This window comes from Cynocephalus volans, chromosome 9 (genome assembly GCF_027409185.1).
Source record: "Cynocephalus volans isolate mCynVol1 chromosome 9, mCynVol1.pri, whole genome shotgun sequence".
NCBI lineage: Eukaryota > Metazoa > Chordata > Mammalia > Dermoptera > Cynocephalidae > Cynocephalus > Cynocephalus volans.
The window spans coordinates 15,129,572-15,417,929 of NC_084468.1; the positions used below are offsets into that span (position 1 = coordinate 15,129,572).

Sequence of the window (288,358 nt, forward strand, 5' to 3'; positions counted from 1 at the left end):
CTTAATTTACATTCCCAGAGTCTGAACTATAGTAGGCACTCCTCTGTAATATTATTGGATGAATGACTAGATTTCTAATAGATATTTAAAATTAATGGGCCTCTCCAAAAGTCATTGAGTTCTCTATCACTAGAGCCAAAAGTAGAAAGCTATTTATTAGAGATGTAAGACAATTTATGCATCGGTAAGAAAATAACCCAACTGATTTCTAAGGTCTCTAACTGCTTTAACAATCTACTCTAATATCAAAACATTGTCTTCATCATAGAGAAATCTTTTAGACGGATAGATGTGATAAGACCCCCTGCATGAAAATCATCTAGTGGGGACCTGTCATCTACTCTCCTCCTGCCATGTATGGATTTTCTCCTTTTCTTAAGAAGCAGATAGGATTAAAAGATGTGATTATGGTCTTCTAGGTTCAAGGAATCTGAACTGCTTTAACAAAAAAGAGTGTCTATCTGCACAGACAGAGAAAAACACCTTTAAAGAACTTGTTAATGTCCACTGGTTTAGAAATCCTGTTTCTTTACTTCCTTGATAAATATTCCTATACAGGATAAATTCATCTCTCTGCATCCTAATTGTAGTAACTGCACTTAACCAGAGAGTGCAAAAGTGGTAAATTCACCCTCAACCTCATGTCTATGGTACACAAAAATAAATACAGGTTTAAAGGCTTCTTCAGGCACCCATCATTTTGTGCAACCTGGGAATACTTAAAATATATAAACAAATAGGTTCAAATTTGGATCTTGACTAAATATCAGACATTTTTCTCTTCAAGTGTGTTTCTTCTCTAGAAATGCCAAGTCACCACCTCCTATCAGAGATACTACATAGATATAGACAATACACCTAGTAACCATATTAAATACTTACTGAATGTTGACTACGCCTCAAGCAAAGCACGATCTATTTCATTGTTGAGGACAAATCACCAAACTCTGTTCAGCATATACAAAGCTATTGGTTTATTCAGCTGCCAAGCTGGGAAAAGGCTTCCTTTCAGAGTTAATAGCAAAAATGCATTCATGAGCAAGGCACTTTTACTTACTTAACACACACACGTGCACGCACACACACACACACACACACACACACAAACACACACACAGAGGAACATATTACAGAAACATAAACATCAACATATTTTAATTTTCAGACTTCTTTCCTACTCACCCCGCCTTTAAAAAAAAAAGGAAACAGGTTCTAGTAACATTTTAAAAACCAATTTCACAGAAAATCTACATAGGAACAGTTTGATACATTTAGTTACACTAACAGTATGATATGGTTTCAGGTCAATAATTTCCACTAACAAATATTTTTTTCTACCTACTACAATCCCTCCTTTTTCCTTAAGATGGAACAACTAAGGCCTAGCAGAAATACTCATTAGGTTATAAACATTCTTTTGTCTCCTTATAGTTGCTATACGTTTACAGAATTTGTGATTCCACTGCTGCTTCAATTTTTTGATGCCACGTTATATACAGCACTTAATTAAGGAGAACAGAAAAAAGCAAAACTAAAATGAGGATATATGATACACTTTTAACAATCTGTTTACAATTCATTTTCTGATTCCATTTAGATTTCTAGTCAACCAGGACCACACACAGGTTTCACTCTTTATTGCAGGGTATATGAAAAGATTTAATGGTCTCATGCATTTTATTTTACGTATGCTGATTTCTATGTTTTGACTCATTTAAATAAACACAACAAAACTCACTTACAAGGGCACATACTCTTCCTTTTTTAGCCAGAAGAAAATCTAAAGCTAATCTACTTAGAAAAACAGTGCTGCTAAAACTCTTAACTTCAGATTGTATTAGGCTGGGCTTTTCTATAGAAAGTTTCTTTAAAATTAGAAGGGTTCCTGAAAAGTTTGCAATGTATATGGAAAGTGCATAAACTTCTACTCTAGAAAATGGTATACAGATGAAATACTTCAATCCATCAGCAGTTAATACTGAAAGCATGAATGCTCTCTTAATCCTTTCCCATTCATCTTTTGGAATGTATTTTATTTGCTGTTGATAAAAGTCTGAGTATATTCAAGAAACATATTGCCTACAGAACAGGTGTTAATCCCAAGGGATAATGTTACCGGCCAAATTAGCCAGAGACAGACTGGTGGGTGTCTAAACAGAATGTTCATGCTGTAATTGCAAGTACCATAATAGGTTTGGAGTAGTGTAGGCTAGGTTTGAAACTACAAACTCTCATCTCCAAACAAAAGATAAGAACCCCTAAAGGGTGCCATATGTAAGCATATTTATATAAAAGCTGGGAGAGAAATCCATATCCCCATTAGTTTCCTTTCGTGTAGTTATTCAATTTACCTCAACTTCCTCCCTAGGAAAGAATGTCAGAGAAGAGTATGCTGAGAAAGGTATTGGGGGTAGCCAACTTCTTGCTCTCCACATGGCTATTCTGAGTGTTAGGTAACAAAATGGGTGGTGGTCTACTTTTTACTTCCCATTAAAAATCAGGTGTCTAGTTAAAGTCTCTTCAGATAAGCAGAGTGAATTGGGGGTTGGAGGAGTGGCAGGAGAGAACTGAATGTGGAGAATATTCAACTTATCTTTTGTAATATGGTTTCTTTTGGCTAATTTTCCATTGAAATTCTCATTTTATCTACAGGGTATGTCAAAGGATATGTGCACAATACACATCTTCTGTAGCAGAGTTATAGGACCCGTGGGTATATATTTGGTGCTTGGTAGTACTTTGGCTTGCCAGGGCATGGCATAGATTGGTTGAGAAGACATTAGTTTCTCAACTGTGGGCTGTATAATGATTAACTCTGTACCGCTTTCTCAATTAGCAATATCACAGATATCAGAGCAAATGGTGGAAATTTACAGTGATGCAGTTAGGAGTTTGTTAACTGCCTTTTGGAAGTCAGTGTAGGAGTAAGTAGTGTTGATGGGTTCAGTGCGGGTTGTTTCCTTAACTGTTTTAGTTAGCCAGCCACAACAACAACCAGAAACACATGAATTAGGGATCTGTTTTAGGTATTCAGGTATGGGAGTGGCTCTACTCAAAGTTCGGCTTAACTGTTTGGTGGCAAATTGCAGTGCTCCATTTAGAGTGGCATGATCTTGAGAGAGCCGGCTGGGACTTGTAAGGGGCTTTTGAAAAGGTGGGACTCCACAAGAGGCCAGAGGGGGCCATTCAGGAATTGGTTCCAGTTTGGGGACACAATGGGAGCAATGGGAGAGTCTTAGACCTATCTCTCGAAGTATATGGACAGGTGTGCTTGGATCTAAGAGTTTAGCATGATATAACCAGGAATTAGGATTTAAAGGTTTCCAGGTTGTAGAATATTTTAAAAGGCACTTAACCTGCCAGGCAAGACTCTCAAGAGGTGTTAAGTTGGGCACCATGGGGTCCTCCTCTTCAGAGGAATCCCACTCTTCCCCAGAACTCTCATTTAGGTAGCTGGTGTTTTCTTCTTCCTCACTTTCTGATTCTGATAAGGGATCAGGAGAGGGATTTCTGGGACCCATTAGAATAAAACAGAGTAAGGAACCAGAAAAAGGTAACAATCTAAGCCAGCAGAACACTGACTAACATTGGCGTATAGCAACAAGAGATGAAAAATCCTTTCACCAAGATTAATTTGTCTGTCTCAGTCCACTACACACACAAAGTATACTCTGGCCCACACCACTGTGCAGTTCTTCAAGATTATGTTGTATATTCTTCACTTACAAGGAAGACGTTTCAGTTCTCAGGATCAGTTCAGTGTGTAAAAGTGTTAGTCACTTACCAGTGGCACAGGTCACAGAGTATCTCCTTCAAATCCTGGCTACCCAAGAAGAGAAGGGGTCCTCATTTAGGCAAGCTGGTTTTCTTAGCATGGTCTCAACTGGTAGTGATATTGTGAAGAGAGACTTTGTGCAGTCTGTTTTGCTGGCAGTGATATTATATCTACTTGGTAATGAAAAGAAGCTCAGTAGTTGCCTTGGCTGTCTGCTGGTGCAGCAACTTTTATGCAGGGGGATGATGAGATGAGCTGTCAAGGACATCTGGTGTGCAAGAATCTGATGTTTTCCACAGGTGATGCAAATGTCCTTGGAAACGTGAATTAGCTGCTGGACTTATCTGGAAAGGTAGTCTTAACCTGCGAATGAGAACACTAGAGACATGATATTAAAGCCTGAAAGCACTAGGTAATATTACTGTCCATCTAACTTTAGGGTATCCAAGAACATGGATGCTAAGCAGAAAGCCTTACAGACAGACTTTCCTCTCTCTATCTCATAGACTTAGGCTGATTCTCCCATTGGGAGTGGCTCTTACAATCACAAAATCAGGAAGGAGAGTCTTGGTCATTTTAATCCATTGGTACATAATTGGGCCAGTTTGTTTCTTAGTACTCAGTTCTAGCCCAGAAAATTACTTCTGCGAAAGCATAAAGTATGCCCCTTATGCCCCAAACTCCAAATACAGAGCTATAAAAGGTATCTTTTTACCTTTAGATGTGCTTGTTGGGATTAGTTTGGGGGGACCTGTTGTGGTGGTACAGCTGCTAGATGCTAGGACTCTTGCTGGGACCTCAGAGGTTGTGGTTGTATGACCAATTTTATATAAGCTGTTCCAGAAAAAAGAAAAAAGCATGAAAACTGACTACCTCCTTTTATGAGAATAATAAAAAATGAATTCCAAATCTAGAGTCAAACCAAATAAGAAAAGCATAGTCTCATTTTATTTGCTAAAATTCTAAGTATTACTTAACAGAATCCAACAGTACATTAAAGAAAAAAAAAATATAATCGCCTAGAGCTTATTCCAAGACAGCAAGAGTAGCCCAACTTCAGAAAATTTATAAAGGTACCAAAACTAAAGGGAAAAAAATTTTTTTACCAACTGTGCATATTTAACCTTTCTTAGTTCCTGATCAACACCTATTTATGCTTTAAAAAATAAAACAAAAGATTCTTGCCAATCTAGAAAGTTTCTCAACTTGGTAAAGACTATCTACCAAAAACTTTAAGCAAATATTATCCTAAATGAGATTAGATATATTCCCTTTAAAAGTGAAATGATGGATGACCATGATGACTGATAATATGCTAGTCAGTGTTAAAAAAAAAGAATAAATGACAGGTGAAATAATTGAAAGAGAAGAGGTGAACTATTAATTCACACATGATATGGTCATCTAATTAAAAAAAATAACATATAAAGTATTAGAGCTAATAAAAGAGCTCAACAAGGTTCCTGGATCTGAGATTGACCTATGAATATTAACTTAATTACTTATAAAGCACCTATTATTTGCCAGGTACTACTCTAGGAACTGCACAAATGTTAACTTATTTAAAATTTTCCTAACAGAGCAGAACTGTGGTTACTAGAGGAAGGGAAGGGGAAAGGGGAGAAGGACAGTGAGAGGTTGGTTAATGGACACAAAATAGCTAGATAGGAAAAATAAGTTCTATTGGTGTACAGTTGAGCTAGACATCTATAATTAAAGATAATTTACTGCATGTTATTATATGGCTAGAAGAAATCAAATGTCCTCATCACTGAGAAATGACTAAGTTTTACAATGAGGAGTATGTTAATTACCCTCATTTGATCATCATGCATTGTATACATGCATTGAAATATTACTCTGTACCCCACAAACATGTATAATCAATGTGTTTCAACAAAAATAAATAAAATTCTCCTAACAATCCTACAAGGTAGTACTTTTATTGTCCTCATCTTACACATGAGGATTAAGTTACCTGACCAAGGTCATATATCTAAGTAAATGATAGAGCAAGGATTTGAACCCAGGCACTCTTATCTTCTACATCAACAGCACAAACTAGAAAATACATTACATAAGTACATTTTACAAGAGGAAAAACAAAAAAACCCCAAACCAATAAAGGATCTAGGAGTTAATAATACACAAGATCTAATAAACAACATCTAGGAACTAATCAATAATATACAAGATCTAATAAAAAACATGGAACATAATTTAAAATAGAGATATTCCATGTTCTTGGATGGAACAAATGAATATTATAAAGAATATCAACTTTCTCCAAATTAATTTGTGCAATTCCAATCAAAGTTCTAAAAATGAACTTAAAGTTTATTTGGAAAGAATAAAATTCCACATATACTCAAACCAATTGTTTAAAACAGAGGAGTAAAGGGAGTCTTTGCCCTTCAAGATTTAGTACAAAAGTCACAGAAATTAAAATAGGGTGGAATTAGTATAAGGATAAATGGCTCAATAGAGCAGAATAGAGCTCAGAAACAGAGCCAAATATAATTTGAGAATGTATGATAAAATAAGGTTGGTACATAAATCAAGAGAGTGCATTAAGTACTTAATATTGATACAACTGGCTCATTTCATCTAGAAAAATAAGACTGTATACCTATGTAATGCCACATATAAAGGAGGACTCATGATGGATTAAAGACCTAAATAGGGATGGTGAAACTATATAGTTAATCAAATATAACACAGGAGAATGTAACTTGATAAACAAAAAATCATAAAGCACAAGACCAAAAAATCATAAAGCACAAGACCAAAAAATGATTAGTTTAATCACATCGAAATGAATCATTTCTTGATTGAACTAAAGATATCCAGGACAAAGTTAACTACAAGTCAATATTTTTTTTAAAAGGTAGATAGAAACTTCAATTAATAAATTAGCAAAGGACAAAAATATCTAATTTATAAAAGAGAAAATCCAGAAGCATTAACCATATGATCACATTATGCTATGAGTTTGGTAAAAATTAGAAAGTTGGATGTGAGTGGAAAGTTGGAAAGTGTTAGTGAGTTCCTTCAGGAACTGACACTGCTGGTGAGATTACACACTGGGATAATCAGTCTGAAGAGCAATCTGGCAGCACTACTTAGCCAAACTATTTGTACATCTCACGATCCAGCAATTCTACTTCTGGGCCTCTACAGCAAAGAAATTCTTCATTAAGACCAACATGTATGAGGATATACCTTAAAGCTTCATTTGTGATGACAGTTAGAAGCATCCTAGGTTTTTATCACCAGAGTGGATAGATAAAATGTAGTGAAATCACATTAGAAATATATGAGTACACAGCAATACATACATGTATGGACATTAGAGGCATAGCTCTAAATGAAAAAAGCAAGAAACAATATCAACATCTCATTTATGCCATTCTACAGAATCACACCTAAAGGGGTGATTTCCAAAATGAAAGTCGGTGAACACTTCCAGTTTCAAATACACTATGTTGCGCTAATAAAGTCATATAGTAGGCTGCCTGGTTAGCTCAGTTGGTTAGAGCAGGGTGTTGACAACACCAAAGTTCAGGGTTTGATTCCTGTTAGCAGCCAGCTGCCAAAAAAAATTTTGTTTAAATAAAAAATTTTTTCAAAAAGTCACATCGTCCATCTTCAAGTCAGTGATTTTCCTCTAATGAACATTTCTCTGGTTTCCACACATTCTTTTTATCTATTTCAGTTCCTAACACAGTGTCTGGCATATATTAGTAGTTTGGTAAATGTATTGCAAAGAATTAATTAGAGAATGACAAAGGTCTGCAGTAAGTAACTACATAAACATGTTCTCTTTTACTCCAGGGAGAGAAAAATTCCCAAACCATAATATTGCCAAACTGGTAATATGTTGTACAAAGACAAGTAAAACAATTTTTAAAAGCAGGATAATCAAAGATGATGTTACTACAGCAATATAAATGAAAATGCTTATAACTTCATCTTTAAGAGGAAACATAAAGGTAAATACTTTCAAGTTTAGTTTACAATATTTTTACTTAGTTCAATCTGCAAACAATAGTCAATCTTTGTCATGTACCATAAGTATTTATTTATTGAGACAGGAGTCTGTTGGTTTTAATTGTTCTGTCCTCTTATATTTTTACTATTTTCATTTCAACCAAACTCCATCAGGAAGATTATTAATTAGTGACACTTCAGTTACTGTGTTACTCAAGCATTCTTAAAAAGGTTCACTCTACTTTTTAATCAGCAATATGACAGAAAAAGTCTATTTGAAGGCTTATGTAAATTCTAGATATATGACAATGAGCCCATCACTATTACTCCTTTACATTCCATGTACGTAATTTTCCCACATCAAAACTAACTATACCTACTCTATATACTTCTATGTATAATTTACCTTTAAAGAATTATTTTCAAATTTCGAAAACTAAATAGCCTTACTAAACATATTCTTCAGTCTTTGTCATTTCTTCAACTAAACTAATTTTAACAAGGACAGGAAGAGATTTATTCCCATAGTTGTTATTATTTGTTCTTTACCATAGCACTAAACACAAGTTAAGAAACCTGTAAGGCAGTGAGACTATGATGATTAAATTTAATCTAGCATCTTAAAAAATTTTTCACATTATAATGTTAAAAAAATACTGACCAAAAACATATGGCATTAATAATTAAAAAAAAAAAAAAAGCTAATAAAAATATAGTTAGGCTGACCTCTGGTGGCAAGATGCCTCATCCTTCAGTAACAGACAAAATGGAACGAGATTTATTGGTGGTGAGACAACCAAATAAAATACAGCAAAGAAATAACATTATTAGAAACTTTACAAACAAAGCAACAAAGGTAGCAAGCACCCAAAGCATAAAAAGAGCTGAGCAGTTAAAGTCCACAAAATTTTTTAAAAAGCCACCAAATATCAGTTCTAATTTTTAGTTTGCCAATTGACTACACATTAAAAAAAAAGTATATGCAGTGATTCTCAAAGTATAGAACAGTTCTGCACTATCCTATACTGTAGCCACTAGCCCCATGTACTTATTCTGTCCTTGAAATGTGGCTAGTGCAATACTCAATTTTGAAGACTTAGTAAGAAAAAAAAGAATGCAAATTATCTCATTAATAATTTATAGTGATTGCATGTTGAAATGATATTCTGAATACATTTGGTTAAAAAATTAATGCCCTTTCTAGGTTTCTCTTTCCTGCAGCTTTCCAAGCAATCTACATTTTAGTTATAGTGACATTATAAATGTAATCAGGATATCCCATGCGTTTTTAGACCTCTATGCTTTTGCTCTAGCTGGTTAACCTGGAATACCCTTCTTGTCTTTCAAAAAATTGGACATCTCGATATTTTCAAAATTATAGCCAACCCAAACACTATCACATTCACTACTTTAGCAATTGAATACCTACAGTTTCAGGAATTAGGGATATGAAGCAGGAGGACGGATGAATAATTATGTTCGTACAATGGAATACCTACAACAACCTGTTTGTGCCTCAGCTGCCTCATCTTAAAAGATCAAAGTTACCTTACAGGGGTTGTTTGTAAGGACTAAATTTCGGAAGTAAAGTGTTTAAAACAGTGTTTGGTACATGGTAAGGGTCAATAAAGTGTAAATTACTATTATTAACACATCAATATAAATAAACCTCAAAAACAGTATATTGACTGAAAAAAGCCAAATTGCATGTGATTATCATACAGTGGCTAAAACATGCAGAACACTTCAATATACTTATTCAGGGATTTGTTCATAATGTCTTTAATATGTGAAAATATGCATAGTAAAAGTTAACAATAAATTTAGAGAATCCATTACTTCTGGAGAGGGAAGGTAATTCAAAACCAGAAAGGCGTACCGGCAGCTTTTTTATGTTTTATTTCTTCTGCTGGCAATGGGTACTGAGGTGTAGTGTAGGGGAAAATGGATTCCCTCCACCCTCCTAGTTTCTTTGGCTCGGATACAAATTAAGTCGACATAGATCAACAGGGAAAAAATTGTATTTAATTACGTAAGCAAGGGAGTCCCACAAGGGTGAGATGAATGAAGCTTATATAAGACAGCATCATGAATTACAGAAGGAATAGGGTCTTGGGGCTTCTTGGGGGGTGGTGGTGACACAAGTTATGGGAGGACGAGGGGAGGAAATTTACAGTGAATAAAGGCTATCTTGTTATGCAGTTGTCTCTCAGGTAATAAAAATGATCTCAGAGCAGCTCTCTTCCTGATACAGATACTTTACTAATGTACATTCCATTTATAGATGTACATTTCTCTTAAAAAAGGACAGCTTTTCAGAGTTAATGCTGTGTCTGCAGTTTCTCAGAAAAACCTACAAAGGAGTATATTTGGGGGTTGCATATTCTGGTCTCCTACAGTCATATTTTGGAGTGGTGTGTCCTGACCCCAACAGAGATACTTGTTTTTGTCTGATATAATTACATTTTTTTTTAAGAAAAGGTTTAGAGATGTAGTTTCCTGCTCCTTATCTTAACCAATACTCTAACGACCTTTCCATACACTGCTTTCTCTTTTGTTTAATTCACGGTCGTTAATGCACGTTTGTAAACGAGGCCTGGAACGGTGGCACATCCAGAACCAATCGCAGCTAAATTAATCCGTGCCTCCCGTCGCAGCGGTCCCTAGACCGCCTCCACCCACTCCAGAACCTCCCAGACGGCCTTCACCAGGCCAGGAATGAAGGCCGTAAAGAGACCGCAGCCCGACTCCACGTGGAGACCTGGAACGGCCCCCTCAGCCGACCCAGGAACGTTTCCCTTCTCAGCAGAAGTCGGGCGGCGAGGCCCCGCCCTCCCGAACATCCTATCTTTCTTTTCTCCATATCCCTCGAAACGTACCCCTCTTCTCGGCATCCCCCGCCCCGTTAGCCGGAGCGGCGATTGTTACCCTCAGCCATATCCCTGTTCTCTTCCAGGGAGGGTCTTTTCTTCTCTCTGGCCTCACGCCCAGCCGCACGACCCCACTCGGCCTAACGCCACCAGCCCTGTCCCGACTGTCTCACAACCGCTCCTCCGCTCTGGGGAAGACGCCACTTCCGGCCGCGCCAAGGCCCCTCCTCTTAGAAACGCCACTTCCCACCAGAAAAACGGCCGCTTAGACCCCCGTGCGCATGTGCTCAAGCCGCGGGCTTTAAAGGGGGCGTGGACACATCTCTTCCCGCTCTTGCCTCTCGGCGCTCTCGCGGCAGTCTCGCGGTATTTGCTTCTCCCGCGGGAGTCATTTGAACGCTCTGGCGGTAACCACGCCCTGTGCGCTCCGAGGCCGGCTCGGGAGTGTCTGAGGAGACTTTGGAGAAGTCCGTTAGGGGCGCTGGGGCTGTCTGCATCCGAGCGCGGGCAGGGCTCGTCCCGGCGCCATGGGAGCGGAGAAGAGGCTGCTGCCCATTAAGGAGGCCGTTCGCCTGGCGCAGCAGCCGCACCAGAACCAGGCGAAGCTGGTGGTGGCGCTGAGCCGCACGTACGGCACGGTAAGCGCGGCCGGCCCCGCGGCCCCGGGCCTCGGCCGCCGCCCCTCGCCCTCCCTTGGCGCAGCCTCACCCAGAGACCTCCCGTGGCCTCCGTGCTCGGTGCACCACGATCCAACCTTGTTTACCTTCGCGAGCTGCTTCAGAGCGACCTGAGGTTCGGGGACTTCAGGCGACTTGCCCGAGGTCGCCCAGGCCCACGTGAGAATGACCCCGAAGCCCGGGCGCTGTTCCCACCGGGTCCAGCCTTTGCTTTTTGGCGTCTATACTCCCATCCCTTTTCCTTACCGGAAGCCCCCGGGGCGACGCGGACGGTTAACCTTAGTCTGAACTTGGAGAGAGACGTTTACGAGCACCGAGGCGACCATGCACCAAGTTTTGGGCCGCACTGTGGATCCTGAACGTGGTGGTTCAGTGGTGGTTGTCCCTCGGGTCACATCACATCAGTAATGAAACGTCACATCGTTAGGACCTGGCTCTTCCCATTCGTGTAAATACTGTTTGTTTTGAGTGGAGCGATGGGAAGAATAGGACAATAAATTTGGGGAGGAGAAATTATCTTGAGGTCCAAGAAAAATTGTAAGTAGATATAACAGGGCTTTGAGGATAGGATAGGATGTGAACGTTATATCAGAAAGAAATTGCTGTATGATAGAAAGGCCTAAAATGATAAATAGTCAGTGTTGATTTGGGGGCAGTGTATGAAGAAGCATATTTTTGCTAAATTCATAGTAAAGCCATATCGAGAATTTAAGGGTTTTGAAAAAAAATCAAAAGAGCCTTCATTCTCAAAATTCATGTTTGTGTACTCTCAGGGAGAAGCAAACTATAGCCTGGAGAAAAGATTTTAGTTTGTATGAGTTATGGCTAATGCGTTCAGCAGCCTTAGGATAATGTTGGGAATGAAGGATTTTTATCAGTGCAGTTTATTAAAGGTTTCTTTTGTCTTTCAGATGGATGATAAAACAGTTTTTCATGAGGAGTTCATTCATTACTTGAAATATGCTATGGTGGTCTATAAACGTGAACCAGCTGTGGAGAGGGTTATAGAATTTGCAGCAAAGTTTGTTACTTCATTTCACCAATCACATATGGAAGATGCTGAGGAAGAGGAAGATGGTGGCATTTTAAATTATCTGTTTACTTTTCTTTTAAAGGTACTATGATAACTAGCACTTTGGGGAAGCACTAAGAAAAATTTTGCCGTATTAAAAGGGCCACGGGAGTTTTAGACAATGAAATATCTGGTAATTGAGAAAATGTCTGTAAATGAGTATCTTTTATAGGAAATATAGAACTATCATTAAAATTAAAAGGTGGATGTTAAAAATAATTCCAGCATTAAATTTTTAATGATCTCTCTAAACCAGTTCTCACATGTTTGTTTTAAATGACTTCTCTGTTTTAGAAGTAAAGGAAAAGTTCCTACAAAAAGGAATATGCTCTTGTAACAGCGAATACTTCTTTCAGACTGTTTTTCAGACTGTTTTTTGAGACAGTATAAAATATGTATTTAGTATGCATATAGTTTGGTAGGTAGCATTATAGTTTCTCTGCAAGTAATGAATTACTGTTGTAACTTACTGAATTCTGAACATAGTTCAAATGGTACTGATTATTTAGGAATGGTATGTGACTGAATAAATTTTGGTTTGTTTCTGTTTTAGTCTCACGAAGCAAACAGCAATGCAGTGAGATTTAGAGTGTGCCAGCTCATAAACAAGCTTTTGGGAAGTATGCCAGAAAATGCCCAGATTGATGATGATTTGTTTGATAAAATTAATGAAGCCATGCTTATCAGACTGAAAGATAAGATTCCAAACGTGAGAATACAAGCAGTGCTGGCTCTTTCACGTCTTCAGGATCCCAAGGATGATGAATGTCCAGTGGCTAACGGTATGTGGAGCTACCTAAATCTTTTTTGTTTTATTAAATTGTCAGTAGTTGAAATTTTTTTATTATGAGCTATATATATGGAAGAGTGTTGATAATGTATATTTGATTCAAATAATAAAATACTCAAGTAACAACCACTCAACTTTAAGAAATAGAACATCATTAGTACCTTTCAAGCCTGTCTTGTGTCCCATCCCAATTGCATCCCTCTCCTTAAGAGATAACTATTGTCCTGAATTTTGGGTTAATTATTCTCTCACTTTTTAAAAATTTTAGTTAAATAACTTAATTACATGTTTGTCTTAATGTTGTTTTGCCTATCATTTTATGTAAATCGTACTATATTTTTCCTCTGAAAATTATTTCTAACCCTAACATTCATCCATATTGACAGATTTATTTTTTTACTGCATTATATCATTCTGTTGTATGAATGTAACAGTTTATCATTTCTAATGTTAATGTACCCTTTATTTGTTTTCAAGTATTATGCCTTTAAAAAGTGTTGTTACGAACTTTCTTATACATGGCTTCTGGTGCACAGGTTAAAGAGTCTTTCTAGGGTATATACCTCAGGTGGACCAGTTGGGATATATGTGGGTTCAGCTTTATTATAAAGGTACAAATGCTCTACAAGACGATTTACCAATTGATATTACCAATAACAATGAATAAAAGTATTCATTGGTCCATATCCTCTCCAGTGTTTGATATTACCAGATTATAACTTTTGGTGGTATGTATGGTATATGTCATTGTTATGCATCTTTTCATATATTTAGCAGCCAATTATATTCTGTATAATGCCTGTTAATGTGTTTTGCCCATCTTTCTATTGTGCTTTTAATTCAAAAATCAATTGATTTATTGCAGTTTTTTTATATACTCTTAAAAGAAATCCTTGGGTTATATGAATTGTACATATAGGACTCCTTGAGGATTTGTTGAAAGGCCGGTCTTGTGAATTCCCACAGTTTTTGTTTGTCTGGGAAAGATACTATTTCTCCTTCATTTCTGAAGGATAGCTTTACTGGATATAGTATTCTTGGTTGGCAGTTATTTTCTTTTAGCACTTTAAATATATCATCCCACCCTCTCCTGGCCTGTGGTGTTTCTTTTGAAAAGTCTGCTGTTAGCCTGATGGAGATTTCCTTATAGGTGACTGGTCACTTTTTTCTTGCTGGTTTTAGAATTCTTTGTTTGTCTTTTACTTTTGACAGTTTGACTATAATGTGTCTAAGGGAGGTCCTTTTTATGTTGAATCTGTTTGGGGATCTTTGAACTTCTTGGATCTGGGAAATAGCTTCTTGGATCTGGAAATGTCTCTCTCAGTACTTGGGAAGTTTTTGGCTATTATTTCATTAAATTAGGTTTTCAATGCTTTTTCCTTTCTCTTCCCCTCCTGGCACACCCATATGGGTGTGGAGGTTTATATGATTAAGGTCTGATAGATCTCTTAGGCTTTTTTCATTTTTTAAAATTTATTTTTCTTTTTTTTGGTCCAACTATTAATTTTTTTAAAAAAGCTTGTCTAGTTCAGAAATTTTCCTCCTTTTGTTCTAGCCTGCTGCTTATGCTCTTGGTTGTATTTTTTATTTCATTGAACGAATCCTTCAGTTCCAGAATTTCTGCTTGTTTCTTTTTTATTGTTTCTGTCTCTTTGTTGAATTTCTCATAAATGTCCTGGATCGTTCTTTTGACTTCATTGTGATTTCTATCGACTTTTTCTTGCATCATGTTGAGTTTCCTTAATATTGCCATTTGGGATTCCTCTTCAGGTGTTTCGCCAATTTTCTGTTGTTCGGGGTCTGGTATTGTAAATTGTAGTTTTGTTTTGAGGGAGTCATGTTTTGCTGTTTTTTTTATGCGTCTCATATTTCTGGGTTGATGTCTAGTGGTGTAGTCACTTTTAATTTTTGGAGTGGTTTTTGAGGGGAGAGACTCTTACCTGTAGAAGTATTCTATATTGATAGTTGGGTTGGTCATTGTAGATTTGATTCTGGGTGAGCACAGCAGTAACTGCTGGCTCATTCTCCACACCTTTGCTGCTGGTGTGGGCAGGCTGCTGTGTTAGGTGGGACTCGGAGCTTCCAGGGAAGGTGGGCGTGGATCTAGGTGACTTGCATTCCCCACAAGCCCTATGCTCTCTGCTGGTGCTGGTGGGCTTCCTGCATCAGGCAGACATCCGAGCTCCCAGGGAAGGAGGGCATGGATCCAAGCAGCCAGCATGCTCCCCCACTGTTCATTGGCATGGACAGTTCCCCTATGTCATTTGGGACTATTAGCTCCTGGGGAAGGAGGCTGTGGATCCAGGTGATTAGTGCAAGGGACTGGCTCAGTCCCTGCTTGCAGTCCACTGGGGCTGGGGGGTGGTGGGTGTGTAGAATCGGGTGGGGCTCTGAGCTCCTGGGGGAAAGGAGGGCATGTATCTAGGCAACTGGCACACTCCCCCACACTCTTTGCTGGGGTGTGAAGGACCACTGGTTTGGCAGGACTCTGAGCTCTCCCAGCTCTTATCCCAAAATGGCAATGTACAGCAGTGCCCTGGGACCGAGGGGTTGAGGGTGACTCTGTGTGTAGTTCCCCTCTGGAAAAATACAGTCGTGTGGGCTCTTAGCCACTCCACACACTGTACTCACTGTCCACAAGGGATGTGTCATTACTTTTCAGCCTGATTTGTAGGCGTCTGTGCCGGCCCCACTGCCTACCATGTCCCAACAGTGCAGGGTTTCTCCAATCTCCGCACTGCTCTTCCTGCTTTAGATGGATCATTGTTTCACACTCTTTGAGGTATCTTTTATTGATTAGAATTTTAATGTCAAAATTATTCATCTCTGCCATTATGATTAGCACCTTTTATCTTTTATTTAAGAAGTCTTTATGCCTGGGGTCAGAAAAATAGTCATACTTCACCTTTCCATATGTGCCTGGGTATATATTGGCTACTCTTCTGTTTCACTGTTCTCTTTGTCCCTATTACCAGTTTTATAATTTTGATAACTCACAGTGATTGATATTTTTTGGTTTTAAAGGATACACACAATAATATTGTGTAAAATATATGTTTGATAGTTAACATGTACTCCAACTTTATTAGCTGGAGAAGATGTAAGAAGTACAGGTGAATAAATATATTTAATTACAAGAAATGGGTTTTGTTTCAGTGAGTAAAACTTAGTTATTTCTTTTTAGGACTCATTAAAAAATCAAAATAATGGTCCTTTATCAAGCCATATCAGTTTAAAATAAACTGCCTGCTATACTAAACTTTCTCCTAAAAATTGAAGAGTAGCAAAGGTATAATCATAGTGATGGATTTTCTTTGACTTTTAGGGCTATTAGTTTTCAGTTTTACACTTAATGCCCAGTACATTGACTAATTCCTCATTCTGTCCTTAGAAGGGAAGTTGGCAGAAAAAAATCTTTAGCTAAAATTAAATGTGTAAGACTAAAAATTGGTATTTTTATCATTTTAAAGGCATTTAAAAATATCAGTGTGAGCTATTTTATGACTATAGTCAGATAATTTCTTTAGTACTGAAATGTGTTGCTTTATTTTTAGCATATGCTACTTTGATTGAAAATGATTCAAATCCAGAAGTTAGGCGGGCAGTGTTATCATGTATTGCACCATCAGCAAAGACTTTGCCAAAAATTGTAGGGCGTACCAAGGATGTGAAAGAAGCTGTCAGAAAGCTGGCTTATCAGGTAAGTCGAATATCATGTGTAGGCATATTCTTAAACTACAAGAAGCAATTTTTTAAAGATACTTTTGAAACATACTTGGCACATAATGCTTTCTACAATTGGGATTTTTATGGAAAGTATAGGTAATTTAGGTAGAATCTTATTGTATTAAATGTGTTATCAGATATTAATTTTTTTGGAGGTTCTGGGTAATTTTCTAAGATGAAGGCAATATTGCTAATTATGAAATCTATAAACTGTGTTTAATGATCATGTTTTTATTAATGTTTTAAGGTTTTAGCTGAAAAGGTTCATATGAGAGCCATGTCCATTGCTCAAAGAGTAATGCTCCTTCAACAAGGTCTTAATGACAGATCAGGTAAGATATACATCTTTATATACAAAACTTTAGTAGATTTTGAGGTCAGACTTAATAAGGTTTAGCAAACAAGCACTATAAGTTAGATCAATCATTCCCATAAATGTGGTGAAATTTATCTTAGTGTATTATATAGAAAACATTTCCTAGGGTTAAAGATCTTGGTATTTTGAAGGACAGAGATTATTTCATTCAATGTTCCTGTGTTTTACAGATAGAGAAACTTATACTTAAGTCTATAGAGCTTATTCATGTCCAAAGTGGGATAGGATCTCTTTCTGCCCTTTCTCTATTCCTGTAAAAAAAAAAATGCTATTCTATCCCCTTTGTGTATTCCTTGATATGAATGTGTTTTGTGCATCAGAAACAACAGTTAGGAATGGTCAGACCAGTATAATTTTTCTAGGTTCCCCAACCCCCATCTGTTATTAAACTACAGAACCTGCTTATAGGAATGATATTTTTAAAATTTCCAACTTGCATGAGAAGGCCAAGATGGCTCCATTTTGCTGTAGCAAAAAAACCAACTTGAGTTTGAAAACATTGTTAGAGGACTAATGACTAGGATGACCTTTTTTTTTTTTTTTTGTCTTTTTCGTGACCGGCACTCAGCCAGTGAGTGCACTAGCCATTCCTATATAGGATCCGAACCCGCGGCGGGAGCGTCTCTGCGCTCCCAGCGCTGCACTCTACCGAGTATGCCACGGGGTCGGCCCTAGGATGACCTTAAAAGCTAAGAATAAGGTTTGTTCAGTGATATATGCTTGTATGATTTACTACTGCAAATAGCAATCGTGTAATAGGTGAAGTCAGACAACAAGTGAACTAATTGGTATTATATCTTCTGGAGTAACACCTGGAGCCTGTTGAACTCAGAGGAGAAGGAATGCAAAGACTTTTTTGTAGGCTGTTATAGTAGTTGGGTATTTGGTGCTGATTTTTATTTTGAAGTGAGCATTGCAGTGACTTTTGCAATATCATCATACTTTTTTCTTAAATATACTTTGTTTTGCCTCTTAATCTCTACCTATTTGTACTGTAAATATCAACTTTGTTAACATTGATCTAACAAAAATTAATTAAAGCAAACAAAATACAGGAAATGGAAGCTAGAGGGAGCCTTTGTTCATGTGTTTCAAATGACTCAACAGATGCTGTGAAACAAGCAGTGCAGAAGCATCTTCTCCAGGGCTGGTTACGTTTCACTGAAGGAAATATCTTAGAGTTGCTTCATCGGTTGGATGTGGAAAATTCTTCTGAAGTGGCAGTCTCTGTTCTCAATGCCTTATTTTCAATGACTCCTCTCAATGAACTTGTGGGAATTTGTAAAAACAATGATGGCAGGTACATAAAGAATTCATTATTTGAAATGTAATACTGATAAACTTCTACAATTAAAATTAGTTTTTCCCCCCTATAACTTCAGGTTATATCAACAACTTTATCTACTCCTCTTTTATTTATTTTTTACACTGATGAGTATCTTTTTTCCTTGCTTTCCCCCAACCGCGTGTAAGAATTCATTACTTTGTCATAGACTATCTACTTTATATGATATTAGCTATGTTTTTTTCCCCTCATTTTATTACTTCAGTCTTTGCATTAGCCTACCTTGAGAAAATCCAACAACATGCAGCCCTATTGTGTGCTTGCTTATTTGATTCTCTTTTATTGTTTTAAGTTTCTGCATTCCTTTTTGTGTGAATAAGTTAATAACTTTGTAATTAAAAAAATGGTGTTTATAAATCAAATCTGCTTTTTATTCCCAGTTTTGTACTCAGTTGAATTTTTTACCTGGATATAAAGATCGTGCTTTTTCTTATTCTCAGATCATGCTTTCTCTTATTCTCTTCCTTTTAAATGAAGGAAATTGATTCCAGTGGAAACGTTAACTCCTGAAATTGCTTTGTATTGGCGTGCCTTTTGTGAATATTTGAAATCAAAAGGAGATGAAGGTGAAGAATTTTTGGAGCAGATTTTGCCAGAGCCTGTAGTATATGCAGAGTATTTACTGAGGTAAAATTTTTTATTTTTTTGACTGTGCTTTTGCTGCTGCATTAGTCAACCCCCTTTCTCAAAGTCATGCTTGATTGGCAATAAGTTAAAAACCCTTTTTTGGGGATAATATGAATAAATAGGTATGTGCATTCAGTCTTTGTGAAGAATATGCTGGTCAGTATACTGAAAAAGCAAAGTCAGTGTTTTGAATCCTCTCCTTAAAACTGTTAAGAAATGATTATGAACATTTCTCCATAAAGTTGATAATGACGATGTGTTACCTTTTGAAATCGATTGGCAAACTTTTTCTAAGTGCCAGATAGTAAATATTTTAGGGCCTATGGGCCATACTGTGTCTGTCATAATGACTTATCTCTACCATGGTAGTACAAAAGCAGCTGAAGACTGTGCAAATGATTGAGTGTGGCTGTTTTCTGATAAAACTTTTGTTGACTTTTATGGACACTAAAATTTGAATTTCATGTGACATTCTTCTGTAACTAATTCCTTTTTTTGATTTTTTAAAAAAATGTTATGACCATTTAAAAATGTAAAAATTCTTAACTTGCAAGCTGTACTAAAAACTGGTAGCAGGCTAGATTTGGTGCATGAGCTGTAGTTTTCCAGCTCATGTGGTAGACCTTGTGGCCAGTTTTATTATTAATTAAAAATTTAACTATCTGCTTTTTATTTTAAAGTTTTTTCAAAATATACCTTTTTCTTAAATTATTTAGATTAGTATAATTGTTGTCAAGTTCAAATACAGAAGAATATAGAATAAAAATGTGGAATTCCCTCTTTTATTTAATTCCCCAATCCCATTGATGTCCTTAGAGTTAACAACTAAACAGTTTGGGGTGTATACTTTCAAACCTCTTTCTCTGCATTTACATACACTTTTTAAAAATGCATACATAGGTTTCTTTTTTAAAACATAGCTTACTATGCGTACTGTTTCCTGATTTTTTTTTTAACTTTTGATACCTAGATCATTATTTGTTGGTGCATATAAATCTATTATAGTCTTTAACAGCATATCATTTCATAGTATGGTGATAACATTTAATTTATTCCTCCATTGATGGACATTTAGGGTATTTCTGGTTTTCACTGATAAAAACAAATGTGTGTTAAATTTCCTTGTACATTTTTACGTACATTTGGGATTTTGTGTGGTTAATTCTCAATAGTAGAATTGCTGAGCCAAAGGTTAAATATATTTTGATAGATATTGGTGTGCAGATTTTTAACTTTATGCTTTTGATACATTTTTAAAAATATAGTATGAATTATAGTCCTGAATTCTCTTTGTAAAAAAATACAGTTCTCTGTTTATAATGGTCCCACGTATAAGTTAGGGAGCAAAGCTATGAATGCCTTTGAATTCCCCATGCAAACTCCTGAACCTGGGATAAATATCTCAAATGTGAGCCACTATGGAAACTTATAGCTTGAGCCTATATTAACATCCTGAAAAACATGTGTGAATCTAATAAGTGTTTTAATACAATTATTTCAGGCTTTGACATTTAAGTATTCATTATAATGATGCTTGGAATCATCATTAATGTTGTGATGTTGAAATGTTTCCAAAAGGAATGAGCTTGAAGTAAAGTTTAATAATATGTATAATATAAAAGTAATATGCTTATAGAAGATAGGGAAAATATAAGACAATAAGAGGAAGTGTTAAATATTTAAATGGCATAAAGGGATGGGGGAACCTCTCCTTAAGGACTGCTTCAGAAATTGATTAATTCTTAGTTCCTGGTAATTGACATGTAAAGAGCTTGGTTACTCCTGGCTCTAAGAGGTCAGGGATTCTTAACATTTCCTTGCTTGAGTTTGTGAATTTTGAAGTAAGTAAATTTAACCTAACCAACTTATTTTCTTGTTATAAAAAAGGTAAACTTAAAATCTTATTTTAAGGATTGGTGAAAGAATATTTAAAAAATAGAATGATTTTCTTTTTGCATCAGCATCACTAGATAGGATTAGTTTCTCAGATACAGAAGCAAAATTAAATTGAAAAATTGTATCCTGATAATCTCAGGAATATATTTTCAGGCATTTTATATATTTCAGGTAGAAGATGAAGTGACTAAGAACTCTGATATGAAACAATTTCCTTTTAACTGAGTTGTTCACATAAAGTGAAAGATCAGGGGTATTAAAGGAGACTTATCAAATTAGAGTAAGTATAAGGGACACCAATAAAATTTTTAGAAAGGCCACCTTAAGTATACATTTTTGGAAAGAGCCTTAATAAAAGACTTTCTTGAGTGGTCTGTTTATTATAATGAATCTGTTTTAAAATGGTTAAAGAAAAATTTCATGGTAATTAAAATTGGTGGGTCTGTTTTAAGTTATAGTTATGCAGTTGAAGATTTTTAATCTATTAATGAAACAGCTATTTGAATTTACTTTAAAAAAAATACCCTCCGTCATGATGCTATTCATTGTGCTAAAATGGGTGGAAAAGTAGGAAGAGAACCAAATATGAGTATAAGTGAAGGTCTTTTTAGCCTGTCAGAAAACAGTAACTCTACTGATCTATTGATTTGGATAATTATCAGTCATGTAGTTTTCCTTTAGTTTCCTGCTAGAACCCAAAGGGTGGCTGATGTCTTAAAGATCCTAATCACATGGCCAGAGATATATGAGCGTTATTAACTCTTGGCTATCACTTTATAATAGATAGGAGTCTACTTATGCATCATACATTGTTCTGCAGTTTCTATAACTTGATTTTTGTTGACATTTTAAAAATGACATATTTTTCACCAGGATTGTTTTTCATATTACTTCCAACCTGAAGGTACCTAGTTGTCTAAGCTGAAACCCTTAATTCTGCTTTTAAGTAGCTTTTTTGTTGCTGCTGTTCCACTTAAGGGAGACCTTTGTGGTAGGCTATTGAATATTAATTTTTGGTGAGGGTTGTAAAAAAAACAAAAAACTTTAATTTGGGCAATGATAATAAGAATAAAAGGTGGTTGATGATGCTTGTTAAGTAGCACCTGCACTAAAACAAAAACAATACAGAGATTAGTAGGATCCCTAAGAAAGGAAACTACACATTTGTGGAATTGTCCATATTTTTCTGATTTTTTTTAAAAGGTTAATTGTATTCATGGGTTGTGTGCATAATTACCAGTATTATTATTACTATTATTTTAAACAAAAGAATGATAGTTAATTAGGTATAATTAGGCTAGATCTTTATGACTAATTGAATTTTTGGACAAATGATTCAGAACTTTATAATTGGGAGAATGCTAGTGACATTGAAATATTTAGTTATCAATTTGAGAGAGACATAAATATGTACCTTTTGAAAATTTCTTGTAGAAAATTTGAATCATTAATGAAAATACATTTTCCAGTAGATTCATCAGTAAGGCTGTTTGCAAAAGTTTAGGACAATTGCATAGAATTTACCTGTAGACCAAATTAGTGTTACATGATATAAACATCCATCTATTTGGACTAACTGAAAAAGACCCTTTTCTGACCTGATGGTGGGAATCAATTCCTGTTTGATATTTCTTAACAGATTTTACTTTATTAATTTTGCTTGTTTTAGTTACATCCAGAGCATTCCAGTTGTTAATGAAGAACAGAGAGATGATTTTTCCTATATTGGAAATTTGATGACAAAAGAGTTCATAGGTCAGCAATTGATTCTAATTATCAAGTCTTTGGATACCAGTGAAGAAGGGGGAAGGTATGTCTAAATGTTAACACTTGTTCTAACTTGCTCTTCTGATTTCCTATTGAAATATAGTGTTGTTACAATATGACTAAATGTATTTACTCCTAGCACTCTAAAGTGCTATAAAAAGTTTTCTTTCCCTTTTCCTCTTGTGTACATTTTCTCATATATGTATTTTTTTCTAGTTTAATTTCTTCAGAATAAATCGATAAAATTGCAGTTTTCTGATTAAAAATCTCTTTGTTATAGAGAAGGCTAGTAGCACTATCTAAAAGGTGTGATTCATTTCTGATATTTTGTCATTTTATTATGTTAATTTATTAAAGATCGTTGGGGTGGTTTATAAAACTTATTTTTTTGGCAGAGTATTAATTTTTGACTTTAGTCTCTACCTGCAGATTTTTGTGCCTATAGTGATAAACATGAATGAAGGAACTGAGAAATATAATTAAGTCTACAGAGTAGGTGAAATGTTAGAGATAAAATGTGTCCTACTCTCATAATGGTATTTAAATTAAAATAGTTGTTTTTGACTGCAGGAAACGACTGCTGGCTATTTTACAGGAGATTCTTACTCTCCCCACAACCCCAGTATCCCTAGTTTCTTTTCTTGTTGAGCGGCTACTTCACATCATTATAGATGATAATAAGAGAACACAAATTGTAAGTAATTTTTCTTATTGTTGATAAAGTTGAGACATTTTGGTCAATGACATTGAAGATTCTGTTTTCTCTTTAGAACTTTTTGTTTTGTCTTCATGTTAGTTTTGTCTCTCTTAACAAGTTTTAAATTTCTTAAAAATCAATCTGCCTCGTACACACACGTATGCATGTGTTTTTGAAATATCACCCTCCTCTTATTGGCATACCTATTATTTGCACTGAATCAATTTGAAATGGAGCAGGTTTGGGAGGAGGTGACAAGTGGAAAGTGGGATAAGGTTTTGTCCATGAAGCACTGAGCACTAGAGTGTTTGAGAGCTGGTTCAAGTCATATATACCTGGATTCAAATCTCCTCTGACATTTTCTGGTTTTGTGACTTTGGGCAAGTTATCTAGCCTTTTTACTTGTCTGTAAAATAAGAATAACAGTGGAACTTACCTTTCATTGTTCAGTGAGATAATGTTTATAAAGTGCTTGGTAAATACAGAAATAAATGTTATCTATTATACTATTTCCAGAAGTGTTAATTTTTTTTTCTGGGGTAGCCAAAAGAGACAGATCTGAGTAATTTTTTAAATAAAATTTTATAATTTGAGTTGTAGGTTAATTCAGAAGTCAAATCTTCTAACCTTTTCTTATATATCACAAGTTATACATGCATTGCTTCTATAACATCCCCAGCTAGTGGTTATTCAGCATCTGCTTAAGTACTGTTATTTGAAATTCAGCTCTTTCCTGAATCAGCCAACTCCAATGCCCAGTGCCTCTGAAAGGAAAGTCCTTGTTTATGCTCTCATTATTTATGCACTGTGTACCCAAAGGAAGAATAAAAGGATATTTCATTTTTCTATATTTAACTCCTACATAGCTGAACAAGGGAGGATTTGAGGTTTTTAGGCAGAGAATTTTAGTTTATAGTGTCTAATCTTGTGCACCATAATTCATTTTTCTGCTTTTCAAACAACCTATATGATGGATATTTTATCTTTAACGTCTTTATGCCTATTTACCTTCCCTTCAAATAATTTCACAGTTTTTAGTCCAATGTATTTGATCTTTTTTCCTAAAATTATTTAGCAAACAGAATCTGTCCTGATTTTTCCTGTACATTTTGCTCTATTTTTCAGTAGATGGTGGATATTACTTGGAGTTTTATGAGCAGTTTGATATCATTAGCTGGTATAGAATGTATATTAAATAAAATACTCTGAATTATAACTTAACAGGTTACAGAAATTATCTCAGAGATTCGAGCACCCATTGTTACTGTTGGTGTTAATAATGATCCAGCTGATGCAAGAAAGAAAGAACTCAAGGTAAGTCTCTTCTAAATTAAAGAGGTGCTTGAGTATAATGTAGTTGTGCAAGTTTATTATTTCTTCTTGCTGTATAGTTTTGAAATTATCACAAAATCAAATTATTGATTAAATATTAAGTTATGAAAGTATCTAAAGTGTTACCAGATTACATCAATCTGACAGATTTGCAAATCTCTTCAGGAAGATTACAATTTTTCATATTTCTGACTCTGCTTAAATTCTTGGTTGTTGAGATGTTATCTGAGTTTGCTACAGATTTTCATATTAACAGTTTTTGCTTAGTATTGAAACAAACTATATCTTTCCTTAGATGGCTGAAATAAAAGTTAAACTTATTGAAACAAAAGAAGCTTTGGAAAATTGCATAACCTTACAGGATTTTAATAAGGCATCAGAATTGAAAGAAGAAATAAAAGCATTAGAAGATGTCAAAATAAGCCTATTGAAAGAGACAGAGCAACTCGAAATTAAAGAAGTCCACATAGAAAAGGTATAATTTTTTTAATACTAAGTCTCAGCTATTATTAATCATGTCAGCTAAACCTTATTTTCCTTAACTCATAAAAACTGCAGAATATATTCACTTTGGAGGGATTTATAACAGCAGCATGAATTAAAATGAAAGGTTTTTCCCTCCAGTTCTTTTCTGTTTTTGGACTTTGAAAAGCCTTATAACTTTAATTGTCGTAGGTAGGACTTTATTTGCTCCCTTTTTGTGCTAATCCCTGGAATCTGAAATTATTCTCCCTTGAAAGTGGTTTACTTCTGAGTTTTGTTTTTGTTTTTTGTCTTGAATGGTTTAAAAAAGGAAAATGAATCCATCTTTCCCTTATCTGTGAAAGACCCATGACCTTTCTACTGCAAAGGAAAGAATTTCTATAGTAACCATACCACCATATGTGTGTTTTTTGAAGCTTAATTACTCTTATATTATTAGAAAAAGCTAAGCAGCTTTGTTATTTTTATTGAAATACTAAACTTGTATATCTAGTAACATTTAAAACTTAGTTTTCAGCAGTCTTTTTTTTTAACTTAGTTTGATAAATTAGTCTCTTAGATGAATTCTTTCTTTCCTCATTCATTTATTTTAACATAAGATAGAATGATATTGATCAATATATTTGATATTAACTTTAATTCAGGTCTTTAAGGATCTTACCTTTTGTAGTAAACATCATTTATTACTGTATTTTTGGTTTGGGAAGTGCTGATTAGAGTATTCTCGTAAAAAGAATGCTGAATAGGAAAGAGTTTACTGTCTAGGAGAGTTTCATAGTTATGTCTTTGACCTCTCTGGCCACTTCAGCATGCCACCTTCCCAGTGAGTATACCTGAATTTTATTTTCATATCTAGTTGTTTCTTTTATTTGACAAAGTTCATGGATCGTTATAGACTATTAACTTGGGGAAGCAAATTTTAAAGCAGAAACTGAAAATTATTATAATCTGAAAAATGACAAACTGCAGGTCCAAATTAGGAAAAAATTAGCAAAGATGTTCAATCATAATTAATATCATCTCTTGAATTTGACTTGCTTTGACCATTTAGGTGTCCATTTGTCCTGTCTGAGGACTATAAATCTATTATAGTACAATTACAGCATAGCATAATAGATGCTATGGACAGGGATGTATAGAGGTTTTATGGAGCGAGATCTAACCCAGATAGAGTGTTGTTGGCTTTCCAAGAGGAAAAAATGTTTTAGCCTGATATTTAAATAAGAAAAGTAATTTAATCTAACAGTTAGAGGATGCTTTTTCTGTGGTAGTCACCGCTTCAAGCACTTGTCAAGTGTGAATTCATTCAACTCACACTATAACCCTGTGAGGTTGATATTATTATTGCCTTCATTTTATAAAGGGCAAGTAACTTGTCCAAAGTCACACAGATAGTAAATGATAGAGGCAGGTTCAAACCTAAGCAGTGGCTGTAGATTTGTGCTTTAACATACTCTGTACTGTCTCTCCTCTATGAATTAAGGGAATTATAGACAGATGGAATCACATTTGTGATGGCCAGAAGTTAAAGAGTGCCTGTTGTGTTTTAAAACTTCAGGTCCATATGAATAGAAAATTAAAGGAGAGAGGTAAGAGATAAAACTGGGGGAAAATTAAGGGCTAGGTAAAAAGCTTTGTATGAGGAATATTAGAGAATTTGTGCCTCACTCAAGGATGATGGTAAACCACTAATAATTTAAGTGGTAGGATGACTCTTATGTCTTAGAAAGATTATGAGAGTGGTAAGAGCCTAGACAGGCATGATAGTTGGGAGACTGTTGCCGTAATGTAGGCTTGAGATGATGGCAGCCTGAGCAAGGAAATGATGGTGGATATAGAAGGAAGTGATGGATTTGAGAAGTCTTTAAGAATTAGTAACAGGGACAAGAGGGAGTCAAAATTGTATCCTAGGTCTTTTGGTTTGAACAGTTTGATAAATGGTGGTGACAAAAATAGAAAGCACAGGAGGAGGAGAGATATGGATAATGAGTTAGTTCCCTTTTGGCCATGCAGGTTCACGGATCCTGTGGAGATGTCTTGTAGTAGATATGTACATGAATATGAAATTTAGAAAATAGCTGGGCTAGCTCGTAGATGATAAATGAAGTCGTATGGCCGGATAAGATCACCTAGGGAGTGTGTAATGAAGTGACAATGTGCCCTAGACAGATACCTGATAAAGCAAACATTTAAGGGATGGGCAGAAGATTTTCTTCCTAATGATGAATATTTTATCTTTCATTTTAGAATGATGCTGAAACACTACAGAAGTGTCTTATTTTGTGCTATGAACTGTTGAAGCAAATGTCAATTTCAACAGGTATAGGTGCAACCATGAATGGGATCATTGAATCTTTGGTATGTTGGTGGCCTTTGAAGTTTTATTTTAGCCCACTCCTCCCTCATTTTATAAGTAGTATGTTCCTTGGGTTCAAAAGAATGTAACGATTACTGTTTTAAACATCTGATTAAGTGGTTAAAAATATATATACAGTGGCCACTTTACATTATGAAAATTAAATAAGGTAATGCATGTAAAGGACCTGGCACATAAGTTATCATTATTCTCTTAAAAGATTGAAAAAATTGCTTTATACTGGAAAGAGATGCAGAACATCTTTATTTGAAAAGTAAGGGGAGGTACTGAAATACATAGGAATACAGTCATGTGCTGCATAATGACATTTTGGTCAATGACAGACCACATGTACAACAGTAGTTGGAGCAATAGGCTATACCATATAACTTAGGTATGTAGAAAGCTATACTAGGTTTGTGTAAGTACACTCTGTGATGTTTGCACAACAGTGAAATTGCCTAATAATGCATTTCTCAGAACATATCCTTGTCATTAAGTGACTCATGACTGTAAGTACTGGAATCTTTTTTTTTCTTTTTGGTGGCTGGCTGGAACAGGGATTGAACACTGGACCTTGGCGTTATCAACACCATGCTCTAACCGACTGAGCTAACCAGCCAGCCCCAAGTACTGGAATCTTGCTATATAGACAGACTATGAGAAGGTTACATTGTGGGCCCTGTGAAAGGAATTTGTTTACAATTATAGTTAAAGGGCTTTTAAAGTAATTTTTCATAGGTGATCCGCATTGTTTTGCCCATAGGGACATAAGTACTTTTTGATGGAAATATAATGCAAATCATATGTAATTTTACATTTTCTAGTAGCTACATTTAAAAAAGTAAAAAGAAATGGGTGAAATTAATTTTAATATATTAAAATATGTTGAATGTATCCAAATACATTTGGATATTTCCAATATATCTAAAATATTATCATTTTATCATTCACTCAGTATTAAAATTATTGAGATATTTTACATTCTGTTTTTCATGTTAAGTCTTGTAGGATATTTCAATCTGGACTAATCACATTAAGTGTTTAGTAGCCACATGTAGCTAGTGGGTACAGTATTAGACAGTGAAGAGTATATATATGCCGAGCTCTTAAAGGGTTCTCCCAAAACTGTATACTTGAGATTAGTGAGAAATAACCAATGAATGTGATCTGAAATCTAATTCCTTGGGTTGTCATGAGTTTCTAAATACAGTAAAGAAAACCAGTTTATAACAGTCTAGAGCTTCTGATTAAAAACTAGATCCTACTCAACCATTAGAGTTTAGTTTTATTTTGAGAAGCAAATATCTTTAGTGAAAATGATGCTTTAGTTATAAATTATTCATTTAGCAAACTTAAAAAAAATTTTTTTTATTTTTAACATTGTTTACTTGTACGTCTTTGTAGGGTGCAGTGTGTTGTTTCAATACATGCATGTACTGTACAATGAATCACTTAGGGTGGATAGCATACTTTTGTACCTGTTAGTCCACCACTTCTCCTCCCCCTTACCCCACTCCCTTCCTGGCCTCTGGTAACCATTATTCTACTCTATTTCTATAAGAACTATTTGTTTTTGGTTTTTTGTAGATTTCACATGTGAATGAGATCATGTAGTATTTGTCTTTCTGTGCCTGACTTATTCAGAAAATATTTATTGAATGTCTATCATATACTAAATACTGGAAATAGAATATACATGGTATACAAAACAGATATAGACTTCACTCATGGATCTTCTGGTCAAATGAGGTTAACATCAAATAAGTGGAAGCTTATGCCATTGATACTTTCTATGAAGAAGAGCTATATGGTCACATGTGAACTTATAATAGCAGGATTTCACCTTTTAATGGAAGGCAACCCTGATCTGATATTTGAGTAGACATTAACTATGTGAAAAAGGGAGGGAAGAATGAAGAATGTTCAATGTGGTAGCTACTACTGACATGTGGCAATTAAAAACTAGTCCAACTGGAGATATGCTGTAAGAGTAAAAATGCGTGGGGTTTCAAAGACTTAGTGCAAACAACAGAATGTAAGTTATTTCATTAATATAAATTTTTGTGTTGATTACATATTGCAGTGATAATATTTGATTATATTGGGTTAAGTAAAATATGCGGAGGTCTTCAAAAAATTCATGGAAAGATTCATATTATCTTTTAATTCTGTTTTTCCCCGAACTTTTTGAGGTACCCTCATATATTGAAATTAGTTTTATCTGTTTCCTTTTACTTTAATATGGCTACTAGAAAATTTTAAATGACATATGTAGTTCCTGTTTGTGGTTTCCATTATATTTCTGTTGGACAGCACTGAATAGGGGGCATCAGAATCAGACCAGTTAAACAAACTAAGAACAAGAGTGGTAGCGTGGTATAATATGAAACTGTAAAAGACTACATAATGGGGGATAGTATTATGTCATGTCAAGGAATTTTATCTTGTTCTGTGAGTATTGGGAAGCCATTAAATCAGTTTTAGCAGGTGGAGGGGAGGTGTCTCATGATCAGACTATGTTTTAAGAAGATTACTCTGGCTATATTTTGTTTGAGCAGTTTAATATTTACCCTTTTTTAAAAAAATTGAAAAATGACTTCTTTGAGTTAATATACAATATGGAAATAAAGTAGATACAAAATATGAAGTCATATGGAAGTTATCATTTTGACCATGATTTTGATACACTTTTATAAATTTCTTACCCTGGTCAAAATTATTTTAATTTCTTTCTTTTTTTTTTTTTTTTTTTTAAAATTTTATTTTGTCGATATACATTGTAGCTGATTAATGCTCCCCATCTAAATTATTTTAATTTCTAATTCACTTTAGATTCTTCCTGGAATAATAAGTGTTCATCCTGTAGTAAGAAATCTGGCTGTTTTATGCTTGGGATGCTGTGGACTACAGAATCAAGATTTTGCAAGTAAACACTTTGTATTACTATTGCAGGTAGGATTTATATTGTGACAATATCTTGATTGTATTTCCTGAGATGCTCTGTATCTGTAGTGATAGTACTATTATAGTACTTCGAATTTGTCTGTTCTGGGGCTTTTTGATGATGATGATGATTATGGATAATCTTTAGAGACTCAGTTTTTATCTTTTGATTTCTTATTAAAACATCTGTAGAAAAAAGATGAAATGCCAGTTATTTAAGATATTCTTTTAACTAATCATATGGCAAATATCTACTGAGTATATATTATACATGAGCACTGTTCTAGGCTTAGAAAAAATAAGGTAAGTAGGTAGTAGGGGGAAAAAAAAACAAAGGAAAAGTTGTTGTCCTAATGGAGCTTATATTCCAGGAGGTGAAACACACATCAAACAATAAGTATGTCAGATGGAGAAAAAGAAAGCAGAGAAGGGGGGATAAGGAACGGCAAGAGAGAAAAGGAGCTCTTTGGTTGAGAAAGTGTCTCACTAATTGACATTTGAGCCAATATCAGAGGCTAGTGAGAGAGTGAACCATGTGGATGTTTGGGTTTCCAAGGAGAGGGAAGGACAGAGGAAGAGGCACTGGCGTAGGATTTTGGTGTGTTCAATGAGCAGGAGGACCAATAGCTATGAAAGAGCAAAGGGGAAAATAATAGGAAAAACGGTTTGAAGGCAGCAGGATGTCCATGACTTCTAGGAAATTAGAGTATAAAGCTGTCAGCTTCCCTGTGAATGAGATGGGAAGGAATTGGAGGGCTCTGAGTAGAAGACTGTTATGATCTGACTGGGTAAAGTGTTTGTGTAGACCAAGGAGGGTTGGCAAACCTTTTCTGTAAAGGGCCAGGGAATAAATATTTTAGACTTTGTGCATCATATGGTCTGTTCCAACTACTCAGCTCTGCTGTTGTAGTGTGAAAACAGCCGTGGATGATAGATAAATGATGAGGGTAACTGTAGTCCAATAAAACTTTTTTTATGGACACTGAAATTTGAATTTCATATAATTTTCACATGTAATAAAATATTGTTTTTTTAACCATTTGAAAATGTAAAACTATTCTTAACTTTCAGGCTGTATAAACAGTTGGTAGACTGGATTTGGCCCATTTGCAGATCCCTAGTATTAACTGTATGGGTACAAATATGGAATGAGGAGGGTATTTAATAATCCAGGAAACAGATAGTGATTGATGGCTTGGAACAGATCATGGTTATTGGGGTTGTGAAAAGGGTGATATTCTAAGTATGAAGATAAAGTCTATAGGATTTGCTGATTAATCTGTTGTGGCATGTGAGAGAAAGAGGTCAAAGATAAGTAAGGATTTTGGCCAAAATAACTGGAAGGATGAAATTGCCCTTTTCTATGATGGGGAAAGCAGAAGAGCAGGTTTTATGGCAAGTGAATGAAATGAGCTCAGTGTTGGATATGGCAAGTTTGAGGTACAAGTGGATATGAATAGTCATTTATGTGTGTTTGTAGTATAGGGGAGAGTTCCAGGCTGTCAAGATGAATCTGGAAGTCTTTATTCATTGATAGTATCCAGTAGTATCTGATGCCTAGAGACTAGATGTTACCTGAGGAATGAGTGTAGACTGAGAACAGATCTCCCTTGGGCTCAGGGAGCATTTAAATGTGAAGGGAGATAAAGAGGAACTAGTAGCAACTGAAGTGAAGTAGACAATACTGTGAATTCCTAGAAGGCAAATGAAGATAATGTTTCAAAGAGGAGAGAATGTCTAGTGCTGCTGACAGACTGATGAGTTTTCACTATTGACCATTTCTGGCAAGTAAGAAAGTGTTTGGTGACTTTTACAAGAATAGTTTATGTGGAGGGTGAAACCTGAATGGAGGGGGCTGAAGAGATAATTATGGGAGAGGAATTAGAGACAGCCAGTATAGACCACTCTTTCAAGGTTTTTTGTTTGTTTGTTTTTCTGTTTGGAGTAACAAATTGGGTGGTAGGTAGCAAGAAGAGTATGAGGTTAAAAGAGGAGCTTTTTTGATTTTAATTTTTTTAAGACAGAAAATTATAGCATGTATGTATACTAAGGAGAATAACCTAGTTAAAAGAGAAAAAGGGTAATACTGGAGAGGGGGTAGTTGCTGGAGTCATATTCCTGAGTGGGCAAGAGGTGATGGAATACTTTTGACTTTTAAACTCCTTGATTTTGGACATCCTTCTGTCTTTAACATTTGAGTTTAGCTTAACTTGAAAAATGTACCTCTTCCACCTCCTTGATTTAAAAAGACAATGTGATTCATGTAGCCTCTGATGATGCTGATTGTAATGGGATTAAAAAGGCTGCAAGGAACTTTGGTGCAAATTGCTTGCCAACATGTAAATTAAGATAGCAAAGGAGAGCTCTGTGTGCCCATCTTGAAAATAAAATGTGACAACATGGATCATGATTTTCATGAAAATATCATTTTAAAAGGTCAATAGTTGAATTTTCCCCAAACAAAACCGTTATCTTGAAACATCCTTTAATGTTGCTTGTAACATTGCCAAAAAAAGGTAATTAGATCTTAGGGAAATCATGTGTCCTGGAAATGGTCAAACTGGCTTGTGGCTTGTATCAAAGAAAGAAAATTAAAATCATATTTTTGTCAAAAACAATCCTCAGGAATTCCAGGGTTTTACTTTAATTTCCAGAAAGATCTTGGGAGATTTGGCAGCTGATCAATTCATTTTAATGTACAGTGATGAAATTCCTGATGCCTCCTTCTCTATATTAATTCCATGCTGTTATTGTCAAAGAAAAATTTCTATTATTGTGAGCCACATTTGGAAACATGAAATGTCAATATTATCTTTAAAATGGTGAAAGGTTTCTTTTACAAATGAACTGGAAGAAAAATCTTGGTACTTTGTCCAGATTAATCATTTATAGTGCTTGGTTACACATACAGTTATGCTCCAAGATGAAGAATGAACCTCCATGTGTTATAGAAAGTCATTACTTTTTACGTCAGCAGGGATTGGCATCAGTGGTTCTGCAAGTAATTCTGAAGGGAAGATATTTTCTTTTGCGAAATTTTTGGCTTTATGGGTACCCAGGAAATAAAATCATACATTTATCAGAGAAGTTTTGCCAAGAAATTAGTGCACCGGCCATTCCTACACAGGATCCGAACCAGCGGCGGGAGCGTCGCCGCGCTCCCAGCGCCGCACTCTCCCCAGTGCGCCACGGGCTCGGCCCTTTGCCAAGAAATTAGAACAGTAAATTCTTTACTTCCATTTTCTGGCTTTTGAGAAGATGAGTCTTGAAGTGCTAGATTGACCTTTGGTAGTTACTTTTTTCTTAAGTGGAAGAAAAATCTCATTAGGACATCTGATAGAGAAGAGTTCATTTATGGCTAGCTTTTAAGCAGGTTTTTTTGGCTCTAAAAATGAGGTAGAACATTCCTTAAGATACTCTTTATACTACTAGGAATGCTTCTGAAAAATTATATATTGTTGTACCCAAGTTGGAACTCTTATAGAGGAGATTGGAGATACATATTTACTATATAAATTTTCTAGGGCTGAGGCACTAGAAAGTCATTATTATTATTATTATTATTATATTTTTTTGATGGCTTGCTGGTTTGGGGATTTGGACCCTTGATCTTGGTGTTGTCAGTACACACTTACCAGGTGAGCTAACTGGCCAGCCCTTAGAACTCCTTGAACTGACATTTAAGTTCACTTAACCTTTTAAATTGAAATATGGATTTATGGTCCTTTGCATTTTTGCTGATGTAATATCAATAAAGAATGTTTTGACCATTTCAGATAGAAGATATGCAATATGAATTTAATGTTCAAGAGTGCTCTGGTGTAACCTCTCCTTTGTCACCTCTCTCCCCCTGGGTGATGGAGATGCAAAGGATTACTCAAAGCCCATTTCTTCTGAGCAGTGAGAAACCCCAAAGGGGTTAATTTCCAGGAACCCTCAAGAGAGAGGCATTCTTCCTCAGAAGATTAACCCTGAACTGGGGTTCTTTCTCAGTATTTATTCTCCAGGCCAGAAAGTTACAGGAAAGGAACATAGGTGGAGTTATGGCTAAGTATAGAGGCTCGTAACATGAGTGAAGTAACAAAGTGACATTCCATAATGCAATTAGTAAAAAGTTAAGTCGGTCCACCAACAAAAGTTTGTTCTTAGCAAATGCTTTCTTTCCCTATAGCAATTTCCTTAGCATATTTACATAACAATCAAGCAACTTTCTTAAAATATCAATCAGTGGTTTAACCTGTACCAAGGGCATCTGTCCTTGAGCCAGCAATTTTGCTGTGTTACAATTCTTTATCTACAACAGAGACTTTAGCACAGGGAAATTTTCCTGTCTTTTACAAGCTTAACATTTCTGTGTGTGATTTTAAAAAGTTAGGTTAAACCTGAAACTACAGGGCTTTGGAGGCTAGGCCCTGTGAAATACATTTGCTTTATTAATGTTAGTGCTCTTTACACTCTGGAGCATTCTGGAATTATACAAACTCATCCCCTGTTTGTCAAAGAGACCTGTAGGATCCTTGATGCTGTTTCCTATTTAATTTCCTGTAATGATCAGGAATTGTCAAAATCAAGTTGATGTGAAAGATAAATGATCTTCCTTATTGAGGCCATTCCACAATATTATGTTTTTTCAAATCAAACGAGTCAATAGCAACTTTGTTGCAGAATTAAAGTTTTAAAGAATTAAAGTGTACATTTTGTTTAAATAATGTCTATCTCTAAACTTTTTTCAGGGACTAGCTATTAATGTTTGAAGAGATAACTTTTTAAAATAAATATAAATTAAAAATGTGAATGATATCAGATTCAAATGCAGTAAAAAAAAAATATGTGTGAAATTTTGCCTATATTTTGTATATTATGCTAGGGTGGGATCTTTAGCTTTTCTTAGGTTCCTCAAATGGGTCCATGATTAAAAGAAGTAAATCACTGAGTAGTTCAATTTATCTTTATAAAGGTATTTTCAAGGTTATCATTGAGATTAGAGAAAAATATCTTTTAGGGGGGATAAGAAGTTTGCCCTTTTTTTTAAGGTTTAATAAAAATCGATGTAAGAAATGTATAAACAGTTATTAGAAAGGCATAAGAGGGAAATTATTTCATTTTAAATTCTACTTAAATGAGGATCCAATATTGAGAGCTATCCGGTCACAGATCAAGGAAAACCAAATTGCTGCTGAGAGAATAGCATGTTCAGAATTTGTATATTATGACAATATATTTTTATAATCATTTGGCTTTGGCAGATTTACAGGTAATGCCCTCAGAAAATTTATAATAGACATGTTCTTAAAAATTCCTTCAGAGTTTTGAAAATTTGAGCCATTTTTCTCAATTCTCTAATTTGACCAACATGTGATTTTTTATTCATTCTAAAGGCCAAGTTGTTTATCAATGACCAAAATTTAATTATATTAAATTATATAGTAAATCTTTTATAGTAGAAATATTGAGCTTTGTATTTTTTTCCATGGCTTTGAAATTTGGTATGTATTTTTAAACTTAGGATAGATTCATACAAACTTCTGGGTTTTATGATTCACCTTCTTTTGTAAGGGAGCCCGTTTGAAAACTGAATTCACTATTAATGAAATCTGAATTTATTTAGCTAAGAGAAAAATTTATCTTTAATGAAACTTGATAACCTAGAAGAGTACAGTCGTTCCTTAGTATCCACAGGGGATTGGTTCTAGAACCTCTGTGGATACCAAACTGCAAATGCTCAAATCCCTTATATAAAATGGCATAGTGTTTGCATATAACTTATGTACTTCCTCCTTTATACTTTAAATCACCTCTAGATTACTTATAACATCTAATACAGTGTAAATGCTATGTGAATATTTGATATACTGTTTTTTTTATTTGTATTATTTTTCATTGTTTTTTTTCTCCCCGAATATTTTTGATCTGCCATTGGCGGAACCCTCGGATATGAAGGGGGCTGACTATAATGATGTTCTAACAAATGCTTTTTATCACTTAGAATGTAATGTTTTTACAGATGGGCCAAAACAGTTGCAATATATTGAATAGTTTTTCTGGATCTTAAAAAAAATAATAAAATGAAATTATATTTGAAGTTGTTCATTCTTTTTAAATAAAAGGAACAAATAATATAATTCAGCCTGACTCTAGTTCCAGAAAGTATTTTGACTGTGAAGGTTAACTTCGTCTTAGAGAATATAGCTCTAAATGTAATGGTAAAGATAAATAAAGATATATTTTTTTAAATTAAAATTTTAATTATATTTTTGAAAAGTGATGTTTTCTATTTACTTGAAACTGTCATTGAAATTTGATTTAAAAATATGCATATTAATTTTGTGAGGGTAAACAAAATAGTTTGCTGAATTTACTTGTTTTGGTGGGGGATGTCTCAATTTAGGTTTTGCAAATTGATGATGTCACAATAAAAATAAGTGCTTTGAAGGCTATCTTTGACCAACTGATGATGTTTGGGATTGAACCATTTAAAACTAAAAAAATCAAGGCTCTTCAATGTGATGGTGCAGAAATAAACAGTGATGATGAGCAAGAGTCAAAAGAAGTTGAAGAGACTGCTACAGCTAAGAACGTTCTGAAACTACTTTCTGATTTCCTAGATAGTGAGGTAAGAAATAATCCCAGTCCTATGATTGTGAAATGTCATTTTGTCACCTGCTATGGGTTAAACATGTCCCCTAAGAGTTCATGTATTGGGAACTTCACCTCTGTTGTATCAGTGTTAAGAGGATGGGAAATTCTATTATGGTAATTGGAAGGTGGGGCCTTTAAGAGGTAGAGTATGAGGACCATGCCCTAGTGAATGGATTCATCTATTTATGGAGTAATAGGTTGATGGTTTATCATGGCGTGGTTCTGATGGCTTTATAAAGAGAGCAAGTGAGCAGGTTAGCTGTCTTGCTCAGCGCTTTCTTGCTATGTGATATACCTTGGCTGGAGAGGGACTCTGTAGAGAATTCCCACCAAAAAGAAGGCCCTCACCAGATGCATTCCCTGGATCATGGACTTCCAAGCTTCCAAAACTATAAGAAATAAATTTCATTTCTTCGTATATTACCCAGTTTTAGGTATTCTATTATAAGCAGCAGAAGTGGACTAATACAGCATGTTTGTTTATGCTGTTTATATTTATATTTTATTTTTTAGTGCTAAGTAAAGCTTAAACTTAGACAAAAATAGTTTAATTTGCTTTTTGAATTTCTTAAATCTCAACTTATCATTCCTAACATATCTAATTTCTCACTATCAAATTGCGTGTGCAAAGAATAGAAGTGAAAACAACATTAAATGGTTATTAAAGGGGGTTGTTACTGATTTTTCGTCTTTTACCCTGCATTTGTGATTTAGAGACTAAGTTTTTTCTCCAAGAATTTTAAGAACTAGTTTAGAATAATTTTATATTGAGTTGGGTAAGTCTAAGATAGGCTGTGGAATTGATCTGTTTCCTTAATGTACTCTTGAACTACATTTTTGTAGCATATATAAACATTTAACTAATTAAACATTTTTATACTGATTGTATTTTTTCATTGAGGTGAAAGTGACATAACAAAAGTAATAACTTTAAAGTGAACAATTCTTTGGCATTTACTACATTCATAATGTAATGCAACTACCATCTTTATCTAATTTTTAAAATTTTTTATCACCCTAAAAGGAAACTACCCATTAAGCAATTGTTCCCTATTCTCCCTTCTACCAGCCCTTAAGGTCCTTAACAAGAACCAATCTTCATTCTGTCTCTGGATTTCACTGTTCTGCATATTGCATATAAGTGGAATCATACAATATATGACCTTTGTGTCTCGTTTCTTTCATTTAGCATAATGTTTTTCAGGTCCATTCACATTGTAGCTTGTAATAGTACTCCGTTCCTTTTTATGGCTGAGTAATAATTTCATTTTATATGCAAGGGTACTTTAAAAAGTTTGTGGAAAAATAGAATTAGAAGGTAATGTGAATCTGTCCATAAACTTTTTGAAGACTACTTGTATATCCAATTTGTTTATCTGTTCATCCACTGAAGGACATTTGGGCTCTTTCTACCTTTTAGTTATTGTGAATAGTGCTGCTATGAACATGAATGTATATGTATTTGTTTGAGTACCTATTTTCACTTCTTTTGGGTGTATACCTGGGAATAGGATTACTGGGTCGTAGGGTAATTTTTTTTTTTAACTTTTTGAGGGCCTGCCAAACTATTTCCACAGTGGCTGAGCCATTTTACATTCTCACCTTCAGTTTCTCCACATTCTTCTCAAAACTTATTTTCCATTTTTAAAAAATGATAGCCATCCTAGTAGATGTGAAGTGGTGCCTCATTGTAGTTTTGACTTGCATTTCCTTAATGACTAATGATGCTGAGTATCTTTTTATGTGCTACTTGGCCATTTTTGTATCTTTTTTGGAGAAATGTCTATCAAGTCCTTTGCCCATTTTTTAAATTGGTTGTCTTTATGGTGTTCTTTGTATAGTCTGGGTGGTAGATACTTGTCAGATATAAAATTTGCAAATATTTTCTTCTGTTTTATAGGTTACCTTTTCACTTACTTGATAATGTTCTTAGATATGTAAAAAATTTTAATTTTGATGAAAACTAATTTACCTGTTTTTTTCTTTTGTTATTTGTGCTTTTGGTGCCATATCTAAGAATCCATTGCGAAATTCAGATCAAGAAGTTTTATTCCTCTGCTTTCTTCTAAGAATTTTATGGTTTTAGCTTTTGTATTTAGCCTGTTGATGCATTTTTAGTTAATATTCTTATATATGGTGTGAGGTACGGGTCCAGCTTCATTGCTTTGCCTGTGAACATCCGATTGTCCCAACACCATTAGTTGAAGAGACCATTTGGCTCCCTTGTTGAGAACCATTTCACAATAGATTTAAGAGTTTATTTTTGGACTCAATTCTATTCCATTGATCTATATGTCTGTCCTTATGCCAGTTCCATGTTTTTATTTATGCATTCATTTATTTATTTACCATGTCTCTTCACCGTAGTCCACACTGTTTTGATTAGTATAACTTATTAGTAAGTTATGAAATTGTGAAGTGTGAGTTCTCCAACTTTGTTCTTCAGTTTCATATTGTTTTGGCTATTGCAAAGGTCCCTTGCATTTTCAATATGAATTTAAGGATTGGCTTTTCCATTTCTGCAAAAATGTCCATTGGAATTTGGATAGGTATTGCCTTGTAGGCTGCATTGGGTAGCCTTAACAATGTTCAGTCTTCCAGTCCATGAACATGGGATGTCTTTCCACTTATTTGTCATTAATTTCTTTTGGCAAGGTTCTATAGTTTTCAGCATAACAAGTCTTTTATTTCCTTGGTTACATTTATTCCTGAGTACTTTATTCTTTTGGATGCTATTGTAAATGGAATTTTTTCTTAATTTCATTTTTAGATTGCTAGTGTGTAGAAACTCAACTGGGCTTTCTCTGTGTGTTGATTTGATTTTTATGCTGCAACTTTGCTAAATTTGTTTATTGGATCTAGTAGGTTTTTTTGTAGATTCTTTGGGATTTTTTTTATGTAAGATTATGTCATCTGTGAATAGATATAGTTTAGTTCTTTCTTTCAAATTTGGAAGCCTTTTATTTCTTTTTCCTTTCTAATTCCACTGGCCAGAACTTCTACTACAGTGTTGTACAGCAGTGGTTAAGTGGCTAAAGTCGACAACCCTTTTTATTCCTGATATTAGGTAGAAAGTTTTCAGTCTTTTACCACTGAGTAAGATAGTAGTTGTGGGTTTTTCATAAATGCCCTTTATCACTTTGAGGAGAAGCTTCCTTCTGTTCTTACTTGCTGAGTGGTTTTTTTTGTTAGTTTTTTTTAATTATGAAAAGGTGTTGGATTTTGTCAAATGCTTTTTCTACGTCAACTGAGAAGATCACGTTTTTTTTTTTTGTTTTTCCTTTCTTTTTAATTGATGTGCATTATATTGCCTGATTTTCTTGTTTTGAGTCATCTGCATTCTTGGGATAAATCCCATTTGGTCATGGGATTTTAATATGCTATTGGATTTGGCTTGTAGAGTATTTTGGTGAAGATTTTTGCATCTGTATTCAATAGGGATATTGGTCTGTAGTTTTCTTGTAGTGTCTTTGTCTGGCTTTGGTTATCAGGGTAGTACTGGCCTCATAAACTTAGAAATTATTCCCTTCTCCTTTATGTATTGGAAGACTTTGAGAAAGACTGATGTCAATTCTTTAAATATTTGGTAGAATTTTTTAGTGAAGACATCTGGTGCTGGAGTATTCTTTTTGAGAGGTTTTTGTTTACTTATCTGTTTACTGTTCAGATTTTTCATTTTTTCCTGAGTCAGCTTTGGTAATTTGTGTGTTTCTAGGAAGCTGTCCCTTTCTTCTAGGTTATTGAATTCATTGGCATTCAGTTGTTTGTAGTATTCTCTTATAATCCTTTTTATTTCTGTAAGTTCAGCAGTGATGTATCCACTTTCATTTCTAATTTTAGTTTTTTGCATTTTCTCTCTGTCAGTCTTAACTGAAGGTTTGTCAATTGTGTTGATATTTTTAAAGAACCAACTTTTGGTTTTGTTAATTTTTCTGTTTTTCTGTTTGTTTGTTTACCTCAGCTCTAATCTAATTTCCTTCTTTCTTCTACTCTTGGGTTTAGTTGGCTCTTTTTCTTGTTTCTTAAGGTGTAAGGCTAGGTTATTGATTTGAGATCTTTTTTTTTAATGTAGGTGTTTACGCCTACAAATTTCCCTCTCAGAATTCCTTTCACTGCATTCTGTAAGTTTTCGTTTGTTGTGTTTTCATTTTCATTAATCTCTAAGTATTTTCTAATTTCCCTTGTGATTTCTTCTTTGACTGATTGGTGTCATAAGAGTGTATTGTTTAATTTACACAAGTGTGAATTTTCCAGTTTTCCCTCTGTTATCAATTTCTAGGTTTATTCCATTGTGGTAGGAGAAAATAGTTTGTAAGATTTCAGTCTTTATAAATTTATTGAGACTTGTTTTGGGCCTAACATATGGTCTATCCTTGAGAATGTTACATGTACACTTGAGAAGAATATGTATTCTGCTGTTGTTGGATGGAGTGTTTCATACATGTTTGGTAGGTATAGTTGGTTTATAATGTTCTATTTCTGTTTCCTTATTGATCTCTTTCTATTCATTACTGAAAGTGAGGTATTGGCATTTTCCAACTATTTTTTTTTTTTAGATTTAATTTTATTTACATTTATTTTTGTGGGGTACTGTGTGTTGTTTCAATACATGCATATACTGCACAATGATTCACTTAGGGTAGAAAGCATAGTTTTGTCCCCATTAGTTCACTTCTAATTTTTCCCCCTGCCACCACCACTCCCAGCCTCTGGTAACCATTATTCTACTATCTACTTTTTTACACACACACAAAGTTTAACATTCTTATTGCAAAAAGAACTCTTAAAAATGAATTAGAAAGAGCAGAAATTTGATGAAGGGCATGAGCAGATAAGTCACATACTCCAAAGAAAAGCACATGGTTAATAAGTACATTCTAAGATCTGGTTGCGGGCAGGGCTGGGGCTAGCCTGGGCACTGTTTCAGGATCCCAGGTGTCAGTTGGTTCCATTGGCCCACAGCCCCCATTTCTCTGGATCTCTAGGCATCAGACTGGCTCTGTTGCTGGCCTGAATGCCATCTTCCAACTATTATTTTGGGGTTCCCTCTGTTTGTTCACATATTTGGGGGCTCAATTGTTTGGTGTACATATGTTTATAATTGTTATATCTTTTTCATAAGTTGACCTTTTTATCAATATTTAATGTCCTTTGTGTCTTGTAATAGTTTTTGACTTAGAATATTTTGACTAAAGAATGGCAGAAATCCTTTCTTACCAGTAACTTCTTAAGTGTAAATGGGCTAAACTCTTCAATCTAAAGACAGAGGTTAAAAAACAAAAAACTGAGATCCAACTATATGTGTTTGCAAGAGTCTCATCCTTTCATTTTCAATAAATGTGTTGTATGTACGGAAAACACATGCCAGTACCCTAGCACTTATTAATGTTATTGACCTCTACATCTTTTCTATTTTTGAGTTTTGAAAGTTTTTGAAATAGCTCTTCTATTTGCTCATTACATTGTTTTTTCTTCTGATTCCTTAGTTTAGACTTGTCTTTCATTCCTGTATCATAACCTGTCAAGATAATGAATTTTCCTGAAATCTCATTTAAATCTTGTCTATTCACCTTTTCAAAAATCTTCAGTGGCTCCATATATTACCTCACTAAGCTTGAATTTCTTTACCTAATTTCAAGGTTTCTATAATCTGACTACTGAGCAAATTTTCTTTCCATCAATAAGACAAGCATAGCTTGTTTTATTGAACTTCACTTTATTGAACTTCACAGATACTTTGTTTTCTACAAGCTTAAGGTTTGTGGCAACTCTGCATTGAGCAAGTCTGTTCTCATCATTTCTCATCAGCATGTCCTCACTTTATGTTTCTCTCTCACATTCTGGAAATTATAAGATTTCAAGCTTTTTAATTGTGCTCTGTGATCAATGATCTTTCATGTTACTATTGTAATTGTTTTGGGGCACCATGAACTGCACCCTTATAAGATGGCAAACTTAATAACTGTATGTATTCTGACTATTCCACTGACCATTCCCCTCTCTCTCCCTCTCTTCAGGCCTTCCTATTCCCTAGACACAACAATGTTGAAATTAGGCCAGTTATTAATGCTTTAATGGTGTCTAAGTGTTTAAATGAAAGGAAAAGTTGCATGTTTCTCACTTCAAATCAAAAGCTAGAAATGTTTAAGCTTCATGAAGGGAACCCGCAGGGCCAGGCAAGCTGGGCTGCCAGGACCTGTACTTCTGTGGGAGTATCCCTGGCAGATGCAAGGACTGGGGGCTCTACTGGTGGATCATGTTGTGGCTGTGTGTGGCTTTCAGAGTGGTGCTTACTGAGAACATGGGCACATATCAGGAACAGGCTGTTGGGGGTGACAGGCTTGTCTGTGAGCTGGATTTGGTCTGGCTGCAGCAGGCAGACATGGTCGAGGTAGAAGTGACACAGCCATCCTTGGGTGTATAGACTAAGAGCTGGAAAAAGCTGTGGCCCTCAATAAGTGAATCCGGTGCCTGTTCCACCCACAGTCTGGCCAAGTGCTTTTTCAGTTATGATCAGGGAGCAGCAGATGGGTCGTGGTTCCAGATATGGGCTACAAAGAGAGGGAGAGGTGGAAGCCATGCTGAATAGATAGACTGAGCCTCCAGAGCAGGTGCTGCCTCCCCTGACCCAACTGCTTGACTTAATCCTACTTTATTAAGTTCTTCTGATCCCAGACACTGCTGTAGTACCATTCCTGCCTCAGCCCCACTGTATGTTGAAAATTAAAAAACAAAAACCAAGAAACGAACAATCATGATTCATGGGAGGAGGTCAAAATATCAACATTACCAGGAGTTTGGAAGAAGTTGATTCCAACCCTCATGGATGACTTTGAAGGATTCAAGACTTCAGTGGAGGAAGTAACTGCAGATATGGAAATAGCAAGAGGACTTGGATTTGAAGTGGTGCCTGACGGTGTGACTGAATTGCCACAATCTCATGATGAAACTTTAATGGATTAGGAGGAAAGTGATTTCTTGAGATGGAGTCTACTCCTGGTGAATATGCTGTGACTATTATTGAAATGACCACAAAGGATTTAGAATATTACATAAACTTAGTTGGTAAAACAGCAGCAGGGTTTGAGAGGACTGACTTCACTACTGAAAGAAGTTCTAATGTGGGTAAAATCTATCAAATAGCAGCATCACATGCTACAGTGAAATCTTTTGTGAAAGGAAGAATCAATTGATGCAGCAAAACCGTACTGTTCTCTTATTTTAAGAAATTGCCACAGCCACCCCAGCCTTCAGCAACCACCATCCTAATTAGTCAGCAGATGTAAACATCAAGGCAAGATGCTCCACCACCGAAAAATTAGGACTTCATGAAGGCTCAGATGATTGTTAGCATTTTTTTAGCAGTGAAGTATTTTTTAATTAAGGTTATATTTTAGATATAACGTTATTGCACATTTAATAGACTACAGTATAGTGTAACCATAACTTTATAAGCACTAGAAAACCATAAAATTCGTGGGACTTGCTTAATAGTGATATTTACTTAATTGTGGTAGTCTAGAACTGAACCTGCAATATCTCCGAAGTATGCATGTAATAAATTTATTGAGGATTTACTTTGTGAAGGACACTACTAAGAGCTTTATGTATATTATTTCCTCGTCCTTGTAACTGTCTTATGTGATAAGTACTTTTGTTACTGCCTTTTTATATATGAAAAAAGTGAGGCACAGAGAAGTAACATGTGCAGTATCATGCAGCCAGGATGTTATCAGAGGCTTGAATTGAATTTAGCCTCAAAAGCCAATATTCTTAACCACCACTTTATACAAGTACCTCCTTTTTAATACCAGTATATCTCTTTTTGTTTTTCTTCTCTAGGTTTGTTTTGGTTACTCTTTCTAACAATGCCTTTTTTTATTTGTACACCTTCTGTTCATATTCTATCCATTATTCAGACACATTGCCACTCCCACCTCTCAAGCTTTTGCTTACAGGTAACTTCCTCTGATGGCCGGGACCAATGCTGAGGGTTTTTTATGGCTAAGTAATGCTAAGCATTTAAATACATATTGTTTTTATTTTTTGTTTCCCAACATTTATAAGAGGCCTTTTGGTTCTTCTAAATAATTTTAAGGGAATTGAAGTTTTCATGACTAGGCTAACAATTTGCTTAAAATTATTTAGGTTTGTCTAAAATCATTAGTCTAGCTGTGAAGAAACAAAATCTTTTTATGTGCCTTTAACCAATTCATAGTAACACAAGTGATTTTGGGATAGTTCATATAAAAATGTTGTAGGCTAGGTTACATTGTGAGGCTTAAAAAGGAAATACAAATTAAAAATTTCTTCTAATGGATGTTATTTTTATAGGTATCTGAACTCAGGACAGGAGCTGCAGAAGGACTAGCAAAGTTGATGTTCTCTGGACTTTTGGTTAGCAGCAGGATTCTTTCTCGTCTTATTTTGTTATGGTACAATCCTGTGACTGAAGAGGATATTCAACTTAGACATTGCCTAGGCGTGTTCTTCCCTATGTTTGCTTATGCAAGCAGGTATTGTTTTGCCCTATTGATAAATCAAAATCTGCCTTGACATCAAATTCAAGCCCCCCATGAGTTATATCTATAATGTCATTTTTTTGTTTGTACTCTTTTTCTTTAGTGGACAAATGATAAAATGAGAAGAACTTACATAGATTTTATGTACTTGAATTATTTGGCTCTTTCCTACATGAAAATATACTTTATATTGATGGGTGAATTTTATACATAATATATTTTAGAATCATGCTTTTTTGTATCATGCTGTTCTGCCAACATACTTTCACATTGTTTTTCAATAGGACTAATCAGGAGTGCTTTGAAGAAGCCTTTCTTCCAACTCTGCAAACACTGGCCAATGCTCCTGCATCTTCTCCTTTAGCTGAAATAGATATCACAAATGTTGCTGAGTTACTTGTGGACTTGACAAGACCAAGTGAATTAAATCCTCAGGCCAAGAATTCCCAAGATTATCAGGTGAGTGTGTTAGGCTTTGGATGGTAAGGATGATGACTGCGTGCAGATCACTGTTTTTTGGGTAAAATAATCTTTCTCACAGATTCTTTGAAATAGTGAGGAGCTGCGTTTGGATCCTGGGACTTAAGTCTGTATGGTGGCACATAACACAAATTATAAAAAAAGAAAAAGATTTTTTGGGAAATATGGAGAAGTTCTGAAAACAGAAGTAATCCATGCTGATGTTTTTTACTCCTGAAAAGTTAAAAATTCATAAGTCCCAAAACCCTGCTTCCCACCTTGTACTGGCTGTTAATCACTCTGAAGTAATGTCCCGTGGTATCTAGGAGTCACTGAGTCTTCAAATGTTGGCTTACATGCTATGCTGCTGATGATACAAGGAAGGAGAATTCAAAGAATAGAACTCGCTTCAAACTTATTTTGGCTTTTATTCAAAGAAGATAAGTCAACTGCAAAATAACCCACAAATTAAACTTTAGCTGTTTTTTTTTAAATCTTTTAATGACATTTGGTCAAACGTTACCACTTTTAAAATTTAATGTGTTGATAGTGATTTCAGATGCCAACTGATTAAGTTGAAAGTATTGTTCTATTTTTATTTTATATTCATTTGATATTTAGTGACTGCATACTCTGTTTAAGTCACAGTGTTATATGCTAAGTCACAATAGTATAATGCTACTGGAAAGATAAGATTACAAAAGATATTAGCAAAATATGGTAAGGGTCAGAGATAAAGCTACTAAGTGCTTCAGGACTTTAGAGAAAGGCAAGATTCATATGGTAGGAACGATGAGTACAGCATTAGTAGTTTGAAAACTCATTGGGTAAAATTCAATTAGGCTTCATTGGGAATTGGGGAGTGGTTTTGTTGGAAAGGAAAGATGTTTTAGCATATGTGGTAAATGTAGATGGTTATGCAGATCATTTTGGGGGACTATGGAAAAATCGTCATCTCCTAAGGATCCTGGCTATGACTGTTAGAGTACAACATTGGGAGTAGATTATAGATTTCAAAGGCCAAGGTAGGAATTCGGAATTGGCCTTATTTGCGATGAGTAACTATGCAGAGCTTATGGTGAAATGGTTATGATGAAAGGGTTTATGGGATGAAAGCAACTTATCAGGAAGATTAATTTTGTGGTCAGTGATGGTTATATGAGGTGAATTGGTGAAAGGAAAGGAGAGATAATATTAATAAAGAAAACAGTTCTCCTACAACCAGGCACACCACACCAGCACCTTGGGCCCCGCCCAGGGACCCAGGGCATGGAGTTAGGGACCGGACCACCCTCCCACAGCCAGGCACAACATGCCAGCACCTTGGAGCCCACCCGGGGACCTGGGGCATGGATAAGGGGACTGGACCTCTCTCCCACAACCAGGAACAACATGCCAGCAACTTGGGGCCTGCCAGGGGACCCAAGGCAAGGAGAAGGGGACCAAACACACCCCACAACCAGGCATACTGCCAGTGCCAAGGAGCATGCCAAAAACAGCACCCCCACGTGGGTGGCCCACCACAGCCATCACGATATCCATGGCTGCTGCAAAGGTGGCTAGATGCCACAACCAATATATATGTAACAATATATGTGCCAGTAATACTGATTTAATCAACATATCTCAATGTTCAACCCCCAAAATATGTATAATCGATTTTGATTCAATAAATAAAATAAATTATAAAAAAAAACAAACATTTAAAGTCTTTATAATTAGGATACAAAAGCTTGTAGAAAAGGAATAGTAGAAAGTAGTAGTAGAAAGTGGAAAGAATAGAAATAGACATAGTAAAAAATTTATGGTTACAAGAACCTAAAAGAGCTTGAGAAGCAGGGGAGATGGAGTAGTTCAAGAAAACTCTGAAGTCCTAAGTATGGGTAACAGAAGACATCAAAGGAACTGTTGACATAGTTCGGGGAGTCCTCTCATTATCAACATCCTGTAGGAGTGAGGGAAGTTGGTTGGGTCATAGGCCTCAGTTGAACTGTCATGCAGGCAAAGACCCCAGCTGATCCCATAGGGAGTTCCAGAACTGAGATATTCCTTTGAGTTTTCCAGTATTGAGACAAGCTGAGCTATGGTACCTGTGCATCAGGCAGTCATTGCATGTTAGTCTAACCCTTGGGGGAAGAGGTGTGACTTGGGAGGGGCCCACTGTCATCAACCTGCATAAGTTCTGCAGCTGTAAACTTAGCCTCCAAAATTCAGAACAACTGCAGGATAAATGCTTCAGTCCTAATGGGGAGTGGATCTGGACCCTATATCACAGCATCCACTACAAGAAGTCAAGAAGGGGAGCTTATTTTGGTGGAGGGGGTTGGGGGGGGAGGGAGATGTTAAATTTGGTTTTAGACATTTTGCATTTGGGATTATGGCAAGAAAATTAGTTGGAAATGTTTGTTTTATATGTAGGTCTGTATTGTAATCATATTTTCAATTTACAAAGAATTTTCTCTTAATTTTCTAGGCCTTAACAGTACATGACAACTTGGCTCTAAAAATATGTAATGAGATCTTAACAAATCCATGCTCACCAGAAATTCGTGTCTATGCCAAAGCCTTGAGTTCTTTAGAACTCAGTAGCAATCTTGCAAAAGACCTTCTGGTTCTATTGAATGAGATTCTGGAGGTAAAGTAGTTTCTAATTACTTTTAATTAGCATGTGTTTATATTTATCAAAGTAGAATTTACATGATTATATTAAATTATACATATGTTAACATATTGTGACTGCTCATATGAAGTAAATATTTCCTTCATAAATTTAATATAATTTTTAGAATGATTTTGAACAACTTGATATTGGTATATAACTTTTTGAAAGAAGATTAGAAAATGCTGTGTTTAAGAAATTTTAATGTTTTCTTTTATAGCAAGTAAAGGATAGAACATGTCTGAGAGCTTTGGAGAAAATCAAGATTCAGTTAGAAAAAGGAAATAAAGAATTTGGTGACCAAGCCGTAGCAACACAGGATGCCAATACAGCTGTAATTAGTTTTCAAAATGAAGATGGTAATGACATACTGACCTGAATATTTATAAGATTCTGTCCTTTTCATCTTTACTGAGATATATATGGATTTCAGAAATGAATGAAAATTTTTTCTAATCAATCCCTTTGGGGAAGAGTATTACTGATGAGTATTCTACTTTCCAAGGTTTTTTTGCATACATTTCTCACCATCTGATCATCTTGTTAGGAGTGTTGCTTGTTTTCCAGTGTTCACATTTTTTGGAACAATGATTTATGCTACCCTTTTAATAGTAGTTAATAGGACTATCTGTCATTTGTTTTATGAAATATGGACTTGAAAAGGTCATTTAAAATATTTCATGAGGCTATCTTTTATTTCCTTTAATAGAAAATAATAAAGAAGTATATATGACTCCTCTCAAGGATGTAAAATCAACACGAGCATCAAAATCCACTCAGCAAAAGACTAACAGAGGTAGTGTATGGATTGACTAGCTTTATAAGAAAACTGTTTTCAAGTTGTTTCCCAATAATAAATACTTACTTTACAAGTTTCCTTTTCTTCGTTTCCTTAGGAATAAAGATTTTTTAATGTCTTAGGTATTCTTAAGTTTCTTTTTAATTCTCACAGTGCTTTGTGTTTAAAGATTATAAAATCAGTGTTGCTTCAAGTGCTTTTGATTGAAAGAAATCTGATGCAAAAGATCATATTGCAAAGGACTATTTGGGTTAAATTAAGATTTGGTTAAATGATGGTTTTGTATTATCAGTTATTTGCTTTCTATCCTTTATATGACTAAGCATTTTTTTCTTTTATCCCCATACTATTTTTTTGTTCTCCTTCTTTTCCCCTTATTTCATATTTTCCAAACTTAATTTATTACCCAAGGGATATCCAACAATAGGGGATTTGCTGGAATGAAGCAAATGTTGACTACTAGGGGATTACTTGGAAAAAAATTTTAAGTTCAAGATCTTTTTATTGTCTTATTTCCTCATTACAAAAAGCAGTGCACACTTATTATAGAAGAATCAGAACATACATCCAAGCAAGCAAACTACTGTAGAGAACACTGATATTCCCACCAGTGAGCCAACCATAATTTAAATCTTTGAAAAATATTTTTTAAGGCCCTCTTCTATGCAGATTTAATTTTTTTCTAAAATGTAATATGACCATACATTGTTTTGTAACCATTTATTTAAACACCAGTTGCTGGATATTGTCCTAAATTAGTCCCATATTGTTGGATATTTTCTTGGGGGTAAACTTTTTTTTTTTTTTTTTTTCTTTTAAAAACGGATTTAACCCTAGACTCTTGGTGTTAACAGCACTATGCTCTAACCAACTGAACTAACCGGCCAGCCCTGTTGTTTTTTCTTTGCATTTTTTGGGGGGGGGGGGTGGGAGAGGATGGGGAAACAAATACATTTGTAAAAGCAAATATAAGGTGTGGGGAAAAAAAGTCTAATGTGAATAGGGTACATAATATTCAAAGAGATTGTCATACTAAACAATTTGGTTTTGATCAGATTGCTTTTAGATAATATACCATAAGAACTCCATCCTTTTTTTAATAGTCCGAACTTCATATATCCATACTATGTTTTATTTCTTATCATAAGTGAGGAACATCATAGGTCAAACTTTGTCTTGGGCCAAGCCCGTGGCGCGCTCGGGAGAGTGCGGCGCTGGGAGCGCAGCGACGCTCCCGCCGCGGGTTCGGATCCTATATAGGAATGGCCGGTGCACTCACTGGCTGAGTGCCGGTCACGAAAAAGACAAAAAAAAAAAAAAAAAAATCTTTGTCTTACTTTTTAACCTTGTAAATTTCTAGCAAGTAGAATTTTTGCAACCTTGTACATAACGTTTCTAGTTTTTTACATTGAAACATATTTTAGAACTCATATTTGAATTGGCCATATATATATATATTTAAATATTTTACAAAAGGCATTACCTTACTGATTAAACTTCTGTTTCTTCAGGACCTGTTTATGGACATAAGCTACCTTTCTAAAATTAGTTTTCATTAGTCTCTCCATATCCCTAATGCTATAGTGTAACAGAAGTACTTCCTTTATATAACATGTTTTTTATATGCTTCTGTCCCCAAATACATTGAACTAAAATTTGCCTCCTTATAACTTTGCTTATAATTTCCATATTTTCCCTTGTCCATTATCAGCGCTTACAAAAGAAATTAAAGTTGACCTTTGAACACGCAGGGGGGTAAAGGTGCCAACTCCCACACAGTCAGAAATCCAAGTATAACTTTTGACTCCCTAAAATCCTAACTGCTAATAGCCTACTGTTGACCAGAATCCTCCTGATAACATATATAGTCAATTAACGCATATTTTGTATATGTATTAAATACTGTATTCTTACAACAAAGTTAGAGAAAAAAATGTTTTACATTTCTCCCAACTGCATATGGTACCATGTATATAGACTGTGTGTGTGTAAGTTTTGAGAAATTTTAACTTTTTATAATAAGTTTATGTATATTTTATGGTAGTAAATGACAAAATAGATTCGTATCTACATATATTTTATTCATTGAAAACATACTTTTTAATTTTTTCACTATTTCTAGGCTAAGTGGTTCATCTGCAAGTTTTTTCAAAATTGTCAAAAATCAAAAAATTTTCCAATATATTTATTGAAAGAAACCTATGTTGTTCAAAGGTCAGTTGTAATGTAAATTTTAATCTTGCTTGGGTTCCTTTTCTCTGTGGTGTTGATAATTGGTATAAAGGTGGTTGGGAACAAGGAGGAAATGTGAAGAGGATTGTTGTGCTGAAAATAAAGGATTTAGATAGCCCAGGAAGTAGGTTAAAAATAATAAGCAATTCATACTAAATTTTGATCATGAATTATAATGTCTTTAAGGGCGGAAAAAAGTGACAACTTCAGCTAGGATGAACAGGAAACGTCAGACTGCTGAGGCGGACTCTGAAAGGTATGCCAGGCATGTCCAGAATATATAAAGAGACCTATCTTCAGTATGTCAAGTCATAGAAAAAAATTGTAATTGTCTTCTGTGAATGAGAAACAATATTTAACAAGTTAGTCAGTGAAAATTACAAATAGTCGTTTGTTGGATATATAGCCTAAAATTCCATTATCAGGAACATTGACTCTATGGCTTGTGTGCTTTTGCCTGTTAGTTGGCATGGCGTTTAGCACTATTTAGTCATCTTTAATACATTCTCTTAATTTGTGTTTCCATATATTCTTTTAATTACGTGACCCTGTATGTATGATTCCTTTTTGATCTTGAATTGGCAGACTCTTGATTTAGATAACATTTAGGTTCTCTACATTTATAACGATAGAATAATTCTGCCTACAATTTGCATATATTGTCTGGTAGTATGTTTATTTTTGGTTTCTCTCAATTAAGCAACTATTGGAGCAGAAAGGTTATAGCTTTCTTGCATTCATCTATTCACTGGTGAAATTGTATTGTGTATATTTTCAGTACATTTCTTTAGATTAAGTCGATTAAATTTTAAGTGTTTTTTAGGGGCAGGGGAAACTTGTTTACAATGTTTTAGTAATTTATTGCCTAAATCAAGAGAACTTTTTTTTTTTTTTTTCACTTCTCTAGTTCCAAAACTAAACCTCTTGGACAGTTGTTATGGTTTCTTTAATTATAAGCACCACTGCAAAAGTTTGGTCGGTTTTTTTGGCCCCTTCTGTTTACCACCACATTCCATACAGTATATAACAGAATAAGAATTTCCATGATTCGCTTTGCTGATAGTCAGTGGTTTTTGGTTATTGTTTTAAGATTTTATTTTTAAGCTTAGTTAATGGAATCAGGTTATCAATTACATACTGATAGAATGTGGGTCAGAAACAAAGAGTTTTATTTATAAATGAACTGGTTTTAAAGCTTGTATCTAAATTGGTGTATTTTCAACATCTGTTTAGTGATCATGAAGTTCCAGAACCAGAATCAGAAATGAAGATGAGATTACCAAGACGAGCCAAAACAGCGGCACTAGAAAAAAGTAAACTTAACCTTGCACAATTTCTCAGTGAGGATGTAAGTTAGGAGAGATTATGGAGGTGAAGTCCTTTAAATTTATATTCAGTTCTTTGCTTTAATAAAGTTGCTCTGTGTCAAAATGAGAAAAAGCCTGATGTCTTTCTGAAGACTTTGTGCTCTGCGATTCCATGTTACTTTGGCTTGTATTAAAGCATCGGGACAGCGTCTGTCAGCGTGGTCCAAAGACCATCTATATCAGTTACATGTTTGTTTAGCAGGTTCTGAGGTGGGCCAAGGAATCTGTTTGGCTTACCAGGTGATTCTTAGGAACTCTTATATTTAAAATTATGGCATTATGGGAGACTTAAGTGTAACTAGCTAGTAGCTTGTTGCATTTGAGAAGCTTATGTTTTAGGCGGGGCAGAACCAACATAGATGAAGACACATCAGAACATATTTAACATGAGACATTTCAAGGGCAAGTGAAGAACCACAAACTGTCTAGAAAGGAGCCTGTTATCGGTGAGGACCAGTATAATGAACCAGAATGTTCATCATACAAATTCAAGTTATTTTGATAGTCTTGTTTTGTAATTCCTACACTAAAAACATTTTTGGTAATGAGACCTGCATGCATAATCTTTCTTCCTAAAGTGTTTGCATATGGGAGCCTTTGTGAGTTTCCTGGGTTAGGGATATATATATATATATCATGAAGCTGCTGTCTGTGTTTTAAGCATAACAAAATAATATTTATTGATAATAACAATACTAGTGGGAAAAAAAACTTGACAAGAAGTTCTCTTTATATATTAATTTGTGAGCATGACTTCTTCACTATCAATTTTATCATCTTTTGTAATTGGCACTTGCCTGACTTATGAAACTTGCACTGTATGAAATCAGTCCTCTTTCTTTCTGTAATGCCCAGCAAAACACCTTTTCTTATCCCTCTGATAATTACCCTTTCTCTTTATTATTTAGAAATGTCCTAACATGGATCTTTTTTAATTGTGCTTTTTTTAGGTTTAGTTGCCAAAGGCCATTTACTTGAGGTGATTTTCTAAGATGGAGTAAAAGTAAGATTGCTGGTTTTTAGAACCAAATCGCTATATTATATACATATATGTGCTTTACAGAGCTCAGAAATATAAAGTCAAAGTTACAAAGCAAGAATGCTTACTAAGCAAAAGGCAGATATGGTAATGATATAAATCAATGAAAAACAGATGATCGTTGTTAATTCTGTTGTCTGTGTCTTTTCCTGTACTTCAAATTTCTTACTAGTTATTTTTTAAGTCCCTGTGGTTTTTTTTTTTTTTTTTTTTTAATGAGGGATTAAGGAGAAAGGAGGACTGAAAAGGTACATAAAATGTGCTATAAAGAAGTCTTTAGAAATACAATAAACTAACATCTCATTTACACGTGATCAGGCTATCAAAAGGAAAGGAGCCATGTTCTTATATGGACCAGCATACCAAAGCTCTCTCTCTGGTATAGGAAAATTAAATTTCAGCACCAAACTTTTAGTATTCTTACCATTCAAGTTTTGGACACAATTATGTAGCCATTACTGAAGTTATGCTTTGCATTATTAAAGGTAAGGAATATTATCCTACTTCTAAAGAACATCTCTTTACACTTTAAAATAGATGGCTAAAATACATTAAAACCATTAGATGTAAATCCATTTACCATTTTTCATTCAAAACTGCAACTTACAGAAACCAAACAGTATTCTTGTCCACCAAGAGGCACAGATTTGCTGAAGAGTAAACATACAATTGTGCCATTGCTCTTAACAGCCCACAAACTATAGGTTTAAAATACAGAGAAAGGGAACTGATCAGCTTACATTTTCTTATGAACGAAAACATGCTATTTGCTGATAAGCTATGACCATTTTTTTTTTTCTGTACATATATAATTTGAAAGGGAGATTCTTCCAAGAGATACCTTTGCCTTTTTTACCAATTTGCTTCGAGGTAGTTGGTATCCACCTGCTGTACAGCTGTTCATGGGTCAGGTCATCATCACAAATCTTTACAATACTAGCTTTCTAAATCACAATGTGTTTTATATTAAAACTATGCACAGAAATAAAACTTGGGACAATTATGTATTTAAACTTAGGGCATAAAAATTCACAAAATATCATTAAAAAGAGAAACATCAAAATTCGTTTGTACTGCAAAATTACACAATGGTCTGATGTAAAATGTAAAAAACATACAAATAATATAATCAAAATGATTAATGCTAATGATTTAATATAAAGACCAATCACAGGACTAGAAATATTTCAAGATCAATTGGTAAGTGCTCATTGTCCAGCAGAAAGAATATTGATGTACAAAATAGTGCAAGAACTGTGATCTATTTCTCTTCACTTTTGAGATTTTGGTTATGAACTGTACAGCTGGCTAGAGACGCTGCTGTCAAATTCAGATTCCATTCAATGGGACGATTAAGGCACATCTTAATTGGGCTCAAAGGACAACTTGCTGTATTCCCATCAGACAAATTCAGGTTCTCATCAGTTTTCATTTGTAGCATGCTGGAAAAAAAAGTGTAAGACATTTTAGTTTTATTTTAATTTCAAAGAAATGATCAACGTTGTAAAAGAAACTTCAGTATTTGTATTGTTGGGACTTCTAAACCTTAGACAAAGCATTTATCATCCTGAAAGTACAAGTGTTTTTTCATTTTCACCTCTTTAATGAACTGAATGCTGGATGACTTGAGAGGTCAGATACCACTGGACAAAAAACTTCACTGCATATATGGATGACATCAATATACATCAGAAAAGACATTATCTTAAAAGTTAAATAATCCTGGCAGGATTCAACCCTTTTAATATCCTTTAATGTAACAGGATCAGACCACTTTGCCAAAAGGAATTATTTGTTGAATGCCTATTATGTTCTGGGCACATTCACATGCATTAATAGCATTTGAATTTCACATCAACCAAGCAAGGTTGGTGTATATATATTAAAGTGAGTCTCCAAGAGTTAAGTACAAATATACCTGAGGTCATAGAGTCACAGGCCTGGGATTGGCATACAGCCCTTGTTCTTTCCCTCATGCTTGTCTACTAGCTCTCTGATGAGGCTAAGTCATCAGGATTAGAAAAATAGTCCTCTTGATGGGAGAAGAATGTCAAGTTGTCCAGACTACACAGTGGCCAGCCCATCAGAGGAACATATGCTATTTGATGTGGCATCCACATGATACTTATTATTCTGGTTACCAACTTCAAGGAATTTTTATATTGATGGAAAAGCTGGCTTATTTGGATTTATATTAGTTTCATCAGATCTTTTCAACACTATTCCCTAATGCACACCCTCTGTTCTGGGCAGACTGGTCTTATTCCACAAACTCATGAGCACAGTACCATCTGTTCCTGAATGTTGTTCCCACTGAGGGAATCTTGCCTTCTTCTCTGCTTAACCAAAACTTACCCCTGCTTCAAGGCTTGACCCACATCTCACAACATCTCTAAACATGTTCTAAGTACTTAGTAAAAGATATTGCATTTAATTGTGAAGAATTATGGGTTCATCACTATTGCTTCATATCTGATAGTCTGATTATTTCTTCTAGATCTGAGGGAAAGGATGTTAACATTCTCATCTATGGAGATAAAGCACATTGCTGAGTACACAGCTGCTCAATAAAAACACAATAAACATAAGAATAATAAAACATCTGGGACAAAGTGTTACTCTTTAGAATCACAGAAACTTGAGAGTCCAAAGGGTAGCTAGTGTACCTTATATGTAATCTTAAATATTATTTGGGATAGTCAATTCACATCTTCAGATGTGAATCCCTGTGTATATAAACCATTCAACAGCTCTATACATTAGCTCATCTGACATTTAACTAGTTAGTAAAGTTGGGCTACATCACTCCTGAACTTTCTCCTACCATAGGACTACAAATCTTAATTAGCAGTGAGGAAAATGAGCTGTCTAGTATTTACGTGACTTGGTGGAGTTGGGAAATGGCAGCCTTCAGGCTGCAGTAGATCCCTCCTTGCGTTCTTGACTGAACGACCCATTTGCCATTCAAAAGCCAAACCTGTTATATACCATGTTTTAACACTGCTAGCATGTTCTCACTGGGTTCTCCCCAGGGAAACAGTCCCAGTTCCACTGAATGGTTTCAATTTTTATAAATAGATACTAGATTAAAAAAAAAAAAAAAGGTGGCTTATTACTCATCAAAATAGTATATCACTTAAAGCCAAAACAGAGTTGATTAACAGGAATATATTTAAAGTAAATTATGGCTTGATATATGACAAATGAAAGAGATGCAAAATACAATATTCATACCACAATATTTGCAAAAAAATTCCCATTGGTTATTACTATTGACAGACTGAGGTCCTTGGGAACCTCAAGTTTTTGTTTTTCAGGTTAGCAAAACTCATAAAGCAGTTTTTTTCCTTCCTCCATGACTACTAGTCTTCAAGTTTTTATTGTATTTTCAAAGCAAAAGTGTTTGATGTTTACCGTTTTGAGAAACTCTAAGGCAAGCTATAAGAATACAATTACATTAATCAAAATAGCCTGGCAGATGAGTGAGTACACCGAGCATTAAACTCCGAACAAGAAAATGGGGGAAGGCACAGAACAAATCATGGTCACAAATAAACTTTGTTTGCTATTTGACAAAGATGTATTCATCACAGAATAATACTTTAATAACTACATTATTGTGGGTTTTTTTTTTTTAAGTTACTTTTCTAGAGTGGTGTACAACAAATTTGGATACACAGACTCCAGGGACGCATAAAACTATACACATTTGGGAGAAGAGTATCAACTAGTTTAGAAAAGACCTAAATGTTACTAATAATATACAGATTGACATGTTTAGTTCATAAATTTACACTTAAACTAGTGGGTGTGCAAAGTTTGGGCATTACTGATCTACAGGATACTAACAAGAAAATGTAGCGATCTTATGAAGGGCTGGAACCAATTAGATCATTACAACGAAAAGGAATCTTTCTAACCCCCCCCAGTCCCCCACCTTTTTTTTTTTTTAAACAGATAGGGAAATTAAGTGCATAGAAGAATAAACTACTTCTCAGGGTGTCCTAAAACCAGATGTGGACTAATATAAGAACGTGGTTCTCTGGTTACAATCTAATATTTAACCAGAGCACCTTTCAATTCCACTTTCAATGAGCCAATGAAATTATTTAGCATTTATTGAGTACCCATTAAAAAGTACTTTTGGAATACAAAGATAAAGAAGACAAAGTCTGTGCTTTCAAAGAGTTTGCGATCTAGAGGAATTTTTCATGTATATTCCTTTATATCAGGAAATTAAAAATTTGACTAGTTAGGTTAGGAATCTGTGGTATAATCTTATACATTTGTTTGTAGTGGAAGATGAGTGTTCCACTACTTTTCTTGAGGTAATTTTCAATCAATCTTTCTTTTGCATGTTTTAAAATAGGTAATACATTTGCAATATTAAAAAAAATCAGTCAGTACAAAATGTTTCACCATGAACTCTATCACTGCTCCCAGTCCCTCTTCTGTGGCAACTGTTACCATTTTCTTGTGTATTCTTCCAGATACTCTTCACATTGAGATATGTACTATCTCCTTTCCCCCTAAACAATTCTATACACTGTTCTGTATCTTGCTTTTTAACAATAAATATTCTGGATATTGTTTCATATCTCCACAATGAATACTTGATTAACAGCTACATAGAGTTCCACCCTCTGAATATATCATAACTTATTTAATCAGTTCTCAACTGAAAGATTTCTTGGCTATTCTAATCTTTTGCTTAAAACAGCAATGAATATTCTTGTGTCTCTTTAAGTATGTGTGCAAGTACACCTACAGAGTTGACACCTAGCAGTAAAATAGCTGAGTCAAAGAGTGATTTTAAAATTTTGATAGCTATTACCAAAATGTCCATTATACCATTATACACTCTGACCAACCATTTGTGACAATGTCTCTCCCCTCACAATCTAACCAATAATGTATATTAACACTTAAGGATCTTTGACAATCTGATAGGTTAAAAAGTGATATGCCGTTGTTTTTAACTTGCAGATCTTTTATGAAGATTAACATATTTTCCTATTTCAGAAGCCATTCGTTTCCTTTTCTGTGTTCTTTGCCAGTTGAGATAATCTTTTTCTTGTTGATGTGCAGTTAAATAAATCCTTTGTTCCATAGTGATTTGTAGTCCCACTCCCCTTGCACCCTGCCCAGCTTATTATTAGTTGTTTGTACCTGCTTATGGTGATTTTGTCATGAATCCATTCTAAACTCTGTGTGATCAGATTTATCGGTCTTTTATTTCATGTCTTCTGTTTTATATCATTAGATTATAAGTCATCTGACAAAGTGGCTTTATATATCCATATCCTGGCTTCTAACAAAAGCTCAGCAATAGCACATACTGTGGTACACTTGAGAGTAAAGAGTTGGGGAAAAGAATGTTAAGGACCTTGGTTCAAGTTTTGACAATATTAATAATCAGCCTATGATCTTAGACAAATAATCTTAACCTCCTTCAGCCTCATTTTCTTCATCTGTAAGAGGGAAAAAAAAATAAAAAAATTAAAAAAGACACCTCTGCTTACCTTATAGTTGTTGGGATGATTTAATGAGAAGCAGTTAAAATGCTTTAAAAACCAAAAGGAGCAATATTCAAATGCAATGATTTAGTCTGACATAGCATATTTTGGTGAAAGGAGGAAGTGGGAGGAGAGTTACTTATAATCAAGGCCTCTTCTAACTCTATCATATGAGGGTTCAACAAGGGCAAGGCAATCTCAAATAGTTCTCTAGACATCTAAGCCTATTTTCAATACTTAGTAATCTCATAGACCCTATAAGATAGAGCCCATCTCCACCATCTGAATAGGTTTATACAGTATGTACATATGTGATTTAATGATTACTGGTAATTCTAACAAAAAAATAAAAACTTAATATATCTAGGTCTAATAATCTAAACTTGTTTTGCTTACCACTGGATATATGTGATGGTTCATTTCTGTCATACAGACAATAAATTTTAATGTTAGCTAGCCAGCTCGCAGGAAACAATAAATTTTGATGTGATTATGATAGGTCTGATAATATCATTTACAGAACAGTTGCTACATGCCACAGGCACTGAGCTATGAGCCTTTTTTACACAACCTCATTCGATCACCACCACCACCCACTGAAGCTCAGTAAAGTGAAATGACTTACCCACGTCTAAAACTAATAAATGAAGTCTTCAGGGACTATAATCTATTACCCGCCCTGCATACTAATTCTTGGGTGTTTGTAATTCTGTCATGATTCTCGTTTTCATTTTAATACTCACAAATCTATTTCTTCAGAATACTCAGCACATGAGATTAATGGACAAGCATTGGGTTTACAGGTTTCAGACAGAACGATATTCTTAAGGGCTATAGCCACAACCCTATCCAGAAGAGCTGTAGAGTTAGTGCATGCAATTTCCTCCCAGCACTAACTGAATAAGGAGCTGCTGCTCCTCATATCTTTCAGTTCTTCAAAGAAAACAAAATGTTAGGGCACAGACTGTCATGATTTTGACATCTACCATTAAGAGTATTCTTTAGATCAAGAGTTTCAGGGAACAAAAGTACATCTTTTCAAAGAGAAAAAGAAGTCAACAGTATGCACAGATAAATTGGATTCCGGTAGTCACTATAATATACCTGATGCCATCAAGTTTGAACTCATCTATTTAACTCAAAATTCTGGATGACTGGTTTACTTTTCTCTGGAAATGGTGTTTCCTAAATGTTAACACAGTAAAAATTTACTAACTAGCTATTGTGGCTCAGCTCTAACCTGCAGCTCGATGTTTCAACAAATCTATCCAAATATCATGATAGGGTACAAAATTAGATGAGAGAACCTTCATGAAGTGGACAAATGTATTCCCATGTTTTTGATGTGATAAGAAGTAATAAAAACAAAGAGTTCTTGGTCTGCTGGACTCTGATTTTGATGGTTGCTAGGTTCCAGGAGGCCTAGGTACAGGCCCTTTCCATGAAACAAGCCAAGCCGGCACGTGTTCATCAGCAGGTCCATGTGGTCCTACATATATTAGGAATATAAAAAGAGTGTGATGGTGTCTGTCTTCAAGGGTTTTGCAGTTTGGTAAGGAGGCAGAGAGAGAAAGAATTTATAAATTACCAGAATAAAAAAGTAGTTGCAATAAACATAAAAGAAGTAACTAAGGACTAAGGGATAAGAGAGAAGGGAAAGATTAATACAAGCACAGTGGGGAAACCAGGGAAGAAACATTTGAAACAGGTCTTTAAGGATGAGGATTTTAGTAAATTGTGGCAGAAGGAGAGAATCTGTAGAGCCTGAGTTCTGATCGTGAGTCCAGTCACTGACCAGCTGAGTGCACATTCCCTAATCTTTCTAAGCTTCAATTTAACTGGAGAGTGAAGATAATCAAAGTGGACACCTACGGGCAATGTGATTACTAAATGAGTTTACGTAAAGCATTTGGCATAGAGAATAGAATGCATGTAAAATTCCTGGCCCAATGACTGGACACATAGTGAGGACTCAGTGAATGTGACTTAACGTTAGTACTATTAACAAAACGTAAGGAAATCAAAAGGTACATGTGTTTTTATTGCAGAGAAAATATGACAGGTATTTAAATTGTTTCTGCAATGTCCACCATACTAGGTTGTTCCTATAATTTTTGTAGACATATAATACAATGATTTAATTTGTGTAGACAGTATAACAGTTTAATTTTGAAACTCTGAGCTTAAAAGGGGTCAAATGTAAGAGCCATAGGATTTAGCCAGGTAAATGTGGTCTGCCACGGTGACCATTAGGTCTACAATTTGAGTAAATCCTTTCTCTTGGTTGGCAACTTTGTACAAATTAGATTGTATAGTTGTTTTTTTTTTTTTAAAGACAATTTATCTGAAGAGTAAAATTTTCCTTTGGTGTAGGATACTTATGAATTTAAAGGCCTTGGTAGATTCAGATTTTACAAACATTTTCAATGACTTGCTTATGATTACCTGATGTGATTATTTGCAGGAGCAGAAGAACATGGTAGTTAAGAGTGAGATTTTGAAGTCTGATAATCTTGGATTATAATCCTAGATCTGCAATTTACTACAACCAATTTCAGGAAAATTGCTTTATATTTATTTTTTTTAAAACATAAAGATGACACAAAGATTGGCACATTGGTGCAATCTTAGTATGTGCTTAATGACCAGTAAGTGCTATGACTGTTAGAGCAAACCATGGAAATCAAGAATTCACAAGAAAACATATATAATGGATAGAATAGTTTTCTACTGAGAAATGGGATATCTACCTGAATTTTTAGTTAAATGGGAATGAAAGAAATAATAGTTAGATCAAGGGCACAAAACCAGTTATCTGTAGAAATCAATGAACATAGCTTACACTGCTATGCAATTAGAAATGATTCTTGATCATGGTAGGAACAAAAAGACTTCCTGAATTTCCTTAAGGAACTTGTATATTGAATGAATGCAATGCAATCAAACTATGCCTAATGCAGTATTTTAAGTATAATAGGCATTCAAATACCCAACAAACATATAAATAGGATCCAGCTACATTTAAAAAAGAATAAAAATAGTAATTTTAATAATGTGAATTTAAAAGCAATTTTATCAAGTTGTTGATATAAAGTAATGCCAACTAATGTAAAAGATTGCAGAGCCTGACATGATTTAGAATGTTTTTGGACGCTGTTCCCATCTGCCTTCTCAAGAACTTATCAGTGATCATAATCCTTTCCTTTTTTTTTTTTGGATATATCATCGAATTGATTGCATTAATATAGCACCAATTCTTCACCCATTAGTAAATTCACTTTCTTTTTTTTTTTTTTTGGCAGCTGGCCCATACAGGGATCAAACCCTGGACCTTGGTGTTATCCGTATCACGCTCTAACTGAGATAACCAGCCAGCCCAAATTCACTCTTTTGCCCTATAATTTTGCAATGTCCTCCCATTCTGCCTCACCCATGTGATTTTCTCTGGCTGATGGATGTTAGCAAATATGATGGAAGCTAAAGCCTGAGAGATTGCTTGGGCTAACCTGCTGGATGTGAGAGACACGTGGAGCAGATAAGCTGTCCCATCAGATAGCCAGCTAATACCAAGACATATAAAGGAGCCCAGCCAAGATCAGAACATCCTAGCCTTATTTGCCAACCATAGACTCATAAGTGAAATAAATGCTTATTTATTTTAAGCTAATGAGTTTTGAGGTGGTTTGTAATGTAGCATTATTGTTGCAATAGATAAATAACAGACCATTTCTTCTCAACTGGATCCTCATTATGATGTTCAGAAAAGTGCAAGGTCTCTTATTTAAAAAACAAAACCACTCAATCTTTCATTTTCCTTAAGTCAACACTTTTATGGCTAGATTACATTAGTCATCCTATCGTTGCTATCACCATTTCCTTACCTCCTCATTCCTTAAACTACTTCATTGTGGCTTCCATTACTTTAAATTCATGAAAAACAGCACTGACCAAAGTCACCAGTGACCTTCACACTGATAAATCTAATGAAATTCAGTGATTATTTCACTGAGCCTTGCCTTTCTATGTCTAAAAAGCCTTTATTTCAATTTTGTTTTTGAAAGATATTTTTCCTGAATATGGATTTCAAATTTGGCCATATTTTTCTCTTAGTACTTTAAAGATGTTGCCCCACTGTCTTTTAGCTTGCATTGTTTCTGAAGATAAGTGTGCTGTCATTCTTATGTTTGCTTTTCCATATATAATGTCTTTTTTCCTCTGGATGCTTTTAAGATCATCTCTTTATCATTGGTAATCAACTGTTTGAATTAATCAATAGCAGACCTGCACTATAAGAAATGCTAAAGGAAATCATTCAGGCAGAAGGAAATGATAGCAGATGGAAATCTGGATCTGTACAAAAGAATAAAGAGAACCAGAAATGGTAAATTCACGGAAAAATACTTATTTCCTATTTTAAAAATTTCTTTAAAAGTTTACTGTGTAAAGCAAAAATAGCAACAATGTATGTGCATTTATAATATTTATAGAAGCAAAATGAATGACAACAATAGCACAAAGTCTTGGAGGAAAGAAATGCAAATGTATGACTGTAAAATTCTTAAGCTATCCATGAGGTAGCATAATATTATTTGAAGGTATGCTCTGATAAGTTAATAATGTATAATATAAGCCCTATAGAATCACCTTTTAAAAAGCAAATCAAGAGATTAAATAGAATAATAAAATATACTCTATTGATCAAAAAAAAAAAAAAGCAGGAAAAGAGGAAAAAAGAGGAGCAAATAATGGATGAGACAAATAGAAAACAAAAAGATGGCTGATTTAAACCCAACCATATTAATAGTTACATTAAATCTAAGTGGTCTAATAAAAGGTACAGATTGTAGATTGGATTAAAAAAGAAAGCCTCATCTTTATGCTGCCTAAAAGAAACCCACTTTAAATATAAAGACACAAATAGGTTAAAAATAAAACTATGCAAAAAGATACAGTGAAAAGTAAGCTGAAGTGACAATATAGCATCACATGAAATAGATTTCAGAGTAAGGAACATTTCCAGGGATAAAGAGGTTAATTTCATAATGATAAAGGAGTGAATTCATCAAAAATACATAAAAATTCTAAATGTGTATGTGCCTAATTGTATTTTTTTCAAAATACAAAGAGCAAAAATCTGATAGAGCTGAAAGGATAAACAGAAAAATGCACAATCACAGTTGCGGATTTTGATACTCCTCTCCAGGACAGAACAAGTAAAGTGAAAGTCAGTAAGGATGGAAAAGACTTGAACCGCCCTGTCTACCAACTTGCTTAACTGACATCTAGAGAGCTCAAGAGCAGCACAATACACATTATTTTCAAGAACACATAGAATATTTACTAAAATAGATTTGAATAGATTCTGGACCATAAAATCTCAATAAATTTAAAAAGACTGAAATAACACAAAGTATATTTTACACCTATAACAGAATTAAATTAGAACAGTAACAGAAGATATCTGGAAAATCCTCAAACATTTGGAAACTAAACAACACACCTCTAAATAATCCACGGGTTAAAGAATAAATCACAAGAAAAACTAGAAAATATTTTAAATTTAATGAAAATACAGCAGAGCAAAATTTGTGGGATACAGCTGAAGTAGTGTTTAGAGGGAAATTTATAACATTATGCTCACATTAGTAAATAATCTCTCCATTACTAAAACACTCTATACTCTATATCAGTGGTTTTCAAAGTGTGGTCCCTGGATCAACAGTGTAAGTATCACTTGGGCCCCACTCCACATTGAATCAACCTCTGTAGGTGGAGCCCAACAGTCTCTTTTTTAACAAGCCCTCCTGGTGATTCCAATGCATGCTAAAGTTTGTGAACCACTGTTCTAAAGTAGAACAATTCTCATCTGGGCTACCATAGTGGTCTACGCCTTCCCTCTTGCCCTACACCATTAGTTCTTCACAATGCACTCAGATCTTTTAGAAAGGAGAATCTGATGATGTCATATACCTTCCTCATCCACTTCCAATTTCAATTTCTACTCTAAGTGCAATGGGAAGCCATTTTAAAAAGTACATAAACTTCTTAGCATGGCTTATGAGAACCTGCTTGGTCTACCCCTTCACTTGATCCCCAATCCCCACCACACTTGACATCATGCTCCTCCTTTTTCCCTTGACTGTAGACACACTGGCCATGTCTTGTGTCTCTAACCTGCCAAGAATCTCACACCTCAGCATTTTTCCCCCATGCAATTCCTTCTTCCTGGAAAATCCTTCCTACCCTACTGATTTTCTGCCTCAGTTTCTGCTTACTGATTTTCTGGCCTAGTTAATTCCTACTCACCCTTAACAGCTCAGCTTTACGGCCATTTCCTTAGGGAAGTCTTCCCTCACTTCCCTGACTTGATAAAATCTCCCTATAATAAATTCTCACACCACCACATACTGAGAACTTACCAGATTTGTGTAATTATTTACTGAATGTCTGTCTCTCCTAATAAACTTGAACCACGAGGGCAGGAATCATATCTGGTTTTGTCCCACATTATTTCCCATGTGTTTAGCATATTGCCTGGCACATAGGAAATTCATTTTTGAATCTAGCTATCTATGATTACATAACAGAGAAACAAATGCATTTTCCAGGTTGCCTGGAACTGGGAGGACGAAAAAGAACCCAAGGTCCAGCTTAAAATAAAACAAATACAATAACACCAAGTGGGTTTGGATCCCCATGCCGGCTGCCAAAAATTTAAAAAAATAAATAAAAGAAAACAAATACAAACAAACAAGAAAAAAACATGGCAAGATGAAATCATTCAGACACCTATCCTACTCTATGACAAAGAAAATTATTTACTGCCCAAGAAAAATGAGGGGGAAAAATGGTAGCCAGGAGAGCCAAACTAAGAATTCTGAATACTTAAGTCAAATATACAGAAGGAAAAAAAAGGGAGGGGGGGGGGAGAAAAGAGGAGAAAAGAACAGTTGCACTTTGAGGCAGGAACTTGTGTGAAACACTGAAATCAATCTCTTTCTAATAGTTGGTAGCAGCTGGTTAAGGAAGATGAGAAGGTTGACCCTTGAACTTACCTCAGACAGAGAAAGCAGGTCAGGAGGCTTTGGAGAGAGAATATGATTCACAAAACAGACTGGTGCTCAAGGCTCTCCCAGCACCATTTTGCTGGATAAAGACAAATATTCTCCCATAGAGATAAACCAAACAACTAACATGTCAAATATATACTATTGTGTTGGAAGAGGGAGTATACAGAGGGGAGGGGGCAAATGGAGTGTTAGGGATAAATGGGATAGAATGATCTTAATCTATTTTTAAAAAGCCAATAACTTATTTTTTTTCTAGCCACACCATACCAAAATTGTAGTGATATCAACAGAGGTCAGCAAACTTTTTCTGCATAGGGCCAGATGATAAGTATTTTAGACTTTGTGGGCTTTATGGTCTCTGTTGCAACTACTCAATTCACCTTCTGTGGCACAAAAACAGCAACAGACAATATGTAAGTGAATGAGCATAGATAGCAGTGTTCCAATAAAACTTTATTTAAAACAGGCCACGGGCCAGACTTCCAGATTTAGAGAATTAATTCTATGTCTGAAAATAGTTCTGTACTCTATAACCATTAGTATGGTGAATCAACCAAATTATATTTCATCAAGTTATACTATGTTGCCAAAGTGAAAACAACATGAAATATCTTTGAGGTAAGTTCCTCGAGTTACACTGTGACTCTAATATCTAATACAATGCCTGGTAAATCAAAAGAAAGAGTATCCATTGTTTGCTGAATAAACTGAATGGTTTTCTGTGAAAGATATGGGGCAATTAGTAAAACAAATCCTGAAAAGTCAGTAATGGTTGACAAAGCAATGGAATATAAAATATCCAAAAAAAAGCTTAAGAAAATATCAAAACAAAGATGGCAAAAGTAGCTGTTTTATAATTTAATAAAGTATTACGGCAGAAGTTAGAAACTCTTCGAAACCTAAAACTCTTCTCTTTACTCAATTCCTGTGGAAATTATGATAGGGAAAAAACTCAATTGTAAACAGAATGGATTTTAATTAAAAATTCCTGATTTCATTAGAATTCTTTACGTGGCAGAGTCAGTTTTAATAGTTTTACTTATGCATTGGCAATTAGCACAGTGGCAAAATGAAGCCCATATAAAAAAGAATATATTAGGGAATTGAGTAATTTTTACATTAAAATACCTTTTTATTTCATCCAGTTCTGACCAAATTAAGACTTACAAAAATATACTTGAAGAGACCCCAATCTTATATGTTTTCCTAAATTCATACTAAGATATTTTTTCATGGTTTGTAATAGTAAAGCCTCCCGAATGGACTGCTACCACAGCTTTTCCTTTCTTAACTCAACATGAAAAAAATCTAATATACAAAAATAAAAGTCTGATCAAAATGTGATTATCCTTGGCTTAACGATATTTATCGTGGTGTTCTTTTAATGGGGAATGGCAATAAAGCACTTACAATTTAATTTCAATCATCCTAACTTAATTTATGTACAGCAGGAATAAATCTAGCATATAAATTAACTTTTATTTTTACAGTCATTACATTCTTTCTGAGAATACCACAGTAAAATATACAGAAACTCTAGCAGGAAACTATGTAGAGCAGTGTTTCCAATTATATTTCCCAAACTGTGTTCTGTGGGATATATATAAAGTTTGGGGAATGGAATTTAACAGGCTAATGGGGCACTGTGACTCAATTAAGAACAGGAGAGAGCTGAGCACTTCCCTATCTTATTTGACTACAGAATTGTTGGTACACAGAGCACCTTAGGGTGCTAGCGTTCCTTGGAATTCATCTTTGGAATGTTTGTGTAGCAACTAGATTAAGATGACTGTGAGTCATTTGAAAATGGTTTTCTATCAAGATTAAATTTAGAAAGTCATCTATTCTATGCTTCATAGTTTTTTCACTAAGTGATAATTATGATGTTGAGTAACAGCACATAAGGAAACTAATTCTAAATTTTACACAATATGTCTAAGGTTATTCTGTGCAATGGGTTGTTTCAATCATACATGTTTTAAAAATGTGGTAAAATGTTCATAAACAAGATCAAAAGAGGATGTATGGTTAGATTTGGTTCCAGGTAGTTGATGAAGTATATTACTTAGTTAAAAATCACCCAGCAGCTATAAACCTGTGTGAAAACCAGAATTCTGAATGGAAAAAAATGTATATTCAGTCATTTTTGAGAAAAGTTGACAAAACAAGAGAAGCAGACAAACTAAACATTTTTTTCAGTCATCTCAGAATCTAATTCAAAGGGTCAACTGAACTCTGAATTTTTATGGGAAAATTTAACATTTTAGGATGAGTACTATTAGTATGGTAGCTTGAAGTCCCCATTAGGTTTAGTCCTCCCAACCCCCCAAATCTATATGGTATGCTACTATTAGAAAAGATTCTGTAGAACTCTACTATGACCATATAGCTTCTTGCTATTCACAGAAGAAAGAATATATTCTTGATCTCTTTGTCCTTCTGTTATACTCACTTGCTGAACTCAACCATTATTACATCTAAGGGCCCACCTTTCTCCAAGCTTACTTCTTGGCTGCTGAGATAAAACCACACAGCTAGCTGTTCAAACAGCTATTCAGACCTTATCCACATTACCCAGTACCCAATCCCACCATAATATTACATTACCTCTTGATTCATAGAAAACAAACTCTAATACCTCAATATTCTGCCCATGAATTACTGATTTGCATCACCATGTATTGTTCCCACTACCCACTAGTTTTAAGAGAAAAGTGATCCTTCTGGTCAAGACCAAGCTCTCTAACAATGCCCCAGATCCCCTAGCCAATGATCAACTCAGGGACTTCCCTCCATTTCCACTGCTTGCCATCTCATTTTTGTATCTTCAGTCTTTTGTTCTCCACTGACTTCTTCCCACCGGTATCTCAACTTTTTTTTTTTTTTTTTTTTTTTTTTTTTTTGTCGTTTTTTTTCGTGACCGGCACTCAGCCAGTGAGTGCACTGGTCATTCTTATATAGGATCCGAACCCGCGGCGGGAGCGTCGCCGCGCTCCCAGCGCAGCACTCTACCGAGTGCGCCACGGGCTCAGCCCTCAACTTTTTTTTTAAACCTGTTTTCAACCCCATCTTACTCCGGCTACCTCTTTTTCTCCTTTCCATTCATAGCCATTTATAGCTCTCTGTGCTAATTCTCTGTACTTTTTCTTCCTGCATTTACTACTCATCTAGCATTGAAGACTTCTGGCCCTGTTAGTCCACCAAAGCTGTTCTCCCGAAATCACTAAGATATAAATCTTGTTGCTATGTTCCATGGAACCATTTCAGCTCTCATCTTAACTGACTTCCTATCAACAAATTACACTATTGTTGTCTCCCTTCTTAAAATACATTTTTCTTCACCACACTCTCCAGGCTTTCTTTCCTCTTACCTCTTGACTACTCTCAGCAGTTTCCTTTTGTGCATATCTCTTCTTTTCCTTATATCTTTGGGGCTCTGAGAACCTAGGCTCTTTCAACCTTATATTGAGTAATCTCTTCCACTCTCTTGGCTTCAATTATTTGATGACTCCCAAATCTGTATCTCAGCTCAGACCTCTTTCCTTGGCAACAGACCCACATTACCTAACTGCTTCCTACACATATTTTCCTGGACATCCCATTTGACATTTCAAACCCCTTATTATTATTTTTTTTTAGACAAAACGGAACCCCCTAAGAGTACTCTCATATCTCAGTGAATGTTACGATCATCTATCCAGATGTTCAAGGCAAAAACATGGATATTATCCTTTATTCTTCTACTCTCTAAGACATTGATTTTACTTCAAAGGTCTCTCTCAAATCTAATCTTTTCCATTACTGATACTATTAAGCTTAAAACACTTTTTTTCATTAACTGATGCTAATCTCACAATTTGGGCTATGCTTCCCTAAGTAGTTTTATCTTTTACTATTTTTCCACCTCCCCGCACCCCCCAGCCCATAATTTCTATTTTTTGCCTCAGCTCTGATAAAATTACTCAATGTTGCAAATAAGCTTGCTTTCTTTTGTCACCCAAATTTTCCACATGCAGCTTGCTGTGCCTGAAATACTCCTTTCCCAACTTCTAATAGTTAGGAATCCTTCAAGCCTCAGCTTAGATGTGACAATGTAGGAAAGCTTGCCTAATTCCCTAAATCTGAGCTCAATTTCCCTTCTATGCACTCCTATAATTCACCTCTCTCTCTATTCATAGCACTCATCCTTCTACTGCAATTGCCTACTCATTTTTCTATCCCCCATGAAATGGTAAACTCCATAAGGACAAAAACCATGATTTTAACCATTCCATCCCCTTAAAACATATAATATGCCACATAAGACATAAAATATACCCTACTTATTGAATAAATAGATGATGTAAGTCTTTTTTTCTCACTTAGATGGAAAGGAAACTTTATGAATCTTCCACAGTGCCTAAAAGCATATTGTAGGCATCCATAAAACATTTGTTGAACTAAGAATAGATGGAGTTGCATTTCTTCTTCCTCTTTCCATGTCTGCACTTGATATACAGCAGTACAAATGTGAAGTATAAATTTAAAAACTCCTATGTATTAAACTATACCTGGATAGTTAATCTCAAAATATACAAAAGTAAGACATTCATGGTAGAAGGAAAACTTTTCATCAGTAGAAATATTCCAGAATTCATTACATACATTGCCCTAGGAATTTCTAGAAAAGTCCTGTTGTTAAAAGTCTCTCAAGTCTCAAGTCACTAACCATTCTGTGAAAAAGAAAAGCACATATAAAACTAATAATGAGTTTTAGTGTCTCTTCCAAAAGGGCAAAAAGAAGTATGGAATACCAAGAATAATGAGGAAAAAAACAACACTTTAAGGAAACATTTAAAAATCAGATAAATATAACAGATATTGCTATAAATACAACTTTATAAAAATAATATCCTTGATTAAAAAAAAAGAATGTTAAATAATAAAGAAGGAAAGTTATCAGTAAGAGATAAATAAAACTTTAAGCAGAACAGGAAATAGCACTAGTAAGTTTTAAAATAAGATGAAAAACAACACTTCATATGATATTAAAACCTTTAAAAATACCCCAAAATTATTTTGAAATTAATTTTAAAAAATAATAATTAGGCATCTTCCATCTTTCTTTTCTAGGATGATTTCATATTTAGTGGGGGTAAAGAATCATATTAAAATAAACTTTACATTTATTTCTCAGGAAGATACAATGGTTAAGAAGCTGGAAGGACAAAATACAGTTCTGTTGTAAAGTGAATTAATGTAAATTATCTTTGGTAAATTGTAACAGAATGAAATGAGGATGATATAGAGAATTAAAAATGAAACTTTGCATTTTGTTCTCCATTCAAAAAACGTGTGTATATTTTTAGATTATAAATTTTTTTAAAAGATCACTATCAGGTTTTTTCCTTTTTTTTCCCTGACATAGTATTTGTTATAATGTTACTTTTAGTTATCCTGAGGACAAGAAACAAAGGTCATTCTTTTGAGTTTTAATTCTTATCTAATGGAGACTCTACTTTGACTATCTTTAAAATCTGAATCATTGCACATTAGGTATTTGAAATTTCAATCATTACACAGTAGATACTACTGAAATAGTTATTTTACATTTATTCAGTTAAATCATTGAATTTTGGAGGTAATAAAAATCATTAACCTATTAAAACTCTAGAATTTACTGCTTTTAATATTTTAATGTAAGAAGTGATACTACTTATTTTACCTTTTAAATAAGTTTCAAAAAGGTAACAAAAATAAAGCCACCATTAATTGCCCAACCCCCAAAAAGCACCCCTAAAATATTTAATAATGCAACCATAGGAAAAAATATCCTCAAATTTCCAAATGTAACCAGGCATTCTTTCATGTCAGTGAAGTAAGCAGTAAGTACTCCCACTCCTAAACTCTGCATTGCCTAGCACCTATCAATAAGCAGAGTTGCAAATGGCTATTTGGTAAGTACAGTGTTCACACAGTATTTTTGCTAGGTTCAAACAGGTAATAGTCTCCCTGAGGCACCAATGCCAGGTCAGTATCACTGAATAAAACACATAATTACTTGCTAAAGCAATTTCAGTTTGCATTCAAAATTTAGCATTACCTTAACAATGAGTTGTATATGACTCTTTCTCGTGCTAGGCTATAGATTATTTGTTGAAAGAAATCCTCATCTTTGTATCTGTGGCAAAGAGCTCAATGTCTGATATGAAAAAAATCTACTCAGCAAGTTTGCTGATTTATTTAAAAAAATTGTTACTATGCCATTCTTCTTATAAGCAGAGTCTTAAAGTGGATTCCAAAGTAGTATACCATATGGCATAACAACTTGATGGAGGATTTGAGACTGATATCCTAGGATTATATGTTACAATCTATCAATTTAGCAATGAGATCATCTTTACTTTTCTCCCACATGGTCTCATAGTTGTTACTAATTTATAAGAGAATAAATATATATTAGCCTATAGTGAAGTAGTTAATTTTTATTCAGTTACTTGGTCATATTTATCTGTCAAACTGTTTTCTGATTTTATATTAGATCTATAAAATGCAAAAGCAGATAACATAACTTTTACATTAATATTTTATAAAAGCTTGCTATGTCTCTACTAAATATATTTTTATTTGCTTGAAATCCTGGATATATTAAGAGGTGGGAAAGGACACTGGTACATTTAGCAGCACCTAATTTCATGAGTTTCATACTAGGTGCCAAGAAATTAGGTTGTCCAAATATTTTGGAAATAAATTAAAAGCTGCTCCTTTTCTACCTGTTACCTTATACTTTAATCAAGGCACCTACAATGAAACTTTAAAATTAAGTAGAGAAAAACTTACCTAGTTGGGATTTTGAAAAATAGTTTGCCATTTGTCCACTGTTGCAAGACTGTCGTTTATGTCTTTTTGTTGACATTTCTGTGGTCTTCCATGGTGGTCTTTTTCTTTTGTTCAATTTTCTAAGAACTGCAGAACTATCCAAAGGATTCTTGTCAAAGTTAACACATTTACTTAATTTAAGTTGGCCAGGAAATTTATCAGTTGAAGGGCTATTTACATTAGCATTTTCTACTTCTTTAGATTGCTTTTTAAAAGAGTTTTGCCTAATAGAGTGGGATCTTAAAGTAAAGTGCTTTGATTCTTCTACAGGAGTCTGATGATTACTTCCACTCTCAATAGATTCAGGAGAGTAAATGATTGTATTTAGCTTAAAAGTATTTCTGTGTTCCAGAAAATTGATCTTCCTCAAAAATATTCTACAATCTTTTAAGGCTTTTGACCTCCAATTATTTGGACATTCCTTTCCTAGTCTTGGTCCTTTTTCAGAATCTTTTTGGCTGCAATTCGTTCCATTCTCCTTTGCTTCTGACTTTAATTTGTTCTCTAAACTAGCATATGTTTTGAATTCAGGCATTGCCACCCTCTGTTGCAAAAAGTCATCCCTGATCTCAGGTGGCAAAATACAATGATCATCTACTTTGCTTTTTCCTTGGAGTGGGATGTCACCATTTGTTTCCCCCTCAGTCTTATTTAAAGATTGGTTCTGGCAGAAAAATCTTAAGTTTCTTCTTTTAGAGTTCCAATCAATGGTTCCATGGTTGTGCAGCTTTCGTTCTCTTCTCCATCTTTCATGGTGCAACCTCTTAAACTCAGTCCTTTTAAATCTAGTTAGTGTTAAATTACTTTTCACATTTAAGAGTGGAGAGTTAATCATTTTATGTAGTATATGCAACTTCCCTGCTGATTTTGAAGGAGATGAGAGTGCAAATTTTTTAAAGTGCTTTCTGAAGGGGCTGGTATTTAAATCAGAATATTTAGTCCCTAATTTAATTCCCCTGGTATTTATTACTTCCAAAGGGTTTCGAGCATTTGCTTTTCTAACTAGTGAAAGAGACTGTGTTTCTGTTGTTTGCATAAACCAGGTACAGAGTTCATTCAAATCATACTTTTTCTGAAAAAGCATTTTTACAGGTGAAACTTCAAGTTCTAAAAGACAAGTTTCCAAAGGGTTTGCTATTTTGAAATGATTGTTTTCAATGTATTCTCTTTTTTTAACACAATTTTCAGCTTCATCTCCACTCACTTGCACCCAAGCATTTGTTATCTGCTCAAATCTATTGTTTAATTCCTCTAATAAGGAATCACTTGAAGTAGATGTAGCCCACCACCTGAGCAACGGGTTTGATGAAATTATAGGGTCCAAGGATACTTCAGAAATGGGTACTAATTTGTTATCTTCCAAACACTTTTTTGCATTCCTTGAATGTCTAGTCCCTGAGGTATCTTTGGAAACTATTTTTTTCCTTGACTGCCTGTGTTTCCCCTTCTGCCTTTTACCTTTCTGAAAATGGAGTCTATAGGATTTATGGAGCAAAGCATTTCTATAAATCAGTGAGCTAGAAGATGCTAATGAATGTAAGAAATGCAGAGATGGTTTCCTATCCCTAATAGAATGTCTCAAAGGTATAGTAGCAACCGTACTTTTTGATCTAGTCTTAAATATGTCAGCTTCAGAGTGCCTTGTTTTATCCATCTTATTGCATTGTTGGTCATACTTTTCTTCAGGCAAATTTTTTCCTAACACATTCTCCTGTTCTAAAGGAGGTAAGCAGCTGCTAATACTTACTGCTCTTTCCTGAGGTGAAATCCTATTAACAGTCACAGATATGCCAGAGATTTTCACTTTTGCGGGTCTACCAGGCTTCCTAATTATTGCCAAAGGCTTCTGAATCGGTCGAATGATGTTTTTGGAAGGTTGAGGTATCACAGACTTGTTCTTGATGGGTCTATCATATTCCAAGCCAGACCCCAAGATCTCACTCTCAGTAGTCAAGCTTGATACAGCACTTATTCTTTCACATGAATCAATTTCGTGTTCTCTAATATTTTTGAGACTATTATATTCAGTTGGAAAATCAGCAACATTATTGTTTAAAGACATAATATTGTTTATGTTCACACTTCCTTCAGAAACGTGCCTTTTAGTTCTTCTTGATCTTCCATAAATAACAGTTACTATAATACTCTTTTTATAAATACCTTCTTTTACATCTGATACAAGAGATTCTGGGCTTTTCCTTCCAGCACTAAAGGACTCATTTTGGCAAATGGTATCTGTTTGATCAGTTTTAGGTTTTGGTGGTCTTCCAATCGGTCGCTTAATCTGTTTCACAACTTGGGGACCTATTTTTTTAGGTCTACCTGGTTTTCTTTTAAAAGATGATTCAATAGCACTGTTTGAATTCTCCTTAGGTTCTTTTTGTGGTGTATCACTATTTGTATCACCTATAAACATTGTAGAAGATTCTGCAGTTTCTTGTGCACAATTAAATTTGTTTAGTTCTCTTTGAAGAGTGTCAGCATCATAATGATTAGAACTATAATTTTCAAATTTAGCATTTGGGATATCCTCATTTGTTTCTGTTTTTTTCCCAATTACATGATGTGTTGTACATTTTTCAGAAGGAAGATCATTTGACTGAGAAGTACCAACTGAAGTTAAAGTATATTTGACTCCTTCACTGCTTTTAACCTCAGATAAAAACATGAGTTTGACAGGACTAGAATAGGTGGAAAAAGAAGAGCTTTCAATACCTTTACAGTTTGTTGGTACATATTCAACACTGGAAATCAAGCTACCCGTATCTAAAATAGATGACTTTTTCAGATTATCAAATCTTTTGTTATTCAAATCTATTGTAGGCATGCAATGACTTTTGGTAACACTGCTGGATGCTACCACAGACTTTGATAAACTCTGCTCTTTACAAGTCATTCTACTTAGAGTCATATTTTTTCCGGCATTTTGGTCTTTGCCATCAATTTCTATCAATTTCCTGGATGATTTATATCCTTCTGATAATGGCTGATTATTCCAAGATTTTTTGGCCATATTTATTGTATCTTCCAAACGCTCCACAACAACTTGTAAATTAGAATTCATTGCAATTTTGTTTAGGTCTATATCGTGTGAGCTTTCAGTTTGAATATTTTTCACTAGATCTTTTTTTTGTGTGGATTCAGAGACTTTTTTGGCCTTAGGGGATTTTTTGAAAACATAATTATTTGTTACATATATAGAATACCATTCTGGAGGCACAATATTTCGTTTACTTCTGCTCAAAAGTCCAGTGACATCACTTCTCAAAAGTGTTTGAGTATTCTCTAATTTTGGATTATCCCTATGATTTTGCAAATATTTTTTTCCAGCCATATATTTCTCCTGTGCTTTTCTTATGCTCCCCTTCTCAGGCAAAGTTGTTTTAAAGCCTTCTGAAAATGCATCAAAAGCCAAGTTAGTTTCTAAACTATGAAGAGGTAGTTGTAATGACTGTAATTTATAATTTGATGAATGTGATGTTTCTGCATGATTTTTATCTGGAAGGCTTTTAGAATTTTGTAAGGAAGGCGCTTGACAATGATAGAATTCTTCTTTGTCTGATGAAAATATCTCATCATTGCGCATCAATTTCCTTGAATTTCTCTCAGTGTATTTTTTTCTTATAAAATTTTCATCAAGACTAGCAAGTTCTCTTTTTATCTGTAAAGACTGCCTTCTAAACATGGGTGAATCAGGAGATTTGTGCATTGCAAATAAGGTTTCCTGACGCTTTCGAAATCTTGTCTGAATAATTTTATTTTCTACCTTTTTATCATGTTGACTCAGTAATTCCATAAAACTGTAGTCACTGGCCTTTGCATTATGCAAGAGAGAGGTTATCAAATCTCCCAATTTTAAATCATTATCTGTATTACAATCACTGCTAGATAATTTTACAAGGTTTGTCATATCTGTGGTTTCTATTGATTTTAATTTGTCATTAATGCGATCCATTAAATCTTGAAAAATTACAGCAGTTTCTCCTTTTTCATGATTTGTAGTACAATTGCTGTCATCTGAGAGCAAAGAATCAGAGTTATTGGACTTCTTAGTTTTATGTATTTTACCTTCATGATCACCCGTGTTGCTGCTTATTTCTGCTGGTATGAGAGATGGAGGCTGGGTAATGTTTGTTTCAAGTTTGTTATTTTCTAAGGCTGAAAGCTCTGAGATGACGTCTCTCAATTTTTCAAATCCTTCAGTCTGTACAGGTGATAATGGTGGGGGCGAGGGACTTCGAGATCTACAAACATCTTTAAGACTGACTGAAAGATTACATCCTTCCCTTGACAAAAGAGGACTAAGAAATTCTGATTTTGTAGAGTGAATGTTTGGTAACGGTCCAGAACAACACCTGTGAGAATTGTAACTGTTTGCAATTCCTCTATTCACTAAAATATTCTTAATGTGTTCAATAGTTACAGTTTGGCAAGATAAACAATGTATGTCTTTAATACAGACTGGCAGAGGTGCTAAACCAGGGCTTTGTCTTTCACTTTGTAAACACCCTCTTTCTGCCAGCCTATATTCACAGCTACAGAATAGACCATGTAAATCATCTTCAATTAGGGGCTTTTGAGATTCTGAAGACACAGCACATGATGCATTACAACAGCAAAGAGAAGCAGCATTCTGCTCTTGGACTAGAAATTTCAACATAGCCAAAACTTGTTGTTGGTGATGTATGCACAAAGATTCCAAAACTTTGCTTAATGCTGATTTTCTTTTTTCCATTTTAGTAGCTTCCTCTGATTTTGCATCAACAGTTGAACTAAAAACAAAATCAAACAAAAAAATGAATTACAGCAAAAATACCACTCTAAGGAGTTATAATTTTAACAGAGTTTGAACAAAAGATATTTTGGTATTGCTGGACTCCTAGCTCCTACAGAACTACAATGACATCTTGATTATTATTTAGCAAAAATACAAAGAAGCACTGATGATAATTAATTTCCAATGACAAAGTATGAGTCAAAGCAAAACCCTATTTTTGCAATATAAAAGCTGATGATTATACGTATGATTATATTTACATATTGATGTTAGTGTTTTGAATATATTAAGAATATTTAATGAAAGTGCTTCACAAGGAGTTAAAATTTTTGTAAAGTGGACATTTTAAGTTATTTTGATAATTAATTAACCGCCCAATTTAGTGCAAATAAAAAAATAAGATGTAGGAGTAAAATCTTATCTTTATTTAAAATAGATATTTTTCCAAGGCAGTGAAAATAAAATTATTAATAAAAGCATTTTGAATAGTTACGAGGAAAATTAAGGGACTTGGATTTCATATATATAAAATGTTTTTTTCTAAGATTAAGCTCCAGGCATTAATCTATTTAAAAAATAAAATCTATTTTTAATTGATTTTAAATACTAAAGTAATTACATGAAAACTAAAGGCATTACTTACCTAATTATTAAATTTCAAATGCTGGAAAATGTCCCACTGCAGAAACTAATATACATCTAACTTTAACTAAGACTCAGGATTACTTATCAACAAATACAGAAGTCTACAATTTTTTTTTTAGTCCAATAGGAGCAGCAAGAAGAATGTATTAAAAGAATTCTGTTTCAGAAAAGTATCTATTTTAATTAAACATATCACCAAACTGTACATGAAAATAACCTTTCACTTGATTGTTACATTGTTGTTATTGTTCCTGGTTTGTGCAATTTTTCTTTAGGGTTGGAATTGAGATATGCTCATTATAAATTGCTACTGAAGAATGTATTTTGTTTATATAAAGAATCATTATGCTTATGCATAAATTAAGGGATTTTCTTTTAAAATGAAAAGTGGAATTAATATTTTTATTTTATTTTGTTTCCTAAAACTAGCAATAACCTGTCTCACAGATAAGTATTTTATAAAAATTATGTTATTTGAGTAGCAAAAATACCAAAGCAAATTTTGAACATTTAGTCAAAACTTTTCTGGAAAAAAGCTAACTTTACTAGATTCAACCAATGTTTGACTAATACTAGCAAGTGATTTGACATAAAGAAGCTATCAAACAATGTGAGAAGAGATGTGAAATTACAAGAAAACTTTAGTCCACTGCTGCCTCTAGACAAATGAAGACATGACCCCAGTTGACTCCAGTATCTTTTCCTTTCCGAAAATAATTTTTTGTAAATTTTGTCATGGTTGGGGGTACAACATGATGGAACTGACTCCCAGGATTCAACATTAGATAGCTCAAAAAAAGAAAAAATACATAGCGATCAAAGGCAGGAGTAAATATTAAGATATAATTATACTCTTTCCCAGCAAATTAAAAATTATAATGTTCACGTAAGCAAAAAAAAAAAAAAGCCCCACAATGTTCTGACAGACATACTTCAACGGTTTATAAAGTGATGTTATGAACTATTAAACATATGAGTGATCTTCAAAAAGTTCATGGAAAGATTTGCATTATCTTTTAGTTCTATTTTTCCATGAACTTTTTGAAGTACCCTCCTATTTAACTAACAATTTGTTTCTCGAAAAAATACATCATATTGTATTTTAAAGATTAATATCGTTTCACAAGTTTCTGAAATGCTCAAAGGCTTTTTTCCTGTTAATAAAGTCAGGTATGAAGTATAAATAACCCAAAATAATGACTAGTGTTAAGTATTCTGAAAAAAAGGTATAATTTCAACTTGATTAAATTCATAATATTATGAAAACTACTGATTTTTAGGAAGTCAATCCTTAAAAAGAAGAGTTTTCTTATTCAGTTTTTTACTTCTAGTAATGGAATTTCAAAAATACCAGTGGCCAATAATTCTCATCTAATGCTATATGAAGAATAGCTTAATAGAGGTATCTAATTGGTATTAGATATTCAGAGGTTAGATGGCTAAGTTCTCAAACTATAAAATATGCTTATTGGCTTCAAATTTTTCTTTGCCATACTTCTTGCATGTTAGAATCTCAAAGAAAAATCTAATATATGAGTAAATAATAGTTGAATACATACATGTCGTCAATGTCTTACTCTCAAGTGAATCTCAGACTTTATATGTAAAGTTTTTTAAACTGTTATTTTTCATAGATCCCTTTTTTCTTATGTTAAATTGTTTTCTAACCTTTTCCTGTTTGATTTATAAACCAAAACACTATGCCTATTTTTTGTATGTTACTATTCATTTTGCCCATTGTAAGTTTGTTGTTGAAATATTTCTTCAGAAAAAGTCAGTTCCTAATACTAATTTTAACAAAACTGCTTCCTAGAGTAAATCAAAGAATTCAGTGTAGTCAGGTTTTTTCTTTGCTTTTCTTTTTTTTTTTTTTTTCCTTTTACTGAATGAGTAAATCAATCACACACCAACAGTGTTGTAAATTTAAGTGCAAAAGCAATGAAGTGCTTTACTACAAATTACAACCTAGAAACACGTTAACTGAACAATTAAAATTCATACAATCAGATTTAGATATATAACAACACAAAGTAGAAACAGAATTACAGTACATTTACAACACAAGACAGATACATGAATTCATTAGAAAATATTGTAATAAATAATTCATGAATTATAGTGCAATTGATTTATGCATAAATATAACTAATTGCCTAACAATCAGTTTATATTAACAAAATCTGTCAAAATCAAGGCAGCCACAGAGTTTTACTAAATTACTGCGACAATGGAAATACTGCAATTAAAAAACAAATACAAGTATTTGTACTGTAAACAACTAAAAAAATCAGTCTCACTAAAGTTAGTATACAATTTAATATAAAATTGTCATTAGCTACCAGAAATGGTTTAAACAACTTTACTGAGCAGTAGTTTTCTAAAAACAGAGGCACTGTTTTTTCTTTTCCTTTTTTTTTTTTTTTTTAATATAAAATACTTGAAGAACATTCAAATAAGTAGAAAGCACATAAGGGTTGCTTTCACCTTCATTAAAAGTCTGCTGAAACTGGATTTTCCAGAAAATTGTCAATTAATAAGTAGTAACTGGTAACTAAATTTATAAAGTACTTTGAAAGTTTAACATAAAGAACATCTTAATAGAATCACTGGGGAGAAGGGGAACCCATAAATTTCCCTGCCTTTCCTAGCTTGTATAATCAAAAAGTTAACTCAATAATAGAAACATTTTGTTTCTTTAAAAGTTATGTGTTGATTATTACCTATAAACTATCAAAAAATACTTTAATTTACTATTTCTGACCAAAAATAAATAATACAAGTACTAATATGCTGCAAATTAACTATAATACTACCTATAAAACTACTGATCACTGTGAAGTCAATAGCAAAATGATCCCTGATTTATGAATCCTGTAAAGTTTTTGGTCAGGTCATCTTTTAAATGATATAAAAGCGTTCTGTATGTTTCCCTTTACTATAAACTTCTCAATTTATTAATGTAAATATAGTGTGAGGAATAAAAAATCTCAATACAATATAAATATTATGTAATGCATTCAAGCCCCCAAAGTTTTGCAAGTAAAATCCTGTATAAAGAGGTCAATAAAATTGTTTTGAAACATTTACTTTACCTTTAACTTTGTCTTTCAATGGGGGGAAGGGGAAATATATTAAATAATCCATGTTCTGGCCCTCACAAAATATGGCTTAATTCTTTAAAAAGAAAGATGACCCTGACATCTGCTGTTTTGTAATCTATGTATATTTTCTTGGGAGAAAAAAAGCAAGAGGATTCATACCCTAGTATACAGTTAACATTAGTAGCTGAAGAGGGTTCAGTATTGATCTCAGAGACCAAATAACTACTTGGTTGTGTAGTTTCTCACTCTTCAGTTTTTTTAAACATATGTAAGCAGTTTTTAAATTTAATAGCCAAAAATCTCTTTAGTATTACATATATATGTGATTATTAAATAAACACAAACACAAGTGTAAAAACACAAGCATTTGACAAGGTGCACTTATTTTTTAAATTCAGCTATAAGTATTCCTTTTGGACTTAGGAAAGTGGCTTAGAAAAATGATCGGAACCTGAATTTTAACAGAGAACGGGCACAAGGAGAATTTTGAATATATAAAGCAAATCCCCATTCTTTATAAGGAGGTACATGCTTTATAGCATTTTACCACTAAAACTGCATACTCCATAAATCCAACATGGATACTTTCACTCATATTTTAAAACTGCTATATAAAAATTACTGGTCTCTCTTATGAGTCTAGTAAAAGTTAAAATGCACTGCCCAGCTTCTAACTGCCCAATTAGTAGAGAGTTTACATTACTGAAAGTTCAAAACAGCTTCAGTGTTAAATATCTGTAAATCTATTCAAGACCCTGAACAAACTGCAAATTTGGTTATTAGCAAAATGATAATGTATCGCCCACCAAAATGAAATCTGTAATTCATTTTGATAAACTGAAAATGTTTTGAAATGTCACAGCAGCAAATATATTAAAGTTACACTGAGGTTTTTTCAATAGGAGTGTGTCACAATCCTTAAAATTTAAAGTAGTCATAACATCAACTAACCAGCACATTTAAACCAAAATTATCATTCCCAAGCTTTTTCTGCGCACATTATAAACATGCTCTAAGTTGCATTCCAACTTTCTTTTCTAATCTTACACATTAGCTTATTTTTCAAATGAAAAACAAAATTAAATTATTTTAATAATTAAATTTAAATTACTTTTTGTTCTTAGTATTCCATCTTATATTAAAGGATTCTATGGCTGTTGGAGTTAACTATGTGTCAGTTTTTTTAAAAAGTTTATATCTTATAAACCCCAACTTCCTGCTAAATCAACTATTAAATGATAAATATTAAATTTCTTTATACATATCCTTTAAGGTTTTCTTTTCTACTCCTGGTATATGCACTTGAGTGCATTTTGTATTTCATAGAATGCACGGTAGTGTACTAATACTGTATTTATTAATTTTTCTTAGTATGGAGATAGCTGTCTATTTAAACATTGATTGGTTGTTTGACATATCTTACAATAACTGTAAGTATGTTATATAATAATGTTTATAAACTATTAATGTCATATTTCCATTATAAGATGGTTCAACCAAATCGCTGGAATGGTCTTTAACTATAAAAATGTTTCACTTGACAATTACTTGTTTTCCCACAACGCTTTATGCTATTGACTACTAAAGAAAACCTGAATCTTTTTTCACCTATTTATACAAGGATTAAATACAAACTATCGGAATTAAGTAAGCAACTATATAATTCTGTCCACAGTGAAAACCCTGAATAAAACTTTTTTTTCAAAAGGCATGTAAGTGGTTTTTGAACTGTAAAATTTCATGTCTCCTGTCAGAGTGAGCATTTGTAATTCCCACATGTGTGTATATGGACACACAAATACACACCTGTGCACATACACACACACGCAAACACACACACACACAGACATTTTCCTAACAAGTAATCTACACAGGCTTGCTGCTGTTTCTGCAGCTGCCAGTCCCTGAATCTGTCATGTTATATAACCCAGTGTCTGGTAATCGTAGTTTCTTCTTCGGAGGTGTCTTCAGTGTTCCAGATCTTTCTTTTACTTTGTATTCTAAAGTGCTGTGAGGTACCCCATATATTCCTTGTGCTTTGGAAACACTCATTTTTCCGCTCATTACCATTGCAATAGCCTCTTCCATTATTTCATGATCATATTGCCGATAGCGGCCACGTTTTTTCCTGGGCTGCTTATTATCTTTTCGATCCAATCCATCTTCAGTATTTTCAGAGGTTCCATCAACTGTTCCATTTTTAGAATTAAGACACAAAGGAGAGAGGTCCCCATGTAGAAAGTAAGAGTCAACACTTGAGTGAGTTACAGGCCCAGAACATTCTATTTTGTTCTGTTTAGGGAGTATGTTTTTCAGTTTTTGGAGAGCTGACCCTTCTAGGACTGAAGAGGTTTTGGAAACTTGATACATAACATCCAGCAGACCAGAACCATCAGGTTGTGATTTTGAAAGAGAACTTACTCGTAGCTGAGGAATTTTTAACTGTACAGTAGGATTTGAAGTTTCATATTGTAGGCTTTCATTTTTTTCTTTATATTGAGTAACCATTTTCTGTAGAGTTAACTGATGGAGGTAACTGGAAGCTGTTGGGAATTTTAATTCTGAGGTTTCAAGTAGATTGAGATTACTTTTTTCTGTGCGCTCTGCTTGAGCTCTTGCCCACAAGGCTACTTTTTGCAGCACTGCACAAGTTTCTTTACTGTCTTTATATGAGTAACTATCATTGAAATCTCGAGTTTTGTTTTTAAAAGATGCAGGCTTCCCTGCTGGTAAGGCTTCTAAGTGGAGAAGTAAAGTTTTTTGAGGTATGCCATAAAGTATGCCTGCTTTATTTATGTCCAGTGCTCCAGACTGAATGTCTTTCAAAGCTTTTGAGAGCAAACCATCTGCAAACTCAGCACTTCTTTCCACATAGTCCTCTCTGTTTCTGTGTAGTCTCCTGGATGGATGGAATGAAACGATGGTAAACTGATGCATGAGAGACTCTCACACAGCTATGGAAGGGGAGGGTCCACTCCTTTATTATACTCCTTGCTTAGGTAACATCACTGCTTATGACACTTTTAAGTCTGTGAGATGTAGTAGTTACTCCTTATCAAAGCAAACGCTACAGTCCTGGTAGGACAATGTGTCAATGATACGGCGGCCTCAACAGGCAGACCTTCCAAGAACATAAAATCCTAACTCAGTATTTGTAAAAATAGTCTCATGATGTTGCTATTCCTCTGACAGATGCTTGCAGAGCAACACTTATAATTTTTATTTATACAATTAGAGTTCCATTAAGAAAAATACCCAAATCCTAAAGTTTTTGTTAGTAGAAATGTGACGTTACCGCTAAACAAGTAATAAAAGAGTCAACCCCTTTAAAGGAAATTTGTAGCAGCAAGAATATTTCCAAACACAAACATCCCTTATTTCCACAAGACTAATTTTTCTTTAGACAAAAACTTAAAATTTGAAACAAGTACATAAGTCATATTTGAATAAAATAATTTTAGATATTATAAATGCTATTTTTATTCCAAAAGTATCATTGTAATTTTCAGTTTCTCAAACAGAAAGCTTACTATACCTTATAACTGAAATGTTACTACAGCCTTAGTTGAAACAAATCACACTCTACATCTAAGATTTACTTCTGACAAAAAAGCTTCCGATGTAGTTAGTTAATGGGAAGATGCAAAAGTTACAAAAAAAATCCAAAATCCAACAGAACAGCATTTCACTACTAGTTATTTATTTAAATTAATTTAACGACAGCTTTCAAGACATCAAAGGACTTTTGTGTGGTGATTGCTAGATATACTAAGTTGTTTGCCACCACATGTAAAGCCCAATAAAAAATGTAAACAATATAAACTAGCTTTAAGAATTAGTAAGTACAGTACTTTTAGAATTTGTTGATTGTTTAAAATAATTCAATATTGAAATTACATATTTCCCTTATAATTGCCTCTGGAATATTTAATTTAAAATTCTCTTATTCGTCCTGCTTCTTAGTTTGTATTCTATGATTAAGTTGGTAGTTCATTTTAGTAACAAGAACTAAAGTTTGGTGATTGTTCTGATAACTTTTCTTTAACAGAAAGAATAAAAAAGAAAGAGAAAGGACAAATGAAAGGTATGAGAGAGACAAACTTATGAATGAAAAAATTCTGGAGGAAAACTAAGTATGTCAATACTACTCAGAAAAGTATTCAGAGTTCTCTGCAGAGATAATTTTATATTGATATTAAATTATATTTCCTAGATATTGCTTACCCAGCCACTGAATTTTCAGAAGAAGGATCACATATGGATGACTCTTCAGATTTTATGCTGGTTTTCTTTGTAGAGAGATCTAACACTCCATCCCCTATAATTTTTGCAAGAGAAAAAACTTTATATTTGTAACAGATAGGCAATCCTTACATTTTAACATTTCTTATTTTGCTGATCTACTAATCCTGACCTAGAAGTTAACACTTGTATTTGATATGTGGCCATTACCTACTCATGTTAAACGGTTTTAGTAAAAGGACATGACTGGGAAGGTACTACATAGGAAAAAAGAACAGAGCGGGAGCTGGCATTGCCAGGTGATATAAAGAAACTAACAGACTATCTGAGATAAAATCTGTTCAACATCAACTCTCGGTCATCCCTCCTATCATCTTGTAGTAAGGAGCCATTTGACTGCTCATTATGACTGTTTTCTATTCAAGGCTACACAGATGATGCTCTGGGAAGGTGGGAGTAATGTAAGTTGTACAAAAGAAAAAGAATAGAAAATGTGATGATGAGTAAGAGAACTAAAGAAGTACTATTTACTAGGACTAGCAATATGTGGCACATATACAGGTAAACTGTGACTCTATGTATAATCAATGTATTTGCTAGAACTCATAGCATAAAATTTTACTATTTTAAACTACTGAAATGTACAATAGTTGAATCATTTCTATGTAATATACTGTGGTTATATCTATGATTGGATGAAGAAATAACATAATAATATAACTTTAGAAAAAATAACTTATCATAAAACAACTGCCTAATCATTTTTTATTAAAATGCAGTTTTTATTTTTATTATTCTTATAATATTGAATTTATTTAAATAAAATCACAATGACTCAGACAGACTGTTAATCTGCCATGCTTCAGGATCAAAAAGAATAAGAAGAAACTATGAATTTAAAACCCAGCAATAAATAATACTGTGAATACATGTCTTTACTGTTATCTAAAAAATTGAAAATTTTAGCTATAAGAAAGAAATTATAAGAAAATACATATTTAAAAATACACTGGAAAATTCAACTGGGTTTAAAAAAGAAATTCAGCTGGGTTTTATTGTTACCATACCAATTCACACAACACTTAAGTACCCAGGGAGATACAGAGATGAAAAAATAAAATAAAATGTCCTGTTTATAGCCTCCTATGTAGAATTCAGTAATAATTTATTGAGTGCTTACTATGAGCAAAGCACTGGTTTAGGCATTAGGAGAAGAGCAGTTTTTTAAAAAAGTCATACAAAGTACATTTTCTCATGGTGTTCACAATCTAGTGAGATCATTCATACACTACTACTACCACCACTACCACTTATGATAGTGCTGCTTAGGAAAATAATGCAGAGTTAAGCTGATAAAGTAGCAGGGCTGAGAAGGCTGCTATTTTATAAAGTGTTATCAGTGCAGGCAGGCCTCCATGATTTAAATAGGGTCCTGAACAAGGTGATAGTCACCAACAAAGCAGATATATGGGGGGAAGCCTCTAGAAAGAACAGTTGGTACAGAGGTTGTGATATGAAATCATGTCTCAAATATATGAGGAATAGCAAAGAGGCCCGGGTGGCTGGAGCAGAGTAAGGCAGGTTAAGAGTGAGATGAGATAAGAAATGTAGGAAGCCACAGCTGGCCTGTTAGCTCACTGGTAGAGTGTGGTGCTGATAACACCAAGGTCAAGGGCTCAGATCCCCTTGCCAGCCAGTTGATTGTTTAAAAAAAAAAATAAAAAAAAAAATAAATGCTGTAAGAAGAGTACATATAGAGCCATTTGGGCCATGGTAATAACTTTAAATTTTACTTTGAGAGAGACAGGAATCACTAGAAGATTGTGAGCAGAAAACTGACATGATTTTATGTTTTTAAAGGATCAATACAATCTGCTGTGGGGAGAATGGACTTGCAAGGGGCTGAGACTGGAGAAGGGGAACCTACTGAGAAAGCGCTATGCTATTTCTCACCTTTGGGCTTTCACACTTTCAGCTGATTTCCTCTGCCTAGAAGACTCCTACCCCTATCCTCCTTCTGTCTCTTACACTCACCCTAATTCTCACCAAATCTTCCTCACCGTTCAATCAATCATTCAGGTCACAACTTGGACTTGGTTGAGTCTTTCTTCTAGCTTCCTGTATCAGCAACACTTACCTATATTATTTAGTATTTAGCAGGCTGGATTCTAGTCACTTATATACTTACCAGAGTTAGCCACAGACCATAAGCTATGTGAAGGCAGGAATGTATATGTTTTATTCATCTATATATCCCCACCATCTAGAAGAGTACCTGGCATACAATAAGTGTTCAATAAATATTTGCTAAAATGAATTTTAAAGAACTGGAAGAAATTCTGTATGACTAGAGGTTAGAGTGCTTAGATTAGAAGGGTAAAAGCAGAGTTTGGAGAGGTACACAAAGTACCTGGCACACAGTACCTTAAAAAAATTGTTAAAGAAGGTATCTTGCTGCAGAATTTATCCACCCAGCCTGATTTTATGCTTTGTCTCCAACTCATCTCAAACCTCACACTTCTCATGTATCTAACTTCTTGCAGCTCCTCCAACATGCTATGTGGTATCACATCTCTCAAATTGCAGTACATCATTCCCTCTGCCTGGAATGCTCTTTCCACCTGTTTGACCTATTAAACTTCGGCTCACCCTTAAAGATCCAGATCTGCCCTGCAAGCAGAAGCTGCTTATGGCCCCCCATGTCAACAGCATCCTGTAACACTGATGACACCACCATACAATTATAGATTTACATATCTTTTTCTCCAATGAGATTGAATTCCTGAAGTTCAGGGACCTTGAGTTATTCATTTGTGTAAGAAAGAAAGAAATAGTATCTTGCCCTTGTTTTACTATCTCATTTCTCTTCCTAAGCAACTAAAATTCTACTATTTCAAGAACTTATAGGATCATCTTCAAGAAATGATTACTGCCTATCCCATATTCAAGTTTGTCACCATATTCAGTAACTGATTTTGCTCATGTTTTATGTACAGTTTGTAGCATATAAAACACACTTCTTCTAAATCTGTTTTCTTAGTCAAAGTTTCAGAACGAATTGATTAAATTTCCCTAATTCTGAACTCTAGTTCTAGACTATTGATATGCTCAATATAAAAATAATTATTCCGCAAAGTAAAAATAATAAAAGGAGGTACAGGGACCCCCTTCTTTCTCTCCTTTACATAAACTATGTAAACTAGGCTGTAACTCCCTAGCTATGGCAATAAAGGTTTCTGAGTCCTTTTTGGATCACTACCACACAAAGCCCAGGTTATGGCTAATTTTAATCTCGATGAGCTAGACATAAGCCCTATTCCATCTCTAAGAGAACTACCCAAATGAGGCCTATACTTTAGATTCTTTCTCTTTAGGAAGCCTAAACAATGACCCTGGAGAGAAATGCTTTTATCTTTTTTCCATAGCCCCTTCTTCATATCTAGGCTGCCTACGCTAAAAGTTTTGTTCTAAAAGGATTCGATAACTAAAGTAATACATTATAGTATGTACCTAGTGATGAAAAACGTACTTCAACATATTTCTGTCACATTACATTAAAATTCTTTAATCAATGAACATTTATGTAGTAAACACAAGACACAAAACATGTAATAGTTCTAATATGCATTAATAATCTTTAGATAAATTTTAGTTATCTATAGAAAATTTTATTTCTTGTTAGCACTATTACCACCTATACTAAAATATTTTGCTGATATGTAATTCCTTTTTAAATCATAAAGCCTGCGTCTCAAGAGCTGGAAAAATCAAAAGAAGTTACCCCTAGGACTGTCTGAATTAGAAAAGCAAAAACAATAATAGAAGGGGAGAGACAGCTTAGGAAGAAGGATGAAGAAAAAGAAAGATCAGAATGTGGTGAAGGGTATTTTCTTGCTCCTGCTAATGATTTACATCTAGCTGAATAGGGATTACATCTATCAGTATCGCTCCCTCACAACAGAGATATCACATCATAACTAGATTATTTTGTGTGTATGTATCCAAAGTATTAATGATTAGCTTAGTGGATAAAAATTAAGCACTTATTATACTATTATGGGGTGATATAAACTAAGTAGAAGAGAGTAATTAATTCATTTTTACCACTGCATTGTATCTTTTTATATTACAATTTATTACCCATTTACCTATTGGTAGGTATCTACGTTGTTTTAGTTTTTCACTGTTAAAAATAATGTTGCAATAAACATCCTTCTAAATTCTTTCATGTATTCATGTATTCATGTATGAGAATTTCTTTATGATGTACACCTAGAAGTGAAAATGCTGGACAGGGGAGCGTGTACATTTTCAACTTTAGTAGATATTACTAAATTTCTTTCTCACATCCTTGATAACACTTGGTGGTATCGAGATTTTTAATTTTTGTTAAGAAAACTAAAGGATTAAATGAACAAAAGAGTGCATCTAGTATGGGATTTATGTGAATTTTTAAAGCACACAGAACTATTTTGTTTATAGATAAATAAATAGGTAGTATCAGTCGTTACCTCCAAGGGTAAATGAAAGAATATAAAGGGATCTTAACTGTATTTCTAGAAAAGCTTTAATTCTTTAAAAGAAAACAAATCAGAAACAAATATTATTAAATAACATATTTATTAATTCTGGGTGACAGGTACATGATTATTACACTATATATTTCTGTATATTTGAACATTTTCTGAATAAACACTGGTTTTAGATTTACTGGTTGTAGATTGGGCATTTAACATCACAATTTAATTATTTCTGATCAAACACTACTGCACAGAATTAAAGAAAAGGCCGATGTAACTTTCATCAAGGTCAGGTGATTATATACAAGGGTACTCAAAAAACTCATGGAAAGATTGGTATTGTCTTTTAATTCTATTTTTCCACAAACTCTTTGAAGTACCTTTGTATATGACACTAACAAAGGTAACTCTAAAAACCGACGGATGTTTGAAAAATTGAAACAATGACAAAATGGGGCAATTTCTTGAGTACAGACACTTTATTGAGTTAATTTTTTGTTAAAATTAAGGTTTTAATTTTTAATTTACAAATTGTTCTCTCTTCTGTATTTTCGTGCAAGTTTCTGATAAAGGATCTTTTCAAAGAGGATAACTGGGACCCTCATAATACAGAGTAGTTCTCTGCTCATCCAAGGACATCATTCTGCCTCATCTCTTCAAAGTTATGCTCTGTGCTCTACTGGCCTGGCTAACTTCTACACATCTTTCAGCATCATCTCAAAGAAGGCTTTCCTAATTCCTCCCCAGCCTTCTTTCACACTCCCACAGCACCCCAAGTATTCTTCTACACTATGTTTATGGCATATTATTATAATTTGCCTAGTTTAGCAACTGAAGTCCAATAGCACTGTGTGGAGTTAGTAACTATGTTTAGAATCTGTTTAAGATTTATATTTAATTAAGTATAAATACTTGGCTGATTTTCTCACAATATTCACTTCCTAAGTAAGGGCCTGAGAATAGTAGTAGTTCAATAAACATTTACTGACTGACTCATCACGGATTTAATTCTGTGACACTAGTAACTAGCACACAGCATTATTGCAGACCCTTACTAACAAAATAGTCTTGAAATCAATGAACTTTGTTCAGCTAGTCAGAAAATGACTGCAAAGTCAAAGGGTTGGTATCTATATGGGAGACAGGGTTAGTTTCAAACAAAGAGAGAACTCATTTAAGTTAAAGAGGCCAAGAATGTTTTTAACAATCAATTTCCATATTAATTAGATTATAATAATCTTACAAATTTTTCTTCAGAAATGTTGTCAAGACTGATTATTAATTACTTTATTAAATATGAATATTAAATATATTAAAAACATGTTTATTAACTCTTCATAATACTATTGGTCTCCAGTTGCTATACAAACCAAATAAATCACCAAGGTCAATCCATACTTGACTATGAACATGAATTAAAAGATCTTTGAAGCCACACTATCTATCCTCACTATTAAATATGAGGGGTCTTCAGAAAGTTCCTGGAAGCCTTTGAATTATCTTTAATTCAATTTTTTTATGAACTTTCTGAAGTACACTCGTACATAAATTTCAATAAAATTCAGCACATGAAGGCAAGTGAGTATTAATGAGAAGAAAAAATGTGCAAATTTTATGTTGTCTGGACAAGGAGAAACTGTTTCAAATTAAATTCCCTAAAATGCTAAAATAATCACTAGCAATGAAACTTTTATCATAAACACTGCTTAACATTTAATACTGTTTGCTGCATACCTATGTTAATAGTACTAAATACCTTAATGGTCTTTTTTACCTTAACTCTCTGACCATTCCTTATCTACTTCCTTAAATGGATCTTCTAGGCTCCCAATGTATTGTTTTAGTCAGCCTTTGGATCGTTGTAGTTTTTTCTTACTGTACACTCTAGGAGATTCCTATGGTTTTAATTTTTAATGATTTATATTCAACTGATTGCTAGAACACATTAGTAACTTACATAAACTCTAATGTGTATAAAACTATATTTTTCTACAGCACACTTAAAGTGTGCAAAGCACCATGCTAAGAGCGTTACTTATCTTAACTCATTTAGTTCTCACAATAACCCAATGACACAAATAGGTTTTATTAATTTGCAAATTTTAATGATGATAAAATCGAAACTGAAAGAGAAGTTAATTGACTTGCCCAAGGTCACACAGGTGTAAGTAGTGACAATGGCATTCAAACTGAAGCAGTTATATTCTAGAGTCTGTATTCAACTACAATGCTAATCTGTGTAATGTTTTAAAAAGACAAATTACAATGTTGGTAAGGGTGTAAATAAAGTTGGCACTGTCAAACAATACTAGCAGGAATACAATCCCCCTTTTTGGCAATATGTTATGAAAAATCTTAAAAATGTTCACACTCTTCTCAGTATCTATCTTACGAAAATAGCATTTAACACGAAGTTTTATATACAAAGATATACCACAGATTTCAATATTATTGATAAACAATTTTTTAAAATCCTAAATATTAAAAAGGATTACATAAATTATGGTATTTTCACTTTTATGAGAATTAGGTTTAATATATTCATTAAGGAAATTAAGAAAACATGGGAAACTTCAAATGCTACCATGTTTCAAAAGGTATAATATCAAACTTCAATAGAAATATATGTGATTAAACATCTGAAAAGCCAAAAAAAATATTTTATAGAATAAAATGTGGAAGTAAATACAGAAAAATGGCATCAATGGTGATGTCTGGTTGATAAAGCTTTGTGCAGCTAAAATCTGTATGTATGTGTGTGTATGCATGCATACACACTTGCATGCATGTGTCTATGTTCACGTGTGTGAGTGTATACATGCACACGTCTCTGTTTTCCCCAAGTTTCCCATAATGAGTATATATTAATGGAAAAAAACACAAACTTATTAACACAAAAATATTAAAGTGTAAAAGCATTTCCTTGGGCTTATTCAAATTTCAATTTAAAATTGTTTTTATTGTTACTAGTTTAACTAAGGAATTTCAATCATGAAAGAAACAGTGTAATACAAAACAAAAGTATTACATCAATCAAGCCTTAACATTGGTTTTTCCTTCTCTCATTTGCCTCTATCTGCAAGTCAAATATTTTTTTAAAAAGGAAGGTTGTTTTCTCAGTGTTATGTTACTAACATTATGTTACTAACTTGATGCAGCCAGATTTACTTCTTACATTCTTTTTCAAATTTTAGAGATCATTTTACTTTTTAGAAAGTTTTATTCTTTGGAATACATAGAACATTTACATTAAACTACATAACAAGGTCTGTTCAGGCACTTCCATTCCTGTCCCGTCCGTCCAATTTACTTTATCTCCTTGTTGGTGTTTATTAGTTTTTGGTTTAACTTTCCTGCTTTTCTTCCACAAAAGAGAGCATGCAATACATACTGTTCTGTGAGTTGCTTTTACTGCCTAACAGTAAAACTTGGAGATATCACTATAAAGAGATCATCCTCAGACCTTTTTTCAGATGTTTTTCTTCCACTGTGTGGATACACAATAATTTAGTTAACTAGTCCACTACTGTTGGATATTTAGGTTATTTTCGGTGTCTAAGTATCATAAATAATGCCCCGATGAATAACCTTGAACATATGTCATTCCATATTTGTGAAGGTGTAATTATAGGCTTGATTCCTTGGAATAGTTTGCTGGTCAAAGGGTAAATGCACATACAATTTTAATAGATATTGTCAATTTTCCTCCATAAGGACAGTCCCAGTTTGAATTCCCATCAGTAACACATAAAAATGCCTGTTTTTTAACAGCCTCAACAAACACAGTATATTGTTAAACTTAAATTCTTATCAGTCTGATTAGGTGTGAACCACGTGAGTGTGGTTGAGTGTTAATTTCCTATGTTTAAGGGATTTAAAAAAATTTTATTCTACGAATGAACAGTATAATTATGCTCATTTTTCTATCAGGCTGTTGATCTTTTACTTTTCAAGTTTTTAAAAATCAAAGTATTGGGTATGAGTCCTTTATTTTGTAATGTAAGTTATTTGTAATATAAGTTGCAAATGTTTTTTCTCAGACTCCCATTGTCTTTTGATTTTTTAATGGCACATTCTGTGTCGTGCAGAAGTTCTTATTCTTATATATTGGAATTTATCATTCTCTTACTGGTAAGGTGATATTCTAGCCAACATAGAAATGATGAAAAGGAGTAAGCCAAAAAAACACAAATATCTGAAGGCAGAGTAACCCAGGCAAAGGGATCAGCAAGTGTGAAGGTCCCGAAGTGGAGAGAGCTTGGAAAGTGTCAGAAGAAGACAAACAGTGTGACTTGCATCTACTAAGTAAGGAAAAGAGGGAAAGGATTAAGTCGAGACAGGTAGCCAGGCACAATATCTTGGCAGAACCTGCTAAGTCATGGAAAGAAACTTGAATTTTGTCCTTAATGTAATAGAAAACTAAGAGGAAGATTTTAAATATAGAATTATCAGCTTTACTTAACCTGAGCATGAAAACCCCATTTTGGCACATTGGTAACTTCAAGGTTATGTTAAGGTAGATATTACAAAAGTTATCTCTTTGGGGGCAGAATACATGAAAAATTACAAGGAAAAAGAAAAAACCAATGATCTGTCACTTGGTAACCCATGTGGTGGGTGGTCAGTTTTATATCAAACTATAATAAATTTTGGAAAAAATAAAATGGCTAGAAAGGATGTTAATTTCCCTTTTTCCTTTCTTCTTTCATATACTTAAATTAAGTTAGTCAAGTGATCTTTTACATAGTAACATTTATGGAACTTTTGAATTTATAGTGCACGGATTTTTGTTTGTAACGACATTCTTTATAAAACGGAAAATAAATCCAGCTTATATATACTCTAACAATGATATTTTTTGAAACTCTAAGCTTTAAATAGTCTCTTTTTAAGTGACTGAGACAATCTTCATACAGTTCCTCAAAAATACCTGATTCATTCATGCCTTCTTTGAGTTTTAATACTTTTTGTTTGTATTTGATATTTCTTCTGCCTGGAATACCCTGCCCCCAGATCTTCATATGGAAAACTTTTTCTCATTATTCAAGACTCAGCTCAAACTCACTTCTTTAGGGAGGCCTTCCTGACCACCTTACCTAAAATAGTCTTCCCAGTCACTGCTGATATCTTGCTTATTGATTCTTTTGTAAAATTAGGGGCATGCTGACAGGCATATTTGAAAAAAAGTAACAAATAACTTCTGGAAATAAAAAATTTAATAACAAATTAGAAAATCAAGACAGTTTAAACAGTGATTAAAATAGCTCAAGAGAGAATTAGTGATTTAGAAAATATTTCTGAATAAACTAATCATAATGCAACACAAAGAAGCAAAGAGGTGGACAATACGAAGGGGAAGATAAGAGATATGGAGGATAGAATGAGAAGATCTAAAATATATCTCAATGGATTTCAAGAGGACAGAAAGTGAGAGGAACAACATATTTGGAAAAATGATGGCTAAAAAATTTCCGCAATTGATGAAAGTCATTTGTCTTCAGTTTTAGGAACCATGTGACTCCCAAGCAGAATAATTAAGATATCCACTCCCAATCATATCCAAAACAATTTGCAGAATACCATAAACAAAACACACACACAGTGGGATGTGGGATGGGGTAGACAGAGAGAGAGATCCTAAAAGTAGAGGGTGAAGATTATCTACAAAGGAAAGACTTTTAGTTGGGCAGTTATAGCAACAATGGTAGCTAAAAACCACTAACACAGTAGCAGTGCTGACAAGAAAATAATTGTCAGCTAAGACTTGTGTACTCAGAGAAACAATATTTGAAGAACAAAGGTAAAAAACAAAACAAAACTGAAACTAGAAGTGGGAAGGAAGGGGTAAGGGGGCTTAGAAAGTAATTGGGTAAGGGACACAAAGAATAATCACCATTTGTAATGACTAACATGCTAATAGTATTGATCTGATCATCACATACTGCACACAAATACTGATAGTCAACTATGTTCCCCACAAATATGTATAATAGAAAGTAAATAAATAAATGATTTTTTTAGGTGGGGGGTAAAAAAAGAAACTGAAAAAAACCTGAGAGTTTACTATGAGTAGACAGACACTTATTAAAGGATCCTAGAAGGAAGTCTGAGATATAGGAAAAGAATGATGAGCAAAGGAAAAGGTAATCACGCATGTAACTCTAAACAAAAATTGATAATACAGAACAAATAGTTATATTTAAGTTGTGATATCACAAAAAGAGAACTACAACATTGATAAAATGGCTGTAAATATTGGGGCAAGTGACTAGTTAATATACTCCAAATTCCTTACATTACCTATTGAATCAACCAGCACATTAAAAAATTTCTAAGGTAACTACTCACAATAGCAATAAAGTATAAAAATTCAAAATAAGCAAAGGAAAAAAAGTGAAATTAAGGGAAAAAACTTAATCCAAAAGAAAATAAGTACAAAAAAAGTAACAAATGGGATAAACAGAAAGCACACAAGAAGATGGCTGAAACAAATTATAAGGACAAGGGGTGCTGCAAAAGAATACAGGATAATATGGGAAAATATAATAAGAGGATCAAACTAAATATGGGTGGGGATTACTTAGGAATTTAGGTGTGTATGTGCCTGTGTGCATCCAGTTTGGCAGATGTCGGAGAGGGATTTGTAAGGAAATGATGTTTAAAAAGAGACCTGGAAAAAAAAATGAATAAGATTTATTCAGAAAAAATTGGTTGGGGTACAGGGTTCCTTCTAGAGAGAGGCAAACAACATGTGTCAGTGTCCTGAGGTCAAAGTATATGACTTATTCAAGAAATTGAGAAAAAGTCAGTATGAAGACTAAAAAAAAAAGAGATACACAAGATGGGACTGGATAGGCAGGAAGGGGCTGAATCATGGAGTTTAGGATTTTAGCCTTTATCCTAAGAGCAATGAGAAGCCATTGAAGGTTTCAAGCAGATGAGGGTAGGCCTAGATCTGGAATTTTAAAACATCACCTGTGTTTCTTTTACCCCTATAGTCAGAGATGGTTAGATTGGAAGGGACACAAGATCATCTAAACATATATTTTATTCTTTAGGTTTACTAAAACATGTCATCTTCCCAAGCACGGAACATAACATTTTCTTCCACATGTCTTTAGCCTCAGAAAACAAAATCTCAGCATAGAAAAACAAGATGGATAATTTTATTACTGGATACAAAAATATCTTTTGAACTGAACTTGAAAAACATTTAGTGTTTTCCTAACAGAATCACAGCAGACTTCAATTATAAACAGGAAACTTAAGCACTGGAATCACAGCAGACTTCAATTATAAACAGAATACTAAGCATAACACTGCAAAATTATATATGGCTCTCTTAAACACAGTAACACCTCAGCTAACAAGTTCACCTACCTTAATCATAGCCAAGAAAGCAGAATAGTGGTGACAACAGCAGCAACAAAGGATACTTAATGACAACTAATAAGTCATTCATATATTTTATTCAGTGTAGTCTCTCCAATGCTAACTTGAAGACTACGTAGTATTAGTCCCATAAATAATTTGTTAAAAAAATTAATCTTTAACTAGGAGATGTGGTTCCCAAAGTTTAGCTGACTGATAACTGTGAAATAATATTTTTAAAAAAATCTTACTTATCTCTTGCTAATTAGCTTAAAGGAAAAGAATTCTTAAAATTTTTACAAGCCAGTGTTATAGCTAACATTCATCATAATGATACTTAATGTTCCACATACTATTTTTAAAAAGTATAAAGATATTTCAGAATATTTTCCATTTAAAATGTCTAAAATAAAAAATTTAACTGCTAAATCATCATAAATTCAATGCTCAAGTATCAATTCTCATTTTAGTTATCACTGGCATTTGAAAACAGTGAAGATTTTTAATACAATAAATAAATTCAATATGTCATATATCACACCAAGCATGGGCGATACAAAAGTGAAAAAAGACAAGTTTTCTGCTCCCACGAGTGATTACAATGGGTAGATAAACATGCAAATAATTACAACTCAGTGAGGAATTTACTATAAGTCCTACCCGAATACTCTTTAGACCTCACAGTAGAAAACCGCCACCAACAAGGCCAATGAAGTGCTGCTGTTCTATTCCTGACCACATTTGATCTTGTTTTTTATAGGACTGGTAAATTCTTCATGGTTGTCACAATAATGAAGGTCTATATGTTGCAAATTTTTTTCCTGTACTTTGGAATTTAGGAAAAGTTTTTACTTTGGCCCCAGATTAAAACTGAAATTAAATTAAATCACAAATTTTAAAAACCCTTTAACATGCTAATGCTATTTATACCTGTTTCTTAACAATGTATTAGGACAAAAAATAATCATTGGTATGGACAAGGCACGACTTACTTTCCTACCAGTTTCTGAGGCTCAGAGAATTTACAGAGATCTGAAGAATTTGAAATGCACAAAGAAATATCCTTTAGTATTTCAAACATCTGGATAGAAAGTACAATGGAGTAGTAAATGGAAATGTTTTCCTCAGGGTAATCATATATTAAGCCAGTATACAGTTTGTGGAAGAGAAGGCAAGAATAATAAGGAGTATGGAAGTTGACTTATGAAGAACAATTAAGGAAGCTAAAAAGATTTGTATGGAAAACAGACATGTAGAGAGACAACAAATATTTACAGCACTTGTAAGTCAAAGGAATAGACTTTCTCATATTGCTGCCGATAAAAAAAAAACAAAACTAAACAAAACAAAAAAATCCTAAAGGTTAGTATAGGAAAGAGAAGTGTTGGAGATATAATAATTTCCACAAATGTTTACAGTACTATTAAGTAAAATGTTGTTGCAGATGAAAAATACATAAAACAAATGGTAGATGTTTCAGAGATATAAGCTTAGCTATCAGAGCTGTTTAAGATTTTTTCCAAGTACTTACTGTCAATCAGAGGTTGAATTATCATCTCTTATACTATAGAATAAAAGAATCCTATATTGGAAAGGAGGCTGGGCAGGATATTCTTTTAAGCATCTTTTTCTTTGCTTATTTTGTTATTCCTATTTTTCTCATAAGTTGTATCTTTCTCATTTGTGGTAGTTGTTTTATTAGCTGAATGCTTGCCAGTTACATCACTTGTAGATGAGGCTTGACAATCCACTTTCTTCACAATGACTTATAATACTAAAGTTTTATATTTCAGTGTAGTCAAATATACAAAATTATACGGATTGTGATTCTTTACCTTAAGAACCTCTTCTCTATTTTGAGTTCATTAAGATATTACCCTGTATTTTATTCTCTAAGTTCTAGTTTTGCTTTTCATATTTAGCCCTTAACCCAACTGGAATTACTTGTGTGAGACAGAGATTAATCTCCTGCCACAATATGTGGGTAACCAATTGCCCACATTTATTGAATAGAAGATCCTTCCCAGTGATTTATAACGACATCTCTGTATTGTACCAAGATTCCACTAATATTTGGGGAGTTTCTGGGTTTACTAATCTGTTCTATTAATTTGCATCCTGGCCAATAGCATCCTGTTTTAATTACTGTGCTTAATAATTCTTGATATATCTTTGAGCAAGTCCCTCACCACCTCACTCACTTATTCTTAGCTCTTTAAGTCTCACTTGTAAATTTTAGGACCAGCAAGTCATATCTGACAATAAACCTTATCATAATTTTGCCTGGAATTACACTGAATTTGTAAGCACATTAAAAATAAATTGTCATTTGTTCAGTCTTCCCATTCATTTAAAGAATAACCATTTATTTGGAGGATCTTCTCTTATGTCCCACAATAAAAGTTTTATAATGTTCTCCCATAAGGTCTTACACAGTTTATTAGTTTCATATAATATTCTTCCTGCTGTTGTTGCTATTTCAAAACAAGATTTTTTAAAAACTAGATTTTCTAATTGGGTGGTTGAATAAAGACCTCTTACAAAAAGTTTAAAATTGGTGATAGCGTGCATTTCTGTTTAGTTTAAATCTTTAGGTTATGATGTTTTTTGTAGTAGAAGTGCCCATCTATTTTTTGAGAAACATTTTATCATAAATGTATCAGCTTTTGTAAAATAATTTTTTCTGTATCTATTAGGATGATAGTTTTTCTTTAAATTTGGAAAATCATAAAAGTTTTTCAAATATTTAATCATCCATGCTTCCCTAGTCATCACTAATTATGTTTTTATACTTCACTGTATTCAATTTGCTGATAATTATTTAGGATTTTTGCAACTAGATTTGTAAGCTGCAATCTTCCTTTTTTCTCCCTTATCTTTGTCTGGTTTTGGTATCAAGATAACTCATTGAAACTGTCTGCATGAGACAGGAATTATCTGTTGCTTTAAGATTATATAAAGTTCACACACATACACACACACACACAAACCGGGGGGGGGGGGGAAGAAGATATAACAACAACAATTATTTGAAGTTGATACAACAAGCAAACAGAAAGGACATTGTTGGGGGGGAGGGGGGAGGGAGAAGGGAGGGAGGTTTTGGTGATGGGGAGCATTAATCAGCTACAATGTATATCGACAAAATAAAATTTAAAAAAAAAAAAAAAAGATTATATAAAGTTACCTACAAAATCATTAGGGATTAAGAATTTTATAGATTTATGGGTTAGACTATTGATAAATTATCCATGTTTTTTATGGTTAGATGACCTACCAGATTTAGGAATTATTATCTAATTTTATTCTTTTTTTTTTCAGCAGCTGGCCAGTACAGGGATCCAAGTCTTTGACCTTGGGGTTATAACACCGTGTCCTAACCAACTGAGCTAACCAGCCAGCTCTTATCTAATGTGAATAAAGTAACTCACAAAATGAACAACTAGCTTACATGAGTATTATCAAGAAATTACAGAGTGAGAATAATATGAAACATGGCTAGCAAATAACAACAAAAAAGGCAGAACTGACACTGCTACTACTAGAACGAGCTCCTTATTGACTATACTATGAGGTAAGAACAGTGAAGTCAGGCCAATAAATTTTTAAATTCTTTAGGAAACTCTTTGAAATATGGATTTATACCTTCTATCATTGCTAATGAAACTCTCTCGAAGTGTATATTGTGTTATAATACCCTTGTGATGAAGTCACCATGATTAGCAAGACTTTTAAAAATTGCTATAACATCTTTATTTCAACCTTAAATTTTTTCATATGTAGAAAGATTAGTACATATAATAAATCAGTGGGTACAGACACACACACACACTAACACAAATGCATGAAAGAGTATGTGCTCCATTTTTTTTTTTTTTTTTGGTTTGGTATGCAAGTAGGCATACTTAAGAAATTACCGATTTATATAAAGGCAGAATGGTTTTATAAAAGAAAATCTGATCTTGTCACTCTGCTTAAAACAGTCTAGCAGCTTTCTGTGATCCTTCAAAAAATTAAATTCCTTAATCTTTCATGGCTTTCTCATAATCTGGGTGCTGCCTATTTCCTTAGCTTCATCTATCACCATTCTCCCCCTTACTCTCTACACGATAAACCACACTAAACTAAATGATTTCTATCCCAAAGTAAGAACACTAAAATCACATATAACAAGTCATCCAAAAAATTAAAAATATCAAGGACATTATTCACAGATTTATATCCACTATCATTACTTTTTCCAAACTCAAGATGTTCACATATTTCAGTACTCTGCCTAGAATATTACAATAATTTAAATAATTTACATTACTTGTTTTCTACATACACTTGGAATTTGTCTTGTCTCTTAAGTTCATAGAATCATAGAATCTAAGGACTGAAAATTTACTTTTAAGATGTCATCTATTCTAACCACTCATGCAATGTTTTTGAATATCTCCAATGATGAGGCAATCAGGGAATCATTCCCCTCTTTCCACTTTAAGAAATGTCTGATCCTTAGAAATATTCTATCTTATATAGACCTGAAATCCGTTTCCCTCTACCATCTAGCTAATTCTATTGATTGGACCATTCAGAGAAAACTCAGTATTGCTTTAGTGTAACAGCTGTACAAGTATTTATAGATCACTACCATGTTACTTCTAAGGCTTTTCCTCTGTGGTGGTAAGAAATGGGAAGTTGAGAGTACGGAGAGACTAGTGTTTGAGTATCTTTTATGAGTTTGTTACATTATATTTAATTCTAACATTGTTCCAGTGACTTCATTATGATTATGGATAAATTATAAATGAGAAAATTAAAGCTTTGATAGGTAAAGTTACTTGTTTAAGTGACTTAAGTAAGTAGCAGGGCTGGGATTTTAATCACAAGTCTGTCACATACCAAAGCCTATGTTCTAGTCTCTTCGGAACTCTAAACTTGCCTCCACAGAGGAAAGAAGATATAAGGGGCTATAAAGCATGGAAAAGCAAATATAAAAAATTGCAAAAATCCTCTTTCCAAAATTCTATATAATGATATTTTTTTCCCTTCAGCCTTATATTGTAGTTATCTTTGGCTTTCTTTCTCTGTCTAGTAAACCTGTCTAATTATTATCTTAATATTTCTCTGATATTTCTACATAAATTCATGCAACCTAAAATTAGAGAACAAAAAAGGGAAAGTTATTTCCATATTTCAGCCCCTCTCAGTTTTAATCTTTCTTACACACTAAAAAGACTAACTTCTTCAAACACTGACTAGTGTACTCTTTCTTAGAGCCCCACACTAACATCACTGCCTTCTGGGATCACATTTAATTCTGATTTTTTTATAGTTTCAAGGACTGGCAACACTATCCCTAGCCTACGTTAACAAAAGCCACTGTTCTCTCTTTCTCCATACAAACATTTATTTGGTTTCCTACACACACACTCGCATTGATTTTCTTGCCTTTTCCTCTGTGAAGTCATGGTTCTCCTTCACTTAAACTCTATTAGATAAGTCTAACGTGGTCTTCAACATTCAGGCTTTTTATGAAAAATGTGTCTCTATACAGTTAGTTACATGATCCTAATCAAATTTCCTCTTTTCCCAGTTACATCATAAACAACTGGAAGATAATCTATTTTTATTTCTCACCTACCTACAAAAAATTGAACGGCAAATGCTTAATTAATGTTTTCAGCTGTCCACTGTAAAAATAGTTCTTTGTCATAAACATCCCTTTACTTCTGTCCTTTATTTTTAAGTCGTTTGTTAGGATTCTCTCATCATACACTCATAGTGAAAAGAGATGAAAGCAACTCAAATATCCTCTTTTATAAATGAATATGCAATTCATTACAAAAGCTCTAAGTTTCTCTCTAGTCCATATTACACAAGCAAATTAACAGTAACGTTGTTTTTAAAATAAATTTCCCTTTGAATATAAAAAGTTATATATATGTTTAAAGATATTAAAACATAAAATTAAATATTCCAGGCACACAAAAAAATCTTACCTTGCTGAGTATTTTGTTCTTGCATTCGATTCACAGTGAGGTCTAAGGGGCCTTCCTGCTCTTCCTGAAGGGAGTTTTCTGTTTGATTCATTTGGATACTTTTACATATTAGACTTGGTCCAATTGAACCATTTCTATTCTCTTGAATTTTACCACTTTTTGAAATGTACTCAATTGCAAACTGACGTATCATCTTTTTCATTAATTCCTGAGCAACTAGGGGAATGTTAGGATCACAGTTCTGAGGAAGATCTAGAGAAGAAATAAATATAATAATCATTAAAAAAGAAAAATGCAAATTACCAACATTTAAACTTATTTTTATTACACATTAATAATTCAGAAGTCTTTTAGTATCAGTCCATAATTGCCAATGGTTTCTGGGACTCAGCAATAAAAGCCTTGTAGATTTAGTTTTATGATAATATATCAGCCAAAAACATGGCATATTTAATCATTTCTTACAAATAAACATTCTCTGTCCCAAACTGGAATCCAGATAAAGAATTAACAATAGAAACAGAACAACTTATTTTCAGAATTTTAATAGTCATTCAAATGTATTCTACTAGATATTAAAACACTTAGCACTTAGAGAGTGAACATAAATTGTATATGTAAGTAACCAAGCACAATTTTTAACTTAATAATATATAAATACATGCATTAACTATTTAAGAAATATTATAACTCTGTATCCATTAAGTTCATCAATTCTGTCAAATATGTATTTCATATATATCCTGAATGTCATCATAAAGGAATTTTTTCTTTCCTCAACTTTTTATATAGAAAAATTTTGGTCATAAAGAAAAAACAAACAAACAAAAAAAACAATGTAATGATACAGACAGCCTCCACCAAGATTCAAGAATTGCTATTATTCTGCCACATTTGCTTTCTATTTTGTTTTTTAATTTGTAGAACCACTGAAAGTAAATTGCAGAATTATGACATTTCATCCCTAAATATTTCAGCATACATTTCCTAAGAGTCTCCAATAACAATAAAAGTATAAAATTATGAAAATGACAATACCATTATATTAAGTATCTTAAACAATACTCAATCCCAAAACAGGCTGATAAGCTACAATTATAATGAAGTTTAACAGTAATACATAATTCTGCCTGAAACTTGTACAACAGGTAGAAACCATTAAAGGATTTTATAGTTAAGAGGTGTGGTATAAAGATAGATCACTTATAAACATGGCATATAATAGTGATATAGAGTTTTGTTATTAGGGGTGATGGTGGTGGTTTTTTAACATACATTTCTGGCCTTGCTCCAAAATCTGTCTATTTACTCTGCTCCTTCAGAGGTAGAGTGGTTGGTAAATTGGGAAGGGTGACTAGGCATACTTGGTTAGGCTCCTCACTTCTTCCTCTTAGAAATGAGCCTACTAGATAGAGATATTAGTTATTTGCTCCTAAATGCCTAAACTCTCAAGCAGACAGACAATGTGAATAGGCCTGCCGTGATCCAGGACTAAGACTGAAGGGGTAAGTCTCCTTAGTTTGGTGTTTCAGTATTAGTTAAAACACTTGTCTAAGAGATCAGAAGGGAACACCTCTGACCAGCATCTATCATTATAGATCTATGACTCTATAATGCAAGAAGGTTTGAAACTACATGATTTAGAGGTAAGGGGAAGCAACAAACCCACCCTCAACACGACCATCTGGTAGCAAAATGACATAAAATGGTTTATGCAGGAATGTTAATATGTTTTATCATAGGATGCTATCGCAGACCTGCGGGAGATAATGCACAATAAACGTTATATTACCTTTCAAAACGAAGAATTTTGAACTCTGAAAAACATCTGAGTGAAGGAACTATAGGCCTATAAGAAAAGTAATATTTTTTTTGAAAAGTAACATTTTAACCTTCACTTTTATTTTTTGTTTGGAACTTGGCAGGGAAGAGGAGCATGATCTGTTTTTGGACACTGGAGTAAAAGACCTAGCTACAGGTTGGAATCTTAGCTATTTTTATGAATTTAGGCTGGTTATATATCCTCTCCATGTTTTAGTTTCTCCATTCATTAAAACAGAAATAATAACACAGCCTGGGAAATCATAATAAAGCTTCTTCACAGAATGTTGTAGGGATTATATAAGATTGTAGATAAAAACACTGACCTCTGTACCTGGCATATTAGTTATCAGAGGTTACAGTGGAAATAAGAGAAACAAAAAGATGCATACTAAAAGCAGTTATATTTTACTTAAATCACAAAATTGCAAATTACTTATTTATTAATTAGGTTGATAGCTGGGAATTATACAAAGGACATAATTTATAAGCTTATGTGATACTTTTTTGGTCCAGAATAGATAGTATTAGCACACGCAACCTACCTAAATTACCAAAACATAAAAATTCCAAATACATACCATTTCATTATTACCTTCAGGAATATTTGAAGGCTTTCTATGAACATTCTTCTTCACCTTTTTTCAAACCTAATCTTGCTTTGCATTATGTGTTCAAAGGAGATACTGGTTTACTTTTAGGTATTTTATTTAGCTGTCCTGCAATTTATTGACCAACATCATCACCTTATCAATTCAAAACAATTAAATTTGCCAGAAAAGAACAGAGACAAAATTAGGCTCACATCATGTAACCAGGGCTGTACTTTACAGCTGAGTTCAGAGCTAAGTCTAAAGCACAATAGGTAGTGCTTCCCTGTTCCATTCACCTACTAAAATTTTGTCTCCTTTATGCTGTATTGCGGAATAAGTCCTCGTGTGAGACCGAGGATTTGGCAAAAGAGAAAGAAAAAAAAGAGACAAAGACAATGCTATTCAGCTGCTGATTAGCTAATGAGCCTCCTAGATCACTTGTACAAGTTGTTGTACCTACAAAAAAGCAAATGATTTAGCTTAAGATCTAGGTCAGGGATCTTAAACTCAAATTTTTACAAGGGTCAGGAAAGTAACAAATGTTTGGCTAGAAAAGGGGATGCTGCCACATGAGAATATTGCCCCCAAGAAGACAGAAATACTTTTTTTTTTTTTTGCCTTATCTCTTCATTTTCTAAGTTAATTAATTCAATTTAACAAGCTTTGTGTGGCAGCCAGCTTCAAGATGGTCCTGAATGATTTCTGCCTCCTGGCCATCTCTCTCTCCCCCACTCTCCTTCTCCCCTTCACTCCTCTGTCCTTCATCTCACTCACTCATCACTCACTCTGAAGGAAGCCATAACTGTGAGCAGCCCTATAGGGAGGCTCACATGCAGAGCAACTGAAGCCTCCCGCAAACAGGCAAACAAACAAGTGAGCATGAAAGGCAATCTTCCAGATCAATCTTCCAGATTGCAACCCCAGCTGACCACTGACTACAGCCTCATGAGAAACTGTGAGCCAAAACCACCCTGCTGAGCTACTCTGATGACTGACCCAGAGAAAATGTGAGAAAATGTTTTTTGTTTTAAATTGCTAAATTTGGGGGATATTTTGTTATTTATTTATACATAAGTAATACAGATTTTGGTACATGTTAGTGGGAGGCTGCTGTAATAAACACCTAACACGTAGATGTGGCTTTAGATCAGTGGGCTTTGGGGATAGTATTAATGAAAGCCTATAGTAACCTGAAGAAGAAGCTGTTAATAGAAGACTCATAGTCTTTGATAAGGCTGCAGTGTAGGAAATGCACTTGTAGGAAATGAGGTAAATGGTATTAGAAACCGGAAGACAATATACTTATTATGTAGTGGCAGAAAGTTTTACCACACTGTTGTCTGCAATAATGTGGAAAGCAGAAAATATGCCTAACAAATTGGGTGATTTAGCCAGGGAAATTTCCAAGCTAAGTGTGAAAGGTGCCCACTGGTTTCTTCTTGCTAATTAACAGTAAAATTTAAAAAGAGAGATAAAGGAAGAACTGTTAAACAAAAAGATATAAGGACTTGATTGTTTTGAAAAGACTCAGGCTATACAGACACCTGAAAATGATCATCCACACACCTTGAGCACTTTTCTTAAAATGTTAAATATTTTTGATGAAAATATTTTTTAAATGCATCCCTGGCTTCTTAGAGGTTGTTGAGCATGGTCTTGTCATGGATGTCATCTATTCCACTGTCCTGAAACATGAACATGGCCTTGGAGGTTGTAGGGAAGTGAGCAGCAGCTTGCTGCCACACTATGTGGTCCCTGGTGCTGTTTTGTTTTTGCATCTGCTTTTACACTTTTTTCCATATTTTCCCTCACTGTTGGGCTGTGTGAATTTTCCCTCCTCTTTTTGAGCCTCCCTTCTAGCGCTTTCACTCTATTGCTTCTAATATGCTCTGAAGTTGGAGTCCAGATATAAATGATTCATCTACTTATATTCCATCTTGGCACAAAAAAAGAATTAAGGGGACTGTTACAATTTCTTAAGTACCTACTATGTGCTGGGCATTTTACAAGCTATTTTGCAAACATTGTTTTACTTTTCATAACAGCACAGTGAGTTGGGAATTTTTATCTCCATTGTATAGATTGTGTAGGCTGAGGCTCAGGGAGTTTGAGCCTCAAAACTCAAACTCTCTGAGCCTGTTAGCGAGTGGTAGGGCTGGACTTCAGAGGCACTGGGAGCATCCATGCTTTTCCCTCCACCTATCGCAATTCCTGTATTGTGATAAATCATGAGCTGCTCTCTATTGCTTGTTATTGTGTTGGGCTAGTTTTATCTTCCTAAATGGAATGCAAGCCCCTTGAGGGCCGTGACCTGACTGCCTACGTATGTACTGCCTACACCATAGGGCACAGTGCCCTGACTCCAAGTGATCAACAGTTGTTTTGCAAAGAGTGAGAGTCTGGGAGAATGGGGTTTACCGTTGTCTGCTCCCAGCTCAATGCCTCCTACCTTCCTGATTCCTAAAACACGTAACTTGTTCCCAGGCATTTTCTGAGCAGAATGCTTTATCTGCATAAACCCCAAACCTTCCCCTTTGCTTAAACCAGCAATTGTTGAAGCCCCCATGCGGGCCACTCTGGGCTGGGACTGAGTGTTGGGCTCGGGTTGCCTGCCTCTCCCTGGGGGCAGGCATGGAGGCCAATCCCAGGGGTGACCCTACAGGGACATAGCAGCTGGTAGGGAAAGCCTGGGGTTTGGGACCAGGATTTTGCTAATGAAGTCTTGGAGCTGGTGCCTTTAAGAAAACCCTCTCACAGGGGCATCTTTCCTGGAAGGACAGTGACTGAAATTGCCATGGAGCTGCCTTCCCAGCTAAAGCAAAAAGCAGGCTGGTGTCCCAGCAGGGCCTGACTCAGCTGAGCAACACTTGCTCTGAATCTTTGCTCTGTGACTAAAACTTTGAGGAGGAAAATTATTCCATGACATGACTTATGGACTTCATGGTAACAGGACAGCTTCTGTTTGTGTTTTGGTTCTCCGTCAGAAATGCTGAGCTCAGTGGGGAAAGCCCCTCACCATGTGACCAGGGCATACAGGCAGGTCAGGTCACGTGACCACAGTTGCCTGTGGGCCAAGCATTTCTCCAGGTGACATCATGCTCTTGCAGGATGTGCCCAGGTGTTTCATGGCCTCCTAGGTCCCACATGGAACTTGCAGCATTTCTGATGCTTGGCTTAAATTTGTTTGTCTGGTTAATAGTAAACCTGAATTGGGGTCAGGGAACGTGTCAAGACAACCAGACAGCAAACATGTCCTACAGAGAGCTTGGCAGGGCTTGGCCTGGGGCCATCTCAGGTCTTCTGGGCGGAGACCATGAGGCAGATAGATTGATGGTGTCCACACTTTTTGTATCAGTCCCAGGACATACTTCAGATTTGGAACCTCTCTGCATCAGCCTCAAAGGCTCAGGGCCAGGTGCTGCTGAGTCTTATGCTTTTGCATGTTTCCCTTAGAGGGATCCAGCGCCGGGGTACCCTGGATTCCCCTCCTTTCTTCTGCTCCTGTCCATTTATTTGTCTGTAGTCAGAGCTCAGCTTTCCAGCCACACACTCATTTTTGGGCAAATCATTTCACAGATCTGTGGAGGGCCAGGGCTGGGGGACTCTACAGAGATCCCCCTCGTCCATTACCTTTAGAAGAGGAGACTAAGGCTGATGGATAACTTCCCCAAGTACCCGGAACTATTTACCCCACTCTCCTCACCCATCAGCTTACACTAGATGCTCTGGGGTGCTCAGAGTTTCTCTCACAGGAACTTGAACTTGGAAGCCAGGGGCAGGCTACAACTCACCATCTCAAAGTTAATAGGGCAAGCAGGCTCTGCTGGCAGCCAGAGGGACCAGGACGAGGCTGTAGAGAGGGGGGGAGCAGGAGAGCAGGGGCAGGTAGACGGGGAGGTGAAGAAAGTGTCCCAACGATGCCTCTGCTTCTTGACCAGGGTTCCTTTGAAGGTTCTCTTGCTACCCTGCACTGGTCCTGCACCCTCTCAACCAGTGTCCCCTTAGGCTTATGTCAAATCAAGTTTCCACTGGTTTCAACCTATGCGTTCAAACTTATCCACTCAATAAGTTGCAGACCTTTCTTTGCAGACCCCCCACCTCCCCAGCACAGGCATCAGCCCAAGTGGAGCTGGGAAGGAACGGGTTTCAGCATCAGCTCTAGCCTGTTTGCTGTGGACTTGGGACAGGGCTCTAGAACTCTCTTCCTCAGTCTACTCATTGAATGTGAACTTGGACAGGAGTCAAGCCTCCTTCTTCTGAATTTTCCCACTATATGAATATTTCCAACATTGGCCACTCAATATCTGAAAATCATTGCCTGCTTAAGACCCTTCAGCAACCCCTGTTGCTCTCAGGACTGATGTAACATGAGTCTCCCCTTGCCCCTCTCTGGCCTCATCTCCCCATCACTTTCCACTGGCTCTCAGCTGTACTGACCTGCTGGCAGCTCCCCAAGTCCCCATTTTCTCCCTGGCTGCTCCCTGCATGGAATTGTATTTCCCCAGCCTCCACCCAACTACTAGCCATGCTTCAGGCCTCCCCTCAGATGTCACTTCCCTGGCATGCCCTTTCACGTGCCTTGCACCCTATAGGACATCTCCCTATTATCACAGCACTTTGCAATGGCCTATTTCTATGTCCCCTTCCTCTGCTGCACCACGAATTCCCTGAGGTCAGGCACCATGTGTCACCCCTCTCTTCCCTGGAGCTGACGTGGTGAGTGTTTAGAGAATGGCTAAATAAATGCTGAGGCCTGAGGAACGAAGGCTCTGAAAGGCTCCAGCAATCACCAACTCCAGAGGCCAGCACTATTATCCAGGGTGACCTCTGGGAAATCCAGTTTTCCAAAGGGAGGAAAGAGAGAGGAAGGGAGCCCCCAGATGGGTCAGATAGAAGTTGTTGGCATGTGTGATCAGAGAGGGAGATCTTATGGAGAAGGTGCAGATCAAAGGAATGGTGAGGTCAGCAGGAAAGAGGTGACAAAAGCACGAGATCAGAGGGGATGTGAGGGGTGCACGAGGAAAACGGGCCCTGGGTACAGGATGGGGCTGACCAGATCCCAAAGCAGGACAGGGTTTTGTTCTCCAAGGATCCCCAGGGCTAGCTTAGGGTGAGATACACAGGGGAGATCAGTATTTACTTCTTGATTGAATCAATGGATGGTTCTAATTCACCACCCATAGGAGGCCCCCAAGCGATGGGCTAATTAATGTCTCTTTGGTTGGGAATGGGCTCAGGTCCCTCTCCTCCAGGATCTCCCTGGGCTTCTCCCAAATTCAGGAAGGTGGTGCTATGATGTTGCAGGTGAAGATAGAGATGAATGGGGTTACCGCTGGACCCTGAATCAAAGAAGAGGCAAGAGGAGAGGGTGGCTAGGTGATGAACCTGAGGTTATTCCCGGTTCTGGGGAAAAGGACGTATTTCCCAAACAGAATCCGTTTCCTGCTCTAAATAATTATGGTTAGTACCAATAGTTATCAATATAAATAGGCTCTCATTTCAAAATCTAAGTGCATTTTTAAAGTAGGTTAAATTTTAATTTACTAATATTGCCAATATAATTTTATCTAATAGTTTTAAAAATTTTCTTTTTTCTTTTCTTTTTTTTTTTTAAAAGATGACTGGTAAGGGGATCTTAACCCTTGACTTGGTGTTGTCAGCACCATGCTCAGCCAGTGAGCGAACCGGCCATCCGTATATGGGATCCGAACCCGGGGCTTTGGTGTTATCAGCACCGCACTCTCCCGAGTGAGCCACGGGCCGGCCCAGTTTTTAAAATTTTCTTTGCTCATTCTCGTGTCTCTCTCTCTCTCTCTCTCTCTCTCTCTCTCTCTCTCTCTGTGTGTGTGTGTGTGTGTGTGTGTAGGAGTTTCATGCAAAAGTCTAGGGCTTTGTTTTTTCTGGGTCCCTCAACATTAGGGCTGCCCTAATTTGCCACTTTTTGTTGGCAGTAAAAGGCAGTGTATCTGAGGTGGGTGGTATTTCTTGGCTCCAATTAAACATGCACTTTTTGGATTTTATAGGTAGCCTCTGAAGACCATGAAAGGAAAAAGAGGTGAGGGGAAAGGAGTAAGATTGCAGCCGCCATGTGCCGGAACAAGGAGAAGCTTGAGTGCCTACAGAAAGCGAGTGCCTTCAACCTGCCCCTGCCTCCTGCTCGTGCCTGTCCTCATCAGCCTCACTAGCAGAAGGGGAGTTAAAAAGCCCCCTGCCTGGTCATGTTTTCCCAAGAAGAGCCAGTTGCAGGATGAGGAGGTAGGAAAGCTGTTAGCACAATGGACAAGATTTTGGATGTATGAAAAGCAGGTGTGTAGATTAAAAACCATGGGATCAGCGGGTGCCCAGGCTCCCTGCAGCCTCGGGCAGTCCGTACATGTCTAGCAGCTTCCAGGCTGCAGGACACACCAGCCCAGTTAAAGAAGCTTCACTTGCTCTTTTTCCTGAGCAGAAGAAGCTGCCAGCTCTCATTCAGTTCACTGTGAAAAGCCTTTAATCTCTTCAAACAAGTTATTTCCTAATTTGCAAGCTGTAGTTACGCTTTCCTCGCATTCCTGCTTGATTCTTAACTGCAGCCCCTCTCCCTGGCCAGTGTTTGTGCTGCTGGCTGCCTGCAGGCAGCCCCCCTTGAGAAACACCAGGGGGAACAGCATTGGTGAGCAAGCGGGGTAGACCACAGTGCCAGCAGCCTTTCCAATGGCTGTGTCCATTCGCCCATGTGTAGACAGCCCAGGGTGGAGTCTTCACCCAGGTTCCACAGGTCCCCAAGAGTTCTGTCGATTGCTTCAGGATGTCAGTGAAAATTAGGAAATTTTGTGTGTTGCCATGTGTATTAGTCCGTTCCTGTTGCTTATAACAAAATACCTGGAACGGGGTGATTTATAAAGAAAATGAAATTTATTGCTTACAGTTTTGGAGACTGGGAAGTCCAAAGTCTAGGGAACACATCTGGTGAGGTGACTCTACAGCAGTGCAGGGTGTCACGTGGTAAGAATGGAGGCACAGAGAAAGACTAACTTCCTCATGTGCTATGCTTCTAAAGCCCTCAGAACCACACACTGACCACCATTATTAATCAATTTACTTCTGCAGGATCCTACAATCTAATCACCCCTTCAAGGCCTCACCTTTCCCTGACCATAATAGGATTTCTCATCCTCAACAGCTACAGTGGAAATTAAGCTTCCAATACATGAACCTTGGGGGACAAAATTCAATCAATCCTCAGCATCATGTACATTTTTTCTGGAGATATGAGCTTCTCAGTGTGATCAGTGACTCACAAAACACTAAGCACCATGAGTCTGGACTTCTCCCCAGCTCCCAAGTCCCTTTCAGGTCCAGAGAGGGCCTGCACAGAGGCTGTTGGGCTCATGCAAAGGAGATTTCTGGACTGTTCTACTGCAGCGTCAGTACTAGCAGAGTCACAGCCTACCTCCGAGGCACTTCTAGGGCTTCTCTGAAGAAGCCCCCAAGTTCAAAGGCTTCTCCAGGGTCTGCTTTCTCCCAAACCTAGTGTGGCCATCCCATTCTTGTGGTGCACTCTAACAGGGAGCCTACACATTCCCTCTGCAGGTCTCTCCCAGCTTGATGAGCCCCAGGGTGTCCCAGGTACTCTCCTGCCATCCAGGCAGCGCCCCCAGACCACCCTCTCCCCACTGGCCCTTGGCTCCATCCCGAACGCCTCTGTTGCTTATCCCCAGGAATCAGAGAAGCTGGAGAGTGTGAATGCCGAACTGAAGAGCTCAAGAATGAGAAGGATCATTTGATATACATGCTGAACCTTCACCAGCCCATGTGTATCGTCCAGGCTCAGAACAGGCAGACTCCAGAAGATGAAAGAAACTTCTTTATCCAACAGATAAAGGAAGAGACACTGCAGAGCTAAGCAGCCTGGTTTGGGGGCAACTGGGGAGTCCTTATCGAATCTTCCTTTCACACCCCAAACCCTGAAGCCATTGGAGAGCTGACTTCCTGTGCACCGCTAGAATCCTAGAAGGAGAGAACCATCAAGGTGAGAGGGCCTGTAGTGACTCAGCTGGGCCTTTCCACTCTGCCCAGGGTGGACTTTGGCCTATGGAAAGCACATCTTTTGCCTAAACTCCAGGATTCAGGCCTTAACATCCTGGCCATTCTCAGATGTTCCAGATGGCTCCTGGTTAGGGTGCTGCCCAGCTTTCAGCTGGATTCTACAAAAACCAGGATGCCCACCATTAGGATTCATGCAGAAGTGTGTATACCTTGGGTGGATGGGGTCCGCCCACGTCCACTGTGGGTGCCACTGTCACTTGTAGGAGTTGTGGAGTGAGGATGGCATTTAGCCAAGTTGTGCAGTGGCTAGGGTTGTGCTTTCTAGCAAATATGCTGTTCTGTCTGAGAATTACCGTGTGCAAGGCATTCATTTCAAAACTAGGCAGTGTGCTCTTTTGATGTCTGTTTTGCACAGCACTGGTGTGACATTTATATGATTTTCCTCAGATCTGGTTTCTGGGAGTTTGGGGGGCTGTCACCGTGTGCAGTGTCTCACAGAATGTTCAGGTGGCCAGAAAAGCAGGTCAGCCCCTGAAGAACATAATTCTGCTGGCATTAATGCAAAACCCATGGGCATGACAGTAGGTCCTCTGTTGCAAACTCAGTTGCAATGTCACAGGAAGAAAGCAGAAAGTAAGTCCAACTTCCAAAGGGTTAGGACTCTTCACTCTGACGTAGGTCAGGAGTTATTTCTAGGCTGGAAGAGCCAAAGAATATTCCATTTGCCTTTCCTCGTGGTTGAAAACTACAGTCAGTGGAGACAAGTTTGAAGTCAGGTGATGCCTGGGCTTTAGCATTATTGGATGTCAATGACATTGTTTTCGTCATGTAGCTGTTTTGACAAATCTGGCTCAGAGCATTTGTAGCTGTGAGAAATCACTCACACTGGCCACAAGGACTCACTACTGTGTTAAATTCTGATGTTTCTGTGAAATCCTCAGAGTGTTGAATCCTATTCAATAGTATCATTACAATTTTCTCTAAGAGAAACTATCACTTATTTATCCGAGTATTCCTGTCAATATAATAAATACTGGAATCAAGACATGGTAAACATAAGTGTTGTGCTGGTTTCTGTTCTTTCAAATCTGTTGGTTGTTGAGATGTAATCATTCCCCACCCCTCCCCTCTCCATTATAGGAGGCGTTTAGCTTGAAATATTCCCCTGTGCTCTTTGGGGCACCACTGGATGGGATGGTTGACTTTCAATCTTATGCCTCAGTCTTTGGCACCTGATGCTCAGTTTCTCATTGACAAACCCTGAACACAGCATGAAGCACACGCTTTAGATCAACTGTGGAGTGTTAAGATAGATTTTTGATGTCAAATCTGAATTACTAAATACCTCAACTATCATATCATCTCTAAATGTTCAATTGCCTGAAACTTCACCTCTTGTTCAACCTGAGCCTTGGACATCTTATGTTCTACCACAGAACTCCTCTTAAAGAACTGTTCACTCAAATCACATCTAAGATCCAGATGTGTGCCTCAGAGTGGCAAATATGTATTTCAAATATTGGAAAGGAATGGAAAGGGGGATAGGGAGGAAGAAAGAATAATGTTAGACAGGATGGGTGTGATAATTCAAAGAAAGGTGTTCCACCGAATTTTCTGGTCTCTCCAGGGCATATGATACCTTAGGCCTGGAAAAGAACCAGGCCTTCTCTTTGCCTGTGCACATATATATATATATATATAATACTCACAGGCTATAAATTAAAAAATTGGCATCTCTGCTACCAACACCTTTGTTCAGAGAAGCACTGGCTTCATTAAATGTTAGATTCAGCCACATGAATCGTGTGCCTGCTTTTTTGAACTAGCACTTGTGACACAGGTACTTTAATTTTGCTGCTTTAATTGCACATCAGGAGTTGTTCCTAATCTATAGAGTTATCAGGAGTTAGTACCATTCACCAGCATAGGAGATAATCTACATTCCTTACGTTGGTGGAGGGAGAAACATACTTAGCATTTACTATGTGGTTATGGGTAGAGGTACCACCCGCCAGCCCTTAGGAAACTCAAGACAATTAGTTAGCTGCCATGGACAACAATGGATCAGAGAGTTAGGAACGGGGGTGCCTGTGGCAAGAGAAACTGATCTGAGAAATGCACTGTGTATGACTAGTGTAACTAAGTTTTTTCAACAAATGCTTAGGAAATAGTTTTGTTTTCTGTAGCCAAGTTTATGTTTTGATACTCTACTATGAAAAGTATGAATACAATATGTACTGTCAAGTCACTTAGTTTATCTTGTCTCACATTCCAAGCAGAGGGAAGATTGGGGGTCTGAGAGAATAAATTCACATGAAGCCACTACCAGAATCAAACACCTGGTTTGACAATGTCTTTGCATGGAGCTGCCTCCTGCTGGGGACAGTGACATCACGATGGCAGGGCATGGAGAGCTACTCCTCCCCTCTCTTGCCTTCCTCCTGCCCCCCTGGCCTTTCCCTGAGATCTGGCCTGATACCAGTTTCAGAGTAAAGAGCTTTAAAGGGTTCTGGCCCAGGACAAGGTATTCTGGAATTGAACCCTTTCTCTTCCTGTCAAAAGCTAAAATGCTGACTATTTTCCATCTTCATCCTCATTTCCCTTCATGAGCTTTGAATAAACCCTTGACACCCTTGGGTTTGGGTCTCTCCCCAGTCCCATGCCCTCTGGTTGGGATCAGTACTGTTTCTCTGCAGAGAGAGTGGTATCTTCAGTCAGGATCTGCCTGAAAGGAGGCCATGATTCCATGTTGAGCATCCGTCTGTTCTCACAGTGGCTCAACTCCAGAAGCTTTTCCAGGTATCCTTCGAAACTGCTCCCAGGAAGGAATTCACGCAAGTTCAAAGGACCACTGAGGACCAATGCTAATAACAGCTAACATTTATTGAGTAGGGCAATATGCTAAATAAACACTTTTACATGCGTGATCCCATTTAATCCTCATGACAGCTGTCATCCCCATTCTACAGATGAGGAAGTGGAGAGTTCAGTAACTTGTCCAGGTCACACAGTAGATCTCTCAAAAGCTGAAGCCCATGTTTTTAACCACAATGGTTTCGAACAATAGTATATATATATATTTCTTTCTCTCTGTGTGTATGTGTGTCTGAGGTAAAATATATGTATAACATAAAATTTACCATTGTAACCATTTTAAAGTGTATCCACTCAGTGACATTAAGTACATTCACAAGGCTGTGTAATCACCACTATGCAGGACTTTTTCATTACCCCAAAAGGAAATCCTGTACCCATTAAGCAGTCACTTCTCATTCACTCCTCCCTCCAGCCCCAGGAAACCACTAATCTGCTTTCTGTCTCTATGGATTTGCCTATTCCGGATATTTCATATAAATGGAATCATGTGATATATGGTCTTTTGTGTTTGGCTTCTTTCATTTAGCATAATGTCTTCAAGCTTCAGCCATGTGACAGCATGTAATAGTACTTTATTCCTTTTTATAGCTAAATAATATTCCACTGTATGGGTACTCCACATTTTGGTCATCCATCCATCCATTGACAGTGTGTATTTTAACAGAGAGATAGCCCTTATCCTCAAGGGATAAATCTCTAAGGTAGGATTTCAGGCACAACATCCAACTGGGAGAAAAGAGAGTTAGGACTAGAGGGTCCTTCTCAGAACTTTCAAGTACCATTGGGAAATCCCTTCTTCTGTGGCTAGCTCTGTGGGAATGGCGACAAGCTCTGTGGGAATGGCAACAAGCTCTGTGGGAATGGCGACAAGGCAGGAGGCACAGTGGCACATGCTCTCCATAGGTGCAAATGACTGCTCAACCACCTACGTGTGGTACCAAGGTCATTATAGGAAGGTGTTTGATCGGCTCCTGGAATTTAAGCCTACATCTCCAGTCCTGCCTTCCTCCTCCTCTGTCCTCACCCCACCCCCAGCATTTCACTGGGCAGTGGGTGGGGAGCAAAAACTGGAGGCTTTTAAGAGGATGGCTGGGCTTCCAAACACAGGGTGTTTGTAAAACCATGATGCAGAAGAGGAACTGAAGTGGACCCTGGATAGTTTAATCTCCGGCTCAGCCCTGCCACTGTCTGAAGTGGTTGTCCTAGGTTCTCTAAAGTGGTTACACACACACACACACACACACACACACACACGCACGCACGCACACGATTAATTATGCAACTTCCCATCATGCACCAAATTGGTCTTCTTGAAAGCAGTTAAATCAGTTCAGCTCGAAAACATGGGCTGGCCCAAGCTTTCTTTACTGGAGTGGTTCAGAACAAAAACTTTAGAATCAGCTAGCCCTGGATTCACATAATACCTCCACTACCTGTGAGTTCTGTGTGTAGGTAATTGACACACATCAATTTCTTTACCTGTAAAGTAGGGACAGAAGCAATAATACTAAACTCAATGAGTTCTTACGACAGTATGTGAAGAGTATAGTGCAGCGCCTAGGAGAAGCAATCTTTAATGTTATTACTAAAGGTTACGGTCACTATGAAAGATCATCATCATCAACATCTACTGAGATTTAATGGAAGGAAGAGCTAAGTATCAGGACTGCCAATTCTAGGTTATTTGATAAAATTAAACCATGATTTCAAATGGCTCAAATTTTCCCATCATCTTGGATTACTATAGACTGTCTAGTGCTGAACCTTTTAAATTTGGTGTGAGGAAAGCATCCACACAAAATTGTCCCATTTGAAAAAAGTTTTATCTTGGCACCCACCTGACTGGACAGGGTGGGGCTGCCCTTCGTGAAGGTGGTGGGGTGTTTGGGGGAGGATGGTGGCCCCTCCCAGAGGGGACGGGAGAAGGATAAGAACAAAGGGGTATGTGACAGTGATAAGGTCACAGAAGGTAGCAGAGTATAAATAGGCTGTGCGGGGCTATAGGCTCAGTGTGTGCTCACTTCTCTGGCTAGGAGTAGAGTTTGGGCACTCTCATGCTGATAAAAAATTAGAGGTGCTGGGCAGGGAGTTAGACCCAGATGAAGATTTCTCTGGAGCTCACTCTGCATCTGCACATCTTTAAAGAGATTCAGTCTGCGATCCAGCACCCTACAGGATCCCAACAGCCACCATCCCCAACCTGGCCTCTGGGAGGGAGCCTCGAGGCAAGATCTGCTGTACAGCCACCCAGTATACGACATACAGGTATGTATCCCGGAGAAGCACACACAAGTGTCCTAGGACACAGCTATGAGGATGTTTATAGCAAAATAATTTAGTATCAGAACACAGGAAACAGCCCAAATTGCCATCAACAGATGAACTGATAATATAGTGGAATATGAAAGGAGGGGGAACAGAGGGGGATATTCAATAGTGAAAAATGAATGGCAGCTTCACATGTTAGCATAGATAAATTTTGCTCATAATGTTAAGTTTTTTTAAAACAGCAAGTCACTGAATAGAATATAATTCCACTTATAGAACAGTTCAAAAACAAAATCAAATAATACATTGCATACGTGCTTGGTAAAAGTGAAGACAAAAACAAGGGAGCAGTGAACACAAAATTCAGGGCAGTGGCTTTCTCCAGGGTGGGAAGACAAGGGATGGGATCAGGGAGGTGGACACCAGCTTCCAGCAGTGCTGGGAATTGTTTTCGTTCTCAAGCAAGGAGGCAGGTACAATGGTGTTTACTATTGTTGTTGTTTTCCACATTTTAACATCTCTGATGTCAAGATGGTCCTGCAATTGCCGTGGCCATTGTGATGAAGTGATTGTCCCAGACATACCTTAACCTTTCCTTCCCCTCATGCTTTCAATTTTATGTATACACAAAAGTGATATAAGTCTGAAAGGCCTGTTGTTAAGATTCAAGTTGTAAATGACATTATTACAAGCCTTGTTTATTCAAAAAAGAGGAGTATCCCTATTTTACAGATGGGGACACTGAGACTCAAGAAGGTAACTTACCCCAGTCACCCAGTGTGACCTTTGCAGAAAAGTGATCCACCAGCCTACTTCTATATGCAAAGCCCTGCCTGAGGCATGAGAAGCAGGCAAAGCAAGCAAGTCCAAGGAGACTGGGGCACCAAAAGAACCTGAGACTTGCTGGGTTCTTACCACCAAATTCCAAAACGCTACAGGGAATCAACCAAAGACTTACAGACATCAGGGAGTGTCTATTCAAGAAAATCAGCTAATTCTCAATAAGAACAGCAAGCTTTGTGGCACTTGAAATGGACCTATTCCCATCCTCTGTCCTCAACATATACAGAGCCCCATGGCAAAGTCTGAGTCCTACGGTTCTAGACATTTAAGGAAACCTCTGTCCAGTCATGAGTTTACCACTAAGCTAACTAAGCAGGGATGTGAGTGGGCACACAATACAAAGAACAGCAACTTTAGAGAATTAGTTCAAAAAAGTCACTAAACAAAACAAATACAACCACAATAACAGAGCAACAACAAACCCTGGGGTAGGGAATAATCTAATTTCCACAACTGTCATACTGTATTATTTAAAATACCCAGTTTTTAAACAAATCATTATAGGACATGCACAGAAACCAGTATTTACATAGGAAATAAAAGTCAACAGAAAATGTCTTTGAGGAAGCCCAGACACTGGACTTAGTAGACAAAAACTTTAAAATCAGCCATTTAAAGTATGTTCAAAGAACTAAAGAAAACCATGTTTAATGGACTAAATGAAAGTATGAGGAGAATATCTCACCAAATAAAAAATATGAATAAATAGAAGTTATAAAAAAGAACCATATAGAAGTTGTGGGATTACCAAATACAAAAACTAAAACGAGTAGTTCACTAGATGAATACAGCAGCAGATTTGAGCTGGCAGAAGAAAGAACCAGTGAGCTTGAAGATAGGCCAATTGATATTATTCTGTATAAGAGAGAGGGGGAGAGAGAGAGAAAGGAATGAAGGGAGGGAGGGAAGAAGATGAACAAAGCCTCAGAGAATTGTGGGACACCAATCGAGTGTACCAACATTTGCAAATAGTAGTCCCAGAAGGAGAGAAGAGAAAGAAGCAGAAAGAAGATTTGAAAAAAATGACAATGTCCCAATATTTGATGAAAAATATTTATCTACACACCCTAGAAGCTCAACAAAATGCCAAGCAGGACAAACTCAAAGAGATTCACATTTAGATATATCCTAATCAAACTGGCAGAAATCACAGACAAAAAGTAAATCTTGAAAGCAGCATGAAAAAAGAAATCATCACATATAAGGGATCCTCAGTAAGATTAATAATCAACTTCACATCAGAAACCATGGAGGCCAGAAAGCAGTAAAATGACATATTCAAGGGTCTGACAGAAACAGACTGCTACTGAGTAATTCTATAGTCAGCAAAACTACCCTTTAAGTACAAAGGAGAAATTAAGACATTCCCAGAAAACAAAAACAGAACATTTGTCACTAGCAGACTGGCCCTAGTGAACAGACAATAGACAGTAACCCAAATCCACACAAAGAAATAAATAGCACCTGTAAGGTAACCACATTAGTAAAATAATGTACAAATGTATTTTTTTGTCTGGAAATTATAAATGTATTTTTTGTTTTTAACTTTTACTCCCTCCTATCTAATTTATAAATCTTTAGCTAGACGGATCAAGAAAAAAACTAGAGAAGACTCATGTTGCTAAAATCAGGAATAAAGGAGGAGATATTACCACTGATCTTAAAGAAACACAAAAGATTACCTGGAATTATTATTAAAAACAATATGCCAATAAATTAAATAGTCTAAATGAAATGGCCAAATTCCTAGAAAGACACAAACTACCAAACTGACTCAAAAAGTAATAGAAAATCTAAATGGATTAGTAACCAAAAATCTTGCAAAAAAGAAAAGCCCAGAACAGATGGCCTAAATGACAAATTCTACCAGATAGATGTTTAAAGAAGAATTAATCCCTATCTGTCACAAATACTTGAATAAAAAGAGGAAGAAACACTTCCAACTGATTCTATGAGTCCAATATTATTGTGATATCAAAACCAAAGAGAGTATATGAACCTATCAAATCAAAAGAAAATTATTCGTTATTAATACAGACACAAAAACCTTCAACAAAATACTATCAAACAGAATCCAGCAACACACAAAAAGGATTATACACCATGACCAAGAAGGATCTATCCCAAAAATTCAAGGTTGGTTTAACACATTAAAAAAAAAAAAAAGAAAAGAAAAGAATGTAATATAACATATAAAAAGAATACAGGACAAAAACCACATAATCTCCACAAATGTAAAAAAAGCATTTGACAAAATATAATACACTTTCAAGACAAAAACACTGAACAAGCTAAATAGAAGGAGACATCCTCAATCCAATGCATCTACAAAAAATCCACAGGTAATATACTTAACTGTGAAAGCAAATAGAAGGAGACATCCTCAATCCAATGCATCTACAAAAAATCCACAGGTAATATACTTAACTGTGAAAGCTGAAAGCTTTCCCCCAAAGATAAGGAACAAGACAAAGACATATGCTCTTATGACTTCTATTCAACATTGTACTGGAATGTTCTAGCAAGGGTAACTAGGCAAGAAAAATAAATAAAAGACATCCACATTGGAAAGGAAGAAGTAAAACTATTCCTCTCTACAGATAACGTGTGTGTGTGTTTGTGTGTGTGTGTGTGTGTATGCACTGTGTGTGTGTATATATGTTTCTAAGGAATCCATACACACAAAAAATTAGAGCTAATAATCAAGTTCACAAGGTTATAGGATACCAAGTCAATGCGCAAATATAAACAAGGAACAATTCCAAAATAAAACTAAGAAAACAATCACTAGCATCACAAAGAATCAAATACTTATAGAAATTTGTTTAAAAAAGGAAAGAAAACTTAAAAACTATAAATACATCCCACATTCATTAATTGAAAGACTAAATATTTTTAAGATGGCAATATTCCCCAAATTTAACCAACAGATGCAACATAATCCCAGCTGGCATTTTTGTAGAAATTAGCAAGCTGATCCTAAAATTCATATGGAAATGTAAGGAACCCAGGATAGCCAAACATTTTTTTAAAAAGAACTTAGTTGGAAGATTAGCACTTTTTAATTTCAAAACTTACTACAAAGTACAATAATCAAGACTAGGTGTTACTGGCATAAGGAGACACATAGCCATAAATGAAAAAGAACTGAGTCCAAAAATAAACCTTCATATATGGGGATGAAAAAGAATTGAGTCCCAAAATAAACCCCCATATATGGGTTTATTCAATTTTTCATTGTCTGTGTATATATGTACGTGTACATATATACACCAGTCATATACATATACGCACACATATACATATATATACAGTTAGTTTATTTTTGATGAGTACCAAAACAATTTAATAGGGGAAAAAATAGTGTTTTCAACAAATGGTGCTGGAACAACTGTATATTTACAGGCAAAATAATGAAGATGGACCTGTACCCTACACTGTATACAAAAAATAACTTAAAATGTATCAAGGACCTAAACATAGAAGATAATACTATAGAATTCTTAGAAGAAGACATATGTGTAAATCTTCATGACCTTAGATTAGGCAGTGATTTCTTAGATTTGACACTGAAAGCAGTAAGAACGAAATTGATAAACTGGACTTTATTAAAACAAAAAAATTTGTCTCAAAGGACACTATCAAGAAGTGAAAAGACATTCTTTCATACAATGGAAGAAAACATTTATAAATCATATATCTTACAAGAGTTTAATATCCACAATGTAGAGAGAACTCTTTATAACTCAACAATAAGAAGACAAATGCCAATTTAAAAATGGGCAAATGACTTGAGTAGACATTTCTCCAGAGAACATATTACTAATGGCTAATAAGCACATGAAAAGATGCTTAACCTCTTTAGTCATTAGGGAAATAAAAGTCAAAACCACAGTCAGATCCCATTTCACATCCAGTAAAATTGCTATAATTAAAAAATGTAGATAACACCAAGTACTGATGAGGATGTGGAGAAAATGAAACCCTCAGATAATGCTGGTGGGAATGCAAAGCAGTATAGTCATTATGGAAAACAGGCAGTTCCTCAAAAATATAGGTATATAATTATCATATGAGCCAGCAAATTCCACTTCAAGAAAACTGAGAACAGATGTCCACACAAAAATGTGTACACGTATATTCAGAGTATTATTCATAATATCCCCAAAGTGGAAACAACCCAAATGTTCATCAACTAATAAATGTATAAATAAAATGTGGGATATACATATGACAGAGCATTATTATTCATTCACAAAAAGGAATGAAGAACTGATGCGTGCTACAACATGGATGGACCTCAAAAATATGCTAAATGAAAGATGCCCATTGAAGGATTTCATTATATTTACTGTCCAGACCAGGTAAACCTACAGAGACAAAAAGGAGTGTAGTGGTTGCCAGAGTCTAAGAAAGGGTAGGAGAGACATGAAGAGTGACTGCTTATCTGCTCTTGGGAATGGGGATTCTTTTTTAGAGTGAGGAAAATGTTCTGGAATCAGACAGTGGTAATGGCTGCAAAACTTTGTGAATATACTAAAAACCACTGACTTGCACACTTTAAAAGAGAGACTTTTATAGTATGTAAATTATATATCAATTTTTTTTAAAAAGGAAGGAGCGATAATACAGAAGGCGGAAACTAGAGCCTACAAAGCATACTTAAAAGAATTATTCCCAGGCCTTTAGACCTAATCAAAGAACTTCCAACAACTGCCCAGCTTGATTTCAGAATTGCTATGGGACAGTGATAATTTGAGCAATCATTTTCCATTTTTGAATTGGAAAGTTTACAGTGATTACCCAATGTCTGTACCACCAGGGTATGCAGGGGCAGATAATTTGCCTTTTTAGTTTCACAGGTCTATAGATTAAGAAGAACTGTACTTGAAGTGCTGTACTTAAGGAACTACACGCAACTAGCCTCATTTGCACCTGAGACTGAAGTAGATAACAAGAGTGTGGCTTTGAGATGATGGGATAATGCTTTTAGAGTCCTCAGAAATGGGATTCCCACATCCTTGTATTCATGCCCTTGTTTGGTACCTTTCCACATTGCTAGGTGGTATTTAATGACACTTCTGAGCTAAGAGAGATAGCTGCTCTTGAAATAAAACTAAGACTATCTGTTTGGGTAGTCCCAATTATGTAATTGTCAATGTGGTAAAAATAAGTCATTAATTCATCAAAAAAGTTTAAAGGTTAGGATGATGGTATTTTTGTTATCTTCCCTTTTTCCCATTGCCATTTCCTTTCTCTCCAAGTTTGATAGTGGTATTAACAACAATTAACAGTTATACAGTACTTTATAGAACATGAAAAATTCTCACATCAATATAATTTAATCACGTATCTTATCAAGCAGATAACAAGATAGTAAAAGACAAAAAGGAAAAGTGCAAAGTTCTAAGAGACCTTTTACAGTAAAAATTTCTTGCCCTTGCCTCCTTCTATTTTTCCCAAGTATTTTATTTCCAAAAATTTGAATCACCAAAAAGTTGAAAAAAGAGTAAAATATAAACTCCATATAATCTTACCTCTATGGATTCAACAATTGTCCACATTTTCTGTCATTTAATTTACACACACACATGTTACATATGTGTGAAGCTTGTGAAAGTAAGTTGCAGACATAACGGAGCTTGAACCCTAAATATTCAGTTATAGAGAATAAGAACATTACCATACACAAATATAAGACCATTATCCCTTTCAAGAAACTTAAAACTGATACGATAATGTCATGTAATATAGAATCTGTAATAAAATGTCTCTGACTTTCCCAATTACAGTCACGCATCACTCAACAGTGGGGACACTTTCTGAGAAATGCATCATTAGGCAATTTTGTTGTGTGAATAGCATAGATTGTACTTACACAAACCTACATATTATAGCCTAATACATACCTAGGCTATATGGTATAGCCTCTTCCGTGAGTAATGCATTGTGGTACAACATTAAGATGTCTACAAAATCATTAGGCAATAGGAATTTTTCAGCTGCACTATACTCTTATAGGACATCATTGTATATGCAGTCCTTTATAGACTGAAACATTATGTGGCGCATGACTGTGTGTGCTTTATAGCTTTTTCCTCCCCAATCTCAGGAAGCAATAAAAAAAACCCCACATGCTGTATTTGATTGTCATGTGTTCTCAGTCTTCTTCCCTGCCTTTTTTTGACATTCACACCATTTGTTTTGTATCATGTCCCTTAATTTGTATTAGGTTATTCATGATTTAGATTCAGGTTAAACATTTCTGAGAGGAACAGTACACAGGTGATATGCCTCCTTGGTGTATCCTATCAATTTGTCCCACAGTTAATGACATTCATTAATGAACTTCATTTTTTGTTCCTCTTTAAACAGGAGGCTGTGAATCTTTTTCTATTCATTGTTTTAATTATATCCCATAGATTCTTATATGTAGTTTCAAAATTCTGCAATTTTGCTTTCCCCCTAAAGTTATTTAAAAGAGGGTTTACACTGCAGGTGGACAGAACTTTTAAAAATGTTGTTATTCATATCCATATTTATTGCATTATGATAAAAAATGTTTTGTATTGTTTCTTCTTTATGGAATTTACTCAGGATTTTTTCACTTAATATATAAAAATTTGTTGTGAATGTTCCATGTATACGTGAAAATAAAGTATGTTTTAGATCACTTGGGAATAGAATTTAATATATATTCATAAAATATCCCTTACTGTGCTTTTAGATCTTTTATATCCTTACTTATTTTAGATCTGCTTCATTCTTGGACTGAAAATGATGTGATAATTCTGTGTTCTTCACTCTGAATTCTCTGTAGTTTTTGCTGTATGAAGGTGGTTGCTGTGCTACACAGATACTAATAAAAGTTATATCTACATTGTGATTCATGGTCTTTAATGTTATAAAGTAGTCGTCTTTGTTTCATTCACTCATTCACTCATTCATTTGCCTAAATTCCACTGTGGGTGTCATCGGGATTACAATCTTGGCTTTCTTATTTTTTTCATTTGCCTACTATACCTTTGCTCATTCCTTTACTTTTAGCCATTTTAAATCATTTTCTTTAAGGTGTGTCTCATATATACAGCTTAAACTTGGGTCTTGAATTGTGAACCACTTTGGACATCCTTTTAACAGGTGAATTAAGTCTTTTTACATTTCAATTTCAAACAATAACTGATATGTTAGCGTCAACTTACAGAGTAATGTTTTATTTACTTTTTCTTTCTCTGTGTGGTCCACTTTCTCTCCTTTTAAAAATTTTTTAGTAGTTAAGATAGTTTGTCCTTCTATTGATTACCAGTTTTGCTTACTACTACTTATGATTCTTTTCAATTCCTTTTCCTTAGTCAGTCTGTTTGGTATTCAGGCTTCAAATGAAACTTCTGATGCCTGTGTAATATCTATGAGGCACTCAATGAACTTATTCTACTTTCCCCTCCTCTATTTTCCCAGTCTCCTCCCTTTATTTTAGCCTTAGATTAAATATAGCCAATGCTCACAATCATTCCTTTTGCCATCTACTAATTACTTGTTGTCCTACATTAATTACAAGGGTCAGCAAACAGTGGGGCAAATGTGACTCACCATCACTTTTTAGTAGACAAAGTTTTATTGAAACACTCTTTCATTAATGTATTGTCTATGGATGTTTTTGTGCTACAATGACAGACATGAGCAGGTGCAACAGAGACCATACTACCTGCAAAATCTGCACTATTTACTATCTGGTCCTTTACAGAAAATGTTTGCTGACTACAGGCCCAGTTGACTATCCAAGTAGGGCTTTAAATACAGTACTTCCTGAATTCTTGCATGTTTAGTAATGTTTTTGACCACCTTCATACCTGAAATGCAACTTGGCTAGAAACAAAAGCCTTGGCTCACATATTCTTTCCTTAAATTCTTTGAAAATGTTGTTCTGGGGTTGTCTTCCTTTAAATGCTGTTGTTAAGAAGTATGATTCATCTGATTTTTATTCTTTTTGACTTAGACTTTTTATCTTGAGGCCTATAAGATTTCTTCCTTTTTAAAAAATTATTAGTTTTACCATAACGTCTCAAAATTAACTATTGTGTGCTAGTTATCCCAGATATATAGTGGGCTATGTAGCTGTAAATATTTTACTTCTGGAAAGTTTTCTTGAATCATAGTTTTAATATTAATTGTGTTCCACTACATTTATGTCACTTAACAAATGACAAATGTCATTGTTAGGTGATTTTGTCATTGTGTGAACATCATAAAGTGTACTTACACAAACCTAGATGGTATTGTATAGCTTACTCACACCTAGGCTATACAGTATTGTCTACTGCTCTGATCACTGTCATATATGTGGTTCATCATTCACTGAAATGTCACTATGTAGTACATGACTATATTGTTTTCTTCTTTAGGGTTCCAAATATACATGTGTTGGACTTTTTTTTTTTTTTTTTTTGCTCTAACACCTGTAGCAATCACTTTCTTTCTCTTCCTTTTTACTTTCTTGTTTCATTTTTATCCTCTCAGCCATTTTTATACTTTCCTCCAAAGACCCTTATTATATTTTCAGTCAAATTTATTCTCCTTTGGGTATTCTGAAATTAAGTCTTTATTTCCAAGATAGGTTTTTTCCCCTGAATTTCCTGAATTTGGTCAATTCTCAATTCCCATCTTCTTTTTTGTCTATTTCTTTTCTGAGTTTCTGAATTTTGTATAAGGTGTTTTATCATATCTATCTGTAAATCTTCTTTTGAGAACAGTATAATTCACCTTTGAGTGTTATGATATAGCATTCTTCTATTTGGTGGTTTTTCTGTTTTGTTTTGATAGAATTTTCACAAGTTGACAATGCATTTTTTCTTCATGTGTACCTTATCTGTTCATTTTGAATTAGCTTATTTTTCCAGACCAGAAATTACTGTTACATATGAAAAACTGTTGTATACAGAAAAAATCTGGTTGAAAAGAACCCTCTTATGCTAGTATAGTAGAGTTTCTTTAATTACTGGTGCATTTTTGTTATTTTATTTTATTTTTGACGGGTAAGGGGACCGCAACCCTCAGCATGGTGTGGTCCACACCATGCTCAGCCAGTGAGCGCACTGGCCATCCCTATATAGGATCCAAACCTGCAGCCTCGGTGCTACCAGCACCGTACTCTCCTGAGTGAGCCATGGGGCCGGCCCTACTGGTGCATTTTTAATAGTGGAGTGAATGGAAGGGTTGGTGTGCTTTTGATTTTGTAATTTTCTTTTCTTTCTACAGGACTATTAATTCTTCCTTCTATTTATTATCAGGAGTCCATGCAACATCCCTTCCAAATTACCAAAGAAGTGGTATTGTTGGGGTCTAAAGAAAGATTTTAGCTAAGGCCCTTTGTTTATGTAACTTTGCAGCTGGAATGTGTTCATTTGCAGAGGGGCCCCTGAGAGTTGGTTTGGTGGTTAATCAGTTGTTCACATCTTTAGCTTCTGTAATCCTGCTGCCTGCCAGTTTGAGTCACATGAATTCGGAGAGGCTGCCTGTTAAATTTACAAAGTTCTCCTAACTGCATTTCCTGCTTCTGTACATCTGCTTACTTAAGTCCCTAGTTCGTGTAACTCTGCCTAGATACAGGCAGGGCCAGTAAGAAAGCTTGCATGCCTGCCTAAAAAAGTATAAAACTGCAGCACTCCCTGCATTCAGAGTCCCAGGATTTTGGAACGTGAGTTCACCTGGGTCCTGCTAGCATAATAAACTTCCTGGCTCTCCAACCTTGAGAGTGTCTGAAGTTTTCTTTGCCAAGTTTGTTCCATAAAAGTATCTTGCCAAGACTGCCACTGCTGGATCTGTGCTCTTCTCAAGACCCTTTCTTTTTATTCTCTAGTACCTAGTATTCAGACTTCAGTATTTCCCCATTCAATGTGGGGCTCTTTTTTTTACACCCCCCCCCAGGAGTTAATTAAAATATGTTATAACACATTTGTGTCAACTACCTTCTCATCTTTTCTGCACCATCTCCAACTGACTTTCTAGTGCTGTTGAACGTGGGTATTTATTTTGAAATCTGAATTATTCTGTTTTTCTAATTATGCTATAGAAATGGAGTATGTATGATTTTCTTTTCTCTCCTTATTAATCTGTGTTCTTTCTACAGGAAGAAGAGTATAAGATTATAAATAGGTTCAATTTCACCCTTTACAACCTTAAAAGCTGAGGACACCAAAGAGCTTCTGTTTATGTGGGTTCAAAATTAAAACTGAGAAACCTGGAAAAAGGATATATTCACTTGAAAATAACAATAATAAGCCTATTACATTACCATACATATTTTTATGAAAAGTAAGTAATTTTCTCAAGAAAGAATTTAGCAAGAAAAGAAGCATTATCTAATAACTGTAGATTTCTTTAACATTTGGTTTAATGGAAGATCCTCATATCTACTTCTGCACACTCAGTCTGTTTGATATTTTGTTTTGGTTGATGTACGTGATGAAAATCTTGTGTCTCTAAGACTGTAGTTGGAAAAGACAGGTGTATTTTAATAGTCCTTTCAGGCATGTAGGCTATTCTTTGACACTTTACCAGAACTTGACAAGTAGTAGTTTCTTAAAAATTAGTTGCTATGTGGAATCTGAAATGATATCAATGAAGATTTCATACTCTTTTACACTAAAATCCTTTGGTCTCTCTTACACTTTGAATGAATCTTTTACCCATGAACGATTTTCTAACATTATACCTTGGTCTTCTGGAAAATGTTTTGCTGTGATATAAAGATCTTCTTAATACTAAAACATTTTAATATACAAGAGCAAAAATATCACCAAACTCATCAGAAACACTATGTATTGGAAAGCTATAAAGCACAAAGTGGCAGAGAAATCCTCCAAAATTTTGATTTCCACTTGAAAACTTGAATTTTATCACTGGCAAAAAATACAATCAGAGGGTTTCCTTGAAGACACAAGTTGACTTCATTAATTTTTGAAAAAATGATTGCTATTCAGTTAGACTATTATTTAAGACTGAATAACAATAGTTTGTCTGTCATTCTTTCCAATTAAAATGGCGTTTATGAAAAAGATGGCTAGTTCAGCTCACAGCTCAAAAAACAAATCACACAGGTGTTTTTCCTCAAGGCAACCAATGTGATTTGGTATGCAACAGAAGTATTTTATGAGTACTTTGCATTTTATTGCACTGAATAGTTTTTTAAATGTCTCAGTTAAAATTTAATATATTTAAAATTTTTCTTCTTTCATTAAGGGCAACTGCCCTTTTTTTCAATGTGTGTGGTGATGAAGAACACAAGGACTACTAGATATAGTTTATATAGTTTATTGCCACTGGCATGATTCATAAGGCACCAGCAATTTTAACCAACATTGCTTTTGTACCATCAGTGCAAAATATCAACATAGCAAAAGTAAAAAGTAAAATCTTAGAATTATAATAAAAAAACAGTTTTGAGCTTGTAGAGTCCTTGAAAGAGTCTTGGGAATCCCAGGGTTCCATGTACCATATTTAGAGAACCACCATCCTACAGAAATCTAATATATTTTTATCCCATCATAAATAGTATAATCGGAGGCAATATGGAAGAATGGCTGGAAGAAAATCTTCATAGTCAGACATACTTGGACTTAAATTCCAGCTCTGCTGATTATAAGTTCTGTAACTTTAGGCAAGTTACTTTGTAAGGCACAGTTTATCTGTAAAGTGGTTCTGGTAATAGTGTCTAAAAGAGTTGTTTCAAGGAATAAAAGTACTTACCCAGTGCCTGTCACATCATCCTCAAAAAGCAATAGGCTGATTATTTAATTTTTATATAATATAGCTATTTTCCTGTAATCCCTATCAGGAGAAAAAAATCAGACAAGGCAATAACTTGGGTAGTCTTTCTAGATCAAAACCTTTAAAAATAAGCAAAATATGGGAAGCATTTTATAATAGCTAATTAATTAGAAGACGGCTATGAGACTAAAGAGAACGAAGAAGGTATTAATACTTCCCAACAGTATGAGGATAGGAAAAGGAAGTAGGACAAAAAGGTACAGGAAAAATTCCTAGAATTTGAGAATGTAAAATTTCAGATACTCGGATATTATAACATTTTGACTTTAATAATTTTTTAAAAAATCGATCTTGTTTATCTTTGCATTCTATTTCAATGATTTTTGCTCATAACTCCTCTATTCACCTTTCTCCTACTTATTTGGGATTAATTTTTTTTAACTCCTTCACTTAGATCCTTGGCTCACTAATTAAATTTCCAATCTTTTCTTTATAACATAAGCATTTAAAGGTACAGACTACCTCCTACTACATTAGCTTACTCCTATGAATTTTAAAATATATTTTTAATATCATAAAATATATTCTAATAGCCATTACAAGTTCCTCTTTATCCCATGAATTACTTAAAAATTCCTTATAATTTCCATATACATATTTTTATTTATCTTTTTTGTTACTGATCACCATCTTAATTGAATTGTGGTCAAGGAATACATCTCTGTAAGATACCAGTTGTTACTTGTTGATAATTTCATAATGGCCCATAATGGAGCAATTTTTATAAAATTTCAAGTATACTAAAAAGAATCTGTATTTTACAACGGATGGTATTAGGGTTCTATTGAGTATATGTCCCTGAGATCAAATCTGTGAGCTATGTTGTTCAAATCTCTCTTATTAAATTTAGGTGTGTCTGACTTATCAAATCTTAAACTCTTCCTCTACAGTGTTCTCTTTGTACATATGACAATTTTTGCTTCATATATTTTAGGCTATGTCATTTTGATCCACACATTCAGAACTGCCATAGTTTTTCTGGTGAACATTACCCTTTCTTCATGATTTAAAAATCCTCTTGATACTTCTTTTGTCTTTACAAGTCATATGTTTGAATTTTTATTCTATCTGGTAGCTTATGTCTTAATTGGAGAGTTCAGATTACATCTATTTAGATAACTAGTATTTTCATTTCTTTTTATTTTTTTGCTTTGTCTGTATCTCAGTTTTTCTTTTGAAATTATTCTTTTTCCATACTATTTTTTCTCTTCTACTGTTTTGCAACTAACATATCTACATCTATTCTTTTACTCCTTAGCCAAGACATTTTCACATGCATACTTTTCCTTGTCAAAGTCTAAAGTTAATTATTTACTCTAATAAAAAGGGATGTACAATAGTATAATTCCAGTATTACCAAAAAACAACAGCATGTAAACCCTTAGACTTTGACAAGGAAAAGTATATATTAGTTCCAAACCAATTAAGACATAGATTATCAGATAGAATAAAAATTCAAATCCACCTAATGTTCTTCATAAAGAACTTCTTGAAAAGGTGCATGGCTGGAAAAAAAATAAACACTTGTAAAAGACCGACCAAATATGTAGAACAACATACTAACATCAAACATAATCTCATGACAGTTCCTGGAGACTTACTATTGTATCTTCATAGGACAAAGGTAGAGATGGCTAAATCCCCAAAGTAAAACTCTCCTTGAGCCAAGGTCATTCAACCTGAAAAGAAGCACCTCTATCTGCTTACCAGAATGTTTCTACATTGCAATGTTAAATAAGGTCTTTTTAAAGCTTATAGTAAGAATTACAGCAAAAATTGAATCAAGGGAAAAAAATCCATGATATTATTAAAAAATTTTTTCTTCCTTTAAAAGATCATTGAGTAAGTAGATGGCATGAAAGATACTTTAGATCAGAATAAGGAATCCAGTTTATATTCTATGCCTTTTTAATCATATCTGAAAAGTCTTTTAATCTGAAAAGACTATTAAAATTGATAATCTCTAGCCAGGATACCAAAAAAGAGAAGTAAGACATAAATTACTAGTATCAGAAATGTAAGAGGAGCCATCATTGCTGATCCCATGGACATTAAAAAGATAATAAAGGAATATTATAAAAAAAACTTTACGCCCACAAATTTGATAGCTTAGATGACACGGATCAATTCCTTGAAAGCCGCAATCCACCTAAACTCACAGAAGAAGAAATAGATAACCTGAAGAGGCTTATATCTATTAAAGAAATTATATCAATAATTAGTAATCTTTCAAAGCAGAAAGCATCAGACCAAATGGTTTCAGTGGTGAATTCTATCAAACATTTAAGGTAGAAATTATCCTAATTCCCTAAAATCTCTTCCAGAAAATAGAAGCAGAGGGAATACTTTCTAATTCATTCTGGACAGCATTACCCTAACTCCAAAGCCAGACACACATTACAAAAAAGGAAAACTACAGAGTAGTGTCTCTCATGAACATGAATGCAAGAATCTTCAACAAATATGAGCAAAATGAATCCAATAATGTATGAAAAGAATTATATACACCATGACCAAACAGGATTTATGCTAGGTATGCAAGGCTGGTTCAACATTCAAAATCAATTAGTGTACCATCATTATCAATGGGCCAATGAAGAAAAATCATATGATCATATCAATTGATGAAGAAAGAGCATTTGAAAAAACCCAGCACCCATTCATAATAAAAATTCTCAGCAATCAGGAATAGAGGGGAACTTCCTCAACTTTATAAAGAACAACTACAAAAAACCTACAGTTAACATCATACTTAACGGTGAGAAATAGCTGCTTTCCCTCTTAGATTAGGAACAAGGCAAGACTGTCCTCTCTCACCACTCCCATTCAACACTGTACTGAAAGTCCTAGGTAATGTAATTAGATAAGAAAATAAAATAAAAGGTATACAGATTGAGAAGAAAGAAATAAAACTGTCTTTGTTCACATGACTGTCCATGAAGAAAATCCCAAAGAACTGACAAAGTCTTGGAGCTTATAAGTGATTAAAGCAAGGTTTCAGGGTACAAGCTTAATATACAAACGTCAATTGCTTTCTTATATACCAGCAATGAACAAATGAAATTTGAAATTAAGAATACAACACTATTTACCCACAACTCCCATAAAAAAAGAGAGAAAAAAGAAATACTTAGGTATAAATCTAACAAAATATGTACAAGATCTATATGAGGAAAACTATAAAACTTCGGTAAAAGAAATTTTAAAAAGCTATAAATAAATGGAAATATATTCCTAGTTCATACACAGAAAAACAAAATATTGTTAAGATATCAGTTCTTTCCAACTTGATCTATAGATTCATCACAGTCTCAATCAAAATCCCTCTATATTACTTTGTGGATACTAACCGACTCTAAAGTTTATATGGAAAGGCAAAAGACACAGAATAGTCAACACAAGCAGAGAAGAGCAAAGTTAGAGGATTGATACCTAACTTTAAAACTTACTATAAAGCTACAGTAATCAAAAGACAGTGTGATACTGATGAAAGAACAGACAAATAAATCAAGGGAACAGAATAGTTAGCCCAGAAATGGGACCACACACAAAGAATTAATTGATCTTTGATAAAGGAACAAAGAAGAAAGAACAGACTTTTCAAAAAACATTGGGGGAACAAGTGGACATCCATATGCAAAGAAGAAAACCAAGACACAGACCTTATACCTTTCACAAAAATTAACTCAAAATAGATCACATACCTAAACGTAAAACACAAACCTATAAAACCACTAGAAGATAACATAGGCTAAAATCTAGGAGACTTTGGGATAAGCAATCACTTTTTAGATACAACAAAACCACAAATCATGAAAAAAAATTGATATAGTATCCTTCATTTATTATTGGTGGGAATGCAAAATGATATAATATAGTTTGGCAGTTTCTTACAAAGCTAAAAACAGTCTTACTGTATATCCAGCAATTGCGCTCCTAGGCACTTACGTAAGTACATTGAAAACTTATATCCTATGAATGTTTATAGCAACTTTATTCATATTTCCTAAAAACTGGAAGCAACAAAGATGTCCTTCAATAGGTGAATGAAGAAGCAAATTGTGATACATCATAGCATGTACTATTATTCATAAAATAAAAAGAAATGAACTATTAAGCCAAGAAAATACATGGAGAAACCTTAAATACACATTACTAAGTTAAAGAAGTGAATCTGAAAAGGCTACCTATTGTATGATTTCAACTGTATGACATTCTGAGGAGGGAAAACTATGGAGACAGTAAGACGGTCAGTGTTTGCCAGATATTGGGTTGTAGTGAGGGGAGGGATAAACAGATGACACTATATTTGGCAAAACCTACAGAACTGTAAAACACATATAAAGTGATACTAATGTAAAGTATGAACTTTAGTTAACAGTAATGTATAAATATTGATTCATCAACTGAAACAAACGTAACATACCAATTAAAGATGTTAATAATAGGGGAAACCTGTGGTGGAGAAAGAATGGAACTCTTTACACATGGGAACTCTTTCTACTCCCTGCTCAACTTTTCTGTAAACATAAATCTGCTCTAAAAAGTAAAGTTTATTAATTTAAAAAATAAAACTAAAACAAAAGAAAAAAATGGTATTAAGTGAAAATCCATAATTCGATTTCACGTATTTTTTTTCCTTTAAAAAAACCATTCAGTAGATGGCACCAGAGATCCTTTAGAATAAGGAATAACAAGATGCATTATACTATTCATAATATTTAGATTTGATGATAATACGTGTTTTTGAGATCCTATTTATTCATTAATGAATAATATGATTGATGATCTGAGAAAGGCGTGTCACAGATAACTAAATTTAGTTGCAACTTACATCGTTCAATAAGAAGATAAATAATCATGGAAATGTAGAAATGTAGATCTGAAAAATTATGGAGAAACAATAATTCGACATTAAATAAATACAAAAAGGTGCTATATCAAGCTATTTAAAAACGAAATTCCAGCTCACACTTTGACAACTATAGCACATCCACTTGACAATTCTTGACTACTAGTGAGCAAGTATCTCTTTAGTAAATTGTCTTTCTCCACAGACTAAAAGCAGTCACTAAATATTGTATTGAGGTATTTTAAATTTTATTTTCTCCTCGGGTTGTGACAGAACATAGTATTATGTCTTTCTAAAAAACACAGAATGAAAACACATTAATTACCCACCAAACAACTAATCACCCACCCACGAGCATTCACACTGACATACTCAATATATACTCAATATACAGTTTTATAGAGAATAAAGTAACCCTGACTTATAAAATAATGCCTTCCCCGATCTTAATTTAGATCACTTAAAAGTGATATTACAGGTGCCTGGTTATTATGCACTTTATCCATTACTGAAGTCCCAGTACTACATACTGCCACTTTGGTGGGGATGGGAAGAGAAAGGAGAAAAAACAGTATCTGGAAAGAAGAGTAATATACTTGATTTGTATTATTTCAGTGCTGTCATCATTGATAATTTGTTTTCTCCAGATTTGGAGAATTAATGTTATAGGCTTTGCACACTGGAAAAGAATTATATTTAACACTTATTTCCATGAAAAAATACTACTGGGAATTCCAAATGAATTAATCTAAAAGTTTTTGGAACATAATTTAACTGTACTTGAAAAACAAAAGGCATGGAATGAAATTAAGTCCATGTACACAGTAAATGAAAACCAATCTTGAAAGTGAATCCCCTGAAAGTCTATTACACATTATTGTGAAAAAATAGAAAAATATGGCCATTGATAGATCTTTGATTTGTCCAGAAATAAATGCATTAATCTTAATTTGTAAGAGTAAACTATTCACCTACACCTTGGGAAATACATCTTGGAAAATATATAGCATAGTGATTTCACTTTCATAATTCCCTATTTTTAATTCAAAGACATGTCGGTAAAGAGGTGAGTAGGTTGGTCTGGAAAATTTCATGAAGAAACAGTAATATCAATTTGATCCAAATATAATTTTTTTTAATTTGGTCTACAGTTACTGCAGGTAAATGTATGACTTTTTAAGGCTTTCTGAGAAGTTAAAAATAGCTTCTGGACTTTGATCCACCTTTCAGGACCACTAGAATTTTGGATCTACCAGATTTAGACAAAATCTAATCCAATCTCATCCAGAAAAATCAAGTCAGACATAGTGGCAGAGCTTAGAACATTGGTTTCCTATTTCCCAGATCAGTATTCTTTCTGCCAGACCATGTGGTCTCACTAACAAAAACACTAGTACAAGTATCGCTTGTATTATTCCAATCTATTTTGTTTTGAGTTCACATAGGTTACTCAACTATGCAATGGCATTTGCAGAATCTAAATCTATTTGGTTCCTGAGTTTTTAATAGCAAAAAAATTTATTGGAAAATTTATCTGAATTTAATAATGAGATAATGAGAGTTCAAATAGATAGGGAGACCTATTTTTTTTTTTTAAGAGGCTGAGGGAGGAAAACTTTGATGCATCATTTTTCTTTCTGTGCATGTGTTTCTAATTCTACACATGCCAAGTTTCAGGAGTCATACTGACTGAAATGTCTTTCTCTATAGTTTTCTTAGTAGGGGTGGTATAATCATTTAATAATAAAAAATCATTCCAGTATCTCCCAACTCCAAACCTCTCTTTACATATGATATTGTAGAAGGTTCCCAATTACCACAAGAAGTATATACAGTACATAAAATAGAGTAAACAAATGTTATATGCCAATATGCTCAGTATCCATGGGCCATTTTACACGACTTTATAATAATTTCATAATTCATTATATGAATTTTATAGTCATACAATTTGCATATAGGGTTAAAGAATTTATAAAATAACATATACATGGAGTCTTCAAAAAGTTCACGGAAATATTTGTGTTATCTTTTAATTCTATTTTTCCACAAACTTTCTGAGGTACCCTCCTATTAGATGCACTTGTAATTCCCCTGAACAATTCAGAGATATTCATCCCTCAGTTTAAATTGGATCTCTTATTCCTTGTGCCTATTCCTTAATGGGAAAATAGCACTGCTTTGGAATGATATTCCAGTCATTTTAAAGTTTCTGACAAATTTTACCAACACTCTATTACAATTGTCTTTCTAGTATGCTGTAATATACTTCCACTGTTAGGTACATCTCAAAAAAACAAACTCTAGCATCCATACTATAATAGACAACTAGAGAAAGACACTAAAAAAGAAGGGTCTATTAATAAAGAAATTTTATCTTCCACAATCATTGCATTATATAATCAGAAGATGATAGTATCTCAAAATAAAGATTATTTTTAAAGCATCCATCACAGTAGAATGTAAGAACAGTATGGCTACAGAATCTCTCAGATTAATAAAAAAATACCTGATTTTCACTAATGATTTCATCCTTATCTTACCAAATCTTCTGTGATAAAGGCAATAAATGGAAAACTTTAAAGACTTAGATTTCTTTTCCTTTTTTCCATAATTCTCCAAAGAAACGTATTAACAAGTATGACACACAGAACAACAAGAGATATACAAACTTCCCCCCACAACTAAGAGTAGTATAGCTAAGCCATATAAAAAGAAAATTTATAAGTCATTATATTAATTATCAGTTTATCTATTAATAAACCTAGCTAGATATTTTTCAAATAAGTAAAAGAACTAAAGGGTAATACAGTAGAATGAAGTCTGGTCTAGTTTTACAGCTAACATGAAAACAGCCAGGAGAGTCATTCGACATGGGCCTCACATTTACACACTTGCTACATGTTTAGAATTTTAGTATCATCTTCAAATGAGGTTATATACTTATATGTGGCAAGACTAAAAGAAGGCTTTAACCTTACAACTTCAAATTTCTATTCCTCTACTGACTACCTGGACATTATGACTTAATACTTTTTATGGCTCCTAAAATGATCTTGTGAATATAATTTTATTCCATTTTATAAACGGGTCTAAACCTTAATTTGTTCTACAAAACATTTAAAACATACAATCTGTATAACCCATGCAAAAAGTAAAGTTGCCAACCATCTCTCAATCTTTCCAGAGATCCCCTTCTTCTTTTCTTAGTTTTTGCTTAGTTCCTTCTGTGTGTCTAGGATCGTTACCTACTGTATGCAGAATGTCAAAACTAATGTCTTCAACATCACAAGGTTAATCTACCCAACAAATTAAGTAGGAGGAGGTATAAAGGCACTTCAACAAATTTAAAGCACTATTCAAAAAAACCCCACAAAACATCAGTATTTATCTTAAAAAAGCACTTCTATCCAGAATTTAGGAAGAACACCTACAAGTCAACAACAGATAGCAAACAATCCAATTAAAAATAGGCAAACGACTTGAACAGGTCCTTTAAAGAGGAAGATATACAAATTGTCTATAAGAACTTGAAAAAGTGCTCAACATAATTAGTCATCAGGAAAATGCAATTTAAAGCAAAATGTGATAGCATTTCACATCCACTAGAATAGCTAGTAACAGCCTGATAACACTAATTGCTGACAGGGAGAGTTCTAGCAACTAGAACTCTCACACATTACTAATGAGACTGAAATAATACATTTTGGAGAATGGTTTGACAGTTTCTAATAAATTTTAAACACACACAGACCCAATGACCCAGCAATTCTATTCCTAGGTGTATTTTCCGAGAGAAATAAATTTTCAAGAGAAATAAAGCAGACATCCAAAAAGACGTATATAAGAATGTTCACAGCAGTCCTATTAATAATACTTAGCTACTTATGCATAACTCCTTTCAGAGGAAGTAGTAAGAAAGAACAAAGAATCAAAAATGATTCTGGTACTTTAATTCTAAGTGAGTAGGAAAGAGTCAATGGCACTAATTAATGGGGAGGTAGGAAGAAAAAGAACAAGTTTACAAAGGAAAATAAGATTAGTCTTAGATTCACTAAACTTAAAATTCTTCCAGCAGTGTATCTGCGGATATGTCTAGAAAACAACATTGAACTGGGAAAGAGGTTGTGGCTCATCTAAATAAAGGTTAAGTGTTAAAGCCCCAAGAGGAGATGAAATCTGGGGGGAAAAAAAAAAGAATAGGTATACGTATGTATATATACACATATTTTTATATATAAAATCTAAGGACACAGTTCTTAAGGTAGGACATTCTGGGGACAGCATGAAGATCAAATAGTTAAGGAGGAAGACAAGATTCTTAACTATTTTTGTGAAAAGACTTCTTTGGCAGTGTGGTGAAGCCTATGGGCTCCTTCTCAAAATCATGTTTTAAAATGAATAAATACATAGAAAAGAAACTATATTGAAATACAGTGTATACTTGTCAATTTTTAAAAAAGAATTGAGATACAGCAATAGATACGATTCTTTCTTAAGGCATTAAAATATAAGATCTACAGTAAATCTAAAATCTACCATAATTTCAAAGTAGTGAGACAGCAAACAATTCAATATCTAATACGACAGAAAAATGTTTGATTTCTACTACTGAAACAGGTATTACTAATACCACTTGTTTGCTGTCTACATTTATTGTTGAAGAAAATGTTAATTTTCAAGTAGGGGTTAATGAAAATAAAAATGTAAACTATTCTCCCATTCAAATTCATGAACCCATGAAATCCTAACCATGAACTTTTGGGGAAGTATGTTTTGGGCAAGTATACCAGGTTAAGAACCCCTAAGCTAGGAAATAAAATTAGAGACATAAAAATTTGACAAACAGTACTATGGGAATTATAGCATAGTAGTATATGCTAATTTTAAATTGCAATGATAAAATACTATATCCATTGCTTCATTTCTTAACAATTGTGAGGTGAAAAAAGAGAGACAGGTCAGAGAACAGCTTGTTAAGTAAAGTAAGGTAGAAAAGATTCAGAGGCTTTTGAATATTTTCAGAAAAAGGGAACAAATCTTTAAAAATGTATGCCAATCAGGAATCACTGATAACGACCATAACCATGACTGCCAATACAATAAATATTCTATATCAATTGTACCCAGACATTCCACTCCCATTCCACTTCATCCAGCTCCCACTTCTTATACAATCTACTGATATATTCTACCATGCAAGACTGATGAATAATGACACAAGTCTTTCAGCTGGCCTGAATTAATTATTAAAAAGAGTTGTTTACATAGAAAATAATAAGATAGCTGCAGAGACACAGAGCCATATTTTAACTAAAGGTCATCTTTCATTTTTAAAAGTAAAGTTACTAAAATCAATTATCAAGACATATAAATATGAGACCTGCTCAGAGTATTAATATAAGGAGACACTGTTCTTTGTGAGTAAACAATCTAGTATGGAGGGATACAATGTAAATATTTGTTGAAGGAGTATCTTGAGGCTCATTTGGTCTTCAATTTCAACACTCCTGAGTCCCATAAAAGAGGTTAAAGATGACAAGAGAATCAAGGACATGAATTACTCTCCCTATTGTATCTCCACTGTATACTGCTGTACCAAGCCAGTGTCTTCCTTGAGACTAAGCACTATATCTCACGCATGTATTCATCTACCATGGTACCACACAAGGCAAATCAATAAATATTTCATAAATGAATGATTCTTCACTCTTCAAAGGGAATAAGAACTGCATTAACAATTGAGCAATTAGGTAATCTTTTTTAAATTTACAGTCCACAGAAAAACACATTTTACACCAAAGGTTAAAAAATTATTAGAGAAAAAATGATTCTTTTTCTGGAAGGCTTAGACCTAGCTGGTTCAAAGGCTGGCAAGAATGAAGACTTACACCATTGTTTATGTTGCTTTCACTTTGGTTTACTATTTCGCTACTAACACGCACTGTAGAGAATAAATACAAAATCAAGTATAAAGTGAATGGGCATGGGCTTCCTTAAGCTTCTTCTTATTCCACAGATTTGATGGTCTCAATAGACCACATAGAACGAGGAATCTGCAAGGTCAGAGGAATACAAAGAACACAGAATCATAGGCTCTTTGCCTTTTATAACATTTTAGGGTTTTTTTGGGGGGGGGGAGTAAAGGGGATAAAATCGTTATCATAAGAATCTACACCATTTTCACAAAAGGAAACTCTTGCTGCACCCCAGATATATACTTCCAAGTATCATTTCTCACTCACAGCTTACTTAAGTTTGTAGTAAAAGTTATGTCCTACCACAGCTAAATGTTATTTATATGGTCTTCCATTAAAAAAAAAAAAAAAGGACATGATATCTTCTTTTCATCCTAAATCTAGTTTTCTCTTCCTTACCCTTGCCACTGCCCACTGTATTTGTGAATCTCTTAGCTTGTTAAAGCAAAAGTCCAACTCCACTGTGCCCACAGTTTTCCCTATTTTATCTTTTAGCAGTAAAATAGTCTCAGTAAGTCAGCTTACTAATTCTGGACTTTGGAAATCTCTAAGAGTAAAATATATCTTCGGAGCAGAGTTCTTCAAACTTTGTTAAACATTCACCTCCTCAGTTAACAAAACTGAGAATGCACCTTAAATTTATGTATATTATTTATAAATTGCACAAGTCATACTACTCTTATGAGCCAAACATCTTATCTGGAAGAAGGTTCACCAATGACAGAATCTCTTAAACCTCTTATCTATTTTTTGAGACTCAGATAAAAATACATGATAGAATGTGTATACCACTAAATTGTGCCATATAAACTGCAATACATCACAATATTTTGCCAATCAAAGCATAAAAGCTCCATTATAAATCCTTTCTTGTTTGAGAAGCTGAACTCTCTTCTTCCCCCAGGATACTAGGCCTGTTTTATGTGACAAAGGTCATCTGATATAGGTCATGAGTAAAGGCACTATTGTCAGTCTGTACAGTAAACATTACTAAACTTAAAAAAAAAATTTATTATGTTTTAAAAGATTTTAACTTTAATTTTGGACTATAGGAAAGTTTCAAGAATAGTACAAAGAGTTTCTATCTATCCTTCTCCCAGTTTTCTCCTAATGTTAACATCCTGTATAATTACAGTACAATTATTAAAACTGATATGATACTATTAACTAAACTATAGACCTTATTATTTGGAATAGGACATTTCCCACTAATGTCCTATTTCTGTTCCAGATCCAATCTAGGAGCCCACATTGTATTTAGCTGTCGTGTTTTCCTTAGTCTCCTCTAGTCAGTGAAAGTTCCTGTCTTTCCTTGTCTTTTATGACCTTGACATTTTCAATGAGTAATGGTTAAGTTATTTGGTAGAATGTCCCTCAATTTATCTGATGCTTTCTCATGATTAGTTCAAGGTTATGTATTTTTCACAAGAATACTACAGAAACATGCCTTTCTAAGTACATCATAACAGGGAGTACATGATATGTCACATTACCGGTAATGTTAACCTTGATCACTCGGTTAACTTGGGTTCTGCTGGGTTTCTCTATTGTAATGTTACTATTTCTCACTTTGTAATTTATCTTGGGAGAAATACTTTTAGACCATGCAAAGATCCTGTTTTTCATCAAACTTTTGCCAACTGATTTTAGCACTCATTGGTGGATACAATGATTATTATTGCAGTGTTCTAACGATGATTTTAATTTCCCTCATTCCTTCTACATTTTTTGTTTCAATTTTCTAATATTTTACTTAGGATTTTTAGGTTTGTTCCACTTTTTATTTTTTAAATTATATAAATTGAAGGGTACAAAATTTCAGTTAGAGAGAAGGAATAAGTTCAAGAAATCTGTTGTGCAATGTGGTGACTCTAGTTAATAATAATGTATTGTATACTTGAAAATTGCTAACATAGGAGAATAGATTTTAAGTACTCTCACCACAAATATGTAAGGTAATGCATTTGTTAATTAGCTTGACTTAGCTATTCCACAATGTATACATACTTCAAAACAGCCTGTTGTATATCATAAATATGTACAATTTTCGTCAATTAAATAAAAAAAATTAAAATCCATTGAATTGTACACTTCAAATAGGTGAACTACTTAATATGTGAATTATATATCTCAATTAAGCTGTTACCAAAAACAATTATCATATAGTTAAATAGCCTGATTTTTCTTTTGATAATACAGTTCTAGGAATTTTAATACATATAGATTTGTGTTACCCCTGCCACAATCAGCATACAGAACAGTTGCAGTGCCCCCAAAACTTTCTCATACTTCCCTTTATAGTCATACACTACACCCACTTCTAACTCCTGGAAATCACAGATCTTTTCTCCATCACAATAGTTTTGTCTTTTCAAGAATGTCATGTAAAGAATTCTTCTGTAAGAAAAAGCTATCTCTACATCCTCATTTATTTATTCACTTATAACATACGAAAACATGCATATTTATTTTATTCTATGGGCTATAAGCCAATTCTATTCTTATTTATTTAGGTGTTCAAATTGTTGCAACTTTGGCCATCAGGAGCTCTTTCAGATTGGCTCCTGTGCCCTACCAACATGCTCCCATCTTTTTTTGACCACTTCCTTACTTTTTGACAACACAAAATACTCCAAGCTCACCTTGTATTTTCTCAGCCCCAGCCATAGAAACAACCACTTCTCCCAGGCTGCAGAATCCTTATTTTAATAAGGATCTATATTAACGTAAGTAAAAGTCCTGCACTTCAGTGGATAGCTTATATAACCCCTGACTACATGCGCACAATACTTTAGAGAGAGAGCACTCATCTTAGTCCATTTGGGCTGCTATAAGAGCCCAATACCTTAGACAGGCTAGCTTATGAACAACAGAAATTTCCCTCTCTTGGTTCTGGAGGCTGGGAAGTCTACAGACAAATTTTGTAAAACAGTCTAAGATGGCTGTAGATATAACTTACAACTAGCTCACAGCAAACAGTAAACTGCAACAGACAGTTCATAATTATATGTAAGCTAAAAATGGTGAGATGGTAATATATAAAACAAATGTATCACATTTGTTTATTCACAAGTACAGTATTAATCAAACCATCTGCTAGAATCCTGGACTCCTTACATCTTTGTAAATAAGAAACATTTAGAAAGAAATAACCGGCCACCGAAGCTCCAAAGTGCCTTAGAGATTAGGTAATTCTTCAAAACAGAATTGTAACTATATCATAGTATTAAATGAGATGGAAGGGAAAACTCATGTACTAGAACATATTGAACAAAGTACTATTTCTACAAAAATTGCATTTAAAAAAACAATGATCTTTATGTGAAAATAAGAAACTTAAGAAACTGAAACATCAGATTCAAAAGTATGACGACAGAAATTCAACATTTTATAAAATAGTTGAGATGGTAGATTGATCCAGTAGCTGGTTTATAAACTCTAATGTAAAAAAAAAAACACCTGAATTATCATCCATAAAACTATAGCATATGGAGAAAATTATCTATAAAAAAATAGCTGACCCAGAAACATACTCCTTTCCTCTTCTTCTTGTCTTCCCCCCACATTCACGTAGCTTTTATTACAGTATATTGTTATAATTGTTCCCTTTAGTAGTTTATTACTTTTAATTGACACAATAATTATACGTATTTATGTGATACAGTGTGTTTTTCAATACATGTGTACAATCTGTAATGATCAAATCAGGGTAATTAGCATATCCATCACAACACATTTACCACTTCTTTATGTTAGGAATATTCAGAATCCTGTCTTCTACTTGAAAATATACAATACACTATACTCACCCTATAGTGCTACAGAACCAAGAACTTATTCCTCCTAGATAGCGTAACTTTTTATCTGTTAACCAACATCTCCCTATCCACCCCCTCCTTTCTCCCCCCTTCCCAATCTCCAATAACCACAATTCTACTCCCTACTTTTATGAGATCAACTTTTTGAGCTTACACATGAGTGAGAACATGAGGTATATATATTTCTGTTTCTGGCTTATTTCACTTAACATAATGTCCTCTAGGTTCATCCATAATGACATAATTACTGCAAATGACATAATTTCATTTTTTTAAGACTAATATTCCATTGTGTATATTCACTACATTTTCTTTATCCATTCATCTATCAGAGGTCACCTAGGTTGATTCCATATCTTGGCTACTGTGAATAGTGCTGCAACAAACATGGGGGTGCAGATATCTCTTCAGCATACTGATTTATTTTCTTTTGGTAATATAGCCAGTAGTAAGATTCCTGGATCACAAGGTTTTTCAATATGTTTAGTTTTCTGAGAAACCTATATACTATTTTGCATAATGGCTGTACTAATTTGCATTACTACCAACACTGCATAAGAATTCCCCTTTGTATCTTTGCCAGCATTTGTTATTTTTTTAGTCATTCTAACTGGGGTGAGATGGCATCTCATTGTCGTTCTGATTTGCATTTCTCTGATGATTAGTGATGTTGAGTATTTTTTCATATACTTGTTGGCCATTTGTAAGTCTTCTTTTGAAAAATGTCTATTCAGACAATTTGCCCATTTCTTAATTAAATTATTTGGTTGTTTTGCTGTTTTTTGATTTCCTTGTATATTCTGGATATTAATTCCCTGTTAGATGAATAGTTTGAAAATATTTTCTCCTATTCTGCAGATTGTCTCTTCGCCCTGTTGATTCCTTAGTTGTGCAGGAGCTTTCTAGTTTTATATATCCCCATTCGTCTGATTTTGCTTCTGTTGCCTGTGCTTTTGAGGTCTTATCCATAAAATCTTTGACTAGAGGGCCGAGCCCGTGGCGCACTCGGGAGAGTGCGGTGCTGGGAGTGTGGCGACGCTCTCGCCGCGGGTTCGGATCCTATATGGGAATGGCCGGTGCACTCAATGGCTGAGTGCCGGTCATGAAAAAGACAAAAAAAAAAAAAAAAAATCTTTGACTAGACCAATGCCCTGAAGCATTTCCCCTATGTTTTCTTCTAGTAGTTTCACAGTTTCAGGACATCTGGGATATTTCAGTCTTGGCTAATTTCCTTAACCATTAAAGGTTTTCTTTTTTCCTTAACAGGTGCTGAACTTGAGATTCTAATACCACCTAATGTAGTATAATGGCCTATCTTAAATTTGCAGGCAGACTACAATCAACTTAAAGTCTTCTAGTTAAGATAACAAGTTTTTTAAATACAGTTTTTAAAATTCTGCATTAGAATTTTAGGCGCATTATTTATAGCAGCAATGAAAATTTTCTGTATACTGGTTTGATAAAATAAATCTTTTTTAAAAAACTAGGTGAAAGAATTATCAAGAGTAGTTTTACTCTAGTTATCTAACAATCCATTGTTTTTAGGTACATGAAGACAAAGATAACCATTGTTTTTAAAGTATACAAGCTAAAAAATGTGTGGTTTAATTTAAAACATTAAAAATAGCATGAAAAACTTAAAAACCTAAAAGACAAAATTTAAAAAGAAAAAAAAAATCAAAGAAAAGCTGACCTCTAAAACATGCATATTTTTCAAGAATTAAAAAAAAAAACGTTATTTTCACAGCACCCTCTAATACGCATGCAAAATTTGTGACAAGAGAATTGAATGAATGTGTAAATATCGGTTCTAGTTAAAAAAACAAAAACAAAAACCCCACCTTAGAAACATATTGTTCCATACAGCAAAATTTTAAGATATCTGAATATATAGCAACCAAGAAGGTGAATGCTGACCAGGAAACTGCTTTTGCACCATCTTTTGAGTAGGCTCATCCTTTATTTGCCTGATCTCTTGACAATATTCATGAACTATATTGCAGTGTGTGGTATCCTAAAACTTGTTAGGCCACTTGAGCCACGTTATTCCAAAAACCACATACATGTATATGGTGTGCATAAACATGCATTTTATAAAAAGATCCCATTTTCCCCATTACTTATACCTAAATGCATAATTTAACTGTGCATAGAGAAGCAAGTATATATCACCTGTTGAAGAGTCTTTTATGTTTTTCTTTTAAGTCTTCGACTAAACTTCCATTCAAAACATAAATGTTTATTATACAAGGAAATGAAAATATAAATATTATTAAGACACTCCTTGCTCCTAAGGAGTTCAAACTTTACTAAGATCAGCACTCTAAAGGGGATATGATAGAAGAGTACCTAAAATTGATAAAGAAAGGTAAAAATCATTTTACAGAGTCAAAATTATCCTTAAAAATCCCTTCAATAGTTCATAAGTACAGTCTACATTATTTAAGGTCTACAACCACATACATTATTGTGTATTATAAAACTCATATCTTTTAAACATGGAAATTACACTATTTGCAGAGATGCTTACAGTACACGAGGCGTGAAGAAACTAAGAGCTATGATAAGAACAGTAAATTGTGGAGAAAAGGGAATCCTTGTACACTGTTAATGGGAATATAAATTAGTACAGCCACGATGGAAACTGTATGGAGGTTCCTCAAAATACTAAAAACAGACTTACCATACAATCCAGCAATCTCACTTCTGGGTATTTACCCAAAAGATTTGAAACCAGTTTGTTGAAGAGATATCTGCACTCCCGTGTTCACTGCAGCAGTATTCACAATAGCCAAAATATGGAATCAACCTAAGTGTCCATCAACAAATGAATGGATAAAGAAGATGTGATATATACACATACAGGAACACTATTCAGCCTTAAAAAAGAAGGAAATTCTGTCATTTTCAACAATATGAATGGAACTGGAGAACATTATGTTAAGTGAAATAAGCCAGACACAGAAAAACAAATACTGAATGTTCTTACTTATATGTGGAATCCAAAACAATCAAACTCAATAGAAACAGAGAGTAGAATGGTGGTTACAAAGGCTAAGGGGTGGAAAGAACGAGGAGATGGGGTACAAAATTAAAGGGTACAAAATCTCAGGAGGAATACAGGGTGTTTTTATTTTGAGATCTATTCACAGTGTCGTGAATATAGTTAATAATACAGTACTATACATTTCAAAATTACTAGGAGTAAATTTCAAGTGTTCACACCACAAAATGTTAGGTATTTGAGGTGACAGATATGTTGACTAGCTTGACTTCATTATTCCACATTGTATTCATAAATCATAATACTACTTTGTACTCTATAAATTTATATAATTATAAATTGTTAATTTATAATAAAAATAGAAATAAATTTTAAAAAGAACAGTAAATTCACTTATCTCTCATACCACAATCCCTATAGGGTGCATTTTGACCAGTAGAACAGAGGATAGCTGCCCCATGATATAAATTTTTATTATACTCTCTCTTTTTGACAGAGCATACATAATTCATGTTCCATTTTGCATATACATTGTGTTACAGTAAATCTAAGAAGAAAACTTTCATTTTTGCCTGGAGGTAGTGAAAAGAGAAACAGGGAAGGGATCAGAGAAAATAAAACATTTCTTCCTTGAAAGATGATTTAGAGTTCATCAAGAAAAGAGAAAATGGGAAGGCACAAAAGCATTAAAGAACGAGTAAATGTAAGTACAGTCAAATTTCAGTGTGCGTCTACTATGGATATTAAGCAGACGTACAAGGTCAAAGGTTTTTAAAGCAAGGGAATAAAAGAAAAATTAGTGAGAAGATAAGTATGTAGAGGGCTATGGTAAAGCCAAGAAAATATGATCACCTGCATTGTCAATAAAAAAGTTAATATTCTCAAAGTAGAATCAATGGGATTGAGTGGACCTGACAGATTCAGTTATCCAACTAATATTCAGTGTGAGGTTTCTAGACAAGAGTAACTAGCAATATAGGTTATTTATACAAGAAACCCAGGACACAGAAGAGGATTTTAAACCTCTCATTTTCAGGGAAATAGGAGAGGAAAAACTCACTTAACACTTACTGAGAATAAATTTATGTGCTAAGTACAAGGAAAAAAGTGATGAAGTAAAAGACTGTCCTCAAAGAGTACACAGTTTAACAGAGGAGACAAGTAAATTCACATATAACACCAGAATGAAAAATACTATGGTAATACAGCAGGAGAAGAATCTAGCAGCTTGGGAAAGGGGAATGTAGGACTGAAAGTCAAAAGGAATAACTAAAAATTTACAGTTTTATACATATTATCTTTTTGAAATTCTTGTGAGTATATCTGAAGTAGATAACCTAGAAGCAGCCAGGAATATGAACCTGAAAAATGAGGACACAGATTTTCTAGCAATAGAATGTGAGGGCTTAAAGCTACAGGATTGGGTAAGATTGTCTAGGGAGAATGCATAAAATTAAAAGGAAGCTGAAAAATCCTGATGGTGGGGAACTCTACAGGACAAACAACCTGGTTTCCTCAATAAAGAAATGCAAGGGAGGTTAAGAAAAAAAAAAAAAAAGAAAAGACAGGGACCTTCCCTATAGATTAAAAGAGACTTAAAGGCTATATCAACCAATCAAAAAAAAAAAAAAAAAAAAGAGGCTGAGATTTGAACCTTAAGGAAGAACAACATTTAAGGAATGAAATAATAAGAAAAACCACCTTAACCCCACTTACGTCTACATCCTCAAATCAAAGGGAGAAGAAAAATAGAGAGAAAAAGGGAAGCAATATTCAAAGGAGTAAAGAGAACTGAAAGAATATGGTGCAGTGAAAGACAAAGCTTAAGACAGAGTTTTCAAGGAAGAGAAGAATGATCAACAAAGTCAAACACTGCAGGGTCTAAGCAGACTAAGGGTTGAGAAGGTGTCCTTGTTTTGGGACAATTAAGGGGTATAGGAGACATCTGGCTTTCTTTGGGTATTGTGTCCAGCATCCAAGTCTCCTATTTTTGGTTCCTTAATCTCCTTTTTTCCAGATATATAGTTAGTAGATAGCAAGCGCTATTATAAAAAACATACCTGGTCTATCTGGGCATATTCATTTTCTAGAGAGCTATTCCCATCTTTTGACTACCTGTACTAATAGTCTGTACTATAGTTGTAGTGGACTGAATTATGTCCCCCAAAACTCACTGAAGCTTGAATTGTGTCCCCCAAGTTTTATGTATTAGAAACTTAGCCCCCACTATGACTGTTAAGAGGGTGGGAAATCCTATTATGGTAATTGAAAGGTGGAGCCTTGAAGAGGTGGACTGTAGGATCATGCAGTAGTAAATGGTGGTCAGGGGTGTGGTTCTGAGAGCTTTAAAAGAAGAGGAGAATCTCTCTCTGCTTGCTCCATCTTGCAATGTGAGACCACTGGGTCGCTGTCGCCACCACCAGATGGACTTTGGACTTCCCAACCTCAGAAACTGTAAGCAATAAATTTCGTTTTCTTCACAAAATACCCTAGTTCATGTATTTTGCTACAATAGTATATACTATACACGGAAGAGGCTAGATGCCTTCCCTAGTGGTGCTAACAGTGGGCAGGCAAATATCTTAGATTCAGCCAATTCAATGATTCCTCTCAGGACTTGGAAAAATAAACATGCTACGGAAGTATAAACTTCAAGGTGTGGAGACCTGTTTATTATAACGTGTCCTTGGCTGTGATTTCTCTGTATTATTAGGTTACTTCTTTTTTGCCAACGTTGACCCTCTAGTCTCTAGACAATTTTGAGAACCCGCAAAACTCAACAGCCTCCCAATAACTACCCTTTTTCCTTAACATGGTCAAAGTCAGTATCTTTGAATAAAAAACCCTGATACAGGAGTGCTATGGGTTAAATGTGTCTCCCAAAGGTTTATATATTGGAAACTTAATCTACATTTTAACAGTTTTAGAGAGTGGTAAATCCTATTATGATCATTGAAAGGTGGGGCTTCTAAGAGGTGAATAGATTATGAATGGATTGATCTATTTATGGAGTAATGGGTGTGGTTCTGATGGCTCTAAAAGGACAGCAAGTGAGCAGATTAGCTCACTCTTGCTCAGCCATCCTCCATATGATACCCTGAATCTCTGTAGAGTCACACCCACAAGATGGCCCTCAACAGATGTATTCCCTGAACTTTGCATTTCCCAGACTCTGAGCTGTAAGAAATAGATTTCATTTCTTTATACATTACCCAGTTTCAGGTATTCTGTTACAAGTGACAGAAACAGACCAATATAAGGAGCCATCCATTTTTCTTTGCTTTCTTCTACTGGGGAAATTCTTCTTCAGTTACCTATGCTGTAAAGCCTACACTGACAACAATATATTTTCTCCCTAGCTTTCACTTCGAGTAGAATTATTTGCAGCTTTTTAAATAATTCCATATAAATTTCTTAAACTCTCTTATAACGAACACTCAAACACACTGTATACAGTGTATCTTCTAAGAACAAGGCAATAATTCAGTGAAAGAGTTGAGTTTTAAAGGAAGTCCATAATTGTAAGAACCCAAATGCCCCAAGGGATCACACCAGAGGAATGTAAGAACCCAAATGCCCCAAGGGATCACACCGAGGAATGTAAGAACCCAAATGCCCCAAAGGATCACACCCTGATCCAATCAGCCTTCCCTAAAAGCCCTATATATGTGTGTGTGCTGCCTAATAAATGAGCTCTCTCTGGTGGATCGTCAACTGGTGTCGACTCGTCCTTTCATTTGGTGCCGAAACCGGGGACGGAGCTTCTCTCGAGCGGCGACACTTTTCGGATCGCAGCGGCAACACCTTCCAAGTCGCCCCTCAGGGCTCCCTCGAGCTGCAACACTTTTCGAATCGCAGCGGCAGCACTTTCCAAGTCGCCCCTCTGGAACTCCGTCCCGCCAGGACCAGCCTCCCTTCCACCGCTCACCATTGACGGTCCACCCTCGTCCATTCTTTTTGGCGATGGCTCCTTCCACTCACCACCGGCTCATTATTAGGTAAGCCCCCTTTCCTAAAGGGCACCAGCCCTTTTTCAGGCTACCACAGGGAGACCCCACCCCACCATGGTCTTCACGACCACCATAAATTCCCAAACTATAACAGGTTCCAAAGCCCCGGTAAACTTTTACTTTCAATTTTGGAGATTAAAAGCCCCATTCTGTTCTCCCCTTCACCCTCCTGTCCACCACTCTCTTCTCTCCACTTCCCGGGTCCGGGACCCGACCAGAAAATCCTGGCGCTAGGTTCCTTCAGGCACCGGGCTTTTGCCCTAGAGAAGTGGAGGTCCGAGTGACGACCCACACCTCCCTTCTCTCCTCCTGGCTCATACCTGAACCTGCCGGGACTGACGTGACCTACTGGGGACACCCTCTAGGATCCCGCCTTTCCCAACCGGCCGAAGGATCTGTCCTATCACTAAATCTCTGTCCGATTTCTGTCTAAATTCCCATTAAGAGACCAGAATGGGCTCTTTCTCCTCCTCCCTAGGGGACTCTCCACTTCAATGCCATCTGAAAAACCTCCTCACCAAATTCTGCACACAAGATTGGCCTTATTATCCTTTAGATAATCAAAACACATGGCCCCCTGAGGGCACACTAGATCCTAACATTCTACGAGACCTCTTTAACTACTGCCAGTGCCTAAAAAAATGGAAGGAGATCCCCTACATCGAGGCTTTTTGCCTCTTGGCTCAGAACCCCGCCCTCTGCTCCTCCTGTGCTCCCTCTCAAGTCCTTTTAGCCTGTAAACCCTCTTCACAGTCACCCCTCAATTCTTCCACCTTCGACCCTGCTGATGAACCCCCCCCTCCTCCCCCAGTGCCTCCGGCGCCTGCTCCTCCTCCCCCGTCATCCACGTCACCTTCTGCACGTCCTGCGCCATCCAGTCCCCCGTCTTTACCCTCACCTACTCCTGACCCGCTAAGCCCCCCTTTCACCGGTTCCCGAGGGCCTCCCCCCGCCCCTTTAACAATCGCCCCACTACGTGAGGTAGCTGGGGCTGAAGGAGTAGTTAGGGTCCATGTTCCCTTTTCCCTAGCTGACCTTACAGAATTAGAAAAAAGACTAGGCTCTTTCTCTACCAACCCTACCACCTACATTAAAGAATTCCAATGGATCCTGCAGGCCTACAGCCTCACACATCATGACATCTTCATGCTCCTAGCCAATACCCTCCTCCCCGAGGAATGCCGCAGGGTCTAGGATACAGCCCAAACACATGCCACTGACACCCATCGTACCAATCCGGATCACCCGCCAGGCCCCCAAGCAGTCCCAGACCAGAAACCTAATTGGGATTATAACACAGCCCAGGGAATCCAGGCTCGAGACCGTTTTGCCTCTTGCTTAATAATTGGCCTCAAAAAATCCGCTCGCAAGGTCGTCAATTTCCAAAAAATTCAAGAAATTGTCCAAAAAAAGGAAGAAACTCCCTCCGAGTTCCTCAACAGATTAACTCAGGCCTTCCAACAATACACTAACTTAGACCCCAACTCAGAAGACGGCTGACCTTATGACCTATTTCCTGGCCCAATCCTACCCCGACATTAAAACTAAACTTAAAAAATTAGAGCAGGGTCCTGCAACCCCTCAGACCGAAATCCTGTCAGTGGCCTTCAAAGTCTTTCATAATCGAGAGGAGGAAAAGGAACGTCGAAAACAAAAGGCCGACCATGCCAACTTCCAGATGTTGGCCCAGCTTATCAAACCCCCTGGGCACCCTCCCACAGCCTCCACCTCTAAGCCTCCACCTGGAGCCTGCTTTAAATGTGGAAAGGAAGGGCATTGGGCAAAGGCTTGCCCCACCCCCAGGCCCCCCACCACTCCTTGTCCAAAATGCAAAAAGAAGGGACACTGGGGATCTGATTGCCCCCTCGCCTGAAGGGGTGAGGGACCAACTGCCCCACAGTCCCCCGAACCGTGGACTCCACCTAGGGTGGGCCTCGCTGAGGAGGACCGACGGAGCCTTGGGCCCTTCCCGACCATCTCTATAACAAAGCAGGAGCCCAGGGTATCCATGATTGTGGACGGCCACCCAATATCTTTCCTCCTGGACACTGGAGCCACGCTTTCGGTCTTAAGGGAATATAAAGGCCCCACCATCTCCAGCAGCTCTCTTATAGTCGGGGAAGGAGATAAACAAATCTTTCCCCAAAACCCCCCTCTTTTAACCTGCTGCCTTCAAGGCACTCAATCCATTTTCTCCCATTCCTTTCTAGTCATGCCACAATGCCCCGTCCCCTTGTTGGGACGGGACATTCTATCACGGCTTCAAGTCTCCATTACCTTGCCCCTGTCCTCTTCCTCTTCCCCCATTTCCTTCCTCCTAGGGCTAGTTCAAGCCCAAGATCCTACTAATTCCACCCCTCCAAAAAAGTCCTTACCCATCCTGACGCACCCTGTTAACCCCACAGTTTGGGACACTGCCAGCCCCACTCTGGCCCAGTGTTCCCCCGTACACATAAAACTAAAAGACCCCTCCAAATATATTTGTCAGGGTCATTATCCATTAACCACAACAGCCCTCCTCGGGTTAAGTCCCATCATTCAGGCCCCTTTCAATACTCCCATACTACTGCATAAGGAGGCATCCAAATTAACATTTGGGGCACCTCTCACCACATCACCTCAAAGACCTCCTTACCTAAAAGGCTCTCCAATCCCTCCCACCTTCCAGAATCCTAACCCTCCTATCCTCGTTTCTGGAAAATCCTGCCCTATCCTTCACTACCTGCCCACCCCTAAATCCGGCCACCCTACTGCCTATACCAGATTCCCCCAACACCCCTTTGCACAGCTGCATAGAAAGCCTTCAAAATTTTATACCTTACCGCTCTTCCATCACTGAGGGACCCCTATCTCACGCTGATCTCACATGGTTCACGGATGGGTCCTCATTCAAGGAAAGAAACACTTATTACGCAGGGTATGCCATAGTCTCCCTTGATTTGGTTATAGAGGCCCAACCTTTACCCAAGGGTACTACCAACCAGCAGGCTGAACTTATCGCCGCCACGCGAGCCTGCGTTCTAGCTGAAGGAAGACTCTTAACTTATACACTGACTCCAAATATGTCTTTCATATACTTCTCTCTCATGCCGCCATATAAAGAACGCGGTCTGCTTAACACCAAGGGTAACACAATCACTAACTCAGCTTTAATCTCCACATTAATTGAGGCATTCCATTTACGTTGTGAATTAGGAGTCATTCATTGCAGAGCCCACCAGAGGGACGATTCCCAATTACTCGCGGGAAATGTAAGGCTGACCTCGCGGCACGCGCTGCGGCACGGCACCCACAGACACAAAACCAACTTCCCATTCTTCCTTACGGCCCCCAGGGTTCACAGACACCCTCTCAGCCTAATGATGATAAGTCCTCTCTCTTTCGCTTGCTCCATGACCTGTTTCACTCTAGCCCCCAAGCTTTATCCCAGTTTTTACAAGCCTTCTTCTCAGTCACCCCATCTGACAAAGCCCTCTTGCAAAAAATGTCCTCCTCATGCACAATCTGCCAGCGTACCAATCCTAACACCCCTCTCAAACCTGGGCCATACCCCTCCCACCACGCCAGAGGTCTCACACCCGCGGCCGACTGGCAAGTCGATTTTATGCACATGCCTTCTGTCCGGCGCCTCAAATACCTCTTGGTGTTTGTTGATACCTTTTCAGGATGGGTAGAGGCATTCCCAACATCCAATAAAAAGGCCTCCACCATAGTCCAGACTCTCCTTTCCCAAATCATCCCACGATTTTGATGGCCACTTCCATTCAATCTGACAATGGACCTGAATTTACGGCCCAGATAATACAAAAACTCTCCCAGTCACTCTCTCTCCCCTGGCACCTACATTGCCCTTACCGACCTCAGGCATCTGGAAAGGTAGAGAGAACCAACAGAACCTTAAAGGACATACTAACTAAATTGTCTCTGGAATTACACCTTGATTGGGTCCGTCTTCTACCTCTCGCTCTACTCAAGACCAGAGCTCTCCCAAAAAAGCCCTCCAATCTTTCCCCTTTTGAAGTCATGTATGGTAGGCCCCTCCTACCCCTGGGGATCACAGCAACTGAAGGACCCATACCACCCACCATGGCCTTACCCTTGCTCTCCCACCTTCGCACCGAGCTATGGAAGTACCAGGACTGGCTACTTCCAGATCCGTCACTTTCCAAAAATAACCTTTCACTCAGCCCAGGCCAATTAGTATTCTACACTTCCCCAGAACCCAAAACCCCCCTAACCCCTAAGTGGGAAGGCCCATGTCCTGTCATCCTTGGCCTTCTCCTGTTCTTTTCATTTCACCCAGGGAGCTTTCAGGCCCCTCTACTAGCTCCCCAGGGTCACCCATTTACACCTGGCAACAGATCTCTCATGTGACCGCTCCTGGCGGCCGTCCCCAGCGGCCGTCCCCTTAAACGCTTCCCTTCCTCAACCATTTATAACCACACCTTCGCCCCACCAGGCTCTTTCTTCTGGTGCAATGGAACCCTCTCCACCTCCATCCTGTCCAATCTTACTGTCCCATGCCTTCTCGTCACCATCGTCCCTCAACTCACTCTGTACTCCAATTCAGAACTGTTCTATCTTCTTCACCCACCCTCAAGACAAAAAAGGGCCGCTTTCCTCCCAATCATGGTCGGTATTTCCCTAAACAACATCAGCGGTCGGAGCTGGCCTGTCGGGGGGAGCCTTAGGATGGGCGGTGAAAGACATCAATGCTAAACTTGAAGGGGCTCTGACTTCCACTGCTGAATCTCTTTCCTCTCTACAGAGACAGAACACCTCTTTGGCTTAGGTCACCCTCCAAAACCGCAGAGCACTAGACCTCCTCACTGCAGAAAAAGGAGGTACTTGCATCTTCCTTGGGGAAGAATGCTGTTATTATATCAATGAATCTGGTCTAGTAGAAACAAACATCATCAAACTCACTGACTTGGCTTCCAGCCTACGAACCACATCCAGTTCTAACCCCTTTTCTTCTTTTATCTTAAACCCTATCCTAACTTGGATTTGGCCCATTTTGGGCATCATTAGGTTTCTTCAAACCCAAGTGGGAAAAATCTCTAATCAGGCCTTTAACCAGCTTTTGCTTAGAAACTACCAGCTTCTAGGTACCGATGAACCCCCCGCCTCATCTCGTGAGCGCCTCAGCCGATGCTGAAGAGACACCACCTTACAGAGGAAACGCATTCCTACACGCCCTCGTCACCGACGCATGGCTGCTCCCTCCAGTCTCCAACTACGAACAATGGAACCGGTGCATATTCGACTTGTGGCTTCAAGGAACGTTTATGGACTTTTCCCCTTTTGAAATTACTTTTCTCTCCACCCTCCTTTGGGGTTTCATAATGGGTATTTATGTACCTTCCTCCCTTTGCCCCCCCCCACAACGCCCCAGTTCAGCAGGAAGTAGCTCGATGACTTCAACGTCCCCTTTCCTAAAACAAGAAAAAGGGAGGAATGTAAGAACCCAAATGCCCCAAGGGATCACACCCTGATCCAATCAGCCTTCCCTAAAAGCCCTATAAATATATGTGTGTGTGCTGCCTAATAAACGAGCTCTCTCTGGTGGATCGTCAACTGGTGTCGACTCGTCCTTTCAATAATGGTTTGAGAAATTTAAGAACTGTGCAAACTATGTAATTTGAAGATCACAGGTGATGCAGTTTCTGCTGATAGGCTGTAGCAGAGTAAGAATGGCAATAACCTACTACATGCCCAATCCATAACTTTTCAAAACTGATTTTACTTTAATTCTTGAAATGTATTTCTCTTACGATCGCTATAGTTTACTTCCTTCACGTTTTTATGTCTTTGCTCAAATGTCATCTGACTACCATTTATAAAACAGATCACCACCTCCGTCCTGGCATTCTCTATGCTCCTCTTTCCACTTTGTCTCCAAAGCACTTACATATATTCATGTACGTCCAACATGTCCGTGAGAGTTGTACCTGTGTATATACACACATTCAATCACAAATATAATTAACTTGTTTATCATCTGCCTCCCCTCATTAAAACATAAAAAGTCTATGAGGATAGAGATTTTTTTTTTTTGTCTTACGTTTACTGTAACAGTGCCTAGCATGTAGTCGAAGCTTATTAGGTCTCTGTTGAATTAATGAACTAGTCATGAACCAGAAATATGTTTTACAAAGCCCAACATACGAGTCTTGCTTTCGGGTAAGTCACACTTGGAGAAAGAAAGAACTAAATTAGTAGTATTCTATAAAAGAACACAAAGATGATAACATGGTTGGTGAGTTCATGAGTCATTTAAGAAAATCAGGAAAATATAAAAAATGGTTTACTTTAAAAATCGGTATGTAATACTAACCAGTCATATAGCACATATTGGTCCTTCTGTTACTTCCACATAAAAGAGCTTCAGCCTACTTAGTACTTGAATATAAAGTATTTTGAATAGCATTTGTAGATTACTACATATAATATGGTAAGATATAGGCTAATTTCACTGTCTGTCATATTAGAGACAGAGCACAAGGAAGGAATATTATCCAAGGACAGATGGTAATTAAAAAAATAGGGTCCAAAACAGAATTACACCACTTCTGACAATCAAGTAAACACTTTTCCTTCTCACCTACTAGACTATACTTTCTCAAATGAATTACAATATGAAAAGAAATTATTGAGACAAACTCCTAAAGAATTATGTAAAGAAAAACGAAAAAAACTATTTCTTCCCCCAAATTTAAAACACTTCCTCAAAAGGATAATAGGGCTGTGTGTTACCAATGAAAGAATGATTCAATGACTTAACATTTCTGAAAAGAACTGAGAATCCTTATATTTTCAGTATATTGGGATGACCCCCAAAACATCCTAGAACACTAGCATTTGTTTGTCACCTTCAAGGACTCACTAGAGATGTTTCTGTAAAGGTCCAGCATACTGTAGCTCTGAGTCATATTTTTAAAAAAAACTGTACAGGTAATCATGATTTTAAAGCATTGCTTTTGATCTTTAAAACATTTCTTTTCTAAAAGATTTAAATGCATTCATTTAATTTATTGAGTATTAACTGTACTAGGTACTATTATAGGTGCTAGGGACATAGCAGAAGAGACAAAATCCATGCCCAGTTGGTTCTCATATTCTAGAAGTGGCAGATAAACAGATTTTAAAAGGGGGTACCAGGGAGATTTTTTGAAAAAGCAGAGTAATGCAAAAGAGAGTGACTGAGATGAGTTATCATAAATAGGGTAGTTGGGGCACTGCACGGTCAGGACAGGGGTAATATTTGATGAAATAAAGGAGTGACTAATGCTCACTGGTGGAAACAGGATCCCAGACAGAGGTAACAGCAAGTATGAAGACTGTGAGATTAAAAAAAAAGGATAGCACATTTGAGGAAAAGCAAAAAGCCAATAAGTCTTCAAGAGAATGAGCAATAAGAGAAGTGGTCAAAGAGGACACAGAACTAGATCATGTAAAGCCCTTGGTAGATTTTATCCTAAGTGACCTGTTAATTTACTGAAAGCTTTTGGGCAGAGAAATAATGATCTGGTTTAGGCTTTAGAAATATAATTTTGCTTTCTGTGTAGAAAAATGAACTGGTGAGGCAGGGGAAAACTAGAAGAAAAAAAAAAGACCAGTTAGGAGGCTCTTTAGTAGTTTAAGCAGGACATGATGTGCCTTGGATTAGGGTGACAGCAATGGAAATGATAAGACAGGGTCAAATTTTAGATAGATTTGAAGGTAGAGACTTTATGATAGGTTGGATGTATGATCCAACCCAGGTAAAGGACCCTGAGAAATCAAGAAAGGCTCCTAGCTTTCGGGCCTGTCCAACTGTGTCGAGAGTGCACTTTTTACTAATATGGGAAAAGTTGGGGAAAGGGAAAGAATTAAAATCAAGTGTTCTGTTTTAAACAGGTCATTGTGAGATGACTGTTAGACACTCTAGTAAAGAATATCAAGTAGGCAGTTAGATATAAGAGGGTTAAAGCTGGAGGAAAGGTCAGGATTAAATTTAATATTTAGGTATCCTCAGCACATACATGATAATTAAAGCCATAGGACTAAATAAGGCCACCAAGTGAGCAAAGGTGTATCAAGAAGAGAAGAGAGCTAAGGACTAACTCCTGGGGCTCTTCAACATTTAATGGTCAAAAAGAAGAAAATCAGCAAGGAGCATGTGAAATAAGCAACTCGTGAGAAAGAAAAAATCAGAAAAGTATAATTTCCCAGAAACCAAGGAAGAAAGTGACCAACTATCAAATGATGCTAAAAGTTTGAATAAAATAACTGAATGGTTTTCCTTTGAATAGGACAAGATGGAATTAGCAATCAAATTTAAAACAATAAATAATAAAATAATAAATAAATAATAATTCAATTTTAGTAAAGTGGTAGGTAAGAAAGTCTAAATGGGATGTGTTGGAAAGAGAAGTGAAGGTGAGAAACGGAGTTAGTAAGTATAGACAATAACAAAAATTTATTAAACACCTACTGTGTGCCAGGTCCTTGAGATACTAGTTAACAAAAAACCACAAAAACCCAATTCATCATTGTGCATATATATTCTAGCAGGAGATGTATAATAAACAATAAATGAAAAGGCAAGGTATATAATATGTTAGAAAGTGTACTACTACAAAAAGGTAGAGGGATTTTTAGTTGTTAGAGTTTCAGGAGAGAGAGATAAAATAACTACTTCTAAGAGAGAAAAATGACCAGATAAGTGAGACTTAGAAAGTCAGCATGATTGGGTGTTTTACTGTAGTCAAGTCCAGCTGTTCCAGGGCACATGTGTAATAAATAGGAGTAGAATTAAAACACAGATAAGGTTCTGAAAGGCAAATATAACAAAGGAAGAGAGAGAAAAGGGAGTTAAGATTTTATATGAAAAATGATCACAGTGATCAAGCACAGTTATCTGAGTTAAGGAAAGAGAGAAATGAAGTCATGAGGAGACGTTGAACAGAGAAAAGTAGTGAGGTCAATAGACTGAAGATTGCAATGAGGTTAAAAATATATATATACAGGAATGAGAATATTGGAATAAAATGGTAGTCAGAAAAAGGGATGGGTGAAATTAGATTTGGGAGGCAGTAGAGGTCTAGGCATGATCATGGGAAAAGATAGCTAGAGTAGAATGGAGGAAAAGAATCATAGGAAATAAAGAGGTCAAGTGTAGAGGATTCTTAAAGCAAATGTACTTCACAGGGCCTGGTTTTCCAAAGTCTTGCAGTTTCAAATATTGACCTTGCAGAGGACTGGAAATTTTCCTCAGGCTATAAAGTCTCTGGTGTAAGATAAAGATCTGTGGCACAGCAAGGTTGCTGGCTCAAGGACAAACTAGTTACTGATTGTTATGTAAAGATACTGAGAAATTGCTGTTAAGAAGGAATGTTTGCTAAGATCAAACTGTTGTTGATAGGACCACTTAATTGCCTTACTGGAATGTCATCTGGCTTGTTTCACTGAAAGTTACCAGCCTATATTGTTAAACTATAACCCTACCTATGTTCTCTTCCTGTAACTTCCTGGTCTGGAAAATAGATGCAAGAAGAGAACCCCAATTCGGGGTTAACTTCCCGAGGAAGGGATGCCTCTTGCTTGAGGGTTCTGGTGGGAGATTAACCACTTCGGGGCTTCTCACTGCTCAGAAGAGAAGGGCTCTGAGTATTCCTTGGCATCTCCGTCACCCAGGGGAAGTGGGGTGACAAATCTGTGTGGGGCAAAGCAACAGTCAAGTGGACTGAAGAGTCCAGAGTGTGGAATCTAACAGCTATACAGAATTTAAAATCACCATGAAGTATAATGGGGATAGTACTGGGGAGGGAAAAAAGTGAAAAAGCTAGTAGAGCTCAGCGTTGAGTGAGGAGGGCAAAAAAATGACTGGAAAGCTACTACAAAGATCTTGAGGGATGCCGGTCAGTTTTATCACCCCTGTGCTATGTAAAGCAAGGAATTAAAAACAACTGGCAAGTCAGAAGGCTACAAAACCATCCTTTATGAATATACAGGTTTCAATCACAACAATAAATGGAACACAGAAGAGACTGAGGAATTCTGCTAAGGAAAGACCACAAGTTCCAGAAGACACACTAGAAAGGATCTGAGTGCTTGTAAAGGGATAGAAGACTGGGTAAAATTAGGAAATAAAAAAGGCAAAGCAATATAAGAATTTGGGCAGTTAATAATGACCTGGTAGGTTTCCTCTAATTACTTTATAATCCTTTCTTCTATGATGGTGTTGCAGGGTGATATTATGAGAAATGCAGTCTTAAATCCAGTTCTGATTTTAAATATGTCCTTAGAATTTGATTAACATCCTACAGGTATATGATAAAACAAGAAAAAAATTTTTTCATGAACACCTCTGAATGCAGCTCATAATGGTATATAAATTATTTTATAGCACTAACATACAGTTCCCTGAGAGTTCCAAAAGGGCAACCCATAAGAGAAATTCAAAGTATGACCACAATGATATCACAAAGGAACATTTGTATATGAATCACTCAAGGCCTGAATGAATTATGTCAAGTTTACATAGTCACTCAAGAATATCTGCATTTACAGAAAAGCAATCTAAAGATTAATCCTGCCTGTTTCTAAAAAATAAAATACTTTATCATCACTCAAAACCGAACTGGTCAGTGAACTATATTAGTATATATTTCATGCTGCAATATAAAGCTTAAGCATTAAGAGTTTGAACAGAAAACGGCCTGTGCTCAGAAAAGACATGGAAATCTTTATATATAAAGACTGGCTATCAATTTAAGGTAAAACTGTTGGTTCAACTAAGTGCATCAAATCCATCAAGAAGACCTTTTTCTTGGGGGGGGGGGGGGGATTCCAGAATAGTAATTATGGGAATGCTAAGCATGTGTGGTGAATGCTAACTGTATGTGTGTGTTGGGGGGGGGTGGTAAAAGATAAAGAAAAACACTATTTTGATGAAGGACAGCTTCATTTTATATCTAGCAGTACTATTCATTCAGCTACTATGAGCACACTATCTGTCCAATTTAGTTAAGTCCAGTAGCCTTCTTTAACTTAAAAAGAAAAGATGAGACATCTTCCTGAATCATAAGCCAGTGACTTACACACTTCAGGTGATCAGAGAATGTGAAGCTAAAAGCCGAAATAATATAATTTACATTTCACGGGGATAGCTTTGGACAAGGCATTTTATATCTACATGCCTATGTTTATCCACACTCAAAACAAACTGAATGATATTCAAACTATACACAGCAGTATTTAAGTTTAACTAGGGAAAGGGAAACTGTATGTACATGCTAAATAATTTACTTTCTCAAACAGAACGAATGCAATACTGACACCACTGAATATTTAGAGATACTAGAAGATACCCAGATATAGTTTATCTTAGTATTCATTCCTTCATTCAGGAAACATTTACTGAGGACCTAAGATGTTACAGACACTGTCCTAGATGTTTAGGATTCTGCAATAAAAGAAATGAATGGATCATCTGAGCTATACAGTTTAAGTAATAAGCTTCCTCCATTCTTGAGAAGGTCTAAAGCCAGTGGCATTCCTACAATCTATTTATTACTAAACACAATAAGAGAACTAATCACTAAAATTGTTCACAGTTTACATAATGGAAAAATAGAAACCTATGAGAAATATACAGAATTTCTCATAGTTCCTCTCTCGTCTGCCCGATTAAATAAAATAATTCTAATGTTAGGCTGCAAAACAGCAGAGAATGGGAAGTTTTTTCTCCTTAGTACTTGAAAGAATCTAGATGCTCCTCATATAAAGCACCTTTCATCTTTGTAATTTCTTCTTGGAGATTCAAATGTTCATAACACAGACATAAAAGACATGTTATTTAACTTCTCTGAACTTCACTGTCCCTACCTGTTAAAAGAATAATAGTACCTACCTCTTAATACCATTTTGAAATTAAATAGGCATAAAAAAGGCTTAGGGTTCAATAATAATTCATGCCTCAATAATAATTCATCATCACTATCTCAAGTAGTAATGTAATATTCTCAATAATAATAGTTGGTATTTATCATTAATGTAATCCCCAAAACCACAAGTTGGGAAAGACAATAAACAAGCTACAATAAGGATATTAAAAGATTTCTTTGTTTTGGTGAGATGATCAACACGCACATGTTGCTCAAACTAAGCAACAGATTTAAAACATCGGTAATACTAATGCTGCCAATATTTAGAATTTCTAAAAATGACTGAGTTTGGGAAATTTTCAGGAAACAAAACCTTCACTAACAAGATGCTTTATCATCATTTTATTTGCTACTCCAAAGACTCAGAAGTATTTCTTGTCTTTAAAAACATATTTCCTGCCTTTTATTTCAAAGTAGAGTTAATAGTAGAACTCAAAAATAAACAACAAACAAAGGAGTTAAGACCATGTAAAAGATATTGTTATCTTCTAGCTCCATCCTGCTCAGACCATATTGGAAATCTCTAAAATGATTCTATTGAAAATAAAAATAAAAAATAAACAATAAAAACAAACCCAAGTAAACAAGTAGAAAAACCCTTTTGTTTAATTAAATCTGTAAAATGATGATGGATTACAAATGAAGAAATTAACAAAGATAAGAAATGAACTAAAGCAAAAACACTAATAAGAATCTTCAATTTTAAAACTCTGCAATCTTTCAAAGAATCTTGAAGAAAACTAAGAAATCCCCAAATGAGAGGTCACTAAATATCCAAAAACACTCACCCAACCATTGGTAGGAGACCTCTTGGAGACCCAGATGCTTGAATCAGCTGAAATAGTACCAAGTTTTTACTGATTACTCTTAATAGGGTAATGGAGCACAGGCTAACTCCATACTATCAAAAATTAAAGGTTATTATTGATAACTCTAGTTACTTCCATTTCATATGACATAAACAAAAGGAAGATTGAGTTCCAAAGTAAACGAAACTTACTGTGAGCATGTGTTTAAATGTGTACATTTTCTCTAGTTCTTAGTGATATGTCTGATAAATAAGTGTAAATATACTGCCAGAATAAAATTTTCTAAAATAATATGTTATAAAATCCTTAAAGAGTAAAATATTTTTAACATTGGTTCAGACTGAAAATTTTGAAAAAAGATTTTGTTTTTTTAAAGATAATACAAATTTCTCAACACTAAATACTTCAGGAACACACAGGAAAAATTTTCAGTCCCCTTCCCTTAAAAAAAGTACAGTTCTTAACTTTAGGCCTTTGGGTTATACTAATGATTCTTTTAGTCAGAGGCTTCTCATATTTCAACACATAAAGGAACTCATAACACAAGACTAAGCAAAAGACTCCTTTCTCAAAGGGGAGGACGAGGACTATTTTCAACATTATTGATTAAAACATGAAAGTTATCAATAGAAAATATCTGACTGTACCTAATTCCAAAGAGGAGTAAAATAGGGTCAAAACCTAGATGAGAATATGGTAATGATATCTCAATCTCTAAAAGCTGAAAGGACAATGCCCCCACCCAAACACACACCATAACTTACTCTAAATGTCCATGTGGTAAAAATAAGACACTCTACTACAAAAAAGTTTCGGTATTTCTGTATTTTCCCCAAATAATTAAAATATAAAAACTACTATATAAAATATAAAAACTACTTCTGCCTAACACATGCGTGTCAAGTAAGAGAACGAATGAAACAAGACCCATTTGGTTTGAACAGACAGAAAAGTAAAAAAAAAAAAAAAACACTGACTTTTTAATGTCAAGTAAGCATATTCAAGCTACCAAATAATACTAAAATAGCAAGCCAGCAAATGTACTCTAACCTGGATGATAAATGAATTAACTATTATTACATTATTAGGGATAGTTTTGCAATAGAGTATATCTATAACTTATTAAATATCAAACAACTTTTGAAGTCTTGAGAACAGCAATAAAATAAGAAAGACCAGAAGCATAAAATTGTTTAAAAAGGTGCTTAGAGTGGACAAGGAAAAGGTATGATAAAGTAAGAGATTTGAAAATAGGATGCCAAAAAGACTAGCACTAAATATAAGACTAGCACTAAAGTGATTAAGAATCCTACTGTCCCTAAAAATATAAAGAAAAATTAAGGATAAAGAAAAAAGTAATCAAGAATGAAGTAGAGACTGACTATTAAAAAATGTCTGTGTGAGAAAAATTCAAACATTTTATTGCAAATTTTAAATGTCAAAGCATACCAATATTACCTTTCTTTCGAAAGAGTGCATTTAGATAATTTTCTGCTTGGCATTCAATCTTATCAGTGTTGGACTGGCCCTGAGATGATAGCTCCTCCGTTGGTGTTGACTGTGAAGAATCAAGAGATGGTATACAATCCTAAAATTATAAAAAAAAAATATATATATATATATATATATGTATAAAATCACTTTTTATTTAAACATGGGATCCCATTAAAATGGCAGAAAATTAATTATCTAAATGCTTACTTGTTCAACCTTTTAAATTAAATCAAATTATATAGAGGGAGCATAAAATTTGGGACAAGAGTCAGGAAAAAAGAAATTTAGCTCTGACAGAGAGCCAAAATACCCTTACTCCTAGCAAAACTAAAGAAGAAGAAGAGCAGATAAAATATACTGCTGAATAAATTCACTATATGGTATGCCGATAAAGTAACCCTATCAGAGTTCTAACAACAAAGTAGATATGTTTACCCACTAATCTGACCAAAATCAGTATAGGTTCTCAAGTTTTCATTTCTTCTCAGCCCTTCTCACAACAGTAGAAAAGGAAAAGGAATAAGAAGATGCTGATTGAATAGTTTATGACCTGTATACAGTAGACACTTAAATATTTTATCATTTACAAAGGAAATAATTATGATACCTAAAAGACTTCAAGAATAAGTGAAAGTCTAAAAACCAGTAGCACATTATCCCCTTACTATCTGTTCCTAAGAAATCATATCGTAGGGTGGTCTCAGACAAAACTAGACCACCAAACTCACCCTTACATACCTAAATACAAAACAGACCTGAGCTGAACTTCATGAGTCAGGGAACAATAAGCAAAAAAAATGAAATAGATTTAGGATTTTCACCTGCAAGTTAAGCTAAATGTTTGACTTCCAATATATGACTTTAAAATACTCTTTTCATTTACCAAAACGAAGTATTTAAACTTCCACTGTGAGTCACAAATTTCCAGAACAAATTAAGTTAAAAAAAAGAATTGAGTTACAATTGTGCAATTAGCTTAAAAATAATTTCATAGCACTAAAACTTACACTGACTGCTTCTCTCTGAAGGTTACAAAATGAACATTTTTCATCCATAGACCAGTCAGTCAGCTCTTCTGGTTCACAGTCTTTAAAAGAGGGAAAAATATTCATTAAATATACTAACTTTATTAAAAACAAATAAAATTACCACTCCCCACAGCAATGACTCATATAATTTAAAAAAATCAACTACTAACAGTAAGGGAAGAAGGTCTAACATTAAAATTAAAATGATGACATCTAGGAAGACATAAACAGAGAAGGCTATTAAGGAGAATAGTTTTGCATTATTATGGGACAAAGTAGCAAGAATAATGAGCTGGTAATAAATTAACAAGTTTCCAACAATAGGGTTTTAAATATCAACTAATCTTCTGAAAAATTCGATTTATCATTGTCCATTAATATTATTTTTATTTTTGCTATGAAAGAAATCAGAATAAAGAGGGAGATATGGGGAGGAAAGGAATAAATTTGGCATACCATGAAAGATAACATAAAGGGAAATGGAAGAAAGCACCAGAAAAGCCCACAGATTTAAGAAAATAGAATGATGCCCAAGAAAATAAGTAGAAATCCATAGCTCAAAAGTCAGATAAGATGTTTATTACACTGTTCAAAAGCTTTGTTGCAAGAGTTACAAATAAAAATCAGGTAAACAAATAAGGTATATTATTCAATAACGAAACATGGATTTTTTCCCTCAGACTATTCCTTATAACCCAACTGTCGTAATATATGGAGAGTTTCTGGAAAACAAAAACATTTTCTGCTGAAGGAGTTTTATGAAAGTATAAAAACACTGTCATCCTAACTATACTTGGTATAGACAGTGATTTTCAAACTTATCACTCATGGCCAGAAATTACCAATTTCTTTTCCCAAATACATTCATATGCAGAACGTCGAACATATAAAATCATTATCATCTGAGGCAGCTACACTTTGATTAATTTGAAAAACACTGATGTACCACAGTAGTTTTCTCTCATACTTTTGGAATACATAATAAATGTCACTGCTAAACTACATAGGAAATAAAGCTTACCTTTTCTGGAATGATAATGAATAAATACTAGTTAGTATGTAAACCCCTAGCATCCTGAATCTATCCAGATACACAGGTCAGAACAGAAGATAATATAATTTGTTGGAATATAGGGTGTGTCATAATACCTCCCTTTGATTTCAACAGTGGTATACGAATATTACTAATATTTACATAAATGTGGAAAAGGTAAGGAATGAGAACATAAGATCCAGTATACAGTAATGCAAAGTTAACTGGATTTGAAGTCACTGAAAATCTGGAATGGAATCTCACTTTACTATTTGCAACTTTTTCGAGCCACAAAGTTTTTTGTTTTAATTACCTCGTGTAAAACAAGGATCACCTAACTTATTTGGGAATCAAATGAAAAAATTGGATATTATATAAACTATAAAACACCATGCAATGACCAGTTATTAACAAAGTGGAACTATCAGTCATTATCTTTTTAATCCTGTATACAGTACATGTATTTAATAAGGTTAGTTTACAGACGATATTAACTATCTGCTTAAGAAAACTGGTCACTTTCTGTAAACTACGTGGCCAAATAAAAAGTTTAAGCAATCTACACAATTAAAAACCCAATCCTTATAGAACTGCAGCTATGTGAGCTTATATTGTTTTCAACCTTTTACCCCCTCGCTTGAACAGAATCATATATACATACTCCTCAATACAGAATCGTGCAGTTTGTCTTACTAGGGAAGCTGAGCTCTCTAACCAAGGCAGTGAATGTGGGAGAAGTGTTAGTTTGCCATTCCAAGTTGAGGCTATAAAAGGCATGGCAAGTTTCCTTCAGTTGTCTTGAAGAACTTGCCCCAGCTAGCCATTACTTCTTCAGTTTGGGACCTAAAGTCATGTGGAGAAGACGTGATCATCATCCACAGCCTGGAGTCTAACTGAACCAGATCACCCATAAGCATATAACAGATTTTGGACTTGTTTGTTATGTGGCATTACTACAATAAAAACATGACATATATATGCCAGGCATAACACAATTTTGCTAGGTGAGGGAAATCTTACTGGTTTTTATTTTTTAAATCATGACCTCATGAAAAGGATCTAACATTGAGATTTTTGAAAACAGTTGATAGGCATGGAGGAGTATTTTTGAAAAATGGTTAAATGGTTGTAAAATTTCATGAAATTTCAATGATGAATATGCTGACTTAAGAGACAATTTTAGACTAATTAAGACAATTACCAGTGGTAAGATAAAATGTTGAGATTATGTCACATATTTTACTAGAGATTCTTCAAGGAATGTTAAATGACACTGAATAATCAATTGAATACATAAAGGCCATTAAATTTTGCTGAGTTCAAAATTTATAACTTTATTTGCAAATAATACTTACTTTTTTCTACAACTTTTGATTTTGAATCCAAATAAGTGATGGTGAGATACATTTTTTTTTTGGATATGGGAAAGCAGATCTTGAAAAATTAACTCTAGGCCAGATCTCCCTTCTCCCCAGTTATCTTTTCATGTCATTAAAAATTAAATAAATACCGAAATAAAACACATTCATTTTATCTCAAACAAAATTTGACAACAAATCAGGTTTCCTCTCTAAAACAAGTTATCGTTCTTTTTAAAATGTTAATACATAAAGGTAGAAGCTCAAAAAGGTTTAAATTATATACCTTATAGAAATAGCTTTGTTAATAAAAGGCAATGTCATAATAAAAACTGATAGTAAACAACTCACAGAGGACTACCTTTCTATTGTGGACATATACTCTTGTAGTTAAAGTTTGGCTCCAATCATTTTATCTAATCTATATCAGAAAGATAGCAGACTTTGAAATCAGAAAACATTGGTACAGAGCTATGGGTTTTTCTACATACTACATGTGACCTCAGGCAAGTTAACTTTTCTGAGTTTCAGTTTCCTTGCTTGTATAACAAGAAGAATAAAAAACTGCATCTTAAGGCTGTAGTAAAAATTAAGTAATAACGTGTAAAACACCTAAAAAGTTCAAAAGATGTTATTTTCATTTCCTTCTAAATAACCTCACTTCTTAATGTTTTTATTCTTTTTAGTACCCTGTATCCATGGAATATAAATTTAGAGTTCCCAAAGACAAAGCCCAATGAAAAGTGAAAAAGGAGAATACTGGACTACTGAATCATGAAATACTTCATGATTTCTCATGAAGATCATGAAATACTGGTTACAACTATGTTGATTTCGGGGAAAGATAGTGAACAGTGGGAAATGCAATTAAAGTAATTTTTCATTATGAAACTATGCATCAATGAAGTAAGTTGAAAAGTAGTAAGGTGAAAACAAAAATTATTCATAATCCCATCACCCAGGGATAATGATTAACATTTTGCTATATATCCTTCCAGTTTATATACTATGTGTTTTTAAATATTGGAATCAGTTGGTTCTTTCCAAAGATCAATAAAATTGATAAAACTCTAGGCAGGCCAATCAAGAAAAAAGAGAGAAAACAGAAATTTCAAATACCAGAAATGAAAGATGGGCCATCACTGCTAATACTATGGACATTAAAAGGATAATAAAGGAATATTATGAACATTATGCCCACAAATTTGACAACTTTAGATGAAATGGACCAATTCCTCAAAAGAAACTATCTACCAAATCTTACACAAGGAAAAAGTGATAACCTCAATAGGCCTATATCTATTAAAGAAATTAAATCAATAATTTAAAAACCTTCCAAAACAGAAATCCCCAGCCCAGATTGTTTCCCTACAATCTGTTCCAGAAAACAAAAGCATAGGAAATATTTCCTCACTCACTTTATGATTCCATCATTATCCAAATACCAAAACCTGTCTGAACAGACACCTCACTCAAGAAGATATACAGATGGCAAATAAGCATATGAATAGATGCTCAATATCATGTCATTAGGGAACTGCAAATTAAGATGATGAAATACCACTACATACCTATTAGAATGGTTAAAATCCAAAACACTGACAATGTAAAATTCTGGTGAGGATGTAGAGCAACAGAACTTTCATTCATTACTGGTAGGAATGCAAAATGGTACAACCACTTTTGAAGATAGCTGGACAGTTTCTTACAAGGCTAAACACGGTCTTCCTAAATGATCTACCAATTGTGCTCCTAGGTACTTACTCAAATGAGCTGAAAAACTTTTGTCAACACAAAAACTTGCATATGAATGCTTACAGCAGCTTTACTCATAATAGCCAAAACTTGAAGTGATCAAGATATCCTCCAATAGGTGAATGGATAAGCAAATTGTGGAACATCCATACAAGAAAGTATTATTCAGCAATAAAAAGAAATAAGCTATCAAGCCACGAAAAACATGGAAGACCCTTAAATGCACACTGCTAAGTAAAGCAAATCTGAAAAAGCTACATACTGTATGATTCAAACTATACGACAATCTGGAAAAGGCAAAACTTGTGAGAGTAAACAGATTGGTGTTTGCCACAGATTGTGGGGAAGGGGGGAGTGATAAGGTGGAGTACAAGAGATTTTTAGGGCAGTGACACTACTGTGTATGATACTGTAATAGTGAATACGTGACATTGTGCGTTTAGCAAAGCCTATAAAATTGTAGAACACACAAAGAGTAAAGCCTAACATAAACTATGGACTTCCATTAATAAAAATTTATCAATGTTGGTTCAACAAAAAATGTTAATATACAGGGACAGAGGAGGGTAGAAGAACAGAAGTAAGTGGGAATTCTCTGCACTTTCTGCTCAATTTTTTCCGTAAATTTAAAAGTGCTCTGAAAATATTATTAAATAAAAAAATTAGGAACATATTATACACGTTTGTCTCAAATATTTCCCATGATCAAGTATACTTCTAAATAATATTTAATAGGTAAGTATAGTTCATCAAAGAGATATATCATAATTTATTTAACCAAAATCCTATTGCTGGATATTTAGCCTGTTTCTCTAATCTTGGTATTATAAATACTATGATGAATACACTCAGAAAGTCTTAACCTCACATAAGTATGCATCACATACTTACATATGGGATAAGAACTAATATAATGTACATAACTAACAATAAGATAGTATTTAATTCTCTGGTTTTAATTATATAATACAAATAATCACCAATTCATATTAGAAAACTGACTTTTGGGCCGAGCCCGTGGCGCACTTGGTAGAGTGCTGCGCTGACAGCGCGGCGACGCTCCCGCCGCGGGTTCGGATCCTATATAGGACTGACCAGTGCACTCACTGGCTGAGTGCTGGTCACGAAAAAACGACAAAAAAAAAAAAAAAGAAAACTGACTTTTGAGTTAATACTAGGCCATGAGTTCCTAGTAAGAGATCTCATTCTTTTTCTTTCCTATTGCTAATCACAGTGTCTAAATAATAAGCATTCAAAATATTTCATCCAATAAATCTTTATAAAGTAGTCTTAATGTCTCCATCACTATAGTGTTGAGTTGTTAAAAAAAAAAAAATTAAGCCAAACATACTAAGTTTCAATCAGTACTGTAAGTCAGAAGTCAGCAAACCTTTTCTATAAACAGTCAAATAGTAAATATTTTAGGTCTTGCAGGACACAGTCTCTTGCACAACTATTGAACTCTACCACTGTAGTACAAAAGCAGCCACAGCTGTCAATGAACAAGAAGGACTATGTCCAATAAATCTTTATTAACTGGACAACCGGAACTTCATATAATTTTCACATCACAAAAATCATTTGTGATTTAACTCACAGGCCATTTAAATACAGTCAACAAGATGGATTTAGCCCACATGCTATAGCTTGAAGACCTCTGATAAAAATAATCCCTTTGATATGTGGACACGCCTAAAGAAAAACCAATTAGCATCTAACAGCCAGTTGCCACAGGCCTACCGCACTCAAGTTCATGCCACATACAATCTATTTAAATTTTTGTAAATATCCACAGTCAGGGCATATAGATCACATGACCCTCCCCACCTCCAACCCTGATGAAAGAAACTGGCCTACCATTAAGACTTAAGAAAGGATAAACTAAAGTAGAAAACAAGAGTAAGTTTTTATTAAAAACTTACTGTGACAGCAGAAGTGCATTTAGGGCAGATGGAGGAGGAAGAGAGGCATAGAGTACTGTAAACTTTTTTCACAGTATGTAAATGTGCAAAGTTTATGACATTCAAAGCTTCTTTGGAGAACTTTCTCCAAAAAGAGAGAATAGTTATGCTTTCCTCAAAAGGACAGAGTCATGAGACTGATCAATGAAGATGGAAACTACAAATTCTACTTTGTTACCAACAAATTAAAAATTAGCAGCAGTGAAAAGTTTCTTCCAAAACCACTCAACCTGCAGATGGTTCTGAATCGAATTCAAGAATTAAAATATAAACCTCTCAAAACATTAGTATATGTGATATAAAAATCTTCAACTTTAAAACACATTGTGTGCCAAAGTTGACATTTAAGGTAGCATAAAATTTAGAAGATATTTTTCAACAGAAACAGTAAAACAGTAGGAAGTAATGTATTCAAACATTATGCATTTCATTTCATAATTTTAAAAAGTTACAGTAATATACAAGAATCCTTTGCTATCCAATTTATTTGGTTCCTAAGTTGTGAACAGTGAGGAACAAGGGCTTAGATTTCCAAAGATTTATATAAAAACATATGCTAATCTATTTGATTCCTGCATACATATTTGTACAATGAGGAATACCTATACTTGCAGTCCTAGCATCTAAATAGTAAATCATTTTTAATAATGTTAACAACAAAGAAAGCACATTTGTTTAGAAGAGGATAAGAAAGAAGCTGAAGATGTCTATAATGGACAGCTTCCACAAACTTCTTCAAGAGGCTCTATACTTTGATAACACTGGTTTAATTTTCCTTCAAAACATATGGCTGTCTTTGTCCTTGCTCAGATGCAGTTTTATTACTATAACTAATACCATTACTCTTTAGCCATCAACTTTAATTAGAAACTTTTCTAATTCAAAAAAGCAATAAAAAGGAGGAAGAATTTACCTAAGGCATCTGGAGAAAAAAGTTTGAACATTTGGGGTATAGAGGGCAATGAAACAAATATGTGCCTATGTGTGAAAAAAAGACTGCCTGAGATCCAAAGTTTGGCTAATTTTATAACTCACTCCCCAAAAAGCACATAAGAGGACACAAAGTAAAAGATCTATTTAAGGGCCGAACCCGTGGCTCACTCGGCTGAGTGCGGCGCTGGGAGCACCCAGGCCGCGGGTTCGGATCCTATATAGGGATGGCTGGTGCGCTCACTGGCTGAGCCCGTTGCGAGCGACGCCAAGCCAAGGGTTACGATCCCCTTACCAGACACACACACACACACACACAAAAAATCTATTTAAATTAAAAGAATAAATGAAATGAAATACTAAATGAATTAGTTAAATTAATTACAATATATCCACAATGAAATCCTATGCAGCCATTAGAATGATAATCTAGAACTTTATATAACTAAATGGAATACTAAGAATGATGATCCAGAACTTTATATACATACCCAAATGATATACACACATAGCAGGCACAAAAAGCATATATACTGTGTATACAGTACATACTATTTTAATAAAAGAATAAATATATACATTTATACAAAAATGTTAACAAAGAGTTATCTCTGGGTAGTGGCATTAAAGGTAATTTTTTTCGGGCCGATCCCGTGGCACACTCGGGAGAGTGCGGCGCTGGGAGCACAGCGACGCTCCTGCCGCGGGTTCGGATCCTATACAGGAATGGCCGGTGCGCTCACTGGCTGAGTACCAGTCACGAAAAAAGACAAAAAAAAGGTAATTTTTTTCTTCCTGGCTGATCTGTATTTTCTAATTTTCTAAAACGTCCCTGTGTTACTTGTATGTAAAAGAAATAGTCTAAAAATAAAATAGAGGCATTTATTTCCTTAGAACATTCTGCCCTCTGTATAATAAACAACTAATTTCTGAAAGAATGTAAATATAAATGTATACATAGATGCATCACTATATAAACAAACCATAAATAAAAGCAGGGGAAGCAAGAGGCTAAGGTCACAAGGTGCAACTTGGGTTACCAGAAGGCAATTAAATATTACACTAACTTCAAATATGAATATGGATGGACAGCAGGTAAGAAAGGAAGACAAAAAACATCAAGCATAGCTTAAATTCTTGATTCTTTAGAGTTTTTCCTTTATTCATTCGTAAGCTTGGCAGAAAGGATGGTGAAACTACAATTATTCAGCACTGCATATAAATACATCAATCAGATATAATTTAAAATATTTAATTCAGTGCAAAACTATGCTAAGAGATTTAAGGAAAAGCTCTCCTTAGCCATAAGAATGATAAAACACTGGAATGGGCACATTTTGGAATCTCAATAAAGTCATGTTCTGTATGGATATCATTCATCTGACTTAAGACAGGTGGTTGGGACAGATATCTTCCATACATACTTTCGGCTCTATGATTCATAACTGTTCAACATGAATAAAGAATGAGCAGAAAACTTTTGATTTCTCCCACCGCCATTATCATTCTCTCAACTTAAAACACTAAAGTATACAAAAGAGAGAAGGACCCTTAGAGATACCTTGGGTCCCAGTACAATGGAAGGTGCCAGAGTACAATGGAAGATAACAGAGTTAGCACACATAATTGACTAGATTCAAGATCCAGAAATAATTCAATCAAAAATCAAAGTAAAAGATCTATACTGGCACTACCTATTTTGTATATGAATCATACTGTAAGATTTCAGATACGTCTAAAAAAAATGTTTTCTCTTAGTGCCCTATGTTTTCAAGCTAGTAATAAAACAGCTAACCTACGGTATCACTGCAATTATATCACAGATCAATATCTATAATAACCAGTATTTATGCTAGAGTCTTTTTTTATACATTTAAAAAAAAGTATAAAAAAATCTTTGTGTAGTCAAAGCCCAATATTATCCCCTTTGTGCCTTACTGTCTCTAAAGAATCCCTTTTGCCAAATCCCAACTAACATGTGACATAGGAAGCACCCAAGACTATCATTGCTTTTTGTCCTGGGGTATTTTGAAGCAAATCATTTCACCAGTAAATACTACAGTACATGTATCTAACAGATAAGGATTAAATAAGGAATAGTCACGATACCATCATAACAACCAATGCAATTAGTATTAATTCCTTCACATCACTCAATATACAATTATGTTCAGTTTTCCCTGTCTCAAAAATATCTTGTAATGGTTGATTTGTTCAAATCAGGACCCAATCCACATCCACATATCACATATAATTCATATGATTCTTAAGACACCTTTAATATATAACATTTTCTCTTCCTTTATAATTCTATCTACTTTATGCTACAGCCTTTGGAAGAGGAGGCTATAACAAACAGTAACACATAAATATAGAACTCTGAACACTCAAGTCAGTATTTCTCAGAGTGGCACTCTGAGTTCCAGGCTGCACATAATCATGAGTAGCAGCTACAAACCTGTAAACTATATTATCATACTGCAAAGGTTTCAATGAGTTAATCATAAACACTTTTGAGCACTGATGAGTTGCTAGGAATAGAAAGTTGAATACCATGTCCCTGAACTCAAGGTTTTAAGGACTTCAAAGACCTTAAAGTTGTTGGTAATACATTTAAGATAATCCATAGGTGCTTTAAAAGCTAGATGGGAAAGACTGAAAAACTGTTATATTCCTATAGTCCTGCAAAACCCCACTCCCACCCCAAGGATAGTTTAAAAAAACAGGTTATATGTGAAAAAAGTATTTATACATCCAAGACTCCCAACACAATTGTTTCCCTTATGGTTCTGTAATTTTATAAACTGAATAAAATTCATCTGATATTCTACACTGTTTTATTATATACATTATATGATCAATATCACTGAAAAAACTAATAGTTGCTAAAAATAAACAATGCTCTTAATTTAGTCAGTCATAGACCTCCCTTTCCAACATCTGTAAGAGTTTCAGTAAGAAAAATAAACTATGATTTTTTAAAAGTTCCATATTTTTAAAATTATATAATACATGCTTGATATTGGAGAAAAACCCACATATATAAAAGAAAACCAAAATCATCCATAACCCAACCATTCTTCAAATATAATCATCATGAATGTTTTGGCATCTTTCTAGTCCATTTTCAATAAAAACATACCTATCTCTCTCTCTCTCTCTCTTTTTTTTAACAAATATAGGATGAATCCGAATACAGTTTATGCATGGCAACTTGCTTTTCTTCACCCCAACAATTCTTCTGTGTTAATGGCTGTATACATGCCAATTACGGATATAAAATTATTTATTAAACAGCCCCTTATTTTTTAATACAACATTAAAAGGGCTATAATGAGCAGCCTTATATGTACAATATATATTTTGCACACTTATCTGATTTTCTTGAGATACCTAAAAGTAAAAATACTGTATAGGTATCTATTTTTTTAAGGCTTTTGATAATTACAGATAAATTGTCTCTTGGTGCTAAATTGTACTGAGTGATGAATAAAAAGTCCTTTTCCCAGCCTTACCTTGAAAACATTAGATCTCATCATTAAAAATAAATTACTTTCAATTTGAGAGTAAACTTTTGTTCTTTGGAATATGTTGTATAAAATATAATGGTAAGTATGTAAGAAAACGTAAGCATGATATAACACTTTGGGAATATAATCTACTCCTAAAATAATAAATTATACTTACTTTTTAAAATTTATAGAATAAATATTTAGAAAATTTTATAAAATTATACAAATAGCAAAAGGAAACCATCATACTTTTTGGCAAATATGAGAAAAAACATTTCAATATAGGTTAAAGATAAAATGTGAAAACAGAGTGGTAACATTAAAATGGAATTACTACTTAGGAATATCCTTTAGATATAACAGTTGAAAAGAAAACCAAAGCAGGTCAAACCTAATAAAAAATGTACTTCTGCTAAATTTAAAAAAATGTTTTTTAAAAACTTATTTATCAATATCTGCATCATTACTACCAATATTACTACCACACACACTTCTCCCTTGAACACAGCAACAATGGATCTACTTATTCTCAAAAACTATGCTAGTAAAGAGCCAACTCTGTAGATTGGAAATATGCTGTCTCTACAGGCTTAAGTGACTTTTCAAACTCAGTAAAAACTAGAAAAAATTAGTCTCCTGACTTATACCCAATATTGTTTTCTATAAATTCTTCATTTAAAAAATGTTTATAACAACTTCTAGCTCTTCAGATATTCGAAAGGAATGTCCTGATAAAAACAGATAAAGGGAATTCAATGTATTTAGTTCACTCAGCCAGAGATTCTCCCAGTCCAATATTCATAAATGCTCCACTAGGAAAAATATAAGACTATGTAAAACAAAAAAAAGGAAGTAAAAATTTTGGGAACAGCTTTGTAGAAGACATTTATTTAATTAAACATTTATATAATTAAGTTTAATTAATTTGATTAAATAATTGATTTAATTGATCTAATTCAATTGACACTTTTAACTGATTTATTTAAAATCTATTTAAGAATAAGTTAGAGCACGTAATTTATAGAATAACAAAAATTAAATTACATCACTGAGACAAAAACAAGCTTTGCTTTCTACTTTAATTTAGTGTACCAAAGTTTTAAAAAAGATATTATAATATGTAGAAAAATACCATGTAATAAAAATACTTGGATTATTTCATTTACTTAAAATATTTTCTAATTAAAAGAGATCATAATTTCATGTTTAATACAAGATTAGTGTAGAATACCACTTTTCATTTGCTAAATGGGGCCAGAGTCTAAAATTTTAAGATAAAATTTTCAAAATTACCTTCAAATAAACTGAGGTCCCTTCGTAGCCGTGGTCCATAAAGCCCTTCTAAAATACTCTCAAAACCTGTGTTTTAAAAGAGAAAAAGTGTATTAACTACTGGAAAAGTTTCATTTTATAATAATTAAAAACCATAAACTCTGTATAAATCAGAAAAATATTAATTTAATGTTACTATGAGTATTATTTTTCCTCTAGATGAATTAAGCTGAACTAGGCAATATACAACACAATAAATAATCACGCAATGACTATCAAAAATTACATGACTGTAAAGAAGTTAAAATATTCAAATGCATATATTCACCACTAACACAAGTAAACACCTTTCTCATTTAGAAACATTCCCGGTTTAAAATATTATGAGCAGATTTCTTATGTAATAATCTAATAGAGAAGAAAAGAATGATTAGAAGACATGTATTACAATCCTGTTCATATTTGTTTCAAAAAATACTAATCTTTAAAAAATTAGCACCTTTAACCTCAATTACAAAAATAAGTAATCAGTGTCAATGGGGAGAAATTCCTGTTGTGAAAAGTATGATGCATACAATTTAAACCTTCTTGTAAAAAATTAAAACACAACAATTTGTTCTTTGCTATGGACTGCCTTAAATTTTAAGAAAAAAAAAATTACTGAAAATTTTGCCAAGTTAACAAAATCCTAGTTCATTAATTTCCTAAATATTTTACTATCTGGATATACTAATATTAAAATTTTACAATTATTCTTTTTTGAAGTCTGTATCATATTCAATTTTAAGCACCTTAATAAACTACAAGGCATCCAAAAAAAAAAATTACCAGGATGACAAAATAACTAGAAAACCAAGAGAAGGAACTAATGTAAACATGCGTGGATTAAGGAGGAAAAAATTAAAAGTGGTATGGAAGACCCCTATAAATGAAAGGAAAAGTAGATTTTCTTAGTGGTGTTCCTAATTGTAAAACATTAGAAATACTTCCACAGGAATATTTCATAAATTATAATATACTTAAAAAAAACATTTTGATAACTCAAAAATCAAAATTCATCTTAAAAATCAATGGTGTATCATAGTCAAAAAGTGGCAACATTTCTTCATTTAATAGAACATGAACTAATGATGCATCTTACAACTGATGATGTCTTGGATTTGACAAAGTAAGATATTTATCATGGGTTTTGATAAATACATACTAAATAAAAAATCTTTGTGAAATGACTTAGTACTAGTTCCCATAAGTGGAAATTTCAGGCAGAAGAGTTAATGAACTACCTGCCACCAGAGAGCTTTCAAGAATGGTAAAGACTTTCACACTAGGTAGAGACCCAAATGGAGTAAGCCCAAACTCCTCTTCTATTAAAATATTAGATCTCTCCTTTGCTGTAATTAGTATGCTTCAAAAATACTACCACAAATTACTATTTTAGAATGTTGTTCTGTGGTACATTGGACAAAATGTATAGCCTCTCCCTGTATAGCCCCACTGAATTTAAACAACATACATTTCCTGTTTAAGTCTGAAAAGAAAAAAAAGCACACAGGGAGTTATACTTTTATTCTATTGTGTTTCTTAATTCCTCAGTAGATAAGACCAAGGTCTTACATACATCCTGTTAGAATTTATTCACACTGCATCATGTTGGTGCTACTGTAAATGGTATCTTTAGTTAAAAGTTTTGTTCTTGCAGGTTTATAGGAATACAATTGATGTTTTCAAACTGGCTTTGTATCTAGCAACACTGCTAAACTCCAATTACAATAATTTATCTGTAGATTCCTGGAGATTCTCTACATATACAAATATATCATTTATCTATAAAGATAATGATAGTTTTCATTTTCTTTCCTTTTCAAAACTTATTGATTTCTTTTTTCTTGTTCTTGCCTTACTTCCTAGCTGGATCTCCATTATGATGTTGAAAAGTAGTGGTGATAGTGGGCATCTTTGACTTATAGTCAATCTAAATGGAAAAGCATTCAAGAAGTGTCATCATTAAATAGAATGTTTGCTGTATCCTTTTAAAATAAACACAACTTATCACATTAAGAAAATTCCATCTATTTCTAGCTTGCTAGGTTTTTTCTATCATGAACAAATGACAAATTTTATCAAATTTATTCTGAATCTATTGAAATAGTCTTGTCACTTTTCTTTTTAATATCTCTTAATACGGTGAATTGTGCTGACTGATTTCTAATGTTGAACCAAATTTTTTCATTCCTGGGAAAATCAATTATCATGGGATATTTTTACATGTTTGATGGTTTACTGTCCTATTTCCTTTAAAATTTTTGTACCTATGGTTGCCACTGAAACTGGACTATAAGTTTCCCTTTGTACTTGTCAAGTTTTGCTATCATGTAATACTACCCTCATAAATTAAATAGCAATGTTCCCTCTTTTTCTATTCTCTAGAAATAGATTATGAAATGTAGGATGCTTTTTGCTTAAATATTTAGAAGAGCATTCTTGTTCTATCAATAAAGTTTATCTTCCACAAAATTGTGGCTTTGTCTATTTCTCTTTTTTAGTTCCGCAAATTTTAGCTTCATATGGTTTTATATAAGGCTATGTTATTAAGTGCTTATAAATTTTAAATAGTTATATCTTTCTGGACAATAAAACTTTTTATAATTATGAAGTGTCCCTCTTTATTTCTAGATAAGGTTTTTTCATCAAACCATACAGTCTAATTATACAGTTGTAAAGCATTTTTTATTTTTCCCATGATACATCTTTTTCAATTATTTCTTTACAACCTTTCTGTAATATTAAAGAGTATAGTGGGTTTTCTGTTCTAATTCACTCTAACATATTTGTCAGGATTCAGTAATTTATTTACGTTTTATATTGCTTTTTATTAATGTACCTGCTGTTATAGGAAATAAGTAATTCCAATTACAGATATATTATTATAAGTATGAGAGAGTGATCATAGTGAGATATTTAAGCAAAAAATAAAAACATGAAATAATGAACCAACTTCAAAGCAAATACTACTACAAAGTTACTAAGCAGTAATATTAAATTTCTGATAGCTAAGAAAAATTTATTCATATATCTTAATTTTATTTTATTTAAATTTTATCTCAATTATTTTATTTTCACTTATTGTCTCTTTCTTCAAAAAAAAGAAGATATAAGACCATGTCATTTCATTTTTCTGCTCAAAAATCTTTTACTTTACCAATATGCATAAAGTACTTGTACATAAACACACACCAAATGACTGCATGGAGCAGAGATGGCCTGTGCCAATTAGGAACATCCATTTGGTATTCATGCTTGATCAAGAGAAAAACTTCTACTTTAAGTATCTCAGATTTCAGGGTTGGTATGACTCAATATGTGTCTATCAAAAACATGGTATTTTAATTTGGGGAGGATCATAAGTTGTAAAGGTCATATACACTGGAACTGTTGTGGCCATTCATATCTCCTATGAAGGAATTCTACTTGAGAATGAAGCCAACTCAGAAGACAGCAGAGTTAAGTGATGGCAAGAATTCAGTAATTTAAATAGTAGTCAATATATTTGGGTTTAAATTCTCTATCTACTTTTGGGGCCGGCCCGTGGCTCACTCGGGAGAGTGTGGTGCTGATAACACCAAGGCCACAGGTTCGGATCCCATATAGGGATGGCCGGTTGCTCACTGGGTGAGCGTGGTGCTGACAACACCAAGTCAAGGGTTAAGATCCCCTTACCGGTCATCTTTAAAAAAAAAAAAAAAAAAAAAAAATCTCTATCTACTTTTGTTCTATTCGTGTCAAGGGTCTATAGGTCTATTTCTCTCCTTTCCTGAAAACTTTGGAACTGATTAAATATTGATCATTCCATTTTGATCCTTTTCTATCAGTATGAAAATTATGACCTCTATTTCTACTTTCTGTGTTAACCCAGATATTAGGATATAGGCTTAAAGTTAATCAAAATCATTATCCATCCTTCCAAGACTTGGACTTCCTTCCTATTTATGTTATTGTTCTGTGTACTCCACTTAACATGATGTTTAATGCTTACACACACATTTACCACTTCATGCTGCTCTCTCTCTCTGCTTTGTGTTTTACACCTCCTTCTCTTTCCTCAATGTATTTTGTTAGTTTTTTTCTACTATATTCCACTTCACAAAATTCTTCTACTGTACAATCTGCTGACAAATATAGCATGTTTTTTTAAAAAGTCAATTTTATTGAGGTATATCTTTCATACAATACACTGTACCAATTTTAAGAACAAATTTAAGTAAATTTTGAAAATGCATAATTTCATTTAATCAAAAACATAACTAAGATATAGAATATTCCCATCAATTCAAATGGTATCCTTGTACCCTTCTGAGTTAATTGCCTGGGACATTGAAAAGTCCAGCTCTAATCTACTTTCTGTCATTATAAATTAGACTTGTTATTTTTAGAGTTACATATAAAAAGCTAACAGAACTAATACACAGAGTTGGTATGAACATGCATATATGTCCTTCCAGACATACTTTATCATCTCTCTTGAATAAATATTTATATGAGTTATTTCTAGGTTGACTGGTAAGACTTGTTTTTGATTTGTTAACATCTTGAGAAACTAAACAGCTGTTTTGCAAAATGGCTGCATCCTTTTACATGTCCACCAGCAATGTATGAGAGATCCACTTGTACCACAGCCTTACTAATAATACATGGCATTGTCGATCTTTTTAACTTTAGCTATTCCAATGGCTGTGTAAGGATAACTCACAGTAGTTTTAATTTGCAGTTTCCTAATGACTGCCGAATTCTGAGCATCTCTTGAAATGTCTTTGTTGGGTTTTGGTAACAGGGTAATGCTGGTCTCAGCAAGAAAACTGGGAAGTGATTCATCCTTAATTTTGTAAGTTTGTATACTGTAATAATATTTATGAGACCTGAAGTTTTCTTTGTGGTAAGGTTTTAATTATGAATCCAGTTTTATAAGTTGATAGAAAACTATACAGGTTATCTATTTCTTATTGAGTCAGTTTTGGCAATCTGCATAAATTATAGCATTTATTTGTAAAAAGTTGTTAAAAAGATTCTCTTATTTCTCTTTTAGTATCTGTACAATCTGTAATGATGTCACTCTTTCATTCCCAATACTGGTTTGGGTATCCTCTCTTCCTTTGATGGCTTTGACCAGAAATTTGGCAATTTTATTGATCTTTGCAAAATACCAACTTTTGGTTTCAATGATTTTCTTTATTGTCCACTTATTTTTCATTTTTTATTTCTGCCCTTACTTTCATTATATTCTTCCCTCCAAATATTTTTTAGTTTCACTTGTACTTGTTTTTCTAAGTCTTTTAAGGTGGAAACCTTCATCATTGACTTAAGAGCTTTGTTCTTTTCTTTTCTTTTTTTAACCTTTCAATTTTATTCATTGTTTCATTTCTTAATATTTTCCTTAATGCTTTCATCATTTAACTGTATATTTAGGAAGCTCTTTAAGAACTAGAGAAACTTGAACATATTGAAAGGATAAGAGCTGTATGAAGAAGTTGGGATCAGGGTGCAGGGAAATGATATAGCTTTCAGAAAGTGAGGAACACTCTGAGAGAGGAGGAAAGGGAGAATGAGTCTTGAAGACTTCTGGAAAGAAATTAAAGGAGACCTAAATAAATGGAAAGACATCTCATATTCAGGGATTGGAAGACTTAATATTATTAAGATGATTGTTAAGATGATCACTACCCCTCAAATTGATCTATAGTTACAACATAATCTCTATACAAATCCCAGATGGGTTTTTTGTATAAATTGGCAAGGTGATCATAAAATTCATATAAAAATGCAAGAGATCCAGAATAGGTTTAAAAAAACAAAATGAAAAACGTTGAAAAGGAAGAAAATAGGAGGACTCACTTCCTGATTTCAAAACTCATTAAAAATCTGCAGTAATCATGACTGTGTGATTTGAGAGCTTTGTTCTTCTCTAATAAAAGTATTTAAAGCTATACAAATTCTCCTCTCTTCACTACTTTAGCTCCATGCCATAAATTTTGATATACTGTCTCTTTATTTTCATTCAGTTCAAAATGTTTATAATTTCCTTATGACGTCCTGTTTCACCCACAGGATATAAATGTGTTAATTTCAAATACAAGGGGATTTTCTAGAAATATTTGTTATTGAATTCTAGTTAAATTCCTTCCAGTCAAAAACATAAAATCATTGTAAAATGATTACAATCATTTTAAATTTATTGAGACCTGATTTATGAATATCATATGATCTGCATTGATGAATATATCACACGCACTTGAAAAGAAGGTGGTGAATCTGCAGTTATTGGGATAAGTGCACTATAAATGTCAATTAGGCCTAACCAATTGATAAAGTTCTTTAAGTCCTCTATATCTCTACTGATTTTCTGTCTTATCTTTTATTTATTTATTTACTTACTTACTTACTTATTTGTTTAAAAATATGACCAGTAAGGGGATCTTAACCCTTGACTTGGTGGTGTCAGCACCACGCTCTCCCAAGTAAGCTAATTTGCCATCCCTATATAGGGATCCGAACCTGCAGCCTTGGTGTTATCAACACCACACTCTCCCAAATGACCCATGGGCCGGCCCCATCTTTCTTCTTTTACTTTTGTCAGTTTTTGCTTCATGTATTTTGAAGTTCTCTTATTGGATGCACATATATTTTACATTGTATGTCTCCTTTCTGAATTGATACCATCATCATTGTAAAATGCCCCTCTTTATCCTTGTTCTTAAGTCTCATGTTATGTCATCCACACCAGCTTTCTTATGATTAGAAACATTTTCATTATGTCTCTTTTTTCATCCTGCTATGGGTCAAATGTGTTGACTTCCATTGTAACAGTGCTCAGAGGGTGAGAAATCCGATTATGGTATTTGAAAGGTGAGGCCTTTAAGAGGTGATTAGATTGTGAGGACTGTGCCCTCATGAATAAAGTGATCCATTCATGGAGTAATAGGTGTGATTCTTTATAAGAAGGGCAAGTGAGAAGATTAGCTCTCACTCTTGCTTATGCTATTCTCTCACCATGTGATACCCTGAGTTGCTGTAGAGAGTCTCCACCCAGAAGAAGGCCCTCACCAGGACTTTAGACTTCCCAGCCTCTGAAACTGTAAGAAAAAAATTTCATTTCTTTAATTATCCAATTTCAGGTATTCTGCTATAAGCAACAGAAATTTACTAATAGACATCTTTAACTTTTAATCTATGTCTTCATATTTACATTGAGTTTCTTGTGGACAACTGAATCTTGCATTTGTATCCAGTCTGAAAATCTCTGCTTTTTAATTGCAGTGTTTATACCATTAAAATTCAATGTTAACTGTTGATATCATTGGGTTTATAGCTACTACCTTGTTATTTATTTTCTATTTGTTTCATCTGCTATATGTTCCTCCACATTCCCCTACCCCACAACATTCTTCTTGGTTAAGTGACAATTTTTTAGTATTCCATTTTATTGACACTATTGAATTATTAGCTATACTCATAGCTAATAGTTTTTAGTTTTTTTGGTGCTTGCCCTAGAGTTTACAATGCTCATTTCAACTTTTCACAGTCTCCTTTCAAACAGTATAGTAATATAATTGTACAATAATTATATATAGTTATTATATAATTTAAGAAGCAGTATACATCTATGTTCCACTCCATCCTATCTGCCATGGTTACACATTTTATATCTGCATCTGTTATAAATTCCAAAATACATTACTTTTACTTTAAAATATTATTTTAAATATATTAAAAATGAGCATCTTTATTTACTCATATATTTACAATTTCTGTCATTTTTTTTCTTTGTGTCGATCTCATGACTAAAGAACTTCCTTCAATATTTCTTGTACTTCAGGTGTGCTAGCAGTGAATTCTTTCATCTATTGTTTTTTATGAAAAACAAATACCTGTTTGTCTCCATTAAAAAAAAAAAAATGTTTTGTTGGGTATAAAATTCTAGGCCACCATTTTTAAATCCCAGTACATTAAAAATGTGCTTCCATGGGTTTTGACAAGTCAATAGGCTTTCTTTCCTTTGTACCTCTGTACACCATGGGCCTTTTTCTCTGGCTGCTTAAAAATTTTCTCTAACACTGACTTTCAGCAATTTGATGATAATGTGTCTTGGTATGGTTTTCTTTGTGTGTATTCAGCTCAGGTGAGCTAACTGGACCTGCAGGGTTATAGTTTTCATTAATTTTTAAAAAATTTTTGGACATTATTTCTCCAAAAATTTTGTTCTGTGGTCCCCTTTTGTTCTGGGATTCCAATTATTTATTTTTTAAAACAATTAATACTACTTTACAGGTTGCTGAGGCTCTGGTTCACTTTTTTCCCAGTTCTTTATGTTTGGGTAGTTTCTGTTATTTTTCAAATTGACTGACCTTTTCTTCTGCACAGTTCCTAATTTGCATTAGAAAACTACACGTTTAAAATGCACAATTTGAAGAGTTGTGACATATAGACTCATAATATCACTGCCACAATCAATGTAACAAAAACTTCCAACACCCCCTAAATGTTTCCTCATGCTTATTATTATTATTGGGTTTTTTTTGTTTTTTTGTGACCGGTAGGGGGATCGCAACCCTTGGCTTGGTGTCGATCGCACCGCGCTCAGCCAGTGAGTGCACCGGCCATCCCTATATAGGTTTCGAACCCACGGTGGGAGCGCTGCTGTGCTCCCAGCGCTGCACTCTCCTGAGTAAGCCACAGGGTCGGCCCTCTCATGCTTATTTTTAATCCATTTCTTCCTCCACTCACAACCTTAAGCAAACACTTGCATGCTTTTGGTTACTACAACAGATTAGTTTGTATTTTCTAGGATTTCATTACAATAGAAATCTCATATCACAGACTTTTTGGTGTGTGTGTGTGGGGGGGGGGGTGTCTGGTCTTTTTCACTTAGAAGAATGATTGAGATTTATCCATACTGTTACCAGTTATCATTAGTTAACTTCCCAATATATCCCATTACATAAAAATACTGCAATTTTTTATCTACTCAGAAATTGGTGAATATGTTTTCATTTTTCTTGAATAATTAATTAAAAGTGAAATGCAGTGTTATATGGTAGGTTTATGTTTAGCTTCTTAAGAAACCAAACTATTTTCATGTTACTGTGTCATTTTACATTTCCACCATCTGCCATTCATGTATGAAAGTTACAGTGGTTGACTAACATCCTCACCATCACCTGGTGTGGTCAGTTGCGTTTTTTTTTGTTGTTGTTGTTTGTTTGCTTTTTCTTTTCTTCTTAATCATTCTGATGTCATCATATCTCATATGGTTTTAATTTGTATTTCCTGTTGACCATCTTTTCACATGCTTATTGTCATTAATACATTTCTGTCTTTAAAAAGTAACTCTTACATGAGGAAAAAAAAGAATATGTACCTATCTGCTCAAATTTTTTGCACACTTTTTAATGTGGTTGTTTGGCATCTTTGCATTGTAAGAACCTCTCCTGTTTTGTTTTTAAACATATTCTGGATATAATTCCTTTATCTGATATAAACATTGTGACTATTTCCTCCCAGTCTATGGTTTGCCTTTACGTTTTCTTAATGACGTCTTCCAAAGAATAAAAGTTGTTAATTTTGATGAAAATCAATTTACCCATTTTTTATTTTCTTTATGGTAGTCATTTTAAGTCTAAGAATCCTTTCTCTACCCCAAGGGTACAAAAGTTTTCTCCTAAAAGTCATAGATATTTAAGTTTTACATTTAGGCCTATGGCCCATTTTGATTATTTTTTGTGAATGGTGTGATAGGTTTAAATTGATGTTTTCTCTATTTCTTTCCTATATTAATATCTATTTGATCCAGCACCATATGTTGAACCATTTGTTTCTATTTTACATCCTCCATTTCCCTCTTAATTATGTTTATATTATCCTTTTAGTCATTAAGCAAAAATTGAGCAAACTGTTACAGCAGCTTTCATCCTTCTCTAATTCTAAGATCTACTATTTCTGGTTCTACTTCTATTGACTGGTATGTCTCCTGACTATAAAATATATTGTCCTGCTTTCTTGCATGTCTAGTAATTTTGTATGGATGGCAGACAATGTGAATTTTACATTTGTGAGAGCTGGATTTTCCACCCACTTTAAAGAGAGTCAGACTTTACTTATTCAGGAAGTTGAGTTACTTGAAGAGCATTTTGAGGTTTATAAAAAAGGTTTTATAGGCAGAAGCAGAAAAGCCTTTTTATTACTTCATTAGCTTTCCTGGATCTCCACTTAATACCTCCTGTATTCAATGATTGTTCTCACTGTGGGTGGTAGAAACTTGAATGACTCTCACACCTGTATGAGTTCTGGGAACTGTTTTATATCTCCCAGAAAGTATGCTTTCCCAAAGGTATTATTTGTCAGGCCTTGTCACCCTATACACACATGGACTGGTCTTCAGTCAGATTCAAGGGCAGGCACTTCATGCTGATCTCTTGAGCTCTTTCTCTGTGTAGCTCCCTACTTTCTGGTATTATGCCCCCACAAATTCCAGCCATTCATAATACACTGAATATCAATCTCTGTCTTCTGAAGTAAGTGAGACCACTGTGTTCTTTTTAGGTCCATCCTGCCTGTGCTGCAGTATGGGAATTATCAACAGGCAAAAAGCTGAAGTGATCAAGGGCCTATATCATTAGTTTCATTTTTCCTAGGGATCACAGTCCTGTGCTTTCTATTTTCCAATGTCTGATAATTTCTGTAAATATATGGTCCAGTTTCCTAGCTGTCTAGAGCAGAATACAAATCCAAACCCTATTACTATCTCATGATCAAAGGTAGAAATCCATCCTCTAACTTGTTAATTTCAAAAATTTTGCTTATATAAGTTTTATTCTGTTCTTTTTCAAATAGTTAACATCTTTTTAATAGCTTCCATTCTCTGCAGATACTTAGGTCTGTCATTTCTTTAAATATGGAAAATTTTTCTTTTAAAATTAAGTCAGTATTTGATCATTCCAATACCTTATATCATATAAGTCTGTTTCTGCTGTCTTATGGTTCTTGCTCATCTTGCCTTGTTTCTTTGTGCAATTAATTTAGTACTTACTGGCTTTTGCTCTCAAAAGATTAGATTCCCTACAGCCTAGTATAGACGTGCCCTCCTCCAGAGAGTTCTGACAACACCCAATGAATAAGTTATGTTACATGGCAACAGGAAATTAAGGTTGCAGATGGAATTAAGGTTGCAAATCAGCTGGCCTTAAATTAAAATTATCCTGGTGGATGCAATGTAATCATAAAGGTCCTTAATTTGGGAAGAGGGAATCAGAAAAAAAGAGATGGCATTGTGAGAAAGACTTGACTACGGTTACTGGCTTGGAAGAAGACCATAAGCCATGGAATTCTAGCAGCCTCTAAAAGCTGGAAAACACAAGAAAATGGGTTCTGGCCTAGAGTCTTCATGAAGAAACACAGTCCTGCCTACTATTTAATTCTAGCCCAGTGAGATCCATTTCAGACTTCTGACCTCCAAAACTATAAGATGATAAATTTGTGTCTTAACCCACACACAAAACTTGTGGTATCTGTTACAACAGCAATAGGAAACTAATTCATGCTACAAACAAATTTCACGGCTTGAGATTTCTTGATTGACTCAGGGTACAGATCTGCTAGATGGCCATGGCCAGTTCAATGTTAGATATTTTTCTCCCTTTACATTATCTTTTTGTTTCACCAAGACAATCTTCTGGGACTGGGGAAAGGAAGGATTACTCGTTTTTACCCTGAAGGCATGACCCTTTGATGTCCCTGTTTAATGTAAAGACAATCCACCATAGAACTACCTACTTGAATAGGCCCTGGGACTTGAATTCTGATCCTCCTATTAATCAGCCATGAAAGCACAAATATATGGTATTAATAAATGACTTTAAGCTTAAGCAGCTTTTTACCTTTTGTTTTCTATTTGCTTCTAAAATCAGCTTGGGTATACTCAACTGTCTTTTTAGCTCTTTACCACTTTTAATTTTCTTTTTTAACCTGGCATTTTTCATTTTCAGCAGAAATGTTGATTTAGATAACTTAGGTCACCCTTCCAAAGATCAAAATTCTTAGTTCATTCAGTTTGACTATACAATACATTTCATTTAAATGAATACACACAATTACCCATTCCCCTATTGAGAGCTGTGTGACTTTTCATTTTTTTTTTTGTTATTATAAACAGTGCTACACAGAAAACCTTCCTAAATGTCTCATCCTTCCTAGTGTTACTTTCTTCCGGGTTGAAATCTGTAAGTGGAATTACCTAGCTGTAGGGTATGAGCATTTTCAACTTTACTAGATATTACATTACATGGGTGAATCATCTTACAATCCTATCAGCAGTGAGTTCTTATTCTCCCCAAATGGTCACCAAAAGTTGGTATTAATCAGACTTCATATTTGCCCAACCCATGAATATTTATCATTTAAATTTGCAGTTCCCTGATTATTACTGAGGTTTAGCATATTTTCATAATTCTATTTTCAGATTTCCTCTTTCACCATTTTTCAACTGGACTGTCGGCCTTTTTAAAATTCATAGTTTTATGTATTCCGGGTAATAACTATCAATTTCATGAGTTAAAAACATTCCCCAATTATGATTTGACTTCTCATTTTGTTCTTTCATACAGTAATTATTTTGTTTAATTTTAATGTAATGTACCATAGTCAAATATTTTTTATATCTTGTTTTACGGTTTGTGCCTTTTTTTATATAAGAAAAAATCTGAAAATCAAAGATAATCATTTTATGTGTGTATGTGGATTTGGTTTTCACATGCAGCTCTTTAATCCATCAAAATTCATTTTTTTTATGAAGAGTGTAGTCCAGAAAACCAATTTTATCCTAAGCACCATTTCATTTATTACCCATAAAATCACAAAATGTGTGGAGGTCTGTATTTTTGTAGTTAATAGCCTTATTAAGGTATAACTTACTACCAGAAAATTCACTCAATTTCTGTCTCTAAAGATTTGCTTTTTCTAGATATTACATATAAGTAGAATCATACCATATGTACTCTTTGTGTCTGGCTTCTTTCACTGAACATAACGTCTTTGAGGTTCATCTGATTGTAGCATATATTAGTACTTCAATCCTTTTTATGGCTGAACAGCATTCCATTGTATGGACATACCACACTTTATTGATTTGCCAGCTGATGGAACATTGTTTGTTTCTATTTTTGCTATTGTGAATAATGCTGCTATGAATATTTGTGCCTTTGTGGGGAATATATTTTCATTTCTATTGGGTAGGTACATAGGAATAGAATTGCTAGGTCATACAGTAATTCTATGTTTAACATTTTGAGAAAATGCCAAACTGTTTTCCAAAGTGGCTGCACTATTTTACATTCCCATCAGCAATTTTTCCACATCCTTACCAATACTTGTCTGCCTTTTTTATTATGGCCATTCTAGTGGGTGCAAAGTGCTATCTCATTTCCCTAGTGACTAATGATGTTAAACATCTTTTCATGTGCCACTGGCAACTCACATGTTCTTTGGTGATATGTCTATTCAAATCCTTTGTCCATTTTTCAATCAAGTTACACTATTTGTCTTTTCATTACTGAGTTATAAGAGTTCTTTTAGATATGAATACCTTATTGGATATATATCTATCTGCAAATATTTTCTCCAAGTCTGTGGGTTGCCTTCATTGGCAATTTTAAGTCCGATTTATCCACTTTTTTCTTTGTGGATCTGTTTTTAGGCTCTCTGTTGTCCTGTTCATGTACTCCCATGCCACAATGTGTTAAGCACTATTTTACAATTGTTAAAATATTCATTTAACATTTTATGATTTCCTTAATAAATGTCTAACATACTTGTTGGACTCCTACCATTTCTAATAATATATCTATAGATTCTCTCACATTTTTCTACACAAATAACCTGTAGAAAACAATAACGGTAATTCCTTTTTCAAGTCATGTGCTTTCTCTTTTTTAAATTTTGTTTTGGCTGTAGCCTCCAGTTAATATTAAACAGAACTGGTAATAGTGAGCATCCTTGATAATTTATTCATTACAAATGAAATTCTTCTAAAGTGTCAAAATCCTATATAATGCTTGCTGTAGACTTTTGGTTGATAGCATGTCTGTATCAGAATAAAGATTTCCTTCTGTGGCATCTTGTTTTATTTTCTTCCAGGGTTAAGAACATTTGTTAACTGGGAACATGGGGAAAAGGCTGGGCAGTGTTTAGGACCAGAGGTTTCAACGAGATCAAAATCAGCTTACTAAGTGAAAAAGAGCAGTAGAGGATACTGAATTACATACACTAGAGTTTAAAATTTCAGAGCTTTGGCACCACTAACCCTCAGGCCTGGAGGCAGCAGCACCGACCCAGCACCCTCCGTGGGACCATGGCCAGGTGAGACTCTGCTCCCGAGAGGCACGCCCTACTGACCCTTAGGCACTGAGACAGCAACAGGCAGCCGAGTGTTGGCAACATTCCCTGCCACTGCTGCAGACACCAGGGTGGAATGAGTGAATGGTGACAGCCTCTACCTCAATGACTAAACACCAACAGAGAGATATTAGAGATATGAAAAAAATAATAAAGTACACCACCACCAAAGGAATATAATAACTCTCAAGTACTAGATCCTATAGAACAGGAAGTCATTGAAATGACTGACAAGGAATTTTGAGCAACAATTCTAAGGAAACTAAATGAGATACAAAATGACTCAGACAACACAATGAAATGAGAAAAAGTGTGCACGACCTGAAAGAGGAAATGTACAAAGAAATCGATGCCCTGAAAAAGAAGGTAGCAGAGCTTGTGGAGCTGTAGGACTCATTCAACAAAATAAAAAACATAACAGAGAGCTTAAACAGCAGGCTAGAAAAACTAGGAGAGAATTTCTGATCCTGAAGATAGTCAATTTGAAATAACACAGGCAGACAAAAAGAAAGAAAAAAAGTTTTTTAATTGAAGAAAATCTAAGAGAGATGACAACCTTAAGCACTCAAATCTCCAAATCATGTTTATTCCAGATGGGGAGGAAAAAGGAAATGGCATTGAAAACATATTCAATGAAACAACAGCAGAAAACTTCCCAGGTATAAGGAGAGATACAGATCTTCAGATGCAGAAGGCTCAAAGATCCCCAAACATATTCAACCCAAAAAGGTCCTCTCCAAGATGTGTTATAGTCAAACTGGCAAAACTCAAGGATAAAGAGAGAATCTTAAAAGCTGCGAGAGAGGGCCGAGCCCGTGGCGCACTTGGTAGAGTGCTGCGCTGGCAGCGCGGCGACACTCTCACCACGGGTTCGGATCCTATATAGGACTGACCGGTGCACTCACTGGCTGAGTGCCGGTCACGAAAAAACGACAAAAAAAAAAAAAAAAAAGCTGCGAGAGAGATGCATCAAATCACCTAAAAGGGTGCCTCTACCAGATGAACATCAGACTCTTCATCAGAAACCCTAAAAGCTAAAAGAGAATGGGATGATATATTTAAAATACTAAAAGACAAAAATTACCAGCCAAGAATACTTTATCCAGCAAGGCTATACTTCAGAAATGAAGGACAAATAGTATATTTCCCAGAGAAGCAAAAACTTCAGGAGTTCACTACCACACGACCAGCCTTACAACTAATTCTCGAGGGAGTACTGGGTCTGGTATCTGAACAACAAAACAATCATCACTACCATGAATACTGAAGAAAGAACAAAACCCACCAGTAAAATAAAATGCTAACAGTGAAGAGAGAAAAAAGTTTATCTACTATCCCAAGAAACCACCAAACACACAAAACAAACAGAAAGAAAGGAACAAAAGATATTTAAAACATCCAAACAAAAATCAATAAAATGCCAGGAGTAAATCAATACCTTTCAATAAGAATTCAATGTAAAAGGATTAAACTCCCAATTCAAAAGACGCTGCCTGACTGACTGGATTAAAAAGAAGGACCCAACAATATGCTGCCTTCAAGAGACCCACCTCACCTGTAAAGACAAACATAGACTAAGAGTGAAAGGATAGAAAAAGACATACTTTTCAAATAGAAATAAAAACGAGATGGAGTAGCTATTCTTATATAAGATAAAATAGACTTTAAACCAAAAACCATAAACAAAGATAAAGAAGGCCACTATATAATGATAAAAGGACCTGTACAGTAAGAAGACACAACAATCATAAACATATATGCACTCAACATTGGAGCACCCAGATATATAAAGCAAACACTATTAGACCTAAAGAAAGAGATAAACACTAATACCATAATAGCAGGGGGCCTGAACACCCGACTCAACACTGGACAGATCACTTAGGCAAAAAATCAACAGAGGAACACAAGATCTAAACAGCACTTTAGACCAATTGGACTTGGCAGACATCTACATAACATTTCATCTGACAACCTCAGAATATTCATTTTCATCAGCACATGGAACATTATCCAGGATGGACCACATGTTAGGTCACAAATCAAGTCTCAATGAATTCAAAGAAATTGGAATTTTTCCATGTATTTTTTTCAGACCACAATGGATTAAAACTAGAAATCAATAACAAATGAAACTATGGAAACTATACAAATACACGGAAATTAAACAACATTCTACTTAATGACATATGGGTCCAAGAAGAAATTAAACAGGAAATCAAAAAATTTATTGAAACTAATGAAAATAATGACAGATTATACCAAAACCTGTGGATATTGCAAAAACAGTGCTAAGGGGGTAATTTATTGCAATAAATGCTTACTTCAGAAGAATGGGAAGATGGCAAGTAAAGAACCTAACAGTCCACCTCAAAGAACTAATAAAACAAGAACAATCCAAACCCAAGTTAGTAGACAGAAAGAAATAAGATCAGAGCAGAACTAAATGAAATAGAAACCCCCAAAATGACACAAAAGATCAATGAAACAAAAAGTTGATTTTTTGAGAAGATAAATTGACAAGCCATTAGCAAGGCTAACTAAAAAATAATAGAGAAGACACAAATAACAAAAATTAGAAATGAAAAAGGTGATTACAACCAATATCACAGAACTATAAGGAATCATTAGAGAATAGTATGAACAACTATACACCAACAAATTTGAAAATCTAGAGGAAATGGATAAATTTCTGGACACACACGAACTACCAAACTGAGCCAAGAAGACACAGAAAATCTGAACAGACCAATAACAATCAAAGAGATTGAAGCTGTAATCAGCAGTCTCCCAACAAAGAAAAGCCCAGGACCAGATGGCTACATTGCAGAATTCTACCAAACCTTTAAAGAAGAATTAATACCAATTCTCTACAAACTATTCCAAAAAATTGAGACAGAGGCCATTCTTCCAAACTCATTCCATGAGGCAAACATCACCCTGATACCAAAACAAGACAAAGATGCAACAAAAAAAGAAAACTACAGTCCAATATCTTTGATGAATATACATGCAAAAATTCTCAATGAAATACTAGCTAATAGAATACAACACATACATAAAATTATATAGCATGATCAAGTGAGATTCATCCCATGGATGCAAGGTTGGTTCAACACACCCAAATCAATAAATGTGATACACCACATCAACAAAATCAAAGACAAAAACTATATGATCATCTCTATAGATGCTGAAAAAGCATCTCACAAAATTCAACATTTGTTCATGATTAAAGACTCTATAAATTGGGTACAGAAGGGAAGTATCTCAACACAAAGCCATATATGACAAACCCACTGCCAATATCATCCTGAATGGGGAAAAGTTGAAAGAACAGGAACAAGATAAGGATGCCCAATCTCGCCACTCCTATTCAACATAGTGTTGGAAGTACTAGCCAGAGTAATCAGTGAAGAGAAGGAAATAAAGGGCATCCAGATTGGAAAAGATGAAGTCATACTGTCCCCTTGTGCAGATGATCTGATCCTATATGTAGAACAGCATAAAGATTTTCCAAAAACCTCGTAGAGTTGATAAATGATTTCAGCAAAGTTGCAGGATACAGAATCAACACGCAAAAATCAGTAGCATTTCTATACTCCAACAATGAACTGTCAGAAAAAGAAATCAAGAAAGCTAGCCCATTTATAATAGTTACCAGTAAAATTAAATGCCTAGGAATAAAGTTAACTGAGGATGTGAAAAATCTTTACAATGAGAACTACAAACCACTGTTGAGAGAAATTAAAGAGGACACAAGAAGATGGAAAGATATCCCATGCTCTTGGATTGGAAGAATCAACATTGTAAAAATGTTCATCTTCCCAAAGTGACCTACAGATTCAATGCAATCCCCATCAAAATTCCAATGACATTCTTCTCAGAAATGGAAAAAATAATTATAACATTGATATAGAATATAAGACTACAAATAGCCAAAGCAATTCTGAGCAAATAAAATAAAGCTGGAGGCATAACACCACCTGACTTTAAACTATACTGCAAAGCTATAGTAACCAAAACAGCATGGTACAGGCATAAGAACAGACACACAGACCAATGGAACAGAATAGAGAATCCAGATATCAACCCATACACCTACAGCCATCTGATCTTCAACAAAGGCACCAAGACTACACACTGGAGAAGAGACTGCCTCTTTAGTAAATGGTGCTGGGAAAACTGGACATTCATATGTAGGAGAAAGAAACTAGACCTGTACCTCTTGCCATATACCAAAATCAACTCAAAATGGATTAAAGAATTAAATATACGTCCTGAAACAATACAACTACTTAAAGAAAATATAAGGGAAACACTTCAGGAAGTAGGATTGAGCACAAACTTTATGAATACAATCCCCAAAGCACAGGCAACCAAAGAAAAAATAAAATATCAAACTAACAAGCTTCTGCACAGAAAAAGAAACAATTAACAGAGCAAAAGACAACCAACAGAGTAAGAAAAAAATACTTGCAAAATATACATCTGACAAAGGATTAATATCTAGAATATATAAGGAACTCAAACAACTTAACAGTGAAAACAAGCAACCCAATTAAAAAATTGGCAAAGTAGCTGAATAGGCATTTCTCAAAGGAAGATATACAAATGGCCAACAGACACATGAAAAAATGTTCAACATCACTCAGCATTCAGGAAATGCAAATCAAAACCACTCTGAGACACTATCTCACTCCAGTTAGGATAGCTAATATCCCAAAGACTGAGAATGATAAATGCTGCAGAGGATGTGGAGAAAAAGGAACCCTCCTACACTGCTGGTGGGACTGCAAAATGGTGCAGCTTTTATGGAAAATGATGTGGAGGTTCCTCAAACAATTACAGATAGATCTACGATATGACCCAGCTGGTTCACTGCTGCGTATATACCCAGAGGAATGGAAATCATGTCCAAGGATACCTGTACTCCCATGTTTATTGCAGTGCTATTTACAAAGCCAAGAGTTGGAACCAGCCTAAATGCCCATCATCGGATGAGTGGATAAGGAAAATACGGTATATCTACAAAATGGAATACTACTCTGCTATACAAAAAAAAAGAAATACTACCATTTGCAGTAACACAGATGTACTTAGAGAAAATTATATTAAGATAAAGAGAAATACCACATTATCACTTATCTGTGGGAGCTAATAAAAATAAATAAATATACAAACAAATAAATGGTGAGCAGGGAGACACAACAATCACAATTCCTTGTCAAGTCAAGTGAACAGATATAATGTTGATGAGGGAGGGGGGAAGGAGGAATTGGTAAAGGGACACAAAAATCAACTACATTGTATATTAATAAAATAAAATAAAATATAAAAAATAAAAAAATAAGATTTCAGACCTTTATGTTAAGAGAAATATGCCAGGCACAGAAGGAGAAATACCACAAGTCCTCATTCATAAGTGGGAACTAAAACAAACCACATAAATTTAAAAAAAGAAAGAATGAAAAAAGAAAAAAAAAAAAAAAAGATTTCAGATGTTGAAGAATTCTAGTATAGGGTCTACAGAAGTATCTTCCAAACTTTTAAAATACAAGCTGCTACCAGAAAAATTTGACCATGTACCCTCAATATCTATGTTCGAAATTAATAAGAAAATAAGACAAAGATTAAATTTAAAATATTTTTTAAATGTCTTCATATTGTTGAAATCTTCATAATAATCATTAGCTGATGACTCAAAGCATGTATAACATCTACCTATTGCTACATAACAAAAGAATACAAACTTAGTACCTTAAAACAATATGAATGCATTCGTTCACAGTTCTTTGGGTCAGAAGCCTGGCACAACATGGTTGGTTCTGCTCAGGGTATAATAAAGCTGCAGTAAAAATGTTGACCAAGTGGAGTTCTCATTGGAGGTGCTGGGAAAAATCTGTTTACAAGCTGTTGTTAGCAGAATTCAGTTTCTTTTGATTTTAGGACAGAGGCCTTCATTACCTTGCTGTCAACCAAGGATCTCCCTCCTCCGCTACCTTTATTCCTTGATATGTGGCTCTCTCCATCTTCAAGCCAGCAACTGTGCACAGAATTGGAATCTCTCACTTCTCTTCTACCACCGGCAGAGAAAACTCCGCTTTTAAAGAGCTCATTTGATTAGGTTAGGCCCACCCAAATAATCTCCCTATAACATAATCTAAGCATGAGGCTGGGAGAAGGAGGGTTTGAGGAGGGGCTCAGGTATTGAGAGCCATCTTAAAATTTAGCCAACCATTTCATGATTATACACTTAGGGTAAGATTCATTATTAATTACAGTGACTATAAATTCACATATTAAATTCCCATCTTACTATGTTTCAATTTTTTTGATCTCATTTCTTTTCAAATCTGATTAGAATTACATTGCTTTTACCTCATAATAAAGCTAATAAAGAGTTTATGCTAGGAGAAATAAATATATCACCTTTGAAGTTTTCTTCTTGTTCACCTATGCTTAAATTTTGATCTTTGATGTTACTATTGTAATTGTTTTGGGGCACCACGACCACACCCATATAAGATGGCAAACTTAATCAAGAAATGTTGTTTGGGTTCTAACTGTTCCACCAACCAGCTGTTCCCCCTCTCTCTAGCTCCTCTGTTTCTCTGGCTTCCTTATTACCTGAGACACAACAATATTGAAACTAGGCTAGGCCAATTAATATCCCTGCGATGGCCTCTAAGTGTTCAAGTGAAAGAAAGAATCATGTATCTTTCACTTTAAATCAAAAGCTAGAAATTATTAAGGTTAATGAAGAAGGCAGGTTGAAAGCTGAGACAGGCTGAATGTCTCATTCTGCCAAGCAGTTAGCCAAATTGTAAATGCAAAGGAAAAGCTCTTGAGGGAAATTTAAAGTGCTACTCCAATAAACGCACAAATGATAAGAAAGTGAAAATGTCTACTGTAGATATGGAAAAAGTTTCAGTGGTTGGGACAGAAGATCAAACTAGCCACAATGCTCCCTTAAACCAAAGCCTAATGTACAGCAAGGCCCTAATTCTCTTCAACTATGCAAAGGCTGAGAGGTGAGGAAGCTGCAGAAGGAAAGTTTGAAGCTAGCAGAGGTTGGCTCTTGAGGTTTAAGGAAAAAAGCTATCTCCATAACATAAAAGTGCAAGGTTAAACAGTAAGTGCTGATGTAGAAACTGCAGCAAGTTATCCAGAAGATCTAGCTAAAAGCATTGATGGTGGCTACACTAAACACATTGTCAATGTAGATGAAATAGTCTTATTTTTGAAGATGCTGTCTCAGGCTTTCATAGCTAAAGAGAAGAAGCTTCAAAGGACAGGCTGACTCTGTTGTTAGGGGCTAATGCAGCTGGTGACTTTAGGTTGAAGCCAATGCTCATTTACCATTCCAAAAATCCAAGCACCCTTAAGAATCATACTAGGGCTGACCCCGTGGCTCACTCGGGAGAGTGTGGCACTGGGAGCGCAGTGGCACTCCCAGCGCAGGTTCAGATCCTATATAGGGATGGCCGGTGAGCTCACTGGCTGAGCACGGTGCGGACGACACCAAGCCAAGGGTTGCGTTCCCCTTACCGGTCACACACACACACACACACACACACACACACACACACAAAAGAATCATACTAAATCTACTCTGCCTGTGCTCTCTATAAATGTAACATCAAAGCCTAGATGATAGCATATCTGTTTACAGCACAGTTTACTGAATTTTTTTTTTTTTTTTCCAAAAGATGACCGGTAAGGGGATCTTAACCCTTGACTTGCTGTTGTCAGCACCACGCTCACCCAGTGAGCAACCGGCCATCCCTATGTGGGATCCGAACCCGTGGCCTTGGTGTTATCAGCACCACACTCTCCCGAGTGAGCCACAGGCCGGCTCGTTTACTGAATATTTTAAGCCTATTGCTGAGACCTACTGCTCAGAAAAAGATTTCTTTCAAAATATTACTGCTCACTGCCAATGACTGATCATCCAAGAGCTCTGGTGGAGATATACAAGATTAATGTTGTTTTCATGCCTGCTAACACAATATCCATTCTGTAGCCCATGGATCAAGGAGTAATTTCAACTTTCAAGTCTTAAGATTTAAGAAATACATTTCATATTTCATCAGGCTATATAGCTGCCATGGATAGTTCCTCTAATGGATCTGGGCAAAGTCAATTGAAAACCTTCTGTAAAGGATTCACCATTCTAGATCTCATTAAGAATTAACTGTGATTCATGAGAGGTCAAAATATCAACTTTTACAGGAGTTTGGAAGAAGCTGATTCCAACCCTCATGGATGACACTGAAGGGTTCAAGACTTCAGTGGAGGAAGTAACTGCAGATGTGGTGGCAATAGCAAGAGAACTAGAATTCTAAATAGAGCCTAAAGATATGACTGAATTGCTGCAGTCTCGTGATTAAACTAACTGATGAAGAGTTGCTTCTAATGGATGAGCAAAGAAAGTGGTTTCTTGAGATGGAATCTTCTACTCCTGGTGAATATACTACGAACATTTTGAAATGACAACAAAGGATTTAGAATATTACATAAACTTAGTTGATAAAGCAGTGGCAGCGTTTGAGAGGATTGACACCGATTTAGAAAGAAGTTCTACTCTGGGTAAAATGCTATCAAACAGCACCCCGTGCTGCAAAGAAACCTTTCATGAAAGGAAGAGTCGATCAATGCAGCAATCTTCACTGTTGTCTTATTTTAAGAAATTGCCATAGTCACCCCAGCCTTCAGCAAACACCACACTGATCAGTCTGCATCATCATCGAGGCAAGACCCTCCACAAGCAAAAAGATTATGACTCATTGAAGGTTAAGATGATTATTAGTGTTTTTTAGCAATGAAGTATTTTAAAATTAAGGTATGTACACTGTTTCTTTAGACATAATGCTACTGCACACTTAATAGACTACAGTATAGGGTAAATATAACTTTTATATGCACTGGGAAACCAAAAATTTTGTGACTTGCTTTATTAACAATACTTGCTTTACTGTGGTGGCCTGGAACCAAACTCATAGTATCTCCAAGGTATTCCTGTGCAAGGTAATATGAGAGGAATTTGAAGCTGGTGAAGGTAACTGCAGGTACTATAGTAACAACAAAATAAAAATGCAGCTCAATTTCTGACTAAACTCACATCCTAATACTAACAGCCTAGCAGCAAAGGAGGCACATCCTTTTCCAGGCATACATGATACTCACCTCTCTGTCCGCTCTTCTACATACTATTTCTGACAATCATTCAAAAATTACACACCAAAAAAGTGAGAAAAAACAACCCATCATCAAGAAACAAAGAAATTAAAACAGAACCATACTCAAACATGACACAGATGATAGAAATATCGGAAAGGGACTTTAAAATAACTATGATTAATATGTTAAAGATTCTAGTGGAAAAACGAGCAACATGCATACACAAATGAGTGAGCAACATGCACACACAGTCAACAGATAAAAACTATAAGAAAGTCAAATGAAAATTCTAGAAGTAAAAACTTAGTAACAGAGAAGAGTGTCTTCCAAAGGTTCTTCAGTGGAGTCAACATAGCCAAGGAAGAAATCATTGAACATGAAGACAGGTCAATAGAATGTATCCAAACTGAAACACAAAGAGTTAAAAAATAAAATAAAATAAAAAAGAGTGGGGTGGAAAAAGAGCTATGAGAAAAAATCAACTTGTCTAAAATAAATGTAACTTGAATACCAGAAGGAAAAGAGAATAGAACAGAATATGAAATAGCTCAGAATGCTACAAATGTAATAAAAGACTTCAAAACCACAGATCCAGGAATATCAGAGAACACTAAACAAAATAAATACTTGAAAAAATATCTTGAAAGCGGCCAGAGGAAAAAAGAATGAATTACAAACACAAGAACAAAGATAAGAAGCACAGCATATTTCATATATCTAAAACTATGCAAGGCAAAAGACAATTAATTGACATCTTTAAAGTGCTGAAAGGAATAAAACCGTCAACTCAGAATTCTATACTCAGCAAAAATATCTTTTGAACATGAAGGTGAAACAAATACATTTCAGATAAATGAAAACTGAAAGAATTCATTTTCAGCAGACCTGTACTATAAGAAATGTTAGAGGAAATTCTTTGGGCAGAAGAAATATGTTACCACACACACATTTGGATTTACATGAAGAAATGAAGATTCCTGGAAAATGGCCAAGATGAAGGTAAATATAAGACACTTTTTACTATTTTTATCACTCTAAAAGATAATCAACTATCTAAAGAAAAATAGTTATATGTAAAGTTTATAGCATATGTAAAATTTTTGCAAATCATATAACTGAAAAGACTTGTATCTATACTATATAAAGACCTCTTAAAACTCAACATTAAGAAACTAACCAACCCAAATTTTTAAAAAATGGGCAAAAGATTTGAATTGACACATCACCAAAGAAGACACATGAACAGCAAATAAGCACATGAAAAGATGCTCAACATAATTTACCATTGATATGTAAAGTAAAAATGCCAATTAAAATACCACTACACACCTATTAGAATGACTAAAAAGAAACTGCTCACAGCACTCCTAGGAGCACTGTTAACAGGGCTGGTAAGAATGCGGAGCAACTGAAATTCTCATAAATCACTGGTAGAAATGCGAAACGGGAAACAGTTTGACAATTTCTAACAAGTTAAATATATACTACAACATGATCCAATAACCCCAATCCTAGGTTTATACCCAAGAAGAAAATGAGTGCACTTCACAAAGTTAGTGGAAAAATAGAATTAAAAGATAACACGAATTTTTCTACAAACTTTTTGACGACCCCTTGGTAAAACTTATCTTTACACAAGATAAACAAACTGTGGTATAACAAAATACCACTCAGCAATAGAAAGGAACATGTTGAGTATTCCTCATTTGAAATGCTTGGAACCAGAATGTTTCAGATTTTTATTTTGGAATATTTGCATTATTGCATTATACTTACTGATTCAGCATTCCTAATGGGAAAATCTGAAATCCAAAATGCTCCAATGAGCACTCCTTTTGGGCATCATAATGGCACTCAAAAAGTTTTGGATTTCGGGGCATTTAGGATTTTAGACTTCCAGATTAGAGATACTCAACTTGTATTGACACATGTAACACCACCAATGTATCCAAAATGCGTATTGTTAATTGAAGGAAGCCAGACTCAAAAGTAGTACTATATGATTCCATTTATATGACACTAGAAAAAGCAAAACTATCAGGTCAAAAAGTCAGATCCATGGATGCCAGTGCCTGGACATAAGAAAAGGGATGACTACCATAGCACACAAAAGAACTTTTGGGGATGATTCTATTTCTTGATTGTTGAGGAGCTGGTTAACCAAATGTTTATGTGTCAGAACTCAAAAGAACTGTATTCTATAAATTCACCCTAATAAACCATGCCAAAAATAATTTTTTAAAATATGGCATAAGAGCTGATTTTTGAAGCAGGAATGATAAAGGTCCTTATTGAAAATTAAATGAACTGTGAGGTTAGAATGCCTGGTGGGTTATTATCCTCAGGGTTTGTGGTAGTGAAGGCTAAAAATTAGGTGTCAAAGTCATCAGGGAATGTGGAAAGATAACCTGGCTTCCAGCATACCCAGGGTACGCTAAAAATCCCATGATCCTCAAAAATAAAGAGCCTATTGTATAACGATGATTTGAAAGCAAAAGCATGACACAGAGTACACACGGAAAAACTACCCTCAAAAAGAAAAAAAGGCTTTTTGAGAATAAATGTAAAGATAATGTGAAATGTTCTTATGGATATGACATTTTGTAGAAGAAATCAACTTCTATATACATACAGGAGAAAATCAGAGGAAAATTAGAAGAAATGTCATTTAAAAAAACGAAATAACAATAAAAGAATTTATTTTAGTCCTACTTTACCTTACATAACCTCTTTCACCACTAGTCAATCCTCCACCCTAGTCAGGTGTTTGTATCCTATCTCAACTCTATTGCCAAACACTCTCCTCATTCCTTTTTCCTTGCCTATATAGGCCTCTACCCCTCGTTCTTCTCTATCTCTTCTTTTGCCTACATCAAATTCTGTGTCTTCTAAGAATGTATACCCCTAATTAAACCATCCCTCATTAATATCTGTTCATCTTTAAATGTTGACTGTACTTATTTGTGCCATACAATTTAAGTAACTAAGCTACATCAATGAAGCCTGAGTTCAGAAAACTGGGGTTCTGATAGTTACATTTCAAATTTGAATATTTAAAATCAGAATATTTTGGGAAATCTATTATTTCCATAAGCTATGAAATGGCATTCTAATATCTGGCATCTAAACCTATTCTATGATAGCCTCATATTGCTACATGGATTAACAAACCCCAAACCAAACCAAAACCAAAACTACAATTTAAAAAACATCTGTTTTTAGAAGATGCATCCAGATCCCTACTTTGGAAAATACAGTCACTAAATATATTAAATATAGGCAAGAGGAAGGATGTGTCTTTTGTGCTTTCCTATGGCACAAGACCAGTCCTGGGCAACAGTGTGAAGTCCAATTTCCCCCCCAAATATCAAATCTTCTATTCTTGTGTTCTACTCTTTGGCCCACTAATACCATTTCTACGGCCATAAACTTTGCTGAATCTAATCTCTCCTCACCCTCAAACAGAGGTATGTCTAGATTTATGATACAAAAGTAAAGCATACCAAGTGATGGTTAGTTACAGGGAATAGTGAGTAACTAAGTAGAATAGAGATAAAACTTGCTAATGACAAGTAATAATAAACTTGAGAGTAGGTATACCATTCCCCACTCTGCTTATCATAATGCAAATTATTCAAGTTGACCTGATGGCCACAAATTTAATATTGTGTTTTCAAAATGGAAATACATCCGATACAATGCTTTAAACTTACCTATTTACTTTTAAACAGATTCTTCAGTTGCTAGATTCAATTCTACGTCTTAAAATTTGATTAAATGTATGCAATTAATATCACACATATAGCAAATCTGATAATTTTGACCTACATAGAAAACAAACTGACTGTCTTTTCCTAAAGGCCACAATTACCTAATGAAGTGCTTCTTCAGTCAACACTCAGATGATAAATTCATTTATGCGTCTCTTTATTTCAATGCTGGAAAACCCATACACCCTAGTAAATAAATGTAAAACTATAATCTATATAAAATTCCAATACTTTGTATTTGTTAGAATTTTGCTATTAAACATTGACTCCTGGATTTAAATGTAATAGATATTAAGACAAAAGGCAACAGCCTAGACTTTGGGGTTTGGGGGAGATAGGAAAAGATGATGTCAGGGAAGGTTTTCCAGAAATGACGATGCCCAAAAGTTGAGTCTTAACAGAAGAGTAAGAGTCAGCTAGGCTAAACAAGGAGAGGCACATTTAGAAAAGGACAGCAGCATGTATAAAGACACACAGACAAGATAACTCGATATGCTTAAGAACAGCACTATTCAATAGGACTTTCTGTAATGACAGAAATGTTCTGAATCTGTGCTGCCCAATACAGTAGATGAGGAACTAATTTTTAAACTGTATATAGTTTTAATTAATTTAAATTTAAATAGCCATGTCAAGAAATTGAAAAAAATATGGCAGGAGTAAAGAATGTGATATTAAAGAAGGGCAATATTAAAGGCTGGAGAGATGTGCAGACACAGATCCTGAAAGGCCTACCATGTTTTGCCAAGTTGTTAATTTTTATCCAGCGAGCCAGAATGAGCCATGGAAGGCCTTTAAGTAGTTAAAGAGACAGGATTAGCTTTGCATTCAGAAAAGATCACTCAAACAGCAAGTGGCAAACAGACTGAAATGGGAAAAGAATGAAGATAGAATAGTTAGAAAGCTTGTAGAAATACATAAAAGACAAGAACATAAATTTAGGCTGTAGAAGTTTACCTGAGAGAAAGGAGATGGCTTTGAGCAATATTAATGCAATTAAATGGAAATAACTTAGTGACATAGCTTCATTATTTTGAGGTGGGAGTAAGAGGAGTTAAGATTTCTGGCTTGAGAAATAGAGTGAATAAACATTTGCTGAGACAGGAAATCCATGAAGTGTTTTTTTGTTTTGTTTTGCTTTGTTTGAGTAATAGATACAAAAGAAGCTCATTTTTGGTTAGATATGTGAGCATTAATTAAACAAAAAAATTCAGAGGTAGAAAAACAGACTTGCAGGTCATAAGTATACAGGTGGAAGACGGAGCCTCATTTATTAATGTAATAATTAAAACAAGTTTTCTTCAAGTATCAGAATCAAAATAATTTTTAAATTACCATTTAAAAGTTGTTTTTCTATTTTAATTGCTAATACTTTTTTAAGACTTCACATACAATATTATTTTATTATAGTCAGAATTTCAGTAAATAGAATAAAAATTAATATTCCATGTCATACCATGCTACTCCATAGCCCTCACCCCTGCCAACACCCAAACCCTAAAAATGCCACACTATATCCCACCTCAGGCATTCACAGAAGCTTTCCTTCAGCCACAATACACTCCAAGCACCCATTATCACTCCCAAAAACATGTCTGGATAAGTCCTATGCATTTGTAAAATCTTGATTTAAGAGTCACTGCCTCAATTTAAAGTTTCCTCTAATCTAATCTAGTTTTAGACTAGTTTAGAACCATTGTTAACATGCTTTATACAACACCCGGTTTTACTCCCTTTGAGCACTAATCGTAATTCTATTTAGTCAAGTGTAATTTTTGATGTCTCTTCCCAACTCATCAATTATTCATTTAACAAATATTTGCATGTCCACAAGGTGTTCTAGAAGGTGGGGATACATCAGTGAATAAGAAAATACAATAATTCTGCCCTCAATACAAAGTGGGGGAAGGGGAGTAACAGAAAAAAACAAAAAACACATAAATCATTATTTGATATTTTAATTTGATATATACCACAAAATTCTATAAGGGCAAGGAGATAGGGATCATGTCATCTTGCTTGCTATGCCAGCCCCAGTGTGTGGCCCATGTTAGGCACTTGAATGTCTGTTGAATAAATGTTTGAGGGAAAATTTTTACGCTGAGACCTAAAACATTCATTCACAAAAGAGCATTTAGAATGCAGATCAATTTTTAAATTAAAAACTGCCTGTTATTAATAATTATCTTTCTTCACATTAAGTAGCTTTCTGAAATTCATAGCCATTACTGTATTTATTTACATCCTACTTTGTTCTAAAAAAAGATGACCCATTTTTGTGTCTTGCTTAATTTAGTGCTTTTTCTATTTCTTTAGTTTCAGTGCAACCAGTACCTCTCAAGCAGTTTCTTACTATTCTGTTTAGTCTGTTCCTTCTTTAAGGATACATCAGATATATGTTCTGCTATGATGTAAGGACTAAAGTGCCTCTATTAATAAAGGTGTCTCTATTACAAGGTCCTGAGGTCTCCCTAATCCCCTCATATGAGCATATATATAAATGGAACTACTGGCATCTTGTGGGAAGAAGTCCACAGTACTGCTAAAAGTCCGAAACAACTCCCCACAAGAAACAATTACCCAGCCCAAAATGTCAATAATGCCAAGGCTGAGAAAGTCAGTGTTAAAGAAACTGGGTCAACATATCTGAATAGAAACTTAAAGAGAAAAAATCCAACGAATACCCATTATCCATCTATTTCTCTAATTTACACTTATGCAACAGACAAAAACCAAACTAGTCTGAGAACTACTGAGGAATAAACACATGTAACAAGATAAATGGATACCCTGTTGAAGGCTTAAACAGTCAATTTGATACTAGAATAATTATTTCACTATATTTAAATGCTTCTTAGTCACTGTTGGGGAAACTGGTCTCATCCTCTTACTAGAATCCCCTAATTTTTATATCTAATATGAATCTCCTGTGTCCTTCATAAATATAGGATGGTAATGGATATGAAGTTAAGACCAAGGTTGGAATCCCAGATTTGCCATGTACTACTGTGTGATCCTGGACAAATGGCACAACCTCTCTGAATCACTAATTCTTCTTTTATAAGACTTAGAATATTATCAACACCACATATTGAGGTACTCATACTTACCTGGCTGTGTCCAGCCTGGCTGTGGCCTAGCCGTTAGGCATCCATGCTGTGCCATGCTATGCTGTAAACAAGAGTCCCACCCAGCTGCAGCTGCACCTTCAGTTTGTCTCTCATAGTGGTTATCACAGACTGCTAAAACAGAAGTTTTCAGCATGCTTCTCACCCGCTGTACTTTTCCACCCTGAGACAAAATCATAACCACATAAGATCACTGCTCTTGCTTGGTTACAGAAACTCAGAAACGCTAATATAAAAGTAACTGCCCCACTGCGTTGGGGTGTCAGAACTTTGGACATGGGTCCTTTTGAGCCAAATACCAGCATTTCAATAAATTCTGTTTCCTGTTTTAAGCCTTGGTGTTTCCTGCCTCTCCCTGCGAGTTCACAGTAACTCACTGCAACATTTCTTGGGGGCTCATCCAGGATGGTGGAAATGGCAGCTTGACCACCTCTCTTGTCTCTCAGTCTCAGCCCCCAGGACACCCAACAACACGGACTGCACTCAGGCACCAACAGAGAGTTCTCCGTGAGTGGGAAAGACCTCGCCAGGTGGACATGGAGGTCGAACCCTGAGCACAATGGAAACCAATGAGGAGCAGGAACCAGAGCAAGGGAGTTCTACCTGTCAGAGTAGGTAAGGACTGGGTCACTCTAGGTTCCTACTCCTGTGTGAATAGAAGGGGAGCCTGATCACCTCCCAAAGGGAGGAATGTCTTAGTACTCCATTTCACGGAGGAAGCCACATTCCCCATTCAGGTCAGTATTTCAGTAATTTTGGGGTGGTGAACTCCGTTCTACAGAGAAAACCACATTACATTTTCTGGTCAGGATTTTTGGAATTTTTGGGTGATGAATGAAAGTGTGTGAATGTGTGTGGCTGAGACGTATCCTGGATATGAAGCAAGTGCGTACTCCCAATCCAAGGGTCCGTTGCAACCTCATACGGCAAAGGGTGACTCTCCTAAGAGATATCCTGACATGGGGTTTATATCGTCCCACCAAAGCCAAGAGGTGCTGAAATATCACCACTAGGTGAGTGGCCGGAGATGGACAATGCAATCGGAATTAAGTGTTTGTTACGACACCAATCACGGGTGGAAAACATGGGAAGAAAACCTAACAAACAAACTCCCCTTACCTATATGCTAAGGAATTTTAAAAAGAGGTTTTCTGGTGACTATGGTGTCAAGCTATCTCCTGATAATCTCAGGAGATTCTATGAGGTAGACTGACCGTCTTTCAACGTAGGATGGCCCTTGGAGGAGTACTTTGACCTTTCCCTCATCCGTGGAGTCAGGTGAGTTATTACTGGCCAACATGGAAAAGACCTTCGGGGTCACCTTGACCAGTACCCCTATATTAATTCTTAGGAAGACTTAGTTCATTGTCCACCCTCCTGATTAAAGGCCTGCATGGAAAAACACTGCCAAATTCTCCTGGCCTGAGAAATGTCAGTCCCAGGTCAGACTCACGCCAAGAGGCAACTGCTACATGTGGCCCCCAATCCAGCTTCTGCCCTCAGATCCAGAGGATCTGCCACCTCCCTACTTAACTGGGCCAAGTGCTCTGCTGGCCCCATGGCCCCTGTCGCTGCCTCATACTCCAGCAGTGACTCCTACATCTCCTCATGCCCTATCAGAAGGGATCACTCAGCTCCCACATCTCCAGAGACTCCGCCGCCACCTACTCTGACCCCATATGGTCCAAGCTGGAACCAGTGTTTAACTGAGTCACCACGGGGAATGGCTCTCCAGATTCCACTCAGTGAGACTCAAGGTCCCTTATACTATGATCAGGATGGGCACCTGCAGGGAGGACACCCCACCTTCATCTATCAGCCATTCACAATGACTGACCTTCTGAATTGGAAATATCATATGCCCACATATACTGAAAAGCCCCAGGCTATGTTTGATCTGGCAGTCCACAGTCCAGACTCACTGGCACACCTGGATGGACTGCAGGCAGCACCTAATGATTCTCTTCAACACAAAAGAGAAATGCCATATCAGCCACGCAGCTATAAATGGCTCTAAGACCATGCCCCAGCTGGGATGCTGAGGGCCCAGACCCATTTTTCCCATGAGAATCCACACTAAGACCCCAACACAGATCAGGGCCTACAGATGCTGGAGCAATACCAAGAGGCTCTCCTGAAAAGCTTAAAGAGGAAAAAAAAAAAAAAAAGACCGACCAATATGAATAGGATCTCTAAAGTCCTCCAGAAGCCAGTCGAAAGCTCCATTCAGTTTTAAGAGAGGCTGTGCGAGGCATTCTGCTTCTACATGCCCTTTGATCCTGAACAAACTAAAAACCGGAAAAAGGTCAACGCTGCTTTTGTGGGACAAGCACAGGGGGATTATCCGCTGCAAGCCCAAAAGCTGGAAGAATTTGCTGGCATAAATATCACCCAGCTCTTAAAAATTGCAACCAAGTGTTTGTCAACTGTGACCTGGAGGTCTGCTGCAAGACAAAGAGGAAAATGGAAAAAAAAGATGGACCTCCTAGCTGCTACACTAGTCAAAAAGCCAAGTATCTGGGGTTCTATATCTCCCAAGGACAACGCCAACTGGGACCAGAGCACAAACAGGCTGTCTGTTCCATCCCAACCCTCAATAGCCAAAGACAAGCTCATGAGTTACTAGAGACAACAGTGTTCTACAGGATCTGGATCCCTAACTTTACAGTGCTGGCCAAACCCCTATATAAAACAACGAAAAGTGGGGAAAAGAACCCCTGATCAAACAGCTCAACAAAAGGCCTTCATGGACAAAAAAAGGGCACTTACAAGTGCCCCAGGACTGAGACTGTCTGACGTAAAGAAACCCTTCTTTCCATACGTCCACAAAAAATAGGATATTACAGTAGGAATTCTAACTCAGCTTCTGGGGTCCTGGAACAGACCAATGACATATTTTTCAAAACAGATGGACACAATGGCCCAAGGCTGGCCACCCTGTCTCTGGGCAATAGCGGCCACAACACTTCTGGTAGCCTGAGAAGTTAACTCTAAGACAAGAAACCCATCTCCACTGGAACAAAATCCTCCCCATGGTTTTGTCCCAAATCCAGTCTACAACCACTAAGGACACAGGTTTCTCCCCTTTCAAAAACCTGTATGAAAGGCCTCCCCTTCTCATCAAAACTATTCAAGATGATCTGACAAATGTCAGACACGTAACTTTACAACAATAACTCCTAACTCTAAAAAAACATGCAGACCATTCACCAGTGGGTAGGAGAATAACTTCCAGTTAGTCTTAACCCCCCTGTACACCCCTACAAACCAGGTACCTCTGTTTGGGTAAAAAATAAAATGTACAGCCCCTAAAACCCCTGTGTGTGGGGGGGGGGGCCCTTTACTGTCTTGTTGTTTACCCCTACTATAGTCAAAGTAGCTGAGGTCACTCTGTGAATACATCATAACAGACTCAAACCAGCCACCACCTCTTGGGACTGCATTCCTCACCCCACTTCACCCTACAAGTTAACTCTCCAAAAAAGAGGACCAGAAACCACCATGGAGACCCGAGATAACAAGAGCCCTGCTCCATCACTCCAGAGGCTGACTTGTTTATGCACGGCAGAAGCTTAAGGATCCCCAGACAAAGATTAAAAAACTAGCTCATGTCCCAATACAAAAGTAGTCAGGCTAGAACCCAAAAAGCCTCTTTGGTGGCTTGTTTAACATGTTTAAAGGGTTCAAAATCCTTATTGTCATAGTTCTTTTCTTAATAGACACCTGTCTCATCCTCTCTTGCCTGCTGCCTCTGGTAGTACACACAGTCACATCCTCACTGGAGGACACACACACACACACACACACACACACACACACACACACACACACACACACCACACACAGACACACAGACACACACACACACACCACACACACACATACAAAACACCACAGCCAAAATGTTCTCACTATGACAGTACCAGCCTCTAAACCAAAAGCCAGCTAAAGGTGATGCTGTTTGATCAGGCCATGTAAGGCCTTGGTCATGCATCAAAGGGGAAATGAGGCACTCATACTTACCTGGCTGTGTCCAGCCTGGCTGTGGCCTGGCCATTAGGCATCCATGCTGTGCCATGCTATACTGTAACCAAGAGCCCTGCCCAGCTGCAGCTGCACCTTCAGTTTGTCTCACACTGTGGTTACCACAGACTGCTAAAACAGAATTTTTCAGCATGCTTCTTGCCTGCTGTACTTTTCCACCCTGAGACAAAATCATAACCACATAAGATCACTGCTCTTGCTTGGTTACAGAAACCCAAAAATGCTATGATATAAAAATAACTGCCCCACTGTGTTGGGATGCTCAAAACTTTGGACGTAAGTCGTTTTAAGCCAAATGCCAGCATTTCAATAAATTCTATATCCTGTTTTAAGCCTCAGTGTTTCCTGCCTCTCCCTGCGAGTTCACAGTAACTCACTGCAACAATATACTGAAGATTTAATTATTTTATATTCCAGATAGAGTTAATTTGCATGGAATTTCTTGGTAAAAGGTAAAGCAATAAATAAATGCTAGATGTCATCAGAAACTAGAAATATACAGTTCAAATGTCTGAACTAGATTTACCTTTACCTGACTACACAGGTACAAATTCAGGAGATATATTCTAACCTGGCTATGCCCATTATCATTTCCCTGTATCTTTTACTAAGTTTGTAAGTTACAAAGTTCTAATACTAGAATATTAATATTTATAGCATGGATATACCTCATCTTATGCAAATGTAGTAGTGAAAAAAACCTAGATTCATACAGGAACGAAAAGACAAAATCTGGGGGTAATATGCTTTAAGAAGACACATTATAATTTAAATAGAAGGTTTGTAGAGCATTTAAAAAAATCAGACAGAAAAACTCAATGTGTATCTCTTATGAAAGACATCTAGTAAATAAAGTATATCTGTTCTTTACACTGAAATAACTTAAAGGAAGTAGACCGAATGCTTTACATAAAACTGATAGTGAGAGAAAAAAATATACCTCCTGGATGGAGAAAAAAGAATTGGACTGGCAAATGATAGATGGGAATTTCAATTTTAATCTGTCATATTTTATTCCTTAAGATGGAAGGTACTTGGATATACATTATATTACTCTGCAAAATTTTTGGAGGCTTGATATAGTTAACAAATTTTTTTAAAAGTTTTATAATTCCAAACAGTAAGTTTGTTACCTTAAAGATTCATCTCTGTTGAACACCATCTTAGCAGTGCACAAAATTTGAGGTTTACTGGAATATCTCTCTGATTACCTAGGCTTTTATGATGGACATCAGAATCATTGTTCTAATCAACTTTTACTATATAGAAGAAGAGTCTACTAGCTCTGCTTAAAACTCTTCAGTGGATCTCGGCTGCCTACAAGATGAATTTTAAATGTTCTGAGATGGCATATGTAGCCTTCCCTGATCTAATTCCTGCCTACTCTCCAACCTCATTTCGTATCATTCTATCATAAGTAAATTACACGCCATTTATAAGAAACAACGAATCCATTACGTTGTTTACACATCTGAGTTTTTGCACACACTGGCCATCTGAAATGTGTTTTCCCCATTTTTGGTCACTTGTTAAGTGTTCTGTTTTCCAAACTAACCTAAACATTTCCTCCCAGTTTTATCACTAGCTGAACAATTACTTAATCATATTAAGTGACAGTTTGCTCACATGTAAAATACACAGACCTGGTATATATGTACTGTCTAAATAATATCTCAAAGCCTTCTCCAATCTTATTTGTCAGAATTCATGGTTACCAACACCACAATCTCTAAGCACGTTCACATTTCTAATATGATTTACAATTTGAAATTATTTCTTTTTTGTTGGAGACGGAGAGCTAGAATGTTTAGCTCCTTGACAACAGGGATAATATTATTGCCTTTAAATACCCTTAAGATATGTCATTGTGATTCACCTAATAAATGTTAAATTTTATGGCTAACAGAGGATTTAGCTAAAGGGAAGGAGAGACCATCTATACTTAACACAATGCTTTTTCAATAAGAGCTAAAACAGTTTTAAATAAGATGACTAATATAAAAATGAGCATGTGTGGCAAACAGTGCTTTACAGAACACTAGAACAGGTAACAAAGAAAGTCCTCATATATTTTTAAAAAACCTTTAATTGAGCTCCTAATAAATACCTGCCTTAAGCTAATAGTTTAGTGGGGAAGAAAGACAAAGAAGCAGACAAGATCAATAAACATTATATACTATGTCTGAGATGGGCAAGAATAAAGAGCTAAATCCTAAGAGAAAAGTGGGAAAAAGATGATACAAGGTACACTACCATTATTATCTAATTGAGGTGGGGGAGAAGTGTCAACAATGAACATAATGGTTCATTAAAGAAATGAACCATTATGAAAGAAATGGTTTCATAAAACGAAGATGAAAATTTTAATTACAGAGAAGACAAATTCAGGATAAATGAGGCTAACACTGAAAAGGAAAACACTCTTACAAATGAAAGAAATAATATTCAAGTATAAATTAAGTACAAGGTAAGATACTTGTAAGAGTAACCAGCTTTTAAGGTAAAAGAAGCTCAAAAAGCACAATACACATATACTATAAACTCTGGCTTATCTCAGTGGCTTAACTCTACTTTAATTCAGTGACTTAATTCTGTGAAAAGAAATGATTTTAAAGCCATAAGTGGATGGGAGGTAGGGGAGGAGAATCTATTGTCTTGAAATCGCAACTCACTTTTGGTAATAGTTTATCATTCATAAACCCCCCCAGTCTCGGTTCCAAATGTCTTTCAGCAATTTCCAAAATTCAAGACCACCCTCTTGAAAGACAAATATTGCCATAATAAGGTTATTAAATGTGCCACAAGTTATAAGGAAAATGTCTAATAGCTATGTAGTAAAATGAATGTACTAAAACGGACAACACAGACGCCTGGCACATTAAAAAATTTTAACATAACTTGATAATAACCCATTTTAAGGTAACTCTGCACATCTAACTGAACAGAACAAAACAAAGGCAGAGAGTAATTAAGTTTATTACCCAATATCCATTCAATCTATGCTTATGTTTATTTTTTAGCACTGAAAAGTGAATGCACTGAAAACTCATTCACTGAACAATTAATTAAGTACCCAGTGGGTGCAAGAAAAACAGGAAAAGAGAAAACATGGTTTTTCTTTGTGCATGCACATACCCACACCTACACACACTTTGCAATTAGTGGGAAAAATAGCATGATAGAGGAAAGGCAGTGACAGTGCACACAAAGGGTACAAATCCCAAACCTGGAGAGGCTAAGAAAAGATTTCCTGAAAAAAAGTGAAATCTAGTCAGCTAAAATGAAGTCTAGAAATATTCCAGGAGTTGAACTAAAATTAAGAATGTATAATAATTGTTCACTGTATCGTTTGTAATAATGCAAACCAGAAACAACCTAAATACTCTTCAAAAGAAGAACAGATGAGTGTTATGACATATTTACACATCAGAATGCCTATCATAGAGCACTGAAAATGAATAAGCTATATCAACAGGTAACCACAAAGGAGCTGGCCGGTTAGCTCAGTTGGTCAGAGCACGCTGCTGATAACACAAAGGTCCAGGGTTTGATCGCTGCTACTGGCCAGCCACCAAAAAATAATGATAATAATAATAAAAAGATACAGGTAACCACATGAATAAATAACACTACATAATTCCATTTTAACAAAATTTCCCAAAACAGGAAAAACTAATCTATTGTGTTAAAAAGTAAGAATGCTATCCACATTTGGGAAGGGGGAAGAGAGATTAGTGATTGGGAGGGGATATGAGGGGACTTTGGGGGAGATTCTATTTGTTGATCTGGTGGTAGTTACAAGAGTATGTTCACTTTGTTCACTGAGGTATAAGGTTATGATCTGATACTTTGTGTAGTTATACATAAAAAAACAACATAAAACATGTTTACAAAAAGTAGCAGTGCATCAGCAGCTACTGTAATTCAGAAAGAGAAAATAAATATGCAAAAGCCCAGATGCACAGTGCTTGAGGATCCAAAAAGCATTCACTGTGACTCTGTAAAACACTAAAGACAATACCTGTACTCAAGATTATTATGATGATTAAAAGATATAATATGTGTAAAGCACATATGTGGAATAAGTATTAATAGGTGGTCAATAAATGTTAGCTGCTACTATTAATATACTACTTTTACTGTGCTACTGATGCAGCTGTTTGATGGTAGTATGCAAAGGGAGACTAGAAAACAAACAGGCTAAGGCGGTAGAGAGGGGCAGGTCATGCTGGGCTTTCTAAGCCATATTATGAATTTAAACTTTATTGCAAGGTCAATGCGGAACCAATGAAATCAGATTTTTACACAAGTAGTAATATGATCACATTTGAGTTTAGGAAAATTATCCAATGAAAGATGTGAAGCTTTAAAAAAAAAAAGTCAAGAAGAAAGGAGCTACCAACAATCTTGCTGAGAGGTCCAGTACAGAGAAAGGAAGAATTAGAAAGGCATTGATTTGAAAATCAGTAACAACTTTTTAGAGAATAGCTTGTAACTTTCTCAAAGTTATACAGTTAATAAGTGACACCCAGAATACAAATATAAGGTATAAACTTCCAAAATCACAATTTACTACAAAATCACAATTTTCTTTTTATATAATTTTAATTCTGCACGAATGGCAACAGGACATTCTTGTCAACTGTTCGTTAAAATGAAACTAAAAATACTATACTTACTTTTTAAAAAGTCTTCTGGAATCATCACAAATTAAACATCAATGTTTAACTACAAATTAAACATCTATGTGTGCGATATAGAAAGATCTATACACACCTACATATACATCTTTATCTATTTTTAGCTATACAGACATATGTGTATAAAATATCCATATCTCCTAAAATTCAGATTTTCCAAGGCATAAGTTAATTTAATGTGGATCTTTAACAAACACCCAAGACATAGTACCAAATTATCATGAGTGCCAACAAATATAATACTAATGTGAAAACATTTTAATTAAGTTATTGTTATTTCAACAACAACCAAATAAGATGAATGCTCTAACAGACTTCTACACATTAGCTACATCTCTGTTAATTAGGTGGCTCTACAAGACTGAAAAACAATGAATTGCTATTCAGCATATGCAATGGGTCTATTAATAAGCAATATCTTCTGGTTTGCTTGCTGAATATAAAATGTCAGATCCAAGACATAATGGTCATTTTCTGATTTTATAGCTATTCAAAATGCAGAGCAAAAAGAAGCGGCTGTCATTACAAAACAAACAAAACTTGTGGGGACCAGAACTCAACTTTTTTGGTTGATAACTAAGCTATATACAACCAAAGATAGTTAACATTAAGCTAAAAGCAACAGTAAGACGCCGTGATAATACTCTACACCATTCTGATATAAATTCATAACTACTGCAAGAAAGTGTGTAATCTGGGTTTATTCACATTAGAACATGTAACGGATTACAGCATGTCACACAATCAACATATGAAATGTTTTGCTCTGACTGAAATTTTTACACTAAAAATTAGGCCAGAATTTGTTATATTGTTAAAGTTGAGTCAAAGAAACAGATTCATTATGCTTTCTCCTACTTTTGTACATACTTGAAATTTTCCATAACTGTTTTAAAAAATTATGCCCAAATCTTCAAATATTTTCCTGGGAAAGCTACTTTTGATTTCCCCAAAGAAATAGTAATCAGGGTTTCTATAGGGTTGGTATAAAAAAGGACTGCAACAGTAAATTCATTGAATGGAATGTGGAAAGTGGCATTCCTGTGAAATTCTCTACTTTCATTGAAACTAACAAAAATGTCCATTTAATCCCAATTAAATATCAGAATAAGAACCAAATCCCTTAGGACAGTATTTTTCTCTTTAATTCACAACGTGATCTCAAGCCAACTTTTGTACACTCATGGTTTCTGTCACATTGCAATTTTGGGGGGTTCCAAAAGCAAAATACATCATACTTCTATGCTTTTGTCTTTGATGCAAAAGAGAGTCATTGAAGGGTTGAAAATACCTGATCCAATTTTTGTCTGTAGCGTGGAAGACTAAACTAGAGAAGAATAAAAGGAGAAGATGGGAAACCATGTAAAAATTTTTGCAGCAGTCCAGAAGAAAGTAAGGCTGACTTAGACTAGAGTAGAAATGGAGGGAAATGGACAGATTTAAGATACATTTGGAAACATAATAATAACTGGTAGATTGAACATAGGAAATAAGGAAGGTAAGTGAATGACTTCCAGGTCTTTGACTTGTGAAATTAGGTATACTGAGATGAATAACACCAGAGAAACAGATTTCGAATTTGGCAGAGGGACAACAAGAGTTAAGTTTTAGATGTGCTACATTTAGGATACCTGAGAGACATACAAGTAAGTGGAGACGGATGAAGTAAATCAAATACTGAGATAGGCTGGTAACTGAGAGGAGACACAGAAAATCAAGGTCAAGAAACTGTTTGGGGTTTTCTTTAAAGATTAAAGATGGAATCACTATATGGCAAAACTATGGGGGGTTCTGAAGAATGAGTGAGTCAGCAGAAACCTCTATGACAGAGGATGAAAGGACCTGTGGGTTCAGACTCATGATAAGAGTAAGAAATAAGCAAGCTAATGTGTACTCATAGGGAAGTTCTACCCCACTTATAGGCTATACCTATGCCAGAATAAAAATATTAAAAGGTGAAGTAATAAGGCAAAAGAGAAAAAGTAGGTAATTAGTAGACTGATGCCATAATATTGTCGTGTAAAAAAATATATGCAAATTTTACCAGGGAACTACTTTTCTATCCTCTAAATGGGTATAAGAGAGCACAGGCAAAGGAAGGTTAAACAAAACAATAAATTGTCATTACGTATATTCTACTTGATCCTTTGGCATTCTTGGGAAAGTTCAAAAGAGATGGAAAGGTGTTGCTCATCATTCTTGGAGTTGGCACAGAGGGTAACTCTAAATCCAGACTAAAACTTAACACTGGCAATCTATGCTGTGGAAAACCCTTGCCCCACTAACTCCATGTTCTCACCAACACCCATACCCACTTGTAAGAACAAGAAAGAAATTCAGGGATACTATTCTCTGATTAATCCATCTCAAGCAAACCCTTAATGCTGGCATGTACATTCAAATACAGAAGCCCCTATTCTCTCTTACTCCAAGGCAGGAACAAAAGGCTGAGGAGGCCTAACCCCAGAATGCTTTTCACCACCCTTGAAATTCAAAGTTCTAAAATAAAACAAGAATAGCATTACTAAAGTTTTAGATGCAACAATCTGACCAGTAAACATTAGACTTGCTTATTTTTTAACCAGGTTTTACCTGGTATAGTGGTTAAGAGAGTAATATAGACCTAGATGTGAATTCTACCTTCAGTTTTACTAGATGTAAAGTCTTGGGCAAGTCACTTAGCCTCTCTAAGCCTCAGATTTCTCATCTGTAAAATGAAGATTAAAATTGTACTATTTCATATGTGAAAATTAAACATGAAAATACACAAAAAAACTTGGCATAATGCCTAACATATGGTAAGTACTCAATAAATAATAACTAACGTTATTTCAAAGGGAATTTCTTAGTGCTGGGAAATCTGTAAGACAATTTATATATTACTAGGGAGTTTTAAGGACTGAAAGTGATTAATCTGTAAGAACATAATATGTAGACTAATGACATTGCATTTAAATGTTTTAAATATAATAAGAACTTTTATTTTCCCAACCATTTGAGAGTATACAGCCTACATGATGTCTTAAATTCTTTAGTATTTCCTTACAAAGGCATTCTCTTATGAAAATAACCATTAAAATCAGGAAATTAACACCACATTATGCTCACTGCTATTGGAGTATCACTGCTCCCAGACCCCTTCTCAGTGACCAGTATAGGGCATTATGCATATGTGTGTGTATACATACACTTCTTCTTCACCAGTGGCCTTGGTGTTATCAGCACCACACTCTCCCAAGTGAGCCACGGGCTGGCCCCACATACACACCTTCTATATTCCTGAATCAATATATGATGAAAACCATGAGTTCAAACCAATAACTCATTTCTAATCCGACACTACAGAAAGCATTCTAGTTTTTTCTACTTCCATATTTGTAACTCTCTTCTCAGACAATGAGAAGCCTGGTTTCCATTATCTTTAATATTTACTTGATCAGTCTCCCTGTATATAACCAACCACTCATTGTGGCTGTCTCCTCTTCCTCTCATGGACACTCTCCTCACTCCTCTCAGCTCTAGCACCCCTACCCCTTGTATATAATCTCCTCACCCTGTTCAAGCCCCTATACCTCATGTCTGGCACCCCTCATACAAGAATATTCTACCTACCCTGCTCAGCAGCTGACACCCCATATTGTGCTGACCCTTTACTGAGACGGTTTCCTCTCTCCACCCTCAGGTTCTCACACCCTGCACTCAGCCACCTCCATGCATGGACTCCTCCATCACTTGAGCCTCAAAACACCCACCACCAGGCTGCAATCCTACAAGAATGCCCCTCTTACCTCCGTTACCTGCTGGGGCCCAAAAACTTAAGGAGGGCCACATCCTACTCCAGGTAGATGCCCTCCACATCCTCTTACCCTATTCTAGTCAGGACACACCTCACTGGGACTAGTTGACCCTCTCCCATACAAGGACACCATCCTTCAGATACCATCCTCTCCCTGCTTGGGCTCTGATACCCTTCATTAGCATGCCCTCCTATGCAGACATTTTCCTCAACCCTCACAACTCCATCAACCCAGGTAGACATCCTCCTCACCCTGAAGGCTCTGATATTCCACTCCTCCTAGAGGATATGGCTCTGTCTCCCACACACCCCACTCAAAGGCAGTGTTGACACCTACCTTTGTTTGGTCCCACTTGATGATTTTAGTATTCAATTGTTCAGAAAGGGAAGAGGAAGAGGACATGGAAGAACAACTGACGACATTTTAAAAAAGATATCAAATGATACAAGCACCTATAATCAGAGCTAATTAAAACAATAACCCACTTGTCAAAATACCTTTTTTCCACTTAAAGAAACAGTGCTCTATTTTTTTATATTAATTCCTTCTAAATTTAAAAAGTCAATTGAAATTTATGATACAGACTGGCCAGTTAGCTCACTTGAGAGGGTGTGGTGCTGATAATACCAAGGTCAAGAATCCCCTTACAGGCCAGCTGCTGGAAAAAAAAAAAAGATAATTTGATACAGAAGGAAATCTTGTCATTCTTTTCTAGCCCAACATGCCTTTTCTTTAAATATCTTATACAGGCCTGTAGAAAATATAGTTAATTTAAAAAGAAGAAAAAACTTACTAATTTTATTTTGAAAGTTTAAATAAGGTTGTTCAAATTACTAGAATTAAGTAGTTATAAAAAACATCCAGAATATGTAAGTTTGACTTGTTCTCAGTACAGTAATAGCAGCATTGTATCCTGTACCCTAAGCCTCAGATACAACCCTGTAAAAATTAGCCGATTGTTAGAAGCCCTGATAGAACCTTTTACTTGCTCCTGAAGCCCTGATAGAACCTTTTACTTGCTCCTGGTTTCTACGAGGAAGGATGATTCGGAAGCACAATCTGAGCCTCTCTTCACCCCTAGGGAAGGAAAGGGAAGTGACTTATCTGATTGGTGATTTTGGAATGAAAAACTGAGCAGACAGAACTCGGTTATGCTTTCTTGCCCAAGGGAGTGAGCATACCTGCAAAGAGCTCATATTCTGCTTTGCTTCTCTAGTGTGCCCAGGACTGAATGTATAAGTCAGCCTACACGAGACCACATGACTCTCCCACCAAGCTATTCCTCTAACTTGGCCTCCGTGAGTAATAGAAAGGGTATTTTGGCTGCCATCTTTCTCCTTGGTTTATTTCTCAATAATTGTTCAAACCCTAGGCAGAAAAGAAGGGTGCCATTTGAGAGTGCTTCAGCAATCCAATGTCTTAATTAATATACTGAAGTGAAGACTGCTCATTTTCCCAATTTTGACTTAAAAGGGCTGCTACAATTCGAGCTTCTTAAAACTACTGCAAACAAAAAACCCTCAAACCTGAACCAAGAACAGATGTTCCAAATGAAAATAAACTGACTTATCTGATCATGCTTATTACCCATTTAAAAAAAAAGAAACTTCAAAGGCGCATAATTTCCTCCTTGTAGAGGCCATGATTTATACTTCCAGTCTTCTTACTTGCACCCTCTACTCCAAAGACACTACAGTGCTGAATATTTTCAGAATATATCATTATTTAGACTTATATTTCATTATTTAGACTTAAATATCTTTGCTTATATATACTATCCTTCTGCCTGTTCCCTCTACCCAGCTTTCCTGCTGCATCTTTTATCAGGGATCAGCAAACTGTGGCTGCAGGCCAAATCCACCTATTTTTGTAAATTAATTTTTACCGAAACACAGCCATGCTCATTCATTTATGTATTCCTTCTGCACTACAACAGCAGAGGTGAGTAGATGCAATACAGACTAGATAGCCCACAAAACCTAAAGTATTTACTATCCAGCCCTTTACAGAAAGTTTGCCGAGCCCTGATTTCACTCAATTCTTTGAAATCTAGTCATGTTGGATCCTCCAAGTCAAAATTAATTGCTTCCTCCTCTGTCCTTCCATTATATTATACCATGTCTAATACTTAACATTCCTAATCATTAGGAGCTCTTTAAAAGTGAGGTCTAAACCCTATTCCTAGTGTAAACAGTAAGCTTTTTGACCCAACCCACAGTTCCCACCTCTCCCATAAAACAGAAGTCCCATAAACACTTTTTCACATTCTTGAGGGAAGTATTTTGGAAGAAGCTTCAGCCCTTTTCTCTAGCCCTTATTCGGTCCTCCCAAATGAAGGAGGAATAACTAGTACTGGCAACATCCTGATAATTGTCCCTAATGGGATGGATTAATATTATAAAAGTCATTTTCATTCATGGCAAGCCTTCTGCTCACTCCTACCAACAAGCAAATCACATTGCAAACTTACTGAGGTAGAGCTTTCCTTGTATTTTAGAAGAGAGCTGTAGCCCCAGTTGTGCTGTCTTCAAAGGTTGGTAAGTTCAATTCACGGAGATAGGGAGTAAGGAAGTCCAATGTCTAATTCTGGCCTCAGTTCCAAGTCAATGTAATCTCACCATTAAAAAAGCTAGTATTTCACTGGCTGGTTAGCTCAACTGGTTAAAGTGTGGTACTGATAACACCAAGGTCCCTGGCTGGTTCAATCCCTGTACCAGCCAGCTGCCAAAGAAAAAAAAAAAAAAAGATCCCCAATTCCTAAATCTATTTCCAGTTCAGAACCCAGTAAGGAAGAAACATAGAATTATACCCCAATAACTGGCACACACTAGAACTCAAGATATTTGAGGATTGACTGACAATTCATTAGCAGGAAGGGGAACACATCCCTTTAAAATGTGTAACACATCAATGCCACACATACCATATCTTAGTGATGAACTTAATTAGAAGGAAAAGAAGATAAATTTAGAGTTCATATTCAGTGATTCAAAACAAGCCCGCCCTATTTTTTATCTAATATATCTGTCTCAATATTTTGTTGCTATCAGCTCGCAGTTTACATTTTCTCAGTTTAAATTCAACATAAGAGAATATTGGATACCAATGATTCAAAAAGGTATTCCCCCATCTTATTTAGTATCATATATGGTATCTCCTATCTAAAAAACATACATTCCCTAGACCCCAGATGCCACCAATTACTGCTCCATTTATCTGTTCTCCTCAAAACATAGGTCTTATATGAGTAGTCTACTAGAAATGTTACCTCCACTAGCCCCTACTTAATTGCTTTCTAACCTATTACAATATGGCTGCTATCTCCCTCACTCTGCTGAAATTTATCTAGTCAAGATTACCTGGAACCTCCAAAAAACAATGTACACTTCCCTGTTTCATGAACATGACATCCCAACATGTAAGAATCCCTCTATCGCACTACTTTTCTATCTTCTTGGATTTGGTGATACTACTCTCTCCTAGTTTTACTACTTAACCTATGGCCTTGCTTTGAGGCTCCTCTTCCTCTACTGAAGGAATGTTAAAATTTCTTAAGGCATGGTACTGAGTCCTCTATTTCTCTCTAGTTATATCACCTATCCCTAGGTAATCTCTCACCTATTTCCATGGATTTAAATATCATCTTTATAATGATAATTCCTTAATGTATACCTTCAGCCCAGAACCACCACTACATAAACATTATAGCACCTTTCACAAAAACAAAAACAGCAAACATTTGAGGACAGATATCATGTTTCACAGATTTCTATCTGTGGAAAGTGAAAGGAATTGTACCTAAGGTTACAAAAAGAAGAAACTGAGTTCTTTCCATTTCATTCTTTTCACCATTTGTGAAGACTTGGTCCCTTTTCCCTAAACAGTTTATTATTTAAATATGAAGACTAATGGACAAAGTCACTTCCTATGTAAAAATCTAGCATATACCTGTCAGGACAGAATCAGCCCATTTGAATTAATGGAGAAGGTCTCAAATTTATTTTTCAATAAATACCTTAGAAAAGACTCTAGCTTGCAGTTGAATTTTAAGCGTGACTGAGGATGGAGGGTAGAGGATATGACTAAAGATACTCAAGAATTTAGGGCAATGTATATAAAAGAGAGAATAAAAGCGGATGAAAAAGGTTGGGTTGTCTCTAGAAGAAACTAGGCAAATGAGAAGCACTCTGGTAGACTGTGGAGTATACTAACATTCATAAAGCAAATGTGTTTCACAGGGCCTAGTTTCCAAAGCCCTGTAGTTTCAGGTTTAACCCAACTTTTTAAAATTACATATGGAAATATTAACCTTGCAAAAGACAGGAAACTTTCCCAGGCTAAAGTCTCTGTTGTGAATACAGAATTGTAACACAGCAAAGTTGCTGGCTCAAGGACAGATGCCCTTGGAGCAGGTTAACCTACTGTTTAATATGTTAAGTTGCTTTATTGTTGTGTAAATATATAAGGAAATTGCTTTAGGGAAAGAAAATGTTTACTAAGAACAAGCTTTTGTTGGTGGATTGACTTTAACCTTTTGCAAATTGCATTATGGAATGTCACTTTGTTATTTCACTGATGTTACCAGCCTCTATTGTTAAACTATACTTAGCCATAACTCCACCTATGTTCCTTTTCTGTAACTTTCTGTCCTGGAGAATAAATACTGAGAAAGAACCCCAGTCCAGTGTTAATTTCCCAAGGAGGAATGCCTCTCTCTTGAGGGTTCTGGGAAGTTAACCCCTTCGGGGAGTCTCACTGCTCAGGAGAAATGGGCTTTGAGTAATCCTTTTGAATCTTGGTCATCCTGTGTGAGGCAAAGCAGCAGTAGACCATGACCAACTAGTTGAATATGGTTAGGAGCTTTCACTTGATGAAAAAAAAGGGAGATACCACTATTCTGTAAACTATGAAATCAAAGCAGCTATTTCAAACAATGATTTACTATAGATTATTAGACTGGAAGACCAGCAATGCAGATACTGATACAAACCATATTCTTATCTCAATCTGCCCAAGTACTTACTACATCAGAAAAATTAAATCCATGAGATATTGTAAAGAAAGTAATAATATAAGCTGACAACAGATTAAGGTAAAGAAAGAACAAAATTAAGCAAATATAAGTAAGCAGGCTAGTGTTGTTTCCAATTAGAGGAAAACTATATGAAAGGAAAGGAGATAAGATACAGAAAAATAATCTCTCACTGTAAGTTTTGTTGTCCAGCCAACACAAAAATTCTCAAAACAAAATGTTTGGCTTTAATTAACAACAAAGTACTATTCTTCAGATACAAAGATGGCATTATTTTTGTTAATTAGTTTTCTAGTGGTAGCAGTAGGTTGGTCTGGGCCCATTCACATCCTCTTACCTAGGTTCTATTATGAATAAAAAGTTTTGAAAGGATTACTTGATTATAGATTCAGCCCTTAAGTACAGACTCTAACAAAGCTAAGTACCCAAAATTTTGGACCTGTTACCCTTAAGTACAGACTCTAATAAAGCAGGTCCCCAAAATACTGGACCTGCAACCTTGGTACTTTGTTATCTATCAGCCATGCATGCTAGCCATAAAGGAGTATTACCAAAAAAGAAAAGATAGAAACTCCACATTCAAAAAAATTAGATTACTGAAAGACAAGACTTAATGAGGAAGGAAAAGTTACATAACCAAAAATCTACATACCTTTTTGTTGCTCCTCCCAAGATCTTACTATCTTTTCATCTAACATGTCTCATAATCTTATTATTGTCCATCAGCATTCCCACCAGAAAGAATCTACTGGCAAAAACATAAAGCTCAAACCTGCTAATAACTTGTGTAAATCAATGATAACAATGGCTAACACTTATCAAATAAATGCTTTCTATATGGAGGACCCACATTAACACAATTAATTATCAAACAACATAGTTATCTCCAATTTACAGGTAAAGAAACTGAGGTACAGAGAGATTAAGTAACTTTTCCACACTGGTAAATAGTAACACCAGGATTCAAATGCAAGTAATATAGCTCCAGAGCCTATATTCTTATTTGCTGTTCTATACTATCCAAATAAAAGACTTGGGAAAACATATATTAAGCTACCAGTTTCATTATTATCAACAGATTTTAAGTAAGTGGTACAATGGTATCAAAAGTTGTCTGGAGCCACTACAGTACAGAACTGAACTGTCTAATGTGGTAACCATTGACCACTTGTGGCTATTAAGCACCTGAAACGCAGTTAGTTCAAACTGAGATACAGAATAAGTGTGAAGTACCTGATTTTGAAGACTTAATAGTAAAAAAAAAAAAAAAAAATGTAAACTAACATTAATCATTTCTATATGGATTAATGTTAAAATGATATATGTTGAATATACTGGGTTAAATAAAATGCACTTTTTTAACGTGGCTACTAGAAGATTTAAAATTATATATTCGGCCGATTATATTTCTACTGGACAATGCTGTTATGCAGGAAAAACACTAGAGTGTACAAAATGATTCTAACCCAATATTTGCCATTTTGTTTTGCTATTGTAACCTTAGACAAAACAGTTGAACTGATTATCAGTTTTTGTGTCAGAAAAAAGGGTTTTAAAACAGTCCTAAAATCTAGTGCTCTGATTCTGATGTCTAAATCTATTTTCCACTAAAAGGATGGAGGTCACCTTGGAGAAACAGCTGAAGACAGAGTTGGGACACATAAAATACAAGATGAACCCGGAATAATACCTTGTTTTGGCAGGAGAATACTGGAACCAGCGTGGTGAGGCTCCTACTGGCCAAACCTGGGACAATTTGAGAATCAAAATAACGACAATAACGGATATAACCCCTGAATAAAATAAGAATCCATGAGTTCATATTGATAAAAATAACTGAATAATAATGTGAAGATGGGAAACTGTTTTATGACAAAATGTAAACTAATAATTATAGAAAGAATGAAGGCAAAAAATCATCAATGGATGCTAAAACTTGTAGGTGAAATTTTGATGAGACTATGTAAATACCCTGTTCCTCAAAGATTTTTTTCACAAACTGCATATTAATTACAAATGGATAAATAATAACTTTCAGGGAGAAATATGGAGAATACCACCTTAACCAAATTTTCAAAGCAAACATCACCAACCTTGGAACAAACCAACACCATGAACCTCAAGATATGACATACTGAGAAGGACAGACACCTCTTCAGTGGTATTCCTGCCAAAATGCCTAACTGATCTAATCATAAGAAAACAACAGACAAATTCAAATTGAGGAACGTTATACAAAATAACTGCCCTGTACTTTTCAAAAAATGTCAAGGCCAAGAAATACAAAGATAGGCTGAGGAAATGCTCCCAATTAAGAGACAAAAGAGACATGAGGATCAAATGCAGTGCATGATCCTGAAGTGGATCCTGGACTTGGGGGCAAAAGCTTATAGAGAAAATAAACACACAAAATTTGAACATAAATTATAAATTGCATAACAGTATTATAACAACACTAAATCTCCTGGTTTTTAATAACTATAGTGCAAGACAAAGTCCTTGTTTTTAGAAAATATACAGTGAAGAATTTAGGGGAAAGAGGTATGACATCTCCAAATTACTCTCAAATTGTCCCCCCCCCCAAAAAATAGATAGATAGATGAATATAGAGCAAGAATGATCAAGCAAATACAGAAAAATGCAAAACAATTGGTGAATATGAGTAAGGATATATAGGAGCTCATTATTTCATTCTTCCAACTTTTCTTGTAAGATCGAAATTATATCAAAATAAAATGTTTTTTAAAAATTGGCCTATCTCCCACATGAAATATTCTAATAGGCTATATGAGTGCTGATAGTGTTTTTAAATATACCAATACATTTCTTTTATTCTAGCCTTTACTCTTTTTAATTTTATAACTTATCAGATCCTAGTTATATTATATATTCCACATGATCCAGGACTATATCTGTTATTGCTCAATATCATACTGAGTACTAGGATTCTGTTTATTATATTCAATAAGCACTCAAATACTTGTTACATAAGCATACTCAAAATTACAACATAGTATAGCATGATTGTAGAAGAACAGTCAAACTATAAAAAGCAACACATTGTAAACAGAGCTATTAATTGGGACAAAGAGCTTGTAGGACAACTCTTCAATTAAAAGAAAAAACCACGAATCAATTAGAATAGTCGAAAGTCTAATATAAAGAAATGAGTTACACAATTAGAGGAAGATAAACATCTCTTTCCATATCAAGAATTAAACGTTTTAGCTTTTCAGCTAACTATAAGCAGTCATGACAACTAAAATAATTTTCTTCTCCATAAAATTAGAATACTATATATGAGTTAAAAAAAGGGGGAATCAGAGTAAAGCATGAAGCTAAGAACTGATTCAAAACCGAGATTCAAAATTTCTCTAGAGGATCAATACTAATTTGCTGGACAATCCTGAGGCAACACTACAATTTCCATATCTTACTTAAAAATAAGACTTTTGAATCATTTTCTCCCTCAAAGTCAAGAAGGCTATTATTTTACAAAAATGATTTCAAGTAATAAGAGCACTGAATATTCAATACAGAAATATTTATACACATACACATTTACGTGTATACATATATATGCACAAATGTACACACACGCAAAGGGAAGGGAATATGGCTTCTTTTGTAAATACATTTATAAAGTAATGAATGTAAGCACATTAATAACAAAAGGTAACTTAAAATAATTATACAAACTACATTTAATCCCAATTCACTCTATAAATAAGTACTGCACTCATAGCATACTGAAACCAAAGCAACAAGTGTATACCTTGTTTAAAAGGTTTTACTGTTTATTTAAAAATAACAATGACAGAAACAAAGTATGAGATGGTTCTTAGTAGGTCTAACAAGGACTGGAACTGTGGGAAATAATTCTCAAATTTATAGACAGAATCTATAAATGAACCCATGAAAAAATTTCTTTTCACATACGGTCCAATATAATTACATGTTACATTAAAAGTGTAACAGAGATTGCACGTTAGATGTATAGTATTAATTCAATTTTTAATGTGTTCCTATCCTACTTGAGTGTTCAAGAAGGTAAGGCAAAAAGATATTCTAATTCCCTTTTCCATCAAATCTAATTAATTTTGTGTTTCACTTAATTAAAGTTTGGCTATTTTTCAAAAGTACATGTTTTTGTGATGCAAAGCCATGGTTAATAAATAAGCAAAAAAATAGGGGGAAAAAAACCCCAAATATTCTGAAACATAAAAACTGGTCAAAGACATCTTCAAATAACTGTGTGCCTTGGCAAAACTCAGCACAGTAATATCGGGAGCCTATGTTGCAATACTGTCATCCTGCCCGATTCTACCTGAATGGACTCACCAGTTTCTAAAAAGGTTTTCAGTAGCAGAGATCTTTACATAAGCAATTATAAAAACAGATCAATTTGCACTCAAGAAGCAAAAATAGCAACATTTAGCTTTTTTTTTCATTTAAAGAATACTGTGAGGTGTTTTTTTTTTTACACTTTATGAATTAAAACCACTTTTGAATACTAGACTAAAGCTATTTCCTAAGATAAGATCAAAATACCTCTTAGAAGGGTAAAACAAAACAGTAAATTGATTAAACATCACTTTTTTCTTCTTTTTTTTTTTCTTTTTAAAAAGATAACCGGTAAGGGGATCTTAAAACCCTTGACTTGGTGTTGTCAGCACCACGGTCTCCCAAGTGAGCTAACCGGCCATCGCTATATAGGGACCCTAACCTTTGGCCTTGGTGTTATCAGCACCATACACTCCCAAGTGAGCCACGCGCCGCCGGCCCTAAACATCACTTAAATGCCCCTAATCAAAGAACTTTCCTTCTTGTACGTTTTCCTATATTCATCGCATTCTGCAGTGCACATTTCTGAGCTGAAGTTGTACTAGTTTAACCTACTACGATCTCCTTTTCACTAAGTGAAAACAAGGGGGATCTTAAGGCGCTAATCAAACAAATCTGAGGGGAGCTGGGGAGCTCGCAAGAACAGATAGGACCAAGGTAAGTGTTGTTTTCGTAAAGCACTAAGGTTACTCCCCAACTCCAAATGCCAAGATTTACTTGACAGTAAAGAAAGCTACTGCCACTGTCCACGCTTTACACAATACAACCCCTCCTTTCTACCTCTTCCCCTACACGTCTACTCATAACCCTCGTCCAAAACAAACACAACACGCCCCATCCCACACCCGTGTTAGCCCCTCTATGCCCGCTAAACGAACCTGCTAGATAACAGCTCCACGCATATGTCTCACTCAGGCAGGAAAACAACAACAACAAAAAAAGCGACTGCGGCAAGGTGGGGACTCCCACCACCTCTCGCCACCCTGAGCGACCCCCAGAATAAGAGCCCCAAGCCCAGAAGTTTGAAGCAAAACGATTCAGTCTCCACCAAAGGGGAAGACGGAATTGCAGTTGAACAGGGATGAGAGGTGGCGTGTGTGTGTGCAGGGAATAGTCCATCACATGACAGTAAGAGGACCAGAGTCGTCCAGGCGTCCGCGGGGGGGGGGTGGGGGGTGGGAGGGGATAGGGTGCCGTTGCCATGGCAACACCCCCCAACCGTCCAGACTTCCAGAGAGGGAGGAAGAACTTCAAATCCCAACCGTCAGCGCTCGAGCGGCTCCTTCTTAAAGGGGCACACACAGCACCGCCGCGGCCGCCGCCTCCGCCGAGCGAGCGCGAGAGGGCAGAGTCGGGCGCCCCCCGCCCCTCGGGCGACGTCCCCACCGCCCCTCGTCAGCCCACCCGCGGCCCCCCTCCCCGCGAGAGCCCGGGGGTCTCCCTGGCCCGGGTCCTCGGGAACTCGGCCGCGTCCACCGGCCCGGCCCCCGGCGACAAGAAGGGGGTGTGTGTGCGCTCGGCGGGGGCGCGGACCGGCCCGCCTTCCTCCCGCCGCCCTGACCGCCGGCTCCCCTCCGACCCGCCGGGCCGCTTCCTCCCTCCTGACAGCGGAGACCGCGGGCGGCGAGAGGAGTTTAGGGGAACGCGCGAGCGAGCGGCTTCCCCGGAGGCTGGGCGACAGGGTCCGAACTAACAGTTCCTGGGGAGCCCAAGAGCTGAGGAGGCGAAGGGGCGCGGACCGCGCCGGGCGAGGAGCCCCAAGACAAAAGGAGAGCGCCGGAGCCGCCGCCGCTCCCATCGCGCTCCCCCACTGAACTGACCCGAACGGGAGATTCAACTAAACCCCTCAGCCACAAACTCCTCGGGCTGCGGCAACCGTAGCCGCGCCGAGCCGGGAGCCCCGGCCCGTGTCTCTCTTACCTACACAGTGCATGAGGCGGTGGCGCCAAGAGTCGAGTTCCCGCCGGAATCCTCTCCTCTCCGCCGCGCACCGAGGGCTCCGGCACTGAGCAGCAGCGGCGGCGGCGGCAGCAGCGGCGGCGGCAGCGGCCATTCTCTCTCTTCCCTTGTCCATCTGCGTCCCGCGTCACGCGCCCTCATTTACATACGAGCGGCGCAGGCACGAGGCAGGGGCGCGAGCCCTCGGCGCGAGCCCCGGAGCGCGCGCCCCCCGGAGGGGGGTTGATTGACACGTGTCACTACCTTCCCTCGGCCCTGCCCTCCCCCTCCCACCGCTCCCTCAGGGAGAGGCGGGGAGGGAGCGAGCGGAGAAGGAAACAACCTGCAGCTTCCGCTGACCCCGCCTCCCCACCCACTCCTCTCTCCCCCCTCCCCCCGCAGTTTACTCATGCGAGCCATACTGCTCCCGCCGCCCGCGAAAACCCTGAGCGGGAGCGAGAGACCCGGAGCCCTGCCAGGAAGCCGCGTGTTAATGGAGCGGACTAGCTACGCCTCCCTTCTGCCTTCGCGACGGGACTCCGGCCGTGGGGAGACTTCACTTCCCAAGTTCCATCGCGACAGAGTGCCGAAGCGGAGCTTGCCACTGTGTCGCGGTGCATGCCGGTCATTGTAGTCCAGCAGGGATGAGCGCTCTCCCGTCCTCTTCGCACACTTGAGCTTGCAGGCTGGCCTTGGATTGTGCTGCGCTGCACTGTGCCACGCTGCGTAGGAGCTTAGCCTCCCGTTCCCTGCGCCCAGGGTGGTGAGCTGCTTGAGCTGCCCGGTTTAGCTTCCTTAAGCTCCGCGATCGAAGGGCGGTGGAAGCCGCAACAGCCGTCGGTCCCTTGCGGGTTCAGACTGCACTTCGTGTTCTAAGTGCTGAAAACTTTTCGGGGTCACTGTCATTCCGTCATTCTGCAAGGAAAGGGCAAGCCCGGTCTAAAGACTGAATCTAAAATGACTGCCAAACATCCAGACAGAGATGCAGTGACTTCAGTTTCCAAGACGAAGAGATCTCGGGAAGCGAGAATATTTGCAAGGATTAGGGGAAAGATACTGGGCTTTTCACCGAGAATTATTTACGGGGGATTGGGTGTAGCCGGCTGAAAATTCCACAAGAGAAATTTTTTATATTCCACAATTACATTAACTCCCGGGCGGCAGCGACCTACTGAGACTTCTGTACTGTGGTGACATCTTTCACTCACCCAACCCTAGTACACTGCGTGGCACGGGATTTAACACTTTACAAATGTTATGGAAGGAATTCTACGCTGTGCTAGAGAAAACTTATTCAGAGAGAGGGGAATCTTTTGATTAAATATAGACTGCACTTACATTTTGTTACTTTTGCACCAGAGCGATTGTATGTTTGTTTCTGGATACTTACGTGCAGGGGCCAAATCGAAGCTAAGCCACCCTAAGTTTGCTGAGACGTACTGTGTATTACTGAAAATTTATTCACAAGTCTGTGGGAAATATGTTTTAACTGTTCTTGGAAACTCATAAATTATGAGTTCAGTGCCATCCTCTCTGTGGCTTATCTTACCCACCTTCTTCCCCCCACCCCACCCCCACTAGAAAGTATTTCATTGTTCATCATTACCTCAGTAGTGAAAATGAATTTTACATCTTCATAAAATAGAACAAATGAAGTTTGAAATCTTATAACGACCTTTTCTGTAATGCTCACAATTGGAGAGCAGGTGAAATCAGTAGCTTTTGGAATTATCAGTGGATGGTTTTGGTTACCTATTCCACTCACGTTATAATTGCCGAGGTGATCAGCCTTTGTAGCTTTCCTGATCACTTTTATAGTAATCGACATTGTTAGAATGGGACAGGTTATGGGGCAGTAACAAAGGGTCCAAAAACCTTAGTAGCTTAAAACAACAAAAATTTTTATTTCCTGCTTATTGCGTGTCCATAGGAAGGGGAGGACTTTATTCCATGTGTTCTCACTGAGCAACTGGATGGCTTAGGGAGGTTTAAATCTTTGGTACTTCCTTCCCCCCTCCCCCCCATATGGTAGGCAGAAGATGAAGAATGACAAACTGGTTCTTCGTAAAAGTGATATAAATCAATTCTGCTCACATTTCATTGACCAAAACAAGCCATTTGGGCATGTCTATCTTCAAGGGAACAGGGGAAGTATAAAATCCTACTATTTGCCCAGCAGAAAGATAAATAGAATTTATTGGTAAATAGCACCAAGAATCACTGCAAATCCATCCTTCTCATCACCAATTTACAGTTTACTCTACTACAGCAAAATACATTCACTCCTACAACAAGTGAGACAAACCAAAAGCTCTATTCAGTAATGGCACTAATTGCAAAGTCCACTGTCTCTGGGTGGTGCTTAGTAGTCTCTATATTAGAAATGAATAAAGCTTCTCTTGTTATAGAGACCTAAAAAGGCAATGTACTATCCTCTCACTTACAAACACACACACACACACACACACACACACACACACACACACACACACACACACACACACACAAACACACGCAACATATGGGGATCTTCAAAAAGCTCATAAAGGATTTGTATTATCTTTTAATTCCATTTTCCACGAATTTTTAAAAGTACTCTTGTACAGTGATGGAACAGGGACAAAATAACCATGGTGTTTCAGTCCATTTTGTGCTGCTATAACAGAATACCACAAACTGGGTAATTTATAAGGAAAAGAAATTTAGTTCTCACAGTTCTGGAGTCTGGAAAGTCCAAGATCAAGGTGCTGGCATCTAGGGAGGGCCTTCTTGCTGCATCATCCCATGGCAGAAGAGCAAAGAGAAGGAGAGAGTAAGAGGAAGGGAGCCGAACTCCCACTTTTATAACTAACCCATTTCCACTATAACAAACCCACTCCCGAGATAATGGCATTAACTCATTCCCTCCACTGTCATGGCTTAATCGCCTCTCATTAGGCCCCACCTCCCAACATTGTTGCATTTGGGATTAAGTTTCCAGCCCATACTTTTTGAGGGAATCATTCAACCATTGCACATGGCAAACATCCCTATTTAGAAAGGGGAAGAATGGGAGATACACATCAACAGTTTTAGCAAATATTTTACCACAGCTAGCATGGATTGCCCACTTTCCAGCCTCTAGCGATAGTTTCCTTGCCACCATACACTGAGCCTCTAAGTTACAGCCACATATTTTAAGTTTTCTGTCTTAACTGGATCTCCTTCAGGGTACAAATTTATACATGAGTCAGAATGGGCTAGGTTATGCTCCAGTAACAGAAATCCAAAATCTCAGAAGTTATAATACAAAGGTTTATTTCTTGCTCTATCATCTATCTTCCAAAGGTCAGTGTGGAGGAGGGTGGTCCATGTCCATTCAGGGACTTGCACTTATGGAACTCTGCCATCTGGAAGCCCCCCAGTCATCATGACAGGAGAATGATGATGCTGAATCACAGTCCAGCTCTTAAAGCCTTCTACCAGAAGAGACACATTTCAATGGATGAAGCAAATTATATGACCATACTCAACTTCAAAGGAGTGACATATCACATAGCTTTGAAGGTATAACAAACCACCCCAAAACTTAATAGCTTAAAACATCAACTATTTATTTAGCTCAAGATTCTGTGGAATGACAGTTTGTGCCGGGCTCAGCTGGACATTTCTACTGGCCTTGACTGGGCTTACTCAGGCATTGTGGTCAGCTATCTGTCAGCAAGACAAATCTGTTTCTACTACCTGTACATGTATTAGTTATTTATTGTTGTGTAACAAGCCAATCCATAATGTAGTAGCTTAAAAGAACAACAATTTACCAGCCAGCCACCAAAAAAAAAGAGGAAGAAACAGAGAAAGAAAAAGAACAAAGAAAAAGAGCAGCCATATTACTCTCAAGTCTACAGGTCAGGTGGGCTGTTCTGCTGACCTAGCAAGGCTCTGAAAATCTTGGCTGGGATTGCTGATGCTGGAAGCTGCATGATCTAAGACTGCCTCACTCTGGAGTAGAGTTTGGCTTCCTATTTGCTGATAGGAATGGGAATGACTGAGCTATGTGTCTCTTATCATCCAGATGCTACCTAGAGCTTATTTACATAGTGGCAGCATGTGAAGCACAAAAGGGTGAGTACTAATGTGCAAGTGCTTTTTAAGTCTTTGCTTGCATCATGGTTGCTTGCTACTGTCCCATTGGCCAAAGTAAGTCACATGACCACCCCCAAAGTCGAAGTGGGAGGACACTAACAAATGGCATGGATACAGAAAGGTATGAACAAATTGGGGTTTTTACAGCAATCACACTGCTGTGAATATCCACCCAAGATCGCTATTATCCACCTAACACCAATAAACACATCCATAGAGTTTTTATGAAATACTAAGAATAGATATGCACTTTTGGGCAAATTAATAGTTTATTGATTTACTCAATCATTTGGCAGCCAATTCACAGTCTTGGGTACATTTTAGGAGAACATGATGTAAAAATACAAATAAATTACTTCTGTTTGAAATACTCACGTTTCCACAGTAGAGAAATATAAAACTAAAGATGGGTATGACTAGTGCTGTGGTTTGAATGTCCCCCTAAGCTCATGTTGAAACTTAATCTCCATGTTGAAACTTAATCTCCAATATAGTATTTGAAAGGTCAAGGCTTTAAGAGGTGATTGGATCATTTGGACTATGCCTTCATGAATGGATTAATAGGTTAATGGTTTAATGGGAGTAGACTGAGGGCTTTATAAGAAGAGGAAGAGGAAGAGAACACGTGGAGAAAGGCTCATGCTCAGCTCTTGCCCTTGTTCAGCTCTCGCCATGCGATACCCTGCCTCATCGGGGACTCTGTAGAGAGTCTCCACCAAGGATGCCCTCACCATATGTGCCTCCCGGACCTTGGACTTCCCAGTCAACAAAATTGTAAGAAATAAATTTTGTTTCTTTAAAAATTATCCAGTTTCAGGTATTCAGTTATTAGCGACAGAAAACAGCCTAATAAAACTAGAGTAATGTTTTTTGAGATATTAATCCCAATTTGAAAGCTATTCTTTTACTTTGTAACAAAGATAAACAACCTAATATACTAGTAAGATTGTAAAACACCTGTTCAATTATAAATTATCAATATGTAAACATTTTATAATTTAACAAAATCTAAACACTTTGTATGCATTAGATATTTACAACTGTAAGGCATAACTATTAGATACCTTAATTAACCATAAAAAGCTCTAAATTCAAAAATTGCTGTGAAACCATCTTTTGAGTAAACTTTATTATCTGCTTTAAAAAAAACCCACGTTTTACTACATTTCCTTTAGTTAAGAACTGTAATGCACTTTACTGATCAGAGTTTGAAAAATCAGAAACATATTTGATTAACCAGTTATTCAGGACATGGAACATAGCTCCCTTTTAGATAATTTCTAATCAGCCATATAGTCATATTATGCTAAACATTATGCAAACATCTTAGAGTCCAGCTTCATGAGCCAAAGATTTCTCAGCCTTCTTTTTTTCTTATAGGAGTATGGACTCGAAGGACACCATCACATCAGATAAATACATGCTGATGCATTTACTTTCAATACTGCAGTTAGACAGAGATATCTAAAATAGATGATGATTTTGTCTTCTTGATGCATTTCCAAAAACCATCAACACCTTTTTGTACATTCTGTAGGAACAAAGATAAAATTTCACAGAAGGAAATAATAATTGAAGAAGCAGAAATATAATGACGATGCACTTCATTTCTTATAGTGTCTACCTATTTCCTATTCCAAGGCTATACTTAGTGTACATAAGAATGGGCATGATCACTAGGACAGTTCTGTCACTCTTCTCAGGGTGGCATCTCAGATTTTCATTCTTTATGTTCTTTGTTTAGTTTAGCCATTGGGTATTTTTTAAACATTACCATCTACATTAGTAAATATCTTATAGTTGGACACAATTTTCCAACTAGGAAAATTAGGTCTTAAACTGTCAGGATAACCAATACTGAAATTAGGGTGAGTACGTTTTCTATTTTTTTTTTAAAACAAAATCGTACACCTTTGACTTGGCACCGAATTTAATACCATTTACCATCTACTTTCTCTTGCGTCCAGGCATGATAATAGGACCTGATCTATCACTACCCTTTTTGTGTCCGCTTGAAATCATTCCCCCAGCCTAACACATTATTAGCACTTTCATTTTCAGCCTTTTAATAAAATTTCAATGTATTATAGGCTCAATGATGGCAATTTGATTCAATTTAATCCAACTGCATGGTTCAGTATCAAAGTCAAATAAAAATGTCATCTATAATACTTAGACTACTACAGTTTAGAAGAAATATGGATCATCTAGGTCAATCTCCTAATTTTGAAGATGGGGAAATTGGGGCTCAGAGAGGATAAGCAATTTACATAGGTCAAAGCGCTTATAAGTAGGGTACTTAAACTAAAGATCAATTTCCTGATTCCTAATCTTGACTCTTTTTGCTATAATAAGAGCTACCAGTTGTTCATTACTTACATACATTATTAATTCATTTAACCCTTACCATAATCTATGCAATAAGTACTTTTATTATTATTCCCATATCAGAGAGAAAGATTATAAATGGGCTCAGAGAAGTTAAATAACCTGTCCAACATCACCCAGCTAGCTAGCGGTCAAGCTAGAATTTGAATCTCTGTCTTTCCAAATTTAGCCACTACTTTTCACTGGAGAACAGAAAAGAAAGTGATAGTACTGCCTAGTAAGAAATCAGAAATTGAGGAACCTGGACTTTATCTGATTTGCAGGAGGGCCTACTGATGATGTCATTATGTGGTGGTAAAGATAGTGACACACATAAAATTATGGTTCCCCAGTATTTAATCTACATTTAGCCAAACAGGGGTTTTTGTTGTTCCCACCTGACACTCCATGAAGCCTGTTGAATATCTCCCAACGGAATGATGATTACTACTTTCTGTCCTCTTAAAATGGTTCATTTATACTTTTTGTCATGAGTCTTATCATATTCTTTCATGTATTTTAATTATTTGTGGACATATCTTATTGTTCTCTGCTCTCTTGTAGATTGTGAAGTCAAGACCTGGATATTCACCATCTCTGTATACTTGCATTCTACACGTAGTTGGTATCAAATATACTTTTGTTGAATTGAAATGAAAGAACAACAAATAGTGATTTTTTTAAAAAAAGAAACATGGAAGACATAGGACTTCTTTTACCACCACCTTACCCCCATCTTCAAACCCTACTCATAAACCCAAACTTATTTTTCATCCCCAAAGTCAAGACAGTGACAAAAAGAGGTCACATGATTGCATTTTACAGGGGTATATTAGTCCGTTTCTGTTGCTTATAACAAAATACATGGAACTGGGTAATTTGTAAGAAAACAAAATTTATTGCTTCCAGTTTCAGAGTCTAGGGAGTCCAGAGAACACATCTGGTGAGGGTCTTCTTAGATGGTGGCTTTACATCAATGCAGAGGTCTCACATGACAGAAAATGGTGGATCAGAGAGAGAGATAATTCCTCATGCACTCTCCTTTTAAAACGCTCAGAACCACACCCACTATTCCAAAAATGGATCAATCCATTCACAAGGGTGCAGTTCTCACAATCTAATCACCTCTCAAGGCACCTCCTTTGAATTACCGTAATAGGATTTCCTACCCTCAACAGTTATATTGGGAATTAAACTTCTAATATATGGACTTTGGGGTACACAATTCAATTAATTCACAGCAAGCCGTTATATTTTATATGTAGAAATTAATATCATGTGACCTTTCTGCATGTTGAAACTCCTGATACAAACTAAGTCATAATGTTATATGAATAAAGCATATCATTTTACTTACTAAAATGCCCTAGGGAAATAGAAATATGAACAATTTATGAGTTGACAATTGTTTTTCACGCTATTGACTATAGAACTTGGTCCTCAGTTTTGACGTGTAGGAAATATTTATCTTGATATGAAAATAGTACATAGTACTAATGTTTCATGGTAAAGAGGCCAAGCAATAAAACTCTGAAGTGAAATTCCTTGGGTTGAAGAAGTTTATTTTAATATATGACCATAAAGAAGATTTATTTAAACTGCAAAATCTGATAATGGCCCATATTAATATTTACCTAGAGAATAGATGTGAAATAAAGATATGAAGGTACTTCAAAAAGTTCATGGAAGGGCCGAGCCCGTGGCGCACTCAGGAGAGTGCGGCGCTGGGAGCGCGGCGACGCTCCCGCCGCGGGTTCGGATCCTATATAGGAATGGCCTGTGCGCTCACTGGCTGAGAGCCGGTCACGAAAAAGACAAAAAAAAAAAAAAAAAAAAAAAAAAAGTTCATGGAAAAATAGAATTGAAAGATAATATGACCTTTCCATGTACTTTTTGAAGTACTCTCATACAAAAGAACAAAGTGGTTAAATTATATCATGATTTACCCTTGTAAAGAAGAGATGTGAATGAAAATGTAGAGTTGGTATTTTTAGTACCTTTTAACTTAGTTAAAATTATATAATATTTGAACAACATAAATTACAACAATAAGATTAGATTATAGTTACTAGTCACTTATGCAACAGGGGAAGGTAAAGAAGAGTCTAATATTATCCCATTACAAGCTTTCAAATTCAACATGCAAAAACCACCTGATGTTATTCCTATCCACCAAAGTCTAAACCTGTATAATATAGTAGTTGTACTATAGCTCCAACCTGAAACTTGAAAGAAAAAGAAATCTAAATATAAAACTCTGAAACTGTTTTGAATATCACTGGTCTCCCCAATGTTCCCAGAAAATAGAATAATTGCAAAATAGAAGGTAGGAGTGAGAGGAAGAGCTGTGTATTAGTCTGTTTCTGTTGCTTATAATAAAATACCTGGAACTGTGTGATTTAGAAAGAAAACAAAATTTATTCTTACAGTTTCTGAGACGGGGAAGTCCAAATTCCATCTGGTGATGACTACAGCGACCCAGGGGTCTCACACTGCAAGATGGTGGAATCAGAGAGAGCAAAGAGAGAGTAACCTCCTCATTCACTCTCCTCTTAAAGTCCTCCAAACCTCACCCATGACCACCATTTTTAATCTATTCACTATGGCATGGTCCTACAATCTAATGACCTCTTCAAGGCCCACCTTTCAATTACCATAATAGGATTTTCCACACTTGTAACAGTCACAATGGGGAATAAGTTTCTAATATATAAAACTTGGGAAACACAATTCAAACTTCAGCGAGTTTGTTGGGGGGGGGGTATAATTCATTCCACTACAAGCTGAAAGCCTGAGGATTGGTTGAAATAGCATACAAAGAGCTGTGAGAACCACCTCCTTGTCCAGCTTTCATTTCCAGTACATGCAGCCAGGAGTTTTTATCTCAAACCCTGCAGGAAATTTATTTTGTGGAAAAAATGTACTGAAGAATTATAGATTTGAGGACACTGAGCATAGTAGAGGGTGGGGCTAATGTTGTAGACTGAGCATTGTTTGCTAAGTTTGCTGAATTTCCCCACCTTGTTCCTGAGACATTTATAAACAGATTTATATTTTTTCAGCAGGAAATTGGAGAACTTTTTCAGGAGAACTCAAAAGTCTCTGAGAAAAGACTTACATATACTGACATCTGAATATCTCCCCAGAGAAAAGCTGGCCTTCTGCTTGATCACACTTCAGTAAAGCCCAACAGTCATCAGAAGTCACCCACTTTTGCAGAGCTTCCAATAAACATTTATAGGCTTCACTCATAAATATGCACTGACTTTTGAGGAAAACGTCCAACTTAAAAGACAGAGGGAGACCAAAACAAACAGATAAAAAGAATACAGAGAAAAATAGAGACATTGAAGGGAATAAAAGAAAACTTCCAGTTAATTATAATTAACATCCTCAAAGAGATAAGGGAAGATAAATTCATCATTAAAAGAAGAATTACTTTGAAACAAGATGCAATAAAACAGAGAACAATGAGAAATCAAGAAAGAGCTCTTGGAAATTAAAAAATTAAAAATACATCAGATGAAATTAAAACAAAACTCAATAGAAGTGTTGAGAGATAAAAATGAGGAAATTTCTTTGAAGCCCCTCCCCCCCCCAAAAAAAGAGAGAGAGAGAAGGAGACAGATAATAGGAGATAAGAAAATTTCAAGATCAATCCAGGAGGTTTAACACCTGACTGACATGAGTTTCAGAAAGAGAAAATAAAGCAAACTGAGACTGAGGGAAAGGTATTATCAAAGAAATTAAGGTTCCCAGAATGGAGGGAAATGAGCCTCCAGATTAAGCAGTTTTACCCTAAGGCACATAATCGTGAAACTTCAGGACCTTAAAAATATTGAAAAGTCTCTAAAACCTTGCAGAGGGGAAAAAACAGACCTTGTGCAATGGATAAGGAATGAGAAGAGCACTGGACTTCTCAGCAGATGACAATGGAGCAATAACTTTAAAACTATAACTGCAAATAATCTCCAGCCTAGAATTATACTGTCTCAAACTGTCGGTCAATTGCATGAATAGAATGAATTTTCAGGATTGCAAGTTCTCAAAACATTGAGATCTCCATGTATCCCTTTTCAGGATGTTACTGTAGGATGTGCTTCCTTATGACAAAAGGGACAACTGATTTAGGAAATGGGAATCCAACCCAAGAGAAAGGACAAGGAATTTCTAAGGTTAGGAAGGGCACAGATGAGAGCTGACAGCAGACCCATAAAGCAACAAATACGAATGCAAGTAGGATGATGGAGGGATCCAAGAAAGAATTTCCTGGGACAAAACAGAGCAGAAATTATATAATAGGTTTGATTTGTGGAAAATTGAAAATTGGAAGGATATTGGAGAGAGCAGGAATAATTAGCAATAGGCATAAGGTATTTTAGACAGTAGAAAGATCCTTAATGTCTGTGACTTTTAATTTCTATCTTCGCTTCTCTAGTGCCAAAGATAGTGCCTAGTATAGAAGATTACAATGAGTGCTTGTTGAGTGGCTGAATGGCTGAATGAATAAATGAATAAATGAATGAATAGTAATAATAAACTTTGTGCCTTATTCCACTGGTACCCAACTTAATTACTTGAACGAAGACAAATTCTATGAATGTTTATTTAATTGTGTACATGCAGATTGCTGACTTAATCATTTGTTAATTCCTTTATATTAATCAGACATTTTACTTTTGAAGGACAGAAATTACATTTAAATTTGTTTAATCAAATAAGGGAATTTTTTAAAATTCTGAAAAATTCCAGGTCATATAATGGATCCAGGCACTCAAAAAGAACCTGTTTTTTTCTGTCTCTTGCCTCTGCTTTCCTCCTGGCCATTTCTATTCTCAGGTCAGACCTCCCCCTGTGTTGACAAAGGTTACCATGAGTAGTTGCAGACTTAATCCCCCAGATTAGCAGCTCCTCTTTTCCAGTAGTTATTCCAAAATCCCAGAGCTGATTCAGTTAGCCAACTTTAATCTATTTCCTAAGCCAGTTATTGTGGCCAGGGGAATGAAATAATATGATTGGTTAGGCCTGGGTCACAAGCTCAACTCTAGAATCATGGGTCAGCCTCATCCAAACCGCACAGACTCAAAATCAAGGAGAGTTCCTCAGAGAAACACCGGGGCACTACTTCCAGAAAAAGGGAATATAGACACCCAGACAGGCAAAAACAAATAGCAACTTTATTGAAAAACTTCACCTACGTTGTCCTGACCTCTACTAGAGAGACAAATATTCTTCCAAATAAGCTTTTCAAAATGAAAAGTAGCATTGAGAATGCTTGTTAAATATGACTTCATATCTCTTTATATCTCAACTTCGAGCATTCTAACTTCTTGGCATGTAAATTGTGTACCAGCACTCTTTAATAGAAATATAATGTAAGATACAAATGCAAACCACATGTGGAATTTTAAACTTTCTGATAGCTACCTTTAAAAAGTAACAGTGAAAATAACTTTAAGAGTATATTTTACTTAACCCAATATATCTAAAACATTATCACTTTAACACATAATCAACATAAAAGTTATTGAGATATTTTACATTCTTTTTTTCTGTAGTCAGTCTTTGAAATTCTACATTTATTTTACACTTATAGCACATTTCAATTCAGATTAGCCGCATTTCATAGTTACGGTGAATAGAGGCTCCTGTACCGGGCAGAGCAGTTCTGGACTGTGAAAGCTATTATATACTGTAAAGCAGGGTCCTCATTTTCTCCCTCTCCCAACCAATTTTCTCTCTTAAAACCTTTGCATTCCATTCTAGTCATCTTTCTTCCTCCAAACAAATACGTAGTGCAATGCGTCGAATAGGACAATGCTACTTTATTCACAGTCTTCTAATTTGGAAAAGGTAATAAGAAGAAATATTTACATGCTTTCTACTTTTCAAGAATAAGAGTTGAAATAAAATGGCAAATCACACTGGTGCTTTCATTCAGCATGAATTAAAGCAATATGAAACAGATGATCACATCTTGATGACAATTATGGTACTACTTGGCAGAAAGAACTGAAGAAAAATTTGGCTTGGTTGCATTAAATAGCTGCCCAGATAGGTTCTGCAAAGAATGAGGAGAGTGACAAGAATCTAGTTATCCACATGCAGCTAATGAAATAGTTGCATCACGCTGCTGGGGGAATCTTAAATGTTAAGATAGAATACCTATTAGCACACTTTATTCCTCAAAGAAGTCTGGTTTGCACATAATCACTTTTGAGAATAAATCTTTGTATGTGCTTTTCTGTACATTTAAAAAGTAGGATTTTTTTTTCTACTATGAATTCCTTGATCCAAGGATTTATTTTGGCACTTTAAGAATTATGTAAAACTTACTGCCGAAGCAGGATTTTCATTTAAAGTATTGGTTTCCAAGCACTTCTTAAGTTAAGGAAGATTTTTTAAAAGAAAGAAAGAAAGAAAGAAACGAAAAGAAAAATCCCTCCCAAATGTCAACTACCTTGGAATGAATTTTTTTATTTTCTCAGTTCAAACAAAACTGCAGTATATATAAAAATGTGACAATTTTATTTTGCAAATTTAGTATGATTAGAATTTATATACTGCTATAAAAATCCTGTTCATTTTTCACAGACATATCTTAAACAATTTGCATTTGTGTAAACTGGGTGATTTAACTTAAAAATGTCAATATTTAATATATATACCTTATCATAAAATATATCTTTTAGTCGGAAAGCAACACATTACAGATAAAAATTCAACAAACAATTTGAGCATCTAATGTTTGTCAGATGCTATACTAGGTTCTGCTTCTTCAGACATAAGACAGAGAATCTACTCTTGTGATCATCACATATATCTTCCCAGTGTTTGTAGACCCTCCTTTTGGGAACTATATCTTGATTTTCCCTTGAAGATCATCCCCTCTCCTAGTCTCAATTTATCTCCTTCCTATGGAACTGACTCCATCCCCTGACTACAGACTTTAGCAGGTGGCTCAGGACTGGTCACTCAGAACATTGCATTCTCCTGGCCATAGTGACTGGCTGGTGGATATGCACATTGCCTAGTCAGGGCCAAGGAGACACAGTGAGATTTGGGAAGAGACCCTTGTTCTTTTCCACTAAATGTATTACAACTGTCTTGGAACTACATGGGGTTTGAGAACAAAACCAACATCAAGGAACAGAGCTCGCAAGAGGAGACAGGAAAACAAGGTCTTTAAAAAGCTTGTCTAAAGCCATAGCCTTGGACTAAAGGATTAGAAGAAGGGAGTAAGCTGAACGGAGGCAATTAGGTTGGGGAGGAGTGGGGTTGGAGTTTAGAAGAGCAAAGAGCCTTTCAACTAGATAATGTAAGACTAAAGGCAGATACAGCACAATGAATGGGAAAAACCTCAAATATGTTTTGGCGGGGAGGAGACATAAAGTGAGAATAATGGAGCGATCAGAGAAGAGACTGGAGAGAAAGGCAAAGGACAGAACATGGAAGATGCCCCAGGTTAAGGAATACCACACGGGGATGGTAGGATCACTGAAATATTTTAAGCAGGAGAGTAAAATGGCCATATTTTTATTTGAGACAGAATACTCAAAAGATGTTGTAGGATGGGTTGGAGGAGACAAGGAAACATTTAGAAGTCTTCGCCATTGTCCTTTTCGATGATAATAAGGTTTGGGAATAAGGTAGGGGTAGGGAGAAGGCAAAGGAGTAATGAAAGATTTATTTATTTATTTTATTAAATTGGAGTTTAAAATATTTTTAATCAAGGAAATACATACGCGTGATTTAAGAATAAACTAGTACAGAGTGGTTTATTTGTTTGTTTGTTTGTTTATTTATTTATTTATTTTGATTGTGGTAAAACTGTGCTAAAATAAGGATTGCCATTTTAAGCATTTTTAAACATACAATTGCATAGAATTAATTGCATTCACAATGCTGTGCTACGACTACATCTATCTCCAAATGTTTTCATCATCCTAAACATAGACTCTGTACACATTAAGCAATAATTTCCCATCCTTCTCCCCCTTTTCTGGTAACCTCTATTTCATACATATATACAATTATCATGGGTTAATTAAGAAAAAATAAATTAAATAGAAAAAAGAGTAGGATAATTTTATATATGTAGGAAGTACAATATGATATTCGGGTGCATTTATACAATGTGCAATAATGATATTGGCGTATTTAGCATATCCGTCTTCTCAAACATTTTTCACCTCTTTGTGTTGGAAACATTCAACATCCTCTGAACTATTTGAAAGTTACACAGTAATTTGTTGTTGTCATCTCCTTGCATTGCCATAACACACTAGATCTCATTCCTCCTCTCTCTACAATTTTATATCCATTGACCTCCGTCTCCCTCTCCTGGTAACCATTATTCCACTCTCTACTTTTATAAGATCAACTTTGATGGCTTTCACATGTGAGTCAGAACATGCAGTATTTCTCTCTGTGCCTGGCTTATTTCACTTAACATAACTTTTTCCAGACCCATCCATGTTGCTGCCAATGGTGGAATTTCATTCGCTTTTATGGCTAAGTAGTATTCCATTGCATATATATACCACATTTTCTTTACCCAATTATCCATTGATGGATGTTTAGGTTGGTTCCAAATCTTGACTACTATGAATAGAACCACGATAAGCATGGGAGTGCAGGTGTCCCTTCCACTTGTTTATTTCCAGTCCTTTGGATATACACCCAGTAGTGGGATTGCTGAATTGTTTGTTTGTTTCTTTTGGTGGCTGGCCAGTATGGTGATCCAAACCCTTGACATTGTTGTTACAAGGCTGTGCTCTAACCTACTGAGCTAACTGGCTAGCCCCTATTGCTGAATTGCATGGTAGTTCTATCTGCAGTTTTTTGAAAAACTTCCATACTGTTTTCCATAGTGGCTATACCAATTTACATTCACACCAACAATGTAAAAGAATCCCCCTTTCTCCACATCCTTGTCAGCATTTGTTATTGTAGTGGATTGAATTATGTACCCCCCAAACTCCCTGAAGCTTGAATTGTGTCCCTCAACTTTTATGTGTTCAAAACTTAGTTCTCACTGTGACTGTTAAGAGGGTGGGAAATCCAGCACCGTTTATTGGAGAGACTGTCCTTTCCCCAATGTATGTTCTTGGCTCCTTTGTCAAAAATCAGTTACCTGTAGGTATGTGGATTTATTTCTGAATTATCTATTCTGCTCCATTGGTCTATGTGTCTGTTTTTGTGCCAGTACCATTCTGTTTTAATTATTATAGCTTTGTAGTATATTTTGAGGTCAGGGAGTGTGATGCCCCATGTTTTTTTCTTTTAGCTCAGGATTGCTTTGGCTATTCGGAGTCTTTTGTTGTTTCATATAAATTGTTGAATTGATTTTTTAAAAAAATTTCTGTGAACTATATCATTGGCAGTTTGATGGGAATTACATTGAATCTGTATATCACTTTGGGTATTATAGTCATTTTGACAATATTGATTCTTCCAATCCATGAGCATGAGATGTTGTTTCTTTTTTTGGTCTTCTTTAATTTCTTGAGTCAGTGTTTTATATCTTCTTTTTTTTGTAATGATCTTTCATCTTCTTGGTTAAATTTATTCCTAGGTATTTTGTTGTTGTCATTGTTGCTACTGTAAATGGGATAACTTTCTTGATTTTTTTTCTGCTAGTTTATCATTGGTGTGTAAAAATGCTACTGATTTTTGTATGTTGATTTTACATCCGGCAAATTTAATAAATTTGTTTATTAGGTTCTTGAATCTTTTGGCAGAGTGTTTAGGTTTCTCTCTATATAAAATCATGTCATCTGCAAATAGGAACAGTATGACTTCCTCCTTTCCAATTCAAAGTGGTTTATAATGAAAAAAACTATAGTCTATCTCTTTCTTCTTGAAGTCTAGTCCTGTTGTCCAGAGCAAATGACTTTTAACTTTTAAACTGTTGATATTAATGGTTATTTTTGTGGTCAATCAGGATTGCTGTATTCAACTTTACCTCTGAACAGATTGCACAACTGTATGTGGCAGCCCTCAATTAGCTCCATATCTCTAAACAATATATGTTTATCACTATTTCTTGACTTCAGTTTTAGACATTATCAAACTATCCATGTTCCCTTCCTTTTCCCTTTCAATATTGTTATATTACTCTTTAATTACATCTTTTAAAATACATTTGTGATTGCTATGTGCTGAAATGTGTCTTCCTTCACCCAAATTCATATGTTGAAACTCTAACCCCAGTACCTCAGAATGGGACTGTATTTGGATATAGGCCTTTAAAGAGGTGATTAAGTTAAAATGAGGCTGTTGGGATGGGTCCTAATCCAATATGACTAGTGTCCTTAGAAGAAGAGAAAAATTTGAACACACAAAGAAACAACAGGGATGCGCACTTGCAGAAAAAAGACCAAGTGAGGACACAGTGAGAGGACAGCCATCTGCAAGCCAAGGAGAGAGGCTTCACAATGAAATCATCTCTGCCAACACCTTGATATTGGACTTCTAGCTTTCAGAACTACGAGAACATAAATTTCTTTTGCTTAAGCCTCTCTGTCATGGTTCTTTATTATGGCAGTCTTAGTAAACTGATGCTGTGAATAAAATTTTAAAAGTATATAGTATACTTTTATTGCTTATTTCATCAACATCAGGCAATATATTTGATTCTCCATTTCTAAAGATGAAGGTTTTTAGCACCCTCAACTTTCCATTTACTCTTTTTTCCCCTCTAAGTTTTCACTTTTCATCTTCTGCACTTTCAAATCAAGTTTGATAACACTTATAGTCTATTCTGTAACCACATTTAAATATTCTGTGCTTTACCTGTAGGTTAATTTAAAAAATCAATAATCAACAAAAGTGGTCTATATGTTATGGCTGTGTTCACTGAATAGCCAAGTAATTTTTTTTTTATTTTCTTAAGGTTTCCAATTGTTTTGTATTCTTGCACTGTGAATTCTAACAGAGTCTTAAGTTATTTTCAAGGATACCTGAAAATCTCCTGAATTTCTCCTTTTCACAGATGCCTTCTCTGACAGCTCTCTTTTCTCTTGCTCCAATATGGACTGACTACTTTTTAAACAGATTCTCCAGGTAGTCATAAAGTACTCCTGTCCTTGCTGTGCTTGATGGCAGACATGCTTTACTGGTTCCATGCCGTCCTTTCTTGGTTTACTCCTTCATATGGTGGGATTATATCCTCCAAGGATTTCCTGAAAAGGGATGTCTGAGAAGTAAATTATCTTAGTTTCAATATTTTAAGTGTTTTTTAATTCTATCTTCATACTTGATTGATATTTTTTACACAGAACTTTGAAAAGCATTGCTCCAACATCTGCTAGCATCCTGAATTCCTGAAAAGAAATTTCATGAAAAGTTTCATACCATTTTGATTTTGACTTTCTTAATCTGTTTTGTGCTGCTACAACAGAATGCCACCGAGTAAGTAATTTATGAAGAGATGAGATTTATTTCTTACAGTTCTGGGTGCTGAGAAGTCTAAGATTGAGAGGCCCACATCTGGATGGGGCCTTCTTGCTGCCTCGTCCCATGGTGGAAGGCATCGCGTGGGCAAGAGGGCAAAAGAGGGCCAAACTTGCTTTTATAACAAAACTGCTCTCACAATAACGAACCCACTCCTGAGATCAAAGCTTTAATTTATTCATGAAGGAAGAGACTCTAAAAAGTCCCACCTCTCAATACTGTTGCATTGGGGATTGCGTTTCAAGCATGTAAACTTTGGGGGACATATTCAAACCATCGCAAGGACCATTTAAAATAAGTTCTCTGGAAGCTTTTAGTGTTTCTTTATCCTTGATATGCTGAAATTTAATAATGACAGGTAGAAAGGTAAGTCATTTTTCATTTACTATGTGGAATACTTAAAAGGATATTTTGATTTGAAGACTCATCTATTCCAGCTCTGGGAAATTATCTTTTATTACTTTTTGAAAATTTCTTTTTTTCCATTTCTCTTTTCTCCATTATTTATACTTCCATCAGTTAGGATTCATTCTGTTTTAAGTTTTTTCTCTCATATTTTTCATAGCTATTCTTTTTTCTACACTGAAAAAAATTTTCCTTATATTCCAAACTGTTCTATTTTTTTTGACTTTGACAGACATATTTTTAATACCCGTATGAATGTTGTAATACAATGACTGTCTTTCTTCATAGCGTCGTCTTCTTGCTTTATTTGTGTTTTCCTTTCAAATATGCCTGAGAATAGTAATTAAATTGTTTAAAAAATTAGCTTCTCCTTCCTGAATTATTTCCTCTGGGATCCCATTCTCTTTTAATTGTCAATCTTATCTCCCACGTTCATGTTTACAATTTCCTTAAATGACTGGTAATCCTTAGTTATTCCTTTATATTTAATAATGTAGTATAAGACTGGTTAGAAGCACTGTTCACAGACTGAGCTTTTTAACTAGAAATCTATGCTTTAAGTTGAGCTGATGGGTCAGAATGTGGAGGGCTTTGTTCTGGAGCACAATTAGTCAGCTATTGCTGCAGTTCTCCTGTATAATACATAACTCCCAAACCTCTGTGGTTTATGGCAACAGCAAACACCTCTCTTTCTCTTTTCTAAACTTGATAGAACTGTGGGTTTTCCAGATTCAGGTAGGTCAGCTCCAGGTTGCAGGTTAGGTTTATGTATACACTCATGTCTCATTTTGGGGGCTAGGTGGGGGATGCTCTCATCATGAAGACAGCAGAAATGCACAAGGGCAAGCAAGACAACATAAAACATTTAAAGTCTGTCCATATATCACATTGGCTAACATTCCATTGGCCAAAGCAAATCACACAGCAAAGTCCAAAGTTGGTGAGATGGGATGTGTATTCTGCCCATGATGAAACTTGGCAAGGATTGTGGGGAGGGAAAGAAGAATGGTAAGCCAATCATACAATCCACCCTGGGTACCAACGGCTGAGGTTATCTTATCATAGTTTTCCCTAGATTATTTGCTTAATTCCTTTAGAGAGGACCACTACTTTTTGGTTTTTGTAGGGTAATTCCAGACTTTTGTTAAAGATCACATATGTTTAAGGAAAAAAGCCCATGTAGAAAGCATCTAGTAGTGCCTCATATAAAGCAAGTGCTCAATAAATATTTGATTGAATAAGTAAATGAATAAAAGAGTAAATTTAAAAAGTAGCTTTTTATTTTTTAAAATTTTTATTTTTTATTACTGGCAAATTCATTATTACAAATTGTGTAATATGCCCTGGACCCGACCTGTCACTGCCCAAACCCGCTCCATCCCTCCCCTGAATCTCTAGTATCCTTAGGTTTCTTCTCTCTTTCTGAAAGTTCAAGGTGGTTCTTTTTCTTTCTTTCTTTCTAAGAAAGTAGCTTTTTAAAAAGGAGCACTTTGAAGTATCTGGAAGTTTTAAAAATATTTATCTTTTTTTCTCCCAACTAGTTGAGACAGCTTTAGAGTCATCCGTGAAAGTGTATCTTATCTCCCCTGTATTCATTCTCTTATTAATTGGAGTTGTTCAGTGAATATATTCAATTTTAATCCTTACAATACATAGGAGACTAATTTAAAATTATTTGTTTCATTAAAAAATACTATCATGCAGAAAAATTTGCTTGAAAAATTTAGAATTTCATAGTATAGCTGCTTTAGAACTTAAATGGAAAATATTTCATATGGTCATGACTGCAAAAAATACATTTTTATCAATCATCTCAGTTCAAAAGAAAAAAGACCGGCCTAAAATACCTGGAAAATTTTAGCCACAAAGGTGACTTTTTCCTACGCTTGTTGGGCTAGATCTATGGGCTACCATTTAAGTCTGGATTTGCAAATGTTCTAGAATTAGAAATTATTTGCACAGTGATTTTCTTTTCTAAAAAGTTTAAATTATTATTTAATTAATTATTTAATTGTAAACTATTATTTACAATTATTATTAGGTAGTACAATTTATTAAAAATAGCTTATTTGATTAAACTCTTTGGCAAAGATGAAAAATAAGAAAACCATCTGGGCCAGCACCATGGATTTTATTCATGAAATGAGGCCAACTGAAAGGCTGCTTTAACAACCTTGGTTTGATTTCTTTCTGAAAGCTTTCTTATTACAAAATGATGAATTTGAAACCCAGTAATCTCAGTAACGTTAATGGAACGCAAGTTTATACTGCAGTGGTGGCATGCCCATTCTAAAGTGTACGGTTTGACTTCACCATCTTGTTTACTTTGTTAAAATATTTTCCTCTGTATGTTGCTGGGAAACCATTGTTGGAGGACCAATACGATCTATATTCACATCTTGGCCTGAATATGCCTCATTGTTTCTTTGGCCATTAATACATTTGTTTTTCAACCAGTTATTTTTTTCTCCCAGAGTGCCTATGATAGAGAGGTGGGAGGATCTTACAGATGAGTGAAGAAAGTTTTTGTTGTCAGGGAATGTTTCAGGTTTAAGGAGCTTCTATTATTGCGAGTTTAGATTTCAGAAATAAGCTTGCTCTTCATTGCTAGCCAAAGCATATTTGTGACAACCATTAGAATCTAATCTCTGGATTTATTTTGAAAGGGTTCGTAGTGGGCAGTGAGGGAATTTTGCACAAAGTCAAATTTCTGAGCTTAAAAAAATGATTCCGTACTATGCTTTTTGTGCTAGCTCAGGTGCCAGTCAGCTATCACTGGTTTTGTAGAGAAGACCCCTTTAATCCACTGCAACTTCTGCCTTAGAGGAGCAGACTTCTATTCAACTAGGGAGAAAAAAGCATGAAGCAGGGGAAAAATAATTGCTAAGCTGGCAGTGGGTAGGGTGTTCTTTATTTTTTTTCCCTCTACTTTATCAGCCTCATCTGACAAAGTGAGAAGATACTAGGTATTAGTTTCCTAGGGCTGTTATAACAAAGTACCACGAGCTGGATGGCTTAAAATGACATAAATATATTATTCCAGAGTTCTGGAGGCTAGAAGTCGGAAATCCAGATGATGACAGGATAATTCGCCCTCTGAAACCTGTAGGAGAATCCTTCCTTGCCTCTTCCTAGCTTCTGGTAGTTCACTGGCAATCCCTGGAAGACCCTCGGCGTGCAGATGCTTAACACCAATCTCTGCCTTCCTTGTCACATGGTATTCTCCTTGTGTGTCTTTGCTTTACACCGTGTTCTTCTTATAAGGCCCACCCTACTCTAATATGACCTCATCTTAATTTTTTTTGTTAGATTCTTAAATCTAGATCCCAGATCTAGATTAACTATAGTCAACCCTTCATAAATGTGAGTTCTGCATCCATGAGTTCAACCAACTTTGGATTGAAAATGTGTAGAAAAAAATTTGCATCTGTACTGAACATGTGCAGACTTATTTTTCTTGTCATTATTCCATATGCAATATGATATAACCACTATTTACAGAGAATTTACATTGTATTGGGTATTATAAGTAATCTAGTGATGATTTAAAGTATATTACAAGATTTGTGTAGGTTATATGAAATACTATGCTGTTTTATATCAGGGACTTGAGCATCTTTGGATTTCAGTATCCCTTGGAGGTCCTGGAACCAATCCCCCATGGATACTGTACCAAATTGTAATCTCACCAGCAGCATTCTTCTCAATACTTATTCTTGTTATACTTCCTAATTTCTGCTAATGTACCAGGGAACATTAGAGAATCAGACTTAGACTTTCACAGGACCAACTCTACTTCAGGAATCTACATAGAAGAGATTACTCCACAGAACTGTCATGATACATTGCCCAAAGTAAATTAGATACAATCATTTTCAGTCTTTGCATTATATCTGCTCAATATTTGTATTCCAAGAGTAAGCATGCAATGGTCTATCATAAGTCATGGATCTACTTTTGGGATTTGAAGGTTAAACTAGATTAACAGTCTCAGATGCAATAAAGGAGAGGTAATCATCTAAAAGAAAATTGGGCTATGGATTGAATTGTATCCACTCAAAGTTTAATGTATTAGAAACTTAATTCCCACTGTGAAAGTGTTAAGAGGGTGGGGAATCCTAATAAGGTAATCAAAAGATGGGGCCTTTAGAAAGTGATTGAATTGTGAGGACCATGCCTAGTGAATGGGTTGATCAATTCACTGAGTAATAAGTTAGTGGCTTAATGAAGGTCATGGCTGTGGTTCTGATGGCTTTAAAAGGAGAGTGTGTGAGAAAATCTCTCTCTCTCTGCTTCTGCCATTTTACCACATGACACCCTGTGTACCCGAATTCACCACCAAGAAAGCCATCACCAGATATGTTCCCTGGACTTTGGACTTTTCAGCCTCGGAAACTGTAAGCAATAAATCTTGTTTCTTTACAAATTACCTAGTTTCAGGTATTTCTGTTATAATCAACAGAAATGGACTAGTATAGGAAACTAGTACTAAAAGTGGGGTGCTGCTTATAATATATACTTGAAAATGTGGATGTGGCTTTGGAACTGCGTATTGGGCAGAGACTGGAGGAATTTGGAGGAAAAGGCTAGGAAAAGTCTAGGTGCTGGTGAGGAGAGGTTAGAACAACTCAGAAACTGGTTAAATAGTGGTGAACAGAATGCCAATAGAAGTATAGACAGTAAAGGCCATGCTGAGAAGATCTCAGGTGTACATGGCTGCTTTCAACTGCCTCTGCTGAGTTGTGACAGCAAAGGCATGGAAAAGCCAGAATTTATAATTCAAAAGAAAGCAGAGCGCAAAAAATTGGAAAACATTCAGTCTGGCCATGTGAAGAATAAAAAGGTATCTTTGGGAGAGGGAGCCAGTGGTGCAGCCCAGCAACCATTTGCTAAGGAGATTAGTACAGAATAAAGGAATTATCAAGAGAATGGAAGAAGAGACTTTGGAGGCATGTTAGAAATCTTTGAGGCTGCCCCTCCCATCACAGGCCCAGAGGACTGGTGAGACAGAATGGTTTTGGGGAACAGGCCTGAGGTGCCCTCCACAGGCTTGCTGTCCAGGGCCACCTCAGGATGTTGCTTCCCAAACCTTGGCTGCTCCAGCTACAGCTAAATTGGTCCCAGGGGTGGCTGGATCTGCAGTTTCAGAAGCTACAAGCTGGAAACCTTGGCGGCATCCAGGTGGTGTTAAGTCTGCAGGCTCCTGGAATGCCAGAGCTGTGCCGCCTTTTGCATTTCATACATCAAAGGATGTATAAAAAAGCCTGGAGACCCAGGAAGAGACCTGTCACAGGAATGGAGTCACTGCACAGGACCTTTACTAGAGCGATGCAAGTGGAAATGTGGGGTTGGAGGTGCAGCAGAAACTCCCACCAGTTCCCTGTCTAGTGGAGCCCTGACAGCAGGACCACCACGGAGACCCCAGAACTGTGGAGCTACCAGTATGCAACACCAGCCTGTGAGAGCTAAAGCATAGCCAGAGATCAGGAAGGCCAAAGGAGCAGGGCTGCCTGAGGACTTGGGGACCTAACCCCCTCACCTGTGTGCAGAGAATGTCAAACATGGAGTCAAGGTACATGATTTGCCAACTTTGAGATTTGATGTCTGCCTTGCTGGGTTTTGGACTTGCTTAGGACCTGTTACTCCTTTCTTTTGGCCTTTATTATCTTTTGGAATGGGAATATGTACCCTATGTTTGTCCTACCATTGTATCTTGGAAGTAGATAACTTATTTTGATTTCACAGATGGGACTTTGGACTTTTGAGCTGGGACAAGTTGAGACTTTGGGGCTATAGGGATGAAACGAAAGTATTTGTATGTGAAAAGGACATGACTTTTGTGCGGTCAAGGGCAGAATGCTGTGGATTGAATATCCCCCCAAAACTCATTGAAGCTTAATCCACACTGTAACTGTTGAGGGTGGGAAATCCTATTACGGTAATTGAAAGATGGGGCCTTGAAGAAGTGATTGGACTGTGATATAAAGGACCACGCCATAGTGAGTTGATTAATCCATTTGATGGTTTAGTGGTGGTCGTGGGCGTGGTTCTGATGGTTTTAAATGAATAGTGCATGAGAAGCTCTCTCTCTCTCTCTGCTCTGCCATTCTTGCCATGTGACATCCTGCATTGCTGTCTCCGTCCACCAACAAGACCCTCATCAGATGTGTTCCCTGGACTTTGGACTTTCCAACCTCCCAAACTGTAAGCAATAAATATTATTTTTCTTTACAGATTACCCGGTTTTAGGTATTTCCATTATAAGCAACAGAAACAGACTAATACAGTTGGGTTACTGTTCTCAAATAAGCAAATGTCCACAACAGATGTGAACGGAGAGAGCTGAGGGGCAGGGAGCCAGTGAGAAAATTTCAAAAGAGTCTTACAGGGTGATGAAAGTTTTGATAGTAACTGAAAAACGAGTTGATGGAGATGAGGGTATGCACACGAGTGATCTGAGAGTGATGAGAAAAGCAAGGTGGTCAGGAGGGGAAGCTAGCTTTGTAGAAAGGTGTAGAAACATTTGTTGGTTTTGGCTTCCTATCATCCAAACACTCTTCATACTTTTGAAAGATCCCCAAATAGGAAGGCATGATCCTATTGTGATTGTTAATTTTAAGTGTCAACATAGATATTTCGTTGAATGTTATCTCTGTGTGTTACTTCTGACTGCTTGAGCTAGGACATCGCTCTTTTCCAGACCTTGGACTGGGACTTTCATCATCAGTGCTCCTAGTTCTTCAGCTTTTGGACTAAGACTGGAACTACACGATGGCTTTCCCGGGTGTCTAGCTTGTAGATAGCAGATCATGGGGCTTCCCAGCCTCCATTTTGCACATGTGTGTGTGTATATATATATATATATATACACACACACATATTTATGTGTATATGTATATCTCCTCTATGGGTTCTGTTTATCTAGAGAGCCCTGACTAATATATCTACCTTCCACCAGGGAACCCACAGGCATGTGTGTTCAGGAGCAGGTAATTTCTCTCCAAGGTTTTATGTATAGTAGCTAAGACATGGGTTATGTGACCTAAGCTGGGCACATTAGATGCTCTCACCCGAGACTTTGGTTCTTGAGGGAGTGATGGAAAGGGGCAGTGGATGCTCAGAGATTAGTCTGTGTGGCATAGCTGAGAGTCCAGGAGCATGACAGTTAAGCGTTTGGTGGAGATGACATAAGGGCAGCCTCCTCAGCAGCCTGGGTCTGTGGTGGGGTTGTGGCTGTCTCATAGCTCCCCTTGGGTTCTGCCTGTTTTCTGAGGTTGATTCTCCAGCCCTCCCATTGATCCTGTGAGCTAGCCCACATACCCGCCAATCAATTCATTTTCTACTTACATTGAGCATTGGTTTCTTTTGTTTGGAAGGATGGATGGTGATGTACAGAGGCTACAGTGGGGTCAGCAGTGATGGCACATTAGTCATGATGACTGAAAGCAAATAGCAGGACAGTCCCACAGAAATGTAGAGTCGGCTGGATAAGTGCAGGGAGTGCATGAAAAGAATCAGGAGTGGAGGTAGATTTGGTTGTTCTTTACTTAGATGTGATTAAGGAGGTTATGACAGTAGATGAGGCTGCTAAGGAGAGAGAGTATAGAGAAAAGAATATCCAGGGGTAATATTCGGGTTACCTCACAGTGAGAGAATAGAAGAAAGAAACAAATAACAACATTTAGAAAACTGGGTGGAAATATATATTATATCTGTTCAATAATATAGATGTTAGGAAGGAGAGAAGTTCAAGGAGAAGCTGAAGGGTCAAATGGTTGTGAAGTGTTCAAAGAGAATGAGAACTAAGTATAATTTATTCAATCTGTCCTTGGTTGCATTAAAAAAATTATAAATATCAAAGCAAAATACAATCTACATAGTGATAATAAGTAACATTCATTTGGATGCCTACTATATGGCAGGCCCTGTGATAAGCACTCTGTGTATTACTGCATATGAAATAGATAATATTATTATCCACCTTATGTGCACAAAGAAACTGAGTCTTAATGAAATGAAGTAATCTGCCTGTGTTCACATGGCCAATAAGTTGCTGATCTGGGATAGAAACATGTTTTTAGGATTCCGGAGGCAATATTCTTAACCACCACACTGTAGTTAGTAAGCTTGGCAAGATGACCATATCATACATAAACCTTAAAGCTGGCTTTGTAAGTTCTGTTAAGCCTTTTGTCATAACACCCCAATCTCTCATTCACTTTGCTGTTGACTCATTTGTACCTTCTGCCACTTTAGAGGTTCATGCTACTGGATCTTTGTCACTTATAAATGCAGTCAGATATGGCCAAGTTTCAAAAATACACTGTGATTACATTTGGAATTGAGTTTGAATAATTCTTAGCATCAGAAAGTTTATCAAATTTTTGTGAAACATGAATGCTTCTCTTTTTTTACAATTTAGTTGTTTTGCCTTAAAATTTTTTTCTATACTACTTTCAACAGTTTTCTTAACAAAAACTGATAAAATCATGTATGAAGTGATTTTCATAGATGTACACATATTTACAGGTATGGAAAACATATATAGCAAACCCTTCAACATCACTGATTTGAGTTGTGTGGGTCCATTTATATGTGGATATTATGACATACCTATGAATGTATGACATACCTAACTGGACAGTTAAGTAACCTACCTAACAGTAGGGCAGTGTAGCATGGCTGTGATCTGGGGGAAAGTGCATGAGGTATTTAAGCAGTCGTTAAGTAGTTAAGTTTTGGGGGAGTCGAAAGTTACATGTGGATTTTTTGACTGCCCAAGGTGTCAGTGACCCTAATCCTTGGGTTGTTCAAGTGTCAACTGTATGTGCTCTATGTTTAATACATTTTAATTTTAAACTTACCAAGAGGAAAAACATTAGAAGTCATCATTTCCCTTGTTTTTATAATCTCCCTCCCTTTCATTCTAGCATAATAACTAGTTCTGGTCCTAAAGTTAGACTACTTGGTTTTAACTGTTGGTTGTGCCACTTATGAAGTACAGTTGTCCCTCAGTAAACGGGAGGGGGGTGGCTCCAGGACCTCCTACAACTCCCAAAATTTGTGGATGCTTAAGTCTGTGATATGAAATGGCATAATATTTGCATATAACCTATGCACATTCTCCCATATACTTTAAATCGTCTCTCAATTACTTATAATATCTAATACAATGTATTATGCTGTATTGTCTAGTTATGGCAAGAAAAAAAATCTGTGCATGTTCAGTACAGACATAAATTTTTTCCAAATATTTTTGAACCATGGTTGGTTGAATCCATAGACGTGGAATCCACAGATATGGAGGGCTGACTGTATTTGGCCATAGGCAAGATATTCAACCACTCAGCTTCCATTTTCTGACCTGGAACTGAAGATTATGCCTACTCTCTTTTCTTTTAGTCTGTAAGGACTAAAAGAGAAACGTTGGGTAGAGTTCAGAATAGTGGCTGACGCATAGCAAGTTCTCATTAAATATTAATTATATTTATTCCAGGTTGTCTCAAACTCTATGTACTGGGCAGATGAACTTGTTTGCTGGTCTTGGCATGGAGTTTGTTTAGAGCCTTCAAATTTCTGCTATCATCTCTTCCTCCCGCTGGCTGCCTTCTTTTCTCTTTCTTTCCATGTTTCCCAGCTTTCCTCAAAATATGGTTTAAAAGTATTTTTGTTTGGCCATCCTGACTAGCCTCATGAATATAATCCACTCAACAAATAAGCAAAAAAAAGAAAAAAAAAAGAAAGAAAGAAAGAAAGAAAGATACAACAATCAAAGTAATTCATTGAACTTTCAATAGGAGAGAATGGAACTGAGGCCACCAGAGGTGAGAAAAGAGGAGAGGGAGGGGGTTAGTCAGAAATTGTTAAAGGGCCACAAAAAATGATGACATTGTGTAATGATAAATACAGTAATAAAAACAAGCCAATAAAAAATATATTCTTCTCAGTGTTTAGTATTGAATATGCAATTTATCTTTGTTAAGCAACTTGCATGGGCCAGACACTGAGGCAGCCCTTGGGGCACAGCAGAAGCATCTTTCCTACCCCCAGGGAGGTAAGGGCCAGGGAAAATCTCTTGTCAATCTGCAAGCAAACGGTAAGGGATGCAGAGTTTCTCATATTTTTGTTTGGTCTTTGTTTTTGTTTTTTTTTTTTAGCAAAATGTCATCAATTTTATTTATTTTTCCCCAGCTTCATTGAAGTAAAATTGACAAAGAAAAATTGCATAAATTTGCGGTGTGCAGCATATTTCGATACACATACGCATTGTGAAGTGATTACCACACTTATTTTGACCACAAAAATCTTCCTCTTTCTCTTCCTTTTTTTCTTTCTTTCTTTCCTTCCTTCCTTCTCCCCTTTCTTCCATCTCTCCTTTTTTCCTCCCCTTTTTTTTTTCCTTTGTGGAGTATCTCCAGGGGCTAGTTTTCCGAGGAACATATTTTGGGTAAATACAGGACTACCCTGATTAATTGATCCCCAGATATTACTTTTCTCAGTGTTTTCTCTAAGAAGTCTAGACTTAGAAAAAATATGAGCAAGAAATGAGGTAGATCCAAATGATAACTTTATACACCAGTGTTTCCTGAGATTACCTGGTCATTGTGAGGTCAGCACTAGAAACATAGAGACAAGATGGAAAACATAGTACTTCAAAGTAGAGAAGGTTTTCAAATGGTTTAATATCAATAGCGATAAACAACATTTATATTTAAAAAATTTCAAAATATCAATTATCCAACTTGAAGTCTAATCAGAGGGATTCTGCGGGCACAGCATTTTCTTTCTTGCCTGGGAGTGGGGAGATGCCACTAGGAGATTACTTTGTGCTACTAGGGTTAAAGGGCTCCAATTTATTTTTTGTGTGTGTGTGGAGAAGAACCAAGGAAGCAAAGGTTTGAAATGGAGGGAGCAATGGTGATGGGAGAAGAACATGAATCAGGAATACAAGCTGGAGAGCTGAAATTATTTCCAACCTAGAAGCCAAGTGTACAGGTTAACTTATACCTTACATATAAGTGTTGGACCTCCTGCTCATAGAACCCTCAGCACTGTTTTACAAAACAAGGGATTGGTTTATGGTGCTGGGATGGCAGGATAGGACAAGCTTTGATGTTAGATAGATCTGGGTTCACTTTCTGTTGGATGCCTGTGGCTTATAATTCTTGTGCTCTCAACTATGTGCGCAGACTCTGTGAAGATTGCAAAGATGGAACAAACAGGAACTTTGTCCTCAAAGAGCTTATGATTTCAATGGGAGGTAAGGCATGCACTTTCATCCACGATATAAGGTAGAAAAGGAATGAGTACCAAGAGAGTGTTATGAAGTGCTATTTAGTCCTCTATTTTCAGGTTATAATTTTGTTCACTTGAAATATTGAGGGGCTGTCATTAGTGTTTGAAGACTATCACAGTGAATCTGATTTCTTAAGAAAAAGTATTTGTTGCCAAACACCTAAAAATTGCACACATCTTCACTTTGGATATATTCTAGAAACTTTTGCTTTGTTAGCTCAAATTAGGCATTAAACAGTTAATGCTATTTCTAATAATAAACAATTAGAATAATATGTTTAGTATTCTGTTAGTTTCAGCCTGCTTTCACATCTGTTTTCTCATTTGTTCCTCATAATAATTAGATGTGGTAAGGAAGGCACTAGCACTTCCATTTAACAGGTGTTAAATGGAAACTGAGGCTCATGGTCACTGGGCCAAGTTCAGCCAATGAAGCAGAGGCAGAAATAAAACCAGAGTTTATTGGTTCCAATTCCTGTGTTCTCTCTTACAATCTGTGATTTCCCAGCTTTTGGACTTCAGAGTCTTAAAAAGGCTACAAATTTACTGCAAGAGATTATTGAACCCAAATCACTATACACCATAAATTAACTGTAGACTAAGAAGATACATCTCACAAGTATATTTACTATTATTTTTCAATGCAGTTAAGATTTTGTTGCTACAAATATAGTGCAGTCTCATATAAGAGTGCAATTAATTTGTAGTTGTTTTGTCATTATACATTTTCTTCAACTATCATAAGCAGTGTCTATTATTGTTATTATTATCATAATTATTATTTTTAACATAGAAAGGAACCCTTGCTTCTTGCTTCTCTAAAATGAAAATTACTGTCTGTTTTAAATAAAATGCAAGTCAATCAATTGAAAACAACACTGCAGAGAAAGCTTTTTTAAAAAACAACTTCCTGCTGGTCACTACTTTGGAAGCCTGTGGTTTCATTGTAGTCCAAAGTGCTATTTTTAGTCTATACCCAAAAGCCTTGATTTCTCATATTGACACAGATGACCAAATTTTCCTTTTGACCAAGCTGTTGATGAGACAGGATACAGAAGTCTGTTCCTATCTTTATTTCTGCAATTGCTATTAAAGTCTTCTGAAATATTTTATGGATTAGGTGATCCAGAAAGCAAAAAATTTATCTTATGATTTTACATCAGAATGAACTAAAAACTGATTTTGCTACTGTTGCATGAAATGGTAAAATCTTTCCATTTAACTCCTTAATAAAAAGAAGCAGCTTTTGAATTAGGACATAAAAAATCAGCATTATATTGGGCCAGAAGGAAACAATAGCCGACCATAGAGAAGATGACCACCAGGAGGAAGGTGAAATAGGAAAGCGAATCATATCAGCCCCCTTTTTCCATCCCCCTCCATGCAGGTCTCTCATTACTAGGATACTTTTGACAGTGAAAGGAAATGCTATTAAGAATTATGCTGGTATATACTGTACAGTCTGCCCCTAAGAAATGGGAATCATGGTCTTTCTACTTATCACAACAGAGACAGGAGTTGGGTTCTGAAAGGTACATTTTAGAACAGTTGAGTTCTAGAATTCCTTTTCCACTCCCCAACGTTTGAACTTTGACTCCTGTATTAACACAATTGTGTGCAAGCTTAGTTGCTTTCTTGTTCAAAGACAGCAAGAATAAGAAATGCCTTTCAATGTGTGTTACAGCGATAGTTTCATTAACCCTTGTGTATTAGCTCTTTCAAATGTCTCAGTACTACAGATAAGTGGTTTGCAGAAGCACGTCTGCCAAATATGCAAATAAGAGAGATTAATTACAATAACACGTTATTTTTATTTAGAAATAAATGTGTTCTATTTCCTAAGAAAAGTATAAAATAAATTAAATTTAAATATGTATTTTTAAGAAGTAAAATGAATGTAAATTTTAAAAATATACATCTTTTCCCAATTTGTTTTCAGTAAACGCACTATTTCTTGTTACTGCACTTTTTGTTCCCTTAATTTCATTTGTTTGTGTATTGCTACTTCCTACTGGTTAATTATTGGCAAATTTATTTTAAAAAGATGAAAATTTATGAAGGAAGAAAATTTATTTTAAAAAGATGAAAGGTTGACTATTCTACAGATTCAAAAACAGTTTTTCTCCTTATGACATGGATGGTGACTGAGATTCCAATAGAAGATTCCAAAAGCATCCAATAAAATGATTTTTAATGATTTCTAAATAAGACTAAACCACAGTGTGATTTAATATGCAGAAAAAATGACTGACATAATATAAATACTCATTCCCCTCTTTTTAGGAATTTAAGGAGGCTTGAACTTGTAGACTATGTTTAGAACATTTTAGATATTGAAAAAATGGGAAAGGAGCTGGTAAAGTTTAAAGAATATAGCTGAAACTGTATTTTTTAGGCTTTTAGGTGGCTTAAGTGGTTTTTATTTATGAAAAATTATATATTATTTAAAAATGTATGCTCTGCCTGAGGGCAAACAGAGTCAATTCTTGTTATGCATGGTAGTTAAGTCTATAAAGTCACTACGAACATTGACTTAGCAAATATTGAACTATTGTTCCTAGGGAAGTACAGGGTTAGGTTCCTGTGAGCCTCTGGACATAGCATTTTCCTCAACTGGTCAATACATAACCTTGTTTAATGTGTGTTTCTGTTTTAAAACACCTTATTTAGTATATATTGTTGATTCATTAATATTGAACTCACAGCTAACAACTCTATAACTCATGCCTGAATGAAGTATAATTGAACATCAAGCCTTCTTGCCCTTAGGAACATTAGACCGTACTTCAGCACTATGATTGGAGACCATTCTAAACAGTGAAATCAATGACAACAATAAAAAGAGCATAAAAGTGAGAAAAATGTGGCACTAAGACCATGAAAAAGACACTAGTTTACAGTACCAGAGCTAAAATAAGGAGCAGAATGTCACCTTGTTTGACCTCAGCTGGAAACGTGTGACTCAAATTTTTCACTGATCTGTGCATGCTTGCAAAATGACTTTGAAAGTGCAGCATGTGTAAGATTGAGGTTACAAAGTAATTTTAGTAATTAGAGGAATTTGCAAATATGGAATCCATGAATTTATGAGGATTGACTGTGTCTTGTTCATCTTTGTGTCACAGGTGACTGTGATGTGTCCTAGTATGTAGTAGGAGCTCAATACATATATGTTGAATAGATAGAAATAGTGTCCCTCAAGTTTTAAATGAATTCCATTGTATTGTCATTTTCTGTTTTATGCTCTTAAGAAGTTTGTGATATTCTATAAATATTCAATTAGTTTGTAAACAAGAACATTTTAGAATAATATGAATGCACGTTTGGTTAGACTCAATCATTTTTCCTTGGAACTTCGAAGACCTCTGGCATTTAAAATTGATGAAAATTCTGGTGCCAATATAAATCTCGGTCCTTTGTAGTGTTAATTTGTCAGCACAATGTTGAATATGTGCTGAGAGCACACATCTTTGTGTTGTTCCTGAATGTAGGGAGGAAATCATCTCGTCTTTCACCATTAGGTATGACGTCAACTGTGGATTTTTTTGATAAGAGTCCCTTTATCAGATAAAGGAAGTTCTTTTCTATTCCTAGTTTGTAGAATATTATTATTATTATTATTATTATTATTATTATGGCCGGGTATCAGATTTTGTCAAATGCTTTTTCCCATATCTATGGAGATGACCAAGTGGTTTTTGTCCTCTGGTCTATTAATATGGTGCTTTACCTTTGTTGATTTTTGTATGTTGAAACAAACATGCATCCCTGGTATAGAATCCACTCGGTCATGGTGTATACTTTTTTTGTGTGTTGCTGGATTTGGTTTGTTGGTATTTTGTTGAGGATTTTTGCATCTACATTCATAAGGAATATTTCTAAAATAAATTTTATTGAGTCTTTGAGGTTTACAACATGATGTTAAGGGATACATATAGGTAGTAAAATAGATACTATCATGAAGCAGGTTAACATATCCATCATCTCATACAGTTCTTTTTTGTGACAAGAGCAGATAAAATCTACTTATTTAACAAAAGCCCCTAATACAAGGCAACAAGGAATATTTGTCTGTAGTTTATTTTCTTGTGATGTCATTGTCTGGTTTGGTAAGAGGTAATATGTTCACAGAAAATGAGGTTAGAAGTGTTTCCTACTGTTGTAAGTTTTTGGAGGAGTTTGTGAAGTTAATTCTTTTTTAAGCATTTGGTAGAGTTCACCAGAAAAGCCATCTAGGCCTGGGCTTTTCTTTGTGGGAAGATCTTTGATTACTAATGCAATCTCTTTACTTGTTATATGAGGGTATAACAAAAAATTCATGAAAAAATGAGATTAAAAGATAGTACTAATTTTTCCATAAAGTTTTTGAAGACCGTTCATAGGTCCATTCAGATTTTCTGTTTATTTTTGAATCAATTTTAGTAGTTTTTGTCTCTCTAGGAATTTGTTCATTCCATGTTGGTTATCTAATTTTCTGCTATACAATTGCTCAAAGTATGCTTTCTAATCCTTTCCATTTCTGTAAATTTGGTGGAGATGGCCCCTCCTTCATTCCTGATTTTAGCAATTTGAGTCTTTATTCTTGTTCACTCTAGCTAAAGGTTTCTCAATCTTGTTGATATTTTCAAAGAACCTATTTTGAATTTTGTAGATTTTCTCTATTGTTTTTCTGTTCTCTACAACACTTGTTTCCACTCTAACTTTTATTTTTATTTTTTCCTTTTGTTTGATTTGGTTTAGTTTGCTCTTTTTTTTTCAGTTTCTTAAAGTGGAAAGTCAGAATATCAATTTGAGATCTTTGTTTTTTTAATATAGCCATTTATAGCAATAAATTTCTCATTAATACTACTTTAGTTGCTATGCTGTTAACTGTATAAAATGTTGCAGAACTGGTATGTATGGAGGGGAGAAGAGAGAAATATTTGGGGCTTTGTTCCTTTGTTTCAGCTCAGAATGTTTTCTTCCTTCCGCAATTTTCTGTACGCTCAGCCATGTGGTGATGTAAGGTGATGGGCTGGGCAGGGTGCCATGGTTGGCTTGTTTTTGGTATGTATAATCCTCCTTCCTTACTCTGCCCCGGTTACTGATGATCCTGGAGAGGAACATCTCCATGGGGATGTGTGCATTTGCTATGTCTGGCTTGTTGACAAGCAAATACAAATGCTGCTTTATCAATTTACAGTACAATTGCTCCCCATGGCCAAAAGCCGAGTTGCAAGCCTCTCACGGCCTTCAGGATAAAAACCAAACTCCTTAGCTTGCCATATCGGCCTTCAGGAGAGAGACTTCTCCCACTTCTCCACCTCCTCTACACTCTCCTACCTCTCCTTCTCCCATCATATGCCCCAATGCTTGCTGTTCTCTAGGCACATTGTACTCTTCTGTGCCTCTGCCTCTTTGCACGTGCTATTCCCTATGCTTGCTGTGCCTTTCCTGCTTTTGTGCTCAGGAAAGTGCCACTAGTCCTTTGAGTCTAGCTCATGTGGATTTCCACGGTGAAGCGTTCCTGATCCCCAGGATGGAGTACTTATTCCTTTCTCTGCTTCACCCTCTCGTCAAATTTCCACATTTTATTGAAATTGCTTACATGTCCGATATTTCTTGTTGGATTTTATGGTCCTCAAATTAGGGGTCATAAGTCACTTATCTCAGTATCTCCTACTCCGGCATATAGTAGGTGATAAATGATAATAACAGCCTATTTAAAAAAAAACCTCCAAGTTTTATAATATGTCTATCTTTGTGAGAAGTGTTTTTGCATGTATTTTCTCATTTTATCCTCATAACAAGTCTCTGAAGTAAGATCTATTAGCTCCCCTTGCTACAGATGAAGAAACTGAGATTCACGGTAGTCATGAAATTGCCCAAGGTTACATAATCCAGATTTCATATCTAGTTGACTACAGGGCCTGAGAACTTAATTTCTATTCTGTACACATGAATAAAGGAAAAGGAAGAAAGGGTTAGGAGTGGAAGTTCTTTATTAGTTTTCTGGGGTCCAAAGCTCCTGTATTTTAATCTTTTTTAAATTTCTAAGTGAATGAGCCTTGCATTAACCCTGTTTCTAGATGGTTATGTGGCACCCTTTCCCCCTTCACATATTATGATAGTCCTGCTTGTTTAACCAGGAGATGTTCAATTTGTGTACCAGGCATGCTCAGATTGACAACTATAGCCAGGCCTGAGCCTGGGCAAATGCTTCATGTAGTCATCAGTGGTGGGGTAGGAGAGAAAGGGAAGCTGTGAAGGAGGGCTACCACATTGCACAGCTCCTGGGGGAACCCATCTCCTTGTGATCTCATGTGAATGGTGCACTCAGGGCAGAAGGGGGAAGGAGATGGGTAAATGTGATGGTCAGTTGCTGTGCTCACCTGGCTAAGCTATAGTCCCCAGTTATTCAACCCAACATTCATCTGGGTGTTGTTGTGAATGTATTTTGTAGATGTGATTAATATCTGTGATCACTTAACTAAGGGGAGACTATTCTGAAGACTTTTGGTGGGTCTGATCCAACCAGTTGAAAGGCTTTAAGAACACAACTGAGGTTTCCCTGAGGAAGAAGAAATTCCTCCTGTGTGCTGTGGCATCAGCTCTTGCAGGAGAATTTCCAGCTGGCCCTTTCTAATAGCTTGCTCTATGGATTTCAGACTTGCCTAGCAAGGCCCCTACAGTTGTGTGAGCCAATCCCTTGCAATAAATCTCTCTCTCCGTATCTACACACACATATATGTATATAGACAGTATGTCTACATGTACATGCAGTGTATATCTACATACACACACACACACATATATACACATAGTAATATCTACACACAAGCACACACACACACAAATCCCACTGGCTCTGTTTCTCTGACAGAACCCTGACTGATAGAGTGAGCAAGTCAAAAAGGTGACTGTAAAGGAGCCAAGGCAAAAAATAGCTGAATAAAGGAAGGGAAGAATACAGTAATACAGTAGATTGTATGAAGAAGGGCTGAAGAGTGGAAATGTCTAAGGAGGTGGAGGATTAATTGTCATCCTTTCAGACTCTGCTTAAATGAGTCTTCATCTACACAGTCTTCCTTTTCCTCCCAGCCTAAGGAGCAGTGATTCTTATTCTCTCCTTCCTGTTGTCACCTATCATGGCACAGGTAGTGTAACTGCGTGTTGGTATATTTGTGATCCTCCCTGTCCTTCCCCACCCTCTGATATGTGAGTGTGAGACCTCAGAGTATAATTTATCTCTGTATTCCTTGCACCAACCCAGTGCTTGACTCATAATAAGGGCTGAATCAGTATTTATTGATAAGTGAATGAGCGTTTGCAGCCTTAGGTGCTCAGAGATGTCCAGCCAGGCCAGCCCATGAACCAGGGAGCAGCCTCTGAGTACCATGAGGAGGAAAGTCCAGTTGGCTGGCTCTCTTTCCTTCTCTCCATTCATGGGGACCTTCACCAGTACACAATTTGCTGAGTCCCCTTCTCTGCAAGGACATCCCACCACACACTTCCAGTGGCCCTACGAAATGGCAGTCAGTGCCTCCTACTTGAGACTGCTTCACTGAGAGATCCACTGGCCACTTACCATACACATTGGTAACTCATGAGGGGACCTGAGTTGAGGGGCTTGTGGATATTTTCATCTTCATCATAGACTTTCTCTGGGCTCCTTTTATCCTTCTCTTTGTTGGCACCAGAGTTTGAACCATTTCTGGAGCACACGGATGTACGAGATGTGTTTTCCTCTCTTTGCAAGTTGAGATCTAAGGACACTTCCCTGCAGGAAGGAGAGAGCACAGGTTATCGTGGAGTGGAGGACCCACTGTAGGGAGGCTCTGAGGCAGCCAGGTAGTGGCCTCCTCCTACTGATGGGCTTTTCCCTCTGGTGGCCTGAAAGTGTGACACACCTGCTGGAAACTGGCACAGAGAGATGCAACCCCCCTTTTTCCTCTCTTTAGAAATGTACATCTTTTGAACTTATTTTGTTGTGTCTACCTCTCATGTTTTCTTTGTTGGAAGTGAAAGGGAAGAGGAAGCTCCTGCTTATTTATTGAATAAGAAATTGTTGAAATAACAAAAATTGATAGTAAAGGCAAAAATGTAATGTGAGAAATGGCTGATTCTAGGTTTGGGGCAGGAAATAATACATGATAAGCCTGGAGCACCTTGTAGTGCCAAAAAGTAAGGAAGTGCTGGAAAAAAAAAAAAAGCCAGAAGAAAACAAAAGCAAATCCAGATTGATGTGTGCATGTCCAAGTGGCATAGGAGCCAACGGAAAGAGCTGCCAATAGCCAAAGCTGGAAAATTTTGAGTAACAGAATAAATAAAATAGTTTAGGATTATAACCCAAAGTATAAAATAAATATCCATGAGTTCATGTTGATTAATAAATAAATAAATGGGAAAGAAGATGACAAATCTGCCATGCAGAACTTCAAATATATTGTGTGGATACTCTACTGTTAAGGAGGAGAATCTTAACTCTTCACTCTGTAAACCTGGGGCGCACATAGTGTCTTCCTTCCAAGATGTAGGAACAAAATAGGAAGGACGGAAAAAAGAGTAAAAAGAAGAGTAATTTACAGTGGATAAACTGACAAACACGACTTCAGTAAGGTGCTGAAGGTTCACATCAACAGTGATAAGCCATACTGATAGTATATGCTTTGGATATGGTAGAGTAAAAAATGGCCCTTTACCTCTGTCATCTTCCTCCCCAATATGCATAATCTCAGCCTAATCATAAGAGAAACATCAAATTCTGATAGTGGAGCTTCCTACAATATACCTGACCAGCAGTCCTCAAAACTGTCAAAGTCATCAAAAACAAGGAAAGTCTGTCACGGACAAGAGAGCCCTAAACAGACACCACAACTAAATGTATCATGGTATCCTGGATGGGGTCCTGGAACAAAAACAGAACATTAGGTAAAAACTAAGAAAATCTGAATAAACTATGAATTTTAGTTAATAATAATGGATCAGTATGAGTCCATTAATTGTAACAAACATACGATAGTAATATACAGTGCTAATAACAGCAGAAACTGTTGGGGAAGGTATATGGGAACTCTACTATTCACTCAACTTCTCTGTAAGTCTAAAACTGTTCTAAAAAAATCTGCTAAAAAAACTGAGGAGAAAAGGAAAAAAGGCATAAGAACCTGCTATGGTGGTACAGGTGTGTAGAATTAAGTGCATGTGCGTGCATCACATGTACACACAAATCAACACCTTATGACAATCTGCTAAAATGAAGGATAAGATATCGCATAGGAATTATGATGTGTCACCTGCTTCTTGCCTCAGAGATTTTCCTGGTGAGTCTGTCCACTGGAGTTTGTGACTGTTTTTCATGGCCATCATCTCTTGCAGAGGAAGGAAGAAAGGGGCAAGAGAAGAGTACTGGGGACTGTGTCTGCTTAAAATACTTTCCCTTCTCCTTAAAACTGACTCATTGTTTAAGGCTGTATCTATTATGGTCAAGATAGTATGAAGTATGGGCCGGCCCGTGGCTCACTTGGGAGAGTGCGGTGCTGATAGCACCAAGGCCCCGGGTTCGGATCCCATATACGGATGGCCGGTTCGCTCACTGGCTGAGTGTGGTGCTGACAACACCAAGTCAAGGGTTAAGATCCCCTTACCGGTCATCTTTAAAAAAAAAAAAAGAAAAAAAAAGAAAAAAAAAAAAAAAAAGATAGTATGAAGTAAAGGTTAGAGAGAGAGAGAGAGTGAAAAGCTCACAGGCCAATCTCTTAGGATCTCCTAAGCCCCATTCTCCAAATTCACAATTGCCTTAAGTGAAAAGGAATGTAGCTACTCTATTGAAGATGAAGGACATTCCACATGAGGGTTAATATGTCCTCTTGACATATTCTATTCAGTATGGTTCAACGATAGTTCCAACCCCCAAAAGTGTTACTTTGAATTACCGAAAGGAATAAAGTGGTCAAAAAAGAAAGAAAAACTGCAAAGGGACTCCTGGAACCTTAGGTTAGGGTCAGCTGTACCTGAATTGAGAATTAAGAGTAACTGAAGAGTTGTTGAAGAATATACCAGAAAATAAGTAAACAGTTTACTCCAACATTTATTTTCCAAGCCAAAGTCAGGACACACAGGCTAGCAAGTATGAGGGAGTTTTTAGAGACAAATGGATAGAATACTTTTAACTGAGGCCACTTTGGGATATATGGGTTACACTGTCAACGAAAAGTGAAGGAGTTGGGAAAAGGCAAAAATAGTTGAATAAGTGATGTGGAGATAGGCTGTTGATCTTACCAGTCCTACTTACCTTTGCAATTGATGTGTGTAACGCCAAACCAATATCCATGCTTTTTTTTCCCCCCAAGTTAACTGAATTCCTATTTTATTGGGTGGCAATATGTCCAGCAAAAAAGACATTTCCTAGCCTCCTTTTCAGCAGGGAGTAGCCATGGGACGCAGTTCTGGACAATAAGACATGAGCAGAAGTTCCTGGGAGGAGCTTCCAAGGAAACTCTTTAATAGGAACAGAATTAGCTTTCCTTTGCCCTTTTTCTCTTTTCATCTAGATCATGGGCTCAATATTTGATATGAAGGCATAATCCTGACATAATGAAGCAACATAAAAATGGTATACAACTGCAAAAAAAGAATAATGGAGTAAGAAATTAGAAAGACCCTAGATCTTGAGTGCATCAGAGTGTTACCATAACATTCCTGAACTGCCGAACTCTGGACATGTTATACATGAGAAAATGAAAGTCATGAATTGTTTAGGTCACTGTTTTTATAGTTTTTATTTTATGGTTTTTATGTTACTTCCAGCAGACCCTAACTTTAATAGGCAGACCTCTTAATTAGAGCATTTGTTACACACTACCATAACTCTTCTAACCAATGGCTAAGAACAAGAACTGTCAGGACTAATAGGATCCCTGTTATACTCCATTAAGAATATAAATCTGAACTTTTCCTAAGTGAATCTCAAATAAAACGGTGCTGACATTTTGGTTTCTTTCCTAGCTAAAAATCTTATCTCTTTGGCTAAAAAGTAGCATGGTGAAATGAAGTCAGAAGACTAATGCTTGAGAGCCAGTCAGTCACCATCTGTCTGTGTGATCTTTGGAGACTCTTTTAACCTTTTTATACCTCTGTTTCTTCATACACAAAGTGGGGTTAATAATACCTATCTGATAGGTTCATTGTGAAAATGGAGTGAGATATGCAATGTATAATATTCAGCATAATTATGTCCAACATTTAGCATGGTTACTACACTGTAAATAGTAGTAAATGGTAGTTATTATTTCTAGTGAATTTTTAAAAGCTTTGCAAATTGTGAAGAATTATGCAGGTATAACTGAGTGTAAAGGATTATAAGAATATAAAGGATTATTCTTCCAATTATGACTCTGCCGGTTATTAAGCTATTGTCTTTAAGCTCCAAATCCTCTTTTTTAGATTCAGCTCCACAATGTTGGGGCCGGGACTTTGCAAAATGTATTTCGGCTTTGTCAGCGGTTCCCTGTTACTCTTCCATTAGGGGGCACTAGAGGAAGACTGAGAGTGGAGGAGGAAAAACAGGCACACTCCTTCCTGTCTGCTTCCCATCGCCTTCCTGCTGCTGTGAGCAATTGCTCTAGCAATGCTTTTCCATCCTGGCAATGGCAGTTTCTTCCCATAGTAGGAATTGAATACAGTTTGCAGTTTCTCCGACACCTTCAAATATTGCGCTGCACTTCAGAGTCGCCAGAAATGCCAAATCTCATTTTTTAGAGGTCAGTGTCTCAGGCCCAGCTGAGCAGCATGCCCTCCTCAGAGCTGTGTTCCACCTCTGCAGGGTCACTCCTCCAAGCTTCTAAGTTTTAATAATTCAAGCCTATTCCCTTTGTTCCTCAGCCCTCGGAGTGTTAACTGTTCCCTGAGAAATTTTGGGGAATTTTGTAAGTAGTTGTTAAACCATCCGTAGCTGGAAATCAGCCATAGTGGGAGGATTTACACCACAGAAATTGGCAAACACTACAAATCAGGTTTCCTCAATCAGGGAGCTGGTTGTAAACATTTAGCAGTCCACCACTACTTAGAGTTCTCTTTTCATTCCTTCAGGTAGCTAGTTAACAACTCTATATCTAGTTAAGAACAATTTGGAAATTTATTAATATTTGGAAAACAATTTGGAGGTTTCTCAAACAACTACAGATAGATCTTCCATATGATCCAGCAATCCCTTTTCTGGGTATATATCCAGAGGAATGGAAATCATCATGTCAAAGAGATACCTGCACTTCCATGTTTATCGCAGCTTTGTTTACAATAGCCAAGACATGGAACTAACCTAAATGCCCATCAACAGATGATTGGATAAGGAAACTGTGGTGTATATACATGATGGAATACTACTCTGCCATAAAAAAGAATGAAATACTCCCATTTGCAACAACATGGATGAATCTGGAGAAACTTATATTAAGTGAAACAAGCAAAGCACAGAGGGATAAATGCCACGTGTGCTCACTCATATGTGGGAGCTAAGAGAGAAAGGAAGGAAGGAAAGAAAGACCACAGTAGTGTCATAATCCAACAGAGGGAGGGAACATTCCTAGGGCTACAAATAGGAGTTGAAGGGAGAGAAGAAGGGGGAGGGAGGTTGGGGATAATTGAGAGGGGAAAAGGGTACAAAAGCAATTTCTGGTAATGGGTATGTCCCCAATATGAATCTCGCCCCCACATCATGGGCAGGAAGGGGAACAATCAGCTTTGTATCTCATGAATATTTGAAAAAAAAAAGAATATTTTTATATTCATTTCTTCAATCCAAATAACTAGCGTGGCTTCTGTGTTCTGGATAGATCTTGAATGATATAATGAACTTGTAGAGTTGGAGTTGTTATCTATCAACCCCAGCTGTACTCCAGGAAAACTGGTACATGCATGTATTTTTTTTTTGGATAAATATCTTTTGTAAAAATTTCCTGACACTTAGAACTTTAGAAATATTTCAGATCCAATCAAGATGGTGGAATAGACGGTCCACAGTGTCACTCTCTCCCACAAATCAACCAAATTTACAGCTATAAAAATGTAACATCAGCCAAGCCGGGCTGCTGGAGCTCAGGGGAAGAGGAGAGACCTACGGAGTTCATGAAGGTGGGAGAAACTACGATGAGAGAAAGAAAAAGCTGCCCTGAGCATTTCGGGCCATGGCTGCTTTAAGGCTCGAGCTGCTGTGAACATAGAGCAGGAGAAGCTGCAGCCGCAGCTGTGTCCTTCAGATGGAGTTGCTTGGAGGTGGCAGGAGAGAAGAAGACCTTGACGGCCCCCAGGACAGCAAGACCACTAATAAGGTTCCCGTGGCACCACGCAGGAGCGAGGAGCCAGAACAACTGAAAAAAGGGAGCCACTCAGAGGCCGGTGAGTCATCTCAAGGGACCAGCATAGGGCCCATCCCATGGAAGCGTTTGGAGCACGAGTGATGGGAGAGATGGGCCCACCAGGGGAACACTGGGACATGGCAAGGACAGCCGGTCTGCTCCCCAATCAGCTCAGGACCACTCAGAAGAGAATAGTCAGGAATGCAGAACTTCATGGGGAGCAGTTTGATGAAAAAACTCAGGCCCAGATCAGAGATTCTACAAAACACAGATCCACGGGGTCTCTGGAGAGCCGGAAGTACCTATAAGGTCAACCATTAAACCCTGAGCTGCACAAATAGCTTTCCCCAGGGAAACAGCAGCAAAGCAGCAATTTAAACAACCACACACTCAAGTACTGGTTCCCACAGGAGGTTCCCCCATGTTAGAAGCGGAGGACAAAAAATTAGCTCTGGCTAGGCACACCGCCAGCACATTGGGGCCTGCCTGGGAACTGGAGGCTTGGATTTGGGGACCAGACCCTACTCCCACTTCCAGGCAAACTGCACCAGTGCCTCGGGGCCAGCCTGGGGACCTGAAGCATGGAGAAGGGTACTGGACCCCCCTCCCACCTTGGGGCTCACCCAGGGACCCTGGAGTATGGAGTTGGGGACCAGACCACCCTCCCACAACCAGACACAACATGCCAGCGCCTTGGGGCCCACCCAGGGAACTGTGGCAAGGAGAAGGAGAATGGTCCACTCTCCCACAACCAGGCACACCAAGCCAGCTCCTCGGGGCCTGCCTGGAGACCCAAGGCAAGGAGAAGGGGAATGGACCTCTCTCCCACAATCAGGCACACTGAGCCAGCACTTCAGAGCCCACCCGGGGACCTGAGGCATGGGAAGGGGACTGGACCTCTCTCCCACAACCAGGCACACCACGCCAGCACCTTGGGCCCCGCCTAGGGACCCAGGGCATAGAGAAGGGGACCGGACCACCCTCCCACAACCAGGCACACTGAGCCAGCACCTTGGGTTCCATCCAGTGACCTGAGGCATGGAGCCAGGAACCAGACCCTCCTCCCAGAACAAGGCACACCATGCCAGTACCTCAGGGCCCACCCAGGGACCTGAGGCAAGGAGAAGGGGACTGGACCTCTCTCCCACAACCAGGGACACTGTGGCAGCACCGTGGGGCCCACCTGGGTACCCGAGGTATGGGGAAGGGGACCGGATCCTCCTCCCACAACCAGGCACACTGCACCAGTACCTCGGGGCCCACCCAGGGACCTGAGACATGGAAAACGGGACTGGACCCCTCTCCCACAACCAGGCACATGGCGCCAGAGCCTTGGGGCCTGCCCAGGGACCAGAGGCACAGAGAAGGGGACCAAACACACCCCACAACCAGGCATACCGCCAGTGCCAAGGAGCATTCCCAAAATAGCACCCCCACATGGGTGGCCCACCACAGCCACCACAATAACCATGGCTGCTGCAAAAGCAGCTAGATGCCACAGCCACCATGCAGATGGTCCACCAACCACCGGAGTGCATTCACATAAGAAGAGTCACCAGCAGAGACAAAGAAAAGAAGAGGATGTCTCTTTCCACAAAACCCATTTCAGAGTGACAGAAAAGGCATCTGCTCTGTGATAATATTGGGGGACCTGATCACATCTCTCAGCATTGGACAGATCATCTAGGCAACGAGTTAACAGAGTAACCATTATTCTTTCAGAAGGAGAGAAGAAATTTAGGTCAATTAGAGGGGGAGGGGGAGGTAGTGGAGGAATGGGAGAGGTTGGACAAGGGGCATAAAGAATAATTATGATTTGTAACAATATATATGCTAGTAATACTGATTTAATCAACATATCTCAATGTTTAACCCCAAAAATGTATAATTGAATTTGATTCAATAAATAAAATAAATTAAAAATTAAAAAAAGAATTTTAGAAGTATTTGATTAATGTTAGTTGTATTGCTAATATTAATTAAAATTAATAACATGAGTTGATGTTTGTTGAGTCTCCAGTAGATATGTAGAAAGCTAACTTACCTGTTTTAGAATGGAGATTGTAATTCTGTCTTCTGTGTAGAAGGAAATGAGATGCAGCCACTAACCACATTTTTGCTGAGCAAAGAGGAGAACGTGCTTCATACAAAAAACTAAATAAATCAAATCCTGTTTTCAGCATGTTAGGGTACTTTAGGTCGCAAGGAATCTTACTATAAATCTTTTGTAAAAGAAACAGCCATTCTCTATTTTGGCACTGGTATAGATTTGGTTTCACATGTCAGGTTTCTAAAAAGCAAAGTACACTTGATATCTCTGATTCCTTGAGATATACACTGTGGCTCTCTCAATCACTATATGCCTTCTGTTAAGGCTTTTGATCTTCATTTTCACTGCACAGTTCTGCTTTTTAGACTTGGAGCAACCTTGCATTGGCTCTCCAAAGCTTTGATCTTGCTCAACAAGCCTATGTGAGGCTCCACAAGGCTATATTCTGAAAAGAGATGCCAACATTCTAATGTAATCATCAAAATAACTTGTAAGAAAAAGCAAACTTTTCACACAAATCCTATATTTAAAGATGCTTTCCTTCCAATAACATTCATTAAGCGACCATCTGTTTGCCTCTGATTATCATCTGGACCACTAATAAGCGAGTTTAATCTGAGCAATGTTATTTGCACGCTACTTCTAAATTTAGAGCTTTTCAAAGAAGTCAGCAAGGCTGGCCTCCAGGAAATATTGACTTTGATGTAACATCTGGTTTTCAGGGAGTTTCTGTGTAGTGCCAACTAGGGGGTGGACCAAAGGGCAAAGGGAAATCAAGTGACTTGCCCATAGTCATGTAATCGGTTAATGACTTAACCTGGATTACCTGCGGTTTCTACCTGTGGCTAAAAGTCCCAGCTTGTTTATTTCTAATTGTATGTTGTATAGATAATGTATATGTAGACATAGCCTCCTTTTCCCCAACTATTCACAAGCAGATAAACAAATGTGTGTGGATCTGTAAGATTAATTATAGATGTATTTATATGCATCTTTTTCTTTGGTGTTTCCTTCCTATATTTTGAGGAAAAAAATAAATTTCCCTTCATTTAAAAAAAAAAAAGGTTTGAAGTAATAGGAAACTGTTATTGCCTGCAAAAACTTCTCTGTAAGTGAACTGATCTTTTTCCTTGCAAGGGAAATGGAGGGTTAAATTGAATGAACAACCCACTTGATTTGAGGGAGACTGGAAGGCATCGTCAACATTCAACCTTTTTCCCTTCTCATTTGTTTCCCCCAATTCTCCCTAGGCTGGAGATCACAGACGTGTCAACATCTAAAATGTGTAATTATAAATAGAGTTCAAGGCTACTATGCTTTTATTACACAAGCAATTCTTTTTGTTACATTACTGAGTTGATACATTTTATAAACAATGTGTGATTTTAATAACCTTGTATCAATTATAGCATAATATATTATATCTGATTAGTGCTTTTAACTCTAAAGAAATTTTCACATTTATGATTTAATCAAATCTTCTCAAGTTTTTGTTATAAAATAATTTGCATATTATGTGTATTGTATATGCTCAGAATTGTTTTCCCATCCCCAAATAATTGCTCCAAGTTTTATACAGTCAAGAATATCTTAATATCTTCTAAATTAAGAAAATTAAAATTCTAGTCTGACAAATTGAAGTTTAAGTCTCAGTTCTACCAGCTGGGTGACCTTGGGAGAATCATTAGATCTTTCTAATCTTCAATGTCCTCATATGTGGAATATCTCAGAGTTTAAGAGAATGAAATGAGATTATATGTAAAGCTGTTAGCACAGTGCTCTGATACACATTAAAAGGTCAGGAAATAGTCCTCTATTTTCTTTCTTGTCCTTTTTTCCCCCTAAAGTATATTAGTGTCGTGTACTGGATCTTGCCTGACTCAGAGAATTTATGAAAATCACAGACACATTGTGGAGTGAGAGGGATCTTGGAAATCTTAGAAAATTTTATTAGAAAATTAAATGAAATGGTGTGATCGAGACTACTGGTGTTTGGCTGAACAAGATCCGTTCCCTTTGCTTTGGGTGATGCCACCATGATCTCCTTTGAGGGAGTTCCTTTTGCTCTTTTCTGTGCAGTCTTGGTAATACCATCAGAAAAATGACATGCTCTCCCTTGGCCAAGGGTGGGCACAGGAACCAATCCATTCGAACTGTGGTGCCTCCCCTGGGATTCTGAATCCTAGTGAAGTGACACACCAGGAAAATGGTTGAAGTGACTATTCATCAGAGAAGCCATGTAATACAGTGAGTGGCTAAGAGCAGAAGCCAGACAGCCCGGGTTTAAACTCCTGGTTATAGTTTAAGTGACCATATCTGGGCATCTTACAGAGTCATTAATAGTACCTAATCACAGGGGTGTTGTGAGAATTAAGTAAGTTGGAATATCTAAAGGGCTTAGAATGTGCCTGGTACATATTAACTACCAGATACATTATCACTACAACTGCAAATACTAGTGCTATGATTATTCTCCTCTTGCCTTGAGATGCACAAACCTCCTGAAGTTCCTGTTCTTCCCCTAATCTTGGTTCTCCAGACTTCTCTTCAATTCCCTGCTAGAGGGCAGTGAACAAGAACAGCAGTGAAGCTTGAGGGGCAGCAGAGGAAGACCATGTAGGGCTTTGAATTCTTATTAAGGACTCCGGATTTTTTTCTAAGCGTGATAGGAACAGTGATGTCCTGGAGCTGGTTGAAATCAGATTGTTAGCATCTCTTCCCAACCCTGTGTTCAGTGATTTCAGGCTGATTATTAAACATTGACCAGCACACCACTCAATGGGAAACTATTGGAGGGATAAGAAGAGAGTGGCACAATCTCATTTGCCCTTTAGAAGGATCACTGTGGCTGTTATATGGAGAAGAGTTTGTAGGAAACCCAGAGGGAAAGCAGCAAGACCACTTAGGAATCTATTGCTATCATCCTGGGAGTGTTGATGTTGGCTTAAAGTTTGGAAGTAGTGGTAGACTGTGTAAGAAATAGTGGAATGTAGGATATATTTTGGAGACAGAGTGATAGTATATGCTGGATGAATTAAATAAAGGATGTGAGTGAAAGAGAGGAGTCAAGAATGGCTCCAAAATGGGTTTTGAGGAATTGAGTTGAGGGAGGTGCTGATTATTGAGACAGAGAAGACTGCAGAAGTGGCAGATTGGGGTAGGAGCTTGTATTCAAAAATTGTAGCTTGGCACTTATATGTGGAATCTGAAGCAATTGAACTCATAGAAGCAGAGAACAGAATGGTTACAGAAGTTGGAGAGTGGGGGTAATGGAGAGATGATAGTCAAAGGGTATAACATCCAAGGTAGACAGGAGGAATAAGTTTTTGTTTATTTCTTTTAGTTCTCTTGCATAATGTGGAGAATATAGTTAGTAACAGAATATTGTACATTTCAAAATTGCTGAGAGTAAATCTCAAATGTTCTCACCACGAAAAGCATAAATTATTTGAGGTGATAGATATGTTAACTAGCTTGATTCAAGTAATCCACATTTTGCTTATAAATCATAATATCACTTTGTACCCCATTAGTTTATACAATTATAAATTGTTGATTTATGATTAAAAAAATTTGTAATTTGAGTCTATTTCCAGAGTAGAAAAAACTGAGACATGAAGAAAAAGTATGCCTTAGTCAGCTTGGGCTGCTATAACAAAATGCCACCATAGACATTTATTTCTCACAGCTCTGGAGGCTGGGAAATCCAAGATCAAGGTGCCAGCAGGTTTGGTTCCTGGTGAGAGCCCACTTTCTGGCTTGTAGATGGCTGCCTTCTATTTTTGTCTTCACATGGTGGAGAGAGAGAGAGAGCTCTAGTCACTTCCTCTTCTTTAAAGAACATTAATTGCATCATGGGGGCCCTACCCTCATGACCTAATCTAAACCTAATTCCCTCCTAAAGGCCCCACCTCCAAATACCATCATGGTGGGAGTTAGGGCTTCAACATTTGAATTTCAGGGGGATACAAACATTAAGTCCATGGCAAAGAGTAACTATTGTTAGAAGGCCATCCAAAGAGGAGGATGGCTTGAAATAGAGTCTTTTCAGTCGGCAGGAGCCAAAGCTCTGGTGAGAAATCAGATTATTGCTGGGAGTTAAGAACTAGAATTGAAATCCTTGAGGGCAGGACAAGGTGGTGGAATAGACTGTCCCCAACGTCGTTCTCTCCCACAAATCAATCAATTTACAACTATTAAAAAGCAACGACTGCCAAGCTGGGGCCACTAGAGATCAGGGGAAGAGGAGGACAGACATATGGAGTTCATGAATGTGGGAGAAGCCACGATGAGAGAAAGAAAGGATCACTCCCACCACTTTGAACCCTGGATGCTTTAAGCCTGGAGCTGGTAAGTGCATAGAGCAAGAAATGGCAAAAGCTGCTGCTGTGCCTTTTGTATGAAGTTGCTTGGAGGCAGCAGGGGAGAAGAGGGCCTTGGCTCCCAGGCCAGCAAGACCACTAACAGGGTTCCCATGGACCCGCATAGGAGGGAGGGGCCACAGACAACAGGGAAAAGGAGCCACTCAGAGGCTGGTGAGTCATCTCAAGGGACCGGCGCACAGCCCATCCCATGGGAAATGTTTGGAGTTCAGGCAGTGGGGGAGATGAGCCAACTAGGGGAACATTGGGATACAGCAAGGACAGATGATCTGCCCTCCATTCAGCACAGGACCACTCAGTGTAGACTGGTCAGGAATATAGAACTGCAGGGGGTGCAGTTTGCTGAAAAGACTCAGGCTCAGACCAGAGTTTCCACACAACCCAGCTGTACCAGACCTCATGAAACCTGGAAGTACATACAAGGTCAACGATTAAAACCTGAGCTGCACAAAAAGCTTTCCCCAGGGAATCAGCAGCAAAGCAACAATTTAACTCAACCACAGAGCTCAAGTGCTAGTCCCCATAGGAAGTTCCTTCATTTTAGAATTAAGCAAAGGACAACAAATTAGTTCCAGTGCAGAGTTTAAGTGGCGGGGGTAGCTAATAAAACAACATTCATTGAAAGGGAAAAGAAAATACCCACAGATCAGAGACAAAGTTTGATATTAACCAATAAAGGTCTAACACCACCAAAGAACACCTATAAAACCCAGAAGGACTGGAAGCCTCCTGGATTCCCATGCCAGGGTGGGGGGCCCAAGGGCTTCAGCCATGCCCCCTAACATCTGCAACCAGCCCAGCAACAACCACCAAGATGCTGCAGGAAGTGCTCCAGGCTGCCAAGCTGGGGCAGCAGGGGGCTGAGGGCTGCAGCCACACCCCCTGACTTCTGCATCCAGCCCAGTGGTGATCCAGCCACCACCGGAAGCCCCCTGGTTTCCCCTGCCAGAATAAGAGGGGAGCATGGGCCTTGATCATGGTCCCTCTCCTTCCCCCTCTTCCCACCCTATTTCCCCTCCCCCTTCCCCCAACTGCTCTGCAACAACATCTTAGAATGAGGCATGGAGCCGGGGGAAGCTGAACCCAGCCACAACTAGGCAAGCTGCCACCACCACCCCGGGGCCCTGCTGGGGCCATGAGGTATGGAGCTGGGGGAGGCCGAACCCAGCCACAACTAGGCAAGCTGCCTCCACTGCCCTGGGCCCCACTGGGACCCAGCTGCAACCAGGTAAAGAGCACACCAACAACACCATCTTCACATAGTAGCCCTCCTTAGCCACTACAATTGCCGTGGCTGCCGCAAAAGCAGCTAGTGTCTATAGCAGCAGTCACAGCCACCATGCAGATGGCACACCAGACTCTCAATTTCATTGACACAAGGAGAGGCACCAGTAGAGACCAAAAAACAAAAAACAAAAACAAAACCAAAAACGAAGAGGTCCTCTCTCTCCACAAAGCACACTGCAGAGTAATAGAAGAAACATCTGATTTATGATAATAGGGGAGGACTTGATTACACCTGTCTCAGAACTGGACCGATCATCCAGGCAACAAACCAACAGAGGAACAGTTAGTCAATCTATCAGATGAAGAGAACAAACCTATGATTATTGCAGCAGGGAGGGGGAGGGGGAGGGGAAGGGGAAGGGGGGAGTTTCGATAAGGGGCTTAAAGAAAAATTATGATTTGCTACAGTGAATATGCTAATTTTAAAAAAAGAAGAAATCCTCGAGGACAGGTATTAGTCTATTAGACAGAGAATTGGTCACATGTTTCTTAAAGTATAAATAGGTTTCTACCTAACATTAAAAATATACCTGTTGCCAAAACACCTTAAACAAATATATATACAGAGAATAAAAACATTTAATTGTTGCCTTTCTAAGCCTCCAATTGGATTGTCTCCAGTGCTTAAAGAAATTGCTGATTATAAAGCTTCTACTTAACAATTTACCCTGACTCTTTTAGGGCACATTATTACAGTGGTGAAAATATAGAATAATGGTTAAGAGAACAAGAGCTGGAGCTCAAGTGCCTGGGTTCAAATCCCAGCTCTGTCTGTTTCCAGGCGTGTGACTTTCGGCAATACATGGAGCAGTCTTTTATCTGAAACTTGCTGATCTTATGGCAAAGGGACAATACACACAGCTAACTCTTAAAGCTTCTGTTCAAAAGCGACACATGTGACTTTTGCTCACATTTCATTGGCCAAAGACCGATGGTTCAAACCTGACATGGACAGTGTAGGGATATTTAGTTGTCTCACAAAGGGGCAACACAAGTCACAAGACCATGTCTGATTTCAATCTCCTTGAGGAGTGACAGCAAATATTTTGAAAAATAATACAGACAACTTGAGGGTAATATTGATACAGGTTAATACATGGATCTCATCTTCAGCATCTAGTGACGTATGATCGTAAAGCTTTGGTTCCGTGTTTATTACTGACCGTATCAAGATTCTCTAAAAAAATGAAAAATTCTTATTACCACCTAGAAGGAATGAATCAGAGAATTGTTGTCCTGGCAGCTCATTAAAAGAGAATGGCTTTCCAATCTTAGAATTTTAGATTGTGTTATAATAGCTAATTTCTTTTGGGGGCCTGAGTTTCTGTGGGTTTAATGTCTGAATTTTAAAGTCACTAGCTACTGCTTGGATTCTTCCCTGGCTGCCCCACAGGCATGGAGCTTTGCCACTCATCCCATCCCCTGGGTCTCATCTCTTTTCTGTGAAACAAGGTAGACCAGTTGTCATCCACTTGACTCACAGTCATGTTGTGAGGATTAATGAGTTAAAGTTTGTAAAATGTCTCCAGCTCCTGAAAGGTGATAAATAGACGGCATAATTATTGGTATTTTCTCATCTTTATTTAGACTTGAAAGGCCTTTCTAGTCACCTTTGAGATTCTGACATAAGCCAGCTTCAGTGGTGAATTTAATTTGTTTTACCTCCCTTCTGTTTGACATTTCTCTACCCTCACCCCATCACGGTGACTTTAAAGAAGGAATGTCAACCTTAACCTTTCATGTCTCCATCTGTTAA

At 36.1% G+C, this 288,358-nt stretch overlaps 3 protein-coding genes across 8 annotated transcripts; 1 reads left to right on the plus strand and 2 right to left on the minus strand.

The window, feature by feature from the left end:
- Positions 1–980: 980 nt before the first annotated feature.
- Positions 981–10,811, minus strand: DCAF16 (DDB1 and CUL4 associated factor 16). Its single transcript, XM_063108229.1, has 3 exons — positions 10,645–10,811; positions 4,491–4,609; positions 981–4,138 (listed from the first exon to the last, which is right to left on the minus strand). The coding sequence occupies exon 3, from the start codon at positions 3,519–3,521 to the stop codon at positions 2,871–2,873; it is 651 nt and encodes a 216-aa protein (XP_062964299.1). The 5' UTR covers positions 3,522–4,138; positions 4,491–4,609; positions 10,645–10,811; the 3' UTR covers positions 981–2,870.
- Positions 10,812–11,162: 351 nt separating this feature from the next.
- Positions 11,163–53,399, plus strand: NCAPG (non-SMC condensin I complex subunit G). The gene is made up of 21 exons (XM_063108531.1): positions 11,163–11,273; positions 12,224–12,427; positions 12,938–13,166; positions 16,729–16,874; positions 17,148–17,232; positions 18,384–18,576; positions 19,099–19,248; positions 22,814–22,954; positions 23,482–23,605; positions 24,833–24,922; positions 25,236–25,415; positions 27,671–27,781; positions 30,615–30,734; positions 37,114–37,338; positions 45,699–45,880; positions 46,171–46,345; positions 48,819–48,980; positions 49,225–49,363; positions 49,714–49,800; positions 52,222–52,291; positions 53,269–53,399. The coding sequence occupies exons 1-21, from the start codon at positions 11,163–11,165 to the stop codon at positions 53,390–53,392; spliced, it is 3,048 nt and encodes a 1,015-aa protein (XP_062964601.1). The 3' UTR covers positions 53,393–53,399.
- Positions 53,400–55,653: 2,254 nt separating this feature from the next.
- On the minus strand, positions 55,654–236,036 carry LCORL (ligand dependent nuclear receptor corepressor like). Of its 6 annotated transcripts, XM_063107877.1 has the most exons (8): positions 235,883–236,036; positions 181,550–181,615; positions 169,687–169,766; positions 168,644–168,773; positions 104,529–104,780; positions 86,633–86,726; positions 73,847–78,657; positions 55,829–55,883 (listed from the first exon to the last, which is right to left on the minus strand). In XM_063107877.1, exons 1-8 carry the CDS (start codon positions 236,034–236,036, stop codon positions 55,870–55,872), a joined length of 5,601 nt encoding a protein of 1,866 aa, XP_062963947.1. In that variant the 3' UTR covers positions 55,829–55,869. The 6 variants fall into 6 exon arrangements, with proteins under 6 accessions (XP_062963952.1, XP_062963947.1, XP_062963949.1 ...); XM_063107882.1 differs by lacking the exon at positions 73,847–78,657 and having other exon boundaries at positions 55,654–55,883; XM_063107879.1 differs by lacking the exons at positions 55,829–55,883; positions 73,847–78,657 and adding an exon at positions 83,894–85,307.
- Between the last annotated feature and the right edge of the window lie 52,322 nt (positions 236,037–288,358).

What these genes read in the sequence shown, in the direction of transcription:
- NCAPG (XM_063108531.1), top strand. Translation starts at nt 11,163, where the DNA reads ATGGGAGCGGAGAAGAGGCTGCTGCCCATTAAGGAGGCCGTTCGCCTG. An exon ending in ATGTTTGCTTATGCAAGCAG is followed by an intron (nt 45,881 to 46,170) that starts GTATTGTTTTGC and finishes GTTTTTCAATAG; the next exon opens with GACTAATCAGGAGTGCTTTG. An exon ending in TAGTTTTCAAAATGAAGATG is followed by an intron (nt 49,364 to 49,713) that starts GTAATGACATAC and finishes TTCCTTTAATAG; the next exon opens with AAAATAATAAAGAAGTATAT.
- LCORL (XM_063107877.1), bottom strand. Translation starts at nt 236,036, where the DNA reads ATGGACAAGGGAAGAGAGAGAATGGCCGCTGCCGCCGCCGCTGCTGCC. An exon ending in TTCAGAGAGAAGCAGTCAGT is followed by an intron (nt 168,774 to 169,686) that starts GTAAGTTTTAGT and finishes TTATAATTTTAG; the next exon opens with GATTGTATACCATCTCTTGA. An exon ending in TCTGAAAATTCAGTGGCTGG is followed by an intron (nt 78,658 to 86,632) that starts GTAAGCAATATC and finishes TTTTGTTTTTAG; the next exon opens with TTCAACTGTTGATGCAAAAT.
- DCAF16 (XM_063108229.1), bottom strand. Translation starts at nt 3,521, where the DNA reads ATGGGTCCCAGAAATCCCTCTCCTGATCCCTTATCAGAATCAGAAAGT.